Source organism: Pelophylax lessonae, assembly GCF_965119305.1.
Source record: "Pelophylax lessonae genome assembly, chromosome: 12".
Lineage (NCBI taxonomy): Eukaryota > Metazoa > Chordata > Amphibia > Anura > Ranidae > Pelophylax > Pelophylax lessonae.
The window spans coordinates 159,707,911-159,951,703 of NC_138779.1; the positions used below are offsets into that span (position 1 = coordinate 159,707,911).

Sequence of the window (243,793 nt, forward strand, 5' to 3'; positions counted from 1 at the left end):
CAACATATGGGTCAAAGGCAACAACACAGTTGAACCCAGCGATCTGGGTGGTATCCATTATAGACCTCCTCTCTGCATCAGTGAAGAAGCATGGAACTGCAACACATTCTTTTACAGGTTTCTTCAATGCACTTTCTGCTGAACTATTTGACCGCTCAAGGTCACCTAGTTCCTTTTCTCTATCTGAATTCCACATGGAATGCATCTCAAGATCACGATCAAATTTTTGCCACCTGTCTTTCACCAGTTCCATTTTGGAAATATTCCCTGAAAGGCACTTGAAATTCATTTGCTTCACGTTTTTACCAACAGCCTTAGTTTTCTCCACTAGGTGGCGTTTGCTTTTTTCTCCCAGATTTATATCACTTGCTTTAGTTTTCTCCGCTTTAGTTTTCTCCACTAGGTTTTCAGCCTGAACTGAGAAATCATCACATTTCTTACACTGCTCCTCCGTTTGCTGAAGTTCTAATGATACTTTTTCCAATGCTTGAAGTTTTTGAAGGAACGGTTTATTCCAAAGGGGTGATTCAAGCCACATGTCATCACATTTCTGAGGCTCACTCAGGACAGACCCCAAAACTCTGATCCTTTTAAAAACTGCATCAGGCACACTATCCCCTCTTTGGGACAGATCCTCTGTTGCCTGTAATTCCTCTTCCAGTTCCTGCAACGGAATCTTCATCTCTTCTACTTGCTGTTCTAAGCCTCACTTAGACTTTTCTAGCTCCTGAACGCTTTTCACAACATCATCCTTGGAGCTGACCAAATCTTCCATTTCTGTACACAGCTGTTGGTTAACTCTTTCTAGTTCAACCTTACAATCTAGAGCTTCCTCCAAGGAGCGAGCCAAGAACAGGGCTTTGCTCTCGTTATCATGCGCCTCCGTTTTTGCACGGTCGCGTTCTTCTGCATATTTTGCAGACACAGTCTTCTCCTCACCAAGCATCTGATCAAACTTCTTTTTCACATCTTCAACACTCTCTAATGAACCAACGCTTTCTTCCATGCGTTTTTTCATATCCGCTATCTGATCTTGCAATGTTGCGACTTGCTCTGATAGGTTTTTCTTTGCTTCCTCCTCCTCTTTTAATTGTTCCAGGAAGCCATTTTTCACATCTTCCATTTGTTTGATCTTTGTTCTAAAACTCAGCCTTTGACACCTCTCTTCCTGTAAGAGTTTCTGCGTGTCTTGCAGCTGCGATTCCAAGATAGAAAAATCTTCTGCGATTTCTCTAGATTTGCTGTCTGCTTGAGAAAGCTGATTTGTAACATTGTCCAACTCAACCTGCAATCGGTTTGCCTTCTCTGACAGCTTAGCACACAATCGGTCACCTTCTGACACCTTGACTTGCGTTTCCTGCAGCTGTGCCTCTACTTTTTCCCTCTTATGTTCACAATCTCCTTTTCCCTGCATAAGAGCTTTCACCTCATTGGCTAGCTTCTGGGAATGAGACTGTTATTCTGCCACACAGGCTTCTTTCTCCTTTAACTGCTGCTGGACACGTTGGGCTTCATCTTTCCAACTTTCACAGTCCGTACGCAATTCATCTACCACAATTCTCAAAGTGGTGAGCTCACACACAGTACTCAGTAATTTAGCCTCTCTTTCACTTTTCTCCCTGCAGCTGAGAGATAATGTCGCTTTCAGAGCGACATTCTGTTCCTGCGTCTCCTGCAGGTCTATTTTTGTAGCTTCCAAAGACTGAAGACTTTTTTCCAGCTGATTACGCAACATATCATACATACTTTGCTTCTGCAAAGTCTGAATTTCACTTTCCTTTTCCATGAGGATGGTATCTTTCTCCATTATAGTCTCTCTGCGTATGTGCAACTCGGAAAAAAGAAGAGCAGTGGATTCTTCCCACTGGAACACCTGAGCCTGCACGTTTCTATGCTCCATCCTAAGCAATTCCAAGGCTTGTTCCTTTTCTTCCATTTTCCGTTTCAAGGCATCCATCTTAGCCCTGCACACATACTCGGTTTCCTCCAAACCGATGGCCTCCATTTGCTGCTGGCGTCTCTGATTCCAGCCTGCCATGTCCTCTTGGTGAGCTGCCATGCTCTCTTGGTAAGCCTGTGGAGCTGAAAAGCTCCGCTGAAAATCCGCATTTGCCCCAGTGTTGCTAGGGACAACAACCTTTCTCTTTAGCCGATTCCGTTCAGGCATGGATGGGGCTGGTTCAGACGGTAGCATCCCCTCCATCCATAGAATCTGGTCTCTCATTTCAGCGATCCTTGCATCTTTCAGGCGTTTCGATCGCCCCATCTTTAGCCACTCCACAAAAAAATGTTTCAAAGTCCAGAAAAACTTTTAAGACCACTGTCTCTTTAAAACTTTAGTAGTTTTTCCTCTCTCTTGCAGGATCTCCTTTCCTGTACACACAGTTTGTGCAGTCCCTTGCACCAGACACAACAAAGTTCATCAAAAATTTTAAAACATGTTTTTTTTTCTTTCAGGATCTCCTCTCCTGCACACATAGATTGTGCAATCTCGTGCACCAGACAAAGTTCATCAAACATATGCACTTCTTTGCAGGGATCTCTGCTTCTGCCCACTGCATACCTCCACCATATGTAAGGGATTAGCTCGGTGGTAGGCGTGGATGACCCCTTGGGGGGGTGCGTTTTCACAGAGAGATAGCCGAGCAGTGGTTGCAAACAACACTTTGTTTTATTCATGAAATTTACTTCACACAATTGCAAGCCTCAAAACAGCCAAATTAAAATAAAACAAAATAAATCCTTGCCACTGTGGGCGGCTACCTTCTCACACACTGGAACCTATCTAATGAAGTCTGTCCCCAACCTACTGTTGGGCAGACTTGGTTGGTTATACAGCAGACTCTCAATAGTCCATGTTTTATCTCTCCACCACAGCAAACAGTTCATTTAACATGTCCCTTTTCCTCTTCATATGGAACATGTCCCTTTGTCTCTTCACACTCTTCACATTGAACACAGTTCATTTGCTTGTCTCTCCACATAGCAAGCAGTGCATTTATTTCTTTCCACATAGAAATAGTTTCTCTTCTCACCTTGAGACGATCCAAGACCTTACTTCGAGTAGTCTTCACACTTGTTTACCCTCCTTAGCGCACATCACTTCAGGGGGTCTTCTCCCATGCTCACCAGCTTGTCGGGAGGCACACATCTGACTGTCCTCCTTCTCCCAGCCCACATGGCTTCAGGAGACAGCTTCCGGAGGCAGCAATCAATAGGACTTCCTTTGAACAAATTATAGAGGCCTTCATTTCCTCATTCCGAACAGCTGAAGGCCTTTCAACTTCTTTACACCTTCCTGCTGCCTTTGGCAGCCGACACCCTATAGTAATTAGTGAGCTTTCCAAACCAGGTGGGAATGTGTCTCCTCTCTGTGACTACATCCCCAGATTTACCTGACTTCCTGTCACAGCCTGTATAGGCCCCAAAAATTAGCTCACATGGGTTGAACTGACAGCAAAGAACGTAGTATTTGATGGCTAGAGGTACAGTAGGCGTTCACAGGATACAGAAATGTCGGCCTGTATAGGCCCCAAAAATTAGCTCACATGGGTTAAACTGACAGCAAAGACCTCAGTATTCGATGGCTAGAGGTACATCAGGCATTCACACAGTATACAGAAGTAAGTATCGGCCTGTATAGGCTCCAAAAATTAGCTCACATGGGTTGAACTGACAGCAAAGAACTTAGTATTTGATGGCTAGAGGTACATCAGGCATTCACACAGTATACAGAAGTAAGTATCAGCCTGTATAGGCTGCAAAAATTAGCTCACATGGGTTTAACTGACAGCAAAGAACGTAGTGTATTTGATGGCTGGAGGTACAGTAGGTATTCACAGTATACAGAAGTAAGTGTCGGCCTGTATAGGCTCCAAAAATTAGCTCACATGGGTTGAACTGACAGCAAAGAACGTAGTATTTGATGGCTGGAGGTACAGTTGGCATTCACAGTATACAGAAGTAAGTGTCGGCCTGTATAGGCTGCAAAGATTAGCTCACATGGTTTGAACTGACAGCTAAGAACGTAGTGTATTTGATGGCTGGAGGTACAGTAGGCATTCACAGTATACAGAGGTGTCGGCCTGTATAGGCTACAAAAATTAGCTCACATGGGTTGAACTGACATCAAAGAACGTAGTATTTGATGGCTGGAGGTACAGTAGGCATTCACAGTATACAGAAGTAAGTGTCGGCCTGTATAGGCTGCAAAAATTAGCTCACATTGGTTTAACTGACAGCAAAGAACGTAGTGTATTTGATGACTAGAGGTACATTAGGCATTCACACAGTATACAGAAGTAAGTGTCAGCCTGTATAGGTTGAAAAAATTAGCTCACATGGGTTTAACTGACAGCAAAGAACGTAGTGTATTTGATGGCTAGAGGTACATTAGGCGTTCACAGTATACACCTCGCTGAACGTCCTTTCGGACAGGACACTGGACGGGGGGCAAGCCAACAGTTCCATTGCAAATTGTGCAAGCTCTGGCCAGAGGTCAAGCCTGCCCACCCAGTAAACCATCACTCCTCAGAGCGTCCACATCGGCCGTTAACCCGATGTAGTCGGACACCTTTTTTTACGCTCCAACATTTGAGCCACAGAAGTCTGCCTTTTTCCAGAACAACGTGACGACGGCATCATGGAAGGTGGAGTGTTGGTACAGTAGGTATTCACAGTATACAGAAGTAAGTGTCGGCCTGTATAGGCTCCAAAAATTAGCTCACATGGGTTGAACTGACAGCAAAGAACGTAGTATTTGATGGCTGGAGGTACAGTTGGCATTCACAGTATACAGAAGTAAGTGTCGGCCTGTATAGGCAGCAAAGATTAGCTCACATGGTTTGAACTGACAGCTAAGAACGTAGTGTATTTGATGGCTGGAGGTACAGTAGGCATTCACAGTATACAGAGGTGTCGGCCTGTATAGGCTACAAAAATTAGCTCACATGGGTTGAACTGACATCAAAGAACGTAGTATTTGATGGCTGGAGGTACAGTAGGCATTCACAGTATACAGAAGTAAGTGTCGGCCTGTATAGGCTGCAAAAATTAGCTCACATGGGTTTAACTGACAGCAAAGAACGTAGTGTATTTGATGGCTAGAGGTACATTAGGCATTCACACAGTATACAGAAGTAAGTGTCGGCCTGTATAGGTTGAAAAAATTAGCTCACATGGGTTTAACTGACAGCAAAGAACGTAGTGTATTTGATGGCTAGAGGTACATTAGGCGTTCACATTATACACCTCGCTGAACGTCCTTTCGGACAGGACACTGGACGGGGGGCAAGCCAACAGTTCCATTGCAAATTGTGCAAGCTCTGGCCAGAGGTCAAGCCTGCCCACCCAGTAAACCATCACTCCTCAGAGCGTCCACATCGGCCGTTAACCCGATGTAGTCGGACACCTTTTTTTACGCTCCAACATTTGAGCCACAGAAGTCTGCCTTTTTCCAGAACAACGTGACGACGGCATCATGGAAGGTGGAGTGTTGGACAACCGTGAGGAGACAGGAGAATAGGTGAAGGAGAAGGAGAAGAGGCTGGACGGTGAGAGCATGGAGTATGGCTTTGTGGGTTCTGACGGTGTTGCTCCCACTGGGCTCGGTGATGGGATTTCAGGTGCCTTCTTAAGGCGGTGGTCCCTAGGTGAGTGTTGGGCTTACTGCAACTTATGGGTTTACTGCAAAGGCTGCAGATGGCCACACTGTTGTCAGCAACGGACACATTAAAAAAGCCCACACTGCGGAGCCATGTGCCTGCATCCTGGGAGCGGTAGATGTGACTGTACATGGTTGATGGCTCGCTCCTGATACATTTGCAGTTTGCTTTGTACCTCTTGTGCAGTGCAAGTTCTGCCTGCCTCTCCTCCCTATCTGCCGGTCCGCCAGTCCACCAGTTCTACAAATAATTGGCCAGTAACTGTTGTCACTGTGTGTAGCACAGTTAACACAGCCAAAGAGGCCACATTTTTGCAGGACTAAAATACAATCTTAGAAAAGTATACTGTTAAATAACACCTCACTTCAACCTGTGGTATTGAGGGGCCATTGGTGTATCACACCAGTTCAAAAAATTGGCCAGTGAGTTTGGCACTGTGTGTACCGCCCCCCCCCCCCTACCCCTAAAAAAAAGGAATAAAAATTACAAAAAGAACAAATAAAGTTTTGAAAAAAAAATTGTGTTCGCCGCTACACCGGCCTATGTGGTGGCTATGGGGGGGGGGGGTGGGGTTAACGACCCAGAAGAGGCGCCGATTGGCTGCCTTCTGGGGGCGTAACCTGGTCGAAAGTCATTGCGCTAGGACACCCCCACTTTCCTGATATTCTGGCTGTGATTGGTCCAGTCTACAGCCTGGACCAATCATCATCCAGGACATCCCATGGCCCCATGCTGACCCCGCTGACGTCGCGTGCGTCAGTCACGATGCCGCACCGACTGGAATGGACACTGGACGCGGTTGACGGACAGTCATGGCGGGAGTGACGGCGGCACCGGCATTGCAGAGAGCGGAGTGGAGCGGAGAGGAGACCGGAGAAGAGGAGAGGGAGAAGCCGCCGTGACTCACAGGGCTCCAGGCTCCAGGTAAGTGCACTGCTCTGTCGGGCACGCACGCATAGCTCTGCATTGGGGGACGTATACTGGTGGTCACTGGCTGCACTGGAGGCACGCACGCATAGCTCTGCATTGGGGGACGTATACTGGTGGTCACTGGCTGCACTGGAGGCACGCACGCATGCATAGCTCTGCATTGGGGGACGTATACTGGTGGTCACTGGCTGCACTGGAGGCACGCACGCATAGCTCTGCATTGGGGGACGTATACTGGTGGTTACTGGCTGCACTGGAGGCACGCATGCATAGCTCTGCATTGGGGGACATGTATACTGGTGGTCACTGGCTGCACTGGAGGCACGCACGCATAGCTCTGCATTAGGGGACATGTATACTGGTGGTCACTGGCTGCACTGGAGGCACGCACGCATAGCTCTGCATTGGGGGACATGTATACTGGTGGTCACTGGCTGCACTGGAGGCACGCACGCATAGCTCTGCATTGGGGGACATGTATACTGGTGGTCACTGGCTGCACTGGAGGCACGCACGCATAGCTCTGCATTGGGGGACATGTATACTGGTGGTCACTGGCTGCACTGGAGGCACGCACGCATAGCTCTGCATTGGGGGACATGTATACTGGTGGTCACTGGCTGCACTGGAGGCACGCACGCACAGCTCTGCATTGGGGACATGTATACTGGTGGTCACTGGCTGCATTGGAGGCACGCACGCATAGCTCTGCATTGGGGACATGTATACTGGTGGTCACTGGAGGCACGCACGCATAGCTCTGCATAGGAAACATGTATACTGGTGGTCACTGGCTGCACTGGAGGCACGCACGCATAGCTCTGCATTGGGGACATGTACGCTGGTGGTCACTCCATTGGAGGCACGCACACATAGCTCTGCATTGGGGACATGTACACTGGTGGTCACTGCATTGGAGGCACGCACGCATAGCTCTGCATTGGGGACATGTATACTGGTCACTGCATTGCGGACATGTATGCTGGTCACTACATTGAAAGGGGGCATTTATACTGGTCACTATATTGAAGGGGGCATGTACTGTGGGGTTTGTGCTAGGGGCCTGTACTGTGGGGTTTATGCTAGAGGACCTGTACTGTGGGGTTTGTGCTTGAGTTGTTTGTGCGGGGTTTGTGCTTGAGGGGTTTGTGCTGGGGGGGGTCTGTACTGTGGGGTTTGTGCCACTCTCAGTCCATGTATCCCATAATAGGATGTCTCTCACAGTATATCCCATAATAGGGCCCCTGTTCCCTATTATGGGATATACTAGTACTGATGGACCCCTTAATATGTGATATATTGGGAGAATTGGTTCACGCAAGCAAAATACAGGGGACAAAATGGGTGGAGTATATAAGGGGTGGGGCTTCTGAGAAATGGGAGGGGTCAAATGGAAGGGCGGGGTCTTGCGCCCCCCCATCTTAAAACTTCACCAGCCGCCACTGGGTTTATTACACCAGTTCTACAAATAATTGGCCAGTAACTGTTGTCACTGTGTGTAGCACTGTTTACACAGCAAGAGGCCACATTTTTGCAGGACTAAAATACACTCTTAGAAAATTATACTGTGGTACTGAGGGGCCATTAGTGAATCACACCAGTTCAAAAGATTGGGCAGTGAGTTTGGCACTGTGTGTACCAGACTTCACTCAGCAAAAGAGGCAATATTGTTGCAGGACACAAATACACCTGTAAAAGTTTACTCAGATAACACCCCACTTCAATATGTGGAATTGGGGGGGGGGCATTGGGGTATCACACCAGTTCAAAAAAATTGGCCAGTGAGTTTGGCACTGTGTGTACCAGACTTCACTCAGCAAAAGAGGCAATATTGTTGCAGGATACAAATACACTTGTAAAAGTATACTCAGACAACACCCCACTTCAATATGTGGTATTTGGGGGCCACAGGTTTATTACACCAGTTCTACATATAATTGGCCAGTAACTGTTGTCACTGTGTGTGTAGCACTGTTTACACAGCAAGAGGCCAAATTTTTGCAGGACTAAAATACACTCTTAGAAAATTATACTGTTAAATAACACCCACTTCAATACGTGGTATTGGGGATCCACAGGTTTATTACACCAGTTCTACAAATAATTGGGCAGTACCTGTGGTCACTGTGTGTAGCGCTGTTTACACAGCAAGTGGCCAAATTTTTGCAGGACTAAAATACACTCTTAGAAAATTATACTGTTAAATAACACCCCACTTCAATATGTGGTATTGGGGGGCCACTGGTCTATCACAGCAGTTCAAAAAAAATGGCCAGTGAGTTTGGCACTGTGTGTACCAGACTTCAGTCAGCAAAAGAGGCAATATTGTTGCAGAAAACAAATACACTTGTAAAAGTATACTCAGATAACACCCCACTTCAATATGTGGTGTTGGGGGGCCACAGGTTTATTCAATGGCGGCCCGTGCATAGGGGGCGCCAGGGCGCCGCCCCCCCCCCCCCCACCCCTAAAAAAAGAAAAAAAATTACAAAAAGAACAAATAAAGTTTTGAAAAAAAAAATTGTGTTCGCCGCTACACCGGCCTATGTGGTGGCTATGGGGGGGGGGGGGTGGGGTTAACGACCCAGAAGAGGTGCCGATTGGCTGCCTTCTGGGGGCGTAACCTGGTCGCAAGTCATTGCGCTAGGACACCCCCACTTTCCTGATATCCTGGCTGTGATTGGTCCAGTCTACAGCCTGGACCAATCATCATCCAGGACATCCCATGGCCCCATGCTGACCCCGCTGACGTCGCGTGCGTCAGTCACGCTGCCGCACCGACTGGAATGGACACTGGACGCGGTGGACGGACAGGCATGGCGGGAGTGACGGCGGCACCGGCATTGCAGAGAGCGGAGTGGAGCGGAGAGGAGACCAGGGAAGAGGAGAGGGAGAAGCCGCCGTGACTCACAGGGCTCCAGGCTCCAGGTAAGTGCACTGCTCTGTCGGGCACGCACGCATAGCTCTACATTGGGGGACGTATACTGGTGGTCACTGGCTGCACTGGAGGCACGCACGCATAGCTCTGCATTGGGGGACGTATACTGGTGGTCACTGGCTGCACTGGAGGCACGCACGCACGCATAGCTCTGCATTGGGGGACGTATACTAGTGGTCACTGGCTGCACTGGAGGCACGCACGCATAGCTCTGCATTGGGGGACGTATACTGGTGGTTACTGGCTGCACTGGAGGCACGCACGCATAGCTCTGCATTGGGGGACATGTATACTGGTGGTCACTGGCTGCACTGGAGGCATGCACGCATAGCTCTGCATTAGGGGACATGTATACTGGTGGTCACTGGCTGCACTGGAGGCACACACGCATATCTCTGCATTGGGGGACATGTATACTGGTGGTCACTGGCTGCACTGGAGGCACGCCCACATAGCTCTGCATTGGGGGATATGTATACTGGTGGTCACTGGCTGCACTGGAGGCACGCACGCATAGCTCTGCATTGGGGGACATGTATACTGGTGGTCACTGCATTGGAGGCACGCACGCATAGCTCTGCATTGGGGACATGTATACTGGTCACTGCATTGCGGACATGTATGCTGGTCACTACATTGAAAGGGGGCATTTATACTGGTCTTAATATGTGATATATTGGGAGAATTGGTTCACGCAAGCAAAATACAGGGGACAAAATGGGTGGAGTCTATAAGGAGTGGGGCTTCTGAGAAATGGGAGGGGTCAAATGGAAGGGCAGGGTCTTGCGCCCCCCCATCTTAAAACTTCACCAGCCGCCACTGGGTTTATTACACCAGTTCTACAAATAATTGGCCAGTAACTGTTGTCACTGTGTGTAGCACTGTTTACACAGCAAGAGGCCACATTTTTGCAGGACTAAAATACACTCTTAGAAAATTATACTGTGGTACTGAGGGGCCATTAGTGAATCACACCAGTTCAAAAAATTGGGCAGTGAGTTTGGCACTGTGTGTACCAGACTTCACTCAGCAAAAGAGGCAATATTGTTGCAGGACACAAATACACTTGTAAAAGTTTACTCAGATAACACCCCACTTCAATATGTGGAATTGGGGGGGGGGGGGGGCATTGGGGTATCACACCAGTTCAAAAAAATTGGCCAGTGAGTTTGGCACTGTGTGTACCAGACTTCACTCAGCAAAAGAGGCAATATTGTTGCAGGATACAAATACACTTGTAAAAGTATACTCAGACAACACCCCACTTCAATATGTGGTATTTGGGGGCCACAGGTTTATTACACCAGTTCTACATATAATTGGCCAGTAACTGTTGTCACTGTGTGTGTAGCACTGTTTACACAGCAAGAGGCCAAATTTTTGCAGGACTAAAATACACTCTTAGAAAATTATACTGTTAAATAACACCCCACTTCAATACGTGGTATTGGGGATCCACAGGTTTATTACACCAGTTCTACAAATAATTGGGCAGTAACTGTGGTCACTGTGTGTAGCGCTGTTTACACAGCAAGTGGCCAAATTTTTGCAGGACTAAAATACACTCTTAGAAAATTATACTGTTAAATAACACCCCACTTCAATATGTGGTATTGGGGGGCCACTGGTCTATCACAGCAGTTCAAAAAAATGGCCAGTGAGTTTGGCACTGTGTATCAGACTTAACTCAGCAAAAGAGGCAATATTGTTGCAGGACACAAATAAACATGTAAAAGTATACTCAGATAACACCCCACTTCAATATGTGGTATTGGGGGGGGGGGGGGCAATTGGTCTATCACACCAGTTATAATACATTATAAGTGCTTTTGTCACTTTGTGTAGTATTGCTGCAGAAACGCTCAGTCACCACCACACCTGTCACAATGCTGCACAGTGCACAATAATACTACTAATCCACTATAATATGCTTTCTACAAAGTATATTATACTGTGGATTCCCCCCCTCCCCCAACCCCCCCCCCCCTTTTTAGTGCACTGCACAGCAATACCAAAAAATTTGCATCCCTTTAAATGACTTTTGTGGACATTAACAGAGCAATTTGTGTCACTGCTGACAATCTCTAACTGCCCCTAAAGCACAGACGGGATACCTGTCCCTATACTGAAGAGACTGTAATAGACCTATACCGACATTGCAGCCCTTTAAATGACTTTTGTGGACATTAACAGAGCGATTTGTGTCACTGCTGACGATCTCTAACTGCCCCTAAAGCACAGACTGGATACCTGTCCCTCTACTGAAGAGACTGTAATAGACCTAAACCGACATTGCAGCCCTTTAAATGACTTTTGTGGACATTAACAGAGCGATTTGTGTCACTGCAGATGATGATCTCTAACTGCCCCTAAAGCACAGACTGGATACCTGTCCCTATGCTGAAGAGAGACTGGACCTATACCGAAATACCAACCCTGAAAAGGACTTTTGTGGACATTAACAGAGCGATTTGTGTGACTGCAGCCGATCTCTAACTCCCCCTAAAGCAGCGACTGGATACCTGTCCCTAAACTCAAAAGATACTAGTAGACTGTTGCCTTATGAGTTTATGTGTAATCTCCATTACTGTGTTGTCTGACGAGGAGTTATGTATAAATCTCCATTAGTAATTGTAAATAAATAGATGTAAATAAATGTATCAGTTGTGGATTTTTTACAAATGTTCCCAATACATGTGTAATAATAATAATAATCTCTCACTTACAGGTGGTTCTAAAATGGCTGCCGCATATTTAATGAACCATGTGCTTGTGGGGGGGGGGGGGGAGGTGCAGCCATGTGTGGATGACCTCACTCAAAATGACCTGAAGAGTGGACAAGAGGTATGACCACATCCTGTGGGCGTTCTCTTGTGCACAGTACTATAAAAAAGGGTTAATTTGCATGAGAAAGCCTCTTTCCCATCACCCTGACTCCTTGGATAGTCACACAGAAAAAACATCCATGATGTAGCTTTGCTGGCTTTTGTTCATTTTGGCTGTTTGGAGAAACATGCGGCCAAGACCTTTGTCTTTTGTTGCAGACATCCATTGGAAGCTGTTACAACTACCAGAGTTAAGTATAATTTCATATTTTTGGGAAAAGGGTTTTTATGTCTAAGTATTTTGTGTGATGTTTATGGTAACTTTTAAGATGTGCAAGGGAGCTTTATGTATTATGATGTCCAGTAATGGTAACTTTTAAGATGTTTAAGGAAGCTTTGTGTTTATGATGTCCAGTAAAGTTTTGTTTTATGCTTTTTTTATCAAAACTGCTCTTGGTGCCTGCTTTCATTCTAAATATTCACGAGATATGTCAGTGGCTGTCCAGTATACCTGAATTATAAATTTTGTTGTTATCCACCATTTTTGATACAACTGGCGTAGTCGGCAGGATACTGCATGGTCACTAAATATAGAATATTTGGATGAAATATTGTGTTATAGAGGGTGTGTGAGCATCCATCAAATTGCTGCTAGAGTGAGCAGTTTAGTGGATGAGCCCTAAGCACAGTGTTATTCATTGGATTGCTGCTAGAGTGAGCAGTCTAGTGAATGAGCCCTAAAAACAGGGTAATAAGAGGGTGTATGAGTAGTGTCCATTAAATTGCTGCTAGTGTGAGCAGTTTAGTGGATAAGCCCTAAGGACAGTGTTATAGAGGGTGTGTGAGCATCCATCAAATTGCTGCTAGAGTGAGCAGTTTGGTGGATGAGCACTAAGCACAGTGTTATTCATTGGATTGCTGCTAGAGTGTGCAGTCTAGTGAATGAGCCCTAAAAACAGTGTAATAAGAGGGTGTATGAGTAGTGTCCATTAAATTGCTGCTAGTGTGAGCAGTTTAGTGGATAAGCCCCTAAGGACAGTGTTATAGAGGGTGTGTGTAGTAGTCATTAAATTGCTGCTAGTGTGAGCAGTTTAGTGAATAACCCTTGAGCACAGTCACCTTGAGCCAGGACAATACACTAAGATTGTGATTGATTTTGCATTTGTGTTCCCCCTGAGAGTAGAGATGCATAGTCTTTTTAAAAAAAACAAGAAAACAGGAGGTAAGGAATCAGTTTCTAAATATGGGGAGATTCCTACCTGGGTCTGTTCTGGGTACTGGAAACCCATTGCAGAGGAATTGATTAAATATGCTACTCCAATCTATCCAGACCTTGGTACTGAACTGGGTACACAGGCTTTGCGTTTAGATTTGAGCGTATATTCAAAAAAGGAGCGGAAAGCCGCTGCCACTACGGGGTGGTTGGTCGTGCAGGCCTTTTGCAGCGAGGTGCAGAAGAATGAAGCGCTTGAGAAAGAGTTGCAGGAAGTGAAAGAGATGTTGGTTCAAAGTAATGCACGTCGAGTAGTTGCTAGAGAGGATGTGTCCTGTTCTGATGGTAGTGGTGATCTGAATGAGTGTCAGGCATGCCCGATAATCACACATCAGAGAAAAGGTAAAATAAATTGTGAGCATGGTGGGGAGAATGGTTTGCGGAATAGTGCTTGTGATGAACTGAATGAAGTGGAAAAGGGACCTACTCAAATTGAGCCCAAGGAGCAGCTTGCAGTGGTGACGGAAGACACTGCAAGCGAGGTAAAGTATTTAGGTAAAGTTAAACCTGCTGTGGCTTTGAAGTGTGTTCAAACTTCTTTAGGCAGAGATGCCACAAAGGACAAAGGCCCTAAGCCTGCAAGGAAGACAAGGCCTATGGTCTCCAGAAGAAACATGTGGACTGATTTACTTAAGGCAGGGGTTCCTAGAGAGAAAATAGATGGGCTCCCTACACCAGCTTTGTTTAAGAAGTGGGAACAAGTGAATGGGAATGGTTTATTCAGCCACATTAAGTGTTTCTGCTGTCATAGAATTGTAAGGTTCTGGCACTCTCAGTGCCTCCTATCACATTATTTCCGGGTGATTTCCATCTACCTAGATAGAAGAAACACATATAGGTGTGTTTCCCTTTAAGACTGATGCTGTCATCACTCAGCGCCGGACTAGATGGCTATTTAAATCGCCGGTTCTCACTCACATGTGTTCGTTCAAACACCCTCACCTGGATGCTAACTTGGCTTGAAGCTTTCATGCTTGCAAGCATACCTCGCTGACGGAACCTCGCTGCGCTGATCCCTGTATCCCGCTTCTGGATCATCCGCTCCTCCTGAACCAACCTTCGGCTGTATTGCTATTAGTGCTAAGTACCCCGCAGGGGAACCCTCTATAAACTTATACTAAGCTTACACTATCTAGCTCTGCATAGTAAAGACTATTTATCACATCTGCATATCTAGATTGCTAGCTCTTAAGACTACTGCTACTTATTCCTGCACTGGGTTGATCTCTCTTGTATGTCCACCTGCTACTCTGTCATCTGCTACCATACATGATTGCTAAACCTACCTGCATCCATCTGCTACTGTCTTACCTTCAAGTGTCTGTCACCTACCACCTCCACTCAACCTGTCTCTTAAATCTTCATCACTGTGTTACTACATACATAAAGCCACTCTAGGAACCAGCTTGTTGAGTGTGTGTATTTACTAGCTGAATTAAGACCTTCCACACATGATAAGTCATTGAGGTTGGGAATGGTATCTCAGCATCTCTCTTACATGACTACTGAAGTGGAATATTTCTGCAGCTGAAAATCCACACCATACATGAAACGCAGGAGCGTTACAGATTGAACGAACCTACAAATGGATTCAGCAGAAATAACCACTCAGGTGACACAATTAAAACAGCAAGTAACTGCGTTAATACACGCACTTGCTGAATTAAAAGAAGACAATCAGGCTCTGTCGCAGCAGGTAATTAGACTGACACAACTTACCTCTGCTCAGTCCCCTGAACCCAAAATAAATCCTCCTTTGGTATTTACAGGCGATCGCAAAAAATTTCGCGAATTTAAAAACGCATGTGAGTTACTTTTCTTGTTAAGACCCCGTACCTACCTTACTGATCATATTAAGGTTTGTACTATTATTTCTTACCTAACAGGCGATCCTCGGGCCTGGGCAGACTCTCTTTTTGAGAAAAACGACCAGCTTCTCAGCTCCTATGCCTTGTTTCTAGCAGAACTTACTAGCCTATATGATGATCCCAATAGGCAGAGTACTGCCGATTTTCAATTAAGATCCTTGAACCAAGGTGGGAGACCTGTGGAAGACTTTGTCGCAGAATTCAAGAGATGGACCCTTGATTCAGAATGAAATGATGCATCTCTGAAAACCCAATTTAGGCTTGGCCTATCAGAGGCCGTTAAAGACGAGCTGGCCCGAGTGGATCTGCCAAAAACCCTGGATGCATTGATACAACTCAGTATCACCATAGATAGAAGACTACGAGAAAGGAAGTCTGAAAAAATGGGAATGCCATTATCCAGTTCTTCTCGGATTTCGGCCGTTGACCCCACTCCTAAACCTGCTCCAGGTAACCACAGACCCCGGCTACCTAGGGAAAATAGGAAACCAAATAAATATGGTGATCCTGCCTGGTCATGGTCCAAGCCTGCCTTAAACAGTCAGCCTTGTCACTCTGACACATCCCATTTGAACCCTGATCCTACAGAGATGGATGAAGAGCCTATGGAGATTGGTGCCGTACATACTAAGTTGTCCTTACAAGAAAAAAGAGATCACAGGAGAATCTGTGGCCTTTGTTTTTATTGTGGTGAAGGAGGACATTTCATTACATTCTGCCCAATCAGACCCCATAGGCCTAAGGCTCTCCCAATGGAGGCCAGGCGAATCCGAAGGGTCTTCCCTGAAAAACAGCCTGGAAATTACCAAGGCTGTTGCCAGCCCTGTCCCCGTTCTATATCAGAAAAGGACACCCAGAAATTGGCAGATGTTGGTATAGATACTCCTATTTTTGCAAGCACATTTTTAGCTTCCAATGAAAACATTGAGATTCTTGCACCTGACTGCGTACGCGCTTCTAATGGCACGGTGGTATGTAGGAAGGATCTGAGGATGTTTGAAGAAGCATTGGTTGCTAGGACTACTAGGATTACTTCGGATGGTTATGCATCCGATTCTAGTGAGGGGTTCATGTAGCAGACACCCTAACAACAAGTGATCCGATTTTCATATCGGCAACAAGTGATCCGATTCTCAGATCGGTTACCAACCTGATCCGATTTTCATATCGGCAACAAGTGATCCGATTCTCAGATCGGTTACCAACCTGATCCGATTCTCATATCGACAACAAGTGATCCGATTCTCACATCGGTTACTAACCTGATCCGATTCTCATATCGGCAACAAGTGATCCGATTCTCACATCGGTTAAAAACCTGATCCGATTTTCATATCGGCAACAAGTGATCCGATTTTCATATCGGCAACAAGTGATCCGATTCTCACATCGGTTACCAACCTGATCCGATTTTCATATCGGCAACAAGTGATCCGATTCTCAGATCGGTTACCAACCTGATCCGATTCTCGTATCGGCAACCAGTATTATCCGATTCTCATATCGGCAACCATTTTTTTTTTTTTCTGATTTTCATATCGGAAACCAGTCTCATCCGATTCTCGTATCGGCAACCAGTCTTATCCGATTCTCGCATCGGCAACCAGTCTCATCCGATTCTCGCATCGGCAACCAGTCTCATCCGATTCTCGTATCGGCAACCAGTATTTTCCGATTCTCGCATCGGCAACCAGTCTCATCCGATTCTCGCATCGGCAACCAGTCTGATCCGATTCTCGTATCGGCAACCAGTATTATCCGATTCTCGTATCGGCAACCAGTCTTTTCCGATTCTTATATCGACAACCAGCCTTAGACGCCTTCCGGAGCTGGCCTTACGGGGGGGGGGGGGTACTGTAAGGTTCTGGCACTCTCAGTGCCTCCTATCACATTATTTCCGGGTGATTTCCATCTACCTAGATAGAAGAAACACATATAGGTGTGTTTCCCTTTAAGACTGATGCTGTCATCACTCAGCGCCGGACTAGATGGCTATTTAAATCGCCGGTTCTCACTCACATGTGTTCGTTCAAACACCCTTACCTGGATGCTAACTTGGCTTGAAGCTTTCATGCTTGCAAGCATACCTCGCTGACGGAACCTCGCTGCGCTGATCCCTGTATCCCGCTTCTGGATCATCCGCTCCTCCTGAACCAACCTTCGGCTGTATTGCTATTAGTGCTAAGTACCCCGCAGGGGAACCCTCTATAAACTTATACTAAGCTTACACTATCTAGCTCTGCATAGTAAAGACTATTTATCACATCTGCATATCTAGATTGCTAGCTCTTAAGACTACTGCTACTTATTCCTGCACTGGGTTGATCTCTCTTGTATGTCCACCTGCTACTCTGTCATCTGCTACCATACATGATTGCTAAACCTACCTGCATCCATCTGCTACTGTCTTACCTTCAAGTGTCTGTCACCTACCACCTCCACTCAACCTGTCTCTTAAATCTTCATCACTGTGTTACTACATACATAAAGCCACTCTAGGAACCAGCTTGTTGAGTGTGTGTATTTACTAGCTGAATTAAGACCTTCCACACATGATGAGTCATTGAGGTTGGGAATGGTATCTCAGCATCTCTCTTACATGACTACTGAAGTGGAATATTTCTGCAGCTGAAAATCCACACCATACATGAAACGCAGGAGCGTTACAAGAATGGGGCATTTTGCTAGGTACTGCCATGCTGTGATGATAGGACAACAGCAGGCTAGTATTCGCAGGACAGTACGGAGAGACACGCAAGTTTATTCCTTTCGTTGGAAGTCAAAGCCTTTCAGTGAAAATGTAACCAGGCAACAGTGGGCACCCTATAACAGTTTTGCAGTTAAATGTGAGCAGAGAGCTATGTTTTTTGGCACAGGTGGAAGGAACATATAATCCGCTTTGTCTCTAATTCTATTAAGGTACCGAGCATCGAGAGGTGGACCAGGACCAAACCGGATGGGATGGGACAGACCAGAAGATGGGAACCTGAGGAAGATGCAGATGATTTCCTGATGGTGGCTTAATTGGAGTAGACTTACTTTCATCATTTACCAGGAGGAGGACAAGGAACTTTCATCATTTACCAGGAGGAGGACAAGGAACTTTCATCATTTACCAGGAGGAGGACAAGGAACTTTCATCATTTGGGATTTTCTTTCCACAGACTGCCAAGGACATTGCTAACCCTATTTAAAGTTTGAAGATTCACATGCTATAGTCAACAGGTGGTATGTGCTGCCATGGTTTATTTGTAGTGACTTTGTTGCCATAATATGGAGTTTCAATTTTCAGGCCATAGATTCTTGCAAGCTATGGCCCTCCCCATTGATATGCAAATAAACCAGTCTGATTGGTTTAGGAGCAAAAGGAACAAGTCTGGTTTTAGATTTGATAGAATTTTAAGAAGTTTTTTTTTTTTTTTGCATACACATTGTACATGCTTAAGATAATTAGCTTGTGCATGTTGTAGGCATATTTTTTGTAAAGAAGTAGAAATGTATGTAATTGTTTGTAATGTTGGTAATTATTGCAAATGTATGGGATCAACAGGTGGATTGTATCAGTTGTGGATTTTTTACAAATGTTCCCAATACATGTGTAATAATAATAATAATCTCTCACTTACAGGTGGTTCTAAAATGGCTGCCGCATATTTAATGAACCATGTGCTTGTGGGGGGGGGGGGGTGCAGCCATGTGTGGATGACCTCACTCAAAATGACCTGAGGAGTGGACAAGAGGTATGACCACATCCTGTGGGCGTTCTCTTGTGCACAGTACTATAAAAAAAAGGGTTAATTTGCATGAGAAAGCCTCTTTCCCATCACCCTGACTCCTTGGATAGTCACACAGAAAAAACATCCATGATGTAGCTTTGCTGGCTTTTGTTCATTTTGGCTGTTTGGAGAAACATGCGGCCAAGACCTTTGTCTTTTGTTGCAGACATCCATTGGAAGCTGTTACAACTACCAGAGTTAAGTATAATTTCATATTTTTGGGAAAAGGGTTTTTATGTCTAAGTATTTTGTGTGATGTTTATGGTAACTTTTAAGATGTGCAAGGGAGCTTTATGTATTATGATGTCCAGTAATTGTAACTTTTAAGATGTTTAAGGAATCTTTGTGTTTATGATGTCCAGTAAAGTTTTGTTTTATGCTTTTTTATCAAAACTGCTCTTGGTGCCTGCTTTCATTCTAAATATTCACGAGATATGTCAGTGGCTGTCCAGTATACCTGAATTTATAAATTTTGTTGTTATTCACCATTTGATACAATAAATGTACAAATTTTTGATTTCAAACTCATATTTGGAATATGATGGTAGAGTTGTAAGTTGTGTAACCCAGACGCAGTAGTATGAATCCAATTTAACAAGTCCATTTGAAATACCATCCTGCTATTTATATTTAAACACATAAAAGGATAAGTCTGTTTGAAGGACGAGCTGTTTTTCTACCCGGGAGGTGGCCTGCTGATGTGCCAAATAGTATCACTCTGTAATTAAATTCCGGTGAGCCAGACATCCTGGGGCCACGGCAATAGGGTGAATAGACAATGTCATATCCACCCTTAAATTCAGCCTCCATATCAAAGAACTCTCATTAAGATAAGCAATGAAGATGGGCTATCTGTTGAGGGTTGGACAATGTGCCTCGGAGATGAACCTTGCATATCTTAATTTTCAATTTCAGAGCAAACCAACAGGTATAATTAAATTCTCCCTCCAACAGAGAGGAGGGGTTAGCAAAGGGCCGAATTATGCTAAGCTAGGCGAGGAGGAAGTTGTCCAATCCTGAACAAGATACGCCCAGATGGAGGAACAGGGCAGGATAGCTGAACCAATCAGAATAGCCCTATACAAGTCTATGTCATATAGATCTATATTAGTGAAGGTGGGAAGGAGAGGAAGTCCTCTTGCATTATGAAACTCCCATGGGAAGGGTAACTATGGACTTTTACATTGCTTGTCCTCTTTGTGTCGGTAGTGCTGTGTTTATATATGAGTATCATACTCTATATGTGTTCAGTTAAATTAGGAATATTTTCCATTTTTGTATGTACTATAGATAGATTGTTGTAAATTAATTTAGGCTTCCAGGCTATATGCCAATAAAACTAATATTGCTGTTTTGAAACTTTTACTCATGGTCACAGAACTCTCATTTAACCCGAATATTGTCTGAGGTAAATTAAATCTCATATCTTCTGGGTAACATAGACCTATACCGAAATACCAGCCCTGAAAAGGACTTTTGTGGATCTTCACAGAGCTATTTGTGTCTAGCAAACTCTCCCCCATGAGCACAGCAGACCTCTCCCTACACTGACAGAAAGCAGAATGTGAAATGGCCGACAGCTCAGGTCTATTTATAGGGTAGGGGGCATGTCCATGTGCTGAAATGTTTCAATTGGCTGTCCCGTTCCACCTGACGGCTGTGTCATGGGTCAAAGTTCTCCCCATTGTAAACTGATATGGCTGCCGTGAACGACGCCATGTGTTCGCAAATTTGGCGGGTATCGAACAAGCAAAATTCGCAGCGAACCGACCGCCGGGCGAACCGCAAGGCCATCTCTAGTTTTGAGATCATAGAAGGTCTTAGCGCTAGTTGCAGCCTTCTCAAGATTCCTCTGGACAAAAGCAAAAGCATATTGCAAATGTTTTCTGAGATCCTCTATATATTGGTGTTTGGAGACGGCATTAATCAGATTCTGATCGGATGTCCGGTATAACAAATGTTGGGGCAATACATCTTTCTCCCTGTCATGAGTTCAAATGGTGACATTTTTGTGGCACTATTTGGTGTTGCCCTTAATGCCATGAAAACCAATGAAAATGTAACATCCCAATCCTTACCTGTTTCTTGAACAAACTTTTTAAGAACTCTGACGATAGTTTGGAGGCTGGTCTATATGCAATGTGTAGTTTTCTTTCAATCCCTAGTATTTTCCATAATTTGGCCATGACCTCACTGGTAAAGTGAGTTCCCCGGTCAGATTAAATTAGTTGGGGAATTCCAAATCGGGAAAATACATGATTAATTAGGAGCGCAGCACAGGTTTCAGAACTGTTATTTGGTGCTGGCAAACATTCCACATACTGTATTGTGTAAAGAGGCAGGTGACTGTGAGCATATATCGATTACCCCTAGAGGATTTAGTGACAGGCCCAATAAAATCATTACCATCCGTCTCTTCTGTAGAGGTGCACAGTGAGTGGGCGCAGTGGGATGGAATTGTGGACATATTAAACATCCTTGACAGTAGGTTTGCACATCCCTAAGCCTGTGTGGCCAGTAGGCATACTCTCGTAGGATTTCATAAGTTATTTTCTCTCCCCTGTGATCAGATGTAAGGGCATTGTGGGCATGTTGTAACATAATCCTTAAATCCTCCTTGCCTATACAGTCATCTTTAGTGACAGGATTTATTGTCAGGATCTTCCATATGTTTATAGAATAGACTTATAATGGGATCCCCCTTTTGAACGGTAATCAGGTCCTCACTGGGAGACTCTTGACCCCATTGGGCTATTTGGGATTCTTCTTGGGCCTTAGCTTGCCATTTAGTGATGGCCTCTACTTGAATGGTACCCAATGTCTAATAGTTCCCCCTTGATCTCCACATTCCTTGGCTAGGGAATCTGCTAAATAATTTCCTTCATTTTCTTCTCCCTGTATTTTGGAGTGACCCTTGGTCTTCTTCCAAAAGATGGTGAGGCCGTATGATGTTACCAACTCGTCTATCTTGCAGAATAATTTGTCATGCTTGACTGGTTTGTTTTTACTTTTCAACATACCATTCCTTTGGCAGCTTGCCAAATATTCGACAAAACTTTTACGCAAAACGTAAAGATTGTTGGCACCCAGTGGCCTATTTAAACCAGCCTGCTCCAGCCATTAGATGCTGGATGATCTTCAGCTTCCCTGTGAGTTCCTGCGTTTCTGCTCCTTTTTACTTTGGATTACCTGTTACGGATCCGGCTTGCCTCACCTGTCTTGTCTCTCCTCCTAGCTCCGACCACCGGCTTGTTCACCTACTCTGCTCCAGTCTGCTGTTCCTGTGTATGACCCCTGGCTTGCTCCTTTGGACTCCTCTACTGCATGATAGACTGTGCTTGACCCCTTGACCTAACCTTGACCTCACTTCAGACTCTCCCAAGTAAGCCTGCATTGCAGTACGCACTACGTGTCTACTACCACAGCAGTCACCTCTTCACCGGAGCCTGTCCCAGCTGGCAACCCTGTTCATTTGGGCACAGCACTCCCTGTCTCCATCTCCAGGGGTACCTTGCACTTAGCCCCAAGGGAAGCCCTCTCAGCACCTTGGCCTCTGATCAGGTGTTTGATAGGATTGCTGTATGAGCTGTGTACAGGTCTAATGATACCCTGTTCTTCCAACTTTTTAACGATTTCTACTAAGGATTCATTTGAGGCGAGTGGGATTTGATATTGTTAGACAAACACGGGTGGTGCATCCCGATCAGTTTGGATTCTGAAACAGGTGCATATCATCTTTTTTTTGTATACAAACTTTTATTGAAAGGAAACAGAGGATGGTGGTAATCAGGTGCATATCATCTTAACGTGTCAAGAATAATATCCACAAGCAGCGCTAAATCATGGCATATAGATAATCATGACTTAAAAGTCCAGATATAAGTTCATAGGGATAGTAGTAGACAGGTTTCTTGTGTAGTCACAAAGGGGTTAATCACCAGTGCTGGAGCCAGAAAGATTGCTCAATCCCTTCACCTCACCGTGTGTGTCACTCCCCAAGGAAACACACTTACCAGATACTGGCAAAACAAGTCGCCCAACAGATCCACTGATGAATCCAGACAAAGAAATCTTCAAGATCCACTTGTAGAGACGAGTGTATACCGCTGATCATCCAAAAAGCATGCAGTGCTCCAGCATAGTGCATAGGAAAGATAAAAGTAGGGGCATATAGAGCAGTATTGCCAAAAAGATTTTATTGCCCAAACAACAACCCCCCTTCACAAATGCACTTACACAAACATAGGATAAAATCAGCTTCAAACATAAAATCATAAGAAGAATAGAGCACAGAGCAGCTTGGGATACCAGATGGGAGCTTACCAGACTTCCATAGCTCGTCAGCATTCAGGAAAGACCGCAAGTGTTACTGAGTCCCTGCCTGGCGTCCTGCTGCTCTGATAGCCGTGATGCTCACACCCTGACCGGTTTCGTCGTTCCAAGACTTCTACTGAGGGTCTCAGGTACTGAGAGGGTACTTTATTTCTTACACTCTAATTGGTGTCACGTTCACCACCCTTTTATATTTTGCACAGCCTCACTATGGTAGCAGCACCTGGATACCTCTCTTATATACAGTGCCTTGCAAAAGTATTCGGCCCCCTTGAACTTTGCGACTTTTTGCCACATTTCAGGCTTCAAACATAAAGATATAAAACTGTATTTTTTTGTGAAGAATCAACAAGTGGGACACAATCATGAAGTGGAACGAAATTTATTGGATATTTCAAACTTTGTCAACAAATAAAAAACTGAAAAATTGGGCATGCAAAATTATTCAGCCCCTTTACTTTAAGTGCAGCAAACTCTCTCCAGAAGTTCAGTGAGGATCTCTGAATGATTCAATGTTGACCTAAATGACTAATGATGATAAATAGAATCCACCTGTGTGTAATCAAGTCTCCGTATAAATGCACCAACACTGTGATAGTCTCAGAGGTCCGTTTAAAGCGCAGAGAGCATCATGAAGAACAAGGAACACACCAGGCAGGTCCGAGATACTGTTGTGGAGAAGTTTAAAGCCGGATTTGGATACAAAAAGATTTCCCAAGCTTTAAACATCCCAAGGAGCACTGTTCAAGCGATGATATTGAAATGGAAGGAGTATCAGACCACTGCAAATGTACGAAGACCTGGCCGTCTCTCTAAACTTTCAGCTCATACAAGGAGAAGACTGATCAGAGATGCAGCCAAGAGGCCCATGATCACTCTGGATGAACTGCAGAGATCTACAGCTGAGGTGGGAGACTCTGTCCATAGGACAACAATCAGTCGTATACTGCACAAATCTGGCCTTTATGGAAGAGTGGCAAGAAGAAAGCCATTTCTTAAAAATATCCATAAAAAGTGTCGTTTAAAGTTTGCCACAAGCCACCTGGGAGACACACCAAACATGTGGAAGAAGGTGCTCTGGTCAGATGAAACCAAAATCTAACTTTTTGGCAACAATGCAAAACGTTATGTTTGGCGTAAAAGCAACACAGCTCATCACCCTGAACACACCATCCCCACTGTCAAACATGTTGGTGGTAGCATCATGGTTTGGGCCTGCTTTTCTTCATCAGGGACAGGGAAGATGGTTAAAATTGATGGGAAGATGGATGGAGCCAAATACAGGACCATTCTGGAAGAAAACCTGATGGAGTCTACAAAAGACCTGGGACGGAGATTTGTCTTCCAACAAGACAATGATCCAAAAAATAAAGCAAAATCTACAATGGAATGGTTCACAAATAAACATATCTAGGTGTTAGAATGGCCAAGTCAAAGTCCAGACCTGAATCCAATCGAGAATCTGTGGAAAGAACTGAAAACTGCGACTTACAGCTGTAATCGCAGCAAAAGGTGGCGCTACAAAGTATTAACTTAAGGGGGCTGAATCATTTTGCACGCCCAATTTTTCAGTTTTTTATTTGTTAAAAAAGTTTGAAATATCCAATAAATTTCGTTCCACTTCATGATTGTGTCCCATTTGTTGTTGATTCTTCACAAAAAATTACAGTTTTATATCTTTATGTTTGAAGCCTGAAATGTGGCAAAAGGTCGCAAAGTTCAAGGGGGCCGAATACTTTCGCAAGGCACTGTATACTGATCACATTATTTATATATACATTTTTTATATATATAATATTTTTCACTTGAGGACTTGAGGGCTTTGTCTCTCTTTTTCTAACCCCCCTTCCCTCCCAGTCTTCATTTATCCTCATCTGCTATTTCCTTATGTAGCAGGTTTTCCAGGCATTGGGCCTGATGTGGGTCTGCCATTGTTACTGGTTACCTCTCCAGCCCATGTGAGCTGCGACCCTGGGTGTGAGAACTGAGACATTGACAACTCCGGCATCTTGGTTTTGTGGTTTTATTGTAGATAAAGGGGATGGGAGAAGGGAATGAATGGGATCATAGGTGTGCGCAGCCTATTGCATTAGGGTGTGCACCCCAAAGTTTAAATACACATGCATGTGTTTGCCTACATGTACATGGCCCCGATACATTACTCTCCATGCTGGCAAAGTGAAATAGAGCAGAGCAGGTCCGAGGGAGATCTTTCCCATCTCCTCACTGGCAAACAGAGCGATAATGCTAATGTGCCCTAGGTGATTAGGGTGTGCCCAGGTACACCCAGCACACCCTGTGCGCACGCCTATGAATGGGATACGCCTTTAGGCTTTAACTAGATACAATTTGGGACTTTATCCAGAAAATGTCTGTTAACGCTGCCTTGACGCCAGCCGATGCTAGCCAGCGCTCACTGATGCTTAGAACACACTGTAACTTGAGAGAAGTGTTGAATCCTTGACTCTAGGTCCAGAAGACTGTGGACCTGTGGAAGACTCAGGACTGTGGAGCATAGAACTACTGACACTGCTGCACTGCAAAGTCACTGACCACTCTCTCCAGCCTGGCACTGGTTTGAGGTAGCTTTCTGTGAATTACTGTATAGCTGCAACTCTCAACTGGTACTCTGTACAATTCAGGACCCAAACCACAGGCGCCCCCTTTACACTTTTAGCTCTTCAGGGTTCACTGACTATGTACCCCCTCTGTTACTTCAGGGTCCTCAACCTAGGTACCCCCTTTACAGCTAGTTGACACTGGTTCCCAGAACATCCTCCGGAGTGGTCTCCTCTAACTCTTCAGGCAGACCCCCAGGGGCAATCCTCAGTACTCACGACCTGTGTAGGCTTTCCTGGGACTGGACCCCTCTCGCTCTCCGCTGGTTCTCTGCACACCGGATCCCCTCAGCTCAACTCAGCACTCTCTGGATTCTCGGGTGGCACCCCGAGACATCCGCTTCCTCAGACAGGAGGGGAGACAGCCGTTCTCTCCTGGGACTCTGCTCCCGCCAAAGAAGCCGGGTCACGCGCTTCCCCCAAACTTATACCCACTTCCAGAATTCTTTGTAGCATAATCTGCCTTCTGGGGTAGTTACAAGCTTGAATGTGTCCCCTGATTGGGCTTCCTCCACTACCCTATGAGAAGACTCGCACAGGAGCCAGTGGGTAGACTTCCCCTTCAACTGGCACACCTGGAAACCATGACACCCTAACCAAAGAAATCATGGCCCTGCTGTTAGGCAGACAAGGCCTGCTATACATTTACCTAGCACCTACCTGTAGGGTGCTACACCTATATATACAGTCAGGTCTATCAATATTGGGACATCAACACAATTCTAATCGTTTTGGCTCTATACACCACCACAATGGATTTGAAATGAAACAAACAAGATGTGCTTTAACTGCAGACTTTCAGCTTTAATTTGAGGGTATTTACATCCAAACCAGGTGAAAGGTATAGGAATTACAACAGTTAGTATATGTGCCTCCCACGTTTTAAGGGACCAAAAGTAATGGGACAATTGGCTGCTCAGCTGTTCCATGGCCAGGTGTGTGCTATTCCCTCATTATCCCATTTACAAGGAGCAGATAAAAGGTCAAGAGTTCATTTCAAGTGTGCTATTTGCATTTGGAATCTGTTGCTGTCAACTCTCATTATGAGATCCAAAGAGCTGTCACTATTAGTGAAGCACGCCATCATTAGGCTGAAAAAAACAAAACAAACCCATCAGAGAGATAGCAAAAACATTAGGTGTGGCCAAATCAACTGTTTGGAACATCCTTAAAAAGAAAGAACGCACCGGTGAGCTCAGCAACACCAAAAGACCTGGAAGACCACGGAAAACAACTGTGGTGGATGACCAAAGAATTCTTTCCCTTGTGAAGAAAACACCCTTCACAACAGTTGGCCAGATCAAGAACACTCTCCAGGAGGTAGGTGTATGTGTGTCAAAGTCAACAATCAAGAGAAGACTTCACCAGAGTGAATACAGAGGGTTCACCACAAGATGTAAACCATTGGTGAGCCTCAAAAACAGGAAGACTAGATTAGAATTTGCCAAACAACATCTAAAAAAGCCTTCACATTTCTGGAACAACATCCTATGGACAGATGAGACCAAGATCAACTTGTACCAGAGTGATGGGAAGAGAAGTGTATGGAGAAGAAAAGGAACTGCTCATGATCCAAAGCATACCACCTCATCAGTGAAGCATGGTGGTGGTAGTGTCATGGCGTGGACATGTATGGCTGCCAATGGAACTGGTTCTCTTGTATTTATTGACGGTGTGACTGCTGACAAAAGCAGCAAGATGAATTCTGAAGTGTTTCGGGCAATATTATCTGCTCATATTCAGCCAAATGCTTCAGAACTCATTGGACGGCACTTCACAGTGCAGAAGGACAATGACCCGAAGCATACTGCGAAAGCAACCAAAGAGTTTTTTAAGGGAAAGAAGTGGAAAGTTATGCAATGGCCAAGTAAATCCCCTGACCTGAATCTGATTGTCAGGGCTCCAGTGGAAGAAGAAGGTCTCTAGAACCCAGCATCAGTCAGGACACCAATGGCAGGAGAAAGCCTCTAGGACCCAGCATCTCAGCCAGCACATCACATGGGCCTTTATAAGGAAGTGTGCCAGTGATTGAAGTTGCTGATTGATCTTCAGCTTGTACCGTGTTCCTGTGATTCTTGTTCCTGAAAGCTCTCTGTTACCGACCCGGCACACCCATTGAGGCATACATTGTGCAATGGTTGACCGATGTCTGTTGTCAACCACTAGAGGCACCAGTTTGGGGGTCCATAATCCATTGAATAAAACCCTTCTGGAGGTGGATGGGCAGTGACGCAAGTGGGAGGGGGTTCAGCATTACTGCCACACCCCAGAGGGAGGAGCTCTCTAGACCTCAGGGATGGGGTTTGAGCCATTGTGCTGCTATTTAAACCTGTGAGTAGAATACGATACAGTGGCTCTGAGGAAGAGGCGTAGGCCTCAAAACGCATCAGCTGTCCTAATAGGACAATGGACTTTCGTATGGACTACTTCTGACACTCAAGTTTCTGAGTCCGATATGATTGATTTAATCTGCGTTTGTGAGTAGCCATTTTTATGTTACAACAATAAAACCATTATTGAGGATAATGCGCTAGGTCGGTGCGCCATTTTTGCGTTTTCTGAGCGCAGGAGAAAGGTGTGTCTTTCACCTTATTTTGTACCGACCCGGCTTGTCCTTACTATTCTGCTTGTCTACTGACCCGAACTCGGCTTGTCTTTGGATATTCTCTCCTGTTACCTGGCTTCCCTATTTGACCTTGCCTGCTCTGGTATCCTCCCGGCTCTGAACTCTGGCTTGAACTGACTTCCCATTGCCTTAGTGCAAACACAGACCTGCCACCTCTCACAGGCACCACCTGGCTGTAGCCACTACTTCGCACATCAGAAACCTTTCTGAGTTCTTCTGCAATCAACATCACAGGCGACCTGTGCTACTTTGAGCCTGACTCCTCCTGTTCTCCCTTTCAGGGGAGTCTGGAACTTAGCCGCAAGGGAAGTCCTCTCTCCATTGGCCTCCACACCAGGTACGTGATAGTATCAATCAGCCATATGTCTGAGGCCAAGAGAGGTGCTGTGGCGATGGAAGCTCTCTGTCAGCAGATGACCACACTTACACAAGCCATCAAGAATTTGAAAGGAGGATACTTCCAGCTTGAAGAACGCATGTGCGCTCTTACTACTACAGCGACTTCCACAGAACCTAACCCGGCTATGAGCCCCAACCCTTAGCGGCTCCTTCCAGTCCTCCAGCCACTGCTCCAGCTGCCATTTTGCTTCCTCCCCCAGAACCCAGAGTTCCCACTCTTGAGCGCTTTTCAGGGGATCAACAAAAGTTCAGGGCCTCCAGAAACGCATGTGAACTTTATTTTGCTCTGCAACCAAGGACTTTCGCACTTGAGACGGTCAGAGTAGGGTTCATTATTTCTCTATTGTCTGACAAACCGCAATCCTGGGCTCATAACCTATTGGAGCAAAAGAATACAGCACTGAACTCTGTTTCCACATTTTTTACGATAACCCACAGAGAACTGCCACCGCTGAGTCTTCCCTTCATACCCTTGTACAGGGCCGGCGACCTGTGGAAGACTACATTGTGGAGTTCCGTAAGTGGTCAGCTGATACCGGATGGAATGCCGCTGCTTTAAAGTACCAGTTCGGTTTAGGCTTAGCTGAGACCCTTAAGGATGAATTGGCGCGGATCGTGGCTCCTACCTCTCTTGAGAACCTCATTCAAGTCTCCATCCAGTTGTCCAGACGCCTACGGGAGCGACGCTCCGAACGTACCCGGAGCTAACAAGGGTCCCAGGTTCTACCATTCCTGCCCCGGTTTCTCAACCTTCTAGTTCATCTGATGTGGAACCCATGCAGATCGGTCTACTCCGATCCGCTCTGACTCCTGAAGAAAAGGAGCACAGACGACAGAACAATCTCTGTCTGTATTGCGGATCCACTGGCTTTTTCTGTGCAATTGTACCATCAGACCAAGTAAGCCCCGTCAACCATCCTCTTCTTATCTCCAGTTGTCCGGGACTCAATCCACGCACATCGTTCTTCCCATACCATTGCCGGTGGCTGGAAAGGGAATCAACCTGCGAGCAATCGTTGACTCTGGGGCCTACAGCTGCTTCATAGACATTAATCTTGCAAAAGACTTGCATATCCCTCTCAAAACTAAAAAGCAAAGACTTGATATACACCTAGCAGATGGCACTACTCCCAGCTCAGGACCTGTTACCCAAGAGACCCTTCCTATCTCAGCAACCACAGATACAGGTCATCAAGAACTCCTCCGGTTTGATGTCATCAGGTCTCCCATATTCCCAGTCATCCTAGGAATACCCTGGTTTCGGGCCAATAATCCACAAATTGACTGGTCCAAGGGAGAAATAACCTTCTCATCTAGTTACTGTCAACAACACTGTGGCATCTCCATGCATGTTTGTCCATCCAGCCCTCAACAGATACCAGTCTTGCCGTCCCACCAGTTTATCACGACTTCCTTGATGTATTCGACAAAAGAAAAGCAGATACTCTACCCCCACACCGATGCTATGATTGTCCAATCGAATTACTTCCTGGAGCAGAGATACCCTTTCGGCACATCTTTCCACTGTCTGAAACTGAGCTAGAAGCCCTCCGACAGTACATTGATGAAAACTTAGCCAAGGGATTCATCCGTCCATCTTCCTCGCCGGCCGGAGCAGGTATCTTCTTTGTCGAGAAAAAGGATCACTCCCTCAGACCGTGCGTTGACTACAGGGAGCTTAACAAGATCACTATCAAGAATAGGTACCCACTTCCTCTTGTTCCAGAATTATTTCAGAGGTTCCGAGCAGCCCGGGTGTTCATGAAGTTGGACTTGAGAGGGGCCTACAACTTAAGGGAAGGGGACGAATGGAAGACCACCTTCCGAACGAGATTCGGTCATTTTGAATATCTTGTGATGCCCTTCGGGCTTTGTAACACTCCTGCAACATTCCAGCACTTTGAACAACATATTCAGAGAGTACCTTGACCTTTTTCTCATTGTCTACCTGGATGACATACTAATCTTTTCTGCCTCACTCGAGCTCCATCGGGACCATGTTAAAAAGGTGTTAAATACCCTAAGAACTCATGGCTTATACGCCAAAGCAGAAAAATGCGAGTTCGAGAGACAGTCTATTCAGTTCTTGGGACTCATAATCTCTACCGAGGGAATTTCCATGGATCCTCAGAAGGTCTCAGCAATTATGGACTGGCCTGCGCCCTCAGACAGGAAGGAAGTCCAAAGATTCATAGGATTCGCTAACTTCTATCGGAAATTTATCAAGGGTTTCTCAAATATTATTGCCCCGATTACTCAGCTTACTCGCTCACATACACACTTTCTTTGGAATCAAGAATCCCAAGCAGCCTTTGAACAGTTGAAAGCCCTATTTACCTCTGCCCCTGTGCTACAACACCCAGACCCAGCACTTCCTTTCGTTCTAGAGGTAGATGCCTCAGAAGTAGCAACAGGAGCAGTGCTTTCTCAACGTCAGGGCCCAAAGGCTTTGCTTCACCCGGTAGCTTTTTATTCCAAGAGACTAAACCAAGCTGAAAGGAATTATGATGTGGGTGATAGGGAGCTCCTGGCAAATAAAGTAGCCTTTGAGGAGTGGAGGTACCTGCTGGAGGGGGCTAGTCACACAATCATGATTTTTACTGATCACAAGAACTTGGAGTACCTGAGATCCGCTAAACCCCTAAGACCTCGTCAGGCTAGATGGGCCTTGTTTTTCTCCAGGTTTAATTCTCATTTGACATACCAACCAGGATCCAAGAACGGGAAGGCAGATGCCCTGTCTCGGATGTTCCCTGAATCTTCTGAACCTGCTCCCCCCAGCACCATTCTTTCTGCCCAAAATGTTTTGCTAATTCAGCCTAGTCTGGAATCCTCCATCAGGCAGGCTTCCGCATCATGTCCTGAATCTGAACAAGCGTCACTAAAGAAGAAGGATGGATTGCTGTGGCACCAAGATAAGGTCTTTATACCTCTGGAGGCAAGGCCTCAGGTCCTCAAGACATTTCATGACCACCAACTAGCCGGACACTTTGGGGCTCGTAAAACTTGTGAGCTCATCCAACGGGCCTTCTGGTGGCCTAACCTTAGCCAGGACTGTAGGGCCTATGTCAATTCCTATACAGTGTGTCTACGCAGAAAGGGCATCAAAGCTAAAGCCTGGGGGTTATTAAGGCCCCTGCCCATTCCTAACTATCCCTGGGAGATGATCTCCATGGATTTTATCGTTGACCTGCCTCCCTCTGAAGGGTTTACTACCATGTTGGTAGTGGTAGATTGGCTGTCCAAAATGGCTCATTTTCTGCCCATGGTTGGTACTCCTTCTGCTATAGAAACTGCCCACATCTTTATCAAGGAGATTATCAGACTCCATGGCTTACCCAGTAACATTGTTTCGGATCGAGGCGTACAGTTTACCTCTAGGTTTTGGAGAGCCCTCTGTAATACACTACAAGTGGAACTTTGCCTCTCATCCGCCTACCATCCTCAAAGCAATGGACAGATGGAACGCACAAATCAGACACTGGAGCAATATTTGCATTGTTTCTCTGCATTCTCTCAAGGTGACTGGGCATCCCTGCTCCCACTGGCAGAATTTGCCTACAATAACTCTTTACATTCAGCAACAAACCAATCTCCATTCTGGGCCAATTACGGATTTCATCTTTCCACCCTGCCAGCAACAATGTGCGAATCAGCAGTACCAGCAGTGCAAGACAGGCTTACCTTTATACAGAACCTTTAAACCCTTCAAGACTGGATAAAAAAGGCTCAGACAGACTACAAGAGGTTTTTTGACAGGAAACGAAGAGGCAATCCTCCCCTTAAAGTAGGAGACAAGGTATGGCTGTCAACTGTGAACCTAAAGCTACCGTGCCCGTCAAGGAAGTTGGGACCAAGATATATCGGTCCTTTTCAAATCAAATGTGAGATAAACCCAGTGGCATTTGAGCTTTCCCTGCCTGACTCTTACAGGATCAACCCGGTCTTTCATGTTTCTCTTCTCAAGCCAGCCATTCCTGACCCATACCCAGGAAGAGTGGAACCACCTCCACCACCAGTAACTGTTGGAGAAGAGACGGAGTATGAAGTAGAGTCAGTTCTGGATTGCAGGAAACGAGGTAGGCAGATCCAATACCTAATTAGATGGAAGGGGTATCCACCCGAAGAAAGCTCCTGGGAACCTGAAGCCAATTTACATGCCCCTAGACTCCTCCGAGTTTTTCGGGCCGGAGAAAATTGCCCAAATGGGCATCCAGAGGCTGCCGTCGGGGGGGGCACTGTCAGGGCTCCAGTGGTAGTAGAGGGTCTCTAGGACCCTGCATCAGTCAGGACACCAATGGCAGGAGAAGGCCTCTAGGACCTTGCCTTTATAAGGAAGTGTGCCAGTGATTGAAGTTGCTGATTGATCTTCAGCTTGTACCGTGTTCCTGTGATCCTTGTTCCTGAAAGTTCTCTGTTACCAACCCGGCTTGTCCTTACTATTCTGCTTGTCTCCTGACCCGAACTCGGCTTGTCTTTGGATATTCTCTCCTGTTACCTGTGTCTGATCTCGGCTTCCCTATTTGACCTTGCCTGCTCTGGTATCCTCCCGGCTCTGAACTCTGGCTTGAACTGACTTCCCATTGCCTTAGTGCAAACACAGATCTGCCACCTCTCCCAGGCGCCACCTGGCTGCAGCCACTACTTCGCACCTCAGAAACCTTTCTGAGTTCTTCTGCAATTAACATCACAGGTGACCTGTGCTACTTTTAGCCTGACTCCTCCTGTGCTCACTTTCAGGGGAGTCTGTAACTAAGCCGCAAGGCGAAGCCCTCTCTCCATTGGCCTCCACACCAGGTACGTGATACTGATTGAGCATGCATTTCACTTGCTGAAGACAAAACTAAAGGGAAAATGCCCCAAGAACAAGCAGGAACTGAAGACAGTTGCAGCAGAGGCCTGGCAGAGCATCACCAGGGATATAACCCAGCGTCTGGTGATGTCTATGCATTCCAGACTTCAGGCTGTAATTGACTGCAAAGGATTTGCAACCAAGCATTAAAAGTGAAAGTTTGATTTATGATTGTTAATCTGTCCCATTACTTTTGGTCCCTTAAAAAGTGGGAGGCACATATACAAACTGTTGTAATTCCTACACCGTTCACCTGATTTGGATGTAAATACCCTTAAATTAAAGCTGAAAGTCTGCAGTTAACGCACATCTTGTTTGTTTCATTTCAAATCCATTTTACTGTTGTATAGAGCCACAAAGATTAGAATTGTGTCAATGTCCCAATATTTATGGACCTGACTGTACATATCTTTTATAGATCCTGATGAAGTGGCATATTCGGTCCACGATACGCGTCGAGTTCAATGATGTTGTGACTATACCAATTTACCTTAGTACTGTTGATCATTACTGTCTATGGATGTTGTGAACATTTATACTCTATTACTCTTGGAAACTTGCTATGTTGGGTTTTTTATGAACACTGGAATTGGGATTATTTACCAGTTTTTACTCTGTCCATGTAATATATAAATTATCTTACATTCTATGTTATGGTCTTTATCTGTATGTATATGTCAATAAATGTGTTATTTTTCCCTGCAAGCCGTATCATGTCTCTCACTCAAAGTCCCAACCTTTTCTTTATTTTTACCGATTAAGGATGGAGGCGCACAACATATCCCATCGTGTGTCTCATATAAAGTCCCACTTCCCCCTCCTTCTGCAGATCATAGGGGTATGAGTCATTGACAATCCCTCCCTTTGCAGTCTATGGGAAAGGCTTATTAAGGCATCGGGATTCTTTAACCGCTTGCCGCCCGCCCGCCGTCATATGATCCTGGGCCGCCGTCATATGACGGCGGCACTTTAAGCAGGGCAGGTGCGCGATCGCGTGCGCGCCGCCCTGCACTGCTGGTGTCGGGGTGTCCCCGGGACACCCCCGTCACCGGCACGGGGGAAACAGCCAATGGGCGTGGCTGTTTCCCACGTGATCGGCTGTTTTCCAATGACACAGCCGATCACAATGGAGGCGCCCACAAGATGACCGCGCATGCGCGATCGGGAGCGCGCAGCGCGGTCATGTCGGTGGCACTGTGTTCCGTAGGAACACAGCTGTCACCGGCAGTAGTAAACAGTCACTGACAGTGACTGTTTACTATGTGATCGGCTGTGGATCCATTCACAGCCGATCACAAAATGTAAACAAAGAGCAGTAACTCACTGTTACTAGCTCTTCTCCCCTCATACAGTTTCCAGTGTGAGGAGAGCAGAGCTAGAAACAATGAGTTACTGCTCTGTGTACCTGTAAAAAGTAAAATCACACTAATAAATGTCCCCACACACAGTCCTCAGCCCCTCCCCCCAATGTCACCTGTCACCCAACAGTCACCTCATCAGTGCCCAGAAATTGACACCCATAAGGCTACGTTCACATGTGAGCGTAGCGATAGCGGGCAGAATCATTGCAAATTGCGGGACGCCTGTGTGTTGCCCGTTATTTGCAATAGCACCCCAAACGCTGTGCGATGTTGCAGCGATTTCCACCTGCCGAATCACGGTAACATCGCGCAAACATCACATGACGTCCAAAAAAGGTACAAGAGCTTCTTTGGGGCGTCATGCGTTGTTTGCGTGATGTTACCTCGATTCGGCAGGCGGAAATCGCTGCAACATTGCACAGCGTTTGGGGTGCTATTGCAAATCACGGGCAACGCACAGGCGTCCCGCGATTTGCAATGATTTCTGGATCACGGGCAGAATCGCAGTGATTCTGCCCGCGATCGCTACGCTCACATGTGAACATAGCCTAAAGTTCACCGGTCACCAGAGACTGCCATCAGTACCGCCGTGCACCATCGCCCGTCACCCATCAGTGACCATCGCCCGTCACCTGTCACCCCATCAATCACCGTCACCTGTCACCCCATCAGTCATCGTCATCTGTCACCCTATCAATCATCGTCACTTGTCACCCCATCAGTGATCGTCACTTGTCACCCCATCAATCATCGTCACATGTCACCCCGTCAGTGATTGTCATCTTTCACCCCATCAATCATCGTCACCTGTCACCTCATCAATCATCGTCACCTGTCACCTCATCAATCATCGTCACCTGTCACCCCATCAGCCATCGTCACCTGTCACCCCATCAGTCATCGTCACCTGTCACCCCATCAGTCATTGTCACCTGTCACCCCATCAGTCATCGTCACCTGTCACCCCATCAGTCATCGTCACCTGTTTGCCATATACATGCAATCACTTACTGACCGCCTAACGACTATATGCTTCGGCCATTAAAAGCTAAATACTGGGGTTATAGCAGCAGATAGCCCCCATAACCCTGGTATTTTTTGAAACGGCGGGCGGTCGGCTTTCAGATAAGGGTGGTCCCAGTGGCGGATTCGCCACGGAATTACCCTTACGGTGCAGGGGAAGAGGTGCCCCCCCCTCCTGCCGCGTCCCAGACGTTTTCCCAGCTTACCGGACCCGCCGGCAGCGGGGAAAACTATCCGGTCCCGGATCCTCAGAGACAGGAAGTCGAGTGAGGGCAAGATGGCCCTCACTCGACTCTATGGTCTTGGAGGACCGGAGCTACGTCAAAAGACGTTGCCTAGCAACCGGTTTAAAGGGCCGCTTTTTTTTTTCTTTTTTTTTTTTTCCTCTTTCAACAATTTTTTTTTTTTCTTTTTTAGTGTAGTTGTGAGGTCTTTTTGACCCCAGATCTCACAATAAAGAGGACCTGTCATGCCTATTTCTATTACAAGGGATGTTTACATTCCTTGTAATAGGAATAAAAATGATCAAAACATTTTTTTTTAAACTGTGTAAAAATAAAAAAAATAATAAATAAAATAAATAGGGAAAAAAAAAATAATTAAAGCGCCCTGTCCCCGATAGCTCGCGCGCAGAAGCAAACGCAAACGCAAGTCACGCCCACATATGTAAACGGTGTTCAAACCATACATGTGAGGTATCGCCGCGATCGTTAGAGCGAGAGCAATAATTTGAAACCCTAGACCTCCTCTGTTACTCTAAGCTAGTAACCTGCAGACATTTTTAAAATGTTTGTTATGGGGATTTTTAAGTACCAATGTTTGGCGCCATTCTGTGAGCATGCGCAATTTTGAAGCATGACATGTTGGGTATCTAATTACTCGGCGTAACATTATCTTTAACATTATGGAAAAAAATTGGGCTAAATTTACTGTTTTCTTATTTTTTAGTTAAAAAAAGTGAATTTTTTTCAAAAAAATCGCATTTGGAAGACTGCTGCGCAAATATGGTGTGATAAAAAATATTGCAACGATCTCCATTTTATTCTCTAGGGTCTCTGCTAAAAAAAAATATATAATGTTTGGGGGTTCTAAGTAGTTTTCTAGCAAAAAAAAATATTTTAGCTTGTAAACACCAAGTGTCAAAAATAGGCCCAGTCTTAAAGTGGATAAATGGACAACTTTGTGAAAAGTGCTACTTGAATGTTAGGCCTATGTATGTGGCCAGGCTGTGAAAAAGTGTTACATATGTGGTATCGCCATACTCAGGAGGAATAGCAGAATGTATTTTGGGGTGCAATTTTTGCTATGTACATGCTATGTGTTAGAAATATTGCATAAATGGACAGCTTTGTGTAATAAAAATGTGTTTTCATTTTCTTTCCACATTTTCCAAAAACTTGACATATTCAAAAGACTCATTATGCCTCAAAAATTATATGTTGGGCTGTTTGCTTTCCAAAATGGGGTCATTTTATGGGGGTTTCCATTGTCCTGGTGCTCCAGGGCCTTCAAAAGTACGATAGGTTGTCAGGAAATTATATGTGTAATTTGTGCTCCTAGAATGCCGGACGGTACTACTTGGATGTTAGGCCTCTGTATGTGGCCAGGCTGTGAAAAAGTCTCACACATGTGGTATCGCCATACTCAGGAGGAGTAGTAGAATGTGTTTTGGGGTGTAGTTGCAAGTATACATATGCTGTGTGAGAGAAATAACCTGTTAATACGTCAATTTGTAAAAAAAAAAAAAAAAAAAATCTTCATTTTGCAAAGAGTTGTGGGAAAAAATGGCAACTTCAAAAAACTCACCATGCCCCTTATTAAATATCTTGGAATGTCTACTTTCCAAAAAGGGGTCATTTGGGTGGTATTTGTACTTTCCTGACTTTTTAGTGTCTCAAGAAATGAGATAGGCCTTCAGTACATCAGGTGTGGTCAAGTGTGATCAATTTTCAATGATTAGCACCATAACTTGTGGACTCTATAACTTTCACAAAGACCAAATAATGTACACTTATTTGGGTTATTTTTACCAAAGATAAGTAGCAGTATAAATTTTGGCCAAAATTTGTGAAGAAAAATTACTCATTTGCTAAATTTTATGACAGAAACAAAGAAAAATGCGTTTTTTCCACAATATTATCAGTCTTTTTTTATTTATAGCACAAAAAATAAAAAACCCAGTAGTGATTAAATACCATCAAAAGAAAAGAAAAGCTCTATTTGTGTGAAAAAAAGGACACAATTTTTTTATGGGTACAGTGTTGCATGACTGAGTAATTGTCATTCAAAGTGTGAGAGCGCTGAAAGCTGAAAATCAGTCTGGGCAGGAAGGGGGTGAAAGTGCACTGTAGGCAAGTGGTTAACTTTTGTCCCTTCATCACCTGTAGAGGCAAGAGGAAATTACTTACCCCCCCCCCCCAGGGATGCCTGGGTACATGTACACAGACCGCATATGGCATCGGCTGTTTAGCCTTGGTATCATGAAATCCCTCGGGATCCCCCTTTAGTCTACTCCACAAAGAGTCGTTAATGAGATCAATCTGGACTGAAAAAAGATGCAGTAAATCATTTCCAATGTACATTTGTTTCTGGGGATTATTCAACACCAGGAACATGTGTGTGGTTGTTTTACTCCCTATGATTACAGATAACATACACCTCGCAATTGTGTTATAATCTTCAGAGTCATCATTGTGGTCAGAAATCCAGTGACTCTGACCCGGACACCCTGGACGGAATACAGTTACTGAAAACTGCTGTTTAATCACTTAAGCCCCGGAAGATTTTACCCCCATTCCGACCAGGGGGTATTTTGCGATTCGGCACTGCGTGACTTTAACGGACAATTGCGCGGTCGTGCGACGCTGTACCTAAACGAATTTGGCGTCCTTTTTTTCCCACAAACAGAGCTTTCTTTTGGTGGTATTTGATCACCTGTGCGATTTTTTGATCATGCGCTATAAACAAAAAAAGAGCATCAATTTTGCAAAAATAGCAATATTTTTCACATTTTTTTATATGAAATTCCCCCCCAAAAAAATGTAAAAATCAAAATTTTTTAACATTTTCGGCATATTTGTTTTATGCTACCTATGTTATCACGTTTACTAACAAAGGGAAAGATTTTTGTCATTTTTGTTGTTTTTTTTTTTAACGCGTAATGGCGGCGATCTGCGATTTTTTTTGCGGTACTGCGACATTGCGGCGGACAGATCGGACCCTTAACTGACATTTTTTACACTTTTGGGGTTACCAGTGACATTTCTACAGTAATCAGTGCTATATATATGCACTGTTACTGTAAAAATACACTGGTAGTGAAGGGGTTAACTTTATTTGGGAGGGAGGGGCTGTGTGTGTCCCTAGGGGCATGCTTTCTACTGTGATTGGCTGTGGCTTGAGCTGTAAGGACACTGATCAACGGATCTACATAGTAGATCCATGTGATCAGTGTCTTTACAGCGAGGAGAATGACAGGTGGCTTGTTTACACAAGCTGCCTGACATTCTCCCTCTCCCCCGCCGATCGCCGAGTGGCCGGCGGACATCGGGTCCGCTGGTCACACGCGCGGGGGGGTCTGTGACCACACGGGAGCGGGAGCGCGCCTCCGGCGGCGCGCGCTCGCTCCCTAGACCCTCACAAGCAAGCAACGTAGCCCTACGTTAGTTTGCCTGTGAGGGGCTGACCTCCGACGTAGATAGTCGTGCGGCGGTCGGCAAGTGGTTAAGTAAGTGGATGGGATATCTTAATAAATTTATATGTACTGGTACAATATGGGCTATATGTTCTCTCTTTTCATGCAAACTCAATGAGAGTGAACCCTGAGTGGGAGACGTGGACATCACCGTGTTGTTGAAAGGCCTGATACCCCTTTAAGGGGACTGCTTTTTGGTGCATACGGGCCCATCGGGGAGAGCACAGTTTTGAGCACTGGAAAGCACTGAGTGTCCCTTGAAGAGCACTGGTCACTTTATGCTGCTAAACTTAGGAGAACTTTCACTACACCAATATACAGAATGACATCTGGCTATAGAAATTTCGGGACTGAGTTATAATCTCTGTGTAAATTATTTGTCACCTTATTGTTGAAGAAACCTTAAGAGCACTTGTCACTTACAAATTATGCACTATTAATTTTTCCTGTGAATTACAGTATATACATTTTTGTTACTGCATATGTGAATTTGGATACATACCTACTAGAGGCACTCCCTCTAGTTGTGAAATTTTAGAACAGTTTATTGTAGTATAACCATAATTTATAATTTTTTCATATTAGTTTAATCAAATTTAAAGGTACTGTGGGAAGCACTCGTCATTTTATGGTGGATGGACTTTTAAAGAGCACCTGTCACTTAATATTGGAATCAATAATTTATATATTAATTTTACATAGAATAATTATTTACTAATATTTATATCTTATATCGATACTGCAATATTGATATTTGGTAGTAGATATGTTATAAAGCACAATTTGTATTGGTAGAATATCAGAACACAAATTTTAATTAATAATTGAAACACAGACACATTGGAACACAAGGTCACTTTTTATTAGTAAAGTATTTTGGATTATTTCACGCATATAGATTAATGTTTGCATAGAAATATGCAACACAATAAGTACAATCATAATAAAGCACATTTTGAGCAGCTCCATTACCCAACTAACACATGGAAAATAGAAACCTGAGTCTCCTATTGAAGTTTCTAGCGAAGGCCATCAATTGAACTTTGTCTCTGGGGTCATGCAGTTCACAATTCTTCACATGCAATATGAAGAATATGCCTATTTCTTACAATAGTCTTGACAAGACATTCCCTGAGAGGAAGTCTCCAAGGAGCATCGGCGTACCAAGACCAGTGAGGCCAGTCTGGAGCCACTAGAATGCATCTGTGGCATCGGCCAGAGGATCCCAAGACCGTGCCACAAACCTCTGTACCTTCCTTGAAAAGTGTACAGCAGGGAAGGCTGGAAAGAATCAGTCTGCCCACCTTAGAATGCCAGATACTTTCCGAGCCTCCAGGACACTTCTTGTGCCCTCTTGGTGATTGCCATAGACCACAACCACGACCAGACCCCCTAAGCACAATCTGTGCCGAGGATGCCTCCCCACCCGGACAGATTGGTATCTGTGGTGATAACCGTCCAGTACAGGGGGAGAAAGGATTTTCCCTGTCGAAGTGCCAGAGAACAAAGCCACCTCTAGAGACCATGGATTCTTGTCCCATTTCACCAGAATCTCTTTTTGCAGAGATTTCGTGTGGAACTGTGCAAACGGAACCGCCTCGTAGGTAGACACCATCAGGCCCAGCACCTGTATGCAAGCCTGGATTACCATCTGCTGGACAACAGAAGCTGAATTGCCTCCTGCAATGTCTGGAATTTTTCCAGAGGAAGAAACACTCTGGCTGAGTTCAGAGTCAGACCCAGATATTCCCGATTTGTGGACAGAAGCAGAGCAGACTTCTGAAGGTTCAGAATCCAACCAAACTCCCTCACAGTTCGCAGAGTAATCTCCAAATTGTACATCAGAGCATTCGGTGGTTCCGATCGCAGAAGAAGATTGTCATGGTACCCCAGTACCGTGATCCCCCCGCTGACGAAACAACACTTTTGTGAAGACCGAGGAGCGGAGGCGAGACCAAAGGGTAACACCACAAACTAACAATGCTCCTCGCCCACGACAAAGCAGAGGAAGCACTGATGGCTTGCACATATTAGAATGTGAAGGTGGGCATCCTTGATGTAGATAGAAGCAAGAAAATCCCCCTGATGTAGGGACGCCACTACCGTGTGAATGGACTCCATTCGGAACGTCTGTACCCATACAAAGCAATGTAGCACCTTGAGGTCCAGAATAGGACGTACCTTGCTTTCCTTCCTAGGAACTGTAAAGAGGTTTGAGTAAAACCCCTGAAAACTTTCTTGAAGTAACAAGTCTTGCACTGCCCTAAATAGACCCAGTAAGCGATCTGGCGACAAGTGCAGGTTGGAAGGGAAGAACCTTTCCGGAGGATAAGACCGAAACTCGTTCTTGTAGTAGCACCGAATGACTTTGTGGACCCGCTTGTCCTGTACCAGGGAGGTTCACGGACCTGGAGACCAGCAAAGACACCCCCCCCCCACCCCAGATACGGCATCATGCAGAGGAAGCCTTGTCCGCAGGTCTGGAAGAGCCCAACACCAGGGCAATAGTAAACCTAAGTGCCGAACCAGCCACAGTGAACATATGGCGGGCCAGAGCCTCCACCCTCCTATCAGCCAGATCTTTAAAGGCCGGGAACTTCTCAACCGGAATTAGGGTCGCTTTTTTTAACCTGGAAATCGGCAAGTCTACTACAGGTGGGACCGTTCACTTTTTAAGCAGGGAATCCTCATAAGGCTACCGCATAGCAAAACGCTTAGGAACCACTAGAGTGCATTTTGGACAACCCCACTGTTTTTTGACAATGTTCTCAAAGTAAGTGGAAAAGGGGAACACCCTCGTCGCTTTGGAGGGCCTGTGGGTGCCAAAAGGGACCGGTGCCTCCGACACAGCATCAGCCTCATCCTCCATTTAAAAGTTCAATGCACTGACACAATCAGTGCATCCACCAGTGCCTTTTTATTCGCGCTAGAGAAGCAGAAGAATCATCCTCACTATTTGAGCACTCAGGGTGCGTGGACACAGACCCAGTAGGGTGACTCGCGTCCCAAACAGACTCAGGGCCCTTTATACTAAGCTCACCCGGAAAACATATCAATCAGGGGAGGGCCGCCGACTGTGATCCCGCAAAGGGGATGCTGACCAAGGGCCCATGAATGGACCACCTACTGGACCCCGCAAAAAAAACAAGGGGGTCGCCCTCTATAGAGGCCCGCATAATAGGAAATAGCCCCCTTAACAGGGGGCCCCCCCTCTGTGACGCAGACAGGCAGGCAGGGTACCCTGATTGTTCCACAGCGATAAAAAGAGGCAGGTGCTTTACACAACAATGGGGGTATGGCTGCAATAAAAAATTAAACCACCCCCACAGCGAGGGAGGGGCCAATCTGGCCGCATGGCCTAGTAGGCTGCAAGCCACGGCCTAAATTTTTGTGGAGGCCCAGCCGCAAGTGCACTGAGTTCAACCAGGCAGATGCCCAAAAGAAAGAGCAGGGGGCTTCAGCCAACCTTACTGGGGCGGCCTCCCAATGGAAGCGCCCAACTCGGCCACTTGGCCTAGTAGGCCGCAAGCCACAGCCTAAATTGTTGTCAACGCCCAGCCATTTGGGAACGAGCCTCAGCGGAGCCAACCACCCAGGGGCAGCAGAAGGGAGGGTGGATGCCCAAACTGAGGTTAGTGGCTGGGGCTGCCACACATAGCTCCCGACCAGTAGGCTGCAAAGCTGCGGTCTGAATTTTTGGTCGGATCCAGCCGCGTTGGGGCGCGGACCTGCGGATGCTAAACCATCCGCTCCCCCAGCCCAAAAACTGCAGCAGGGAGCCCAGAGGACATCAACCTCCAAGGTGACGAGGAACCCTGCTAAACCCCCCCCCCCCCGTTGTGCACCAGGAAAAACCCGGCCAGCAGCAACTCCAACAACAACAAGGCGCCTTGTCTTTTTATCTTTATCCCCTTAAGAGCCTGTGGCAAAAGCAAGCTCATAATCTCACCAGGGAAATGGGGGGGGGGGGGGCGGAAGACCCACAGTGACCACCAACATTTTAGAGGGGCTGGAGGGAACTCGAGGGTCCCACCGTCCCAGGGAGGCCCACGTCCACCCCAAAACCCTTCAGTAGAAGAAGGAGGACGGCTACTACCACACCAGGAACAGGGTGGGCACCGCTCCTGACAGACCACCACTCCATCAGAATGGGGGGCTGTCGGTCAGGGGGAATGCTGCCACTCAGGCCGGGGATAGGTCGTATGCGCCCTTGCAAGATGTTTAAATCGCAGGCCAGTCCCCGTCCAGTGAGGCTATGTCGCGGCCGGCCTAGCGCGGAGCTGAGGCCTGCGCGCGCTCGTTGGCCAGACTGGGGGGACCCTCTTGATCTAGATTATCCAGTCAGTTACCCAGTCCAGCAGTTGATTGTAGATTCTCACAGGAACAGAAAAAACAAAGATAGGAAAAAATTGCCAGGACCAGAGGTCCCAGCTAGGAACTAGGTCCTTACACCTGACGAAACAGAAAAAACTGAGTGCCTATAGCTAAGAGTGGGAGTATACCCCCTGGGATTGCCCCATAGGCGTAGTCAGGCTTTTTCCTGCCTAGTGTCCTACTCCTGTAGGGTGCAGTATAACCCAATGGTCAAGAAGATAAGCAGCTGTGTCTGTCAATGAACGAAAGAGAAATACAGTTGTGCTGGTGGACTTAAAGTCAGCAGTGTCACTCTGCTTTTCGGAGATACACTGCTCAATTCTGGCTGCCATGATCTGCCTGCCAGTTCTAGATGGAGGACAGCTGCCTCACAAAGAAGGTAGATTGTATCCTGGATGAGGAGCTAACAGAAGACATCTCTACCTCTACTGTATATTGCTCCTCAGCCACCTCAATTTACCCCTGCCCCATACAATTATAATCATCCTTATCTAACCACCTCAGCCCCATCAGTTACCTTCCCTTGAGCCATGACAGATTTCTAGGCTGCTTCATCCTCCACTGACACCCTTCTGCCATTTCAGACTTATCCCCTCCCTGACAGACATCCTGGCCGCTTTACTGACAGCATTTTGCTTCCAGTGTAACGTTAAAAAACCCTACCCTGTGAAGCTGAGCAGCTTCCCAGTGCGCATGCTCACAGCTGCGGCAGGTAGGGAATTTTCATGGGGTAGTGTTTTCTAACCTTACACCGCGTCATTTATCAGCTGCTGCAGCGCGTCCCACTGTCCCATCTCGGAGACATCCCTCATCAGCAGGTGCCGCGTCCCAAATGAGTGACTATTACGTTCTAAAACACTGTAGCCGTGATTTGTATTTTCATAGACCCGCTGCCGATTACTTTTTCCTGGAGCAGAGATGAGGGAAGTCTGACGGGTTGGAGCCGAGTTGATTTTGCGCGACAACAGCTGATAAATGAGGCGGGGTTCCGTGAGGAAACACTACCACGTGAAAATTCCCTACCCTCCGCAGCTGTGCGCATGCGCACTGGCAAGCGGCTCAGCTGATGTATGACATACCCTCACTGGAAGTGACAAGGGTAGGGAATTTTCATGAGTAGGGTTTTTTCACGGACCGGTGTTCCGTGAAAAAACCCTACCCGTGGAAATTCCCTACCCTTGTCACTTCCTGTGTACATACGTCATTCAGCAGCTGAGCCGCTTCCCATTGCGCATGCTCACAGCTGCAGATGGTAGGGAATTTTCATGGGGTAGTGTTTTTTAACGTTACACCGCATCAGCTGTTGCCGCGCAAACATTAAATCATCTCTGCTCCAACCCCTCTCACACTTCCCTGATCTCGGCTCCAAAATGTAAGCCGAGTCTATGAAAATATAAATTACAGGGCCGAGATCAAGTGGGACGCGGCACCTGCTGATGAATGAAGCGTGCCCGCTGGGAAATCTCAGGCTTGTAGCGGAGATGATTTCATTTACCGGCTAGGCATGCGCAGTGGGACACGCGGCAACAGCTGATATGACACGGTGTAACGTTAAAAAACACTACCCCATGAAAATTCCCTACCCTCCGCAGCTGTGAGCATGCGCAGTGGGAAGCTGCTCAGCTGTTTAATGACGTACCTTCACAGGAAGTGACAAGGGTAGGGAATTTTCACGGGGTAGGATTTTTTAAAGTTACACCGGTGTAACGTTAAAAAACCCTACCTCGTGAAAATTCCCTACCCTCGTCAATTCCGGTGCACATATGTCACAGAACAGCTGAGCAGCTTACCAGTGCGCATGCTAATAGCTGCGTAGGGTAGGGAATTTTCACGGGGTAGTGATTTGTAACGTTACACCGCATCAGCTGTTGCCGTGGGTACATTAAATCATCTCCGCTGCCACATTAAATCATCTCCGCTCCTACCCCTCTGACTTTCCTGATCCTGATTTTCCTGACTTTTCCTGGGGTAAAAGCGGCGGGTGTATGAAAATATAAATCACGGAGATCTCGGCTCCGTGAGTTATATTTTCATAGACCCGCCTCCGCTTTTACATTTAGTAGCTGAGATCAGGGAAGTCACAGGGGCAGGAGCGGAGATGATTTAATGTATCCATGGCAACAGCTGATGCGGTGTAACGTTAGAGAACCCTACCCTGTGAAAATTCCCTACCCTCTGGAGCTGTGAGCATGCTTAGTGGTAAGCTGCTCAGCTGTTCCATAAGGTAGGTGCACAGGAAGTGACGAGGGTAGGGAATTACTCCCTTATACACTAGATTTTTCAGCATGTAAAAATTCACAAACATGAGGCCTCAGCAAAGGTGAATACTGGAAATCATGAGGAGAAACGCATGGGATTTCTTGCGTTGGCTTTCCAGTCATTCAAGTATCAGAATACACCATCTATTTGCAATCAATTGTTTGAACATTTTTTTCCTCGTGTCACTTGAAAACGCTTAAGCCGCGAGCAAGGGCGCTCTCCACGGAGCACTATTTACCGGAAGTCTCTCAAGCAGCGGTTCTGCGTGTACAAACTACATGTCCCGACAGGCAGCTGTGCACGTCATTCCACTTCCCAGACCAGGTCGCAAGCAAGATGGCAGGATTTTTCAGTGAGTGTTTGTCAAGGAGAGTCATTCCCTGTCCTTGTGTGCGTTTATACTTTCTAGGCGTGTTGTGTAGAACACTAATTTCAGTTACGGACCTGCAATTTAACAGCGTTCCACTTAATGTATTTTGTTGTGTGTGTTTGCAAGTTTCGTTGGTGAAGTTATTCTAATCCCTTTAGCTAATATTTAAAATAGTTTTATTTATTTTTCGTGCGTGTATGCCAGATAGCATAGAAAGGTAAAATGTGTGTCTGCATATTTTTGGGTGCCTCTGGGCGAACTGTGTTGTCTGTCTTGGCTTTGTGTGAAATGTCAGCACAAAGTGGACGTTCCATGAAAATGACAGACAGCCTCTCACTCTCCTAGTTTGTAACTACTTCAATACAGGGCACTGTATACACGGGTTACCCCCTTTCTGACCAGACCAATATTTAGCTTTGAGCACTGTCCCACTGAATGACAATTATGCGGTCATGTAACACTGAACCCAAACTCATTTCTTATTTTGTTCACACAACTAAAGCTTTCTTTTGGTGGCATGAAATCACTACTGGCCTGTGAAATGACCCCTTTTTTGAAATGTAGACAGTTCGGGGTATAGTAAGAGGCATGGTGAACTGTAAATTATTTTTTTTTTTTGTCATACATTTTTTTTTTTTTTTTACATACTGTCACCAGTGCAGTAGAGCCATCATATAACTGGCGTGGCAGTAATCAAGGACAGTACAGGGGGGGGGGGGGAGGAAATTCTCTTTCGTTTATGGACACAGTGCTTTATATTCAGAACAATAGGGATATATTGCCCCCTACAGGATTCGGACACTAGGCAGAAAATAGTCTTGGCTATGCCTGTAGGCAGTGCTAGCTGGTACACATCCCCCTCTCTGCTATAGGTCATCAGTTTTTTTCCTGCATAGTCAGGACCTAGTTCTCTCCCGGGATATTTGGTTCTGGCAATTTTTTTCCCCCTGTGAGATCTACAATTACCTGCCGGGCTGGGCAGCTAGATCCAGTGGCCCCCCTCAGCCTGGCCAGTGCGTGCTCGCAGACCAGAGCTTTACCCTGGGTCAGCTCCGACATAGCCCCACTGGACAGGGGCTGGCCTGCGCGTTTAACGCCTCACGAGGTTGCATACGACCGGGTCTTAGCCCTAGTCGCAGTGTTCCTAATGACTAGCAGTCCCCCCCCCCCCCCCCATTTTGATGGTGAGGGGTTCTGTCTGGAGTGGGGCCCACTTAGTTCCGTGGTATGGTAAATGAGATAGACCCACTTCCTCTCAGCATGGATGGGGTGGGGGTGGGCAACCCTCTGGGATGGTCGGACCTGCGGGTCCCCCCCCCCCCCCCCCAGGCCTCCATTTGTTTTGTGTGGTTCCTGTGGGTCATCTTTGTACCCCCCACACAGCCCCCCCCTCTCTGGGGTAGCACGGCAGGTTGGCAGCTTGATGGGCCTGGTGTGCAGCACTGTACCGGTGGGGGGTGGGCATGCTGCTGGTGGGACGGACTTCCCTGCTGGGGTGGACGCTCAGAGTTTTTTGTGGTCCTGTGCCCAGGTCCCACTTCCGAAACCGAAAATTCAGGATGCCCTTGGCCGAAAACCGAAACCGAAAATGACTTTTTTCCCCCAAATGATTTTAAATAAGTTATCTGACACTGACTGACACACTCACTGACTGACACACTCACTGACTGACACACTCTCTGACTGACACACTCACACTTACTCTCTGACTGACACACTCACACTTACTCTCTGACTGACACACTCACACTCACTCTCTGACTGACACACTCACACTCACTCTCTGACTGACACACTCTCTGACTGACACACTCACTGACTGACACACTCACTGACTGACACACTCACACTCACTCTCTGACTGACACACTCACACTCACTCTCTGACTGACACACTCACTCTCTGACTGACACTGACACACTCACTCTCTGACTGACACTGACACACTCACTCTCTGACTGACACTGACACACTCTCTGACTGACACTGACACACTCGCTGACTGACACACTCGCTGACTGACACACTCACTGACTGACACACTCACTCACTGACTGACACTGACTAACTCGCACGCTGCAATTAGAAGGGGATGAGCACTAGGCTGTGAATCCGTTCTGCTACTGACACTTATGCAGGACAAAAGGGGAGAAACAGTTTTTTTTTTTTTTACAGCACATATCAACATTACCTTCCTCCGCAGCGAACACCACGTGAAGGCACTGAAGGGAGGAGGTGGGTAGAGCATGCAGCAGTCGGCGGGGAGGAGAATGAGATCCTCCTACACTCTGCATTCTGGGTCCCTCTCCCTGGGACGTCACTGGTCTAGCAAGCTGTAAATCTCAATGAAGGCATAGGCATCGGATCGCAGCGGACAGGGAAGTTAATAGCTCACTTTTTGCACGGATCAGCGGCCATACATTTTCGGCATATTTAACCCCCTATCGGCCGAAATGAGAGAGTTGCATTTTCGGCCGAAATTTCGGTGCATCTCTAATACAAAGTGTATGGCTGAATTCGCATCCGCACAGGAGGTCGCATGTAATGAAGGAGCAGTGCGCTCCGAATTACATGCGATCAGCGCACCCGCAGTAGTGTGAACCGGCACTTAGATCAAAGGAATGAACTTCCGTCTGTGAGGATAGTTTAACCTCTTAGGCCCTGTTCACACCTGAGCGTTTTTCAACTCGTAAAACGCTCATCTCTGAAGTCTCAAAACGCCCAACAAGCAAAATCCCATTCATTTCAATGGCCCCTGCTCACATATGACCTTTTTGTCACCTGGAGCAAAATGCCTGAAGCTCAAAGTACATGAGCTTCTTTTTTGGCATATTACAAGCATTTTTGTTATATAATCAAATGGACTCCTAGGTCCCAGAGAGGATAGAATAAAGACCACAGCAATGGGTATGTTGAAACAAAGTGAGCCAACCACACCAAGGGATGGCCAGAAAGTCAGAATAAAGAAGAAAAAAACGAGAAAAACAGAAAAGATGGAGAGGGCTGGGGGGACTTTAATGGTACCACATTAGAAGCTCATACAACAGGAATATAAAAATACAAAATGTTATTTATATAATTCATAAAATCAGAACACAAAGACAAGACGTATATAACATACAAAAAATATGCATAGAAATAGATCTCTCAGATTAACATTCTGTTTGGTAGGCCAATCTGGCTGTACCCTAAAACAGCGCCCGACATGTTTCACAATTGCTTCTTCGGGAATATAGCTTTAGCGAGATGATCTTGAATTTTCTACATTGAGATATAAACATATTATCAATAAACACATCAAAATGCCACCAAATGGATCACCAACACCAGTATCATACTCACCCACACAGAACCAACACCAATAGCTAGGATGGATAGACTGGAGAGCATGCACTATATGATATCCCCCAGGACGAGTGTGGGAGTTGGTGTATTAATATAGAAAGGTAGAATTATAGTGAATAAACCATGGGACACATGAGACAAATGTAGATATATCCATACATAGACCCGCCACCAGTTAGTATAGTCAAAGAGTTGACCAAATGACTGAGAGCAGTAATTTTTGCTTGTCAGCAACATACCTAATCCTATACTTGCAAAGTTGCTTAAAAGAAGATTATATGCTGACCAGGGGGCAAGCTAAACAAGGCAATTATGGTTGACAAGGTGTATGCGATTTCAAAATTAACTGAAAATAAGGAAATAAAGATTATATAAGGGGTTTATACATTGTATGGATTCCTACAAAATGGGAAAAATTATTATTTTTTTTTTAAATAGGGAAAAAATAAGAGGGTATTTCAAAAAGTTTTAGCTTGCACTTAAAACAAGGGAACGATTTGAAATCCTACCTAGTGGCCAGCAGATTTTAGCACGAGAACAAGATCTACTGTCTATTGCATGTATACTGGTGTTCTATGGTATGCCATATGGCCACAGGATCTATTAGGATGTACATGCCAAAATGGCCATAGCGCTGTTAAATGCTATAGGAATCTGCATTATAAAAGAGATGAAATATCCATAAATATTTGGGGTGAATAAGATAGGATTAATAGTCCGTTCTGAAGCTGAAACCTTGCAAAGAGCCTTCCTCGTGCTAGATGTAGCTGACGTGCCTTCCTGGAACCTGCAGCTGCTATGGCGGCTTTGGTGTTTAAATACACCTGCTCCAACCCGGCGCGTCATCGCCAACCGAAAATGAGGCATTGCCGGGTCCGATCTCTAACGTCACACGTGCAAATCCGGGTGTATGTGCAGTGATAAAAGGAGAAGCCAGCTGGTACATTGAGGCTTCAAAAAGCCATAGGTCGGACAGAGCAGAGCCAATACAGCCCGCTCAATTCCGCCTACCCAGAGACCACACACCCGTCCTTGGGGATGCCCGTGCTGCCCCCTAAAGGCCAAAGAGGGAAGGACTGGTGGAAGAAAGAAACTTGAACTGGGCAAAAGAGCAAGAGATCCACTATGCGGAAGACAAAATCACTATATCACGATGCAACATATTGATTAAATTAAACATGAGGTTCTACAAAAGAATATACCACAATATTTTCAAGACATTTAATATTCCAATTGCATAATGTTACAACAACCATATATGGTCACAAAAATATAGGACCTTGCATAAACAATACAGTTATATAAAGATACACCAATAATTATTAAATTTATGTTGAAAAGATTGCTTGACGTTTAGACTGGACGCCACAGACTCCTCCACTAGCACTAAGACATGAAGAGAGGAAACAATATAATAACAGACAAATGTCTGCCCCCTGACAATGTACCCACCCCATCATGTTACCCATCCATTGCTTTGCAGCGGTGTAGAGGCATGGTGGGGACAAGCACTTTTTGTCGACCAACGAACCTCATAACACTGATACATTTAACCCCAAATTTATTCGCATATTTGCAGAAGTTTTTATATATATATATATATATATATAATTTCATTATCATGAATAATATAATAATATTTCTCTTACGTCCTCCGACAGTCGCCGCCATCTTCATATTCGTCACAATGGGTATTAGACTTTGCTCCGTAGGAGTAGCTAGGCAACAGAATATGTTAACATTAAAGCTTTTAACATATCCCACCCCCAGGGGGTGGTCCCCTCAGTCAATACCCTCCTACTTCCTGCATCCATATCTCAGTTTCAATGTCTAGCTTGTCAGGAGTAGCTGGATGTCTCTATGCTGGGGCATTTTGTCTCAGCCTTTCTCTTCTTTTTTTGATTTTTTATTTGAGTTTTTTCTCTCTCTTTACTTAGCTGTTCTTTTTGTCAGCATTAGTTAGTTCTTCTGATGAAGAGGATTCGTGCGGGCTGGGTCTCGGGCTGATCCCCCTGGTCGCAGGTTGTGGGTCAGTGGCTTCCCAGCCTGCCATCGAGCGTTCAGCCAGGTAACGCTCCTGGCACAATGAACGACCCATCCCTGTTCGGTGCAGGGATGCTATGGTGAGGTAGCTACCTCACTGGACGCTGTGCGGTTTCTCAACCCCAGTTTTTCTGCGTCCTGAATGCGACTCTCCCTGTCACATGTGCAGTGGCTTGTTCGCCTGTGCGGGTTCCCCACGCCATCTAGGAGGTAAGTGTATCTGTGTGGGGACCTGTCTGTTTGGGGGGGTGTCAGTCTGGGACTGTGTAACCTGCCTCTGTTCACACTGTTAAGCTCCCTATCTCTCTGGCTGCATGCTGTGGGCTGCAAGGGGGGGGGGGGGCTGTGCTGCACTATCTGTGTCAGACTGTGGATGTGTGACAGGCTGTGTGCTGTGGGGCATGATTTTTCATGTTTGGGCACATACAGCGATCGCTGCGGCGGTCCGCCATGTTTTTTTACTATGCTGTGGTGTTTGTACTGACGGTCCTCACTGTAGTGGTGGAGCGGCGGTTTCGGCGCCAAACGGCGCCATTTTGGCTGCGCTCGCTCCAGCCGCATGTTTACACTGCAGGCGGCCATTTTCTTGTAGCCTTCCATAGGCTTTAATAGAGCGCCCTGAGTTTCATCACTTCCTTTTGCCTGGGCGCACTGATCGAGGCGGCAGCAGCAGCAGTGGCCTCTTCAGGTTTTATCCTCTCTTCTTCCTATATCCTTGCCTGAGTTAAGTTTTATCCCTGTGGGGGTCTATTTGTGCTACTGTGTGTGTGCGGTGGGCTGCGCTCACCGCGCTTGTTAAAGGGACAGTTAACCCTTTATTCTCCAGCATATTTTTGGGGCAATGGATTCTCGGAAAGGCAAATTTCCTGCCACTTTGGTGGGAAGCCAGGGGACTGCTGTTTCCCCCCCAGGGGGGGATTTGGCTGAGGTGGTGGCTAACCTTGCTGCTCAGGTGCAGATGCTTGTGGCTGCTCAATCCACAAAAAGGCCCAGAGTTTCAATTTCCTCTGATTCAGAGGGTGATGGTGATGGTGATGGGGCTGCTATGGCTGGGGTCTCCTTATCGGGGTCCCGTTCCTCCCTGGATCTCGTGGGGTCAGAGGTGGAGGCTGAGGTTGAAGGGGTTGATAATTCTCCCCCTGGCTCGCCTGAAGAGCTTGCAATCATGGATGAATTGGTTGCTTCTATTAAACAAACGCTGCGTTTGCAGGATGAACCATGTCCTCCTGCTGCCCTGGCGGCTTATGGGACACAGAAAAGACGCAAGACATCGCAGGTCTTTCCCTGCACTGATGATTTTCAGCGCGCTGTTAAGGAACAATGGCGCAATTTACGCAAACCTTTTGCGGTGCCTAGTAGGTTCAGGCTGCGTTATCCTTTCACGCCTACCACTGATGAACGGTGGTGTGTGCCACCTCCGGTGGATCACGCGATATCGGTTTTGAATAAGCCCACTGCGATTCCTGCAAAGGATACTCTGGTGTTCCGAGATGCCACGGATAGGAGACTGGAGTCTCTTGCCCGTCATACTTATTCTGTTACGGGCTCGATGCTAAAAGCTCTGTTTGCCTCCCTTATGGCAGCCCAGGCTGTCGCAAGTTGGACGCAGGTGCTTAGGCGCGTCCTGGTGGCTGATTCGGCCTCACCGGCGACATTGGATATGGTGGATCAAATCCATCAGGGTGTCATGTACTTGTGTGATGCGGACTTGGATTTAGTGCCGTTGGCTGCACGTGTACACAGCGTGGCGGTGTTGTCTCGCCTCCTGGTTTGGTTAAAGTGTTGGTCTGTGGACCAATCTTCGCGCAAGACCTTAGCCAATCTGCCTTATGATGGATCTCGCTTTTTTGGAGAATCCTTGGATACGTTGATAAAGGGGATCACGGGTGGTAAGAGCACGCTCTTGCCCCACTTCCCCAAGGCTAAGGGGGCTCCTGGTAAGAAGCATGCTAATTTTCGGCCTCCTCAGGGGTCCTTTCGTGCCTTTCGGTCGCACTATAAGGGCAAACCGTTCAAGGGTCAAGGCTCCCAAAAGAAGCTGTGGTCTGGTAAGCAGAAGTCCGGCCAGTCCGGACCCGCTGCCCATAACAATGCGGCCTGAAGGGACGCCCTCACCCAGTTCTGGGGTGGGGGGACGCTTGCTCGGTTTTCTTCAACCCTGGCTGGCCCGCGTTCGGGACCGGTGGGTTCAGAAAATTGTTCGATCTGGCTACAAGATCGAGTTTCTCTCTCCGCCGGAGAGCAGATTCTTTCCCTCAAATCTTCAACTGTCTCCAGAGCGTTTGCGGGATCTGCACCTAGCGGTGCGGGACCTGAGGGCTCAGGGAGTGGTGGTTCCGGTGCCTCATCGGGACAGATTTCGGGGGTTTTATTCAAATCTGTTCACCGTGCCCAGGAAGGAGGGCAAGGTTCGTCCAATTCTGGACTTGAAGGCTCTGAACCGCTTTGTGCGGGTTCGCAAGTTCCGCATGGAATCCCTGCGCTCGGTGGTGGCTGCCCTGGTTCCGGGGGAATTCATGGCCTCCCATCGATTTGAAGGATGCGTACCTTCACATCCCGATTTTCGAGGGTCACCAGAGGTACCTTCGATTCGCCATTGCGGAGGATCATTACCAATTCGTGGCGTTACCTTTTGGTCTCGCTTCGGCTCCACGGGTTTTCACCAAGGTGCTTGCGCCGGTTCTGGCTTTGTTGAGAGCCCAGGGCATCTCTGTCCTGTGGTATCTGGACGATATTCTGGTTCGGTCTGCGACCAGCCAGGGTCTGGAGAAGGACCAGTCCGTCACGATGCAAACTCTACAGGAGTTTGGTTGGACGATAAATTTTCCAAAGTCGACGCTGGGTCCGTCGGTTCATCTCCCCTACCTGGGGGATGATCCTGGACTTGGGCCAGGCGAAGGTCTTCCTACCGGACGACAAACTCAGGACTCTTCGGGAAGAAGTCAGGTCCCTCAGGGACGTTCCGTGCTCGTCACTCCGAACGTGCATGAGATGTCTGGGATTGATGGTCTCGGCTTTCGAGGCGATCCCCTTTGCCCAGTTTCACACGCGGGGTCTCCAAGCGGAGATCCTGTCCAGGTGGGACGGGCGTCCGCATTCTCTGGATCTCCAGATCTCGTTGAGCCATCGCACCAGAAGGGATCTTCTGTGGTGGTTCCAGTCCCCGATGGTGTCAGGGGGCAAGTCTTTTCGTCCTCTTTCATGGACCGTGATCACCACGGATGCCAGCCTGTCGGGCTGGGATGGTGTTCTGGGCGTTCTGTCCGCCCAGGGAACTTGGTCGGAGGGGGAGTCCTCCCTTCCGATCAACATTCTGGAATTGCGTGCGATAAACCTCTGCCTTCGACGTTGGACGGACCGGCTGCAGGGCTGTCTGGTTCGGGTGCAGACGGACAATGCCACGGCGGTGGCCTACATCAACCACCAAGGGGGCACCAGGAGTGCCCGAGCGGCTCGGGAAGTAGCCGACATTATGTCTTGGGCCGAGACTCACGTCCCAGCGATCACGGCAGTTCACATTCCGGGGGTGGAGAACTGGCAGGCGGACTATCTGAGTCGCCAGACCCTGGACCAGGGGGAATGGTCTCTCCACCCAGATGTCTTCCAGATGTTGTGCGCAAAGTGGGGGTCTTCCAGATGTGGACCTGTTCGCGTCTCGTCTGAACAACAAAGTGAAAAGGTTCGTGGCAAGGACGCGCGACCCTTGGGCAGACGCGTCGGTAGCCCCGTGGCATCAGTACCGACTGATGTATGCGTTTCCACCGATTCAATTGCTGTCCAGGTTCCTTCGCAGGTTGCACTCGGAACACAGCACGGTGATTCTTGTGGCACCGGACTGGCCTCGCCGGTCCTGGTACGCAGACCTCGTGAATCTGGCGGTCGACGCCCCGTGGCGTCTGCCTCTTCGAGACGATCTCCTGTCTCAAGGGCCGATATTCCATCCTGCTTTACAGTCGCTGGCCTTGACGGCCTGGCTGTTGAGACCGAGGTCCTGAAGGATAGGGGTCTCTCCCCTGAGGTCATTCACACTTTGATCAACGCGAGGAAGCCTTCCTCGGGGAAGGTCTATTACCGTACTTGGAAGGCCTATTTTGCCTGGTGTGAGTCCAGGGGGTTTTCACCTCGCACATACTCGGTTTCTAGAGTGTTGTCCTTCCTTCAAACGGGTGTCGACCAGCGTTTGGCGCTGGCTACGGTCAAGGGTCAGGTGTCTGCGCTGGCCGTTCTTTTTCAACGTCCTGTGGCTTCTAACTCCTTGGTTGGCACTTTTGTTCAAGGGGTGCAGCATCTGGTCCCTCCTAGGAGGGAACCTCTGCCTCCTTGGGACTTGAATCTCGTTCTATCCGTTTAACAACGTGCTCCTTTTGGAACAGATCAGGGAGATCTCGTTGTCTATGTTGTCCAAGAAGGTCGCTTTTTTGGTGGCGATCACTTCGGCTCGCAGAGTGTCGGAGCTGGCGGCTTTGTCCTGCAAGTCTCCGTATCTTGTCATTCACTTGGATAAGGTGGTCTTGCGACCTAACCCTTCTTTTCTTCCGAAGCGAGTGTCGGAATTTCATCTCAATGAGGATATTGTCTTGCCTTCGCTTTGCGCGAAGCCTAAACATCCGAAGGAGGTGAGGTTGCACTCTTTGGATGTTGTTCGGGGGATTAGGGTTTACCTTAAATCGACTGAGTCTTTTCGCAAGACGGATTCATTGTTTGTTCTTCCGGAAGGTCCTCGGAAGGGCATGGCGGCGTCGGCTTCTACCATCGCCAAATGGATCAGACAGACCGTTGAACAGGCATATGCTTTGAAGGGAAAAGTTCCCCCTATGCCTGTGAAGGCGCACTCTACTAGATCTCTGAGTACGTCTTGGGCCTGTCGTCATGGGGCTTCTGTGGCCCAGGTGTGTAAGGCGGCGACCTGGTCGACCGTGCACACTTTCACAAAATTCTACAGAGTGGATGTTCAGGCATCGGCTGATGCTTCCTTTGGCCGCAAGGTTCTTAGTGCGGCAGTTCCTTAGGGTCCCTTGTTTTTGGACCCCTGGCTGTTTGGGATACGCCTTTTATCCCTGGGTTATTTGTTTTTCCTGGGTTGTTGCTTCTGTTGAGCACACTTTTTGTCATGTTGCCCAGCTGGTTTCCTTCCTTTGGTAAGGTTCCTTTCTTTGATGTGGAGACTGCGTTGCCTTTAGGCGCGGCTGCGTTTCCCACCCCTCATGTTTGCACTGCTTTGGGACGTCCCCATTGTGACGAATATGAAGATGGCAGCGACTGTCGGAGGACGTAAGAGAAAACGGCATTTTTGTAAAATCTTACCTGTAAAATTCCTTTCTCTGAGTCCTCCGACAGTCGCCGCCCCCGCCCCTCTTTTGGGGTTTGGTTGTATACTCTACTGCTATTCCACTGAAACTGAGATATGGATGCAGGAAGTAGGAGGGTATTGACTGAGGGGACCACCCCCTGGGGGTGGGATATGTTAAAAGCTTTAATGTTAACATATTCTGTTGCCTAGCTACTCCTACGGAGCAAAGTCTAATACCCATTGTGACGAATATGAAGATGGCGGCGACTGTTGGAGGACTCGGAGAAAGGAATTTTACAGGTAAGATTTTACAAAAATTCCGTTTTTTCATTGCTATGTTGATTTATGCCCATATGTTTGCTTGGTATCTACGGATTGTTTATCCCCATGTGATGACACTCATTTATAGGTTCTATTAGGCTGTTTTTAGTCTGTGAATATTGTTTATGTGCAGCCACCTAGCAGTATAAATTAGTCTAGCATTGCGAGTGTTAAATGAATCATGTGTAGATGGTTCCCTTTATTACCATCTTGCTATATATCTCGGAGATCGTCACCCATAGCCTTACCCTTGAGAAAGTCACGTGCTTTGTGACGCAACGCGTCGGTAGGATACCGGGTGACATTACTTCCGGTTTACGGCCGAAAACCGGAAGTCCCTTTTGTTTGTGTTACCGCAACTTAGCGGCTGCCTGCTGTTTTATTCTGACATGTGAGTTATTATTTTCTTTAATAAATTGATATTATTACATACTTCACTATGGATTTGCATCTATTCCTTTGAGCTACTGGGAGTGTCGCATTGAGTCAGTGGAATGCGTGAGATCCCCCCACAAAAAAAGCCCCCAATAGAAATTGAAAAGAAGAAACCCATAATCTCCATCCTTGGAGTGGATACCAGCTTAAGCGCCTATATTGGTGCAATGGGAGGTGAGCGGCCATTGCACAAATTGTTTGGATTTTTTGCTCACGCCGGATCACATCACTTGGATTTCACTAAAGTCCCTTTTATTGATTTACTTTTAAGAAATCACCATCGGTTACTTCATCCTTTGATTGCACATGGACTTTATATTGTGAATATTTATCACTGGTTCACGGAGTGTGAAGCACTTTGTTGGCATTAAGACTTTTTATATATATATATATATATATATATATATATATATATATATATATATATATATATATATATATATATATATATATATATATATATATATATATATATATATATATATATATATATACACACATTCTTTATATTGTTTATATGCTCTTAGATTGTAAGCTCTAATGAGCAGGGTCCTCTGATTCCTTCTGTATTGAAGTGTATTGTATTTGTACTGTTTACCCTCAAGTTGTAAAGCGCTGCTTAAACTGCCGGCACTATATAAATACTATATATTAATAATATTTGATCAAGACATTTTATTTGATATTTGCATTTCACTTGGCACTTGAACATTAGGACACAATTGTATTCATAACACCTTTTTTCAATTTTTTATTTTTTTTATTTTTTCACTTTTCATTATGGTTTCAACACCATACTTTGTGTCATGAACATACATCACATGTGTTTGTGAATATCCTTCTATTTTCCACCTGCAGCACATGTTTTATCTCATTTTATTCACTTGGAATTTTTTTGCTGTTTGATGCGTTTCCTCATTTTTAGAAAAAATTCTTGGCTGCTGGATGCGTTTTATTTTATATCCTTTGATATTTGAATCCATTAACCCGCTTTGACATTGCTTTTCTTCCTATCCATTGGATAACCTTTTTTTAATCTGGTATATAAGCTTTATGCATATTTAGTGAATTGTATGCGTTTTTTGTCTTTTGCAATTGATAAACGCTTTACATGTTTGTTTTCAAACTAGCGCCGGTTCACTCTACATACCTTCATTTCTGTTAGTATTTGTGAAAATACAGAATTGGCTGCTGGTTTTGTGTGGGAATTTGTCCCATTATTTACATCCTACCAATATCTACTTCCCCTTTGACTCCCTTCTTTCTTTTACCCAACTAGCAGCGCATAGGCTTTCTACCTTCTTTCAGTACAACCAAAGCCTAAGACCCCTCAAGAGTCATTAAGGTATGCTGTTTCATCACTAAGAGTACCCCCTCTTCGTTAACTGGCGTGGGGGGGGGGGGGGGTAAGGAGCTTAGGCAGGTCACTTCATAGTTATCGCGAGTCCAACACCCATCCTCACACAGAGGTATTTTCGCACATTGGCCCAAATCATAGCTAGCGTCTCGCTGTTTCGGCTAGGGTAGTCAGGGCATCAGCTTCCCAGAGGCCTACACCCCGCCATCGTTCATGGCACAGCTTAGGTCCAAATCATAGATAGCGCCTCTACCAGCTGCTGGGGTTTAGCAGGGCCTCACGTCCCCTGTTTCTCCAAATTGTCTCCCGGGTCAAAAAAAAAAAAAAAAAAGCGCCAGTTAACGCTCTGTTGTATGAGTTTTCATCCCCCTTTTTCCTTCTATATCATCTCAGCATGTCTCACACGTAGGGCTGGGCGATAAAACGATACCGATATGTATCGCGATAGTGACATTTTCGATAGCAATAAAAGACTTTGAACGATAAGTCCGCTCCGACGGGTTTAAGCTTTAAAAATGGCGCCGCCCGGTGCCGCCACATCATTGCGCACGCGCCGCCACCGCTCGTGTAATTTCGGCTATTCCCGGCCTCTCCCGAGCGGCGGCGGTGCGTGCGCGGTGACATGTATGCACGCGCCGCCGCCGCTCGGGAGAGGCCGGGAATAGCCGAAATTACACGAGCGGTGGCGGCGCGTGCGCAATGACCGGGCGGCGCCATTTTTAAAATGAAGGCGCCTCTGGAACAGGTAAGTGAAACAGCTTCACTACCTGCCATTATGCAGGGCTGCGGGCACACTACAAGGGATGCAGTGCTGCGGGCATGGTCTACCTGTACCATGCCCACAGCACTGCATCTCCTGTAGTATGCCCACAACCCCGGATCCTCTTGTACCATGCCAGTACCCTGCATTCACCTGTACCATGCCAGTACCCTGCATTCTCCTGTGCCATGCCAGTACCCTGCATTCTCCTGTGCCATGCCAGTGCCCTGCATTCTCCTGCACCATGCCAGTGCCCTGCATTCTCCTGCACCATGCCAGTGCCCTGCATTCTCCTGCACCATGCCAGTGCCCTGCATTCTCCTGCGCCATGCCAGTGCCCTGCATTCTCCTGCGCCATGCCAGTGCCCTGCATTCTCCTGCGCCATGCCAGTGCCCTGCATTCTCCTGCACCATGCCAGTGCCCTGCATTCTCCTGCACCATGCCAGTGCCCTGCATTCTCCTGCACCATGCCAGTGCCCTGCATTCTCCTGCACCATGCCAGTGCCCTGCATTCTCCTGCACCATGCCAGTCGCCCTGCATTCTCCTGTACCATGCCCGCCGCCCTGCATTCTCACCCTAGGGTCCTTATTTTAAATGGGTAATAAAAAATATCAATAATTATCGATATCGACCGATATGAAACACTGATATCGTGATACAGTTTTCAGCCATATCGCCCAGCCCTACTCGCACGTCAGACCAAGGAGACGACTTCTCCCTGCCTAGCACACCAGCCAGGCCACCCACTCCGGTTTCCGTTCCAGCCGCAGAAGGTAGCCAGGTTCCATCAAGTCCTGGTTATATGAGGTCATGGACCATTCCCAAGATTACCGCCGAGTTGAGACGGAGGGGGATACCATTTCCAGCCACAGCCAGGAAGGCGAAGTTGTACAGGATCTTGGGTCCAATGCAGTCAACCCGCAACTAGGGACTGACAGTGTCAAGGACGCATTAGCCGAAATCCAGGCCACTATGGCGTCCATTCTGGCATCCGTTAGTAGCTTAAATCAGAGGTTGGAAGAAGGTTGGAGTCCCTAGCGCCGGCCTCCGCAGCTTCCCCAGGTTCCCTGCCCTCTTAGGTCTTTGGCTTGCCAGCCCCTCAGGGCACCTTCGCAGGTATGCCAACTCCTTCAGGCTCCATTTCACACATTACACCAGCACACATGGTCCCGCCCAACATCAGGAAAGATATTTTGGAGGGAAAGGACGTGAATCTTATGTCCCTATTAATTGCGTCCCAAGACATAGTCGAGAGCAAGACCTACAACTATGGGGACCTATCGGTGGTTCTGAAGGCCAAAGACCCCAGACTGAACAGGAAGCTGTCCATTCCGAAGTTCGTCTTGGCCTTCGGTCTATTTAGGGATGTGGTCTGCTTTAACTTCCCTCATCGCAGAGAAGAACTGGACTTTGTATTTGCACAAGTTGGTCGACCAGGGGCATAAGTACGGCGGGACCAAGTTTTATGATTATCACCGCTCGTTCTCGGCCAAGGCGGCGGCCACCTTTGCTCAATTCAACATCAGGGTAGATTGGGGTCAGCTGGACACCGAGTTGTTCTGTCACCACTTTGCCGGGCTCGTGCCACCGGCATGCGCTATTTGCGCGTCAAACTCCCACTCCACCAACTTGTGTGCCATCGAGCCCAAATCTCCCGCCGCCGGTGAGGTCATCCCGGGCTCCAGCAAATCTGATCAGAGGGCCGCCAAAGACAAATTGGGGAGACCGATAGTGTTCCTGGGTAAGGTGCAGGTATCCAACAACTTCAACGTGGGGGGGGGGGGGGGGCTGCAGTTTCAGTGCCTGCAGGTTGTTGCATATCTGCTCCACCTGCTTCCGGGCACACGCCAAGTCCATGTGCCCCAGTCGCCTTTTCCCCAAAAGCTGACTGACCGAGGTGCAGGTCGATTCCCTGGCCTTCTTCCTTAAATCCCATCCCTCTCCGGACTTAGTCGAGTTTTTAGTCTCAGGCTTCACGAGAGAGTTCCATACGGGTCTGGTGGCACTGCCGTCGGGCACAATCGAGTGCAAAAACCTACAATCAGCCTCGGCTGACCCAGCTGTAGTCGAAACTCTGTTGCAAGCAGTAGACGACAAGGGTTTCATGTTGGGGCCTTTTTGTACCCCTCCTTTTTCCTGCTGGCGAACCAACCCATTGGCCACCGGAAAATATAACAATAAAAAACGTTTGATCATAGATCTCTCGACTCCTCATTCCATCTCCACGCCCAGCCTGAATTCACTTATTCCCTCCAAAGAGTTTTCGCTGCAGTACACCATAGTGGATCACGCCATTTAGGCTATCCTGAAAGCTGGGAAAGCGGCTTGGCTCGGGAGGATGGACATTTCCAATACCTTCAAGTTGCTGCCCATACATCCATCGCTGTGGCCTCTGCATGGGGTGAAATGGGGGGGGGGGTTACTATTTCGCCATTTGCCTGACCTTTGGTGCCAAAAGCAGCCCCAAAATTTTTGATCTGTTCGCAGAGGCTCTGTGCTGACTCCTATTAAACATCAGTTGCTGTCCAGTCACCATCCATTACCTAGATGATTTTCTGACAGTGGAAAGTCCCACATCCACACCACTCAGCTTGATAAAAACGGTGGCACTTTTTCAGCTCTGGGGGTTCCAGTAGCCAAGGACAAAATAGGTGCCTTCACCAAACTGACCTTCCTAGGCATTTGCCTAGATTCGGTCGCCATGCAGGCAAGCTTGCCCCCGGACAAAGTTCAGAGGATCAAGGCAGAGATCGAGGGGTTCCTCGTTAGATGTTCTGCATCTCGGAAAGACCTCCTGTCTCTTCTGGGTTCCCGGAATCTACGTCATGAGAATCATTCCCCAAGGCTGTGCTGTCTCCATGCTCCTCTGTCTGCTCCCTGGCCTCCCGCATGACGGGAGCACTATCTCGTTGGACGGGCAGGCCAAGGCGGACTTGTCCATGTGGAGACAGTTCCTGGCACATTGGAACGGGGTGAACATGTTCATCCTGCCTTTTACCGACAGCTCCCAGTCTTATGGAGTGACAGGCAGCTCATTCGGGGTTTGCAGCCATTTGTGAGGTCAACTGGTTGAGAGATTTTTGGCCACCCGAGACTGCCAATCTACCGTCTTTTAACCGCACTTCCGCCCTCTGAGAAATTTACCCCATAGTGGCAGCAGCCCGGGTGTGGGGACTCCGGTGGGAAGGTCAGACAGTAAAATGTTTCACGGACAACATGGCGGCCTGCGACATAATCAACAAGGGCTGTTCCTCATCTCTCACCAAGATGACCGTAGTTGGGAGACTCACTTGGCTCGCCGCCACTCTACATTTTCACTTAATTTGCGAGCACGTGCCAGGTTCCCACAACTCAGCGCTGACGCCCTTTCTCGTTGCAAATTGAAGTTCTTCTTCCAGTTGCACCCTACAGCCACGAGTATTCCCGACACACCACCTCGGTTTCAAGATCTCATCCTGGATTAGCCAAACTCATGGCCCATGGGAGCACGCTAGCTCAATCAGCACTCTCTGTCACCACTAGGCGCTCATACGATCGGGCTCTGACCATCTTCTCCAGGTTCATCACGGAGTTCAGCATCTCGGATCCTTTTTACTTAGACACCATGGTGACGTTCACCTCTTTTTGCCACTTAAATCTGAAGCTCGCCCACAGCACGGTCAAGCTTTATCTCACAGGAGTGCAGTTTCACATGATCAACGCACACCCCAGTCACAGTGCTTTCATGTCTTCCAGGCCAATTAAGAAACCTCTTAAAAGGCATCCTTCGCTTGGAGGGCTGCAAGCCCGCGAGATGTCAACCGATTAACAGCTTCAGGTTTAGGGCCTTGTCTGACATGTTGGACACACGACCATTTTGAAGCAGGGACAAATAGTATCATCAAGTTCGCCATATACCTGGCCTTTTATGGATTCCTCCAACTTGCTGAGGGTGGCAGATTTGGTCAAAGTAGGGGATCACTTCCTCCTGACACTACGTCAGTCCAAAACCAACCAGGTGGGGCCGCCGGGTTGATGTTCCCCTGTACCCTACAGGCAATCGGTGATACCCAGTCTGGTTACTGGACCATTTTCTCCCGTCCTTGACAGGTCATGGCCCAGATGCCCCCCTTCTGAGTCTCCACGGCTTGCCACTCACCACCTCAAAATTTATTGAGTACGTGAGAACCTTGCTGTCCAAATAGGTTGCCACCCCGCAGCATTCTCAGGTCATTCCTTTCGCATAGGGGCAGCTTCGGCCACGTCTAGTCACAACATACCCGTACATATAATCAAAAGGATGGGCCGATGGAAGTCCTCTGCTTACAGCCGGAACATTCCCCAGCCGGAGAATGAACTCAGACTAGCTTTCAGAGAACTGGCCACATAGCACTACAGTCTTCGCTTTCCATTTTAAGCGATATGTGTGTATTAAAGGTTGTTTTGGTTAAGCTTATACTTTTGCCCTCTTTCTTTACAGGCCTGCCCGAACCACAGTTTTGGCACGCTTCAACTGTACTTCATTGAATGGTATAATTTCACTCTTTTAATTCCCTGACCACAAATGGGCAGGCCGGAGCTTGCAGTTGTGGGAGGGGAGGGGCCGGCCTATTTAACATAGGCCCGCCCTCCTCATTGGGCTGGCTGACGTCTTTGGGTACCCCTCCCTCCACTCCCCTTTTTTCACTAATTCCATCTTGGTGGGCCCTCTTTTTTACAGGCCTGCCCTAACCACGGTTTTGGCACGCTTCAACCGTACTTCATTAAATGGTATAATTTCACTCTTTTGATTTCCACAAAACTACTGCTCACCATCACTGGCTGATAATGACTGTGATCTTCTCTTCCCAGGTCACAGCAGAAATATGTTCAGCGGGTTGTTTCCGTTATTACAACCCTGTAGACGTAGGGTTCCTGCGGCCATGGGCGGCGAGGCCACCCCAGAGGTAATGGAGCACCCGCTCAAGCTGATCCAGCAGCTGCATCCGCTTCTAACAACACTGCCCCCGAAGTATGTACCTCTCATCATTAGGGGTGAGTGGTGCGAGTAGGGGCTATGTTGATTTATTTTTGGAATAGAAATGCCATTGCTCTTTCATGCTAACAAACCCATTAGGGAAAATGCCAGCTATAAAAAAACTGGTTTGTGTGTATTCCACTAGATGCATGTTCTGAGTCAGTGGCCTCCATGAAGGAGTTGGTGTCCTGTACGAAAGAGGTTGTTTCCTCCTTTCAGTCCTTTAAGCGCTAAGTTGGCTGGTTTGGGTCCTTCCACTTCTACGTCTGTCACGGGGGTTCAGGAACTTTTACCTTCAGTTAAGTCCTTTCCCCCTTGGAATTAGAAACAATTCGTTCACAGGCTGTCTCTGACTTGGAGGAGGGGGAGAATTCAGCCTCTGCGTCTGAGGATGATTCCTGTGCGGTTGTTGAAGAGGATGTTAGCGCTGCATGATACCTCTTTCCAGTTAAAGAAATCAATGAACTTTTGAAAGCAAACTATACTTCTGAGCAGTCTGGTTCTGCGGACAAGTCCTCTTCAGCATGAAGGGGCGCCCTCACCCATTTCTGGGGGTGGGGGAACGTCTGCGCTTCTTTCAGGAACCCTGGACTTCATTCAAGACAAATGGGTTCACAAACTGATTCGTTACATAGTAGTTGAGGTTGAATAAAGAAAAAAGTCCATCCAGTTCAACCTGTGTAGGTGTGTATGGCTGTAATCATCCCTTAATGTTCTGAGCCTTGAGATTTGCACCCAAGAGTCTTTTGAAAGTAGCCATATTTCCTGCAGTAACTACCTCTTGTGGTAGAGAATTCCACAGTCTTGTAGTCCTAACAGTGAAGAACCCCCTACGTTGCCTGTGGTTAAAACGCTTCTCTAATCGCATTGTATCTCCTCGTGTCCTCATGCAATCCTTGTGATTGGATAGCTTTTATTTTTATGCTGAGATCACCATTGAGGTATTTGTAAATTGCTATCATGTCCCCTCTCGGGCATCTCTTCTCCAGGGAGAATAAATCAAGCGATTGTAAACAGTCCTCATAATTAAGGTCCTCCAATCCCCTAATCATTTTAGTTGCCCTTCTCTGGACTCTCTCCAGCTCCAACACATCCCTTCTGAGGAATGGCGACCAGAACTGGACAGAATACTCCAGATGTGGTCGGACCAGAGTTTTATAAAGTGGAAGGATTATAGTTTTATCTCGGGAATACATCCCCTTCCTTATGCATGCTAATATTCTGCCGGCCTTGGGCAGCTGCAGCTTGTCATTGCATGCTATTGCCAAGTCTATCCTCTACTAAGACTCCCAGATCTTTCTCCATTTTTGGTTCCCCCCCTAACGTGTATTGTGCTTTTATGCTTTTAGCCCCCAAGTGCAAAACCTTACACTTCTCCACAATAAAACTCATTTGTCATGTAGTTGCCCACTCTGTTATTTGGTTCAGGGCATCCTGTAAGATATCTGCCTCATGTTGTGAAGTTATTGCCCTGCCCTATTTTGTGTCATCCGCAAAAACTGATATTGAGCTACTGATCCCGTCCTCAATGCTATTTATGAATAAATTGAACAAGATTGGTCCCAGGACTGATCCCTGGGGGACCCCACTTACCACCCCAGACCAGTCTGTGTATGCGTTATTGATTACCACCTTTGGACACGTCCTTTTAACCAGTTCTGTATCCAAGAGCCCAAGAGCACATGTTGTGGTCGAGGCCTGCAGACCTTATTTTATATATTAAGCGTTTGTGTATCAAACGCCTTAGCAAAATCCAGGTACACCACATCCACTGGTCTCCCCCTATCTAGCTCACAGCTCACCTCCTCGTAGAATGTTAAGAGATTGGTTTGACAAGAACGCCCATTTGTAAACCCGTACTGGTTACTGCTGATGATGTTGTTATCTTTAGCAAACTCTACGATATAGTCCCTTACCATCCCCTCCAGAAGTTTACATACTATCGATGTCAGGATGACCGGCCTATCATTTCCCGGGACGTGCCTCTGCCCTTTTTTGAATATCGGTATCACGTTAGCTTTCCTCCAATCCCCTGGTACATTTCCTGTCATAATACTGTCAGCAAAGATCAGGAACAGTGGTCTAGATATAGTTTTACTAAGTTCTTTGAGTACTCTCGGATGTACGCCATCCGGGCCTGGGGATTTATTTGTGTTAATTTTATCTAGCCTTTCCCTGATTTCACCCTCTGATAGCGGCAAGTCCTGTGAAGTACTACTAACCATACAGTCATGGTCAGTGTTACCCCCTCCTTTTCCTGTGTAAAGACTGAGGCGAAAAAAGCATTAAGCACTGTTGCCTTCTCTGTGTCCTCTGTAACCATCCTCCCCTCATCGTTCATTATGTGTGCACCATGCTCTGACCTATTTTTTTTGCTGTTGATAAATTTAAAGAATTTCTTTGGATTCTTTTTACTATCCTCTGCTATTTGTCTCTCAACGTTGATTTTAGCCATTTTGATTTTGCATTTACATTTCCTATTTGATTCTTTGTATTGCTGGAAAGCCGATAATGTGCCCTCCGATTTATAATTCTTGAAGGCCATTTTTTTCCCCTGATATGTTTTTTAACATTACTGTTTAGCCAGCCAGGTTTGGCTTTGTCCCTTTTAAATTAATTTCCCGTAGGAATGCACTGCGTGATGCATTTGTTTAAAATATTCCTAAAGCATTCCCATTTTTCCTCCGTGGTCAGTGTTACCAGGGTTTGGTCCCAGTTTACTTTCTCTATCATTGAGCACAATTTGGGAAAGTTTGCCCTTCTGAAGTTTAGGGTTCTTATGTTCCCCTCTTGCCTTGCTATATTGGTATTTACGCTAAATGTGATCATCCTGTGATCGCTAGAACCCAGGTTGTCCCGGACTCCTACATCTGAGATTAGGTCTGGGTCATTTATTGATTAATAGATCCAGCACAGCATTTCCTCTAGTTGGAGAATCCACCAACTGAGACATGTAGTTGTCGTTCCAGGTACAAGACCGAATTTCCGTCCCGGTCAGCAGACAGGTTCTTTCAGTTAAATCTTCGCCTATCTCTGGATCATTTGAAGGATCTCCGAGACGCAGTGCAGGATCTCCTTGCTCAAGGAATGATTGTGATGGTTCCTCTGCAGGAACGCTGTCAAGGTTTCTATTTAAACCTGTTCACGGTGCCCAGGAAAGAGGGCAAGGTTCATCCAATCCTGGACCTCAAGGCTCTGAGCCGTTATGTGCAGGTGCAGAAGTTTTGAATGGAATCCATTCGGTTGGTGGTAGTGTCTTTAAATCTGGGATTTTCTGGCCTCCATCGATATCAAAGATGCGTATCTACACATCCCCATCTACGGGGGTCACCAGCCATTTCTCCGCTTTGCGATGGCAGAGGAGCATTTTCAATTTGTGGCGTTACCCTTTGGTCTCGCCTCCTCTCCCAGAGTCTTTACCAAGGTACTGGCCCCGGTATTGGTCTTGTTGCACCAAAAAGGAATTGCGATCCTGGGATATCTGGGCGATCTATTGAGAGCAGACTCGCACTCGGCTCTGTTGGGCAACCTGTTAATTACAGTTCAGACCCTTCAAGAATTCGGGTGGATTATCAATTTCAAAAAATCTGCTCTGATGCCTTCAGTGAGGTTGGATTATTTGGGGCTGACTCTAGATTCCGCCTTGGCGAGGGTCTTTCTTCCCCTGGAAAAAACTTTCAGAAGTTGCAGGGAGCGATCAGCTTGCTGTTGAAAACCGATCTGTTCTCACTACGGACTTGAGGCGGTTCCGTCTGCTCAGTCTCACTCGAGACCGCTGCAAAAAGATATTCTTGGCAAATGGAACAGGGATCCACAGTCTTTAGGCAAAATTATACGCTTGAGCCGACTCACGAGGTCTACTTTATCCTGGTGGATCCATTGTACAGCATTGTGTCAGGGCAAGTCCTTCCTGCCACTGTTTTGGACGGTGGTTGTCACGGACGCCAGCCTGTCAGGCTGGGGTGGAGTGCTGGGGAAGCTCTGTGCCCAGGGGACCTGGTCAACAGAGGAGTCTTCTTTACCGATCAATATTCTGGAGCTCAGAGCAATCATGCTTTGCCTGATCCACTGGACGAATTGGCTATGTGGTTCTCCGGAGCGGATCCAATCGGACAATGCCACGGCTGTGGCTTGTATCAAGGGGGTACCAAGAGTGTCCTGGCGGCCAAGGAGGTGACCGAGATTCTGGTATGGGCAGAAGACAATGTTCCGGCTCTGTCCGCATTCCGGTGTGAAGAATTGGCAAGCGGATTAACTGATTTGTCAGGTGCTGGATCAAGGGGAATGGTCCCTTCATCCGAAGGGGTTTCATCTCCTGTGTGTCCGGTGGGGAACACCGGAGGTAGACCTGTTTGCGGCTCGCCTCGACCAACAAGTTCAGAGGTTTGTGGCCAGGTCCCGGGATCCTCTGGCCGATGCCACAGACACCTTTGGTGACTCCTTGGAGCCAGTATCGGGTCATTAAGATGGGCCTCGTCGGTCTTGGTACGCAGACCTAGTAAAATTAGTCGCCGATCCTCCGTGGAGTCTTCCTCCTAAGGGATGATCTGCTGTCCCAGGAACCTATCTTCCATCCTGCTTTATGGTCGCTGGCCTTAACGGCATGGCTTTTGAAAGGCAGGTGTTGAGAGATTAGGGGTCTTTCTGAATCGGATTCCTAGCCTGTTGAAGGCTAGGAAGGCAACTTCTTGGAAGATTTATCATCGTACGTGGAAATCGTACATTTCATGGTATGAATTGCTGAAGCTGCACCCTCGCTTGCTTTCTATAGCTAGGGTTTTGACCTTTTTTACAAAAAGGGGTTGAGCAGCGGTTGGCCGTGGGCACTATTACGGGCCAAGTGTCGGCCTTGGCTATTTACTTTCAACGTCTGTTGGCTGCTAATGCCTTGATTCGCTTTTTTATTCAGGGGAGGTGTCATCTGGCTCCCCCGAAGAGATTCCCGTTGCCTCCGTGGGATCTCAATCTGGTTTTGTCTGTTCTTCAAAAGCCTTCTTTTGAGAACATTAGGGGGATTTCTCTGCTTTCTTTAAACCAGAAGGTTGCTTTTCTGGTGCCAATTACCTCTGCCCACAGAGTGTCTGTCTGAATTGGCGGTGCTGTCCTGTTTTTCGCCTTATTTGGTGGTCCACAGAGATTAAGTAGTACTCTGACCTAATCCGTCTTTTCTCCCTAAGGTGGTGTTTGATTTCCATCTGAATGAAGACATTGTGTTGCTTCACTTTTAGGAAATCTGATGCTCTTTTTGTCCTTACTGAGGGATCACTAAACTAAAGGTAAATCACAGGGAAACTAAATGTTTGGCTGCGACTATATCCAGATGGATTAGGCAGACGGTTGTTCAGGCGTTTTCATTGAAGGGGGTCAGGTTCCGCCTTTCCCTGTGAAGGCGCATTCTACTAGAGTGCTGAGTGCCTCTTGGGCTTTTCGCCATTAGGCCTTAGTAGTGCAAGTTTGTAAGGCGGCGACTTGGAAGTCTGTGCACACATTTACAAAATTCTACAAGGTAGATTTGTTGGCATCTTCGGATTCATTCTTTGGCTGCAAGGTTTTGCAGGCTGCTGTTTAAAAGAGAATTGTTTTGTTTCTCTTTAGGGGATTTTTTCTTTCATCTGTGAGCTCCTGTTCCTGGTTGCACATCATGTTACCCAGTTGGCTACATGTTACCCAGTTGGCTAAAGTTCAGCCTTTGGAGTTTACGTTAACTATTTGGTTTGCGTTCTCCCCACCCCTCATGCCTACACTGCTTTGGGACATCCCAATGGTATAAGAAGCGTAAGAGCTGCTTCTCTCAATGGATGGTAGAGAAAACTGGATTTTTGTAAGAACTTACCATAAAATCCTTTTCTCTGAAGTCCATTGACAGACGCAGCACCCGCCCCTCTGATATGGGGATGGTTTGTGTCTTCTTCCCACTGCTTGCAACAAAACTGGTATGCTGGAGCAGGGTGTGTGGGGTTATGCTTAAAGGGACAGCCCCCGTAGGCATGGTAAACTGTTTTTTTCCTGCCTAGTACTACTCCTGTAGGGGGCAGCATTACCCTGTGGTATAAGAAGCATAAGAGCTGTGTGTGTCAATGGACTTCAGAGAAAAGGATTTTACGGTAAGTTCTTTCAAAAATTCAGTTTCTCTTACGTCCTCCGACAGTCGCCGCCCCTTCATATTCGTCACAATAGGGTTATTGACCTTTGCTCCGTAGGAGTGGCTAGACAACAGAATGTTAATATCAAAGCTTTTAGCATACCCCACCCCCAGGGGGTGGTCCCCTCAGTCAATACCCTCCTGCTTCCTGCATTCCTACCTCAGTTTCATTTCTAGCTCAGGAGTAGGTTAGACGTTTCCTGTGCTGGGGCTTTTCAGCCTCAGCTTCTTCTCTCTTAGATTTTATTTGGAGTTTTTTTCTCTTTCTTTACTTAGCTGTTTCTTTTCAGCTCTAGTCAGATCTTCTGATGAAGATGATCGTGCGGTGCTGGGTCTCGGGCTGGCCTCCCTGGTTATCCGGGGTTTTCAGGGCCGGTGGCTTCCCAGCCTTCCATCGAGCGTTCAGCTAGGTTTCCCTGGCAAATATGAACGACCCATCCCTGTCCGCTGCAGGGATGCTGCGGTGAGGTGGCTACCTCACTGGACGCCATGCGGTTTCGCACCGCAATTCCACTGCGTCCTGGCTGCGACTCTCCCTGTCCCAGTGCAGCGGTTTGATCGCTTGTGCAGGCTCCCCACGCCATCCGGATGGTAAGTATATTTCTGTGTGGGGACCTGTCTGTCTTGGGTGTCAGTCTGGGACTGTGGGACCCTGCATGTCTGTGCATAATGCTGAGCTCCCTGTCAGTATAGCCGCTCTCTGTGGGCTGCAAGGGGGGGGGGGCTCTCATGCTCTGCTCTGTGTAACAGGCTGTGTGACATGCTGTGTGCTGTGAAGGACGTGTTTGTGAGACATGTTGTAACAGTTTTTGTGGTGACCGATCCTGTGTGGTGAGAGCGCCGTTTTTGGCGCCAAACGCCGCCATTTTGGCGGCGATCGCGCGGGCCACATGTCAGTGTTTTCTGCCTCTATAGTCTCGGCCGGCGGCCATGTTTGTGTAGCCTTACATAGGCTGTATGGGGGCGGTCAGTCTCGCATCACTTCCTTTTGCTCTGAGGACAGCGATCGATGAAGCAGCAGCCTGTGTGACCTCTCCAGGTTTTTACCTTCCATTCCTGTAATTCCTTGCCTTTGTATTCCTAGCCCGGTGGGTCATTGTGTGTTGTGGGTGCAGTGAACGATCGCCGTGGCCTTAAAGGGGCAATACTTCTTTTTTTCTGAGTTACTGGGGCATGGATTCTCAGGAAAGCAAGTTTCCTCCCTCCTTGGTAGGGGGCCAGGGGCCTGCTGCTGCTTCCCCTGAGGGGGCTGATCTGGCTGCTATTGTGGCTAACCTTGCTGCTCAGGTGCAGATGCTGGTGGCTGATCGATCCACAAAAAGGCCCAGGGTGTCCATTTCCTCTGATTCAGAGGGCGATGGGGATGCTATGGCTGGTGTGCCCTTCTCAGGGTCTCGTTCTTCTCTAGACCTTGCGGGGTCTGAAGGGGAGGCTGAGGTGGAAGGGGTTGATGATTCTCCCCCTGGCTCGTCTGAAGAGCTTGCAATCATGGATGAGTTGGTTGCTTCTATCAAACAAACGCTGCATTTGGAGGATGAACCATGTCCTCCTGCTTTGATGTCCTCTTATGGGACGCAGAGAAAACGCAAAATGTCGCAGGTTTTTCCTTGCTCTACGGAATTTCAGCGCGCTGTTGAGGAGCAATGGCGCAACATAAAGAAACCTTTTGCTGTGCCGAGTAGATTCGAGCTGCGTTATCAGTAGCTGGTGTAAAAGGATGAGCGGTGGTGTGTGCCGCCTCAGGTGGATCACGCGGTGGCGATTTTGAATAAATCCACTGCGATTCCTGCTGAGGATACCCCGGTGTTCCGGGACCCTACGAACAGGAGATTGGAGTCTCTGGCCCGTCACTCTTATACGGTTGCGGGCTCTATGCTGAAGCCTATTTTTGCTTCCATTATGGCAGCCCAGGCTATTGCCGATTGGACGCAGGTGCTCAGGCGCACTCTGGTGGCTGACTTTTGCCGACGACATTGGCTATGGTGGATCAGATTCATCAGGGTGTCATGTATTTGTGTGATGCGGACCTAGATATGGTCCCTTTGGCTGCGCGTCTGCAGAGTGTGGCGGTGTTGAACCGTCGCCTGATCTGGCTGAAATGTTGGTCTGTTGACCAATCTTCTCGCAAGACTTTGGCTAATTTGCCCTACGCGGGTTCTCGCCTTTTTGGCGAATCCTTGGATACTCTGATCAAGGGTGTTTCTGGGGGTAAGAGTACTCTTTTGCCCCAGACTCACAAGTCTAAGTTTGTTCGCGGTAAGAAGAATGCTTCGTTTAGACCCTCTCAGGGGTCCTTTCGTGCCTTTCGGTCGCACTATAAGGGTAAGCCCTTCAAGGGACAAGGCTCCCAGAAAAAGCCGTGGGCAGGTAACCAGAAGTCCGGCCAGTCCGGGTCCGTTGCCCATAACAATGCGGCCTGAAGGTGCGCCCTCACCCAGTTCTGGGGTGGGGGGACGTTTGCTCGGTTTTCTTCAACCCTGGCTGGCCCGCGTTCGGGACAGGTGGGTTCAGGAAATCGTTCGATCTGGATACAAGATCGAGTTTCTCTCTCGGCCGGCGGGCAGATTTTTTCCCTCAAATCTTCAGCTGTCTCCGGAGCGCTTGCGGGATCTGCACCTGGCGGTGCGGGACCTGCGGGCTCAGGGAGTGGTGATTCAGGTGCCTCATCGGGACAGATTTCGGGGATTCTATTCAAATCTGTTCACTGTGCCCAGAAAGGAGGGCAAGGTACGTCTGATTCTGGACTTGAAAGCTCTGAACCGCTTTGTGCGGGTTCGCAAGTTCCGCATGGAATCCCTGCGCTCGGTGGTGGCTGCTCTGGTTCCGGGGGAATTCATGGCCTCCATCGACTTGAAGGATGCGTACCTTCACATCCCCATTTTTCAAAGGTCACCAGGCGGTGTCGGGGGGCAAGTCCTTTCGCCCTTGCTCGTGGACAGTGATCACCACGGATGCCAGCCTGTCGGGCTGGGGTGGTGTTCTGGGCGTTCTGTCTGCCCAGGGAACTTGGTCGGAGGAGGAGTCCTCTCTTCCGATCAACATTCTGGAATTGCGAGCAATAAATCTCTGCCTTCGGCGTTGGTCGGACAGGCTGCAGGGCCGTCCGGTTCGGGTGCAGATGGACAATGCCACAGCGGTGGCCTACATCAACCACCAAGGGGGCACCAGGAGTGCCCGAGCGGCTCGGGAAGTGGCCGACATTCTGTCTTGGGCCGAGACGCACGTCCCGGCGATATCTGCTGTTCACATTCCGGGGGTGGAAAACTGGCAGGCGGATTATCTGAGCCGCCAGACCCTGGACCAGGGAGAATGGTCCCTTCACCCGGATGTCTTTCTGATGTTGTGCGAGAAGTGGGGGTCCCCAGATGTGGACCTGTTTGCGTCTCGTCTGAACAACAAGGTGGGAAGGTTCGTGGCAAGAACGCGCGATCCTCGGGCAGACGCCTCAGACGCGTTGGTGACGCCCTGGCATCAGTATCGTCTGAGGTATGCCTTTCCACCGATTCAGCTGCTGTCCAGGTTCCTTCAGAGGTTGGCCTCTGAACCGAAAACGGTGATTCTGGTGGCTCCAGACTGGCCTCGCCGGTCTTGGTACGCAGACCTCGTGAATCTGGCGGTCGACGCTCCGTGGCGTCTGCCTCTTCGAGACGATCTCCTGTCTCAAGGGCCGATATTTCATCCTGCTTTGCAGTCGCTGGCTTTGACGGCCTGGCTGTTGAAACCCAGATCCTGAAGGATAGGGGTCTATCCCCTGAGGTCATTCACACCTTGATTAAGGCTAGGAAGTCCTCTTCGGGGGAAGGTTTACTACCGTACTTGGAAGGCCTATTTTGCCTGGTGTGAGTCCAGGGGGTATCCCCCTCGTTCATACTCAGTATCAAGGGTGTTGGCTTTTCTTCAAACGGGCGTGGACCAGCGTTTGGCGTTGGCCACGATTAAGGGTCAGATTTCTGCTCTGGCCGTTCTCTTTCAGCGCCCTGTGGCGTCTAATTCTTTAGTTGGCACCTTTGTTCAAGGGGTGCGGCATCTGGTCCCTCCTAGGAGGGAGCCTTTGCCTCCATGGGACTTGAATCTTGTTCTGTCCGTGTTGCAACATGCTCCCTTTGAAAAAATCAGGGAGATCTCGTTGTCTATGTTGTCCAAGAAGGTCGCCTTTTTGGTGGCGATCACCTCGGCTCGTAGGGTGTCGGAGCTGGCTGCCTTGTCCTGCAGATCTCTGTATTTGGTGGTTCATTTGGATAAGGTGGTCTTGCGTCCTAACCCGTCTTTCCTTCCGAAAAGGATTTCGGAATTTCACCTCAAATGAGAACATTGTCTTGCCTTCGCTTTGCGCAAAGCCTAAACATCCAAAGGAAGTGGCTTTGCATTTCTTGGATGTTGTGCGGGCGATCAGGGTTTACCTGTCATCGACTGAATCCTTTCGCAAGACGGATTCTCTATTTGTCCTTCCAGAGGGACCTCGGAAGGGCATGGCGGCGTCGGCTTCTACCATCGCCAAATGGATCAGACAGACCATTGAGCAGGCCTATGCTTTGAAGGGGAAAGTTCCCCCCATGCCTGTGAAGGCGCACTCTACAAGATCTGAGTACGTCTTGGGCCTGTCATCATCGGGCTTCTGTGGCCCAGGTGTGTAAGTCGGCGACTTGGTCGTCCGTTCACACCTTCTCAAAATTCTACAAGGTGGATGTTCAGGCATCGGCAGATGCTTCCTTTGGCCGCAAAGTTCTTAGTGCGGCAGTGCCTTAGGGTCCCTGGTTTGGGTCCTTGGCTGTTGGGGTACTGGGTTACTTGTTCTTTCCTGGGTTGTTGCTCCTGTTGAGCAAGTTTTTTTCATGTTGCCCAGTTGGTTTCCTTCCTTTGGTAAGGTTCCTTTCTCTGATGTGGGTATTGCGTTGCCTTAGGCGCGGCTGCTTTTTTTCCCACCCCTCATGTCTACACTGCTTTGGGACGTCCCTATTGTGACGAATATGAAGGGGCGGCGACTGTCGGAGGACGTAAGAGAAAACTGAATTTTTGTAAAATCTTACCTGTAAAATTCCTTTCTCTGAGTCCTCTGACAGTCGCCGCCCCCGCCCCTCTTTTGGGGTTTTGTTTATGTACTCTACTGCTATGCTACTGAAACTGAGGTAGGAATGCAGGAAGCAGGAGGGTATTGACTGAGGGGACCACCCCCTGGGGGTGGGGTATGCTAAAAGCTTTGATATTAACATATTCTGTTGTCTAGCCACTCCTACGGAGCAAAGGTCAATAACCCTATTGTGACGAATATGAAGGGGCGGCGACTGTCGGAGGACTCCGAGAAAGGAATTTTACAGGTAATATTTTACAAAAATTCAGTTTTTTGTGGCTCCTAGGGCTGGTCTGATTTTATGGCAGGTGTTCGCCAGGCCAAAAAAAGGGGTCCTTCAATAAGGACAAGGTGAAAGGGGGGGGCACTCTTTGCTCCTACAGCACCTGCCAAAAATGTGCAATGACGCCAGGCTAGGATAGGGGGAAGGTTGGCCCTATTTGCTGATCAGTGACCACAGAAAATCCCTGCCAGCCACAGCCCCTGTGCCGGCGGGCCTGCCAGCCACAGCCCCTGTGCCGGCGGGCCTGCCAGCCACAGCCCCTGTGTCGGCTGGCGCAGATGAATTAGATAGAAGGATTTGCAAGTCTTACAGCTGCAAGAAAAAGTATGTGAACCCTTTGGAATGATATGGATTTCTGCACAAATTGGTCATAAAATGTGATCTCTTCATCTGATCATCATCATCTAAGTCACAACAATAGACAATCACAGTCTGCTTAAACTAATAACACACAAAGAATGAAATGTTGCCATGTTTTTATCTGGAACTTGTGCTAGGCTGAGCAACTCGTTGGAAGGGGGGAGCTCTTCTGAAAGTGCCCCAATATCTGGTACACTGCCAGAAAGAGTTGCTAATCCAGTTTTAGGCATTGAATATTCACAGTCTATAACCACACCAGTGGTTAAGAGACGCTTTAATACTTTACAAAAGATAAAATGCTACACATGTGGATTATTTGGCCACAGTGCCCAATTTTGGTTGTCTCCTGGTGAAAAGATAGTGAAACAAAATCAATATAGAACCAAGAGGCGGGACATTGAAGTGTATTCACCACGCTGGGGAATCTGGCCTAGGCGTACTAAATATGAAAAGATCAGGCATTCCTTCCTCAACTATTCAGGCCGAGAATGAGTCTTTACGGTATGAAATTCAACTACTTAAAGTGGAAAGAGATGATTTTGTCAGAGAATTCCAAACTTTTAAAAGAATCCTTGAATTGGAAAGATATGGAGGGAGGAATTTGCACAGTGGGAAGATCCCAAACAGGAATAGGGAAACAGAGGATATAAGGTCTATTTCAGTGGTCTAGAAGGTTGTATGGTTTGATTTCAGTATGTGTTATGGAAAAAGGCTAGAGTACTAACTTTTTTCTATAAGTTTATATTTTCCAGGTGAGCTCATGAAAAGGTATGGATATGTATGAACTGTCTATGGCTAAACAAAACACTTTTTTTTCCAGGGTTGTGAACATACCATGGATCAATGGCCATCAATAAGAATTTTTTTGATCACAATAACGCGCATTCGCAGCCTGTTCCCGCATCGCAAACGCACATCTGGCAGTTCACACTGCCATATGCGATACGCTGGGGGTGTCAATGAAATGTTAACGACACCCCCAGTTTGTTTGCATATCGCAGTGCGATCTGACATTTCGCACAGGATCGGATCGCACAAGTATGAACCACTGTGCGATCCGATCCTGATGCGGCTGAAAAAATGCCTCATGTGCGAGTTTTGTGCGGGTGCAGTGCGAATTTAGCCATACAAAGTGTATGGCTGAATTCGCACTGCACATCCGATCGCATGTAATGAAGGAGCAGTGCACTCCGATATTACATGCGATCGCCGAAGAAGTGTGAACCGGCACTGAAAGTTTTATGTTTACATGTGAATGTTCTAGACTCCGAGTAATTGAAAACCCACCAAGTTTTTCTAACTTTTTTTCCAAAAGGGTATAGATGGTTATGTGGGTGTGTCTTTATATTGTTTTTTTTTTTTAATTACCTTGGTGGGAAGTCTGTTCCAAGCATCCACTACTATTTTAGTACACTAGGAACCTCTCAGAGAGGTTGAGTGAGGTGTTATTAATCATTTCTTAGTCTTGTATTTTAGGAACAATACACAAACAAACATCGGTGGACAAGGCAGATATGTCCCAGACGTGGCAATATACTTAAGAAAAAAAAAAAAAAATAACACAAAAGCATGGTTTTTATATTTGCTTTTAGGAGAAGCCTCTGAATTGGAGTAATTAGTCAGGCCTACCTAAATTCTAAAATAAATTTTTTTTTTTGGTCTCTTTCAATAACCAGAGCTTATATTCCTCTTTCTGTACCTTTTTTTTTGTTCAATGCCTGACTTGCACAGTCATATTAAAAGAGGAAAAAGAAAAGATAACCGCGCTAAAGGTGAATAATAGTAATCAAGCGGTAACTTCAAGTGTGACCACACCCTTAAACTAATGCATATAATAAGTCGCGCTTAGTGATAAAAGAACAAATCAATGTCCAAAAAAATATAGATAAATAAATCAGATGCTCAAGTCCTTGATAATAAACAAAAGTGAAGTGAATAAATAGTCTCTACAAAATCCAAAAAGTGATGTGCAATTAGTAGGATCAGCACAAAAGGAATCCAGACTCCTTTAGGTAAAGCGCTTACCAAATAAACGATAAGTGTATGCAGGGTATTGCATCCAAACCAACTTGATTGGAGATATCACAGATGAGCTCACAAGATGGAATGGCATGGAATCATGAAAAAAGAAAAGACGCCATGGCATAATACCTCACAACAAATTGAATGTAATACACCCAGAGAGTGCACCAGATAGGAAAAATATAAGTGTATCCGTCACCAGATGTGTAAATGCTTACCATTTGGTTGGTGACCGAAAGAAGACAGCTGGAAGTTGGATAGACCACCACCGATTTAATAAGCCCCTTACCAGACTAAAGATACCAATAGCAGAGTGAGGGATATTCAAGAGAATACCAGAGCCGCCAACACTGATAACCTGAGCCCCTTACCAAACCACGATTTGAGATTGCTTGAGATGTCAGGGAGTCAGACCAAACGCTTTAGCAACAACCATTCAACAATTTTTGTTTTGTACATGTTACATATAGTCCTCTCTACAGCCCAGATATGCAGTAGTCATCATATGTGGTCACTTTTTTTTTTTTCTAAGTTAAGGTCATTGGCCAATTTTCTTTTTTTTTTTTTTTTGGGTGCCATGATTAAGTTCAAAGAGCATCGATTGAATATCAGATAGATATACTGGGACTTGTGAGACTCATAGTGATTAACAAATAGCTGGCAGGGTATAGTACAATTGTACTTAAAAGTAGTTTAGTTTAGTTATTCCTGCAGCCACGAGCAACTGGGGACAATCACACTTATCCGCATTCTGACATTAAGTTATTTTGTCTGCTTGGTTGACACTGCCTACTCTGTTCGGAGCCTGCTAAAGGAATGACCTCTTGTCTCACAGCCTGATAAAGGCATGGCAAGGACAAAACTACGTGCACAAATGTGTGGCACCAGCCAAGGTTTTTAACCCATCAGGTTTGGTGCAGGCATATGACAATGGATGAATAAAGAGGGGTGATGAAAATCTAGAAGCACCTGGCTGAAGGGGGTAACTGTTCAAATTGTTAAACATTTCAATGGGAGAGGGTCTCATTATTATGTCGCAGTAAATCCTATAGCAAGGCTAAACAAAGGTCCTTACTTAATTACAAGATAAGCAGTCATTTGAATGCATATGTCTTAGAAGTACACGTGTTTCTTTCCCTACCTCTGTCCACATTAATAAAGTATAATCGCAGAAAGACAGGAAAGCTGGTCCAAAGCCTGTTGCTGAATACACTGTATCCAGTTGGAATCCCCATGGAAGGCTGTCCCAGAAGCAAGAGCAACAGGACCATATTTGCATTATGGACTTTCGCACTATCATTATTGGACTATTGAGAACTAAGAGCCTCTTCTTCTTTTTTTTTTTTTTTTTTTTGTTATGGAGTTATTACATCCAGAACAAGTAACGAACTGCTGATACTGAGATCCAGGAATGTGGGCTGTAGAGACGGAGAGTTTTTTTTTTTTTTTTTTCAACTAGTTTTTATTTCAGAAAGCAATGACAAAAACTCAAACAGGGTTCGTACGGTCATGAAAATCCTGTAAAAGTCATGGGATTTTGACATGACACTTTCCAGGCCTGGAAAAGTTATGGAAAATGAGTAAACCCCACTAAGTTTTGGAAAAGTCATGGAATTTTGTGCAACTATTTAATTTAGAAAATGTCTCCGGGCCCCCTGTATTCTGTGGGAGTGGGGGACAGTAAGTGGACTATTTTCTCTGTTTTGGGTTTAGGCCGATTAATCAGCCGCAGCACGCTGCACAGCTGAACCCTGGTCACTGGCCTCTTCAATATGAATAGACCGTGACAAGCTGGGAACTCTGCGGCGGATTGATCCTCCTAAACCTGAAACCAAGAAATAGTGCACTTACTGTCCCGCTCCCAGGGGCGTACCAGCGGGGAGGGGGGGGGGGGGCGCGCACTGGGGGGTGTCAGCCTGGCCACCCGGATCGCCGCACTGGGGGGGTGTCAGGCCAGTGTCCGCCGGGCCGCCCGCATCGCCGCACTGGGGGGGGGGGTGTCAGGCCGGTGTCCCCCGGGCCACCAGCATCTCCGTGTGAAGAAGGCAGCGGCAGGAAGAAGGTCAGTGAGCGTGCCTGAGGAGTCTTGTTTTGTGTGCTGGATAGGATGGGGATGGGATGGGGCAGCTGCATATAGATGAATTGAACTTTCCATATTCCTCATGCTGTCGCTGAATGCTTGTTACTCCTCTAAGCGGCTGCAGGAGGAATATGAAAAGTTCAATTCATCTATATGCAGCTGCCCCATCCCTCCTATACAACTTCCTTTGCTGGCCCCCTCGGTGCTCTTTAGCCCTCCCCTCAGTGCTAATAACCCCCCCCAGTGCTCTTTAGCCCCCCCCAGTCTTCTTTGGTCCCTGCAGTGCTTTTCATCTCCCCCCCCCCCCATGCTCTCTGGCTCCCCCAGTGCTCTCCACCCCCCTGTGCTCTCCATCCCCATGGTTTTCCCTGCTTCCCCCTGCGCCTTCCAACCCCCCTGCAATGCTTTCCAAACCCCCCCTTAATTCTCTCCAGTCCCCCCTCCGTGCCATTCAGCTCCTCCGGTGCTCTCTGCTTTCCCTGTGCTCTCCAGCCCCCCTACTGCTCTTCTATCATGTCCGCAGTCTCTGACCATCTCCTGTATCATGTCCACAGTCTCTGACCATCTCTTGTATCATGTCCGCAGTCTTTGACCATCTCTTGTATCATGTCTGCAGTCTGACCATCTCTTGTATCATGTCTGCAGTCTGACCATCTCCTGTATCATGTCTGCAGTCTCTGACCATCTCCTGTATCATGTCTGCAGTCTCTGACCATCTCCTGTATCATGTCTGCAGTCTCTGACCATCTCCTGTATCATGTCTGCAGTCTCTGACCATCTCCTGTATCATGTCTGCAGTCTCTGACCATCTCCTGTATCATGTCCGCACTCTCTGACCATCTCTTCTACCATGTCCGCACTCTCTGACCATCTCTTCTACCATGTCCGCACTCTCTGACCATCTCTTCTACCATGTCCGCACTCTCTGACCATCTCTTCTACCATGTCTGCAGCCTTTGACCATCTCCTGTACCATGTCTGCAGCCTTTGACCATCTCCTGTACCATGTCTGCAGCCCCTGACCACCTCCTGTATCATGTCCACAGCCCCACACTTTTTTTCCCAGGACTTGACCCCTTGAGTCCACCTGCACCTCCATCATGACTCTGGCTTGGGCCTAAAGAGTAAGAGCCGCATTTTGTGCATCTGGCTGTGCCATCCATACCAGTCCGGGTGCACCTCTATCATGACTGCCTGAACTGAAGCTTTATCCCCAAGCAGGAGCGGCCATTAATCTTCTTTCTCCAGTTACAGTATATTGGTCAAATTACAAGTTCACTTTATGGGGGTTAACACAGTTTCAGCTAAAGTTCGTGTGTTCACAGGGTAGCAATGCCAGGGAAATGTACCTTTTAAAATGTATGGCTTCATGATGAAAAGTATGAGAGGTGGCTGGAAAAAGATCAGGACCTGGGACGTGCTAAATGTACAGTGTGTGTCGTAAAACGTTTGACATTTCGAACATGGGAGAGGAAGCGCTGTCTAGCCACGCTAAAGGTGCAAAGCACCAGTCTGCAGCTGCGTGCTCGACAGCTTCGAATCTGATCACTGGCTTTTTCACCCGTGCGCCTGAAGTGACACCGGCTCCCAGCTGCGGCAGCGGTGCTTCCATCTCATCCACTGTAAAACAAGGGACCATTTTGAGTCACGCTGTATCCAGAAACTAAACCCTAACTGCAGAGGTACTGTACACAACAAAGCTTGTCATTTATTTTAGTAAAAATATGCTGGGTGTGACATGGATTTTCTTCTTATATAACATGTATACATAGACATTTCATGAAACTTTAGGTCATGAATATTTACGTGAAGTCATGAAAAAGTCATGGAATTTCATTGGTAAAAATGTGTATGAACCCTGCTCAAAGGAGATTACACCTAAACCATTATTTTATGTGGGGGCCTTGCTTTCTGCAGGCCCCAAGCGGGCGTCAATTACGTTACTTGCGTGTTCGGCCCCCTTGAACTTTGCGACCTTTTGCCACATTTCAGGCTTCAAACATAAAGATATAAAACTGTAATTTTTTGTGAAGAATCAACAAGTGGGACACAATCATGAAGTGGAACGAAATATATTGGATATTTCAAACTTTGTAACAATTAAAAAAAATGAAAAATTGGGCGTGCAAAATTATTCAGCTCCTTTACTTTCAGTGCAGCAAACTCTCTCCAGAAGTTCAGTGAGGATCTCTGAATGATCCAATGTTGACCTAAATGACTAATGATGATAAATAGAATCCACCTGTGTGTAATCAAGTCTCCGTATAAATGCACCTGCACTGAGATAGTCTCAGAGGTCCGTTTAAAGCTCAGAGAGCATCATGAAGAAGAAGAAGGAACACACCAGGCAGGTCCGAGATACTGTTGTGGAGAAGTTTAAAGCCGCATTTGAATACAAAAAGATTTCCCAAGCTTTAAACATCCCAAGGAGCACTGTGCAAGCGATAATATTGAAATGGAAGGAGTATCAGGCCACTGCAAATCTACGAAGACCTGGCTGTCCCTCTAAACTTTCAGCTCCTACAAGGAGAAGACTGATCAGAGATGCAGCCAAGAGGCCTATGATCACTCTGGATGAACTGCAGAGATCTACAGCTGAGGTGGGAGACTCTGTCCATAGGACAACAATCAGTCTTATACTGCACAAATCTGGCCTTTATGGAAGAGTGGCAAGAAGAAAGCCATTTCTTAAAGATATCCATAAAAAGTGTTGTTTAAAGTTTGCCACAAGCCACCTGGGAGACACACCAAACATGTGGAAGAAGGTGCTCTGGTCAGATGAAACCAAAATCGAACTTTTTGGCAACAATGCAAAATGTTATGTTTGACGTAAAAGCAACACAGCTCATCACCCTGAACACACAATCCCCACTGTCAAACATGGTGGTGGCAGCATCATGGTTTGGGCCTGCTTTTCTTCAGCAGGGACAGGGAAGATGGTTAAAATTGATGGGAAGATGATGGAGCCAAATACAGGACCAAATTCTGGAAGAAAACCTGATGGAGTCTGCAAAAGACCTGAGACTGGGAGGGAGATTTGTCTTCCAACAAGACATTGATCCAAAACATAAAGCAAAATTTACAATGGAATGGTTCACAAATAAACATATCCAGGTGTTAGAATTGCCAAGTCAAAGTCCAGACCTGAATCCAATCGAGAATCTGTGGAAAGAACTGAAAACTGCTGTCCACAAATGCTCTCCACCCAACCTCACTGAGCTCGAGCTGTTTTGCAAGGAGGAATGGGCAAAAATTTCAGTCTCTCGATGTGCAAAACTGATAGAGACATACCCCAAGCGACTTACAGCTGTAATCACAGCAAAAGGTGGTGCTACAAAGTATTAACTTAAGGGTGCTGAATAATTTTGCACGCCCAAATTTTCAGTTTTTTATTTGTTAAAGTTTGAAATATCCAATAAATTTCGTTCCACTTCAGGATTGTGTCCCACTTGTTGATTCTTCACAAAAAATTTTTAGTTTTATATCTTTGTTTGAAGCCTTAAATGTGGCAAAAGGTTGCAAAGTTCAAGGGGGGCTGAATACTTTCGCAAGGCACTGTATTCGGGTTAAAAGAGTTCCCTTGACCATGAGTAAAAGCTTCAAAACAGCAATATTAATATATTGATAAATAGCCTTGAAGCCTAAATTAATTTGCAACAATTTTATCTCTAGTACATACAAAAACGGAAAATATTCATAGTTTAACTGAACACACATAGAGCATGAGATTCAAAATATGATATGCACCGCAAGACAGATAACTAATAATACATACATTTATACATTTAAGTGCTAGGAGGTGTCCTGATATTTACCAGTGGTTTTAGATGATATGGGGTCCCCTTTCAGGTCCATGGCTCCTACCTCTTCTCTGCTCAACTTGGTATAATATACACCTCTATCCCATAGACTTGTATAGGACTATTCTGATTGGTACAGCTATTCTGCCCTGTTCCTCCCTCTGGGCGTATCTCATTCAGGATTGGACAACTTCCTCCTCTCCTAGCTTAGCATAATTCAGCCCCTTGCTAACCCCTCCCCTCAGTGTTGGGGAGAATTTAATTTATACTTGTTGATTTGCTCTGGAATTGAAATTTTAGATATGCAAGGTCATATCCGGGGCAATTGTCCAACCCTCAACAAATGGTCCATCTTCATTGCATATCTTAATGAGGGTGCCTTTTGATATGGAGGCCGAATTTAAGGAAGGACATGACATGGCCTATTAACACTATTGCCTTGGCCCCAGGATGTCTGGCTAACAGGAACTTAATTAAAAGGTGGGACTATTTTGCATATCAGTATGTTTTCCAGTTGTAAATAGCAGGTCACCTCCTTGGTAGCAAAAAGCTCGCACTTAAACAGACTTATCCTTTTATGTGTTTAAGTGTAAATAGCAGGCGCCTCCCCCTGGTAGCTCAGGCATGCATTCCAAACGTATTTGTTAAATTGATTACTACTGCTGGTCAGACTGGATTACACAACTTACAAATCTACAATCATATATCAAATATGTGTTTGAAATCAAAACTTCGTACATTTATATTTAAATCCATCTATTTACAATTACTAATGGAGATTTATACATAACTCCTCATCAGGCAACACACGAATGGAGATTACACATAAACTCCTCATAAGGCAACAGCAGATTGTGATTGTCTATTGTTGTGACTTAGACGATGATCAGATCACATTTTATGACTAATTTGTGCAGAAATCCATATCATTCCAAAGGGCTCACATACATTTTCTTGCAGCTGTATAGTATTTCAGGTCAGGCTCCTCCTGTCAAAGTTAGGGCTCATTCTGCAAGATCTTTAGCCATATCTTGGGCTGGAAGAGCTTGAGCATCATGGGAAGAAATATCCATTCATCAAGCCAAATGCTTGCCAGCCAGAACCTCTCCTTTGGAAGGAAAGTGCTGCAGGCTGTGGTCCCTCCCCAAGGTATTGGACTTTGCTTATCAAGTAGCTGTCCTGGAAGATAAATCAGGAAAATCCCAGCTAGTCTTACCAGTAATTCCATGAATCTTCCAGGGCAGTGTCTGGATTCCCACCCTTTTTCTTTGTACCGGTTGTCTTCGCTTGATGGGGGAGATTTTTTTACTGTTTAAGCCAATATGGACTTTTTTGGCTTGGTTTTCTTTTCTTTGCCTTGTGCAGGTTGATGGAGGTTTCTAGGTCTTTAAAACAACTGAGTTTTAGGGAAGATAATCTGGGCCTGTTACTGGTAAGGCTTACAGGGGTTTCTCACGTTCTGACTCTCAGCTAACGCTAGCATAAAATTGAGTTCAGGATTGCAAATTGTACATTTTATCTTGTACTCTTTCACACAACTAATAAGGCTTGCCTCAGAATTTTCAGATAGAAGCTTTGTGATGGTATCTGTTTATTGTTAGTAGTAAGATATTCAGCAAACACTAATGTTACATGGGGTCTAAAAGTTACAACAATGTAAAATTGAATTTGTAATTTATCTGCTTGGCTTTGTTTTGATTACAGAAATCGGGGCATTCTTGAAAAATGCATGGCACAAAGAACCTGTCTTAACTGTTTCTGCAGGCATAGGTATTGTAGGTAAGGTTTTTTCTATGTTGTAAGAATCACTGGGTTAAAGGGTAACTCCACTTTAATGGGAAAAATATTAAGGCTGCAACTAACGATTATTTTCATAATCGATTAGTTGGCCGATTATTGTTTCGATTAATCGTATAAAAACCTCAAAAAAAAAAAAGTTGGTGTATAATTTAGTTATTCTTGAATATCTATATGCAGAGGTAAATATAAATATCCAGCTATATAGTTGAATATTAAATCTACTCTTAGACAGATATATGAATTATTAGAGGTTTAGATGTGGTACATATTAGACTCCGAGATCAATATTTTTAAAAGGCCTAAAACACTTTTTTTTTGCAAATTTTCAGACCGGATTGGTATAAAATATTCATGATAGACTCCCTTATTAATAGGCAGGTAGCTTGATACCAGCTCCCTGCGCCTGCTGTCACTTATGCTGGCCATACACAAACTACATTTTTTTTAAGAAGATTTTTAAAAACATTCATCCGATTTTTTCTAATCATTAGTGGGGTCTATTCGGTGTTCGTTGTTAACCACAGTGAGAGGAAAATTTGAAGGAGCAGAATGGAAAACTTCTCGTTCAAACAAATCTTCAAATAGTGTATGTGGTTTTTGCTCAGAAGATATATTCATTTTAAAATGTAATGTTAAAAGCAAGTGGAATTTTCAAACAACACTTGTCTATTCAATGAATATAGAAATAATTTTTGTGCAAATATAGATGCAAAAATTTTTGTCCAAAAATCCAATACATGTATGGGCATCAGAAGACTAGTAGCAGCAGCATGCTTTTTTTTTTTTTTTTTTTTATCGCCTGTCATGATGGGGTTAAAAAAATAAATAGCCCTTTATAGTAAAAAAAAAAACAGCAGATAATCGCTACTGTAATAGAATTATAATTTCTACTGTGAAACAGTGAAAGTATTATATGTTGTATCATGATGTGTATGTATATAAAAAAAATATGCCCAGAAGTCGGATATACAGAATGTTTTAACTGGGAATCAAACATGAAGCTATATAAAGAGTGGAGGGGGGAAAATTAACATTTTATATTAAAGTAGTACTAAAAGCTGAGACTTTTTTTTCATGGATTTAATAATTTTAAATACAATGCACAATACTAGTAAACTTTTACTCTAAATGTAATTGTAATGCCTTATATCACCTCTAGTCTATCAGCCTCCACCTTCTCTGGGTTCAGATGCTGATCTTCCCTGCACAGAGCCCTTAAAGTGATTGTAAACGTTGGATTTCTTTTTTTTTTTTAACAATCTTGTCATACTTATCCTCTCTGTGTAATGATTTTGCACAGAGCAGCACTGATTATCCTCTTCTGCCCCCCCCCCTCCCCCCCTGCCAAGGCACTTTTGGCCCATCCTGCCTTCAAAGTGCCCCTATAGGAAGCAGCAAAGTATAGTACTGTACAGAGTGTCCCTATAGCAAGATAATAAAAAAAAAACTCTGCCTTTGGAATCACTTAGTTCCTTCTCTTGCTCAGGACTACATTTCCCATGAGGCATTGCTCCTCACACATTCACAAGTTCTCTGCCATCTACATACATGTACTGTATGGATGGTGTACTGAGCCGTATGTGCTTTACACTGTATTTTCTGATATGTAAACAAATAATGCATTCTGTATGCAGGACAACTAATCGGCTGACCGATTAATCGATTACGAAAATAGTTGACAACTATTTTCATGGTCGATTAGTTGTCGATTAATCGATTAGTTGTTTCAGCCCTAAAAAATATAGCAAACTAAAAAAAAAAAAACTAGCATATACATATGCAACACAAGTCATATTGTAATTGAATGTTATTAAAAGTGACTTTTCCTTTTCAATCTGCAGCACTGTAATTTTTTTAAAAATTCAATGTAATATGGCAACCGAGAGGCAGTCTGTATACTGATGGTGTACAGAATGCCCTCAGGAATGTAATTTCTTGCTTGCGTGATTGGTTTACTCCTTTTCCCTGAAGTCTGTATTAAGATATGAAGTCTTATTTTCTTGACACCAACATGTAATATAGCTCCGCCCCTATATCAACCCACAGGAACTGTTTGAATCTATAAAAGGAAAGCTAGAGCAACCTCCCCCATTCTCTTTTTTTTTTGTCCTCAAAATTTACACCCACAAGACTGATTTTGCGATAAGTTCATACCTGCCGACTGAGTCATAGTCTGTTTGGGTGCAGCCTCTCCCAGACACAGTCCCACATCTTAGGTTGCTAAATGCACCAACAAGTTTGGGAGCCCCTTCTGGTGGTCTTTTGGGGGCTGAGGAGTTCTCTAACTCAGCCTTTTTCAGCCAGGGTGCCTTCAGGTTGCTTCAGGGGTGCCTTGGCACAAAGCCTAAAAATTGTCCAAAAATTGTATACAAGCCAGCAAAGGAATCAAGACTGCCTTTAAGTTACACAAGGCCAGAGGTTTTCATTGTGCACCATTACAACTTTCTAGCTGCTGGCATCCTAACAACCTGCAATATCATTGGTTGAGAAGGGGCAAGTTGAGCCCCTGCACAGAATCTTTGTTTGTTCCTCTCCATCAGCACTGGGGTTACACTACCTGAGCGAGAGAGAGAAACCAAGGGAGAACATTGAAATACCAGTTAGTACTAGTGTGCAAAGGTGTGTTTGCTTTGGAAGAATAAATCACCTCTAACCAGGGCACAGACAGCAATAAAAACTGATAGGTATTCTAATTCCTCTCCACTCTATTCAAAACTCAAAAAAAAAAGTGTTGCCGTTAGCTTTACTTTAACATGCGTTGCAGTAACACACTTTACAGCACTGCACCCTACTGCCAGGGTATGAATGCTACCATTATGCATTTTGTCAGGAGTGTTATTCTTCCCAGGGAAGATTCCATTGGCTGTGTCCTCAATCAATTTAATTGATGGTTACCTGAAAGATACACATCGAGAGGCAGGGGGCACTTGTAAGCCAGTGATCACAGGACCTTGTGGCAAGTGTAATACAGTTGGGACCCAGAATCTTGAGGTCACCATTACCCATGAATTGTTGAAAGAGCAGATTATTCGTGCTCTTGATGAGCTTAACTGCTGAGCAGATTTTGTGGATAAAGTAGCATTTGTTGTTATCAATGTTCCTCCTTAGGCAGTGCTGCAATCAGTTAGCATGAAGAAGGCTGTAAAGCCCAGTCCTTGGTCAACAAACCCGTCTTCAGGCATTTTTGGTTGTACGTGCCTGTATGATAACAAGTTTTTCCCTCTGATCAGCAGTTGTGAGTATTCCAAGAGACTCATCGCTGCTCAACCCTGGATGAGTTTGCTGTGCAGGTGGATGATGCTTACAGTCGATTGCTGTATAATAGTGTGGCCAAGTTCACCTTTTTTTTTCCCCCCAGATTCCCTTTGTACCACTATAGCATTAATGTACTTATTTTGCAAAAATAAAACCACTTTCCATTAATTCTACACCTGCTTACCTAGCTCTCCTCCTAGCTGTTTAAACATACTGCTTGATTAGTTCTGCCTTATGTCCTGGTCAGACTTTAGGTCATGACACAGGAAGGAGTTAACCAGCTGATCTCATTAGCACACACCCTGCATCAACTAGGCTCAGCTGGTCAACTCCTTCCTTTGTCATGACTTAAAGCAGGGTTTCTCAACCTTTTTTCAGTCAAGGCACCCTTTTAAAAGTAGGGATGGGGGCGGGGCCAAGAGCTCCCGTGTTCATCCGTCCAGTGATCCTGTTTCCGGTCTCCTTATCCTGCCATCCGGTCACCACTGACGCCCTGCCACCCCGTGAGCACCCAGAGCTCACTTTTTTTCAACTCCCGGGGGATGCAGCGCTGCAAGACGCGGGAAGACTCAGGCATGCCTGGGACCCAAGATGGCGCCGCGGCGGGCCTGCCACAGCGGCCTGCTGGAGGGACGGACAAGCCAGCCTCCTCCAGCAAGCCCAGCAAACCACCCAAACCCGCTCAGGAGTCCCAGCACGACATGCGCTTCTTCACACAAGTCCCCAGCTCCAACAGGGAAAGAGGTGGGTGCAGGCGCGGAGCACAGCCCCGGTGTAGCGGGGGCCTCCACGCTGGGAGGGAGTGAGACTGTGGACATTAACCATGACTCTGAGGCCTTGGGAGAGATGGAGGGGGACCCTGGGGATATTGATCAGCCTACCCTGGCAGACATTTTAAGGGCTAACCACAAGTGCAATGCCTCTGTTGATCACTTAAAGGAACAGTTTGGCAGCCTGACTGAAGCGGTATCTCTGATCCAACAGGTCCTCCAAAAGGTCAGAAAACGCACCACCGTGGCAGAGGGCAGGATTAGAGATCTGGAGAATCAGTTGCCCCCCCTGGCCAGGGAATCTCATGACACTGCACGGCTGACCAGGGCCCTGGAAGTGTGGGCTGAGGATATGGAGAATCGCCTCAGGCGAAATGTCAGAATTGTGGGTCTCCCTGAAAAGGTGGAGGGTAAAGACCCCACGGACTTTGTTGGGACTTGGCTGAAAGACACTTTTGGCAAGGATGCCTTTTCCCCTCTCTATGCTGTTGAGCGGGCCCACAGGGTCCCCCCTCGTCCCCTGCAGCCGGACTGCCCTCCATGCACCATGCTGGCACGCTTGCTTAATTATAAAGTCAAAGAGACTATACTGCGGCTGGCCAGGGAACGCTGTGATATCCAATTTAATGGAGTGCTGGTCTCTTTCTACCCTGACTTCTCGGATGAAGTCCAGAAGAGCAGAGCGAAGTTTTCTGCAGTCAAACAATGCCTCCGGCAATTGCAGGCTTCCTATGCTATGTTGTATCCGGCAAAACTTCGGATCACTGTGGGGGAACAGAGACACTTTTTTTTTTTTGAGAACCGTGCTGATGCCTCCTCCTGGATAGACCACAATGACCACATTCGACGTCCTCGCCCGCCTCCATTGGAGGGAGATGATTGAGGCTGGTTTTCCTCCTGACGGCTGCTGGGGAGCTGAAGTGGTGCGACACTGACCCTCTTGCTGATAATGCTGCAGAGACCTGTTGGGAATTTCCAATCATTCTGGATGACTTGAAGCTCAAAGGATCTGACCATACCGCGGAACTTTGGTTCACCTAACTGTTACAGTTTACCCCCTTAACTGTTACTACTCCTCTACCTCTACTCTGCAAATGATGCGACCAGTTGTCTCAGTGGTGGGGTGAGGTCTGCTTTGGAGAGTTCTCCAGACCTGTTTGCCTTGGTGCCGGGTGGGATGGGCCCTGTGAGTGATGGCCTGCGTTGCAGCCCGGGTTTCATTCCCTCCGGCGCCCCTGTGTTCCTGTGTGTACTGTTCCATCTACTGGCCCTGTTGGCCACTTTGTGTGTGAGTCCAGACGTGGTTCGCCCTAGCTACTTTACCTGCATCGGAGAATACTGTTTACTGCCTTCTACACGCCCTAGTGTATCCGTACCCTGGCCTGCAGTGTCCCCTGTCTACTTATCCCTTTTTGCATTGATCTAATTCTGGCCACCATTACGGCGGTACCGATCATCTCATGGAATGTGTGGGGATTGCATGACCCGCTTAAAAGGACAATGGTGTCTTCAGCCTTGTGCAGACACTTACCTGCCATCTGTTTTCTGCAAGAAACTAATCTTACTGCTGACTCACGGTCCTGTCTGCACTTTGCCTGGGTGGGGTGAGAGTACCATTCTACTCATACCTCTTACTCTAGGGGGGTGAGCGTGTTGATCCACCGGTCCCTGGACATCCAGGAACATCACTGCCTGATTGATAGGGAGGGAAGGTTTGTCTTCTTATATTGCAAACTGTATACTTTGCACTTTGTGTTGTCCTTCATCTATGTGCCACCACCGTTCCACAGTGGGGTCCTCCGGGAGCTGGTGGCATACTTTATGAAGCACCCTGAGGCTCCTGTTTATATTATTGGTGATTTTAACTGTATATGTGACAAGACTCTGGATAGACACTCTGCTGCGGCGGGGGCATAGGTCGCACGACCCTGGCGAAACTTGCCGAGGAGTTGGGGTGGATAGACCGATGGCGGCTAAGACACCCAGATGAAAGGGTATTTTCATGCTTATCTAAGACTCGTATGTCTTTATCCTGCATAGACCTGTGCCTCTACTCAACGGCCAAGCTCAGATATATCTCGGATATTCGGTATGACCTGAGGGGTGTTTCGGACCACTCCCCCCCCGGTATTTTACTTGGAGGTGCGGCCCAGTGCCACCTTGTGGAAAGCTCCCTGGGAATTGAATGCCTTTTGGCTGAACCTGTTTCCCTCACTTGATAACATAACTAAGTTGCTGGAGTTCTTGGAGGTGCATGCCGGGGGCGGGGAACATGGTTCCAAGTGGGAAGGTATACATGCAGGGTCTGTTTATTGCTGAGGTCCAAACTATTAAGAGGAAAATGGCCGCTTAGGGGGTGCAGGCAGAGGAGTTGGTTGGCTGCTTGGAGGCTCGCTTTATCGGGGACACTTACCGATAAGGCTGGCTGGCAGTGCAGGAGGCCCTCCTGCACATCAATACCTCAGGGGCTGAGAGGAAACTAATTTTCTCAGGTCGCCTTTCAGGACAGCACCTGGAGAGAACGCAGCTCCACCACTTTACAGGAAACACTTCAAGATAAAAACTCCTCCTCTTCCACCATGCCTCAGTTGTTGTGTTTCCTCCGCCATGTATGGAAGCACTTTTAGGAGCTTGGTGGGGCTGCGCTCTCTCAAGGGGGGGAGGTAAGGTAATGCCCAGGTGTTGTGTGTTGGTGACCATCCCAGCTCCCCTCCCTGGATTAACAAAGGGGGTACGCTCCGGAGCCACTAACCTCGCTCACTCAAGGGAGCAGAGATCCGTCGGTGGGTCCAGCATGAGTGTCAGGGGCCGCGGTTGGGCTGCTCGGCGGAGAAAGTAGTTTTTTTTAATTGACCGCATTTCGGCCCTGATCCCGGAAGACGCAACGGCGTCAGTTCCGGTAGGCGGGACTGCCGATGGAGGCGTGACGGCGTTGAGCTCCGGCCGTCAGAACGCAGGGGTCAGTTGGCAGGTCAGAGGCCGGTGCTTTCCACTTCCGGTCCACAACGGGGGACGCAGAGAAGCGGCATTTAGATATATGGAGAGAATCTGTCAGCACGCTGCACCTTTTCAGCAAAGGACTGCAGCATTGGTGGAAGCAGGCACCGTCAGCACCGGCCAGGCTCAGGTAGGAGAGGTACAATGGTGCCTCTTATTTCCTTACTAGTGAGCTTTTTTGGTATCTTTGATCCTCCTTGGGAGTCCTGCCCTGCAGTACTGAATATATTTATCTCAGTCAAGCAGGATGTGTGTTTCTGGAATCCTTTTTCTTCACAGTGGGTCTCTTGTTTCCTTTATCAAATCACAGTGGTGGTCTTTTGTTAAAGGTATTTTTTTTTTTTTGGGGATTCATGGTGGCTCCTCTTTTATAGGTTTAGCCACCGTGAAAACCAGAACCCCAACGCCAGGAAGGAAGTGTCCTTCATGTAAAAACCCACTTAACCACTTGCCGACTGCCTAACGCCGATCTACGTCGGCAGTCAGCCCCTCACAGGCAAAGTGACGTAAGGCTACGTCACTAGCTTGTGAGGGTCTAGGGAGCGAGTGCGCGCCCCCGCGTGGTCACGGAGCCCCCCCCGCGCGTGTGACCGGCGGACCCGATGTCCGCCGGTCACTCGGCGATCGGCGGGGGAGAGGGAGAATGTCAGGCAGCCTGTGTAAACAAGCTGCCTGTCATTCTCCTTGCTGTTAGGATACTGATCACTCGGATTTAGTATGTAGATCCGTTGATCAGTGTCCATACAGCTCAAGCCCCAGCCAATCACAGTAGAAAGCACGCCCCTAGGGATACACACAGCCCCTCCCTCCCAAATAAAGTTAACCCCTTCACTACCAGTGTATTTTTACAGTAACAGTGCATATATATAGCACTGATTACTGTAGAAATGTCACTGGTAACCCCAAAAGTGTCAAAAATGTCAGTCAAGGGTCCGATCTGTCCGCCCCAATGTCGCAGTACCGCAAAAAAAAAACGCAGATCGCCGCCATTACACGTTAAAAAAAAAAACAACAAAAATGACAGAAATCTTTCCCTTTGTTAGTAAACGCGATAACTTTTGCGCAAACCAATCAAAATACGCTTTTTGCGATTTTTTTTTTTTTTTTTTTTACCAAACATAGGTAGCATAAAACAAATTGGCCGAAAAAGTAAAAAAATTTTGATTTTTAAATTTTTTTTTGGGGGAATTTCATATAAAAAAATGTGAAAAATATTGCTATTTTTGCAAAATTGACGCTCTTTTTTTGTTTATAGCGCGTGATCAAAAAATCGCACAGGTGATCAAATACCACCAAAAGAAAGCTCTGTTTGTGGGAAAAAAAGGACGCCAAATTCGTTTAGGTACAGTGTCGCACGACCGCGCAATTGTCCGTTAAAATCTGGCAGTGCCGAATCGCAAAATACCCCCTGGTCGGAATGGGGGTAAAATCTTCCGGGGCTTAAGTGGTTAAGAGATTCTTGGTGAAACCCCTCTGCAGTCTGCAGTGTTAATCTCTTTGGGTGTGGTCGATGCTCATAGGCATGAGTTCAAGGCCTAACCATGATGACACCCTGTGTGCTCACAGCTGTGTGTCATTATAAAGAGACTGTTCAGCTGAGTAGTGAATTTATCCATTTATGGCACCCTATCCTCAGATTCCCAAACAATTGGTGAAACATCCTCTCAGCCATCCACTTCTGAATCGCTGTATTAAGTGATTCAGAGGATGAAAGAGCGAATGCGCTCTTGTCTCTCAGGAATTCAGAGGGTGACACAGTGCTGTAGTGGTTAGCACTTTCACCTAGCAGCAAAGGGTCATTGGTTCAAATCTGAACCAAGACACTACCTGCCTGGAGTTTGCAGGTTCTCCCCATGCCTGTCTGGGTTTCCTCCGGGTGCTCCGGTTTCCTGCCACACTCCAAAGACATGCTGGTCTGAATCCTCTGGATATAAATTGTTATTTAAAGATCTGGGAGCGATTTATTCCACGTTTGAAATGACTATCCATGATGGAAAAAGTCTTTCCGGGCCATAAGGTCCTTACAAAGGCCTTGGAAAATGAATGGAAGGACCCAGAGGGGTCTTTCTTTTTCTCTAAAATCTCTAAAAAAGAGGTTTCCTTTGAAGGGGATCAGACACATTTGGGGAATAAAAAAGCCCAGAGGCGTTTTTTTCCCAGGTGTCTTGTCGCAAGAAGGTGGCATTGGAGGATATGGGGATATTAAAGACGCCATGGATAAAAGGGCAGATTCTCTCCTTAAAAAGGCTTGGGATCCTGTTACATCCAGCCTAAAGCCGGCCATGGCCTCCACGGTCGTAGCCAGAAATCTAGAGTGGCGGCTCGACCAGTTCAAGGGACATGTGGAGGCTGGTGCAGCAAGGAAAGATCTCCTGGAGTCTTTCCTGCTGATCCTAAAAGCAGTAAAATACATGGCTGAGGCTTCTGCTGAAACGATCATAATGTCTGCCAGGCGGTTGCCCTTGTCAACTCTACTCGAAGGGCAGTTGGTTGAAAAATTGGTCGGGAAATTCAGCTTCTAAGGCCAAACTTTGTGGTTTGCCCTTTTCAGGTGACTTGCTTTTGGGCCTGAATTGGAAACAATTCTTGACAGAACGGCAGATAAAAAGAAAGCCTTTCCGTCCAAAAAGAAATCGATCCCAAGCAAGGGATTTCGTCCTGTCCCGCGATCCAGCAAAAAGCATGAACAAGACCTGAGACCCAGATGGGCCTCACAGAAAGGCAAGGGAAAAAGTGGAATTCTCTTTAGACCTCCTGACAAGCAGGCCCAAAGCAAAGTGACAGCTGCCTTCCAGTGGGGAAAACTTTTAGGGTTCCTCCCACGGTGGGAAGAAGTATCCGCAAGCCTCTTTGTAAAGAATATGGTGGCTCAGGGGTACAAGCTGGAGTTCTCGGAGACTCCTCCAAGCAGATTTTTTTGTTACTCTCAGGGGATCCGGAATGTCTTGTCAGCATGACCGACACCAGACTCAAGAGTTGTTTCTTCAACTTGTGTGGTGAAGCTCCCTCAATCATGTCTCTGTTACAAGAGCTGATTCAACAGGAAGTACTCATTCAAGTTCCCAAGGAGTAACAAGGCCGTGGGTTTTTTTCACATTTTTTTTCTGGTAAAGAAACCCTCCGGCAAGTATCGGATGATCCTAAATCTGAAGATTCGGAACGGATCTATCCGGTACAAACATTTCAGGATGGATACCATCTACTCAGTAGCCAAGCTGCTGTCCCCAAACTGCTTTATGGCATCTTTGGATCCAAGGGATGCTTATTTGCTCATCCCAATAAATCAGGACTGTCTGACAGTCAATCTGGGGGTATCGGTCTGGCACCTGCAGTTCAGAGCCCTCCCCTTCGGTCTTTCATCCTCTCCCAGGGTGTTCACCATGGTGATGGCAGATGCCCTGAATCCTTTAAAGGCTGAAGGGTATTTCCATTGTTCTATATCTGGACGATCTGCTAATATTGGCAGAAATCAAAACCAGACGTTGGTACACCTTCAGGAGAAGGTCAGCTATGGAAGACCCAGAAGGCTGTTGCCCAGATGCAGACCAGTCGTCAAGGCGTCAAGGTACAGTCAGGTCAGCTATGGCAGCTCTGGGATTGCTCACGGCTATTATCCCTGCTGTAGAGTGGACAAGGCTAAGTGCCCGTCTCCTCCAAAGAGACATTTTGCAGATATGGTCACATCGGGACCCTCGGGAGAAATTTGTCAAAATTTCCACCAAAGCAAAAAGGTCTCTGTGGTGGTGGAGGAATTCCAGAAATCTGGAAAAGGGTCTACAGGGGTCCTTCCATCCGAACAAACGTCTGACCACGGGTGCCTGGGGCTGGGGAACCCACTGGATGGTCGGACAATGCAAGGGACATGGTCCAAAACAGAGGCCAGGAGGTCATCCAACTGGCGGAAGTTGAAAGCCATCTTCCTAGGTCTAGTGTCCTTTCAACAGGCAGTCAAGGGCCATCATGTCCAAGTTCCCTCGGACAAAATGACAGCGGTAGCCTATGTGTCAAAACAAGGAGGCACAAGAGGCAGACAGCTTTCAGATCTTGCAATCCAGTTGCTCTCCTGGGCGGAGAAAAATCTGGCCTCCTTGTCAGCTATTCACCTAAAGGGATCACAAAACCTTCTGGCAGATTTACTGAGCAGAAGAAAAGTACTGGAATCAGAATGGAGTCTGAACCAGAAAGTATTTTTGGAGTTAATGGAAGCCTGGGGACTTCCCCAGATAGATCTGTTCGCTTGGCAACAGAACACCATGATCCAAAAATTATTTTCCCTCCACAGGGAAGATCAGGCCTGGGGCTTGGATGCTCTAGCTCATCCAGGGGACTTCCCTTTGTCTAATGCATTTCCCCCATTTCAACTAATCCCATTAGTTCTCAAGAAATTCAGGGAGGAAAAGACCAATTTAATCCTGATCACACCTTTTTGGCCAAAAAGGCCTTGGTTTGCTCTCCTGATGAATCTGGCCTTGCGACCTCCTTGGAGGCTTCCATCCAGGAGAGATCTACTAACACAGGGGAACCTGTTTTATTCAGTTAGACCATTTGCAGCTGACAGTGTGGTTTCTGAGAAAGACCTCTTAAGAGCCAGAGGCTTGTCAGACAAGGTCATCTCTCTACCCTTCTCTCCAGTAGGAAGAAGGTGACCAGGGACATTTTATATGAAAGTCTGGAAAGTTTAACTCCTGGTGTTCCAGCAAAAATTTTGAGATTAAAAGTTTAATTTCAGTGCTGGAGTTTCTCCATGAAGGAATGGAGAGAGGACTGGCAGCCAGCACTTTAAAAACACAAGTGGCGGCTCTTTCAGTTTTTTTCGAAAAAACATTGTCTCAAGAGACTTTTATTATTAGATTTTTCAAGGCACTAGCCCGAAATAGGCCAGTAGCACTTAAAAGTTTCCCGAAGTGGGATCTGTCCATTGTTTTACAAGGTTTAACTAAGTTTCCTTTCAATCCCTTTAAAAGAGGCTTCACTGAAGAATTTGGTTTTGAAGACTATCTTCTTGATAGCTATAACCTCGGCCAGAAGAATTAGTGAAATTCAGGTCCTCTCAGTGTCCGACCCCTTTCTGACAGTTTTTTCAGATTGAGTTGTGCTGCGTACAGACCCAGCATTTCTTCCAAAGATGGCTTCATCTTTTCATAGGTCACAAAAAAAAAAAAATTGTGTTACCAACTTTCTCCTAAACTACTAAAAATATTCGTGAGGAATCCTTTCACATATTGGATGTGAGGAGATGTTTGCTTCAGTTCCTCCTTGGAACTAAAGAATTTAGAAAATCTAATGCATTATTTATTGTCTTCTCGGGTTCTCGCAAAGGAGAAAAAGCATCTAAGAGCACTCTAGGCAGATGGCTCAGATGGGCTATCGAACAAGCTTATGTAGCTCAAGGTGTAGAACCTCCAGAAGGCATTCTAGCACATTCCACAAGGTATGTGGCAACGTCATGGGCTGAAAGGACCGGTGCTTCGCCTGAACAGATCTGCAAGGCAGCTACCTGGTCCAGTTTCTCAACCTTCCTAAGACACTACAGGTTGGACTTGTTGTCAGCTCAGGATCAAGCCTTTGACAGAAAGGTTCTGCAGGCAGTGGTCCCACCCTAAGTGTAAGTTACTCGCTTATCCTCTCCAGGTGCTGTCCTGAAAGGCGGCCTGAGAAAACCTTAGTTACTTACCGGTGACGGTATTTCTAAGAGCCTTTCAGGACAGCAGCAGCTACCCTCCCTGTTTTTTGTTTATAATATATTGTAAATGTTTAACCTGCGGTAGTTGTTGTTTATGTTCTGTTTTCCAGCATGTCGGAGGTTACTCTAAATGACTGAGGCATGGTGGAAGAGGAGGAGTTTTTATCTTGAAGTGTTTCCTGTAAAGTGGGTGGAGCTGCGCTCTCTCCAGGTGCTGTCCTGAAAGGCTCTTAGAAATACCGTCACCGGTAAGTAACTAAGGTTTTTAGTCGCTTAGCATTCTATGAGGAGGGGGAGAGTACTGGGCGTCTCCTAGCCAAAATAGCTCATTCTCACCAGGCTTCCCCTTTGATAGGGGCCCTGAAGGGGAGTGAGGGTCGTTTAGTCAATACCCCTGATCAAGTCATGGATGTCCTGGTGTCCTACTACTCTTCTTCTTTGTATCAATCCAGGCAGACCCACTCTGCTACAGAACTTTTGGAATATGTGGAGGCCATCCCGCTGTCATCCCTGTTCGAGTCGGAAAGGGACCTTCTTGATGCCCCCCTGACTCTGGAGGAATTGCAGCATGCCACTACCCTTTTTCCCAATTCTAAAGACTGCGGGTGTGGACTGGATACCGACTGAAGTGTATAAATTGTATGTTGAGGAAACGCTGTCCCATCTTCTTCTGGAGGTCTTTACGGAAGCGCAATAGAATATGCGGCTGCCACCCTCAATGTGTAAAGCTAACATTATTTTTCTATTGAAACCAGGCAAGGATAGGTTGGATCCCGGCTCGTACAGGCCCATATCACTTTTGCAAAGTGACATAAAAATCCTAGCGAAGGTACTGGCACTGAGGCTTAATCAGGTGATTGCCTCCATCATTCACTCGGACAAGTCGGATTTTATGCCCCAGAAATCGACTTCTATTAACCTTCGCAGGCTTTTTCTGAATTTGCAAACCCCAGCTGACAATGGTGGTAATAGAGCTTTATTATCCTTAGATGCGCAGTAAGCATTTGATAGCATAGAATGGGACTACCTATGGGCTGTTATTTATGAGTAACTTTGGGTTTGGAGAGGAATTCATCTCCTGGGTTAAACTCCTTTATCATACCCCCGTGGCTGCTATCTGGGAAATGGAAGACTGTCCCCCTCCTTTCCACTCCACCGGGGCACTAGGCAGGGCTGCCCCTTGTCCCCGTTGCTCTTTGCAATTGCCAAAGAACCCCTTGCTGCACTTATTAGATCTAACCAGAGGGTTGTGGGCTTTAGATACGGCTCCTTGGAGGAAAAAAATCATGCTCTACGTGGATGACACCATGCTTTTACTGGGCGACACGTCCAAGTCCCTTTCGGAAACGATGTCCGTTATTACGGACTTTGCTTCCTATTCTGGCCTGCTTATCAACTGGACTAATGTTTTTGGATGCTGCACCTGGCTGTCAGCCCTTGGTGGATGCTGGCATTCCCGTCTCCAACGAATTTCGATACTTGGGCATACAGGTGATCCCTAAACCTCTGGATTACACCCGTCTTAAAGTCACTCTGCTGCTTGCTAGGTTTAGGGAGAAAGTTAGTCTGGTCCCGGCTCCGTTTGTCGTTAGCGGGCAGAGCCAATCTGATAAAAATGATTCTAATGCCACAGTTGCTCTATGCCCTCCAAAACTCTCCGGTGGTCATTCCTCTGAGGCTGTTCTGCATTATTAATTCTATTTTCAGGTCTCTTCTGTGGTTGTCAAAGAACCCCAGGATCAAACTGGAACATCTTCAGAGGCCTAAGGACTTTGGAGGACTGGCGCTACCTAACCCGTGGTTGTACTATTTAGCTTCCCAGCTGCAACATATAGCCCGAGTTATGGAGAGGAGTCTGCTGCCCTTCTCATGGCCCACACTGTGTGTCCCGGCAGGGTGGCGGCTCTTCTGGAATCCCTACGATTCAGCAAATCTAGCAAACTCTTACCTACCTATATCCTAATGCAAAATACGTGGAATAAGGCCTGACAGCTTCAGCAGGTGGTGGGTTTCACTAGATTTAGCCACATTTGGGATAACCCTAGATACCCTGAGTTGGCCAAGGTGCCTTATGGGGCCAGGTGGAAATTGCATGGTGTTACCCACTTGAGACATATATTTTTCGGAATGGGACACTCCGGTCATTTGATGAGATGAAGGACACGTTTCTCCTCCCGCTATCCATGACATTTTTTTACATGCAGCTCCGCCATGCGGTTAGGGCCCAGGTGGGGGATTATCTGTGGGTACAATCCCCTGCTCCTGTGTTTCACTTCGTCTGAGGTAGACTCCTTCAAAGGTTTCATATCACACTGTTACTCGTTACTATTGGGTTCCTTCCTGGACCACCACCCCCTGCGCATGTCAGCCCAATGGGAAAAGGATGTGGGATCATTTGAGGATGAGCAGTGGGAGGAGGCCCTTCAGGCAGTACAGCTGAGCATGTTAAACGTAGCTCAGAGGATATCACAACTTTGTTTCTGATTTAAAAAAAAAAAAAAAAAAAAGTTTATTGAACAAAACAGAAAATTCACAGGCTTCACATAACAAGCTCTCTTGCGAAGAGAGCATAAACAGTCAAATATATTAAACATAACCTCCCCAGAAGAATGCATTCCCATCAAAACAGAGCACATCTATGCACCCAGGCATGGTTACACAACAGAGCATACATTTCCCACCCCATATCCACAATCGAATCGAAACATATAGGGCACTATTGCAATAAGCGATCCATGATGAGATCTGCAGGGGCCAGGCCCGGTTGTGCCAACCACCCAGCCCAGATTTGGTCATACCTCAGTGGGACACCTCTATGCTGACAAATTAGGCGTTCATACCGTAGAGTAGTGCCAACGGCCCTCACCCACATCTCCAGCGAGGGAGGGGACGGAGACGTCCAGTGCTGCAAAATAAGTTTCCGGGCCTGAAAAAAAAGACCTTGACAACGCCAATCACACATTGACATCAGGCGAGTAGTCCTCCACCATGCCAAGGAGGCACGGCTTCGGATCCACCAACACAGATAATGAAAATGCAGCGTTAACAGTCTGGACCACCGCCGTCCAATACCTGTGGAGCTTGGGGCAACGCCACAGAAGGTGAATGAGGTCTCCACAATCCCTACTACACCTGGTGCACAAGGAGTCCGTTCTAAGACCCATCCTATAAAGACGGAGGGGGGTGCGGTGCACCCGAAGGAGTATGTAAAGTTGGGAGAGCCGTTGTGTAACGCTAAGGGAGCATGTACGCACCGACTCCAAGGCCTCATCCCACTGATCATCGCTGATATCCCCAACATCTGCATCTGCCTCCCAATGAGATTTAGCAGGGCTAGGAAATTTCTCCAAGTAGTCAGTCAGCAACATAGAATAGCATTCCGAGATAAACCCTTTAGTCGTAATGCAGCGCCTCATCATAGTAAAAACTGGAGTCGGGGACAGTTCCGGGCACAGCAAGGAGGGCTGAGCTTGGATTGCATGCCGCAGCTGTAAATATGAAAACAGCATGCTCGGAGGTAAGTCATAGTCTGCACTAAGCTGGGCAAAGTCCAACAAGCGTCCCCGAAGGAACACCTGCTTAAGGTGAGTAACTCCCCGCGCCCGCCAGCGCGCCGCACATGGCAGCTTTGCCAGCTCTGGATAGGTCAAGTTATCCCAAAGTAAGCTATATTCAGTAAAGCCAGTAGCCCCCTGCAACTGTTTCGCCTTCGTCCATATTTTGTGCATTAATCTATAGGTATGAAATAGTTTGTTAGATTTCAAGAAGAGTTGTGACTCTAGGGCCTCCGGAACCCCACATGCTGCAACCTCATGGAGCACAACCCGAACTGTAGAGTCCCCATCGCCTTGGTCCCCCCCCATGGAGGGCCCTTACCAAATGCTGCAACTGCGCCGACAAATAGATCCAAGGGTTGGGAAAGGCCAGGCCCCCCCTATCCTTGGGCCTGTACAATTGTTCAAGGCGTATTCTGGCGACACCCGACCTCCACAACAAGGAGCGGAAGATGGAGTTCACCAAACGGAACAGCCTCAAAGGGATAACTACCGGGGAATTATGGAGAAAATACAAAAGTTGGGGCATTAAAATCATCTTCACCAGATTAGCTTGACCAGCCACCAAAAGCCAGAGTTTGGACCAAATGGCCACCTTGTCCCTGAATCTCGTCAGAAGTGGGAAGAGATTCAGGCAACAATAATCGGTGATGACAGCCCTAGGTATTTGAACTGCTGCACTACCTGCACCGGACAAAAAGTAGGCAACTGGGGATCCACCCCCTGGTCCAGCGGCAACAAGGCCGACTTGGACCAGTTGATGGTCAGGCCCGAGAAGCCGCCAAACTCAGTAATGATGCGCATCGCCGCTCGAAGGGACGGTCCCGTGTCACCCAGGAGCAGCAACATGTCATCAGCATACAAAAGTATCTTTTCCTGCAGATTCCCGTACTGAAAGCCCACCACCGAGGCGCTGGCCCAAAGTCTTGCCGCCAGGGGCTCTATGGCCAGGGCAAACAGTAAGGGGGACAGAGGACATCCCTGCCTAGTCTCCCTCTCCAGGAGAAATGGTGCCGACTGACTGCCCCCCTCTCATTACCGCTCGCGGAGCTTGGTAAAGAAGGCTGACCCACGCTATGAACGTAGGACCGAAACTGAACTTCTCCAGCACTGCCCAAAGATACCCCCACTCGACATTGTCGAAGGCTTTATTAGCATCAAGGGACAAGAGGGCTCGAGAGCCCACATTGTCCGCTCTACTCTGCATATTAACATATAGCCTACGGAGATTGACAGCCGTAGATTTGTTAGGCATAAACCCCGCCTGGTCATCGTGAACAATGGTGGCTACCACCAGGTTCAAGCGACGAGCGAGCACCTTGGCCAAAATCTTAACGTCAGATTGTAACAGAGATGGGTCTATAAGAGCCGGGTTCCACCGGAGGCTTATCCGGCTTCAGGATTAACGTGATACTGGCACCAGACATGGACGAGGGCAGACGACCGCCGCGCAGAGCCTCATTAAAGACCCGCAACAGTTGTGGCAGTAAGGTGTCAGGAAAGGTCTGGGATATCACAACTTTATATTCTCTATAGGACACACTATACTCCAGCAAGATTGCATAGGATGGGTAGGAGGGATACTCCTCTATGTACCAGGTGCCAGAGAGACCATGGGAATTTGGTGCATTTCCTATGGCACTGTCCCAAACTTCACATGTATTGGAGGGGGGTGCTCAACACTCTGTCAGGGGCATTTGGGGTGCAATTGTCTGAGGATCCAAAGATATGCCTGTTACTCATTATGGGTGAGGTCCAGATCCCTGAGATTGCCAAGCATGCCATTCTAAGGGCCTTGTTTCAGGTCAGGAAACTGATTTTAAGGCACTGGATCTCCCCGGACTCCCCTTCTGTTAAGGAATGGACTGCCCAGATGGGGGCTATGCTTAGACTGGAGAAGTGCATATATCGGCACAGGGGCAGTCCGGACAAGTTTGAGAAGCTGTGGGCTCCCTGGTTGGCTGTACCGGGACTGGCTCCAGTGGACAAAAAATGGACGGTTTCAAGGCACCCTTTAAAATGATGGCCAGTCTCAAGGCACCCTATTCTAAAATGTAAAAAAACTATTCTAATTTTACATAATGCAACAGATGTGAGCGGGTTGCCTTCTGGAAGCTTACATTTGGAGCAAATTGCAACACTGGGCAGAACTAACAACCTTGAAAGGGGGGTCCTCTGCTTGCTGAGCAGGTGGCTAGTGGGGTTAATGGGGAGGGTGGAGGGTAAGTCAGGTTTATTAGGTAGGTAGATGGGTTAATACAGTCAGAGGGAGTGGTAGGGGCTCAGAGAAAAGGAAGGCCATCCCTGGGTTTGAGCACCCTAACAAATTTGCCATGTTGGGTGAAGATGTGGGGGTGGCAAGGTCAGAGGTGGCAGCCCTAGATGTCACTGCGATCCCTAACAGCGGGGAGAGCAGTCTGTCTAGTAGAGGTGGTGAGGGGACTGTAGGTAGGCCTAGACAGTTGGTGGTAATTGGGGATTCTATAATCAGAAGGACTGATGGAACAAATTGTCGCTAGGCTGCAAGTTGAAGGGAAGGACCTCCGAGGTGTTATTCCCTGAAATATTGCCTCTGCCATGCGCAACACAGGAAAGACAGGGGGAGATTTGAGTGCTGAATGCATGGCTAAAGACCTGATGTAATGAGAAGGGATTTGGGTTTTTAGAGCACTGGGCTCACTTTTTTATTGGGGTGCAACCTATATGCTAAAGATGGTTTGCACCTAAATGGAAGGGTTTTTTTGTGCTAGGGGAAAAGTTTATGGGAAGGCTGGAGGAGTTTTTAAACTAGGATTGAAAGGGGAGGGTGAATTTGATTATAATGGGGCAGACAGATCAGACAGGGGTCAGCCCCTATTGGTGGGTGGAATGGGTAAAGATGGGGGGAGAGTTATGGCAGAGGATAAAAAGCTTCCCATGTTACAAACAACCATTGGAAATGTTACTATTTGTACCAAAATTAAAAATAGCAAAATAAGGGTGCAACATATGACAATGAATTAAAGTGTTTGTTCACCAATGCCAGAAGTCTGCCATGCAAAATAGGTGAGTTGGAAGCTCTAGTACACAAGGAGACCTATGATTTAATTGGTATTGCTGAATCTTGGCTTCATTCTGACTGATTCATGACTGAGCTATTATTATTCCTGGCTATGCTCTCTTTCGGAAATACAGGGTAAAACGGAGGGGTGGTGGTGTCTGTCTCTATGTGAGAAGTGATCTCAAAGTGAGTGTGAAAGAGCTCCTAGGTAATGGAGAGTGTGAGGAGTCTGATGCAGTATGGGTGGAAATGTACATGGGTGTGCGTAATACAAAGATTATCATTGGAATTTGTTATAGACCTCCCAGTATTAATGAGGAGGTGGAGACTCACCTCCTGGCACAGATAGAAAGGGCTGGGACAGTGTTAATAATGGGGGATTTTAGCTACCCAGACATTGACTGGAGTAATTGCACTGCTGGAACAGTTAAAGGACAAAAATGTATAAACCTATTACAAGACAATTTTAAGATAGTTTTTTGAGGCCCCCACTAGAAATGATGCTCTGTTTGACCTGGTAATCTCAAACCATGCAGAGCTTATTAATGTTCATATAAAATAACATCTGGGTAGCAGTGACCATAATATAATTTAATTTAATGTTCTCTGTAAGCATACAGGAAATACAAAAACACTTAACTTCAAGAGAGCACATTTTCCAAGGATGAGGGCTGCTCTCCATTATTTATTTAGACTGGGAGGGAATATTGGCATCAATGAGCACAGCACAGAACAGAAATGGGAAATTTTCGAAAAGACTGTATGCAAACTCACTGCTAAGTATATTCCCATGGGCAATAAGTTTAAAGGGCTAAAAAATAAAACCTATGTGGCTCACGGCCAAAGTTAAAAAAAAAAAAGCTATAAATGATAAGAAAAGAGCTTTTAAAAAATATGAAAATTAAGGAACACTATAATTGTTTAATTGTTAACAAAGAATATAACCGATTATGTAAAAAGGAAATCAAGGACGCAAAAATTCAAAATGACTGACAGATTGCAAAAGATAGTAGGACAAACCGCAAACAAAAAAATCTTTAAATATATTAATAGTAAAAAGCTTAGGTCTGAGCATATAGGCCCTTTACAAAATAATCAGGAGTGGGTGACTGGGGACAAGAGAAGGCAAATTTATTAAAAACTTTCTTCAGCTCTGTGTATAAAGAAAGCATAAAGGAGCATCGGGGAGCTCATGACCATAATGAGGATGGTATTGACACAGCCTCAAATGATCCACAATGGCTCCAAATTGATATGGTCCAGAAATATTTAAAAAGAAAATGGGTGGATAAAGCGCCTGGACCAGATGGCATCCTAAAAGAATTGAGCGCTGTAATTTCAAAGCCTTTGTTTCTATTTTTAGGGACTCGTTAAGGACTGGAATAGTACCACTGAATTGGCTTAAGGCCAATGTGGTGCCTATATTTAAAAAGGGATCAAAGTCTTTGCCAAGTAACTATAGACCTGTTAGTTTAACATCTATAGTTGGGAAGATACTGGAGAGTTTAATAAAAGACCAAATAGATGAGTTCTTGGAAAAAAATATTTTAAGCAACGGACAGCATGGATTCAGGAAAGACAGAAGTTGCCAAACAAACCTGATTTCTTTATGAGGCGGTAAGTAAAACCGGCTGTGCACGTAGTATACTTGGATTTTGCCAAAGCGTTTGGCACAGTTCCCCACACACGGCTAATGTGTAAGGTAAAGTCTACAGGCTTGGAAAGATCAGTTTGCAAATGGATAGAAAATTGGCTAAAAGATTGAATTCAGAGCGTAGTGGTTAATGATTCTTATTCTGAATGGTCTAAGGTTCTCAGTGGTGTACCCCAAGGTTCAGTGTTGGGACCCTTACTTTTTATATCTTTATAAACAAAAGGGGAGAAAAAGCTCCGCTTAGTAATAACAAGGCAGCCTGTACATGGGTAAATCAGACCAAGATAAAATAGCTAAAAAGGTGTACAGCGCCAAATATAAATTGATAACATATATTAAACATGTGTTTAAAAAAAAACTCAATCAAGACCAAAGTCCACAATCAAGACCAAAGTCCATAAAGTCCTTGAGCATTTTTATAAATGATATAGGGTCTGGGATTAAAAGTACCATTTCAGTCTTTGCAGATGACACCAAGCTTTGCAGTGGAATAACTTCCTTACAGGATGTCTCCAGTTTACAAGCTGACCTCAATGCACTGTTTCATTGGGCAACTATGTGGCAAATGAGATTTAATGTGTATAAAATTAAATAAGTGCACAGGATCAATTATGTGAATAGCTGCAACCTTAGAACCAAATGGTGATAAAGATATATAGAAAAGAAATCAGGTGCGCTAAAAATTCACTTGTGTCACAAATCAGGAAATGGGTATGACACTATAATGAGTGTTCCACATATACCTGTTGTGTGTACCAGGGTTGATGTGCACTTGAACGGGTGTACAGTAAATGCTATGCACCCTAGTGCATAAACATAGGTGTATTGTGGTAAATGGGTGGTGATGGATGGATAATGTGATATCAACATAAAACAACAAGGTGCACACATTATTCAAAAGAAAAGTGTCCAATATTTCAGTGATTGCCACCTCAGTGTATAGTCCATAAACATATGAAAAGTGTATAAAGTCCCAATTGTCCCCACACAGGTTGTAATAAAATCCACACAGTGGGTTCCTCTAGGTCTGTGGGGTGCAGATAGGTTCCACCACCTTAATGGGGATTAGCCCCTTACCATAGAGAGGTCAAGGGCGGATAGTCAACCCAGTAGTGTCTTGGGGGTTCCAGGAGGTCACCGTGAAACACTTAGATAGTAAGTATGGCCTCTTACCAGATCGCTCAAACAAGAAGGCAATTGTCTCACTAGTGTCTCGGAGTCTCAACCCAATCCCGGTCCGCTATTCTTCTGGGTGTTACTCTCTGCCGTCACGGGTGAGGGCTTCCACGTGTGTCTCACAGAAACAAAATCAGACCATAGCGCAGTACCTTTGGTAATTTATTGAACAAAAAATATCCAGTGCACTTACAGTTAGTTGTCTACTAATGGTCACAGGAAACCGATACCGGTGATGGAGAGGCCGTGGCCGCCTGCAGTGCGGTCCTCGGCGACTTGCGATGCCGATGCGGCGCTCCTCTCTGACGCGTTTCCACTCAACAGTCGTCTACGGAGATAGGAGAACCCCCTAGACACTACTGGGTTGACTATTCGCCCTTGACCTTTCTCTCTATGGTAAGGGGCTAATCCCCATTAAGGTGGTGGAACCTATCTGCACCCCACAGACCTAGAAGAACCCACTGCGTGGATTTTATTACAGCCTGCGTGGGGACAATTGGGACTTTATACACTTTTCATATGTTTATGGACTATACACTGAGGTGGCAATCACTGAAATATTGGACACTTTTCTTTTGAATAATTTGTGCACCTTGTTGTTTTATGTTGATATCACATTATCCATCCATCACCACCTATTTACCACAATACACCTATGTTTATGCACTAGGGTGCATAGTATTTACTGTACACCCGTTCAAGTGCACATCAACCCTGGTACACACCACAGGTATATGGGGGACACTCATTATAGTGTCATACCTATTTCCTGATTTGTGACACAAGTGAATTTTTAGCGCACCTGATTTCTTTTCTATAAATGAGATTTAATGTTGATAAATGTAAAGTTATGCACTTGGGGGCTAAGAAAATGCATGCAGCATACATACTGGGGGGGGGGGGGGGGGAGTAGAACTGCGGGAATCCATATTGGAGAAGGACCTTGGTATTGTAGTAGATCCTAAGCCAAATAATAGCATGCAACGCCAAGCTGTGGTTTCCAAAGCAAACAACGTTCTTTCTTGTATTAACAGAGGCATGAACTCCAGAGCAGTGGCGTAGTGTGGGGGGTGCAGGGGGGGCCGGCCGCACCAGGCACAACATCTGGGGGGGGGGGGCGCATCTGCAGTGTCACTCTGTCTGTCTGACTCTGACATACACAGTTCACACACTGTCTGCGGCTGCCTCCATCTTTAGGCTGGGAGATGTCCAGTGCGAACGGTCAAGAGGGAAAAGAACCGCTCAAGTGAGGGGATAGTTCCAAACACATCCAACCCAGGTGCAGGCACGGATCCGCAGTCCTGATAGCAGCAAATGGAAGAGCACAAAAAGAAGAGCACAAACCAGCTCTCCTGATCATGCTCAACTCCCTAGATCAGGAGGTACACCGTACAATACCCCTTTTTCAAAAAACGGTCAGAGAAGGGAGAAAAAGCCCCAGAAAAAGAAAAAAACGCAAAGAAAACAAGGAGGGGAGGAAAGAAGCACCGGAGGCCAACGGGATCACCACTATTCATTGCGAGCTCAGAGGAAATAAAACATGAGGATGAGACAAGCAACAATGTGATTAATCTATCACAAAAGATCCTAACCTTGGGGGAATTGAGCCTTTTATCGAAAGGATTGAACTTTTGCCCTCATACACATTTCGATCCGTTTTCCACGATCTTGGATATTAATAAATTTGTCCGGAACTTGACCTTACGCAAGCATTTTCTGAAGGATGATACAGCTTTACAGGTTTCTCAGGATGTGGACAATGGTTTGGGTGTGGATCAACCTGTGACAATATTGGGGGATAATGGCCCAGAATCACCGAGATCTTTTAGAGAACATTGTGCGACCATCGATCTGGAGGACTTAATGATGGAAAATCGAGATGCTGTACAGGAGAAAGAGGATAATGTCAACAAAGTTTCATTCAAAGTACCCTCATATTTTTATCCTGTTCAGTCACGGGTACCCCAGATGGACACCTTTCAAAAACGAATCGAAGAGGACATTTTTGAACTGAAACAAACGGTTCCCAATAAGGTACAGGTGAGAAATGACAATCTGAATGTACAGGAAAGGAATGCTTTAATATCTTTGATGGAGGATGACTCTATTGTTATTAGGAATGCGGATAAAGGGGGATCGGTAGTCATATTAGACAAAGGTGAATACAAAATGGAAGCTCTCAGGCAATTGTCTGATACGGATACATATATAAGACTAAGTGGTGACCCCTTGAATAGGTTCAGAGCCATTTTGCGAGAGCTTATTGATAGAGGTGCCTCTATGGGTATCCTTACCCCTAAGGAGTCTGATAAACTGATACCGGAATATCCCATCATCCCAATTTTTCATCACCTCCCTAAGGTGCACAAGGGGGCACGCCCGGTTCGGGGGAGGCCCATTGTCGCTGGCATCGGGTCTCTCAATGAACGACTGGGAGAGTGGCTTGATGGCCAGCTTCAACCCATTGTGCACACTCTACCCAGTTACCTAAGAGATACTATGCACCTCTTAAATATCACCAGTGAGATTTGTTGGCAGCCAGATTACCAGTGGATGACTTGTGATGTAGTGAGTCTCTACTCTTCAATTCCCCACAATCTAGCTCTAGTAGCTGTATGTTTTTCACTTACCCACTATACTGATCTGGCTGAGGTGGCCAAGACATACATTTTGGAGGTCTTGGAATACCTCCTTGGGCACAATTATTTCATGTTTGATGGGGTTTACTATCTCCAGAAGTGTGGGGCAGCCATGGGGGCTATTTTTTCACCCTCCCTGGCCAACCTTTACATGGAGTGGTGGGAGAGGGTCCACATTTTTGGAGATAGTAACCCCTACAGGAATCAAATTGTCATATTCTTTCGTTATATAGATGATTTGATCTTTATCACTAGACAAGACCTATTTTTGGAATATCTTAATCGCAATGATTACAATCTGGCATTTACTGGCCAATTCAATGTTGATAGGATTGATTTCCTAGATGTTACCCTTGAGCATCGACAAAATCAGGTGGTCACTAGCCTATATAGGAAACCCTCAGCTGGTAACAATTTGTTACATGCTGACTCCAGTCACCCATTTCATACTCGAAAGGGTATACCGGTAGGTCAATTCCTTCGTATCAGAAGGATATGCAGTGACTTGGACGTTTTCAATAAAGAGTCAGCACTTTTGTATAGACGCTTTTTGGCTAGGGGTTATCCAAAATGGACCCTTGACAGGGCATACTCTATTGCCCTTAATAGGGACAGGAAAAGCCTCCTTACACCAAAGAGACATTTCAATGAATCTAAGACTTCTGGCAATAATGGCTCCATTAATCTCACCATCCCATACAGTTTGGAATTTAACAGGATCAAACAAATTATCAATAAACATATTCCCATTCTGTATGGTGATAAGGACTGTGCCAGGATCTTAGAGGGAGGAGTGAATATTGTCGCCAAGAGGGCCAAAACACTGGGAAACCAGTTATCCCCAAGTCTGTTTAGCACTACAATTAAAAATACATCAGAAACATGGTTGCATCTGAAAGGTAATTTCCGATGTGGGGCTAAGGACTGCATTACATGTCCCCATATTCTAGGGGGTGTTAACTTTCAATCCTCTATTGAGAACAAAACATACAAAATCAACAGGTTTTTTAATTGTAACACTACATACCTTATTTATCTCATTACTTGCAGAGAATGTTTTGTACAATATGTGGGTCGCACCACACGAAAACTTAAAGACAGATTTAGGGAACACCTTAGTGATGTCAGATTGAGGAAATCCACGAATGTGGCCCGACATTTTAATTCAGAACATGACGGTGATCTGTCTTTGATATCGGTCCAAGTGATCGAACGTGTGGTTGCTCCTGTAAGAGGGGGCGATGTGTTCCGCCTTCTGTGTAAGCGGGAGGTTTTCTGGATTCATAAACTCCAGACCCGCTTACCTGGCGGTTTAAACTTTGAATGGGATGTTACTCACTTTTATTCCCAGTAATGATTCATGTATCTATTTGTGGGTACATACATTTAACTATACATACAGAGAGGGCTACCTGTATCCCATACGCATACATGGTACATGTTTCTTTGATTGGCCATTCTATGTCTTAGTGTTTCTTTGTTTCTTCTTTTCTCTTTTTTTTTTTTTTTCTCATTTCTCCTTCCCTTTTGTCCCATTTCGGTCTCTGCATCTTTTTTTTTTTTTTTTGGAATGCATGTGTTCTTCGATATATATGCATGTTGTTCCGTTCGGCTTGCCTCCATGGCTATATATTTATGCAATGTGTGGCTGATTCCTTTATGGATATTGATTGTGCTTTATGCTTGGTGGTTCACACATGTGCATGCTATACTCTGTGTTCAGTATGATCGAAGTCGACATGTACACGTAAGCATATATATATATATATATATATATATATATTTTTTTTTTTTTTTGTTAGATCGATGTGGGATATGCCTGAGATGTTACCAATGTCTTGGGTATATATCCATTTAAATGTCCCTATTTTTATATCTTTATAGGGGATAATAATACCATTATGCTGATAAAGACACACAGGACTTCTATGTTTATGCATTTATGTATTTATTATTATTTTTATGGTAATGTTTAGTGTTCTTACATATCTCATTGGTTATTTTTATATTCTTTCGATTGGGTGGATTGCCCTATGTATGTGAACACAGTTGCAGATATACCACTCAATGGATGGGGTTATACGTTTTTGGGGGTTGTGCTCATACCTATTACATATGTGTACAATTTCCCCCCCCATTTATCTATTTGTTTCATATGCTATATGGACGTGATGTATGTGTTTGTGGTTACACATTTATTATTTTTATGTGTACCACTTATATATTTACACATATATGCTCTTCATGACTATATTATACACCATTTCTTTTTATACCATAGTTCCATCTGGGTATGAACACATCTATATGCTTCCGTTTTACTGTTTTCTTTTTCTTTGTCTTTTTTCTTTTTCTTGTTTTTTTTTTTTTTTCCCTTCGTTTTTTTTTTTTTTTTTTTTTTCTCTTCGTTTTTCTTTTTTTTTTTCTTTTCTCCCTTTACTTTGTTTTTGTTAGTTTTTTGGCTTCTACCAGCTGTCTTTTTATATTATCACTACTGTTGTTTTTTCCTTATTTTTATTAAAAGCTTTTTCGCATATGCATTTATAGAACTTTTTTGCTATGCGTTTTTGGACAAAAGGTGAAGCAAAAGCAAACATACAATTCCTGCTGGGCTGTTTGTGTGCCCTTAATTGGGATTTAGTATCTGCAGCTGTGTGGGCTCAATCAAGCACATTCTGGGAGGTACATGTTATTTGAAATGCCTTTTCCTCTATATATAGCAGTGTCTTGTATTGTACAGCATGGTTACGACTAAGCGGAAGACTCAGTGAAACGCGTCAACCGCCGTGCTCCCCTTTTCCCCCCCATGTCTCCGACTGTTTTGGTTTCATCTTGGATGATTTTATCTTTTTGCCTGCAAAATAAATTTGGATTTTAACTTTTTGCATCTTCAACCAGATGTCCAGTGCGGCCACCCTATGGCTGAAAATGGCGACTGTGCCTCACCTGTCCATTGGTGTAGGGTGGGATGGCGTTGCAAGCCAAGCAGGGGCTGACTGGCAACTTTCAGCCCAGGGGGCAAGTACAAACCAGAGGCCCATGGTGCAGCGACTCAGCCCCCCCTCCCACTCTCTCTTCCCGGGCCTTCTCCTGACCCCCATTCCAGGCTGAAACTTCGCTCCAGGTACTCTCTACTTCCCCACCTGGCCAGCAGGGGCAGTTGGGGGGAGCTGAGACAGTTCCGTCAGGGCTGGCTGGAAGAGGGAGAGTCTCCAGTGGGGCATAGAACTGGTCTCTGCTCAGACACAGCTTACACCATCCATGATAAAAGAAAAGGAATTGGCAGCACTCCAGGTTGAGTCAAAATCCAGGTTTATTGACTGGACATCCAAATATGACAATCGTGACAAGGTAGACGCGTTTCACACACTGACTGTGTGCTTAATCATTACTTGGTAATGATTCAACCTGGAGTGCTGCCAATTCCTTTTCTTTTATCAAGTTTTCACGGAGGCGAGCCGGGGCATGCACCTGTGTGAGTCATCAGGCAATTACACCACCTTGAGCAGTGACTCCTTGTCTGTTCAATTACACCATCCATGCTGGGGGGGGGGGGGGGGCAGCGCTCTGTCCTTGACTTTATCCTGCACTCAGTTGGTCAGCAGTGGGGACTTTTTACTTCTCTTCACCACCAGCATGTCAGTGGCAGAAGCGATGCAGCCTTTTTTATGGGGCATCAGAGTGGCCGGGAGCAATTGTCCCCCTGCCCCCTGGCCCAGTCCTCCCCTGAAGCCAAGCCCCGCCTATGCTGCCTCTCCTCACTGCTCGGTCAATTTCGCAGCGAGTAAGTCAGCAGCCTGGTGCTGTCAGAGTGGGGTTTTTTTTTAATCACCTGATTAGAGCCAGAGGCTCTAATAGGCTTCAAAAAAGGGTGGACCCTGGGCGCAGAGCAGTGCGTCCCGAGCCCCCCCATTGTGTGACATTAGCGAATGAAAATTTGCTATTGTCACACGGATCCTCCTGGCCAATCAGGAAGCGGGTCCCAGACCCGCTTCCTGATTGGCCGAAAGGCGAACGCATGCCATTGGTCGAGGAGGAGGCGGGAGGACTCGAGGAGATGCGGGGAACTGAGGAGAAGCCGCCGCTGCAGGTAAGTCTCTCTACATTGAAGGGGGCACGCTGGTCATTCTGCATTGAAAGGGGGCACGCTGGTCTCTCTGCATTGAAAGGGGGCACGCTGGTCATTCAAAGCTGTATTTAGATGCATTTTACTTTAATTAGTAATTACATCAGTATTTTTATAACAAACAATACATGTGCTTAGAGGGTAAGAGTTTCAGAGACTCGAGTGCTAAAATCCCGCGGGTTAGGGGGCGCAAATTACTTGCCTTGCCCCGGGTGCTGACAACCCACGCTACGCCACTGCTCCAGAGAGAGAGATCATTTTGCCCCTGTACAAATCATTAGTAAGATTTCATCTGGTATATGCAGTTCAGTTTTGGGCACAGTTCTTAAAAAGGATATAGGGGAACTGGAGAAAGTGCAGAGAAGGGCAACCAAACTGATAAGAGGCATAGAGGAGCTCAGCTATGAGAAAAGATTAGAGGAACTGAATTTATTCTCTTGAGAAGAGGAGATTAAGGGGGGATATGATCAATATGTATAAAAAAACATAAGGGGTCCATATAGTGAACTTGGTGTTAAGTTACTCACTTTAAAGTCAACACAGAGGACAAGGGGGAACTCTTTACGTGTAGAGGAAAACAGATTTAGCCTCCGAATACGGAAAGGTTTCTTCACCATAAGAGCTGTGAAAATGTGGAATAGACTCCCTCCAGAGGTGGTTCTGGCTAGCTCACTAGATTGCTTTAAAAAAAGGCCTGGCTTCTTTCCTGGGTGTACATAATATAAATGGGTACTAATATTTATAGGTAAAGTTGATCCAGGGAATATCCGATTGCCTCTCGGGGGATCAGGAAGGAATTATTAGCAAATTGCATCATGCTTTGCTGGGGTTTTTTTCGCCTTCCTCTGGATCAACTGCGGGTATAGGATTGTGTATATGGGATTATATGGTTGAGTTTTCTTTACTGTTTTTTTTATTGGTTGAGCCAGATGGGCTTGTCTCTTTTTTTCAACCTGACTAACTATATGTAACTACGAAACATGTAGGATAGCCAACATTAGAGGGGATTTTTTCTTACAAAGCAAATACACTTTTGCACTCTGGTACCGACTAGTATTCCAGTGTTTCGCCTCTCCCTCAGTTTCTCTGCCTCACTCAGCTGATGTTGATGGAGAGGGGCAGGGGAGGGTCAAACCAGGATACTGTCCAGGCGATCAGCACCCTTCTTATCATCACTGATTACATCACTGGTTGTTAGGATGCCGGTGGCTGGAAGGTTGAAATGGTGCACAATAAAAACCTCTGGCTTTTTGTAACTAAAAGGCAGGCTTGATCCACCTGCTGGTTTGTATATCTTTTTTGGCAAATTTTAGGCATTTTGCCAAGGCACCCCTGAAGAAACCTCAAGGCACCCTAGTTGAAAAAGGCTGACCCAAAGTCTGACCAGGAAGTAAGGCAGAACTAATTGAGCAGTGTGTTTAAAAAACTATGAAGAGAGTTGGGTAAGCATGTGTAGAATTAATGGAAAGCTGTTTTATTTTTGCAAAATAAGTACATTAATGCAGGGTTTGACAAATTTTCTTGAAATCTAGGAGCCAGCTAAAAAAGTTAGGAGGAGCCAGTTTATTTTCGTGGATGCTGAATAGCCAGCTTCTGTTGGACGGGCTGCCATACACATGGGCCCAGTGGCGGCCAGTTTTTATTGAACTGGCTCATGTTGCCTGGCATTCGACCCGTGTGTACTCTTGTTTATTTTGTCTGAGAAATATTAAAGGAACATTCCAAACCACCATGACCACTTCAGTGATTTGAAGTGGTGATGATGGTAGGAGTCAGAAACACTTCACATACTGGGATATTTACAATTATGTGCTGGGGGCTAGTTGCACACCTAGCACATGTGACTTACTGCTGGTGGGTACTGTTGTGGGTACTGCTGGTGGGTACTGTTGTGGGTACTGCTGGCTGGTACTGTTGTGGTTACTGCTGGCTGGTACTGTTGTGGTTACTGCTGGCTGGTACTGTTGTGGGTACTGCTGGCGGAGAGTGTGAGGAGTAGGGCTGAAACAACTAATCGATCGACTAGGGCTGCACCTAAAGATTATTTTCATAATCGATTAGTTGGCTAATTTATTGTTTCGATTTAATCGGATAAAATAAAATCTCCAAGTGTGGTGTATAATTTAGTTATTAAGTAAAGTTTAAAAAAACACAATTTTTTCTTGAATATCTCTAAAATGCAAATAACCAGCTATATGATGAGAAAAGATATACCTGTGCTCAAATCCCAATAGCTTGTACATGTATTTAAACTATCAGTTGCTAAAGGGGTTTGACCACATATTAACACTTCTGCACATGGCTATACACTCTTTCCAGGAAACTATGCAATAAAAAAACCGGGCTTTCTCTATCATCCATTGACAGACGCAGCCTCATCTTCATGAGCTGTGTGGGCTATGCTGCCACCTGTAGGAGTAGTCTAGGCAGTACATTAGTAAAAGGTTTTACATATACACGCCCACGGGGCTTGTCTCCAGACATAACCCTCAGACACAGCCCAGCACATCAGTTTGTTTCTGCCTAAAGAAGGAGTAGGACCTAGGGTTCCTGCTAGGATTCTGGTCTGTTTTTTTTATTTTCAGAATATTTTGTTTTATTTCTCTTTTACTCACTTGCTAGCTAGTGTTCAGGGAAGAATTTCCTGGTGATCTACAAGCAACAATGCCGGCGGGGGCTTCGCACTGGATAATCTAGATCCTTATGGTCCCCCTGGTCTGGCCTACGAGCATGAGCAGGTTATAGTCCCGCACTAGGCCTCGCCACGACGGTGCCCCTTTTCCGGATGGGGACGAGCCTGCGAGCGGATGCCTTGTCGGGACGCGATGACCTGGAACGCCCTGAGTCGCATCGTACCCCTCGGCTGGCAGCACCACCACCCGGTCCATGATATGGCGAGTAAATGTGCCCCCCTTGCCCCTGCTGGCCTTGGGGGGGATGTGGCCCCTTTCCTGGGGATAGTGGGAATTGCGCCTCCTAAAAGATCCCCCTAGCCTGCCTGGTGCACGGTCTGTGTGTATACCCCCCCTTTCCAGTTCCCGCAGGGGGGCTATGTGTCTGGGGCGTCTGGCGTCCTAGGGCGGGTGGTTGCAGTGTACCTTTTGGATTGCTGGTTCCTGTTGTGGATCCTTAAGGCCTTCATAGTGTCGGTCCCTCGCCATATGGCAAGCCGTGGGTGCCGCCATCTTAAGTGTGGGCAAGGTAGAATTTTCCCAATTGACTTGCATGGGGCAGCCAATTCCCCTGAGCTTCCTATTCACTTCTATGGGCATCCATGTTTATGTAGCCTTCTGGGCTGCACTGTGCAGTGTGACCTTACATTCAGGCGAGATCACTTCCTGTGCTCTGTTTCCTGCTGCTGGCCAAGGTAATTTCTTGTCTTTCTCCATGCTGTCAGACAGAGGTCTTTTCTCTGAGGTGGTACAGTACTAGGGTCCTTGCGGATGTATCCCTGCACACTGTCTTTAGTATAGTTTAAACGGGAACCACGATCGCCGCTCTTAATGCGACAGTACTTGCAAAATGGAGTCCCAGACTGTGAAATCACCCTCAGACCCACTCTGTGCAACTCCCAGACAGTCCGGATCGCAGTCACTGACCGCAATTTCAGCAGCTCTGGAAAGCCTGGCAACAAAAGTTGATTTAGTCATGAAAAAGGTTGATAGCCAAAAACGTCCGCTGCCTTCCCCATCTTTGGTGGTTTCCTCTGATTCAGAGGCTGAGGAGGGTGCCCCAGATGCTCCCTTAACTGAGGGGTCGCTGTCCTCACAGTCAGATGGTGAAGAGGACCTGTCCTCTTCGGCTGCAGTGTGGGGAACGTGCTTTAGTGGAAACCCTGATTATTTCAGTACGGGAAACTACAATTGTCTGATAAGCCCACACAGGCAGGGACACGGGTGGCTTTTGGCTCCCAAAAGTCTCAAAAATCTGGCAAGGTTTTCCCTTGTCCCGACACTTGACTTCACGATATCGTGAATGATCGATGGCGGCACGTTAAGCACGTGTTAGTTGTGCCAAAACCCTTTAATCGCCGGTACGCTTTTGCTGAAAAGGTTTCCAACCCTTGGACGTGCCTCCTAATGTGGACCATCCTGTCTCCAGATTAAACAAATCTACCCTTGTGCCTGTGGAAGTTTCTCCGGTCTCTACAGGTCCGGTGGACAGGCGGGTGGAATCCCTTTCCCACCATCTTCACGTGCTGGGGGGCTCCATTTTGAAACGGGTGTTTGTGTCTGACGGTGAGGGAATGAATTGGGGGTTTGCAGGGGACTTTGGACCCTGCAACGGTTCCCCCGGAACAGCTGGAACTTTTGGACCAGGTGATCCAGGCCCTGGTGTTCCTGTGTGATGCGTCTATGGATGCGGCTTCTCTGGTGGCCAGGGTTTCGGCTGTGGGAATTGCCATGAGACGCATGGTTTAGCTGAAGAGCTGGTCGGCTGACCAGCCTTCTAAGAGAGCCCTGGCAGATCTCCCTTTTCTTGGGAGAGCGTTTGTTTTAGCGACCCTTTGGATGAGTTGATCAAGGGCTTGACTGGCGGGAAGAGTACTCTTCTTCCCCATTCCTCCAAAGGTCAGACACCCCGTACTAAGCGGGGTTACTCCTTTTCTACTCACAAATGTTTTTTTCGTGCCTCCAAGTGGGCAAGAAGAAGGTAAGCCGTTCAGAGCTTCTGGAGGGGCTAAAAAGCATTGGGGCAAGCCCAAGGCCGGTCAGTCCGGTGCTGCTGACAAAACCTCTTAAGCATGAAGGGGCCCCCTCACCTGTCACAGGGGTGGGGGGGGGACGTCTACGCTGCTTTCAAGGACCCTGGACTTGCTTCCTTCAGGACAATTGGGTTTGCAAACTGATTTGTTCCTGGTACAAGATCGAATTCTGGTCCCGGCCAGGGGACAGGTTTTTTTCAGTTGAATCTTCACCTGTCTCCGGAGCCTTTGAAGGATCTGCGGGAGGCTGTCCTAGATCTCCTAGCTCAAGGGATGATTGTGCCAGTTCCTCCGCAGGCTTTGAACCGCTTTGTGCGGGTGCAGAAGTTTCGAATGAAACCCATTCAGTCAGTGGTGGCATCCTTGAATCAGGGGGATTTTCTGGCCTCCATCGATGGCAAAGATGCGTTATCTCCGCGTCCACATTTTCGAGGGACATCAGCGTTTCCTCCGCTTTGCTTCAGCGAGGTATCACAATTGTGGGATATCTGGACAATCTCCTCTTGCACGCAGTTTCCCACTCGGATCGGCTCGTCTTGATCACAATTCAGTCAGACAGGGGTCAGCCTCTTTTGGTGGCTGGAATGGGGAAAGATGGGGGGGGAGAGTTATGGCAGAGGATAAGAAAGTTCCCACGTTACAAACAACCATTGGAAATGGTACTATTTTTACCAAAATTAAAAACATGCAAAATAAGTGTGCAAAATGGGACGATGATTTAAAGTGTTTGTTCACCAATGCCAGAAGTCTGCCAAGCAAAATAGGTGTGTTGGAAGCTCTGGTGCACGAGGAGAACTATGAATTAATTGGTATTGCTGAATCTTGGCTACATTCTTCACATGACTGGGCTATTAATACTCCTGGCTATACTCTCTTTCAGAAAGATTGGGTAAAACGGAGGGGTGGTGGTGTTTTGTCTATGTGAGAAGTGATCTCAAAGTGAGTGTGAAAGATGACCTAGTTGATGTAGAGTGTGCTGAATCTGAAGCAGTATGGGTTGAAATGTACATGGGTGTGCGTAGAACAAAGATTATCATTGGAGTTTGTTATAGACCTCCCAGTATTAATGAGGAGGTGGAGACTCAGCTCCTGGCACAGATAGAAATGGCAGCAAGGGCTGGGACAGTGTTAATAATGAGGGAGATTAACTACGCAGACATTGACTGGAGTAATGGCACTGCTGGAACAGTTAAAGGGCAAAAATGTATAAACCTATTACAAGACAATTTTATGATACAGTTTGAGACCCCCACTACTTATGATGCTCTGTTGGACCTGGTAATCTCAAACCATGCAGAGCTTATTAACAATGTTAATATAAAAGAACATCTGGGTAGCAGTGACCATAACATGATTTCATTTAGTGTTAGCTGTAAGCAAAAAATGCATACAGGAAATACAAAAACACTTAACTTTAAGAGAGCAAATTTTCCAAGAATGAGGGCTGCTCTCCAGGATTTAGACTGGGAGGGAATATTGGCATCGATGAGCACAGGACAGAAATGGAAATTTTTCAAAGACTTTATGCAAACTCACTGCAAAGTATACAGTGCCTTGCGAAAGTATTCGCCCCCCTTGAACTTTGCAACCTTTTGCCACATTTCAGGCTTCAAACATAAAGATATACAACTGTAATTTTTTGTGAAGAATCAACAAGTGGGACACAATCATGAAGTGGAACGAAATTTATTGGATATTTCAAACTTTGTTAACAAATAAAAAAACTGAAAAATTGGGAGTGCAAAATTATTCAGCCCCTTTACTTTCAGTGCAGCAAACTCTCTCCAGAAGTTCAGTGAGGATGACCTAAATGACTAATGATGATAAATAGAATCCACCTGTGTGTAATGAAGTCTCAGTATAAATGCACCTGCACTGTGATAGTCTCAGAGGTCTGTTTAAAGTGCAGAGAGCATCATGAAGAACAAGCAACACACCAGGCAGGTCCGAGATACTGTTGTGGAGAAGTTTAAAGCTGGATTTGGATACAAAACGATTTCCCAAGCTTTAAACATCCCAAGGAGCACTGTGCAAGCGATAATATTGAAATGGAAGGAATACCAGACCACTGCAAATTTACAAAGACCTGGCCGTCCCTCTAAACTTTCAGCCCATACAAGGAGAAGACTGATCAGAGATGCAGCCAAGAGGCCCATGATCACTCTGGATGAACTGCAGAGATCTACAGCTGAGGTGGGAGACTCTGTCCATAGGACAACAATCAGTCGTATGCTGCACAAATCTGGCCTTTATGGAAGAGTGGCAAGAAGAAAGCCATTTCTTAAAGATATCCATAAAAAGTGTTGTTTAAAGTTTGCCACAAGCCAACTGGGAGACACACCAAACATGTGGAAGAAGGTGCTCTGGTCAGATGAAACCAAAATCAAACTTTTTGGCAACAATGCAAAACGCTATGTTTGGCATAAAAGCAACACAGCTCATCACCCTGAACACACCATCCCCACTGTCAAACATAGTGGTGGTAGCATCATGGTTTGGGCCTGCTTTTCTTCAGCAGGAACAGGGAAGATGGTTAAAATTGATGGGAAGATGGATGAAGCCAAATACAGGACCATTCTGGAAGAAAATCTGATGGAGTCTACAAAAGACCTGAGATTGGGACGGAGATTTGTCTTCCAACAAGACAATGATCCAAAACATAAAGCAAAATCTACAATGGAATGGTTCACAAATAAACATATCCAGGTGTTAGACTGGCCAAGTCAAAGTCCAGACTGAATCCAATCGAGAATCTGTGGGAAGAACTGAAAACTGCTGTTCACAAACGCTCTCCATCCAACCTCACTGAGCTCGAGCTGTTTTGCAAGGAGGAATGGGCAAAAATTTCAGTCTCTCGATGTGCAAAACTGATAGAGACATACCCCAAGGGACTTACAGCTATAATCGCAGCAAAAGGTGGAGCTACAAAGTATTAACTTAAGGGGGCTGAATAATTTTGCACGCCCAATTTTTCAGTTTTTTATTTGTTAAAAAAGTTTGAAATATCCAATAAATTTCGTTCCACTTCATGATTGTGTCCCACTTGTTGATTCTTCACAAAAAATTACAGTTTTATATCTTTATGTTTGATGCCTGAAATGTGGCAAAAGGTCGCAAAGTTCAAGGGGGCCGAATACTTTCGCAAGGCACTTTATTCCCATGGGTAAGAAGTTTAAAAGGCTAAAAATAAAACCTATGTGGCTCACGGCAAAAGTTAAAAAGCTATAGATAAAAAGAAAAGAGCTTTTAAAAAATATAAAAATGAGGGAACACTATCATTGTTTAATTGTTACAAAGAATATAACAGAATATGTAAAAAGGAAATCAGGGACGCAAAAATTCAAAATGAACGACAGATTGCAAAAGATAGTAGGACAAACCCCCCAAAATTCTTCAAATATATGAACAGTAAAAAGGTTAGGTCTGAGCATGTAGGCCCTTTACAAAATAATCAGGAGTGGGTGACTGGGGACAAAGAGAAGGCAAATTTTATTAAATACTTTCTTCAGCTCTGTATATACAAAGGAGCATGGGGGAGCTCATGACCATAATGAGGAAGGTATTGACACAGCCCCAAATGATCCACAATGGCTCAAAATTATATGGTCCATAAATATTTAGACAGAATAAGGGTGGATAAAGCGCCTGGACCAGATGGCATCCACCCTCCCATCCTAAAAGAGTTGAGCGCTGTCATTTCTAAGCCTTTGTTTCTAATTTTTAGGGACTCGTTAAGGACTGGAATAGTACCACTTGATTGGCGTAGGGCCAATGTGGTGCCTATATTTAAAAAGGTATCAAAGTCTTTGCCAAGTAACTATAGACCTGTTAGTTTTATCTTTTATAGTCGGGAAGATATTGGAGAGTTTAATAAAAGACCACATGGAAGCGATCCACAGCACGCACACACACAGCGAGGAGAGCTGTGTGTGTGTGGAGGAGGAGCCGCACGTGCGGGGGAGAGCGGGGGGGAAGCCACACTAGGAAGCCGGAGGCAGGATCCTCGGAGCCTCGGACCAGGGAACCAGTGCGGGGGGCAGAGCAGCAGCAGCGGGGACAAAGCAGCAGCGGTGTCAGAGCGGACCAGAGAGACAGTGCGTGGACAGAGCAGCAGCAGCGGCGGAGACAAGGACCAGACAGGACCGGGACCCGACCGAGACCGAGGGACGTAAGTACGAAACAACTAAGCTGATCTGCTGGTAGGGGGGTGGGCTGGTGGGGGGACTACAAGTACAAACTACATACAAGTACAAAAACTACAAGCAATACAGGTTACTAAGGGGCTACTATAGAATGAGAGGTGCTCTGCGACTGACCAACGGTGCTGAGTATCTTTGCGACTGGTGAGTATCTTTGCGACTGGTGAGTATCTTTGCGACTGGTGAGTATCTTTGCGACTGGTGAGTATCTTTGCGACTGGTGAGTATCTTTGCGACTGGTGAGTATCTTTGCGACTGGTGAGTATCTTTGCGACTGGTGAGTATCTTTGCGACTGGTGAGTATCCTTGCGACTGGTGAGTATATTAGCGACTGGTGAGTACCCCAGGTTTAGTACCAGGGGAGACAGAGGATGTGTAGGTAAGGAAGAGCAGGTCGTTAATATTCTCCCAATAGAGTAGTGGGTAATAATGTCCGACAGGATTGCGGATGCCACTCAGTGCACTTCTTGCGCCATGTATGCGTTCCTTGATGAACCAATTGAGGGCGAATACTGCTGTGCAAGATGTGAGCGACTTGTTGCTCTGGTAGACCAGATCCTGGACCTACAGAACACAGTGGCAACACTGCGTAGCATCAACAACCTGGAAAGGAGCTTGGACATTACCCATCAGGTGCTGGCAGGGGTCAGCATAGAGGAGGGAGGAGTAGAGGAGACGCAAGCAGCAGAGGTACGCAGTTGGTTGACTTTTAGGAAGGGTAGAGGGATGAGTGTCAGGGAGGCCAGTCCTGAGTTGGTACACCCTAACAAATTTGCCGAGTTGCAGGTTGAGGGGGATATCAACTCAGGGGAGGGGCAGCTCCAGGAAGAAGGGGGGCCGTAACTCAGGAAAGGTTAGAAAGGTTGTGGTAGTGGGGGACTCAATTATCAAGAGGACAGGGAGGGCAATCTGTAAAAAAGATCTTGTGAACTGAACAGTTTGTTGTTTACCGGGCGCCCATTGCAGATCTGGCAGACAGATTATTGTGCGGGGCTGGGGATGACCCAGCGGTCATGGTGCATGTGGGCACTAATGACAAAGGTAAAGGTAGGTGGAGGATCCTAAAGAACGATTTCAGGGACTTGGGTAATAGATTGAGGAAAAGGACCTCCAAGGTGGTTTTCTCTGAAATACTGCCTGTACCTTGAGCCACACCAGAGAGGCAGAAGGAGATTAGGGAACTTAACAAGTGGCTGAGGAATTGGTGTAGGAAGGAGGGGTTTGGGTTCCTGGAGAACTGGGCTGACTTCTCAGTCGGCTACCGGCTCTTTAGCAAGGATGGGCTGCACCTTAATGGGGACAGTACAGCTCTTTTGGGGAGAAAGATGGCCACCAAGTTGGAGGGGCTTTTAAACTAGGAGACGGGGGGGTGGGCTCAGAAGTAGAATCAGTCAGGAGGGAGCAGAGGACTGAAGGCAGTATTAGGGTCAGCAGCGACAGTAGGTCCACAACGTCAATTGGCAGGTCTGTGTGGGAAATTCTCAGACCAAACAGGAATAAACATAACCGCCAATCGCGTTTAACTTCTGTAAAACTAAGAGGGGTATATGCTAATGCCAGGAGCCTAGCTAATAAAATGGATGAGTTGGAAATGTTAGTACATGAAGATGACATAGACCTTGTGGGAATAACAGAGACTTGGTTCGACCCCTCACATGACTGGCTGGCAAATATCCAAGGATATTCGGTGTACCGGAAGGACAGGGTAGGAGAAAGAGGGGGAGGGGTATGTCTATATGTAAAGAAGAATATAAAGGTGATAGAAAGGAGTGACATTGCGGATGGGATGAGCATGGATTTAGAATCTGTGTGGGTTGAACTCCATAGGGAAGGAGAAAAGGGGAAAGTAATTGTGGGGGTTTGCTATAGGCCATCTAACCAAGGGGAGGAGGTAGAGCTGGAATTTTTAGCACTAATGGGTAAAGTGGCAAAATTGGGATCAGTCATATTGGGGGACTTCAATTATCCCGACATTGACTGGGATGAGGGGATTACACACTCACAGAAGGCCCGTCTATTTACGGAAACCTTACAGGATAATTACATGTCACAGTTGGTGGATTCCCCTACCAGAGAAAACGCAGTCCTGGATCTATTGATCACTAATGACCCAGACATAATCTCAGAGGTAGGAGTCCAGGACAACCTGGGCTCTAGCGATCACAGGATGGTCACATTTAGTATAAATAACAATATAACAAGGCAAGTGGGGAACATAAGAACACTAAATTTCAGAAGGGCAAACTTTCCAAAATTGTACTCCTTGATGGAAAGGGTTAACTGGGACCAAACCTTGGGATCACTGACCAGAGGATAAATGGGAATGCTTTAGGAACATATTAAGCAAATGCATCTTGCAGTGCATTCCTATGGGAAATAAATTTAGAAGAGACAAGGCCAAACCTGGCTGGTTAAACCGTAGCGTCAAAAAACTTATTAGGGGAAAAATATTGGCCTTCAAGAAATATAAATCAGAGGGCACAGTATTGGCTTTCGAGCAATACAAGGAGGCAAATAAGAAAAGTAAACACGAAATCAAAATGGCTAAAATCAACTTTGAGAGACAAATAGCGGAGGATAGTAAAAAAAACCCAAAGAAATTCTTTAAATATATCAACAGCAAAAAAACTAAGGCAGAGCATATTGCACACATAATTAACGATGATGGGAGGATGGTTACGGAGGACACTGAAAAAGCAACCGTGCTGAATGCTTTTTTCTCGTCAGTCATTACTCAGAAAAAGGAGGGGTACACTGACCATGACTGTATGGTTAGTAGTAACACACAGCACTTGCCACTATGGCTAACAGAGGGGGAAATCAGGGAAAGGCTGGAGGCAATCTAGCTCACAGCTCACCTCCTCGTAGAATGCTAAGAGATTGGTTTGACAAGAACGCCCATTTGTAAACCCGTGCTGGTTACTGCTGATGATGTTGTTGTCTTTAGCATATTCTACGATCTAGTCCCTTATCATCCCCTCCAAAAGTTTACATATTATTGATGTCAAACTGACAGGCCTATAATTTCCCGGGATATGCCTCTGGCCCTTTTTGAATATCTAAATCACGTTAGCCTTCCTCCAATCCCCTGGTACATCTCCTGTCCTAATACTGTCAGCAAAGATCAGGAACAGTGGTCTAGATATGACCTTACTGAGTTCCTTGAGTACTCTCGGATGTACGCCATCCGGACCTGGTGATTTGTTTGTGTTAAGTTTATCCAGTCTTTCCCTGATTTCACCCTCTGTTAGCCATAGTGGCAAGTCCTGTATATTACTACTAACCATACAGTCATGGTCAGTGTACCCCTCCTTTTCCTGCGTAAAGACTGACGAGAAAAAAGCATTCAGCACGGTTGCTTTTTCAGTGTCCTCTGTAACCATCCTCCCATCATCGTTAATTATGTGTGCAATATGCTCTGCCCTAGTTTTTTTGCTGTTGATATATTTAAAGAATTTCTTTGGGTTTTTTTTACTATCCTCCGCTATTTGTCTCTCAAAGTTGATTTTAGCCATTTTGATTTCGTGTTTACTTTTCTTATTTGCCTCCTTGTATTGCTCGAAAGCCAATACTGTGCCCTCTGATTTATATTTCTTGAAGGCCAATTTTTTTCCCCTAAGTTTTTTAACGCTACGGTTTAGCCAGCCAGGTTTGGCTTTGTCTCTTCTAAATTTATTTCCCATAGGAATGCACTGCAAGATGCATTTGCTTAATATGTTCCTAAAGCATTCCCATTTTTCCTCTGTGGTCAGTGATCCCAGGGTTTGGTCCCAGTTTACCCTTTCCATCAATGAGTACAGTTTTGGAAAGTTTGCCCTTCTGAAGTTTAGGGTTCTTATGTTCCCCCACTTGCCTTGTTATATTGTTATTTGTACATCTGAGAGTACTCAAGGAACTCAGTAAAGTTATATCGAGACCATTGTTCCTGATCTTTGCTGACAGTATTAGGACAGGAGATGTACCAGGGGATTGGAGGAAGGCTAACGTGATTCCGATATTCAAAAAGGGCCAGAGGCATATCCCGGGAAATTATAGGCCTGTCAGTTTGACATCAGTAGTATGTAAACTACTGGAGGGGATGATAAGGGACTATATCGTAGAGTTTGCTAATGACAACAACATCATCAGCGGTAATCAGCACGGGTTTACAAATGGGCGTTCTTGTCAAACCAATCTCTTAGCATTCTACGAGGAGGTGAGCTGTGAGCTAGATGGGGGCAGACCAGTGGATGTGGTGTACTTGGATTTCTCTAAGGCGTTTGATACAGTTCCCCACAAGCGCTTAATTTATAAAATAAGGTCTGCAGGTATCGACAGCAGGGTTTGCTCTTGGATACGGAACTTGCTAAAAGGCAGAGTCCAAAGGGTGGTAATAAACAGCGCATACTCAGACTGGTCTGAGGTAGTAAGCGGGGTTCCCCAGGGCTTAGTCCTGGGACCAACCTTGTTCAATTTATTCATAAACAGCATTGAGGACGGGATCAGTAGTTAGTTATCAGTTTTCGCAGATGACACAAAATTGGCCAGGGCAATAACTGCACAGCATGAAGCAGATATCCTACAGAATGACCTGGACAAAATAACAGGGTGGGCAACGACATGGCAAATGAGGTTTAACGTGGAGAAGTGTAAGGTTTTGCACTTCGGGACTAAAAACATAAAAACACAATACATGTTGGCTTATTCACTCAAGGGTCAGTTTCCTCCTTTCACTGTGAAGGCGCATTCTACTAGAGCGCTGAAGGCCTCTTGGACTTTTCGCCATCGGGCCTCGGTCGTACAAGTTTGTAAGGCAGCGACTTGGTCGTCTGTGCACACCTTTATCAAATTTAACAAGGTGGATTTGTTGGCTTCTTTGGATGCCTCTTTTGGCCGCAAGGTTTTGCAGGCTGCTGTTTCACAAGATGTTTTTTTCCTTATTCTCTTAGTGGGTCTTTTTTACCTGGGTGAGCTCATGTTTTGTTGGTTGAGCTTCATGTTACCAAGTTGGCTAGGTTTAGCCTTTTGGAGTTTACGTTTCTTTCTGGTTGTGTTTTTCCCTCCCCTCATGACTATACTGCTTTGGGACGTCCCTCACAGCTCCTGCGTCTGTCAATGGACGATGGAGAAAATAAGATTTTGTAAGATCTTACCGTAAAATCTTTTTCTCTGATGTCCATTGACAGACGCAGCACCTGCCCCTCTGATGGGGATGTTTTTTTTTGTCTTCATTGCTTGCAACTAAGCTGATGTCTGTGAGGGTTATGTCTGAAGGGACAGCCCAGTGGGTGTGTGTATATGTAAAACTTTGTACTAATGTACTGCCTAGACTACTCCAGCAGGTGGCAGCATAACCCACACAGCTCACGAAGATGAGGCTGCGTCTGTCAATGGACATCGGAGAAAAAGATTACCCTGTCGCTCATTGACAGACGCAGTCCTCTTGATTAATAACACATTGGGTTATACTGCCCTCTACAGGAGTAGGACACTAGACGGAAGGAAAACGTTCTGGCCACACCTTAGGGGCAGTCCCAGAGGGTATATCCTCTCTCTCTCTCTCTCTCTCTCTCTCTCTGCTACAGGAAGTCAGTTTTTTCTGTCTAGTTAGGAGTAAGGACCTAAGTTCCTTGCTGGGATCTTGGTCCTGGCAAGATTTTTTTTTAGAAAGACTTTTAATAGACAACTTTTTTTTTTCTCCAGTTGTTCCTGTGAGATCTTCAAGCAAGTACACGCTGAACTGGGCGACGGGCTGGATGTTGAGATCCAGTGGTCACCCCAGTCAGCCTGCGAGCGCGTGCAGTCCCTAGCTCCGCGCTGGGTCGGCCGCGACATAGTCCCACTGGACGGGGACTGACCCTGCGAGTTAAACGTCTCGCCTGGACGCCAACGACCAGTTGGAAACTGAATCACGGCATCCGTATTGGTCGACAGCCCCCCACTTCGGTGGAGAGGGGTTCTGTCAAGAGTTGGCGCCCGCCTGGTTCCGGTATGGTGAGTAGAATGTTTCCCCTCTCCCCCTGACGGGTTTGTTGGTGAACGCGGGCCCCTCCCTGGGATGGTCGGACGCTCAGGATCCTGGGTCTCCCCTCTATCCTATAACAGGTCACAGATCCCCCAATTGAGTGTGATTGTGTGAATAAAAGACCAGGAGGCTTGGTTTGGGAGCTGACTATCTAAAGTCACTGTATAGTGGGCACTGTTAAGGGACTATGACTAAGGTCAGTGGCAATACTGTGATGATGGCCATATACAAAGAGCATCCTACCTGATAAGATTGCAAGACAGACCGATGCCTGTGCCTGGACTACCGCCATCCGCAGGCCTCCATCCTCCCGCGCCATCCTCCCTCAGGCTGCATAGGCCGATAGCTCACTCATAGGCCGCAGCAGGCCGCTGCCATCTTCCACAGGCCGCCGCCATTTTCCCGCAGGTCGCGCGGGGCCGCCATCTTGGCGTAGCCTCGTGTCTCCAGCATGGGGGCGGCCATTTTGGAGATGACCAGCCACCTCGTGGAGAGACAGGGGAGGCGCCGGGAGGCGTGTAAAGGGGCGGAGCCGCCTTCTTTACCCGGGAAGAAGGGCCAAAGACTTCCTGTTTGTAACAGGACAGCGCTGAGGCAGGTTGATAGAAAACTTCTGTGCATCAGGTGGTGAGTCTTGGGGTCTCTCTCTCTCTCTCTGTGGGGTCCAAAAAAGCAGGTAACTCTGAGGGGCGCTGTTGCGCTGGGGGATTACAAAGAAAAAAAAAAATTTTTTTTTTACTTGGCAATTTTTTTGTCGCTGGCAAGTGTCTTGTATAATCATGGACCCTGCCACACATGTATCCCCACCTGATCCCCTCGAGGTGGCCGCAGGACCCTCCAGTACCCCACTTGTAATTGATGCATTATCAACAGTTTTGGAGTCTTTGGTATCCCGGGTGGAGGTGGCCTGTCAGGGACGGGGGTCAAGAAAGCGACCCCCGCCTACCCCTATTTCATCTGATACTTCAGATTCGGATTCTGAGCCGGTCACTGCAGCTGAAGGTCCCTCTTCTGGGGCTGCGGTCTCAGGTAATGTCTCCTCAGACAGTGAGGAGGACGTTCCTGCCTCCGCCATAGCACAAGAAGAAGCGTTGGTGGACGCACTAGTTGTGTCTGTCCGGGAAACCTTAAGGCTTTATACCGGCAGAGGTAACCGAGATGGAAATTCCTTTCGGTACTAGTAAACGTGCCAAAATGGCGAAGGTTTTTCCTTTACCCAAATGTTTTGGCAATAAGATTAAAGAGGAATGGGATCACCCGAAACGAGCCCTTGCTGTTTCTAAACGCATTGCTAGGCACTATCCGTTTGAGGAATCCCTCATTAAGAAATGGACGGTACCACCAGTGGTGGACCCACCGATTTCCAGACTAAATAAAACTTCTGTTATCCCGTTGGAGGATGCTCCGTCCTTTAAGGATCCGGTGGATCGAAAGGTAAAATCGGAGTCCCGCACCATTTTTTCCCTGATAGGGTCAACCTTTAGGCCAGTGGTTGCCATTGGTTTAGTTTCACAAACATTAACAGAATGGGCCAAATTGTTACGCCGTGACTTAAAGGGGAGAAGTATCCCCCTGGCAGCATCTGATTTGATGGAGCAAATTATACAAGGACTACAGTTCATCTGTGACGCCGCCCTGGATGCCACTCCCCTGTTAGGGCATGCATCTATGTCAGCAGTGGTCCTCAGACGTGTATTGTGGTTAAAGTGCTGGTCGGCGGATCTAGGTTCCAAGAAAACTTTGACTAATCTCCCTTTTCAGGGGGATCGCCTGTTTGGGGCCACCTTAGATGAGATTATAAAGGATGTCACTGGGGGCAAGAGCACTTTTTTGCCACAGACTGCTAAGGGCAAAGGACCTCGCAGCAGGCGAGGACCTTCCTTTACCGCTCATAAAAGGTTTGTTCGCTCCGCTGGGGCGAGCGAGAAGGGCAAAACTCCTTCAGGGGGTTTCAAAGGACACTGGTCGGGTAAACAAAAGTCCGGCTCAGCCAAGCCTGAAGATAAAACCAATACAGCCTGAAGGTGCGCCCCCACCCATCTCTGGGGTGGGGGGACGTCTTCACCGGTTTCCAGATCCATGACCTTCCTAAAGCCCGGACGAAGGGGTTCAGGAGGCCGTGCGGTCAGGATACAGGATCGAGTTTCGATCACTCTACCGATGCGATTCTTCCCTTCCAACATTCATATGCTACAGGGAGCGGTAGTTCCCGTTCCTTGAGCAGAACGTTTTCTTCATTTTTTTTCAAAGGCCATTTCCAGTTCCCTCCAGGAGAATTCTTCTAAAGGAGATTCTTTTTAATGGAATCGGAATCCTGATTCCCTGGACAATCGGATCCGGTTGAGCGAACGGACCAGGGAGTCTCTGGTCTGGAGGCTTCGGTCTCCAATGCTCACCCAGGGGAAGTTACTCCTTCCGATAGAATCCAGGTTTCCGATAAATGTGTGGGAACTGAGAATGATCAGACTTTGTCTGATTTACTGGACCGAGCAGCTCCAGGGGAGCCCGGTTCGGATCCAGTTGGCCACGGCTGTGGCTTAGGTCAATCACCTAGGGGATTGGCAGGCAGACTATCGCAGCCGTCAGACTCTAGATTAAGGGGAATGATCCCTTCATCCAGAGGTATTTCACCAGCGGAGCCTTCATTGGGGCACCCCGGGTGTGGATCTGTTGGCATCTCGGCTCAACAGGAAGGTGCGGAGGTTGGTAGCACGCGCCCGCGATCCTCTAGTGAATGCAAAAAGCGCGATGATCGTCCCGTGGGGGCAGTATCAGCTACGGTATGTCTTCCATCCTCTCAGGTTACTGCGGGAACTTCCTTGCAGAATAGAGGTGGAGGGAATTCCAGTTATCCTGGGAACTCCGGACGGACCTCGTCGAGCCTGGGACACCGACACAGACTGGGACACCGTGAGGCTAGTCGTGGACGCTCCTTGGAGACTTCCTCTCAAGGAGGATCTGCTGTCTCACGGACCAGTCTTCCATCTTGCTTTACAATTGCTGGCTTCAACGGCCTGGCCATTGAGACTCCGGTACTGAAAGACAAGGGTTTGTCAGCTTCAGTTATTCCTACTCTTATCAAAGCAAGGAAGGCGACTTCCAGCAAAGTCTATTATCGCACATGGAGGTCTTATATTGCGTGGTGTGAATCGCTTGGATTTCCCCCACGTACCTATTCGGTGGCCCGAATCTTGGCCTTTCTGCAACAGGGGGTTGAGCAGAAGCTGTCCTTGAGCACTATCAAGGGTCAGGTTTCAGCGTTAGCAATCTTCTTTCAGAAACCTTTGGCTACTCATTCCTTGGTGCGGAATTTAATCCAGGGGGTGCAACACCTGGCTCCGCCAGTGCGCGCACCCTTACCGCCCTGGGATCTTAATTTAGTGTTGTCGGTTCTTCAGAAACCTCCCTTTGAAGATATTGGGGAGATTCCCTTGCTTACATTATCCCAGAAGGTGGCCTTCTTGGTGGCTATCTCTTCTGCACGCAGGGTGTCAGAACTGGCCGCATTATCTTGTCGTTCCCCATATCTGGTGGTTCATAGGGATAAGGTGGTTCTTCGTCCGAATCCATCCTTCCTTCCTAAAGTGGTTTCAGAGTTTCATCTGAATGAAGACATTGTATTGCCTTCCCTGTGTCCTAAGTCCAGTCATCCTCGGGAGTGTGCGTTAAATTCCTTGGATGTGGTTCGGGCAATCAGGGTATACCTGAAGACTACGGACCCGTTTCGTAAAACGGATTCACTTTTTGTGATCACGGATGGCCCCAAAAAGGGGTTGCCTGCTTCTGCCGCGACTATCTCCAAATAGATCAGACAGACGGTGGTGCAGGCTTATTCTATTAAGGGTGGGGATCCTCCGTTCCCTGTCAAGGCGCACTCCACTCGGGCGCTTAGTGCTTCCTGGGCCTTCCGCCATCAGGTGTCAGTGGTCCAGGTATGCAAGGCGGCTACCTGGTCGTCGGTTCATACCTTTACAAAATTTTATAAAGTTGATGTGATGGCATCGTCGGATGCCTCTTTTGGCCGCAAGGTTCTGCAGGCCGCAATTTGAGGAGACCGGTGGTCTACCTCGAGGGTTTTTTTCCGGTGGATTTTCAGTTGAGTCTCATCATTTGATTTAAATGAGCCTTTAAGACTTCTAGTCGGCACCGGTTGGGCCTTCTAGATTTGAATTTTTCTGTTATCCCACCCCTCATTTGTGGCACTACTTTGGGACGTCCCAATGTGTTATTAATCAAGAGGACTGCGTCTGTCAATGAGCGACAGAGAAAAATGGATTTTTGTAAAATCTTACCGTAAAATCCTTTTCTCTTAAGCTCATTGACAGACGCAGTACCCGCCCCTCTACTTTTGAGTTGGGTTGGGTTAAATTCTCTGACACTGCTTTGTGACATAACTGACTTCCTGTAGCAGAGAGAGAGAGGATATACCCTCTGGGACTGCCCCTAAGGTGTGGCCAGAACGTTTTCCTTCCGTCTAGTGTCCTACTCCTGTAGAGGGCAGTATAACCCAATGTGTTATTAATCAAGAGGACTGCGTCTTTCAATGAGCTTAAGAGAAAAGGATTTTACGGTAAGATTTTACAAAAATCCATTTTTACGGTAAGATCTTACAAAAATTGTATTTTTTAGTTCACATATATTGCAATACATGTTTAAGCTGACCAACTGCGCCAAAGTAATCCCTCTTATGGCCAGTCCTACACTGCTTTGCCAATGCAAATTATACGGTGGACACCATGCCTACCTGGGGCATAAAGACCCAAGATGGGGGAGAGCTGCTGGGTTCAGATGGGGTCACTGACCTGCGTTACAACAGAGAATAGATATACCTGTGCTCAGATCCCAATAGCTTGTACATGTTTATTTAAACTATCAGGTGCTAAAGGGGTGTAACCACATATAACACTACAAATTCTGGATGGACTATATGTGAACTAAATATTCCATATTTCTCTATTGTCCTCTGATGGACGCAGCTCTCAATGCTTCTTCACTGTTGGGTTATGTGCCATCGACAGGAGTAGACTAGGCATAACACTACAAATTCTAGATGGGACTATATGTGAACTAAATATCCATGTTTTTCATTGCATTGTTTGCTTGAAAGGGTGTAGCAGTGTGCAGAGAGTCCATTCAGACTTTGTAGCTATATTGTGAGGGAACAAAATATTTAATGTACACTAATAATAGAAGAGATACAGTATATATACTAGTGTTGCACCGATACCGGTGTCGGATACTAAGCATTTGCACTCTTGCAAATGCTCTGATACTAAAACTGATACCTTTTTAGTAATTCTATTCACTTGCATTAAGGTTCTGTTAAATGAAGTCGTAAGCCGCAAAGAAATCTGAGGTCCAAATCGCACTGATCTGCGCCTCTGAAATCACGCTAAAGTAGCGCAATTTCAAAGCTACAGAAGAACTGTTCATATTTATAAAGAAATGGTAATTTTTCATTTGTCAAAAAAAACTGTCGCAACATTAAAAATAAGTATCATTAATTGATATCGAGGAGTATCAGTACTCGTACTTCCTCTTCTGGGGTGCCCTGTCAGCGCTTCTTGCTCCTCCTTGTTAAGAGTGCCCCTATGGCAAGCGGCGAAGTAGAATATAGAGTTCCCCTATACAGCAAGGTAAAAAAAAAAATAAAATCTGCCCTTAGAATCACATAAAATCACTTTATTTTCCTTGCCAGGACTACATGTCCCATGAGACATTGCTCCTCACATTCACAAGCTTACTGACATGTATGGAGGGTATACTAAGCTGTATGTGTACTGCACTGTGTATACTGATATGTATGGAGGGTATACTAAGCTGTATGTGCGCTGCACTGTGTATACTGACATGTACAGTGCCTTGCGAAAGTATTCGGCCCCCTTGAACTTTGCGACCTTTAGCCACATTTCAGGCTTCAAACATAAAGATATAAAACTGTAATTTTTTGTGAAGAATCAACAAGTGGGACACAATCATGAAGTGGAACGAAATTTATTGGATATTTCAAACTTTTTTTAACAAATGAAAAACTGAAAAATTGGGCGTGCAAAATTATTCAGCCCCCTTAAGTTAATACTTTGTAGCGCCACCTTTTGCTGCGATTACAGCTGTAAGTCGCTTGGGGTATGTCTCTATCAGTTTTGCACATCGAGAGACTGAAATTTTTGCCCATTCCTCCTTGCAAAACAGCTCGAGCTCAGTGAGGTTGGATGGAGAGCGTTTGTGAACAGCAGTTTTCAGTTCTTTCCACAGATTCTCGATTGGATTCAGGTCTGGACTTTGACTTGGCCATTCTAACACCTGGATATGTTTGTTTGTGAACCATTCCATTGTAGATTTTGCTTTATGTTTTAGATCATTGTCTTGTTGGAAGACAAATCTCCGTCCCAGTCTCAGGTCTTTTGCAGACTCCATCAGGTTTTCTTCCAGAATGGTCCTGTATTTGGCTCCATCCATCTTCCCATCAATTTTAACCATCTTCCCTGTCCCTGCTGGAGAAAAGCAGGCCCAAACCATGATGCTGCCACCACCATGTTTGACAGTGGGGGTGGTGTGTTCAGGGTGATGAGCGGTGTTGCTTTTACGCCAAACATAACGTTTTGAATTGTTGCCAAAACGTTTGATTTTGGTTTCATCTGACCAGAGCACCTTCCGCATGTTTGGTGTGTCTCCCAGGTGGCTTGTGGCAAACTTTAAACGACACATTTTATGGATATCTTTAAGAAATGGCTTTCTTCTTGCCACTCTTCCATAAAGGCCAGATTTGTGCAGTATACGACTGATTGTTGTCCTATGGACAGAGTCTCCCACCTCAGCTGTAGATCTCTGCAGTTCATCCAGAGTGATCATGGGCCTCTTGGCTGCATCTCTGATCAGCCTTCTCCTTGTATGAGCTGAAAGTTTAGAGGGACGGCCAGGTCTTCGTAGATTTGCAGTGGTCTGATACTCCCATTTCAATATTATCGCTTGCACAGTGCTCCTTGGGATGTTTAAAGATTGGGAAATCTTTTTGTATCCAAATCCGGCTTTAAACTTCTCCACAACAGTATCTCGGACCTGCCTGGTGTGTTCCTTGTTCATGATGCTCTCTGCGCTTTTAAACGGACCTCTGAGACTATCACAGTGCAGGTACATTTATACTGAGACTTGATTACACACAGGTTGATTCTATTTATCATCATTAGTCATTTAGGTCAACATTGGATCATTCAGAGATCCTCACTGAACTTCTGGAGAGCGTTTGCTGCACTGAAAGTAAAGGGGCTGAATAATTTTGCACGCCCAATTTTTCAGTTTTTTATTTAACAAAGTTTGAAATATCCAATAAATTTTGTTCCACTTCATGATTGTGTCCCACTTGTTGTTGATTCTTCACAAAAAATTACAGTTTTATATCTTTATGTTTGAAGCCTGAAATGTGGCAAAAGGTCGCAAAGTTCAAGGGGGCCGAATACTTTCGCAAGGCACTGTATGAAGGGTAGGAATGGGCTCTGGCGTGTTCAGGATCTTAAACACACTGAGACAGCAGAGAGACGGATCCAGCTGCACAGATCGGGAAATTTCTCACTGTCTGTGATTAGCCGTGTGCAGTGTCGCCTTCCTGTGCAGCTGGGATCCGTACATGCTCAAACTCATCTCTAAGGGAGGGTGTACTGAGCTGTATGTGTGCTTATAACGGAACCAGGACCCCACAATGTGCTTGTGTGCTTCAGTCAGAATACTGCTTCCTTCAGTCTTGAACATAGATATCAGATATTACAGCGCCCCATACAAAACTAGCCAGAACTTAGCTTGTATAGATCTGGAACCTTTATTAAACAGATTCCCACACAAAATATACCACACAGGAGGACATCCTCCTCCTGATCAGATTACCCCACCAGGTCAGGTGCCTGATTACATTATGCCTTGCAGATGAAATTGTGTACAGACATTTAATTAAGGTGAACTAATTACCTAGCCATCTGGACAAAAACAATAGGTGAATGGGAATCCACATCTAGACTATGTGATAATGAACATGGCAATTAACTCAGCACTGCAACAAGGCTAAAACAAAATACATTACACATTATCCTAAGTATTAACACAGACAATAGCAGCAGACCCCAGTAGCAGACTGTCCGGCTTGAAGTACATGGAATCCCACATCTAAGCAATGCTTTGATTATTTAGGAGTCACAGACTTCATGGCAACAGGCTATAGTTCTCACAGTGTAAAGTAGGAAAAAAATCTTCATATATTTCTTGAGGTATATTGTTGATAAATATTACTATCCCATTTGAAGTAATCCAAACCATATTCTGTGTTTATTAGGTAGTTGTCCTTTTTCTTGGTCTGTCTTCCTGTTTCCCTAATAGGGGCCTAGGGAGCTGAGAGAGGGATTTCTCAACATCGCTAAAGTAAGCTGGTTTCCACGGGCCCCCCAGCCAAAGTGACTGCTGTCACAGTGCTGCACTGTGTATACTGACATGTATGGAGGGTGTATGGAGCTGTAGGTGGGCTGTACTATATATACTGACATGTAGGGACGGTGTACTGAGCTGTATGTGTGCTGTACTGTGTATATTGGCATGTATGGAGGGTGTACTGAGCTGTTTGTGTGCTGCACTGTATATCCTGTTATGTAAATAATGCAATAATATAGGGCTGAAACAACTAATCGACAAAATTGATAATAATCGATAATTACAATCGTTGTCAACGATTGTCATTATCGATTAGTTGATCCTCCGATTAGTTGCGCTGCATTCCTGACTTTAGCTGCCTTTCTCCTCTGTGAAGCCGTCGGCTGCACTTGCTGTCTCTCACTGCTCGGGACTTCCGTGACCTCCCCCTCCCTCCTCCTTTCCTCTCTGCCTTTTCTCTCCGCCCATTTCCTGACGTCAGTGAGTGAGTCAGTCAGATCGAGGGAGAGAACTCGGAAGCAGCAGCACGTGTGAGTGCCGAGATTACAGTGCTACAGTCACCGTGTCCTGTGACTCCTGTCCCTGCAATGCAGCCCTGCCAAACAATAAAAAGCTTATCCAGATAAGAGTTAATATTCCTTATAAAGTGCAATATTATAATAGAAAAATAAGTGATTAAAAACGTCCATATAGCACATATAGGGGGTCTTTCTATGCTCCCTATTTCATATCTATGGCTGACATGGATGTTTTTATTCACTTATTTTTCTATTATAATATTGCACCTTATAAGGAATATTAACTCTTTTATCTAGATAAGTGTGTATTATATTTACAGTATATAGCAGCTTAATTAAAAAAATAAAAAAGTTTTGGTAGAAGGCTCGGTTCACACTTCTGCGATGCGGGAATGCGGTGAATATGCAGCCTGTTCCCGCATCGCATCCGCACCTCTGGTAGTTCACACTGCCATATACGATAAGCAGGGGGTGTCAATTAAAAGTTAACGACACCCCCAGTTTGATTGCATATCGCAGTGCGATCTGACAGTTCGCACAGAATCGGATCGCACAAGTGTGAACCACTGTGTGATCCGTTTTTGATGCGGCTCAAAAAATGCCTCATGTGCGTCTTTGGTGCGGATGCAGTGCAAATTCAGCCATACAAAGTGTATGGCTGAAATTCGCACCGCACATGAGATCGCATGTAATGAAGGAGCAGTGCGCTCTGAATTACATGCGATCTCCGCAGCCGCACAAGTGTGAACCGGCTCTCAAAGTACTGGGAGCATTATGTGCCCTGCAAATGTTACTTGATTTTATTCCCACACAATGCCCCATCACTGGTGTTGCCGGGGGGGGGGTAAACAGCGCCCCATCACTGGTGTTGCCGGGGGGGGGGGGAAGTAAACAGTGCCCCATCACTGGTGTTGCCCGGGGGGGAACAGTGCCCCATCACTGGTGTTGCCCGGGGGGGGGGGGGGGACAGTGCCCCACCACTGGCGTTGCCCGGGGTGGAACAGTGCCCCATCACTGGCGTTGCCCGGGGTGGAACAGTGCCCCATCACTGGTATTGCACAGGGGGGGGGGGGGGGGGGGGGAGTAAACAGTGCCCCATCACTGGTGTTGGAAAAAAAGGCATATTGAGTTTTTTTATGATTTTATCCGATTAATCGATTAATCGAAAAAATAATCGGCAACTAATCGATTATGAAAGTAATCGTTAGTTGCAGCCCTACAATAATAATAAGTTGACAACTATTTTCATAATCAATTAGTTGTCGATTAATTGATTCGTTGTTTCAGCCCTATAATCGACAACTAATTGATTATGAAAATAGTTGTCAACTATTTTCATTATCGATTAGTTGTTCAGATGATTAGTTGGGCTGCATACAGAATGCATTATTTGTTTACCTTTCAGGAAATATAGTGCAGCACACATACAGCCCAGTACACCATCCGTACATGTCAATATATAAGTGACAGCAGGAGCAGCTTTTATCAAGCCACCTGTCTATGACGAGGGAGTCTGTCATGCATAATATATTACAGTTCTGTCTAAAAATAAATTTTTAATTTTTTTTTTTTTTTACTTTAAATAAAAAATTTGATCTGAGTGACAATATTTACCAGATTTAACCTCTAATAGTATATACAGTATATCTCTTCTGTCATTCTCAGAGTGGTTTTGAGATTTTGCATCCTAACCGTATAGTTGGTTATTTATATTTAAGAATAAATTGCCTTTTCTCGTTCGTTCACTGATGGACACAGCTCCATATCTTCTTAGACCCTTGGGCTTGTACTGCTCTCTCCACAGGATTAGGAAGATACAGTTTTAACTACACCCCTGAGGCAGTTTTTTCTGCCTAGTCAGGAGTAAGGACCTGGTTCCCTGCTGGACGCGAGCCCTTCCTCAGGTTGGCAGGCCCCTTTTGTGGCCTTCATCTGCTCATGTCCCCCCCCCCCTCTCTAGCTGGGTCACCCTCACCTCCCCCTTGGGGTGCACGGGCTGTTATGTGGGATGTGCTATGGTGATGGGCTGGAGGAGGGTGGGAGCAAGCCGCCGGCGGCTCATTTTCAGGTGCTCCTGCGGCACATTGCTGCGTGGCAGTCCCTGTGCAGGCCCCCCTGTTGGACTACAGTTACTTAACAGGCTAGTCTGGTATCCTGGGTGCAGCACCGCCATTTTGTTGTGGATAGCTGTATACAGACACGACAGCTATGTTTGTGCCATATTTTTGGAGTTTCTCATAGAAGTCAATGCGGCGACCATTTTCTTGTAGCCTGTGGAGCAGTGATGTGGTGGTGGGCCTCTAGTGACAGTGACAGCGCTTCCTTTTCTTTTCTGATTGTCGCATGGCAAAGAGCTGGGCTCTCTGTATCCTGCTCTGTATAGGTGGTGGTGAGTCCCTGGGGGTATACAGCTCCCTCTTCTGCTATATCAGCGCCGCTGGTGCGGTGGGACTTGCAGTCCCACAGCGGTGTGAGGGGGGGTTTTTTGACAAAAAAATTATATTTCTTCATCGTACGTCACGGGGAACACAGAGTAGGTAATAATGACTATCTGGGTTATACGCTACTTTTAAGTAAATGGACACTGGCAACCAATAGACAGGTAGTTCCTCTCATATAACCGCTCCCATATAGGAAGAACCTCAGTTTTTTTGCCAGTGTCTTGAAGGTGGTGGTCATGGCTGTTAAAGCTCATCAAAATCTCAAAAGATTTCCCAGTAGTTGGGCGTTCTATTGGATCCATTTAAATGGCTAAGCGCTAAAAGAGTGGTACCCGAGCCTTGGCTAGAGAAGATCCGACGTTTTGCCTGTAATGTGACCCATTTGGGCGCTGGACCCTAGTAATGACCCTAGTAATGAAACCCTGTTTTTTTTTTATTATCCCAAGGAGTTTTTAGCAGGGGGCTCTACAGGTCCAAGGGAGTGAACCCCATTAAGAAAAGGGGGACCCGGTCCTTGAAGGTCGGATTGACCACGTGATGAATTATCCCTTTCTTTCTTTTGGAAAGAGGTTTAAGGGAAGGAACAAAGGAAATTCTTCTCCTAGCTGTAGTTCCGTTTTTCTCTGTCGCTCATTGACAGACGCAGACTTCTTAATTTAATTTCAGTAGGGTTATACTGCCCCCTACAGGAGTAGGACACTAGGCAGAAAGAAGTTCTGGCTACGCCTATGGGCAGTCCCAGGGGGTATACCCTCTCACTTCCTGCTATAGGATGCCAGTTTTTTTCTGCCTAGTCAGGAGAAGGGACCTAAGTTCCTTGCTGGGATCTCTGGTCCTGGCAAGCTGTTTTAGATAATTTTCTTTTGGCTAGTTTTTTTTTCTCCGGATTGTTCCTGTGAGATCTACAAGCAATTATCGTCTATGGCCAGTCTGAGCCTGAGTCGCAGCGTCCTTTTTGGCCGACAGCCCCCCCCCCACCTCGGTGGAGAGGGCTTCTGTCAGGAGTTGGCGCCCGCCTGTTCCCGTATGGTGAGTAAAATGTTCCCCCTCTCCCCCTGACGGGTTTTGGGGTGGACGCGGGACCCTCACGATCCCGGGTTCACCTCTGTCCTGTAATGCCCCCCCCGCCTATCTGCCCCTTCTCTCCCCCCCCTCACTACTGGGGGATGTTGGGATGTGACTCCAGGGGGCTGAATCTGGGTTACAGGCCGCAGATGGGGACGGGGGGGGGGTGCACCGCCGGTGGTGGCCGAACGATCGTGCGGGGGGTGGGGTGGCTACCGGTTTTTCCATGGCCATCTGCCGATCGATCCGTGGGTAGGCACAGGGGGGCCCCTTTTAGCGCTGCGGGGCTGCCATTTTCTTGTAACCTACATGTGCTCTGCATGGCGGCGGGCATCTTGGTACACCCGGCTCGTATTTCAGTGCATGAGTTTCACTGTATGAGAGTTTCTGGAATTGTGTATGTGGATGGAGCCCCGAGCCCCTCCCCAGACTCGGGCAGACATTCCCTTGGAAGAGGATCGCTGCTGACACGTACTGCTGAGACACTCTGGGCCTTCTGGTGCATCTGGCTGTGGGTTGGTGAGCCTTGGGGGTCTCTCTCTCTGCTTGGGGCTCTCTAGTATGCGCTGCCTGACCACTTGGGGCTCTATAGCGCGGCGGGACGATTTAAAAGAAAAAAACTTTTTTTTCTCAAACTTTGCGAACGGGTTCCCCTGGTGTAACATGGACCCTGATGAACATGTGTCCCCACCTGACCCCCTCGAGGTGGCCGCAGGCCCCCCCAGTTCGTGGCTGGCTATAGATGCACTTTCGGCGGTCCTGGAATCGTTCATGTCGCGGCTGGAGCCGGTGCTAATAACCGCCCTCCGCCTACCTCTGCCTCATCTGATGCCTCAATCTGGGTCTGCATCAGTCTCTACGGACACAGGTCTCCCTGCCGGGTCTACTGCCTCGCGCCCTGTCTTCTCTGATAGTGAGGATGACCTTTCTGCCTTCGCTGCCGCGCAAGACTAGGCGCTGGTGGACGCACTGTTAATGTCTGCGCGTGATACTGTAAAAATGGAGAACGCAGCTGGGACTGCGACTGAGGCGCAGGCTACATTGGCACTCAGGAGCCTTCCAGAGCAGCGTACTTTGCCAATATGCTCAAAAAAGATTGGGACCATCCAAACGTTCCCCTAGGATGCCTGAGCGGATGCTAGGTGCTATTCTTTTGCAGGGTCCCTCATTAACAAGTGGACTGTGCCACCTAGGGTTGATCCGCCAGTTTGCAGGGAGCTACTATGATCTTGGTGGAGGATTCCCCATCCTGTAAGGATCCGTTGGATCGGAGGGCGGAGTCTGTGTCCCGCAATATGTTGCCCTGGCCGGGTCTGCTTTAAGACCGGTGTTTCTGGGTGCCCTGCTGTCGCAAACATTGACTGAATGGGCTACGCTACTACGCCGTGATCTGGTGGGGAGACAACTCCCCCATGCTGTTTCAGAGCTTTTGGACCAACTGATGCAAGGGCTACAATTGTTTGTGCTGCCGCACTGGACACTGCTCCAATGCTGGGCAGTTTGTCCTTTTGGGCAGTGGTCCTCCAGCGCATGTTGTGGCCGAAGTGCTGGTCTGTGGATCAGTTAGAAGAAAGCTTAACTGATCTCTCTCTCCCCCCCCCCCCCCCGGGATCGCCTGTTTTAGGCTACCTTGGCTGACTTTACCCTGGGGGTAAGAGTACCTATCTCCCCTAGGCTGCCAAGGGTGAGGACCCACGTCGCTGACGAGGACTCTCCTTTTCAGCACACAGGGAGTGCTTTCGTCCCTCAGGGTCAGTTGATGAGGCAAAGTACTTCAAGGCTCCCTTGGGGGGTTCCGAGCAACCCTGGTCTGGAAAACAAAAATCAAATCTCTCCATACCTGCGGACAAGGCCACTTCGGCCTGAAGCTGCGCCCCCACCCATATGTGGGGTGGGGGGGGACGTCTTTGCCAGTTCCCTGGACCCATGGTTCTCCCGGATTCAAGATAGATGGGTTCACGAGGTCATGCGGTCGGGATACAAGTTCGAGTTTCGCTCTGTCCCACCGGTAAGGTTCTTCCCTTACACTGTGAGGCTGTCCCCCAATCACTTACTGGCTCTCTTGGGGGCAGTACGGGACCTGGTACAACAGGGAGTAATAGTTCTGGTTCCGTGTGCGGACCCTTTCTGGGGCTTTTTTCACGCCTGTTTACAGTACCCAGGAAGGAGGACAAGGTGCGTCCAATCCTGAACTTAAGGAGTGGAATTGTTTCGTGCAGGTTCAAAATCTCAAGATGGAATCCATTTGCACAGTGGTGGCCTCCCTGCATCGGGGGGACCTTCTGGCCTCCATGGATATCAAGGATGCCTGCCTTCACATCCCCTATGCACAGGACAGCAATGTTTCTCTTACGTCCTCCGACAGTCGCCGCCATCTTCATATTCGTCACAATGGGGTATTAGACTTTGCTCCGAAGGAGTAGCTAGGCAACAGAATATGTTAACATTAAAGCTTTTAACATATCCCACCCCCAGGGGGTGGTCCCCTCAGTCAATACCCTCCTACTTCCTGCATCCATATCTCAGTTTCAATGTCTAGCTTGTCAGGAGTAGCTGGATCTCTCTATGCTGGGGCATTTTGCCTCAGCCTTTATCTTCTTTTTTGATTTTTTGTTTGAGTTTTTTCTCTCTCTTTACTTAGCTGTTCTTTTTGTCAGCATTAGTTAGTTCTTCTGATGAAGAGGATTCGTGCGGGCTGGGTCTCGGGCTGATCCCCCTGGTCGCAGGTTGTGGGTCAGTGGCTTCCCAGCCTGCCATCGAGCGTTCAGCCAGGTAACGCTCCTGGCACAGTGAACGACCCATCCCTGTTTGGTGCAGGTATGATTGGTGAGGTGGCTACCTCACTGGACGCTGTGCGGTTTCTTAACCCCGATTTTTTTCTGCGTCCTGGATGCGACTCTCCCTGCCACATGTGCAGCGGCTTGTTTGCCTGTGCGGGTTCCCCACGCCATTAGGAGGTAAGTGTATCTATGTGGGGACCTGTCTGTTGGGGGGGGGGGGGTGTCAGTCTGGGACTGTGTAACCTACCTCTGTTCACACTGTTTAGCTCCCTATCGCTCTGGCTGCATGCTGTGGGCTGCAAGGGGGGGGGCTGTGCGGCACTGTCTGTGTCGGACTGTGGGATGTGTGACAGGCTGTGTGCTGTGGGGCATGTTTTTGTCATGTTTGGGCACAATAGAGCGATCGCTGCGGCGATCCGCCATGTTTTTTTACATGTGTAGTGTTATACTGCGGTCCTCACAATAGTGAGGGAGCGGCGGTTTCGGCGCCATTTTGGCTGCGCTCGCTCCGGCCGCATGTTTGCACTGCGGGCAGCCATTTTCTTGTAGCCTTCCATAGGCTTTATTAGAGCGCCCTGATTTCATCACTTCCTCTTTCCTGGGTGCACCGATCGAGGCAGCAGCAGCAGTGGTCTCTTCAGGTTTTATCCTCTCTTCTTTCTATATCCATTGCCTGTGTTCAGTTTTATCCCTGTGGGGGTCTGATTGTGCTTGTGTGTGTGTGCGGTGGGCTGCGCTCGCCGCGCTTGTTAAAGGGGCAGTTAACCTAACCCTTTATTCTCCAGCATATTTTTTGGGGCAAATGGATTCTCAGGAAGACAAATTTCCTGCCACCTTGGTGGGAAGCCAGGGGACTGCTGTTTCCCCCCCAGGGGGGGATTTGGCTGAGGTGGTGGCTAACCTTGCTGCTCAGGTGCAGATGCTTGTGGCTGCTCAATCCACAAAAAGGCCCAGAGTTTCAATTTCCTCTGATTCAGAGGGTGATGGTGATGGGGCTGCTATGGCTGGGGTCTCCTTATCGGGGTCCCGTTCCTCCCTGGATCTCGTGGGGTCCGAGGTGGAGGCTGAGGTTGAAGGGGTTGATAATTCTCCCCCTGGCTCGCCTGAAGAGCTTGCAATCATGGATGAATTGGTTGCTTCTATTAAACAAACGCTGCGTTTGCAGGATGAACCGTGTCCTCCTGCTGCCCTGGCGGCTTATGGGACACAGAAAAGACGCAAGACATCGCAGGTCTTTCCCTGCACTGATGATTTTCAGCGCGCTGTTCAGGAACAATGGCGCAATTTACGCAAACCTTTTGCTGTGCCAAGTAGGTTCAGGCTGCGTTATCCTTTCACGCCTACCACTGATGAACGGTGGTGTGTGCCACCCCCGGTGGATCACACGATTGCGGTTTTGAATAAATCCACTGCGATTCCTGCAGAGGATACTCCGGTGTTCCGAAATGCCACGGATAGGAGAATGGAGTCTCTTGCCCGTCATACTTATTCTGTTACGGGTTCGATGCTAAAAGCTCTGTTTGCCTCTCTTATGGCAGCCCAGGCTGTCGCAAGTTGGACGCAGGTGCTTAGGCGCGTCCTAGTGGCTGATTCGGCCTCGCCGGCGACATTGGATATGGTGGATCAAATCCATCAGGGTGTCATGTATTTGTGTGATGCGGACTTGGATTTAGTGCCGTTGGCTGCACGTGTACAAAGCGTGGCAGTGTTGTCTCGCCGCCTGGTTTGGTTAAAGTGTTGGTCTGTGGACCAATCTTCGCGCAAGACCTTAGCCAATCTGCCTTATGATGGATCTCGCCTTTTTGGAGAATCCTTGGATACGTTGATAAAGGGAATCACAGGCGGTAAGAGCACTCTTGCCCCACTTCCCCAAGGCTAAGGGGGCTCCTGGTAAGAAGCATGCTAATTTTCGGCCTCCTCAGGGGTCCTTTCGTGCCTTTCGGTCGCACTACAAGGGCAAACCGTTCAAGGGTCAAGGCTCTCAAAAGAAGCGTGGGGGGGACGCTTGCTCGGTTTTCTTCAACCCTGGCTGGCCCGCGTTCGGGACCGGTGGGTTCAGGAAATCGTTCGATCTGGCTACAAGATCGAGTTTCTCTCTCGGCCGGAGAGCAGATTCTTTCCCTCAAATCTTCAACTGTCTCCGGAGCGTTTGCGGGATCTGCACCTAGCGGTGCGGGACCTGAGGGCTCAGGGAGTGGTGGTTCCGGTGCCTCATCGGGACAGATTTCGGGGGTTTTATTCAAATCTGTTCACCGTGCCCAGGAAGGAGGGCAAGGTTCGTCCAATTCTGGACTTGAATGCTCTGAACCGCTTTGTGCGGGTTCGCAAGTTCTGCATGGAATCCCTGCGGTCGGTGGTGGCTGCCCTGGTTCCGGGGGAATTCATGGCCTCCATCGATTTGAAGGATGCGTACCTTCACATCCCGATTTTCGAGGGTCACCAGAGGTACCTACGATTCGCCATTGCGGAGGATCATTACCAATTCGTGGCGTTACCTTTTGGTCTCGCCTCGGCTCCACGGGTTTTCACCAAGGTGCTTGCACCGGTTCTGGCTTTGTTGAGAGCCCAGGGCATCTCTGTCCTGGGGTATCTGGACGACATTCTGGTTCGGTCTGCGACCAGCCAGGGTCTGGAAAAGGACCTGTCCGTCACGATGCAAACTCTACAGGAGTTTGGTTGGACGATAAATTTTCCAAAGTCGACGCTGGGTCCGTCGGTTCGTCTTCCCTACCTGGGAATGATCCTGGACTCGGTCCAGGCGAAGGTCTTCCTGCCGGAAGACAAACTCAGGACTCTTCAGGAGGAAGTCAGGTCCCTCAGGGACGTTCCGCACTCGTTGCTACGGACGTGCATGAGGTGTCTGGGATTGATGGTCTCAGCCTTCGAGGCGATTCCCTTCGCCGAGTTTCACACGCGGGGTCTCCAAGCGGAGATCCTGTCAAGGTGGGACGGGCGACCTCAATCTCTGGATCTTCAGATCTCGTTGAGCCATCGCACCAGAAGGGATCTTCTGTGGTGGCTCCAATCCCCGATGGTATCGGGGGCAAGTCCTTTCGTCCTATCTCATGGACAGTGATCACCACGGATGCCAGCCTGTCGGGCTGGGGTGGTGTTCTGGGCGTTCTGTCCGCCCAGGGAACTTGGTCGGAGGGGGAGTCCTCCCTTCCGATCAATATTCTGGAATTGCGTGCGATAAATCTCTGCCTTCGTCGTTGGACGGACCGGCTGCAGGGCTGTCCGGTTCGGGTGCAGACGGACAATGCCACGGCGGTGGCCTACATCAACCACCAAGGGGGCTCCAGGAGTGCCCGAGCGGCTCGGGAAGTAGCCGACATTCTGTCTTGGGCCGAGACTCATGTCCCGGCGATAACGGCAGTTCACATTCCGGGGGTGGAGAACTGGCAGGCGGACTATCTGAGTCGCCAGACCCTGGATCAGGGGGAATGGTCTCTCCACCCAGCTGTCTTCCAGATGTTGTGCGTGAAGTGGGGTCTTCCAGATGTGAACCTGTTCGCGTCTCGTCTGAACAACAAGGTGAAAAGGTTCGTGGCAAGGACGCGCGACCCTCGGGCAGACGCGTTGGTGGTCCTGTGGCATCAGTACAGACTGATGTATGCGTTTCCACCGATTCAGTTGCTGTCCAGGTTCCTTCGCAGGTTGCAATCGGAACGCGGCACGGTGATTCTTGTGGCACCGGACTGGCCTCGCCGGTCCTGGTACGCAGACCTCGTGAATCTGGCGGTCTACCTCTTCGAGACGATCTCCTGTCTCAAGGGCCGATATTCCATCCTGCTTTAGAGTCGCTGGCTTTGACGGCCTGGCTGTTGAAACAGAGGTCCTGAAGGATAGGGGTCTCTCCCCTGAGGTCATTCACACTTTGATCAACGCGAGGAAGCCTTCCTCTGGGAAGGTCTATTACCGTACTTGGAAGGCCTATTTTGCCTGGTGTGAGTCCAGGGGGTTTTCACCTCGCACGTACTCGGTTTCTCGAGTGTTGTCCTTCCTTCAAACGGGTGTCGACCAGCGTTTGGCGCTGGCTACGGTCAAGGGTCAGGTGTCTGCGCTGGCCGTTCTTTTTCAACGTCCTGTGGCTTCTAACTCCTTGGTTGGCACTTTTGTTCAAGGGGTGCGGCATCTGGTCCCTCCTAGGAGGGAACCTCTGCCTCCTTGGGACTTGAATCTCGTTCTATCTATGTTGCAACGTGCTCCTTTTGAACAGATCAGGGAGATCTCGTTGTCTATGTTGTCCAAAAATGTCGCCTTTTTGGTGGCGATCACTTCGGCTCGCAGAGTGTCGGAGCAGGCGGCTTTGTCCTGCAAGTCTCCGTATCTGGTCATTCACTTAGATAAGGTGGTCTTGCGACCTAACCCTACTTTTCTTCCGAAGCGAGTTTCGGAATTTCATCTCAATGAGGATATTGTCTTGTCTTCGCTTTGCGCGAAGCCTAAACATCCGAAGGAGGTGAGGTTGCACTCCTTGGATGTTGTTCGGGCGATAAGGGTTTACCTTAAATCGACTGAGTCTTTTCGCAAGACGGATTCTTTGTTTGTTCTTCCGGAAGGTCCTCGGAAGGGCATGGCGGCGTCGGCTTCTACCATCGCCAAATGGATCAGACTGACCATTGAACAGGCATATGCTTTGCAGGGAAAAATTCCCCCTATGCCTGTGAAGGCGCACTCTACTAGATCTCGGAGTACGTCTTGGGCCTGTCGTCATGGGGCTTCTGTGGCCCAGGTGTGTAAGGCGGCGACCTGGTCGACCGTGCACACTTTCACAAAATTCTACAGAGTGGATGTTCAGGCATCGGCAGATGCTTCCTTTGGCCGCAAGGTTCTTAGTGCGGCAGTTCCTTAGGGTCCCTTGTTTTGGACCCCTGGCTGTTTGGGATACGTTTTTTTTATCCCTGGGTTATTTGCTTTTCCTGGGTTGTTGCTCCTGTTGAGCAAGTTTTTTTCATGTTGCCCAGCTGGTTTCCTTCCTTTGGTAAGGTTCCTTTCTCTGATGTGGAGACTGCGTTGCCTTTAGGCGCGGCTGCGTTTCCCACCCCTCATGTTTGCACTGCTTTGGGACGTCCCCATTGTGACGAATATGAAGATGGCGGCGACTGTCGGAGGACGTAAGAGAAAACTGAATTTTTGTAAAATCTTACCTGTAAAATTCCTTTCTCTGAGTCCTCCGACAGTCTCCGCCCCCGCCCCTCTTTTGGGGTTTGGTTGTTTACTCTACTGCTATTCCACTGAAACTGAGATATGGATGCAGGAAGTAGGAGGGTATTGACTGAGGGGACCACCCCCTGGGGGTGGGATATGTTAAAAGCTTTAATGTTAACATATTCTGTTGCCTAGCTATTCCTTCGGAGCAAAGTCTAATACCCCATTGTGACGAATATGAAGATGGCGGCGACTGTCGGAGGACTCAGAGAAAGGAATTTTACAGGTAAGATTTTACAAAAAATCAGTTTTTCTGCGCTTTGCAGTGGGAGTGGACCATTATCTATTTGTAGCGTTACCCTTTGGTCTCGCTTCTGCTCCTCGGGTCTTCACATAGGTGTTTGGCTCTAGTCCTGGCGCTGTTGTGACAGCGGGGGCTGTCAGTCTGGGAGACTGGCTTATCTGGGCCTGACTTGGCCTCACCCTTAGCAAGGGTGTTTTCTTCCTTCGGAAACACTCCACGAGCTCCAGACTGTGATCAGCTGTTGCTGTCCAGCAAATGGTCGTCCCTTCTGACCTGTATGTGAGTTCTGGGACTGATGGGTGTCGTCCTTCGAGGCGGTCCCTTTCGCTCATTCCACATGAGAATCTTTCAGAAGGACACCCTTCTCCCAAATCTATGTGACCAGGGAGTCACTGGTATGGTGGCTTCAGTTCCTGATGCTCACTCTAGGTGGCTTCAGTTCCTGATGCTCACTCTAGGGAAGTCCTTCCTTTTCAATTTATTGGTCTGTTGTCACCACGGATGCTAGTCTATCCGGGTGGGGGAGGGGTTCTCTGTGGATTTTCTGCTCGGCGAGTCTGGTCCCTGGAAGTCTCCAGGTTGGCCTTTTGCTGTACTGGAACTGAGAGTGATCAGGCTTGCCTGGTTCACTGGACCGAACGTCTTCGGGATTGTCCAGTGTGCATTCAATCGGCCATGGCTTATGTCAATCGCTGAGGGGGGTACCATAAGTTTCCCTGCGGCCTTGGAACGGTATCCTCCGATGGATGGAACGCTTTGTTCCAGCTTTCTCCGCTGTTCTCATTTCAGGAGTGGAAAATTGGCAGGCGGATTTCCTCAGCCGACGGACCTTTGATCTAGGAGAATGGTCTCTTCATCCGGAGGTGTTACCAGTTGTGCCCTAGTTGGGGCACTCCAGATAGGGATCGGTTGGCGTCCCGGATCAACAGTAATGTGCAGCGGTTTGTGGCCCGCTCCCGTGATTCTCGGGTAGACACCACTGACGCGCTGGTGGGCCTGCTGGGTCTGTATCAGCTGCTGTATGCTTATCCTTTTCTAAAGTTACTACTGAGACTTCTTTGCGGGATAGAGGTGGAAGGGATTGTGGTCATTCTTGTGTTTCCAGACTGGCCTCGTTGGGCTTGGTACGCCGACCTGGTTGGGCTAGTCGCGAACGCTCCCTGGGGACTTCCTCTCAGGGAGGACCTACTGTCAGGGGCCAATCTTCCATCCTGTTTTACGGTCACTGGCTTTGATGGCTTGGTTGTTGATAGCCAGGTGCTGAAGGAAAGGGGATTGTTTGCTTCAGTCATTCCTACTCTGCTCACACCGAGGAAAAGCGACTTCTAGAATGATCAATCATCGTACGTGGAAGTCATATATTGCATGGTGTGCGTCTGTTGGGGTTCCCCCAAGCTCTTGCTCGGTGGCTCGATTGTTTGATTTTTTTCCACGGGGAGTTGATCAAAAGTTGGCCTTGAGTATATCGAGGATCATGTCTCGGCCTTGGCAATATTCTTCCTAAGGCCGTTGGCCACCCTTTCCCTGGTGCGTTACTTCATCCAGGGGATGCGACACCTGGTACCTCTGGTGCGACCTCCGTTACCAACTTGGGATCCTTAATTTGGTGCTGTCGGTTCTTCAGAACCCTCCCTTTGCAAATTTTCAGGGGATTCCCCTGCTCACCTTGTCCCCAGAATGTGGCCTTCTTTGTGTCCATTACTTCTGTGCGCAGGGTATTGGTACTGGCGGCGTTGTCCTGTCATTCTTCCTATCTGATGATTCATAGGGATACAATGGTACCTTGTCCGGCACCGTCCTTCCTTCCAAAGGTGGTTTCCGGTTTTCACTTGCATGTAGACGTCTTGTTAGCCTCCTTGTGTCCTAAGCATACATATCCGAAAGAAATTGCATTGCTTGCTTTGGTTGTGGTTCGGGCAATCTGGGTTTACCTGGCAACTACTGACTCTTTTCGCAAGTCAGATTTGTTTTTTGTGATCACGGTTGGCCCTGGGAAAGGGTTGCCTGCGTCTGCTGCTACTGTTTCCAGATGGATCAGGCAGACGGTGGTACAGGATTATTTGATAAGGGTCAGGTTCCTCCTTTCCCTGTTAAGGCACGTTCTGCTCAGGCGCTTAGTGCTTCCTGGATTTTTCGCCATTCCGGCATCTGTACTTCAGGTTTGCGAGGCGGCTACCTGGTTGTCTGTTCACACCTTTACAAAGTTTTATAAAGTTGATGTGCAGGCATCTGAGGATGCCTCTTTTGACCGCAAAGTTTTGGGGGCTGCTGCTTAAGGGGGCCCTTTAGTCTCCCTTGAGGATTTCTGTTTCTCAGGTGGGTCTCATCTTATTGTTTCGATAAGTCCTATGTTACCTGGTAGGCTATGTTTAGCCTTGTGGATTTGTTTCTGCTGTCCCACCCCTCATTTATGGCACTGCTTTGGGACGTCCCTACTGATATCAAGAAGTCTGCGTCTGTCAATGAGCGACAGAGAAAACTGGATTTTTGACTTACCGTAAAATTCTTTTCTCTTAAGCTCATTGACAGACGCAGTACCCGCCCCTCTATTTTTGAGTTGGGTTGGTATGATTTCTCTGACACTGCTTTGGTACAAAACTGGCATCCTATAGCAGGAAGTTAGAGGGTATACCCCCCTGGGACTGCCCATAGGCGTAGCCAGAACTTTTTTTTCTGACTAGTGTCCTACTCCTGTAGGGGGCAGTATAACCCTACTGATATCAATCAAGAAGTCTGCGTATGTCAATGAGATTAAGAGAAAAGGATTTTACGGTAAGTCAAAAATCCAGTTTTTTGGTCACTAGATGATGCTGTTCTGCAGTTTTGGTTTTACCTATCTCTGGGTCCCTGCCAGCTTTCCATGTTGCTATGGGAGTGGCGCTTGCTGATGTCACAGACCTGCATGTGAACATTTTTGCATCGTTTAGAGCAAGCTCCTGGCTGGATTGCACTGAAACAGGCTGCTGGAAGCTACTGACTGAGATCTGTTGGGACACAGAGCAGGTGGATCAGACTGTCTGGGAATGTGAATGACCATGGAACAGGTTAGAACATTAGTTCTGTGATAGCTGTATAGTGCTTGATCACAGTATACTTGTGCAACAGAGCCTCACTTCTGGGTCTTACTTTACTAAAAGCAATGTCTTCCAGAAAAAGAATTGGGGGGGGGGGGGGTCCACAGCAGGGAAGGGGCCTAGTGTCCCCACATCAGGATTGAACAGTTCTCGTCTGATTCCCACTGTACTCTCCTCTCCTAATAGACCTGAAGCTACTGGCCATTCTGAGCCATTGTGCTTGTCAGGTATGGTTACTACCTCCAATTCCTCTGTATCTGCTTATGTTACTAAGAACAATTTGGTATTTGCCTTGGCTGGCCTAGAAGGTAGAATAGCTGGCATGATTGCTTCTGTTTCACAGGGCGGGAACGAGTGGGGTAGATCCCCCCCTCTCCTGTACCTGGGCCCAGCAAGGATACAGCAGGGCTTCTGTGCTCTCAAAACCTTGAAGGGGCCTCTGGTTTACAGCCAGATTGGGCAGAAGACATTGAGGAGGTAGCCATGGGTAACTTGCAGGGGGAGCAGGCTGAAGGTGGTGCCTCTTCTGAAGATTCTGATTCTGAGGTACCGTTTACAGCGTCTAACTCTCAGAGGTTACTAATCCAGTCCATTACTGAAATAGTGCGGACTTGGGTTAAATTACCTCCCCTGGGGGTTGTATCAGAGGCCTCTTTTTTCCTCGCAGGGGTCTTTGCGTCCTCAGCAGAGTTCCCAGACTTTTCCCTTACACCCTCTACCAGAGCAATTGATGTATGAGGATTGGGATCACCCTGACAGGTTGTTTATGCCTCCAAAGAGATTTTCTTTGCTACAGTATATCCTATGGAGGAGAATTTCAAAATGAAATGGGGTATGCCATCTGTTGATGCTGCATTTCTTCTGTGAATAAAAATTTAACCTGTCCGGTGGACAATGCTCAAGTCTTTAGGAACCCAGCTGATAAAAAGCTGGAGTCCTTGCTTAAAGCTTCTTTTTCTGTTGCCAGATCTGCCCTTTCAACCAGCTGTGGTAGCTATAGGAATCTTTCAGTTTTTAAAATACCATATTAAAAAGCTGAATAAAGGTTCTATCCAAGAAGAATCTGTGGAAGAATTGGCATAAACAACTGTTTTTCAATTGACGCCCTCAGAGATTCCATCTTTCAGATTTCCTGGGTAGCCCTTCTCTCTGTCAATATGCGCAGAGTTTTATGGCTTAAAAAGTGGTCAACAGAATTGCCTTGTAAAAAAACTGCTGACATCCTTCCCCTTCCATGGGGAACGTCTCTTTGGAGAGGATCTGGATAAATACATCCAAAAGATCTGGGGGGAAAAGTGCTGTATTGCTGGTAAAAAGGAAGAATAAAAATACATCCTTTAAGGTTCCTAGAGTTGCTGTTCCCTCTAACGTATCAGTATGTAAGCAGTTTCGACCGCTTCAGCCGCCAGGGTCCAAAAGCCTGGTAAAACAGGCTCCAAGTCTGCCTTATGAAGAGGCGCCCCCACTCACTCGGGTGGGGGGGAAGACTTTAGCTCTTTTCAAGAGCTTGGGAAAAGGTGGTTCAGGACAAATGGGTCTTATCCACTTTAACTAAGAGCTACATGATCGAATTCAGGGAGTTTCCTCCTTTTCGGTTTCTCGGATCAAATATCCCTGCGTGCCGGTAAAAAGGGGTCCCTTGTTCCAGGCTCTGGAACACCTGTGGATACAGGGTGTATTTGTGGAGGTTTTAACCAGCGAAAGGTTCACGGGGTTTTACTCAAACCTCTTTACAGTGCCAAAACCGAATGGGGAAGTAAGACCCATTCAAGTGAAAGTGGATAGTAATGCGCTTCAATAGTAAACCAACAATATTAAGGTGTAAAACAATCAAATCTTGTAGGTTCAAAAATAGTGCACAAAATTGGAGGACTTCAGAATCCTGTGTAAACAAAATACAGTTCATCAATTAAAGTCCATAATCAAACATGTGCAAATAATATGTTCAGTGGTGAGTCCACATTTAAATGGTGACTGCGTTCAAATTCCAACGTAGTGAATGGCCTCTTACCATGTGTTAGACAAAACAGAGCCTCCAAATAAACTTGACAATGTGATAATAAAATAACGCCCAGTGATAAAGATGGACTCTTACCAGAGATGATGGAGGTAAAAACTTCAAGCAAAGTAGGTAGATGATCCTGTGTTAGCAGGACTGAAGAGGTGGAGCACTCTCCTTGAGGATCCTCCAGATCACATCCACCCACAGCATCCAGAAAAAAACTTGGTGCGGCTCAAGATGAAATGGCCCAAAGATGCATTCCCAAAAGAAAGAAATGGACTAATAGTGCATTATCCTTTAAAACCAAATTTAATAAAGGCAAATACACTTACAGCAATCCTAGTTAAAATGATGCAACAAGCTGAAGAACGTCACGGCCATCTGCAGAACGGTATCGTGACAAAATGACAGCGCGACCAGCTCCTTCCGACGTGTTTCCACACAAGGGGTCATCTACTGGGACTGGAGCATAAAGGCGCGCTGTCAACCTCCATGTTTAAATAGCCGCATGTAATGTGCAAATCTGGTCCAGCTGCGGCGTTCCGGAAGTCTGATGACATCACTTCCGGTTTCATGAACCGGATGTACTCTTTTCACTTCCGGTTTAGCGATCCAGGATATCAACACTGACTTTAACCCAGGAAGGGAAACGTCAGCAAATTGTTGAACACCCCTAGTGTCTGCAAGATGTTAAATATGCAAACCTCTAGGGTGCAAAAATGTTCAGCCACACTTGCCACATCAAGAATATCCCAGTGTAAAAAAAGGGGGGGGCAAACTTCAATTATGAATATGCGTATTATCAAAAGAATTGCCAAATAAATAAATGTAAAGGGCTGAACGTGGCTTCCTGTACCATGAACCGGAAGTGCTCATACTCCTCCATGAACCTGAAGTGCTCACACTACTTCCTGTGCCATGAACAGGAAGTGCTCATACTCCTCCATGAACCGGAAGTGCTCACACTACTTCCGGTTTAGCAATCAAAGCTGTCAGCAGGAAAAAATGACATGAGCAGGATATTAGGAAACCTCAAATGCCCGCAAGATATTAAAATAAAAAAGCATTTATGGCTGGAAATACCCAGTCACATCAGTCCCATTATAGCGATCTGATGCAAAGGGGATGTATATACGTATTTGAAACAAATGTCACACAAATCAAAAAATGATATGTAGATAGCCAGACCGGAAGTGGACATATTGTATCAGGCATGTATACATTTAAAAAAATATTAAACATATGTATAAATTATACATATAAAGTGTATCATATTAAAAATGCACATAAAAACATATTGTATAGAATATATACAACATATACTAAAATATTTAAAATGAGAAAATTTGTAAATCGGAAAAGAGGAAGAAATAGTAAAGGAATTAGAGGAAAGAGGTCTGTTTAACCCTCTAAAACGGAATTCACTGATTATTAATGTGGGCATTTATATCCCATTCAACATTCATACCATGAGGCTGGTAGCATTTCAGTTTGTGGATCCAAAAGGTTTCTCTTCTTGAAATGCTACACTTCATGTCACTACCTCTCCAATGGGGGGAATAGCTCTCAATGGCAATAACTTCCAATTGGGAATAGTTTCTCCTATGGCATCTGTCATGGTGACACACTGTGCTTAGGGAAACCTGTTTTGATATTATTCAGGTGTTCCCCTATTCTTATGCTGGATGTTCTTATCGTTCTGCCCACATATTGTAAGCCGCAACTAGAGGTAAGGCGATAAACCACCCCTTTGGTATGGCATGTAATGCAGCTCTTTATATTATACTTCCGTTTCGTGACTTTTGAACTGAAGGTTTTGGTTCTGATGGTATTCGTTTCTCGACACACCCGGCATCTTTTACAAGGAAAGAAACCCTTTAGGTCGCCAAACATTTTTGGGACTACAGGTTTTTATATAGGATTTGGCGCTATCCAGTCCTTAGGATTCCTGGTCCTTTTGTAGATGATTTGAGGCTTATCCGGAAGGGTAGGGCCTAACATCTTATCCCCTTTTAATACGTCCCAATATTTGTAAAAGGTGTTGTTAATCCACTTATATCCATTGGAAAAGGACGTGACAAAAGCATACTCAAACTTGGAAAAGATGCCTCTTTCTTGTTTCACTGTAGAGAACTCGTTGTTTGGATCTCTTCCTCCAAAGATTTCTTATCAAAACCCTTTTCAAGAAATCTCTCCTTCAAAACCTCACTTTGGAGGAAGAGATCCAAACAACAAGTTCTCTACAACAACAAGTTTGAGTATGCTTTTGTCACGTCCTTTTCCAATGGATATAAGTGGATTAACAACACCTTTCACAAATATTGGGACGTATTAAAAGAGGATAAGATGGTAGGCCCTACCCTTCCGGATAAGCCCCAAATCATCTACAAAAGGACCAGGAATCTTAAGGACTGGATAGCGCCAAATCCTATAGAAAAACCTGTAGTTCCAAAAATGTTTGGCGACCTAAAGGGTTTCTTTCCTTGTAAAAGATGCCGGGTGTGTCGAGAAACTAATACCATCAGAACCAAAACCTTCAGTTCAACAGTCACGAAACGGAAGTATAATATAAAGAGCTGCATTACATGCCATACCAAAGGGGTGGTTTATCTCCTTACCTGTAGTTGCGGCTTACAATATGTGGGCAGAACAAGAACATCCAGCACAAGAAAAGGGGAACACCTGAATAATATCAAAACAGGTTTCCCTAAGCACAGTGTGTCATTACACCATGACAGATGCCATAGGAGAAACTATTCCCAATTGGAGGTTATTGCCATTGAGAGCTATTCCCCCCCCCATTGGAGAGGTAGTGACATGAAGCGTAGCATTTCAAGAAGAGAAACCTTTTGGATCCACGAACTGAAATGCTACAAGCCTCATGGTATGAATGTTGAATGGGATATAAATGCCCACATTAATAATCAGTGAATTCCATTTTAGAGGGTTAAACAGACCTCTTCCTCTAATTCCTTTACTATTTCTTCCTTTTTTCCGATTTACAAATTTCTCATTTTAAATATTTTAATATTTTAGTATATGTTGTATATATTTTATATAATATGTTTTTATGTGCATTTTTAATATGATACACTTTATATGTATAATTTATACATATGTTTAATATTTTTTTAAATGTATACATGCCTGATACAATATGTCCACTTCCGCACTGGCTATCTACATATAATTTTTTGATTTGTGTGACATTTGTTCCACATACGTATATATATCCTCTTTGCATCAGATCGCTATAATGGGACTGATGTGACTGGGTATTTCCAGCCATAAATGCTTTTTTATCTTAATATCTTGCGGGCATTTGAGGTTTCCTAATATCCTGCTCATGCCATTTTTTCCTGCTGACAGCTTTGACCACTAAACCGGAAGTAGTGTGAGCACTTCCAGTTCATGGAGGAGTATGAGCACTTCCTGTTCATGGCACAGGAAGTAGTGTGAGCACTTCTGGTTCATGGAGGAGTATGAGCACTTCCTGTTCATGGCACAGGAAGTAGTGTGAGCACTTCTGGTTCATGGAGGAGTATGAGCACTTCCGGTTCATGGTACAGGAAGCCACGTTCAGCCCTTTAAATTTATATATTTGGCAATTCTTTTGATAAGCATATTCACAATTGAAGTTTACCCCTCCCCTTTTTTTACACCGGGATATTCTTGATGTGGCAAGTGTGGCTGAACATTTTTGCACCCTAGAGGTTTGCATATTTAACATCTTGCAGACACTAGGGGTGCTCTCCAACAATTTGCTGACGTTTCCCTTCCTGGGTTAAAGTCAGTGTTGGTATCTTGGATCGCTAAACCGGAAGTGGAATGAGTACATCCGGTTCATGGAACCGGAAGTGATGTCATCAGACTTCCGGAACGCCGCAGCTGGACCAGATTTGCACATTACATGCGGCTATTTAAACATGGAGGTTGACAGCGCGCCTTTATGCTCCAGTCCCAATAGACGTCCCCTTGTGTGGAAACGCGTCGGAAGGAGCTGGTCACGCTGTCATTTCGTAATGATACCGTTCTGCAGACAGCCGTGACGTTCTTCAGCTTGTTGCATCTTTGAACTTGGATTGCTGTAAGTGTATTTGCCTTTATTAAATTTGGTTTTAAAGGATAATGCACTATTAGTCCATTTCTTTCTTTTGGGAATGCATCTTTGGGCCATTTCATCTTGAGCCGCACCAAGTTTTTTTTCTGGATGCTGTGGGTGGATGTGATCTGGAGGATCCTCAAGGAGAGTGCTCCACCTCTTCAGTCCTGCTAACACGGGATCATCTACCTACTTTGCTTGAAGTTTTTACCTCCATCATCTCTGGTAAGAGTCCATCTTTATCACTGGGCGTTATTTTATTATCACATTGTCAAGTTTATTTGGAGGCTCTGTTTTGTCTAACACACGGTAAGAGGCCATTCACTACGTTGGAATTCGAACGCAGTCACCATTTTAAATGTAGACTCACCACTGAACATATTATTTGCACATGTTTGATTATGGACTTTAATTGATGAACTGTATTTTGTTTACACATGATTCTGAAGTCCTCCAATTTTGTGCACTATTTTTGCACCTACAAGATTTGATTGTTTTACACATTAATATTGTTGGTTTACTATTGAAGCGCATTACTATCCACTTTCACTTCATTTACATATTTCTCTAGTGCTTCTTCTACTTATTGATTTGCGCACCTTTTTTTTTTTTTACTTTTCATAAATTGAAGATAAGGAGAATACAATTCTGTGCAAAAATATATTTATTAAATCCGTGCAAAATAAAATGCCAAAAATATAATTGGTGATAAACACAAAGTTTATAATGAGATGCAATAAAATGTATCACACAGGTAATATGAGAATTATAATCAAAGAATATTATTTCAGAATAGTAAGATGACCATAACCAATGACTTCTAGAATATGATTGATAGTCTACCAGGAGGACATAAAAGATGGCAACCAATATGACAGATTTGACACGTGACTTCTCTCATCCAACAGATATTCATAATTCCAAAATTTGAATGAAGTTACATGGATACAAATTGTTATACCATGCACTGAGACTCATTAAAAGTCCAGAGATTTTTGGTAAAGTAAACTTCTATTTAGTTATTCTACTATAAAAAAAAATACATCATAACTGAACCATTTACTAAAGCCGAAATTGGCCTAAAATTCCAAGATAAGAAAAATTAAACCAGACTGCAGTTAGAATGATTTAAATTCAAATCTTGATGCTAACAGTTTAGGTGTGAGAATGGATCAATTAGGAATATATGGATAAGGCAATTTAGAATGTATACGTTACCAAAACAGTTCCAAGGTAAATGTGTTGCGCTAAATCATAAATAAATACATGTGATAATATGGTTCAACAATAAAAAAATGTGAAAAAAGTCCATAAAATCCAAATAAGTGATAACAGTGCTAGATAAGCCCCTTAGGGTAAGTATTATAAAGTCCACGTGTAGAAACAAATAGTGCTGTGATCAATTCATTCCAAAAGACACCTCCTTGATTATAAGGATCTGCCACCAGATATACAAGCCTCTCACCTCAGTATCTGACCCAGGAGCCACCCAGGGTCAGAAACAGCAGTCCCCTGCAGGGGTGATATAAAGCCAGCAAAACTATATCTAAGGCGAGTCCAGGATCATGAAGCCCATAAATCTATAAAACCGGATGAATATGAGGACCGAAAACAAACACAATCGAGTGCTCTCTGTCTATTAATCAATCCGAAAACATTTATTTGACCCCTTGCTAAAGTCACAGCCCTTAGCGCCGACGTAACGCGCACAGGGGGGCGGAGTCGTGCTGCGGACATCACTCCCTTTCCTCTCTCGCTTGGAAACTTGTTTTTCTCTTACGTCCTCCGACAGTCGCCGCCTCCTGTAAGTCATCACTGTTGGGTATTGACTTCCGCTCCGCAGGAGTAGCTAGGCATAAAGACTTAGACAAAAGAACAAAGGCATTTGCATATACACACCCATGGGGGCTGTCCCATCTGGTCAATACCCCCCTGCAGTGACCGCTCCCAACTCAGTTTTAATCTGCCTAGCATCAGGAGTAGTTAGGCTTCCCTGTGCTGGGGCTACAGTCTCAGCCTATCTAATCCTTTTTTTATTTGATTTTCTTTTGAAAATGTCCGTTTTCTCTTACTTTACTAGCAGTTTATTTTGTCAGCTTTAGTTTTAGTCGTTTCTTCGGAAGAAGATGGATCATTCGGGGGTGGGATTCGGACTGACCGCCCTGGTTCTCCAGGGCAGAGGGTCAGATGGACCCCCAGCCCGCCATCGAGCGTTCAGCTATGGTTCGCCCTGGCACTATGAACGACCCATCCCTGTTCGCAGCAGGGATGCAGCCGTGAGGTGGCTACCTCACAGGACACATCTGCGATGCTGCAGTGTCATGTCCCTGGCAAACGGCACTCCCTGTCATATGAGGACAGCGGCTTTCCATTCATAGAGGCACCCCACGCCATCTGCTACAGGTAAGTACTTCTGTGTGGGGCCTCTGTCTGGGGTGGCAGTCTGTGTTGCTGTGTGTTCCCCATGTCTGTGCCTGTGGGACTCCCTGATGCAGTCCCTGCGGGGATCGCTTGTACATGTGCTGCGGTGCTATGTGTTTTTTTGGGGGTGCCCTTCCCTGTGTCCCTTCGGTGTTGGTGGGGGTGCAGACTGAGTGTGTGGCGACCGCAGCGGATGAACCCGCGCGGTCCTCCATTTTTAAGTATGGGCAGGCATGTTGGGCTTCTCTGTGGGCAATACTACATGCTGTTTTTGGCGCCATTCGCCGCCATTTTGCGGTAACCTAACGATCGTTCCGACCGCATGTTCGGCAGGCCATTTTGGCGGAGCCTTCCATGCAAATCCTATGGGGCAGCCATTTTCCCTGAGTCATGCAGCCTATACGTTCAGCCTACTCTAGCAGCAAGGAGCAACACTCTGCGGGGCTCTGCAGGTTATTGCTCTCAATATTTTTTTCTGTATTGTCCTTCTAGCTCAGTTTTGTCTTCTCCTGTTTGGGGGTCTTTGTCACTGTAGCTGTAGCGGTGGGCTGCGCACTCCGCAACGCTCTTAAAGGGGCAGAACAAACTTTTTTTGCACTGTTGTTTGTCATTTGAGTAATGGATCTCAGGACAGAAAATTTCTCCCCAACTTTGGTAGGGGTTCCCAGTTCTCCTGTGGCCCCTCTGAGACCTGATTTGGCCGCTGTAGTGGCGTGCTTGGTGTCATTCATGGAAATGCTGATGGCTGAACGTGCTGCTAAAGTAAAGGCTCAGATTGTCTCTCTCCTCTGATTCAGATGGTGATATGGCTGCTGCTGCTGCGAGCGTGCCCTTTTCAGGGTCTCGCTCATCCTTGGACCTGCTGGGGTCTGAGGGGGAGGCAGAGGTGGAAGGGGTTGATACCTCCTCCCCGGGGTTGCCTGAAGAGCGGGCGACCATGGATGAATTAATTGTTTCTGTTAAGGAAACACTGCATTTGGAGGATGAGCCCAGTCCTCCGGGCGTTGTGTCCTCATTTGGGACGCACAGGACCCGCAAGTTGGCGCAGGTTTTTCCCTGCCCTGCTGAATTTCATTAAACTGTTAATGAAATGTGACGCACGTTAAAACGTCCATTCCTGGTGCCTAGTCGGTTCAAATTGCTTTATCCTTTTGCACCGGCTACGGAATCACGATGGTGTGTGCCTCCACAGATAGATCACACTGTGGCCGTGTTAAACAAGGCTACCTTGGTTCCTTCTGAGGATACCCCGGTTTTCCGGGATCCTACGGACCGGTGGTTGGAGTCTCTGGCCCGCCATTCCTATATGGTGGCGGGCTCGTTGCTCAGACCCGTTTTCGTGTCCCTTTTGGTGGCTCAGGCGGTGGCTGATTGGACGAAGGTGCTTAGCAGCAACCTCATGTCTGATGATGTTCCGCCTGCCCGGCTGGATATGGTGGATCAAATCCACCAGGGAATCATGTATCTGTGTGATGCGGCCTTGAATGAGGCCCCTTTACTGGCACGCCTCTCTAATGTCTCGGTACTTAACCGGCGACTGATATGGCGGTAGAGCTGGTCGGCTGACCAGTCCTCGCGGAAAACAGTTGCTGATTTTCCCTATGCTGGCTCTCGCCTTTTTGGCGAAGCGTTGGATGCCCTGGTAAAAGGCGTCACGGGGGGCAAGAGTACCATGCTGCCCCAGAACCCGAAGAACAAGTCCTTTCGAGGCAAGCGGGGTTCTGCGCCTTGATCCGATCAGGGGTCCTTTCGGGACCCAACCCAAGGGCAAGCCCTTCAAGGCCCAGGGCAGTCAGAAGAAGCCCTGGGCGGGTAAGCAGAAGTCCGGCTATGCCGGCTCGGCGGGTCAATCTGCCTCTGCCTGAAGGGGCGCCCTCACCCATTTCAAAGGTGGGGGGACGTTTGCGCGGTTTCCTCCAACCTTGGCTGCTCCGGATATCGGACAGGTGGGTTCTGGAAATCGTTCGATCGGGAAGATCGAATTCCTTTCCCGGCCGGCGGACAGATTCTTTCCCTCAAACTGGGGGTTTTTATTCAAATCTGTTCACTGTGCCCAGAAAGGAGGGCAAAGTGCGTCCTATTCTGGACCTGAAAGCGCTGAACCGCTTTGTGCGTGTTCGGAAGTTCCGTATGGAGTCTCTCCGTTCGGTGGTGGCCTCCTTGAGTCCAGGAGAATTCCTGGCCTCGATAGATCTGAAAGATGCGTACCTGCACATCCCCATTTTCGAGGGTCATCAGCGGTACCTTCGTTTTTCTATCGCAGAGGACCACTACCAGTTTGTGGCGTTACCTTTCGGTCTCGCTTCGGCACCAAGGGTTTTTACCAAAGTGTTGGCGCCGGTTCTGGGCCTGCTGAGGGCTCAGGGCATTGCGGTCTTGGGTTACCTGGACGATCTACTTCTGAGATCGTGTGCCAGCCAGGACCTAGTGCGCGATCTGTCCGCCACGGTACAGACGCTCCAGGAGTTTGGATGGACCATCAACGTTCAGAAATCGACGTTGTCTCCATCGCTTCGTCTTCCCTATCTGGGACTGATTCTGAACTCTGCTCAGGCAAGGGTGTTCTTGCCGGAGGACAAGCTCCGGACTTTGCGGGACGAGATCAGGTCCCTCAGGGACAGCCCATCCTCGTCACTCGGGGCCTGGGGTTGATAGTTTCGGCCTTCGAGGCAATACCCTTTGCTCAGTTTCACACGCGGGCTCTCCGAGATCCTGGACAGGTGGGACAGACTACCTCAGTCCCTGGATCTGTGTGTCTTCTTGAGTCGTCAGACCAGATTGGCTCTTCTGTGGTGGCTCCAGTTCCCCTCGCATGGCGGAAGGCAAGTCCTTCCGTCTGTTGGTATGGACGGTGCTTACCACGGATGCCAGCCTGTCGGGCTGGGGTGGAGTCCTGGGCAACCTGTCTGCCCAGGGCACTTGGTTGGAGGAGGAGTCCTCCCTCCCGATTAAATGTGCTGGAATTGCGAGCGATAAAACTCTCTCTTCCAGTGGTTGGACTGTCTTTGGGGCCGTCCTGTCCGGGTACAGACGGACAATGCTCCCGCGGTGGCTTACATCAACCACCAAGGGGGCACCAGGAGTGCTCGGGCGGCCCGGGAGGTGACCGACATTCTGTCTTGGGCCGAGACTCATGTCCTGGCGATCTCGGCAGTCCACATTCCGGGTGTGGAGAATTGGCAGGCTGACTATCTGAGCCGCCAGACCCTGGACCAGGGGGAATGGTCCCTACATCGGGAGGTCTTCCAAATGCTGTGTGCGAGGTGGGGATCCCCCCCGAACATGGATCTGTTCGCATCTCGGCTAAACCGAAAGGTGGAAGGTTCGTGGCAAGAATGCGCCATCTGCTGGCGGACGCCTCGGATGCGTTAGTGGCCCCTTGGCATTAGTATCGTCTGATGTATGCCTTCCCTCCGATTTAGTTGCTATCCAGGTTCCTCTGCAGGTTAGCCTCGGAACCGCACCTGGGGATTCTGGTGGCGCCGGACTGGCCACGCCGGTCCTGGTACGCCGACGTTGTTCACCTGGCAGTGGCGCCTCCGTGGCGTCTGCCTCTGCGGGAAGATCTCCTGTCTCGGGGTCCGATCTTCCATCCTGCTTTACAGTCGCTGGCTTTAACGGCCTGGCTGTTGAGACCCAGGTCCTGAAGGACAGGGGTCTCTCCTCCGAGGTCATCCCTACCCTTGTCAAGACTAGAAAAACCTCCTCTGGTAAAATCTATTACCGTACCTGGAAGGCTTATTTCGCCTGGTGTGAGTCCAGGGGGTTCTCCCCTTGCTCGTACTCGGTGTCCAGAGTGTTGGCCTTCCTCCAGTCTGGAGTGGACCAGCGCCTGGCGCTGGCCACGATCAAAGGCCAGGTGTCCGCACTGGCTATTCTTCTTCGACGCCCTGTGGCGTCTCATTCCCTGGTTCGCACCTTCATTCAAGGTGTGCGACATTTGGCTCCTCCCAGGAAGGAGCCCTTACCTCCATGGGACTTGAACTTGGTTCTGTCCGTCTTACAGCGTGCTCCCTTTGAAAACATTCGGGAAATATTGTTGCCTCTGCTGTCTAAGAATGTTGCCTTTTTGGTGGCGATCACTTCGGCTCGCAGGGTGTCAGAACTTGCAGCGTTATCTTGCCGTTCTCCATACTTGGTGATTCACCGGGATAAGGTGGTTTTGCGTCCGCATCCCTCCTTTCTTCCTAAGGTGGTCTTGGAGTTCCACATTAATGAGGACATTGTCCTACCTTCGCTTTGTACGAAGCCTAAGCATCCTAAGGAGGTTGCTCTACATTCCTTGGATGTTGTCAGGGCGATCAGGGTTTACCTGTCGTCTACGGAATCTTTTCGGGAAGACGGATTCCCTCTTTGTCCTTCCTCAGGTACCTCGGAAGGGCATGGCTGCATCCGCAGCGACTATTGCCAAATGGATCAGACAGACCATTGAACAGGCTTATGCTTTGAAGGAACGGTTCCACCCTTCCCTGTTAAGGCGCACTCTACCAGATCTGTGAGTGCGTCCTGGGCCTATTGGCATCGGGCCTCGGTGGCCAAGGTGTGCAAGGCTGCGACTTGGTCGCACACTTTTTCCAAATTCTACAAAGTAGAAGTTCTGGCATCAGCTGATGCCTCCTTTTGCCGCAAGGTTCTCAGTGCGGCAGTGCCATGAAGGACCCTTGTTTTTTTATGGGTCCCTGGCTGTTGGTATTTGCTTTCCTGGGCTGTTGCTCCTGTTGAGCATTGTTTTTCTGTTGCCCAGAGGTTCCTTTCTCTGATGTGGGTACTGCATTGCCTTTTCTACGGTTGCCTCTCCCACCCCTCATGTCTATACTGCTTTGGGACATCCCAACAGTGATGACTTAGAGGAGGCGGCGACTGTCGGAGGACGTAAGAGAAAACGGAATTTTTGTAAAATCTTATCTGTAAAATTCCTTTCTCTGAGTCCTCCAACAGTTGCCGCCCCCGCCCCTCTTTTGGGGTTCTTATTACCTACTGCTATGCTACCAAACTGAGTTGGGAGTGGTCAACTGCGGGGGGCATTGACCAGATGGGATAGCCGCCATGGGTGTTTATATGCAAATGCCTTTGTTCTTTTGTCTAAGTCTTTATGCCTAGCTACTCCTGCGGAGCGGAAGTCAATACCCAACAGTGATGACTTAGAGGAGGCGGCGACTGTCGGAGGACTCAGAGAAAGGAATTTTACAGGTAAGATTTTACAAAAATTCTGTTGTTTGCCTTGCCTGACTCCATTGAGTCAGGCAAGGCAAACGTTTGCTGATATTTGAACTTCTTATAGTTTATGAACATTGTATGATTATATTCACTCAGGCCCAGTATTTAAGTGTGTATTATCCATCTTTCACCAGCCCTTTTGGAACTATTACTTTACTGGTTGTGGTTGTTGATGTCAGAAACCTTCCATCAGCCTCTCTAAGGCATTGGAAAAGTGTCCACATTTTTGTGGGATTCCTTTAAAGTTTAAGCACACTTACACATTTAATCTATATATATATATATATATATATATATATATATATATATATATATATATATATATATATATATATATATATATATATACATACATACATACATACATACATACATACATACATACACAGCTCACTACAATAGATTGTGTTTTGATTTCATATAATTTGTTCATTTTATAGGAGTATTTTTTGCTCACACTCCACTTCCATTGTTTATTTGCAAGCGCCGAACCACTGGGTGTTATCACCTCTCTTTTTTTCTGTTATTTTCTTTGAAAAGGTACCTGCACTACTTTGATTCAATTTTGATCCAGAGAATGTAAAATTGGATCAAAGTTGCACTCTAAATTGCAATAATAGGAACATAGACTAAAGCTCAGTTTCCACTAGTGTGACTTGTTATGCAGCTTTGGACACACAAAGTCGCATGAAAAGGCACAATCCATTGATTTCAATGGCACCCGTTCCCATCTATGCGACTTAGAAAATCAGCGATCTTGAAAAGGTACCTGCACTACTTATATGCAACTCTTAATGCGACTTTGATCCAGAGCGTGTAAAGTTGGATCAAAGTTGCATTTCAAAGTCACACTCTAGCCTAGTGCCTATGTTTCCACTAGTGCGACTCTTAAATTGTGCGATTTAAAGTGTGACTTTGAGTGCAGCTTTGATCCATTTTTACACTCTCTGAATCAGTCGCATCAGGGTAGTGCAGGTACATTTTCAAAGTCGCTGATTTTTGAAGTGGCATAGATGGGAACTGGTGCCATTGAAATTAATGGGCTGTGACTTGTCATGCGACTTAATGTGTCCAAAGTTGCATGACAAGTAGCACTAGTGAAAACCGAGCCTAAAACTCATTGCTCACATGTGATGAGGAATGGAAACGGATCAGTATCCTTCTAAACTTTCACAAATGTTCCTTGTACCATATTCCTTTCATATTCTCTCTCTTCTCTCTTCTCTCTTCCTTCTCTCTTCCTTCTCTCTTCCTTCTCTCTCTCTTCTCTCTCTCTTCTCTCTCTCTTCTCTCTCTCTTCTCTCTCTCTTCTCTCTCTCTTCTCTCTCTCTTCTCTCTCTCTTCTCTCTCTCTTCTCTCTCTCTTCTCTCTCTCTTCTCTCTTCTTCTCTCTTCTTCTCTCTTCTTCTTCTCTCTTCTCTCTCTCTCTCCTTGACAACCTTTTCAGGAAGTGAAATACAGCTCAGCAAATTTCAGATAACAGGAAATAAAGTTGTCAGTGAAGAACAGGAAGAATCTTTTTGTCCAGCTTAGATAAAACTTTCTTAGCTTCACAAGCATCTAGGCAGAAAAAGAATAATCTCAATAATTTATTATTTCATTTTTGACTGGAGTTTGCCTTTAAATGTCATAATGGTTGCAATTTTTCTCACAATAATCCACCAGTGGGGTGGATGTTTGTTTTTTGTTTTTAAGGTTTTATTTGCAAAATACATGTCACGGATATACATTGATTATTATTTTTAAAAACCATAATTTGTGACTTATTTCCCATGTTTGTACTTGCAGCTCTTGTACTTCCCATTGTCAGTCCATATACCAAGTATGCTTCAGCATACAACAAAGCTATTCCTTATACATATCCAGGTAAGTGAGTTTCTTTTGTGATTCGTGTGCTGTTTTTTGTGTGATTCTTGGTGGTTCTAAATTCAGACAACATTTGCACTGTATGGAGTATAGCTTTAGGCGGTTAAAAGACAAAGAATACACTCCAATCACAGGGACTATTATAGGCACAATGGAAAAATAACCTCCAAGGCAAGATATGTAAAAAATATATTTCTCTTACGTCCTCTGACAGTCACCGCCCACTCATACAGTCTCCACTTATGGGTATTGGTCTTATCCATAGGAGTAAGCTAGGCAGAAGCAAAACTAAACCCTGGGTGGCTAAACTCCAACATAAAAATGTATATTAGAGCTAAAGAAAAGGCCTTCAAAAAATACAAGACTGAGGGGTCAGTGGCAGCATTTAAGCATTATAAAGAGTGTAATAAGAAATGTAAAGATGAAATCAGGGCGGCTAAAATAGAACACGAGAGACATATAGCGGTGGAGAGTAAAAAGAACCCCAAGAAGTTCTTTAAGTATATAAACAGTAAGAAAGCGAGGCCAGAACACATTGGCCCCATAAAAGATGATAAAGGAAAAATGGCCACTGAGGACAGAGAAAAGGCGGAAGTGTTAAATAATTTATTTTCTTCAGTCTTCACAAAGGAATCGGGGGGCTACACGAACCCAGCTTGTAAGGCCGAACGAAATAATACCCCTTAGGAAGTGCCGCCATGGCTAACAGAAGATAGACTTAGAGCTAAACTAGAGAAGCTTAACATAAATAAATCCCCGGGACCGGATGGCTTGCACCCGAGGGTTCTTAAAGAGCTCAGCCAGGTGATTGCCAGACCATTATTCTTGATCTTTAAGGATAGTTTACAGACGGGTATGGTGCCAGCTGATTGGAAAAAAGCCAACGTGGTACCAATATTTAAAAAGGGGCCGAGATATATCCCGGGTAACTATAGGCCGATCAGCCTAACATCTGTAGTCTGCAAAATATTGGAGGGGATGTTAAGGGACCACATACAAGACTTTAGTAATGAAAACGGTATTATAAGTATTAATCAGCACGGATTCATGAAAAATCGTTCGTGCCAAACCAATCTATTAACCTTCTATGATGAAGTGAGCTGCCACCTAGATAAAGGTAAGCCTGTGGATGTGGTTTATCTGGACTTTGCAAAGGCCTTCGACACCGTTCCCCACAAACGCTTACTGTACAAACTAAGGAAGATAGGTATGGACCATAAGGTGAGTACCTGGATAGAGAACTGGCTCCAGGGGAGAGTACAGAGGGTGGTGATTAATGGGGAGTACTCGGATTGGGCGGGTGTGGAAAGTGGGGTCCCCCAGGGTTCTGTCCTGGGACCAATCCTGTTTAATTTATTCATAAATGATCTGGAGGAGGGGATATCGAGTACAATCTTAGTATTTGCAGATGATACTAAATTAGGCATGCCAATATCTTCTATGCAGGATGTGGAAACCTTGCAAGCGGACCTGAACAAAATAACGGAGTGGGCAACTACATGGCAGATGAGATTTAATGTTGAAAAATGTAAAGTAATGCACTTGGGGGCCAGAAACCAGAAAGCAAGCTACTCGCTAGGGGGGGAACCTCTGGGTGAGTCTAGGATGGAAAAGGACTTGGGGGTACTGGTAGACAACAGGCTTGGCCGTGGCATGCAATGCCAGGCCGCCGCAAGCAAAGCCAACAGAATACTGGGATGTATAAAAAAGGGGATTCACTCCAGAAATAAAGAGATTATTCTCCCGCTCTACAAGACTCTGGTCCGGCCACATCTGGAGTATGCTGTCCAGTTCTGGGCACCGGTCCTCAGAAAGGATGTGCTGGAACTGGAGAAAGTCCAGAGAAGGGCAACAAAAATAATTAGGGGGATGGAGGACATCAGCTATGAAGAAAGACTACAAGCCCTGAACTTATTCTCTCTGGAGAAGAGACGATTGAGGGGGGATATGATATCAATGTACAAATACTGTACTGGCGACCCGAGCATAAGGAACAAACTATTCAGAGAAAGGAGATACAATAAGACACGTGGCCACTCACTAAAACTAGAGGAAAGGCGGTTTAACTTTAAAGTGCGTAAGGGGTTCTTCACTGTAAGAGCGGTAAGGATGTGGAATTCTCTTCCACAAGCAGTCGTATCAGCAGGGAGCATTGATAGTTTCAAAAAACTGTTAGATGGACACCTTAAAGACCACAACATATAGGGGTATACAATGTACGGCTAAAAGGCAAACACACACACACATCATAGGTTGAACTGGATGGACTGATGTCTTTTTTTCAACCTCACTAACTATGTAACTATGTAGCTTCTTTGTGGCACAACAGATAAGGCTGCAAGCTGCGAAACGGGGAACCTCCCGGTTCAAGGGCACCCAGGTACATGACACCTACAGGGGGCTGTCCCTCTGGTCCAATACCCCCGGTTAGCCTCATTCCCAATTCAGTTTATCTTTTGCCTAGTCAGGAGTAGGCAGGCTTCCCTTAGCTGGGGCTACAGTCTCAGCCTTTTCTTCTGTTTTCTTAATTTTTTATTTCTGCTAAGTGTTTTTTCTTTACACTGATAGCTTTTTATTTGATCCTGTGCTTAGTTAGTCGGACTTCGGAAGACTACAGCGTTTGCGGAGCTGGGAATCGGACTGGTTGGAATCCCAGCCCGCCATCGAGCGTTTAGCAGGCTATGCGTACGACCTGGCCTCGCAAATGACCTGTCCCTGTCCTTGGGGTCAAAGCCTGCGAAGTGGCTAGTTCGCTAGGATGTCTCAACTGCGGTACGCCGCGTGTTGCTAGCGCCCTGTTCGGCTGACGGCACCCCCACCCGGGTGGGAGGCTTCCCGTCGCAGAGTGGCACCCACGCTTTCGCTGGATCGGTGAGTACCATGCTACCCCCTCTGTCTATGGCATTATATGTCGGGGGTGTGTGTGGGGCCTCTGTCATGGGGATGGCAGTCTGTTTGGAGTCTGTGATATCCCCCTCATGTCTGTCTGTGTGGTCCCTGTGTGTCCCTCCTGGTCCCTGCGGGGGCGCTGTTGCGGTCACGCCATGCTGTGGGGGGTTTGCGGGGTTCCCTGAGTCCCTTGATAGTGCTTGTGCTACGTTTGGGGGTACAGACATGGTTGTGGGGGCCACTGTGGTGTAAAAATCGTGGGGCCGCCATTTTGGGTGTGGGCAGGCTGTTCGGCTTAATGTGAGGGCATCAGCAGCCATTTTCTCTGTAGCATTCTGGCGCCCTTTCGGGCGCCATCTTTAGTGTGGGCAATGTATTTTAACATGTGCTCGGCGGCCATTTTCCTGGAGCCTCCCCCATAGCATCCATTTTTCCTTGGCTCAAGTCCTATTTTGTCCTCTAGCGGCGTGACATAATTTCCTTTCTCCAGGCAGTCGTATCGAGCTACAAGCGTGGTATTGTACAGCTACACTTCTGGGGGGCTTTTTCTGCTATTTTCATGGGATAATACCTTTGCTGGCAGTTATATTCTTCAATATTTGGTAACTGAGGCTAGTGCTCCATGCGGTGGGATCCGCTGCTATCGCTGATTTAAAGGGCAAGCGCCATCAAATTTTTATGGAGTCCCAGGACAGCAAATTTCCCCCAGCTCTGGTGGAGGGTTTAGGTACGCTTGAATCCTCTGCGATGGGCTCCCTAACTGCTGCACTTGCGACTTTAACGTCTAAAGTGGATCTGTTGATGTCTGAGCGGGCTTCAAAAAAAAGGCCCAGACTTTCTCATTCTTCTGATTTAGAGCTAGATATGGTTGCCATGGACAGTGTACCCCATTAGTTCTGTTAAGGATACGCTACATTTAGAGGATGAGCCCCACCTGCCGGGTAAGCAGTCTTCCTTTGGGACCCGCAGGACCCAGAAAGCGGCACAGGTCTTTCCCTGTCCCACTAAGATTCACGGAAAGGTGAACAAACAATGGCACAATTTTGAAGCGCAATTTTGTGGTACCAAAGCGGTTTCAGTACCGTTATCCCTTTGCGTCTCCAACGGATTCGCGCAGGACCGTGGCCCCTAAGGTGGATCACACGGTGTCCAGGTTGAACAAGGCCACTCTGATGCCTGCGGAGAATTGTTTAGGGACCCGACAGATAGAGGGGTGGAATCTCTTACTCGCCACATGTGGTGGCGGGTTCTTTGATGAAACCTGTGTTCACCTCTGTAATGGTTTCTCAGGCCGTGGTGGAGTGGACCTAGGTTCTCAGACGCACCCTTGTGGCTGATTCCGCCCCTCCTGCTACTTTGGAGATGGTGGACCAAATTATTCAGGCTGTTTTTATACCTGTGTGACGCGGCCTTGGATGAGGCCCCTTTAGTCTCACGACTATCTGCTGTCGCAGTGATAATCCGTCGTATGGTGTGGCTGAAGAGCTGGTCGGCCGAACAGACCTCCAGGAAGACGGTGTCTGACATCCCTTATGCAGGGAATCACCTTTTTGGGGACTCCCTGGACGGGTTGGTTAAGGGGGTCACTGGGGGCAAAAGCACTCTGCTGCCTCAAGCGCCCAAGGGTACGTTTTTTCCTGCGGTAAGCAGGGCCCTTCCTTTAAACCTAATCAGGGGTCCTTTCATGCCTTCAAGGCACAAGACAAGGGCAAATCCTTCAAGGCCGCTGGTGGCCAGAAGAAGCCATTGGGCTGGCACGGCGGCCCAGTCCACCTCGACCAGAAGGGGCGCCCTCACCCGTTTCAGGGGTGGGGGGGGGGGACGTCTGCGCTGTTTTCCCGAACCTTGGCTGTCCCGGATTCAGGATAGGTGGGTTCAGGAACTCATTCGGTCAGGGTACAAGATCGAATTCCGATCGCGCCCAGCAGACAGATTCTTTCCCTCAAATCTTCATTTGACCCCCCGATCTTCAACGGGCGGTTCAGGATCATCGCCCAGGGGGTGGTCGTCCCGGTGCCACATCGGGACAGATTTCGGGGGTTTTACTCAAATCTGTTTACGGTGCCCCGAAAGAAGGGCAAGGTGCGTCCGATTCTTGACTTGAAATTTCTGCACCGCTTCGTGCGGGTTCAAAAATTCCTTATGGAATCCCTTCGATCGGTGGTGGCCTCCCTGAGCCTGGGAGATTTCCTGGCTTCCATCGACCTCAAGGATGCATATCTACACATCCCCGAATTCGAGGGTCATCAAAGGTACCTCCCGATTCGCAATCACGGAGGAGCACTATCAGTTTGTGATGTTACCTTTCGGTCTCGCTTCGGCTCCAAGGGTGTTTACCAAAGTGTTGGCTCCTGTCCTGGCCCTGTTGCGGGTGCAGGGGATTGCAATCCTGGGATATCTGGACGATCTCCTGTTAAGATCAAGTTCCAGTCCAACTCTGTTGCGCGACTTGTCAACCACGGTTCAGACGCTCCAGGAGTTCAGGTGGACCATCAAGTTTCAGAAGTTGACATTGTTCCCTTCTGTTCGTCTCCCTTAAGCAGGCCATAGACGATTCGAATTTCGTTCGAAAATCGTAAATGGCAGTGTTATCGAACGATTTTCGTATCGTTAGTGTGGTATGTAAAACGTTCGATTTTCGTACGACATCAAAAATTCACATATCCAACATGTTGGGTTTTTTTGCGAAAATCGGCCGAATTTCGTATCATTAGTGGGGGAGTTGTATGATTTCGCCTAACAAAACACAGAACAGTAGGGAGTGTGTCCGGTAGAGATGTGGTTAAAAGGCACAAAAAATAGTGTTTTGTCGTACGATTTTCGGCTCACATTGATGGTACACTCGATGATGTGCACGAGTGCCGCTTTTGTTTATCGAACGATAAATCGTACGAAATTCGACTCGTCTATGGCCTGCTTTACTTGGGGATGGTTCTGGACTCCGCCCATGCAAAAGTTTTCCTGCCGGAGGACAAACTCCGGACTCTGCAGAACGAGGTCAGGCCCCTCAGGGACAACGACTCCTCATCGCTCAGGACTTGCATGCGGTCCCTGGGATTGATGGTGTCAGCCTTTGAGGCGATACCATTTGCACAGTTCCACACACAATCTCTTCAAGCGGAGATCCTGGCCTGGTGGGACAGGCATCCTCATTCCTTGGAAAGGAGGATATCTTTGAGCTACCGAGTCAGAGAGGATCTTCTGTGGTGGCTCCGGTCTCCGGCTCTGACGGAGGGGAAACCCTTCCGGCCGTTGTGGACAGTGATCACCACGGACGCCAGCCTGTCGGGCTGGGGTGGCGTTCTGGGCAATCTGTCTGCCCCGGGGCACTTGGTTGGAGGAGGAATCCTCCCTACCGATAACTGTCTTGGAACTGCGAGCGATCAGACTAGGTTTGCTCCGTTGGTCGGATCATCTTCGGGGCCGCCCTGTGCATGTGCAGACGGACAACACAACTGCGGTGGCTTACATCACTCACCAAGGGGGCACCAGGAGTGCCCGGGCAGCCCAGGAACTGACCAAAATTCTGTCTTGGGCCAAGACGCAGGTTCCGGCGATTTCGGCAGTTCACATTCCAGGTGTGGAGAACTGGCAAGCCGATTATCTGAGCCGCCAGACCCTGGACCAGAGGGAATGGTCCTTACACCCGAAGGTGTTTTAGATGCTGTGTGCGCGCGTTGGGGATCCCCAGACGTGGATCTGTTTGCGTTTCGCCTAAACAACAAGGTTGGAAGGTTCATGGCAAGAACACGCGATCCTCTGGCAGACGCCTCGGATGCGCTGGTGGTGCCTTGGAATCGGTATTGCCTGATTTATGCCTTCCCCCGATTCACTTGTTGTCCATGTTCCTTCGAAGGTTGGTCTCGGAACCGAAGTTGGTGATTCTGGTGGCCCTGGACTGGCCGCGCTGGTCTTGGTACGCGGACATCATTGCAACTGGTCGTCGAGCCTCCCTGGCGGCTCCCGTTACGAGATGTCCTGCTGTCTCATCCTGCTTTACAGACGCTGGCTTTAACGGCGTGGCTGTGGAAAGCCAGGTCCTGAGAGATCAGGGTCTCTCGTCGGCGGTCATTCCTACCCTACTCAAGGCTAGGAAGGCCTCGCCCGGTAAGATCTATTACCGCACCTACTTCGCCTAGTGTGAATCGGAGGGTTTCCATCCTCGCTCCTTTTCAGTGGCGAGGGTGTTAGCCTTTCTGCAATCTGGTGTGGGCCAGCGTCTTGCGTTGACCACTATTAAGGGTCAGTTGTCTGCGCTGGCAATCCTTTTCCAGCGCCCTTTGGCATCAAATTCCTTGATCCGCACCTTTATTCAACGGGTGCGTCATCTGGCTCCCTCTAGGAGAGCGCCTTTACCTCCTTGGGACCTGAATTTGGTCCTGTCCGTTTTGCAACGTCCTCCATTTGAGAACATCAGGGAGATTCCTCTGCCTGCGCTGTCACGGAAAGTCGCTTTTCTGGTGGCGATCACATCTGCGAGTTCGCGGCCCTGTCTTGCCGCTCCCCTTACCTGGTTTTTCATAGGGATAAGGTGGTCTTGCGACCTCACCAATTTTTCCTTCCAAAGGTGGTATCCGATTTTCATCTTAACTAGGACATTGTTTTGCCTTTGCTGTGTGCGAATCCTAAGCATCCTAAGGAGTTTGCTTTGCATTCCTAGGATGTAGTCCGGGCGATCAGGGTGTACCTGTCTACTGAATCCTTCAGAAAGTCGGATTCTCTTTTTGTCCTTCCTGAGGGACCTCGGAAGGGTATGGCTGCGTCTGCGACAACCATTTCTAAATGGATCAGACGGACGATAGTACAGGCCTATTCAATTAGGGAACGGGTGCCGCCCTTCCCTGTCAAGGCGCACTCTACCAGAGTGGTGAGTGCGTCCTGGGCCTTCCGCCATCAGGCATCGGTGGCCCAGGTGTGCAAAACAGCGACTTGGTCGTCCATGCACACCTTTTCCAAATTTTACAAACTTGATGTTTTGGCATAGGCAGATGCCTCCTTTGGCCGCAAAGTTCTGTGTGTGGCAGTGCCTTATGGGTGACATGGCGTTTAGCCTGTCCCCGCCTGTTGGGGTTGTTACCCCTTTGTTAATTTGCTTTCCTGGGTTTGTTCGCTCCTGTTGAGCCTTTCTGTTACCCAGCGTTTTACCTTTCTGGTTCAGATAAGGTTCTTTTCTCTGACCTGGGTGCTGCGTTGCCTTTGTGACGGTTGCGCTTCCCACCCCTCATGTCTACACTGCTTTGGGACAATCCCGTAAGTGAAGACTGTATGAGTGGGTGGCGACTGTCAGAGGACGTAAGAGAAAACGGAATCTTTGTAAGAACTTACCGTAAAATTATTTTCTCTGAGTCCTCTGACAGTCGCCGCCCCCGCCCCTCTTTTGGGGTTCATGGACTATCTACTGCTTGCTACCAAACTGAATTGGGAATAAGTCTAGCCAGGGGTATTGGACCAGAGGGACAGCCCCCTGTAGGTGTGTCTATGCAAAGTTTTGTGAATATTTCTAACAAAATCTTCTGCCTAGCTTACTCCTGTGGATAAGACCAATACCCATAAGTGAAGACTGTATGAGTGGGCGGCGACTGTCAGAGGACTCAGAGAAAAGAATTTTACGGTAAGTTCTTTCAAAAATTCTATTATATAAATTTAACATATGCGCATCCCTGAAGAAGATTGTAAACCTGGAATATCGAAATGCGTTGGATGTCTTTTCTTCTGTTGGCCCTTTTCTTACTGCTGTTTATATGAATATAGGCCATGTCTTTTTCCTGTATTTTAGACTATTTTGTCTTTTTTACCTATTAAAATGTATATATCTTTTTTACATATCCTTGCCTTGGAAGTTTTGTCCCTTGGACCCATAATAGTCCCCGAGATTGGAGGGTATTCTTTGTTCTTACATACTTTGGGATGATTGCACTCTCACAGTTCCCTAACAGATACTTTTCTAGGTGGTAGAAATCTTTCCAGATAGAGTATGATTTCACATGAAATGTTGTGGGATGATGAGGATTTTATTAAAAGATCTGTTCACGCAGAACTGAAATTCAGTTATGACTGGATAGCAGGGGACTGAGTCACTAATTCATTTTTATTTTTTTATTTTTTTTTTTCTTCCTTGCTTTTATTAATAAGCTCTGCATTCCATACATTTTTGCTGATTTCATTGGTTAACCACTTCAATACTGGGCCCCGGCCAATTTTTAGCTTTCAGTGCTATCCCACTTTGAATTACAATTGCGCGGTCATGCAACACTGTAGCCACATGACACTTTTATCATTTTTTTTAGACAGCACTTAGGTGGTATATAATTACTACTGGGTTTTTTTATTTTTTGCGAAACAAACGAAAAAATACCAAAAAGTTTGGGGGAAAAAAAATACTTGTACTCGATAATACTTGCACTTGTAAATGTAATTGTAATGCCCTGATACTGCTACCAATCCCTTTTTGTGATTCCATTGCGATTTGCATTAACTTCTGTTAACCACTTCAAGACAGTAAAAAAAAAAAAAAATATATATATATATATATATATATATATATATATATATATACATACACACAAGTCGCGCTAAGTGATAAAGCAAAATATAAATATAACCAATAGTGAAATTAGAGTCCACAGAAATAAGTTCATAAATCCTTGGGTGCAAAGTAAATCAATCAAGTGATTAGGTGCAGGAATCCATATCTGATGAATGCTCTGCTTACCAGAAATAGATTAATAAATGGCATAAGTTTTTAATCTCCACCACATATGATGAACATATGAAGAATCAAGATGTCAGAGAGAAATCCAATGTATACAGTGTGATGATGGCGTCAAAATCACTCGGATGGAGGTGTTTCGATCATGTTAGATGATGAACATGGAATGACAAAAAAGACGCCATAGCATAAAACCCCAAAAATTAATGGGAAGCTAGTGCACTCCAAAATGATGTGGGATGAAAAAAAGTGAGACCTCCACACCAAGTGTAAAATGAAAAGAAGTAGTGAATATATTAAAAAATAAAAAATAAACACCACAGTGTTATGTGTAGATCTATATAAATACTCCTTACCAGATATAGAAAGAAGTGTGCATTTAGGAACCTCCAGCAGGTAAGGAAGGTGAAGGACAAAAGGTAAGAAAAATGGTCCTTCACCTTCCTGTGTTTCTCGGGCTTACCGTTTTTACCACCGTGCCCGAGAAACGGTAAGCCGACTGTTCCCAGAGGCGATCCCTTGTAATAACAAAGGATTTTTACATTCCTTGTAATAGGAATAAAAGTCATAAAAAAAATTAAAGGGACAGTGTAAAAATAAAAAATGTAAAAAAAGAAATTTAAAGCAGGGGTCCCTCTGTGCTCGTGCGCAGAAGTGAACGCATATGTTTGTCACGCATGTGTAAACGGTGTTCACATCACATATGTGAGGTATCGCCACGAACGTCCGTGCAAGATAAATAATTTGGGCGCTAGACCTCCCCTGTAACTCTAAATAGGTAACCTGTAAAAATGTTTTTTTTAAATCTCTATTGAGATTATTAAGTACAGTAGTTTGTCGCCATTCCACGCGCGTGCGCAATTTAAAGCGTGACATTTTGGGTATCTATATACTTGGCATAACATCTTTAACGTTTTACAAAACAATTGGGGTACATTTATTTATTTCTTTTTTTAAATCCATTAAATGTTATTTCTCTATCGTTTATCAACAGATGCAACTCCTTATCTTCATGACTCATAGGGTTATGCTTCTCCTCCTAGGAATAGGCACTAAGCAGGAAAAAAATGTAACCACGCCTATGGGGCTGTCCCTGCAGGCATAACCCCTCAGACTCTATCATCAAACAGTTTGTTCTGCCTAGTGTTAGGAATAGGACCTAGCTCCCTGCTGGGACTTCGATCTTAGCTGTAACAGGGAAAGTTTGTGATTTTTTTTTTTTTTTTTTTAACTAGTTAGTTCCTGAGGACCAAGATCCAGAGGAACTACAAGCAACAGCCGGCTGCGGTTTTGCACTGGATAATCTAGATCCTTAAGGTCTCCCAGCCTGGCCAGCGAACATGAGCAGGTTGTAGGTCAGAATTAGGCCTCGCCACGCATCGACTTGGAATGCCCTGAGTCGCAGCTTCCCCTTGGCTGACAGCACCCCCATCCCGGGTGGGAGGTGATCTGTTTTGGAGTGGCGCCCACCTGGTTCCATGGTATGGTGAGTAAAATTGTCCCCCCCAACACTCTGAGCGGTCATGGGGTAGGCGTGGGCCCCTCCCTGGAATGGTTGGACCTTAGGGGCTTCCTCGGTTCCCTGGCACCCTGGAGGACTAATCTGGGTTTTCCCTTGGCATTCCCCTACCACGAGCAGATTTTACCTGGGGGGGGGGGGTCGGTAATAATGCGCCCGTTATGGGGCTTATTTGAGGGGGGTGGATTGTCCTGGGTGGGTCCCTGCCTAGGGACCTTTTTAGATGCCTATTTTTCTGGGACCCCTTTGGGGGGTCCTGAAGACCGCATGGCGCTGTGGGGGCTGCCATTTTGCTGTGGTTCATGATCTCTGTGTTCCCATTAGTTTGCATGGGCAGTCATTTTCTATACTTCCCCATTGAGAATGTATGAGCGGTAATTTTCTTGAGGTTCGTGGGATGAACAGGCATGCGGCATGGCTTGTAATGATAGAGGCAGAGCTTCTTCCTCCTCTGGGGAAGACAGTGTTTGATCAGGCTGGATGCTTCTCTGTGGTCTGGTTATGTTCCTGGGTTTCCCTGTGGGTTTTTTCCTCTCCTGCTCTGCTATTACTACATAATAATCAGGGATTGTGAATCCGCAGTAATAGTGGAGGACCGCGTTTTTTGTGGTCTTCAGCCCCGGTTCACACTTGTGCGTGTGCGGGGTTCGCATGTAATGTCGGAGCGCACTGCTCCGACATTACATGCGATCGGCTGTGCGGTGCGAGTTTAGCCATACAAACTGTATGGCTAAATTCGCATTGCACCCGCAGCAAACACGCACAGGAGGCATTTTTGCAGCCGCATCAGGATCGTATCGCACAGCGGTTCACACTTGTGCGATCCGATCCTGTGCGAACTGCACGATCGCACTGCGATATGCGATCAAACTAGGGGTGTCGTTAAGATTACATTGACACCCCCAGCGTATCGCATATGGCAGTGTGAACTGCCGGGGGTGCGTGTGCGATGCGGGAACAGGCTGCCAGTTCGCAGCCTTCCCGCATCGCATCAGTGTGAACTGGACCTAAAGGGACATAACACAAAAATGTTTATATTTGAGCAATGGAGTCACATGATAAAAATTCACCTGCAGACCCCCTGGAAGTGACTGCGGGACCCTCACAGCGAGACATTGCAGTTTGTTTTGCAAAGCCGGATGTCAAAAGTGGATTTTGTCATTTCTAGTGCTGCCAGCCGCATACCCTTCCGCCCTCCCCTCCATCGGCACGGTCTTGGGATTCTGAGACAGATATGGTCGCCGCGGACGCAGACCAACTTGAGGTGTCGGTGTCTTCACATTCTGATGGTGAAGAGGACCTGTCCTCATGAGGTGGAACCCCTGATTAGTTTCTGTGCGGGAAACCCTAAAATTGGCTGAGGACCTACAGAGTTATATATGCAGGTGTCTTTTGGCTCCCGCAAATCCTGTAAATTGGCCAAGGTATTCCCTTGTCCAAAATTGTTTCATACTATTGTGGATGAACAATGGGGATGCATTAAGCACACATTAAGTGGTGTCTAGTGCATGCCGTTATCCTTTTGCGGAGGTGGTGTCCAATAAGTGGACTGTACCACCGAAAGTGGATTCTCCGATGGCCAGGTTGAATAAAGTGACTCTGGTATCGGTGGAAGAGTCTCCAACCTTTCCAGATCCCGTGGATAGATGGGTGGAATCCTTGTCCCGCCATTTACATGTGGTAGCAGGTCACATGTTAAAGGCTACCTTTGTGAATGTTTTAGTAGCGCAGACTGAATGGTGTGAATGGGTGAAGTTACTGATAAGTAACTTGGAAACGGTACAGCTTCTCCCTGCGGTACTGGAACTAATAGACCAGTTGACCCATGCCCTGGTGATCATGTGTGATGCGCCCCTGGACTCTGCTTTGTTGGTGGCCAGGACGTCAGCAGTGGGGATTGCTATTAGGCGCATGGTATGGCTAAAATGCTAGTTGGCTGACCAGGCTTCTAAGAAGGCTGTGACTGATCTTCGTTTTACAGGGGAGAGGCTGTTTGGAACTAGAGATTGACCGATTATCGGCAATACTGATATATATCAGGGGCCGATATGCACTTTCCCCGATTATATGGTTATCTACCTTTGGATTTACGGATATTGCTGATATTTTCATGACGTCATTGCGTATGTTGCGCGCACATGTTCTGCCTTCTAACACCGCCTCCCACGCCTGTGTGGCCCATACGTGACGTCATTTCACCGCGCGCTGCACGCGTTCCCTGCCTTAAGACCGCCTCCCACGCCTAGGACAGCCTCGTGCGCAGCCAGCTACCAGTTACCAGTTTAGTAATTGCCTTGCACTGGAGCCAAATAGAGATTAATATGCCCGCATCCCAAAATCAATACATACAACAGGAAAAACCCTCTGGGTGGGACTTTTAAGGGCAATGGGTAGACAAAAGTATAAATTTCAAAAAAGTAAAAGAAAATATAGGAAAAGGAAAAAATATCAAATATGAAGTTTAATGGGGAACTGGCGCCCTCTTGTGGTGGCCGGGAGTAATGACTGTTTCCACTGCCTGTTCTCAATGCATTCCCATCTCGTTCCCAAGAAGAGATGAGAGGGAAGTTTTTGCAGGCTTCATCTCCCTGTCCAGTTACCTTTGCTTAAATGTAAGTGGACAGGGAGTGTGGTTATTATTAATTTATTTTTTAAATTTAAAAAAAAAAAAATTATTTCTTTTTCTTTTTTTTTCAATTAATATTATTAAAAAAATGTTATATATATATATATATATATATATATATATATATATATATATATATATATATATATACTTCTTTTTTTTTTTTTTTCCTCATCGCCATGCCACAGCCGAAGGCCCCTTTCACACGGCCTGTCTGATCAGGTCCGCCTGTCAGTTTTTCAGGCAGACCCGATCGGACCCTTCATTCTCCTCTATGGAGCAGTAATCTGCCGCCATCTGATCCTGTCCGCCAAAATCAGACGGATGGTGGTTATATTTTCTATCCATCCCGACCGTGGATCGGATCAGATGGCATCGGATGGAAAGAGACAGACAGTCTGTTTCCATCCAATTGCGCTATAGAGGAGAGTGGGGTTCTAGTCGTATTTATGTGTAAATTTAGTATCCGTTTTATTAAATAAAGCTTGGTTGTTTTAAAAAAAAAAAAAAATGGCTCCTAACTTTTTTAGCTGGCTCCTAGATTTCAGGCAAATTTATCAAGCCCTGCTTTAGGGGCTGTCTAGTGTGAATTCAGTCAGACAACGCCACACCGTGGCTTATGTCAATCACCAGGGTGGAACAAGAAGTGTGTTGGCAGCTCTGGAGTTAGCTGCCAATCTATGGTGGGCAGAATGCTTCGTTCTGGCCCTCTCCATTGTACGTATTCCAGGGAAGGAAAACTGGCAGGCGGATTATCTCAATCAGCAGGCATTGGACCAAGGGGAGTGGTCCCTTCATCTGGATGTGTTTCATCAGTTGTGTCTCCGGTGGGGCACTCTCGAGGTGGATTTGTTGGCGCCTCGGCTCAACAGAAAGGTTCAGAGGTTTGTGGCACGGTCATGGGATCCTCTGGCAGACGCCACAGATGTGCTGGTGGCCCCATGGGGCCAGTATTGTCTGATTTAAGCCTTCCCTCCTCTCAAGAATTCCCTTCTGCCTCGATCTTGCGCAAGAGTCTCAGCAGAAGGGAATTCTGGTCATTCTAGTAGCTCCAGACTGGCCTCACCGGTCTTGGTACACAGACCTGGTGTGGCTGGTCTCGGACATTCCTTGGAGACTGCCTCTCAGGAAGGATCTGTAGTCCCAAGGGCCAATCTTCCATCCTGCTTTACAGTCACTGGCTTTGACAGCTTGGCTGTTGAAAGCCAGGTGTTGAGAAGGATAGACGTTTGCCTGAGTTAGTGATGCCGACATTGCTGAAAGCTAGGAAGTCTACCTCTAGGAAGATCTACCATTGTACATGGAAAGCGTTTATTTTGTGGTGTGTCACATGGTGTTCATCCTCGCTCTTTCTCGGTGACTCGGGCCTTGATGGGGGGGGGGGGGGGTTGAGCCTTCAATGGGGGGGGGTTGAGCAGAAATTGGCTTTGAGTACCATCAAGGGCCAGGTTTCAGCCTTGGCGGTCTTTTTTCAATGACCCCTAGCCACGCACTACCTGGTGCGAACCTTTATTCAGGAGGTTCGGCATTTAACTCCACCAGTGCGATCTCCTCTACCTCCTTGAGATCTGAACTTGGTGCTTTTAGTCCTCCAGAAGCCTCCCTTTGAAAATATTTGGGAAATTCCCCTGCTTACGCTGTCCCAGAAGGTGGCCTTTTTGGTGGCAAACACCTCTGCATGCAGAGTGTCAAAATTGGCAGAGTTATCTTGTGGCACCCCTTGGTGATCCACAAAGTTAAGGTGGTTCTTCGCCCCTGTCCTTCATTTCTTCCTACCGTAGTCTCTGATTTCCATTTGAATGAGGACATTGCATTGCTTTCACTGTATCCCAGGCCTGAACAGCCTAAGGAAATTGTGTTGCATGCCCTGGATGTGGTCCAGCCGATTTGGGTGTACCTGGCAGCTACTTAGTCTTTTAGGAATTTAGACTCCATATTTTTCTCATGGATGGTCTCGTAAAGGACTGTCCGCTTCTTCTGTGACCATTTCTAGATGGATCAGACAGACGGAGACTCAGGCCTAGTCGAGCAAGGGCCATGTTCCCCCTGTGAAGGCGCACTACTCTCGGGTGCTCTGTGCTTCTTGGGCCTTCTGTCAGGCATCAGTGACGCAGGTGTACAAGGCGGTCAACTGGTCTTCGGTGCACACTTTCAAAAAGTTCTATAAAGTTGGAATCTGCGGATGCTTCTTTTGGCTGCAAAGTTTTGCAGGCTTCTGCTTAGGTCTGTTCCCTCTTTGGGGGAGTTATGTTTCAGGTGGCCTTTTAGTTGTTTTTTTGTTGAGCTCCTGTTAACCTAGTTGGCCTTGGAAATTTTTTTGCTGTTCCCACCCCTCATTTTTTTACACTGCTTAGGGATGTCCCACTGGTCAAGATTCTCAGGAGCTGTTTCTGTCATTGAACGAAAGCGAAAATGGGATTTTTGTTATACTGTAAAATCCATTTCTGTGATGTTCATTGATAGACACAGCACCCGCCCCTCTATGGAGTTGTAATACTTCTAAAACTGCTTGTAAATAAATGGAGTACTTCTAGCAGAGAGGGGGAGTATACCTCCTGGGACTGCCCATAGGTGTAGTCGAGTGCTTTTTTTACTCGTAGTGTCCTACTCCTGTAGGGGGCAGTATAACCCACTGGTCAAGATTCTTAGGAGTTGTCCGTCAATGAACTTCAGAGAAATGGATTTTACAGTAAGTCAAAAATCCTATTTTTCTCCTGTTTTTTTTCTGCAAGATGTACAATCAACTGCTGGACTGGGTGACGGCCTGGATAATCTAGATCCAGTGGTCATTCTGGCCATCGAGCATGCGCAGACCACAGCTCCGCGCTAGGTCGGCCGAGAGATAGCCCCACTGGACGGGTGCTTGCCTACGAGTCAAACACCTTGCGAGGTGGCATACGACCGGGTCTTGTCCCCCCATTTCAATGGCGAGGAGGTTCTGTCTGGAGCAGTGCCCGCCTGGTTCCGGGTATGGTGAGTAACTGTCCCCCTTCTTCCCCTGGAGGGTTTTGTGGTGGATGCGAGCCCCTCCCAGGGACAGTCGGATGCTCTGGTTTCCTACCTTCCCATTAGACCCCCCCCCCTGTTTTCTGGCGGTCCCTGTGGGTAATCTTGCCTCCCGTCTGGGGTAGTGTGGTGGTTTGAAATGTGTCTGGGGTATGGTGCTGTATTGGTTGGGGGGGTTCGCTGCCATCGACTGAGCTATTGGCTCGGTGGGGGGACTTTACCTGTGTGGGGGCCCTGCGCCCGATTCCCATTTTCCCTCAAGTTTGAAGCCTGGGCTCCAGAGATCTCTCCTGGGAGCTTTGTGAAGCTGCGCGCAATGGTGGCCATTATGTTGTAGCCTGTTTAATTTAATTCTTTGACCGGTGGCCATGTTTGTGTAGTCCGGCGGCCATTTTCCGTTGGTCTGGCATACTACAGAGTGGCGGTCATTACAGAGGAGCCTCTGGGCGGCGTTTTCGGCTGTGGGGGCCCCTCCTTTTCCCCTGGTGCTGACTCATGGATTTTTCCTTTCCTTAGTTGCCACACGTGGAGCAAGTGTGATCCTGGTGCAGTTGGTGCCTTTCTGGTGGGGTCCCTTTCTCTCTCTGCTGCAGGATTGGTGGTTGCCAGCATGGTGGGGGTGTCCCTTGGCAGTGTTACACATTTTGTGGGGGTCCCCCTCTTTACTAATGGAATCTTTGGAGCATGTTTCCCCACCTGATCCCCCTCTCAGAGGCTGCGGGGCCCTCGGGTCCCAGCCATCCATATGACCGCGGACTGCATGACCGCGCTCCTAGAGTTCTTTGTGTCCCAGGTGGAGCTGGCTTTTGGACCACAGGCTAGCAAAAAGCATCCTCTGCCTTCTGCCTTCCCCTACCTCATCTGTCTCATCAGATCCTGAATCTAACTCGGCTGCAATTAACGTGGTCCACCCTTCGGGGTCTGCGGCCACGCACCCTGACTTGTCTAATAGTGAGGATGATTCCTCCACACCTGTAGCTGCACACAAAAAGGTGCTGGTGGACGCACTAATTGTGTCTGTGCCTGGAATTTTGAAAATGGAGGATGAAGCTGCAGCGGAGGTGGCTGTCCCCTTTGGCACTCAAACCTTCTCGACCGGCAAAAATGATTTCTTATTCCTCCTATTTTGGCATATTTGTTGCAAGAGTAGGAGTGTCCTAAACATCCCTTTTGTGGTTCCTAAACACTTTGCGGCAAGGTACCCCTTTGAGGAGTCTATCCTTAGAAAGTGGACTGTTCCACCGGTGGTGGACCCCCCCATTTCCAGGTTGAAAAAGGCGACCATGATTCTGGTTGAGGAATCGCCGGCCTTTAAAGATCCGGATGACAAAAAAGCAGAGGCTGTGGCCCGCAATATGTTCATTGTTAGTGGTTCGGCACTTAGGACAGTCTTCACCATTGCCCTGGTGTCGCAAGCTCTGACCGAGTGGGCTAAACTTTTGTGCCCTGACCTGGAGGGTAAGCAGCTTCCTCCTGCCTTTGCTGAACTTGTGGACCAGTTGGTCCGGGGACTGCAATTTATCTGTGATTCCTCTTTGGATGCAGCTCCCCTAGGCTGTCTGTTTCGGCAGTGGTACTTAGGCGTGTATTGTGGCTTAAGTGTTGGTCTGCGGACCAGACCTCTAAAAACGTTTTGACTGATTTACCTTTTCAGGGCGATCGCCTGTTTGGGGCTACCCTGAATGACATCATTAAGAGTCTCACGGTACTTTTTCTTCCACAGGCTGGTTAGGGTGAGGAACCTTGTCGCAGATGTGGCCCATCCTTCTCTGATCAAAAGAATTTTTTTCGTATTTCAGGGTACACCAACAAGGGTTCAAAACTGTTCAAGTCCTCCTCGGGAGGTTCCAAGCAGCCCTGGTCTGGCATGCCTAAAGCAGGATTCTCTAGACCCGTGGACAAGGCTTCTTCAGCATGAGCCTGGGGTGGGGGGAAATCTTTGCTGTATTGCGGGCCCATAGACGTCCTTGGTACACAACAAATGGGTCCACAAAGTGATAAGTTTCGTTCTTACCCTCCGGAAAGGTTTTTTTCTTTCCAATGTGCCTCTGTCCCCGGACCGATTGCAACCTCTCTTTGGCCTGCTTCTTCAGGGTGTGATTGTCCCGGTTTTGGCCTTGGAACAGTTTTAGGGTTTTTATTCAAACCTGATCACGGTCCCAAAAAAAAAGGGCAAGGTATGTCCGATTATGGACCTCAATGCTCTAAACTTGTTTTATGCGGGTACAGAAGTTCCAAATGGAGTCCATGCACACGGTGATGGCATCCCTACATCAGGGGGATTTTCTACATCAAGGATGCTTACTTGCAAATTCCAATATGTTTTTGTTATAAAAAAAATCGATGCATGTTTGTGTTCCTCTCAAGTTGACCAAACAATCTAGAAAAAAATCACAGTTTCTACTGACACAAAATATCAATTTATATATGTATAAACAATCCGGTTAATAAAAATTAAAAAATATATATATAAAAGATCAAATATATTGCATTTCCCAGGCTATACCAATTTATATATGTATAAACAATCCGGTTAATAAAAATTAAAAAAAAATATAAAAGATCAAATACATTGCATTTCGCAGGCTATACCAAAGTCTGATCCTCCCAAACTAGATACACTGCTTCTTAGCGATCGTATTCATCCAAAGTACTCGATCAAACTGGCTAACCTTTACCTGCTGATTGTGCCTCTGTGGTACATAATTCCCGTTACTCATCTCTCAGCCGGTTGGCTGTGGGGGTCTCTACTCCGCATCCCTACCACCATCTACGATCCTTAATATCTTGTCCTGACACATTGTGTATCTTGTCTCCATTGCCTGGATGTATAGCCATGTCCTCTTTTGTTTATGCACACTTTGAATGTTTTGCTACACTTTGTCCTCATGCTACTGTTCTTGATGACTTGACGCCTTTTGTACTGGCCAATTTTTTTGTACACTGTTCATTGGATTTCCTAATAAAATACTTATGGAAAAAAAAAAAGATCAAATATATACTGTGCAAAAATATGATCAATATCTAAAAAAAAATATATTTTTGTTTTTTCACTTACCCGGTGAGGTGGGGGAAGCCCCGAGGGGCTTTCGCTTCTGGCTCCAAGTGACCCTTGTGGGGAGTTTGACTGGGGTGGTACACCTGTCAAACGGTAATGCAGGTGTCCTAAATCGAGCTCTGGGAGGACAGAAACCTCCCATGGAGCAGAAGGGCAAAAGCTTGCTTGATCTTTATTTTCAGTATGAATACAGACCGTGAAAGCATGGCCTCACGATCCTTCTGACTTTTTGGGTTTTAAGCGGGAGGTGTCAGAAAAGTTACCACAGGGATTACTGGCTTGTGGCGGCCAAGCATTCATAGCAATGTCGCTTTTTGATCCTTCGATGCCGGCTCTTCCTACCATTGTGAAGCAGAATTCACCAAGCGTTGGATTGTTCACCCACTAATAGGGAACGTGAGCTGGGATTAGACCGTCGTGAGACAGGTTAGTTTTACCCTACTGATGTGCTGTCGCAATAGTAATCCTGCTCAGTATGAAAGGAACCACAGGTTCAGACATTTGGTGTATGTGCTTGACTGAGGAGCCAATGGGGCGAAGCTACCATCTTTGGGGATTATGACTGAACGCCTCTAAGTCAGAATCCCCCCTAAAGGTGATGATACCGCAGTGCCTCGGAACCCAGATTGGCCTGGGATAGCCAGCCCCCACCACCCCTTTGCCGCGTAGAGCCGCTCGCCTAGGGACCGGAGCGCGGACGGAAGCGGGCCTTCTCTCTCCCGGAGCGCATTGCATGTTTGTTGGAAACCCGGTGCTAAATCATTCGTAGACTGATTCTGGGTCAGGGTTTCGTGCATAGCAGAGCAGCTACCTCGCTACAATCTATTGAAAGTCATCCATTGAGCCAAGCTTTTTGACAAAAAATTAAAAAAAAAAAAAAGGAATTAAAAAATATATATTTTTATATATGTGTTAAAAAGCAATAATTATATAAAGTTCATATGAGCAAATTGTATTTAGGAAAAACTATACAGGGAAACAGACCTGAGAGAGCTGGCTGGGAACTGTGTGCTGATAAGACAAAAGTGACTGAGATAGGGATAGAGTGACTGAGGGAGCTGAGAACTGTGTGCTGGTAAGAGAGAGCTGGTGATAGATCAGCTGAACTGCTCTACTCTAAACAGGGAGGCTGTGGGGGAGGATCCGGGGGGGGGGGACAGGCACAGCTGAAGGGTCGACACGGGGAGGCTGCACAGGGGGAGGCCGCACAAAACTGATATCAGATCAGGGGTCCCAAAAAGTTGGATTGAGGATAACGTAACGCCTGAAAGGACTTGTGACTGGGAGTACCTTGTGACTGGGAGTACCTTGTGACTGGGAGTACCCGAGGGACTGGGAGTGCCTTGCGTCTGGGAGTAACCGTGTGTCTAGGAGTACCATAGCGACTGGGTGTACCTGCGACTGGGAGTAACCGTGTGACTGGGAATACCTTACAACCGGGGGGTGTACCTTGCGACTGGGAGTAACCGTCTAACTGGGAGTACCTTGCGACGGGGAGTAAGTGTGACTGTGGGTATCGTGCGACTGGGAGTGACAGTGTGACTAGGTGAACCTTGCGAGTGGGAGCAACCTTAGTGACTTGGAGCAACCTTAGCAACTGGGGAGCAACCTTAGTGACAAGGAATACCTTGTGACAGTACCTTAGCGACTAGGCGTTCCTTAGCAACTCGGGAGTACCTAGCAACTGGTGAGCACCCTAGAGACCGGGAGTAACCCTAGAGACCGGGATAACCTTGTGACATGTGACGGGTGAGTACCATGCGACTGGTGAGTACCCGAGGTTTAGTACCAGGGGAGATTAGGAGATGGTAGCAGTTAGCAGGCCGTTATCCTAATTATCCCCTTAGAATAGAGGGTAATAATGTCCAACAGGATTGGGGATGCCATTCAGTGCCCTTCTTGCTGCATGTATGCTTTCCTTGATGCACCAATCGAGGGCCAATACTGGTGTGCAAGATGTGTGCGACTTGTTTCTCTGGAAGCCCAGATCCTGGATCTAGAAAGCAAGGTGGCAATACTGCGTAGCATCAACCACCTGGAAAGTAGCTTGGACATTACCCAGCAGGTGCTGGGCAGGGGCCAGCATAGAGGAGAGTGGAGACACAGGCACCAGAGGTAGGCAGTTGAGTGACAGTTAGGAGGGGTAGAGGTAAGAGCGCTAGGGAGGCCAGTCCTGAGTTGGTACACCCCCAAAAATATGCCAAATTGCGTGATGATGGGGATATCCGCTCAGGGGTGGCAGTGCTGGAGCAGGTGCCCTCCCCCAGCTGCCAGGGGAGCGGTGGCTCCAGGAAGGAGGGGGGAACGAGACTCAGGAAAGGTTAGACAGATTGTGGTAGTAGGGGACTCAATTATCAAGAGGACAGAGAGCGCGATCTGTCAGAACGATCGTGGTAGCCAAACAGCATGTTGTTTACCGGGTGCTCGAGTTCGGCACATCGCAGATCGGGTGGACAGATTATTGGGCGGGCTGGGGAGGACCCAGCGCTCATGGTGCATGTAGGCACCAATGACCAAGTAAGAGGATGGTGGAGGATCCTAAAAAATGATTTCAGGGACTTGGGGAATAGATTGAGGAATAGGACCTCCAAGGTGGTTTTCTCTGGAATAATGCCTGTACCTCGAGCCACACCAGAAAGGCAGAAGGAGCTTAGGGAACTGAACAAGTGGCTGAGGTACGGGTGTAGGAAGGAGAGGTTTGGGTTCCTGGAGAACTGGGCTGACTTCTCAGTCGGCTACTGGCTCTTTAGTAAGGATGGGCTGCACCTTAATGGGGATGGTACAGCTCTATTGGGGAGAAAGATGGCCAAAAAGGCTCAGAGGTAGAATCAGTTAGTTGGGAGCAACAGACAGAAGGTATTATTGGGGTCAGCAGTGACCGTAGAACCATAGCAACAACCACTGGGGAGAATGTGTGGACAAACCTCAGACTTAATAGGAATAAACTTAAGCACAATTCTCTATCCGCTTCTACAATAATAAGAGGGCTATATGTAAATGCCAGAAGCCTAGCTAATAAAATGGATGAGTTGGAACTGTTAGTACATGAGGAGGACATAGACCTTTTGGGAATAACAGAAACTTGGTTCGACCCCTCACACAACTGGCTGTATTCTGTGTATTGGATGGATAGGGTAGGAAAAAGAGGGGGAGGAGTAGGTCTCCATGTCAAAAATAATGTAAGGGTGGTAGCGAGGAGTGACATTATGGAAGGGATGAGTACGAAGGTAGAATCCGTGTGGGTAGAACTCCATAGGGAAGAAGTAAAGGGGAAAGTAATAGTGGGGGTATGTTATAGGCCACCCAACCAACAGGAGGAGGTAGAGCTGGAATTTCTATCACTATTGGGTAATGCGGCAAAGCTGAGGTCAGTCATCATATTGGGGGACTTCAATTATCCCGACATTGACTGGGAAGAGGGGACTGCACACTCACCAAAGGCCCATCTCTTCATGAATATCTTACCGGACAACTACATGTCTGTTTGTGGATTCTCCTACTAGAAAGAATGCAGTGCTAGATCTATTAATTACTAAAGACACCAATCTAATCTCAGATGTAGAAGTCCCGGACAACTTGGGTTCTAGCGATCACAGGATGATCACATTTAACATAAATCACAAGATAGCAAGGCAAGTGGGGAACATAGGAACCCTAAATTTCAGAAGGGCAAACTTTCCTAAACTGTGCTCAATGATAGATTAAATAAACTGGGACACAACCCTAGGAACACTGACCACTGAGGAAAAATGGGAATGCTTTAGGAACATCTTGGGCAAAAGCGTCTCACAGTGCATTCCTATGGGAAACAAATTTAGAAGAGCCAAGGCCAAACCATGGTGGCTGACCGTAATGTAAAAAAAACTTATTAGGGGAATAAAAATGGCCTTTTAAAAGATATAAATCGGAGGGGACTTTATCGGCTTTCCACCAATACACGGAAACTAATAAGAAAAAAGATCAAGAAGGCTAAAATCAACTTCGAGAGACATATTGCAGAGGAAAGTTAAAGGAACCTAAAAAAATTCTTTAAATATATCAATAGCAAAAAATCGAGGTCAGAGCATGTTGCACACATTAATGATGGGAGGATGGTTACAGAGGACACAGAGAAGGCAACTGTGCTAAATGCTTTCTTCTTCTCAGTCTTTACACAGGAAAATGAGGGATATACCGACCATGACTGTATGGTTAGCAGTACTTCACAGGACATGCCGATATGGCTCATGAAAAGACTTGATAACATTAACACAACATTAACACAAATAAATCGCCAGGACCGGATGGCGTCCATCCGAGAGTACTCAAAGAACTCAGTAAGGTTATATCTAGAACACTGTTCTTGATCTTTGCAGATAGTATTTTGAAAGGAACTGTACTAGGTGACTGGAGGAAAAAGGAACTGTACTAGGTGACTGGAGGAAAGCTAACGTTATACCAATATTCAAAAAAGGGCAGAGGCATATACCGGGAAATTATGGGCCGGTCAGCCTGATGTCAATAGTATGTAAATTACTGAAAGGGATGATAAGACTATATCCAAGAATTTGCTAAAGTCAGCAGTATCATTAGCAATAATCAGCACGGGTTTACAAAAGGACATTCTTGTCAAACCAATCTGTTAACATTCTATGAGTATGAGGAGGGGAGCTGTGAGCTAGATGGGGGGAGACCTGTGGATGTGGTGTATCTGGACTTTGCTAAGACATTCGATACAGTCCCCCACAATTGCATAATTTACAAAATAAGGTCTGCAGGCATAGATCACAAGGTTTGCTCTTGGATAGAAAACTAGGTAAAGGGGCGTGTCCAAAAGGTGATAACGCATACTCAGACTGGTCAGGAGTGATAAGAAGCGTCCCCCAAGGCTCAGTCCTGGGAACAATACTTTTCAATTTATTCATAAATAGCATCGAGGATGGGATCGCTAGCTCAATCTCAGTTTTTGCAGATGACACAAAATTTAGTAGGCAATAACTTCACATCATGATGCAGAAATCTTACAGAATGACCTGAACAAAGTGACAGAGTGGGCAACTACATGGCAAATGAGGTTTAATGTGGAGAAGTGTAAGGTATTGCACTTAGGGAATAAAATCATAAACGCAAAATACGTGTTGGGGGGAACCTCTGGGGGAATCATAGTTACATAGTAGGTGAGGTTGAATAAAGACAATAGTCCATCCAGTTCAATCTGTGTAGGTGTGTGGCCGTAATCCTCTCGCATACCCCTGAATGTTCTGATCCTTGAGATGTACGTCTAAGAGTCTTTTGAAAGCCACCATACTTCCCGCAGAAACCACCTCTTGTGGTAGAGAATTCCACAATCTTGTAGCCCTAACAGTAAAGAACCCCCCCACGTTGCCTGAGGTTAAAACGCTTCTCCTCTAATCGCATTGTATGCCCTTGAGTCCTCATGCAACCCCTTCGACTGAATAGCTGTTTTTCTATGCCGAGATCACCATTGAGATATTTATAAATTTCTATCATGTCCCCTCTCAGGCGTCTCTTCTCCAGGGAGAATAAATCAAGTGATTGCAGACGCTCTTCATAATTAAGGTCCTCCAATCCCCTAATTAGTTTAGTTTAGTTGCCCTTCTCTGGACTCTCTCCAGCTCCAACACATCCCTCCTGAGGACTGGCGACCAGAACTGGACAGAATACTCCAGATGTGGTCGGACCAGAGTTTTATACAGTGGAAGGATTATAGTCTTATCTCTGGAATACATCCCTTTCTTTATGCATGCTAATATTCTGCTGGCTTTGGCTTGACATTGCATGCTATTGCCTAGTCTATCATCTACCAAGACTCCCACATCTTTCTCCATTTTTGATTCCCCCAAGGGTTCCCCCCCTAACGTGTATTGTGCTTTTATGTTTTTAGTCCCCAAGTGCAAAACCTTACACTTCTCCACATTAAACCTCATTTGCCATGTCGTTGCCCACTCTGTTATTTTGTCCAGGTCATTCTGTAGGATATCTGCTTCATGCTGTGCAGTTATTGCCCTGCCCAATTTTGTGTCCTCTGCAAAAACTGATATCGAACTACTGATCCCGTCCTCAATGCTGTTTTATGAATAAATTGAACAAGGTTGGTCCCAAGACTGAGCCTTGGGGGACCCCGCTTACCACCTCAGACCAGTCTGAGTATGCGCTGTTTATTACCACCCTTTGGATACGCCCTTTTAGCCAGTTCCGTATCCAAAAGCAAACCCTGCGGTTGATACCTGCAGACCTTATTTTATAAATTAAGCGCTTGTGGGGAACTGTATCAAATGCCTTAGCGAAATCCAGGTACACCACATCCACTGGTCTGCCCCTATCTAGCTCACAGCTCACCTCCGTAGAATGTTAAGAGATTGGTTTGACAAGAACGCCCATTTGTAAACCCGTGCTGATTACTGTTGATGATGTTGTTGTCTTTAGAAAACTCTACGATATAGTCCCTTATCATCCCCTCCAGAAGTTTACATACTATCAATGTCAGACTGACAGGCCTATAATTTCCCAGGATATGCCTCTGCCCCTTTTTGAATATCGGTATCACGTTGGCTTTCTTCCAATCCCCTGGTACATTTCCTGTCATAATACTGTCAGCAAAGATCAAGAACAGATCAGGCTAAATATATCAGGAACAGTGGTCTAGATATAATCTTACTGACTTCTTTGAGTACTCTCGGATGTACGCCATCCGGGCCTGGTGATTTGTTTGTGTTAATTTTATCCAGCTTTTCCCTGATTTCACCCTCTGTTAGCCATAGCGGCATGTGTTACTACTAACCATATAGTCGTGGTCCGTGTACCCCTCCTTTTCCTGTTTAAAGACTGACAAGAAAAAAGCGTTCAGCACAGTTGCTTTTTCAGTGTCCTCTGTAACCATCCTCCCATCATCAATTATGTGTGCAATATGCTCTGCCCTAGCTTTTTTGCTGTTGATATATTTAAAGATTTTCTTTGGGTTCTTTTTACTATCCTCCGCTATTTGTCTCTCACTCGATTTTAGCCATTTTGATTTCGTATTTACTTTTCTTATTTGCCTCCTTGTATTGCTCGAAAGCCGATACTGTGCCCTCTGATTTATATTTCTTGAAGGCCATTTTTTTCCCCTAATAAGTTTTTTAATGTTACGGTTTATCCAGCCAGGTTTGGCTTTGTCTCTTCTAAATTTATTTCCCATTTATTTCTCCATCAAGAATGGAGAAAGATCTTGGAGTCTTAGTAGAAGATAGGCTAAGCAATAGCATGCAATGTCAAGCTGCAGCTGCCAAAGCCGGCAGAATATTAGCATGCATAAGGAAGGGGATATATTCCAGAGATAAAACTATAATCTTACCACTTTATAAAACTCTGGTCCGACCACATCTGGAATACTCTGTCCAGTTCTGGTCACCGATCCTCAGAAAGGATGTGCTGGAACTGGAGAGAGTAAAAAGAAGGGCAACTAAGCTAATTAGGGGATTGGAGGACCTAAATTATGAGGAGCGTTTAGAAGCACTGTATTTATTCTCCCTAGAGAAGAGACGCCTGAGAGATGACATGATAGCGATTTACAAATACCTCAACAGTGATCTCAGCATTGAAAAAAAACGATTCAGTCGCAAGGAGTGTAAGAGGACACGTGGCCATACAATGCAATTAGAGGAGAAGCGATTTAACCTTAGGCTACGCAAGGGGTATTTTACAGTAAGGGCAATAAGATTGTGGAACTCTCTTCCACAAATAGTGGTAAGTGCGGGGAGTATGGATACATCTCCAAGAACAAAACATTCAGGGGTATGGGAAATGAATACATCCACACACACCACACAGGTTGAACTGGATGGACAGTTGTCTTTTTTTTTTTTTCAACCTCAACTACTATGTAACTCACCAGATATGGAGCTGGTAAAATTATAAACCAGCAATCAGGCTTCATTTAACCTAATTATTTTCCTGCAGGTCGGTTCAAAATCCCTAGTTGGATCTTTCTACTTATCCATATATATTAGGACTCGGAGATATATGAGGTAAGGTATGAGTAAAGAGAAAAAAAAAAGGTTACCATAGCGTAATTCTGTATTAAAATAGTTTTTTTAAAACATATTATTAATGCACTCACAATTCTCAGTGTCTACCCGACACTGGGATGATTTGCGTGTAATGCCTCGTACACACGCAACGATTGTTGGCCGTGAATTTTCGGCCAACGTCCGATCGGCCGATTGTCGGCTTGTTAGTATGATTCTTCCGACAACCGACTCCGACTTTTCGGCCGAACAAAATCTGGTGTGCAGGCTATAAAATTTTTGTTGGCCGTCAACAGAACGACCGATTTTCCGTCAGTCAGTACAGATTTCGGCAGACAAAAATTTGATGAGCAAGACATGCCGCTCAGAGAAGAAAAAACACATGGAAAGTTAACCAGCACATGACATCACTTCTGAAGTTGGTTTTTGTTGGCCGAGAAAATTTGTGTGCAGTCTAGAGCACATTTCAAGCAACACAACAAAAAGTCGGCCGATAATCGTTGCGTGTGTACGAGGCTTAAGTTACTGGCTCCGGCTCCAGTTGCGAGCCCGGAGTGTAGACCTAGCTGTGTTGTGGTGTCTGTCGGTGTCCTGGCCCCTCCCTACTAGTTTTGTCATTCGACGTCCTCGCAAACGGTGAGAACGTTGTCCAGTAGAACTTGTGATTTTTTTTCTAGATTGTTTGGTCAACTTGAGAGGAACACAAACGTGCGCTGTTTATTTATGACAAAATCTTTTATGTATTACACCTGCAGAGAATTAGCAGCAGTTTTCGGTCTTTCCTTGGATTGACAATTTAGCCATTGATTGACTAGGCGCTTTATCAGAAAATTATTTTTTTAAATTCCAATATGTGCCTGGCGCCAGCTCTTTCTCCACTTTTCTGTACGAGAGGAGCATTATCAGTTTGTAGAGTCACCCTTTGGTCTCGTCTCTGCTCCTTGGTTCTTCACGAAAGTGTTGGCCCAGTTCTGGCGTTGCTACGTCAGTGGGGGATTGCAGTACTGGGCTACCTGGACAACATTCTCTTGCGAGCAGAGTCCTCCGCTACTCTAGTTTACAACATGGAAATCACTATACAGACCCTGAGTGAGTTTGGTTGGCTTCTGAATTACCAGAAGTCTACACTGATTCCATCCAGAAAATTGGATTATCTGGGTCTGACTCTGGACTGAGCTCTAGCCAGTGTTCCTTCCTCTGGACAAACTCCAGAAGTCCCATGCTGCGATTCTTCACCTGCTGTCCAGCAGCTAGTCATCCCTACAGACTTGCATGCAGGTGCTGGGCTTGATGGTATCTACCTTTTGAGGCGGTTCTGTTTGCACAGTTCCATGCGAGGTCCCTGCAAAGGAAGATCTAGGTCAAATGGAACAAGTGTCCAAAGTCTCTGGACATTCAGATTTGGCTGTGCCGGTAAACCAAAGGGTCTCTGGTCTGGTGGCTTCAGTCTCCGGCTCTTCGACAGGGCAAATCGCTTCTCCCCTTGTATTGGACAGTGATCACCACAGATGCCAGTCTGTCTGGGGGGGGGGGTGGTGTTCTGGGTCAGAGCTCTGCTCAGGGTGTTTGGACACTGGAAGAGTCCAGACTACCGATAAATGTCTTGGAACTCCAGGCGATGAGGCTGTGCCTGGATCACTGGACGGATCAACTCCGGAGGCTTCAAGTCGGACGATTCTATAGCACTGGCTTATGCCAATAACCAGGGCGGAACAAAAAGTGTGCTGGCAGTCCTGGAAGTAGCCTGCATTCTCCGGTGGGCAGAACGCTTTGTTCCGGCCCTTTTTGCAGTACACATTCCAAGAGTGGAAAAGTGGCAGGCGGACTATCTGTCAGCAGGTGTTGGACCAAGACATGTTTCATCAAATGTCTCCGGTGGGGCACCACCTGAGGTGGATCTGTTGGCGTCCTTGCCTATGGGGGCCAGTATCGTCTGATCTAGGCTTTCCCTCCTCTCAAGCTTCTGCCAAGGCTCTTGCACAGGATCGAGGCAGAAGGGATTCTAGTCATTCTAGTAGCCCCGGACTGGCCTCGCCGGTCTTGGTACGCCGACCTGGTGCAGCTGGTCGCCGACGTCCCTTGGAGACTGCCTCTTAGGGAGGATCTCTTGTCCCAAGGGCCAATTCTCCATCCTGCTTTACAGTCGCTGGCTTTGACGGTTTGGCTGCTGAAAGCCAGGTGTTGAAGGATAGAGGTTTGCCTGAGTCGGTGATTCTAATATTGCTGAAAGCTAGGAAGGTCTACCTTTTAGAAAGATGTACCATCGTAGGTGGAAAGCGTACAATACTGAATAAATATAATTATTAGTAACCTTGGGGTGCTGATGTGCAGATGATGTGCAGATGGTGACAGTGCCTCCCGCTCCCGGCCCGGGCAGCTTCTTCACTTCTTCAGCAGCGCGGCTGCCAGAACTGGCTCCTCCCACAGTGTGACGTGCGGGCGCAGCTCATCCACTGTCTCTCCCCTGACTGTCTCCTCCGCTCCTCTGCTACAGAGGAGACAGCGGCGGCGGCGGGTCATGTTATTCGGGCAAATTACTGTATTAACGGCAGCAGATGCGGGGTGGGTGGGTCGGGGGTGAGATACAAAGCCATTCCTGATCGTTCCTGGTATTTCTCCATTTTCATTTTTTTTCTCACTCGAGTATAAGCCGAGGGGGTGCTTTTTCAGCATAAAAAATGTGCTGAAAAAGTCGGCTTATACTCGAGTATATACGGTAATACTTCTGACACTGCTTGTAACAATACTGAGGACCTATAGCATAGAGGGGGGAGTATACCGCCAGGGACTGCCCAGAGGCGCAGTCAAGTTTTATTTTTTCTGCCCATTGCCCTACTCTTGTAGAGGGCAGTATAACCCAATGGTACAAGAATCCTGAAAAACTGTGTCCGTCAATTAACGCAAAGAAATGGATTTTTTTACAGTAAATCAAAAATCCCGTATTTTCATTACTGTAGTTTGGAAAAAAAAATGTCACATGACACTAAAATATATTATCAGTAATTGGTATTGGTAAGTACTTGAGAAAAAGTATCGGTACTTGTACTTGGCCTTAAAAAAAAAAACATCTCTTATAGGCAATGAGGAGGCGGCACTGATGAGGTTGCACTGACAATCAGGACACTAATCAGTGCTCTGATTATCAGTGTAAATGTGTGTTGTCAGTCTTGCTCGTAGCCGGCTCCCATTTCCTCAGGACTGCCGATAACTGGCAAGTCTGTTTACATGTGATCAGTTGTGGTTGGTCTTCGCTCCTTATCTACGCCACAGGAGGTGGGGTCCTTGGAGGACGTCTGTGGACTCCCTCCTAGAACTATAATACTGCACTGTAGCTGTCTTTTGGCTATAGTGTGGTACTGAAGTGGATAAAGTACCTTTTTTTTTTTTTTTTTTTTTTTTTTTTTTTTTTTTTTTACTGCATTCATATTGTATATCTATACACCTTTTTCACACAGGCGGCAGTAAAAATAAGTAGTGAAAATAAACAAAAAATACCTCTGCGCTACCTGTGTAGAAATATTTTGCATACAAACTGTGAATAAAATGAAATAAAAGTGGTTGCTGCAACGCCTAATATGTTCCCCCAGTAAAGTGACCAAGTTATATAACTGGAGCCTATAAAGTGCCAAAAATGATTTTCAATGATGGTAATCTAAAGTGATTTAACAGATACAAACACCATCTGTTCAAAAATAACGTAATAAAGTCCACAGCCAAAGAACATATTTGCTGAATTGACAGTATCTCACAAAGAAATGACACTTTAATACAATGTAATATAACAGTGTAAATTTGCTGTCCCCTGAAAATGACTCAACACACAGCCATTAACGTCTAAACCACTGGCAACAAAAGTGAGTACACCCCTAAGTCAAAATGTCAAAACTGACCCAAAGTGTCAATATTTTGTGTGGCCACCATTATTTTCCAGCACTGCCTTAACCCTCTTGGGCATGGAGTTCACCAGAGCTTCACAGGTTGCCACTGGAGTCCTCTCCTGCTCCGCCATAATGAGAACCTAATAAATGTTCAAATACTCCTTCTAATCAAAACTCGATAGATGGTGATATGATCCACAAATCAAAGCATTCTCCTAATCCACCCAAATAAGCTTGTTCAAACCTGGGTTGCTGGTCCCTTTAAGGCGCGGATAGGTGCGCTCTTCAGAATGTTAGGACAAAGCAAAATTGCCTCCCATAGTATTGCATTAAAATTACACAAATTAAAAAAATTAATTAACTCTTACATCAAGCCAGTAATAAAAACACATTTAACCACTTAAGCCCCAGGCCTATTTTCTGACACTTTTTGTTTACAAGTAAAATCAGTATTTTTTCCTAGAAAACTACTTAGAACCCCCAAACATTATATATAATTTTTTTAGCAAAGACTCTGGTGAATAAAATGGCGGTCATTGCAATATTTCTTGTCACGTGGTATTTGCGCAGCAGTCTTTTAAAGCGAAAAAAATATATATACGAAATATATTAGCGCGCCAAGGAGGTTATATCAGAATCTGGTATGAATAAATATATGTGTGGATAAATAAAGTGATTTTTATAAATTAATAAATTAATAAATTATTTGCAGCTGCTATGTAAAGTGCGGGTGCTAGTGATGAAAGAAAAGTAATCACAGTAGTGATAACTATAGCGCTTGCAGTGTTCCCCTAGTGGAAAAAATGTGAATTACAATAATGCTAAAAGTATATATGTTGCTCTCAAATTAAATCAATCAAATACACTGATAGAAATAGATCATAAATAAATAAGTAGATAAATTAATAAACCACTTATAAATAATGTCCTTCCAGTGTATAGTGATAAAAAGCTGATCAATGTGCCAAAAAATTCAATAATTATCATATACAGTCCAAAAAACTTAGATGACTAAAGTGCTGGTGCTTCTTGCTTGATTTCTTGGTGCTTCCTTCACCGTGAAAATAAATGAAATGCCCACTCACCAGATGCTGTGGGTTCTATATGTCTTACGACATTAGAACCGTGTGTGCTTAATAGGAGATCCTTTCCAGGTTCGGATAAACTCTCCCTGGGTATATACAGCCACTGCGGGTTAGACTTCCACCTTAGGATATATCTCCTCCAGCCATGATCCAATTCCTGGAATGTGCCTCACCTGTAAATCACCTCCAATCACAAGCCGTGATGTGGGAATAAAAACGGATAGTGTGGTATTGTTTTTCCAATATTTTATTCACACACCCCGCACACTTCAAAGGTAAAATCCATAAAAAGTTCCAACAGGTGAATTCAAATAGGTGACATGCTCATCCAAAGTTCAAATTAGCAGCAAAGGTGAGGTAAAACCATGATCAATCCAAACAGTGCAAACAAACGGATAGGACCGTCATACGTGTGGACTCAGGAAGTGGAGAGCGGTAGTTCCGGTTTGCGTTCCACTCGAGTGCGTATGACGTCACGACGTGCGTTCCACCTAACGCGTTTCGTCATTGGTTAGACGTCTTCAGAGGTGGAACGCACGTCGTGACGTCATACGCACTCGAGTGGAACGCAAACCGGAACTACCGCTCTCCACTTCCTGAGTCCACACGTATGACGGTCCTATCCGTTTGTTTGCACTGTTTGGATTGATCACGGTTTTACCTCACCTTTGCTGCTAATTTGAACTTTGGATGAGCATGTCACCTATTTGAATTCACCTGTTGGAACTTTTTATGGATTTTACCTTTGAAGTGTGCGGGGTGTGTGAATAAAATATTGGAAAAACAATACCACACTATCCGTTTTTATTCCCCCATCACGGCTTGTGATTGGAGGTGATTTACAGGTGAGGCACATTCCAGGAATTGTGGTGTGGGGTGCGCTAAACAACAAATAAATAATGAATATATAACATACAGTAAAACCTTGGATTGCGAGCATAATTCGTTCTGGAAACATGCTTGTAATCCAAAGCACTCTTATATCAAAGCGAATTTCCCCATAAGAAATAATGGAAACTCAGATGATTCGTTCCACAAGTCCTTCGGTTTATAGTCTATATACAAAGATTATAGCAATGTGATAGGCTGTGTAACCATAACATGTCCATCCACAATATGCAGCCTTCCCAAGGGGATTAGAAGCAAAATATAGCAGAGCTACAGAATATAAGAGAGATGAGAGGCGCCTCTAAGTGTAGCAATATGGTTACATTTAATGAAGGTTCAATATTTAGCAACTCACATGGTTGATGATTAAAATAGGCACATCTAAGTATGCAGGCTTCCGGGGTAAAGCTGACCATCTTCTGAACCACCGGCTTTCACCACTGTCAGTCTGCAATCCTGACCGGGAAGAATGGCCTGCAGTAGAGTGATCTGAAGGTGAGGCTTTGAATCACTCGTGGAGTGCAGCGGGGAAGGGATGATGAAGATGGCGGTGAAGAGGATGGTCTATGTGGACAGCTTTACCCCGGATGCCTGCATACTTAGATGTGCCTGTTTTAATCATCAACCATGTGAGTTGCTAAATATTGAACCTTCATTAAATGTAACCATATTGCTACACTTTAGAGGCTCCTCTCTTCTTTTTTTATACATGACGCTACTTGTATATCAAGAAATCGCTTGTATATCAAGTCAAAATTTATTTAAAAAATTTGCTCGTCTTGCAAAGCGCTCTCAAACCAAGTTACTCTCAAACCAAGGTTTTACTGTATATCTATGTGTGAACCAAATCAACAAAATTAAATATATATAACATATATCAATCTGTGAAGCCAATTAATAATGCAAATCAATTGGTGCATAAACATAAAAGTTCATAAGTGTCCATAAATATTGTGCAGGTGAGTAGAATTGTATTCTATCCAAATAATACGTGTATCCACCACCGAGTGAAATTCATCCTTACCAAACGGAAATAAATAAGGTGCAACTATATTTTCTTGTGCTGAAAAAATATCCAATCTCCTTGTGAACAAACACCACGTGTAAATCACCAAGAATTAGCCTCTTACCAGATGGTAATAGGTATGCACTTGTTCAGTGAAACCACCGCCTTGCTTCCTCTTTAAAATCCTGAAGTGGGATGTAGAACCGCTCTACCTTTCTTTCTCCACTAGATGGCAACGAGTACCAGCAAGAAACACAGCCTCATCCTTCTTTACAAGCTCACAAAACCACTGTGTATTAAAGGAAAAAAGAGGACTAATAGTGTATTACCCTTGAGATTTATTCAAAAAACAGTTGATAATTCACTTACAATTAGATGTCTTGTATTCAACATAAACATAGGCATACGCATTCCTGCAAAGGCTTGCGGCCGGCTGCAGCACGGAACCCAAGTTGTGTGTGACGTGTGCGCCTCCTAATCTGACCGGTTTCTTCCCATAGGACTTCTACTGAGACAGGAGTACTCCTGTCTTGCAGGAATTTGTTAATACACGGTGGTTTTGTGAGCTTGTAAAGAAGGATGAGGCTGTGTTTCTTGCTGGTACTCGTTGCCATCTAGTGGAGAAAGAAAGGTAGAGCGGTTCTACATCCCACTTCAGGATTTTAAAGAGGAAGCAAGGCGGTGGTTTCACTGAACAAGTGCATACCTATTACCATCTGGTAAGAGGCTAATTCTTGGTGATTTACACGTGGTGTTTGTTCACAAGGAGATTGGATATTTTTTCAGCACAAGAAAATATAGTTGCACCTTATTTATTTCCGTTTGGTAAAGATGAATTTCACTCGGTGGTGGATACACGTATTATTTGGATAGATTACAATTCTACTCACATGCACAATATTTATGGACACTTATGAACTTTTATGTTTATGCACCAATTGATTTGCATTATTAATTGGCTCCACAGATTGATATATGTTATATATATTTACTTTTGTTGATTTGGTTCACACATAGATATGTTATATATTCATTATTTATTTGTTGTTTAGCGCACCCCACACCACATATACATTTATCTATATTCAAAAGCACTGAATACCGGGAGCAGCTTCAACACACTATCAGCGCACCCATCCCCCCTTACAACATTCCAGGAATTGGATCATGGCTGGAGGAGATATATCCTAAGGTGGAAGTCTAACCCGCAGTGGCTGTATATACCCAGGGAGAGTTTATCCGAACCTGGAAAGGATCTCCTATTAAGCACACACGGTTCTAATGTTGTAAGACATATAGAACCCACAGCATCTGGTGAGTGGGCATTTCATTTATTTTCACGGTGAAGGAAGCACCAAGAAATCAAGCAAGAAGCACCAGCACTTTAGTCATCTAAGTTTCTCTTATGTCCTCCGACAGTCGCCGCCTCTTCATATTCGTCACAATGGGGTTATGACCTTTGCTCCGTAGGAGTAGCTAGGCAACAGAATATGTCAATATTAAGGCTTTTAACATATCCCACCCCCAGGGGGTGGTCCCCTCAGTCAATAACCTCCTACTTCCTGTATCCATACCCCAGTTTCAATGTCTAGCTTGTCAGGAGTAGCTGGATGTCTCTATGCTGGGGCATTTTGTCTCAGCCTTTCTCTTCTTTTTTGATTTTATTTGAGTTTTTTTCTCTCTTTCTTTACTTAGCTGTTACTTTTGTCAGCATTAGTTAGTTCTTCTGATGAAGAGGATCATGCGGGCTGGGTCTCGGGCTGATCCCCCTGGTCACAGGTTGTGGGTCAGTGGCTTCTCAGCCTGCCATCGAGCGTTCAGTCAGGTACTTCTCCTGGCATTCTGAACGACCCATCCCTGTTCGGTGCAGGGATGCTATGGTGAGGTGGCTACCTCACTGGACGCTGTGCGGTTTCTCAACCCCAGTTCTTCTGCATCCTGGATGCGACTCTCCCTGTCACATGTGCAGTGGCTTGTTCACCTGTGTGGGGACCTGTCTGTTTGGGGGGTGTCAGTCTGGGACTGTGTAACCCTGCCTCTGGTCACACTGTTGGACTCCCTGTCTGCTGGCTGCATTCTGTGGGCTGCAAGGAGGGGGGCTATGCCGCACTGTTCTGTGTCAGTTTTATGTGCTGTGTCTTACTGTGTGACAGGCTGTGTGCTGAGGGGCATGATTGTATCGTGTTATGCACATTGCGGCGACCGCTGCGGCGGTCCGCCATTATTTTAATTTGCTGCATGTCTTTTTGGCGGTTTCGCTGTGGTGGAGGAGCGGCGTTTCGGCGCCAAATGCCGCCATTTTGGCGGTGCTCGCTCCGGCCGCATGATAGCACTGCAGGCGGCCATTTTCTTGTAGCCTTCCATAGGCTTTAATAGAGTGCCCTGCGTGACATCACTTCCTTTTCCCTGGGCGCACCGATCGAGGCAGCAGTAGCAGCGGTCTCCCCAGGTTTTTACCTCTCTATCCCTGTATCCTTGCCTGAGTTGTACTTTCTCCCTGTGGGGGTCGGCTTGTGCTGGTGTGTGTGTGCGGTGGGCTGCGCTCGCCGCGCTTTTTAAAGGGGCAGTTAACCCTTTATTCTTCCACATACTTTGGGGCATGGATTCTCAGGAAAGCAAATTTCCTCTCACTTTGGTGGGAGGCCAAGGGGCTGCTGTTTCCCCCCCAGGGGGTGATTTGGCTGCTGTGGTGGCTAACCTTGCTGCTCAGGTGCAAATGCTGGTGGCTGCTCAATCCACTAAACGGCCCAGACTCTCAATATCCTCTGATTCAGAGGGCGAAGGTGATGGGGCTGCTATGGCTGGGGTCCCCTTATCGTGGTCCCGTTCGTCCCTGGACTTTGCAGGGTCGGAGGGTGATGCAGAGGTTGAGGGGGTTGATGATTCTCCCCCTGGCTCGTCTGAAGAGCTTGCACTCATGGATGAGTTGATTGCTTCTATCAAACAAACGCTGCATTTACAGGATGAACCGTGTCCACCTGCCGTTCTGGCTTCTTATGGGACACAGCGGAGGCGCAAAACTTCGCAGGTTTTTCCTTGCACTGAGGATTTTCAGTGCGCTGTTGGTGAACAATGGCGCACTCTAAAGAAACCTTTTGCTGTGCCAAGTAGGTTCAAGCTGCGTTTATCCTTTCACACCCGCTACTGATGAACGTTGGTGTGTGCCTCCTCCGGTGGATCACACGGTGGCGGTTTTGAATAAGTCTACTGCGGTTCCTGCTGAGGATACGCCGGTGTTCCGGGGTGCCACGGACAGGAGACTGGAGTCTCTTACCCGTCATACTTATTCGGTTACCGGTTCTATGCTCAAAGCTATTTTTGCCTCACTTATGGCAGCTCAGGCTGTCGAGAATTGGACGCAGGTGCTTAGACGCGTCCTGGTGGCTGACTCGGCCCCTCCAGAGACGTTGGCTATGGTGGATCAAATTCATCAGGGTGTCATGTATTTGTGTGATGCGGACTTGGACATAGTTCCGTTGGCTGCACGTGTGCACAGTGTGGCGGTGTTGTCACACCGCCTGATTTGGCTGAAGTGTTGGTCTGTGGACCAGTCTTTGCGCAAGACCTTAGCTAATCTGCCCTATAACGGTTCTCGCCTTTTTGGCGATTCCTTGGATACACTGATTAAAGGGATCACGGGTGGTAAGAGCACGCTCTTGCCCCAATTCCACAAGGCTAAGGCGGCTCACGGTAAGAAGAACGCTTCTTTTCGGCCCTCTCAGGGTTCCTTTCGTGCCTTTCGGTCGCACTATAAGGGCAAGCCGTTCAAAGGCCAAGGCTCCCAGAAGAAACCGTGGACAGGTAAGCAGAAGTCCGGCCAGTCTGGATCCGCTGCCCACAACAGTGCGGCCTGAAGGGGCGCCCTCACCCGGTTCTGGGGTGGGGGGACGCTTGCTCGTTTTTCTTCAACCCTGGCTGGCCCGTGTTCGGGACAGGTGGGTTCAGGAAATCGTTCGATCCGGCTACAAGATCGAGTTTCTCTCTCGGCCGGAGAGCAGATTTTTTCCCTCAAATCTTCAGCTGTCTCCGGAGCGTTTGCGGGCTCTGCACCTGGCGGTGCAGGATCTGCGGGCTCAGGGAGTGGTGGTTCCGGTGCCTCATCGGGACAGATTTCGGGGGTTCTACTCCAATCTGTTCACTGTGCCCAGGAAGGAGGGCAAGGTGCGTCCGATTCTGGACTTAAAGGCTCTGAACCGCTTTGTGCGGGTTCGCAAGTTCCGCATGGAATCCCTGTGGTCGGTGGTGGCTGCCCTGGTTCCGGGGGAATTCATGGCCTCCATCGACTTGAAGGATGCGTATCTTCACATCCCTATTTTCGAGGGTCACCAGAGGTACCTTCGATTCGCCATTGCGGAGGATCATTACCAATTCGTGGCGCTGCCCTTTGGGCTCGCTTCGGCTCCATGGGTGTTCACCAAGGTGCTTGCACCGGTTTCTGGCTTTGTTGAGAGCCCAGGGCATCTCTGTCCTGGGGTATCTGGACGACATTCTGGTTCGGTCGGCGACCGACCAGGGTCTGGTGTCGGACCTGTCCGTCACTGTGCAGACTCTGCAGGAGTTTGGGTGGACGATAAACTTTCCAAAATCGACGCTGTGTCCGTCGGTGCGTCTTCCCTATCTGGGGATGGTTCTGGACTCATTCCAGGCGAAGGTCTTCCTGCCGGAAGACAAACTCAGGACTCTTCAGGAAGAAGTCGGGTCCCTCAGGGACGTTCCATGCTCGTCCCTCCGGACGTGCATGCGATGTCTAGGATTGATGGTCTCGGCCTTCGAGGCGATTCCCTTCGCCCAGTTCCACACGCGGGGTCTCCAAGCGGAGATCCTGTCCAGGTGGGACGGGCGACCGCAATCTCTGGATCTCCAGATCGCATTGAGCCATCGCACCAGAAGGGATCTTCTGTGGTGTCTCCGATCCCCGGCGGTGTCGGGGGGCAAATCTTTTCGTCCTCTTTCATGGACGGTGGTCACCACGGATGCCAGCCTGTCGGGCTGGGGTGGTGTTCTGGGCGTTCTGTCCGCCCAGGGGACTTGGTCGGAAGAGTAATCCTCCCTTCCAATCAACATTCTGGAATTGCGAGCGATAAATCTCTGCCTTCGACGTTGGACGGACAGGGTGCAGGGCTGTCCGGTTCGGGTGCAGACGGACAATGCCACAGCGGTGGCCTACATCAACCACCAAGGGGGCACCAGGAGTGCCCGAGCGGCTCGGGAAGTGGCCGACATTCTGTCTTGGGCCAAGACGCACGTACGGGCGATTTCGGCGGGTTCACATTCCGGGGGTGGAGAACTGGCAGGCGGATTATCTGAGTCGCCAGTCCCTGGACCAGGGGGAATGGTCCCTCCACCCGGATGTCTTCCAGATGTTGTGCGCGAAGTGGGGTCTTCCGGATGTGGACCTGTTTGCATCTCGTCTGAACAACAAGGTGGAAAGGTTCGTGGCAAGGACGCGTGATTCTCGGGCAGACGCGTCAGACGCGTTGGTGGCTCCGTGGCATCAGTATCGTCTGATGTATGCGTTTCCACCAATTTAGCTGCTGTCCAGGTTCCTTCGCAGGTTGACCTCGGAACCACACACGGTGGTTCTTGTGGCACCGGACTGGCCTCGCCGGTCCTGGTACGCAGACCTCGTGAACCTGGCGGTCGACGACCCATGGCGTTTGCCTCTTCGGGAAGATCTTCTGTCTCAAGGACCGATATTCCATCCTGCTTTACAGTCGCTGGCTTTGACGGCCTTGCTGTTGAGACCGAGGTCCTGAAGGATAGGGGTCTCTCTCCGGAGGTCATTCATACTTTGATCAATGCTAGAAAGGCCTCTTCGGGAAAAATATACTACCGTACGTGGAAGGCCTACTTTGCCTGGTGTGAGTCCAGGGGGTATTCCCCTCGCTCATATTCGGTTTCGAGGGTGTTGGCCTTCCTTCAAACGGGCGTGGACCAGCGTTTGGCGTTGGCCACGATTAAGGGTCAGAGTTCTGCTCTGGCCGTTCTTTTTCAACGCCCTGTGGCGTCTAATTCTCTGGTTAGCACCTTTGTTCAAGGGGTGCGACACCTGGTCCCTCCTCGGAGGGAGCCTTTGCTTCCATGGGACTTGAACCTTGTTCTGTCCGTGTTACAACATGCTCCCTTTGAAAAGATCAGGGAGATCTCGTTGCCTCTGTTGTCCAAAAAGGTCGCCTTTTTGGTGGCGATCACTTCGGCTCGCAGAGTTTCGGAGCTGGCAGCTTTGTCCTGCAGGTCTCTGTATCTGGTACTTCACTTGGATAAGGCGGTCTTGCGACCTAATCCTTCTTTTCTTACGAAAAGAGTTTCCGAATTTCACCTCAATGAGGACATTGTCTTGCCTTCGCTTTGCGCGAAGCCTAAGCATCCGAAGGAGGTGGCCCTGCATTCCTTGGATGTTGTCAGGGCTGTCAGGGTTTACCTGAATTCGACGAAGTCCTTTCGCAAGACGGATTCTCTCTTTGTCCTTCCTGAGGGACCTCGGAAGGGCATGGCGGCGTCGGCTTCTACCATCGCCAAATGGATCAGACAGACCATTGAGCAGGCATATGCTTTGAAGGGAAAAGTTCCTCCTATGCCTGTAAAGGCGCACTCTACCAGATCCCTGAGTATGTCTTGGGCCTGTCGTCATGGGGCTTCTGTGGCCCAGGTGTGTAAGGCGGCGACTTGGTCGACCGTTCACACTTTCACAAAATTCTACAAGGTGGATGTTCAGGCATCGGCAGATGCTTCCTTTGGCCGCAAGGTTCTTAGTGCGGCGGTTCCTTAAGGTCCTTTGTTTTGGACCCTTGGCTGTTGGGATATTTTTCATCCCTAGGTTATTTGTTTTTTCCTGGGTTGTTGCTCCTGTTGAGCAAGTTTTTTTCATGTTTCCCAGCTGGTTTCCTTCCTTTGGTAAGGTTCCTTTCTCTGATGTGGAGACTGGGTTGCTTTGGGCGTGGCTGCGTTTCCCACCCCTCATGTTTGCACTGCTTTAGGACGTCCCCATTGTGACGAATATGAAGAGGCGGCGACTGTCGGAGGACGTAAGAGAAAACGGAATTTTTGTAAAATCTTAAAATTCCTTTCTCTGAGTCCTCCGACAGTCGCCGCCCCCGCCCCTCTTTTGGGGTTTGGTTGTATACTCTACTGCTATTCCACTGAAACTGAGGTATGGATACAGGAAGTAGGAGGTTATTGACTGAGGGGACCACCCCCTGGGGGTGGGATATGTTAAAAGCCTTAATATTGACATATTCTGTTGCCTAGCTACTCCTACGGAGCAAAGGTCATAACCCCATTGTGACGAATATGAAGAGGCGGCGACTGTCGGAGGACTCAGAGAAAGGAATTTTACAGGTAAGATTTTACAAAAATTCCATTTTTTTGGACTGTATATGATAGTCTTTTAAAGCGCCATTTTTTGGAAAAATTACGAAAAATCACATTTCACTGCATTTAAAAAAAAAGGAAACAGTTAAGTTAGCCCATTTTTTTGTATATTCTGAAAGATTATGTCACGCAGAGTAAATAGATACACAACATGTAACGGTTTAAAATTGCGCACACCAGTGGGATGGCGACAAACTACGGTCAATAGAGATCTCAATAGGCGACACTTTAAACATTTTTAACGGTTACCAGTTTAGAGTTGGAGTGTAGCTCTTTTTTTTTTAATTATTGCTCACTCTCTGGCGATCGCGGCGATACCTCACATGTGTGGTTTGAACAGCGATTTAATTTGCGGCTCGACTTCCATATGCATTTTCTTTCATGTGCGAGCTAACGACGACAGGTGCGGATAAAAAATTTTTTTTTTTTTTTATTTATTTTTTTAACATCACAGGTTTTTTAAAAAAAAAAATCTGATCACTTTTATTGCTGTCGCAAACAATGTAAACATCCCTTGTGACAGCAATATGCAGTGACAGGTACTCTTTTTATGAAGGGATCGAGGGTCTAAAAGACCCTAGACCCCTCCACTACACTTCCATGTATTCAAAACGCCGCAAACGGCATTTTTGAATACACTGTTTTTTTAAATTTGCCGTCTTTAGCAGCAGAGTAACCCGGACGTGACGTCATGGATGCCGCCTCCGGGTTACGTCATCGTAGACCCGATCGAAGCCGCTTCCAGCTTTGATTGGGACTCCATCCAGCCGGCGGACGAGCCGGCTGGGTGCTCGGGTCTCCTGGTGGGACGGGAGACCCGGGCAAAGCCGCGGAAGGCGGCGGGAGGGGGGGACGTCCCCTCCCACTCGCCGGGGTAACGACCGAGCGGCTCCCGTGCCTCCTTGTTATCACGAGTGATTGGGGGGGGGGGGTACGGGGGCTGTTGCTACAGTTAGATGTTAACACCCTGAATATTGGTGTAACATTTACGAAAGGAGAACTTCTTATCCTTTAATTCTCTGGAAAAGACACTGGTTCCAACTGGTCTTGTGAACTGATCGTACACCCCGGTGCAGTCCCAGTTCTCTTTAGTCATGACACAAACTTCCAGAATGGTGTTTTTTTTCTCTTACGTCCTCTGACAGTCGCCGCCCACACATACAGTCTTCAATATTGGGTATTGGCCTTCTCCACTGGAGCAAGCTAGGCAGTAATTTTGTTGATACAAACAAACTTTAACACATAGACACACCCACAGGGGGCCGTCCCTCTGGCCAATATCCTCCAGCCAGTAACACTCTAATCCAGTTCTTTGCTGTCTAGCGTCAGGAGCAGGCTAGGTTTTCCCTGCTGGGACCTAGTGTCTCAGTTTTTTTCTTTTCTTTCTGAAACGTGATTTTTCTTTTGAAATCGCTTTTTAGTTTTCTCACCTACACTAGTTAGTCAGCATTTGGAGGACTACAAGCGTCAGCAGAACTCGGCCTCGCACTGATTAATATAGAACCTTATGGAGTCCCAGTCTGCCATTGAGCATCGCAGGCTTTTGGTACGCCCAGGCCTCGCAACGACAGTGCCCCTGGAAGTGCCCCTAGAAGCGGGGACGAGCCTGTGAAGTTTCCTATCTTCGCTGGGATGTCTCAACTTCAGAACGCCCGGGTGTTGCTAGCATCCTTCCTGGCTGTCGGCACCCCCACCCAGGTGGGAGGTCTCCCGTGTCTGAGCGGTGCCCACGTTCGCTGGATGGTGAGTACGATGATTGCCCCTCTGTCCCTGGGAACAGGTGTTGTGGGGGTATTGAGTGGGCCCACTCTGGGGATGGCGGTACATGTACAGTTTGCTGTAATATCCCCCTCATGGCCATGGGATTGCCCCCTGTGTCTTACCTTCCCTGCCCCTGCGGGGGTGCTCCTGCGCTGTGGACCGCCATGGGGGGGGGGTGTGGGGGCTTCCTTCTCCCCGGGGATGCTCTGTGCAGATCTCGGTGGGGGCCAGTGCGGGCGTTTGCTGCGGCGTTTGGCGTGGTTCACCCGGCCGCCATTTTGGGTGAGGGCTGACTGTTTTGGCCTCAGAGTGAGGGCAGCGGCCATTTTCTATCATCATTGTTGGCGCCATCTTTAGTATGAGCGGATGTCCTGTTCTGAGCAGCGGCCATTTTCCTCCATTGACTTATATCAGGCACCATTTTTTTTGTGGCTCAGGGCTTGCTTTTGCCTCTGGGGGCGAGAAGTCACTCCCTCCTTTTACATTAGCCTTCTCAGCAGCCTGGCAAGTATAGGGACACTGTAGGGGGATTTTACTGTTTTTCTCTGGCTATATTCCTGCTAGCACTCTTTTTCCGGGCAGACTTTAGTTAAGGGAAGGGTCTCCACCTGTAGTGCAGTTTGCGATAGGGGTCCGCGGGAACCGCCATTTTAAAGGGCCAGTGTCATTATTTTTGCACTTTGATAATATGGAGTCCAAGGATAGCAAATTCCCCACAGACCTAGTTGATGGTTCAGGTACCCCTGATTCCACTTCCTTAGCCTCTTTATCTGCTGCACTTACGACTTTAGCGTCAAAAGTTGATCTGATGTCTGACCGTGTTACAAAAAAACGGCCTATGCCCTCTCAGTCTTCTGAATTGGTTGCCACAGACGACGTCCCCCCTGAGGGGTCCACGTCCTCTGTCGGATGTGGAGGAGGAGGAGGATTCATCCTCTGGGATAGCACGTGACCGCACACTTATTAGATCCGTTAAGGAGACTTTAAATCTTGATGATGAGCCCTCCATGGCAGGTAAGCAGGTTTCCTTCGGGACCCGCAAAGCCCAGAAGTCGGGTCAGGTTTTTCCTTGTCCCAAAGAGTTTCAGGAAACAGTAAATGACCAATGGCGTCGCATTAAGCATACGCTGATGGTACCTAAGAGATTTAAGTACCGTTATCCCTTTGCGGATTCTCGCTGGACTGTGGTTCCTAAAGTGGACCACACTGTTTCCAGACTGAATAAATCCACCTTGATGCCCGTAGAGGACTCCCCGGTGTTTAAGGACCCAGCGGATAGACGGGTGGAAACGCTTTCCCGCCACATGTATTTGGTGACTGGTTCCCTGCTAAAGCCTGTGTTCGCCTCAGTGATGGTCTCTCAGGCTATTGCTGAATGGGCCAAGGTGCTTAGGCACACTCTGGTAGCAGAGTCGGTTTCTGCTGCTGCGCTGGACATGTTGGATCAAATGGCCCAGGCTGTGATGTACCTGTGTGATGCGGCTTTGGACGAGGCTCCTTTGGTCGCACATCTATCTGCGGTTGGGATTGCAATCCACTGCATTATTTGGCTGAAAAGCTGGTCGGTCGACCATGCTTCTTAGAAGACAGTGTCTGACATCCCTTATGCGGGGGATCGTCTTTTTGGTGATACTCTAGATGAGCTGATCAAGGGGCTTACTGGGGTAAGAGCACTCTCTTGCCTCAAGTCTCAAAGGGTAAATCTCTCCACGCTAGGCGGGGTCCCTCCTTTAAGACTAAACGGGGGTTCTTTCGTGCCTTCGGTTAGTCACAGGAAAAGGATAAGTCCTTCAAGGCCTCCGGCGGTCACAAGAGATCTTGGGCGGATAAGACTAAAACTGGTCAAGCTGAGCAGGCAACCCAGTCCACCGCTTCCTGAAGGGACGCCCTCACCCGTATCAGGGGTGGGGGGGGCGTCTGCGTTGTTTTCTCGAGCCCTGGTTGTCCAAGATTCAGGACGGGTGGGTTCGTGAGCTCATTCGTTCAGGGTACAAGATCGAGTTTCGCTCTCACCCCGCAGACAGATTCTTTCCATCAAATCTCCATCTGACTTCCGATCGTTTCCAGGATCTAAAACGTGCGGTTCAGGATCTTCTCGCCCAAGGGGTCATCGTGCCAGTCCCTCCGCGGGACAGGTTTCGGGGTTTTACTCCAATCTGTTCACGGTGCCCAGTAAAGAGGGCAAGGTGCGTCCGATTTTGGACCTAAAGTTGCTGAACCACTTCGTACGGGTACAGAAGTTCCGGATGGAATGCATCCGGTCGGTGGTGGCATCTGAGTCCAAGGGAATTCATGGCCTCCATGGACCTAAAAGATGCGTATCTGCACATCCCTATTTACGAGGGTCATTAGCAGTATCTCTGCTTCGCAATTGCAAAGGAGCATTACCAGTTTGTGGCGTTGCCCTTTGGTCTCGCTTCGGCTCCAAGGGTGTTCACCAAGGTTTTGGCTCCTGTGTTGGCTCTGCTGCGGGTGAAGGGGATTGCGATCCTCGGTTATCTGCACAATCTCCGGTTAAGGTCGAGCTTGAGTGCCACCCTGTTGAGCGATTTGTCGGTCACGGTTCAGACGCTCCAGGAGTTCAGGTGGACCATCAATTTTCAGTCGGCTCTGTCCCCTTCGGTTCATCTCCCCTACCTGGGGATGATCCTGGACTCTGCTCAGACGAAGGTCTTCCTTCCGGAGGACAAACTGCAGACTCTGCAGCACGAGATTAGGTCCCTCAGGGACAGCGATCTCTCCTCGCTTCGGCCCTGCATGCGGTCCCTGGGTCTGATGGTGTCGGCCTTCGAGGCCATCCCATTTGCGCAGTTTCACACGAGAACTCTGCAAGCAGAGATTCTTGCCAGGTGGGACAGACGTCCTCAGTCTTTGGACATGATGATTTCGCTAAGCCACCATGTAAGATTGAATCTGTTGTGGTGACTCCAGTCACTGACTCTGACACAAGGCAAGTCCTTCCGGCCATTCTTATGGACGGTGCTCACAACAGATGCCAGCCTGTCGGGCTGGGGTGGAGTTCTGGGCACACTTTGTGCCCAGGGGACGTGGTTGGAAAAGGAGTCCTCCCTACCGATCAATGTCCTGGAGCTCCGGGGCGATCAAGCTCTGTTCCGTTGGTCTTCACGGCTGCCCTGTGCGAGTGCAGACAGACAACGCCATGGCGGTGGCGTACATCAATCATCAGGGAGGCACCAGGAGTGCCCGGGCGGCCAGGGAAGTGGCCGAGATTCTGTCTTGGGCCGAAATGTTCCGGCGATTTCAGCCGTCCACATTCCAGATGTAGGCAACTGGCAGGCAGACTATCTGAGTCGCCAGACCCTGGACCAGGGGGAATGCTCCTTACACCCGGAGGTGTTTCGCCTTCTTTGTGTCTGGTGTTTTCTCCGCACATGGATCTGTTTGCGTCCCGTCTCAACAAAAAGGTAGAAAGGTTTGTGGCTCAATCTCGCGATCCTCTGGCGGACGCCTCAGACGCGTTAGTGGTGCCGTGGCATCGGAATCGGCTGATGTATGCCTTCCCTCCGATTCAAATGTTGTCCAGGTTCCTCCGCAGGTTACCCTCGGAACGGATGCTGGTGATTCTGGTAGCTCCAGACTGGCCGCGTCGGTCTTGGTACGCGGACATCATGCAGATGGTTGTCGAACCTCCCTGGCGGCTTCCAGTGGGATACAATCTTGCGATTTTTGGCTATATTTGATGAGCGACTATACACCATATCCAGTATACCAAGACCCAGGGGATGTTCCTGCAGGACAGGATGGATTTCCAGCTTTCGATTAGGCTGTAATCTATGCCCTTTTTCTTATGGTTTCTAGTGCGTGCATCTGAGTGGTGGAAGAGGATAACTTTCTTTATTGCAATATTCATTGAAGGTGGATTCATCATCTTTGTACTTTTTATTCAAACTATACATTGGCGAGTGTCTCAACACTCCATATATCATGGATGTTCTTCACTGTGGAATATGGGCTACCACACAAGATTGGATTATTGTTTTGCTTCACAGGCACAATATATATTATTAAAAACAAATTTATGCAGCGCTAGCATCTATAATGATTGGGTGAAAAAAATGTGTACCATACAATTATAGTTCAAATAGATATATAAAGTGCTATCGTGCTAAAATCAGAATAAATCCAAACATACAGTATACTGCAATATACTGAAATATCAAGTGCATATAAGTCCTTGTGCAATGGTAAAAATATTAAAGTGCAATGAATGATATTATCCAAATAAACAATAAATAGTAAGTGCATAAAAAGTCCTTAAATTGTGATCCAAATACTGTGATTCTGTGATTGACGGCGAAACGCGTTGACGCACTTCCGGTTGCGGACGAAACGGAACATCATTTCCGGTCAGGAACTTCCTGTATGTGGAACGCACGCTAAGAGCGGCGCCACAGATTATATGCCTAATATCTTTTTACAGTTTGTAAGTATCCAATTGACTTTTGCAAAATAAAATAGTCATTACATACTTCACCATGTACGGCCCTCTTTTTGTTTAATGGTGGAAGCGGAGGCGGACCCATTTAATATCGGAGGTCACATTGGAGAGGTTCCATACAGATTCTGGGCTACTGTGCAATAACGATAAAGGTCCTTTTTCATTTTTAATCCGGGGTGTGGGGAACCGAGAGGGGCACCTATCACTTCACAAGCACCTTGTATCCCTGGCACTTTGGCACCTTATTTGGATCACAATTTAAGGACTTTTTATGCACTTACTATTTATTGTTTATTTGGATAATATCATTCATTGCACTTTTTTTTACCATTGCACAAGGACTTATATGCACTTGATATTTCAGTATACTGCAGTATACTGTATGTTTGGATTTATTCTGATTTTAGCACGATAGCACTTTATATATCTATTTGAACCATTGCACAAGGACTTATATGCACTTGATATTTCAGTATACTGCAGTATACTGTATGTTTGGATTTATTCTGATTTTAGCACGATAGCACTTTATATATCTATTTGAACTATAATTGTATGGTACACATTTTTTTCACCCAATCATTATAGATGCTAGTGCTTATCTTCTCTAAGAATTTCTTAGTGTTTGCAGCAGCTGCACACATTCACTTTCTTACCAATAATAATTTAACACACTGTGTAGCGCGGGTTTAAATTTGTTTTTACAAAATATATTGTGTCATATGTTTGTATTTTACTGCTGCACCTCCTAAAAATTACTTGTAAACTCAACTAGGTGTAGCTAATCACCTTCTCAGTGGCACACAAAGTCTAAACTGTGATCAGATGTGGTCATTTTAATTAGCTCAGTATGAAAAGCGCTTTTATGGAGCATTTAAGTCCCTGGTAGTACAACTGAGGCAAACAATCCACTATGGGTCACAAGGCACTGTCGGCGGGATCTCTGGGATAAAATTGTGGACAGGCATAAGTCAAGAGATGGATACAAAAAAATGTTAAAGGCTTTGTTAATGCCTAGAAGCACAGTGAAGCCTATTAGGAAGTGGAAGGTATTTGATACGACACAGACCCTCCCTCCGCTTCAAACTGGATGAAAGAGCTAGGAGGAAACTGGTCAGAGAGGCTACCAAGAGGCCTACAGCAACTCTGAAGTAGTTGCAGGAATCTATGACAGAGTGGTTGTTGTGTGCATGTGAAAACAATATCACATATTCTCCACAAATCTGGCTTGTATGGGAGGGTTGCAAGGAAAAAAAGCCACTTCTCAAAAAAGGGCTACATGCAGTCACTACTGAGCTTTGCCAAAACGCACCTTGAAGATTTGAGGCCATGTGGAAAAAGAGGTTATGGCGAGATGAGATTGAATTTAAATATTTGGCCTCAACACCAAACCATATGTCTGGTGGAATTCCAATACAGCTCACCAACCAAAAAAACCCATTCCTACAGTAAAGCGCGGAGGTAATAATATCCTGTTATGGGGGTGTTTCTCTGCAGCAGGGACTGGAGCACTTGTCAAGATAGAAGGAAAAATGAATGGGGCAAAATACCATCAAATTCTTGGGGGAAATCTGCTGCCTTCTGCCAGAAAGTTGTCAATGGGAAAAAGGTTTACCTTCCAGCATGACAATGACCCAAAGAACACAGCAAAAAAGGCCACACAGTGGTTGAAGGAGAAAAAGATTAATGTCCTTGCATGTCCTAGTCAGAGCCCAGAATTAAACCACTTTGAAAATGTGTGGAATGACTTGAAGACTGCAGTGACCATCAAATTTAACTGAACTTGAGCAGTTCTGCAAAGAAGTGTGGGCAATATTGCAAAGTCTAGATTTGCAAAGTTAGTACAGACACATCCCAACAGACAAAGGCTGTAATTAAAGCAAAAGGTTGTTCAACAAAATACTGACACAAGGGGGTGATCTGTTTTTCCAACTCAGTGATTCTGTTTTTGAATCTTTTTTTTCTGACATGTTGGTGTTCTTTCACTTGGATTTTATAAGTTGTACTGAGTAAATACAACTGGATAGAGACATCAAGAATACCTACCTGCAGATTTCCATTTACCCACCTCATTAATGCTATCTGCAATTTACTGTAGTAGACACTAACCACTCCCATGGTGGTCACAAAGGTACTGGCACATTCCTACTTGCCTTATTAAGAACTCCTGGCATAGGAATCACGGTATACTAACCTATTGCTGGAATCTCAGATGGCCGCTCCTCATGATCTGACTGCTTTACTGCACTGCGGGACTGGGGATCTCCCTACCTCTCTCCGCAACAATATCCTGATTAGAGATATGGTGGCGGCATGGAGAGAAGTGCGGAAGAGGCTAGGGTCTCCTCAGCGTTTATCTAGATATCTACCTATTCATCGCCACCCCGGGTTTCCCCAGGCGCAGCAGCACTCGGTATATGAGACGTGGTCATCAAAGGGCATAAAATTGGTCTCACAACTCTTTGACATGAGCACTGGCAGACCGCTGAGTTTTCCGTCTTTTGCTGAAACCTACGGTCTACCGCAAAGCCACTATCTTTACTATAGGCAATGTATAAGTTATGTTGAAGATCTATGCCGTGCCCCCTCTCAACGCTTTCACCCAACCCTGGTGGACTCATGTATACAGCAGGGTAAACACAGGATATCACAGCTGTACAAACCTCTCAACCAGGAACTTCTAAAGGGGGTCTCGCAATCCATAGCCAAATCCTGGAATAAGATACTCAATTCCCCTACTGCTCACCAGAAGATCCTGAAGGGCTATCTTGACACCCGAACACATGTTTCAAATGAATTCTGGAGGGAGCAGCAGTTTAAGATACTTCATGGAGCATACATCCCACACATCCGTTGGTCCAAAGACATCGCCCATCATTACTGCACTCTATGCAAGGAACGCTTCCCTTCTCTTTTGCACAAGTTCTGGACTTGCCCCCTGATCTCCTCTTTTTGGGATAAAGTGACCCGATATGTGGCAAAAATGACAGGGGTACTACTTCCTCAAGATATCTATCTGCTACTATTCACTTGCTTGGACAAGGACACCATTCTACTTCCAAAGAACTCCTGGAAGCTTTTATCTCTTCATAAACAATGGATAGTAACATGTCTAATGACGGCCTGCAGGCTGATATTACGCCACTGGATGTCTGACAATGCCCCCTCTGTTACAGAACTGACCTCTGCTCTCCATGCTCTGAGAGATACAGAGACAGTGGGCCTCTCAGTAGATCCACATCAGTCACGGACAAAGTTTGAACGAAAATGGGCCTGCCTGTCTACCACCCCCCCCCCCCCTTGCCAACGGACAATTAGCTTCCATCTCTGGCATGATCTAGGACCTCACTACTGCCTTAGTGGACTGCTGTGTACCTACATGATTGCACCTGCTTACTGAAACTGCCTTTCGCCTTCCTATTGGTATGCCAAGCCATTAGAGTGCCTACGAGATTATCTGAGTGTATATGAGTTTTCTGAGTTCCTCTGTGTTGGTGTTTATACAGTGTCATCAGCTTCTCCGCAGTTCAGCCCTCATACTACCTAACTCTAATCTGTATCATGGTGCCTGAACCCCCCTCCTTTTCTCTCCTCTCCCCCCCCCCCCCCTCTCTTCCTCACCGCTACTTTTCGTAATCGGAATATGCTGTGACTACTCTCTCCTGCTACTCCTACCTACGCCCCCTCATATATCCCATTCCTCCCCACGTCCTACCTGGAAATAAATAAAACATGACTCTGCCTATGAAACCCCGGCAGCACTGCACACAAAATTCCTCGTCTGTGTTGTTTCATTCTGCAGAGCATGTTGTCTTCGGTTCTATGACAAATGTTGTGTATGTTGTATTCATGCTCACTGTTTATTCTCTTGTACTGAGTTGAATTTCAATAAAATGTTGTTCAAAAGAAAAGAACTCCTGGCATTCAGGTCACAGGGTATCTAGACAACATTCTTTTCACCTGTCTGCAGATGTCTTCAAGACTATTCAGATGCTTTAGGATTTGTTGGGTAATCAGTTTTCAAAAATCTTCTTTCCAACCTCCCCTTCACCATATCCAAGCAAAGGTCTTTCTTCCAGAAAACAAGCTGTGCTATCTCACACTTGGGCATTAAGGTCAAAGAGACACTGAGATTCCCTGTGAGAGTTCTGGGCCCCATATTGGCCTCCTTTCAGAAACATCTAATATCATACCAGTAAAAATGTTTCTTTGCCTAGTGTGAACATGGGGCACTTTAACCCCAGAGATTACTCCTGTGTCCTGCATTCTGACCTTCTTAGAGCTGGCATTTGACCAGAACTTGGCTTTTAGTACTTTTTTAGGGGACAGGTTTTAACCTTATCCATTCTTTTCTAAAAACCTCTGCCTTTCCTTTATTTGCGGTTTTTCTCTGACCAAACCTTCCTTACAGCACCATGTACTTCATTAAGACCTCGATTTTGTTTCTCTACCCTTTAGAAACCACCCTTTGGACATAAGGGAACTCCCCCCCCTTGGATAAGTATTGTAAGATGCCATTGCTCATTTTTCACAAGGATCAAGTAGTGTTGCGCTCAAGAATCTAATTTCTTCCTAAGGTGGTTTCAGCCTACCACCTCAGTGAAGACCTATGTCTCCTAAGCACCCAAAGAAGATTGCTCTTTGTTGTTTGGATGTGGCCCACAGCTTCTATTAGGAAAATGTAACTATTTGTCCTTTCCTCAGGACTTCGCAAGATCTTTAGAATCCAGCATTACTAGGTTGATAAGACCGCTAAATCAGTAGAAGTTTCCTGAGTCTTTCAACATCAATCCCTCTATTGCTCAGCTTTTGTAAGGCTGCCACCTGGTATTCTATTTATACCTTTTCCAATTTCAATTAGTTGGACTTCCAATGCTCTGTGAATACAGCTCTCAGCTGCAAGGTTCCTTGGGTCTGTGAAGCCCTGCTCTAGTTGGACCAGCTGGCACAGTTCTGTTTGCTAGAGCCTACCCTTCCAGTTCATTGCTTGGGGATATCTGATATATGAATATCAAGCCTATGTCCTGTACTTTAGGAAGAAAAAAAATTTGACTTGCCTTCAAATTCCATTTCTCAGAGTACAGTAGAGGACACCCTCCCGTCTGTTCCTGTGATACTCTAAATTGCTTTCTAAAAAAGGGAGGGCTCATGTACATGGGTTTGGGGGGGTTGCACAGGGGGCGGGTCCTCAAAAGCTTTGTTATTGTCCTATCACCAGAAGGTAACAGCCTTGGTGCTGTACTACAAATACTGCACCTGGCTCTTTACAAACTGCTTCATAATACCAGAGGCACTCTCCAGGCTCCTTTATCCACCTCCATGGCTAAGCCCTGGGGGTGGGGTGAAACCCATTGGGGGCATAACCTGGACAGAGCTAGGCCAAGACTGCTTTTATTCAAACGACTGTCTGGCATTTTGGTGTATGGTGTTTGGGACATCTTTTTTGCTGGCTCCTGTGCAAAAATGTTTTTTCTCTTACGTCCTCCGACAGTCGCCGCCTCCTCTAAGTCATCACTATTGAGTATTGACTTCCGCTCCGCAGGAGTAGCTAGGCATAAGACTTAGTCAAAAGAACAAAGGCATTTGCATATACACACCCATGGGGGCTGTCCCACTGGTCCACACCCCCCTGCAATGACCACTCCCAACTCAGTTTCTTTCTGCCTAGCGTCAGGAGTAGTTAGGCTTCCCTGTGCTGGGGCTACAGTCTCAGCCTTTCTAATCCTTTTTTTTTTTTTTTGATTTTCTTTGAAAACGTCAGTTTTTTTCTTTGATGTACTAGCTGTTTCTTTTGTCAGCTTTAGTTTTAGTCGTTTCTTCGGATGAAGATGGATTCATGCGGCGCTGGGATTCAGACTGACCGCCCTGGTTCTCCAGGGCAGAGGGTCAGAGGGACCCCCAGCCCGCCATCGAGCGTTCAGCCATGGTTCGTCCTGGCATTATGAATGACCCATGGCTACCTCACTGGACACATCTGCGGTGCTGCAGTATATTGTCCCTGGCAAACGGCATTCCCTGTCAGATGAGGACAGCGGCTTTCCGTTCTGAGAGGCACCCCACGCCATCTGGTGCAGGTAAGTACTTCTGTGTGGGGCGGCAGTCCTGTGTTGCTGTGTGTCCCCCATGTCTGTGCCGTTGTGGGCCTCTCTGTTTGTGATCCCTGTGGGGTCTTTTTGTACATGCACTGCGCTATGGTGTTGTGTGTTTGTGGGAGCCCCCTTGCCTGTGTCACTTAGGTGTTTCACTGGGGATGCAGGCAATGTGTGTGGCGGCCGCAGCGGGGGTAAAAACCGCGCGGTCCGCCATCTTTTCTTTGGTCAAGCATGTTGACTTCACTGTGGGCTGTATTGCATGCTGTTTTGGCGCCATCCGGCGCCATCTTGCGTGTGGCAGAACGATCGTTCCGCACATGTTCAGCGGCCATTTTCCCGAAGTCTCCCATTCAGTTCTATGGGCAGCCATTTTCCCTGAGTCCTTTGCAGCTTATAGTTCAGCCTCTTCTGACCTCACTTCCTTTTCCTCTGAAGCAGCAACCTTGGTGGTAACACTCTGTGGGCTCTGCAGACTGTCTCTTCCATAACCTTCTGTTTTGTCATTTCTGGCTCAGTTTTCTTCTCCTATTGGGGGTCCTTTGTCACTGTAACATAGTGGTGGGCTGCGCACTCCGCAACGGTGTTAAAGGGACGGTTCCCTTTTTTATTGCACTGTTATTTTTCAACTTGGGCAATGGATTCTCAGGACAACAAATTCCCTCCAGCCCTGGTGGGGGACCCCAGTCCTGCTGTGGCCCCTGTTATACCTGATTTGGCCGCTGTAGTGGCATCCTTAGTGTCCAAAATGGAGGTGCTGATGGCTGAACGTGCTGCTAGAAAGAGGCCCAGATTGTCTCTCTCCTCTGATTCAGATGGTGATATGGCTGCTGCGGCGGGCGTGCCCTTTTCAGGGTCTCGCTCATCCTTAGACCCGCTGGGGTCTGAGGGGGAGGCTGAGGTGGAGGGGGGTTGATGATTCTCCCCCGGGGTCGCCTGAAGAACGCGCGACCATGGATGAATTGATTCTGTTAAGGAAACACTACATTTTGAGGATGAGCCCAATCCTCCGGGCATTGTCCTCATTTGGGACACACAGGACCCACAAGTCGGCGCAGGTTTTTCCCTGCCCAGCTGAGTTTCATTACACTGTTAATGAACTTTGGCGCACTTTGAAACAGCCCTTCCTGGTACCTAGTCGGTTTAAACTGCTTTATCCTTTTGCACCGGCTACGGAATCACGATGGTGTGTGCTTCCACAGGTGGATCACACTGTGGCTGTGTTGAACAAGGCTACCTTGATCCCTACTGAGGAGACCCCGGTTTTTCGGGATCCCACGGACAGACGGTTGGAGTCTCTAGCCCGCCATTCCTACACGGTGGCGGGTTCCTTGCTCAAACCTGTTTTCGCGTCCGTTCTGGTGGCTCAGGCGGTGGCTGATTGGACTAAGGTGCTTAGGAGCAACCTCGTGTCTCATTCTGTTCCACCTGCCAGGCTGGCCATGGTGGATCAAATTCACCAAGGGGTCATGTATTTGTGTGATGCGGCCTTAAATGAGTCCCCTTTGGTAGCGCGCCTCTCTAGTGTTGCGGTGCTTAACCGTCGACTGATCTGGCTGAAGAGCTGGTCGGCTAACCAGTCGTCTCGGAAAACAGTTGCTGATTTTCCCTATGCTGGTTCTTGCCTTTTTGGCGAGGCATTGGATACCTTGGTAAAAGGCGTCACGGGGGGCAAGAGCACCTTGCTGCCCCAGAACCCGAAGAACAAGTCCTTTCATGGCAAGCGGGGTTCTACTTCTCGATCCACTCAGGGGTCCTTTCGTACCTTTCGAAACCATTCCAAGGGCAAGCGCTTCAAGGGCCAAGGTAGCCAGAAGAAGCCCTGGGCAGGCAAGCGGAAGTCCGGCAATGCCGGCTCGGCGGGTCAACCCACCTCTGCCTGAAGGGGTGCCCTCACCCGTTTCAGGGGTGGGGGGGACGTTTGCGCAGTTTCCTCCAACCTTGGCTGCTCCGAATTCCGGATAGGTGGGTTCAGGAAATCATTCGATCAGGGTACAAGATCGAATTCCTTTCCCGGCCAGCGGACAGATTTTTTCCCTCAAATCTTCATTTGCCTCCAGGGCGTCTGCAGGACCTGCATCAAGCGGTGCAGGACCTCCTTGCCCAGGGGGTGATTGTCCCGATGCCTCATCGGGACAGGTTTCGGGGGTTTTATTCCAATCTGTTCACTGTGCCCAGAAAGGAGGGCAAAGTGCGTCCTATTCTGGACCTGAAAGCACTGAACCGCTTTGTGTGCGTTTGAAAGTTCCATATGGAATCTCTTCGTTCGGTGATGGCCTCCCTGAGTCCAGGGGAGTTCCTGGCCTCTATAGACCTGAAGGATGCGTACCTACACATCCCCATTTTCGTGGGTTACCAGAGGTACCTTCGGTTCGCTATAGCGGAGGACCACTATCAGTTTGTGGCGTTACCTTTCGGTCTCGCTTCGGCTCCAAGGGTCTTTACCAAAGTGCTGGCACACGTTCTGGGCCTGCTAAGGGCTCGGGGCATTGCGATCTTGGGGTATCTGGACGATCTCCTACTAAGGTCGAGTGTCAGCCAGGACCTACTGCGCGATCTGTCCACCACGGTACAGACGCTCCAGGAGTTCGGATGGACCATCAACGTACAGAAGTCGACGTTGTCTCCATCGGTTCGTCTACCCTATCTGGGCATGATCCTGGATTCTGCTCAGGCAAAGGTGTTCTTGCCGGAGGGCAAACTCCGGTCCTTGCAGGACGAGATCAGGTCCCTCAGGGACAATCCGTCCTCGTCACTCAGGACCTGCATGCGGTCCCTGGGGTTGATGGTTTTGGCCTTCGAAGCGATACCCTTTGCTCAGTTTCACACACGGTCTCTCCAAGCGGAGATCCTGGCCAGGTGGGACAGACTACCTCAGTCCCTGGATCTGAGTGTCTCATTGAGTCGCCGGACCAGAATGGATCTTCTGTGGTGGTTCCAGTCCCCGGCGGTGTCGGAAGGCAAGTCCTTCTGTCCGTTACTGTGGACAGTAATTACCACGGATGCCAGCCTGTGGGGCTGGGGTGGAGTCCTGGGCAACCTGTCTGCCCAGGGCACTTGGTCGGGGGAGGAAGCCTCCCTTCCGATCAATGTGCTAGAATTATGGGCGATCAAGCTCTGTCTCTTTCAGTGGTCGGATCGACTTCAGGGCCGTCCTGTTCGGGTACAGACGGACAATGCTACCGCAGTGGCTTACATCAACCACCAAGGGGGCACCAGAAGTGCCCGGGCGGCCCGGGAGGTGACCGACATTCTGTCTTGGGCCGAGACTCATGTTCCGGCAATTTCAGCAGTTTACATTCCGGGTGTGGAGAATTGGCAGGCCGACTATCTGAGCCGCCAGACCCTGGACCAGGGAGAATGGTCCCTGCACCCGGAGGTCTTCCAAATGCTGTGTGCGTGGGGATCCCCGGACGTGGATCTGTTCGCATCTCAGCTAAACCAAAAGGTGGAAAGGTTCGTGGCAAGAACGCGCGATCCTCTGGCGGACGCCTCGGATGCGTTGGTGGCCCCTTGGCATCAGTATGATCTGATGTATGCCTTTCCTCCAATTCAGTTGTTATCCAGGTTCCTCCGCAGGTTAGCCTCGGAACCGCACCTGGTGATTCTGGTGGCACCGGACTGGCCACGCCGGTCCTGGTACGCCGACATTGTTCACCTGGCAGTGGCGCCTGCCAATGCGAAAAGATCTACTGTCTCAGGGACCGATCTTCCATCCTGCTTTACAGTCGCTGGCTTTAACGGCCTGGCTGTTGAGACCCAGGTCTTGAGGGACGGGGTCTCTCCCCTGAGGTCATTCCTACTCTGATCAAGGCTAGGAAAACCTCATCTGGTAAAATCTATTACCGTACCTGGAAAGCTTATTTCGCCTGGTGTGAGTCCAGGGGGTTCTTCCCTCGTTCTTACTCGGTGTCGAGAGTGTTGGCTTTCCTCCAGTCTGGAGTGGACCAGCGCCTGGCGCTGGCCACAATAAAGGGCCAGTATTCTGCACTGGCGGTCCTTTTCCAACGCCCTGTGGCTTCTCATTCTTTGATTCGCTCCTTCATTTAAGGTGTGCGACATTTGGCTCCTCCCAGGAAGGAGCCTTTACCTCCATGGGACTTGAACTTGGTTCTGTCTGTGTTACAGCGTGCTCCTTTTGAGAACATTCGGGAGATATCGTTGCCTCTGCTGTCCAAGAAGGTTGCCTTTTTAGTGGCGATCACTTCGGCTCGCAGAGTATCGGAACTGGCGGCGTTGTCTTTTCGCTCTCCTTACTTGGTAATTCACAAGGATAAGGTGGTCTTGCGGCCACACCGTCTTTTCTCCCTAAGGTGATCTCTGAGTTCCACCTTAATGAGGACATTGTCCTGCCTTCGCTTTGTACGAAGCCTAAGCATCCCAAGGAGGTTGCATTGCATTCCTTGGATGTTGTCTGGGCGATCAGGGTTTACCTGTCTACGGAGTCCTTTCGGAGGACCGATTCCCTCTTTGTCCTTCTTGAGGGACCTCGGAAGGGCATGGCTGCGTCTGCAGCAACTATTGCCAAATGGATCAGACAGACCATTGAACAGGCTTATGCTTTGAAGGAACGGGTTCCACCCTTCCCTGTTAAGGCACACTCTACCAGATCTGTGAGTGCGTCCTGGGCCAATTGGCATCGTGTCTCGGTGAACCAGGTGTGCAGGGCTGCGACCTGGTCGTCGGTGCACACCTTTTCCAAATTCTACAAGGTAGATGTTCTGGCATCTGGCTGATGCCTCCTTTGGCCACAAAGTTCTCAGTGCGGCAGTGCCATGAAGGACCCTTGTGTTTTTTTGTGGGTTCCTGGCTGTTGGTATTTGCTTTCCTGGGCTGTTGCTCCTGTTGAGCCTTGTTTTTTTCTGTTGCCCAGCAGGTTCCCTTACTGTGCTTGTAAGGTTACTTTCTCTGATGTGGGTACTGCGTTGCCTTTTCTACGGTTGCGTCTCCCACCCCTCATGTCTACACTGCTTTGGGACGTCCCAATAGTGATGACTTAGAGGAGGCGGCGACTGTCGGAGGACTTAAGAGAAAACGGAATTTTTGTAAAATCTTACCTGTAAAATTCCTTTCTCTGAGTCCTCCGACAGTCGCTACCCCCGCCCCTCTTTTGGGGTTGTGTTCTTATTACCTACTGCTATGCTACCAAACTGAGTTGGGAGTGGTCATTGCAGGGGGGTATTGACCAGTGGGACAGCCCCCATGGGTGTATATATGCAAATGCCTTTGTTCTTTTGACTAAGTCTTATGCCTAGCTACTCCTGCGGAGCACAAGTCAATACCCAATAGTGATGACTTAGAGGAGGAGGCTGTCGGAGGACTCAGAGAAAGGAATTTTACAGGTAAGATTTTACAAAAATTCTGTTTTTCTTTACCACAGCTTACCTGTAAAATCCATTTCTTCGAGTACATCATGGGACACAGAGCCATATTCATTACCATATGCGTTATACGGCAACCTCAGTTTTGTAGCAATCAATAAAAATGACCCCATACAAGAGGTGGAGGAACCTCTGTGTCCCATGATTTGCTCCAAGAAATGGATTTTACAGGTAAGCTGTAAAAAGCCATATTTCTTTTTCGTACATCACGGAACAAAGCCATATTAATTTCCATATGGGATGTCCCATAGCAATGCATCTGATGGGAGGGGGACACCATAAATTACCACCATCAGACCACAAAAGATCTACACAGCTGCCTGCAGAACACTGCCGCCAAATGAAGACTCCTCCTGGGTCCTAACATCCACTCATTAGAAATGAGTGAACATATGCACTGATGACCAAGTCGCGGCTTTGAAAATCTGAGTCATAGAAGCTTAATAGCGAACTGCCCAAAAGGACACCTACTCTTCTGGTAGATTGGGCCTTCACATGAAAAGGTGAAACCTTCCCTTTCAAACCATACACCTGGATAATAACCTGCCAAATCCAATGAGAAATCGTAGACTTAGATGCTGCCTGCCCTTTCCTGGGACCTTCGGGCAGCATGAACATAAGATTGGTCTCACGAATTGAGCTGACCTTTCCAAATAATTAAGTGCCTTTACTACATCCAGAGAATGTAATAACTTTTCCTCTGTTTGAGGATCTGGAAAAAAGGAAGGCTGTAAAATGTCCTGATTCAAATGAAAAGCGGACACCACCTTGGGCAAAAAACCAAGAATGGCTCTTTACAAGAAAGAGCTGCTAGTTGCGATACTCTTCTGGCTGAAGTTATCACAATCAAAAAGACCAGTTTTCTTGTCAAAAGAGCCAAGGGAATATGCCCCGTGGCCTCAAAAGGCTGTTTCTGTAAAACTGCCAGCACCAAATTTAGATTCCAAGGATACAATGGTGGCTTCACTGGTGGAAGCATACGTAACATCCCTTGGATGGAGGTTTGAACCAAGGCATGCGAAGCGATCGGTTTCTGGGAAAAAAACGACAAGGCTGAAATTAGACCCTTAATAGTGCTTAAGGCTAATTTCATATCTACCCCTACTTGCAAGGCTAGAATTCTCCCGATTAATATACTTGCGGGGATGCCATTTCCTGGCTTCACACCAGGTAATGCAAGCTTTCCAGACTTTGTAATAAATTATTCTAGAGACCCAGCTCCTTCAGAATTAAGGCTTCAATAGCCAAGCCGTCAAATTTAGAGACTGTAATGCAGGGTGGAAAATTGGTCCTTGATAGAGTAGGTCTTGACGCAGTGGAAAAACCCAAGGCCTTGTCACTCCCAATTTTTGAATTTGTGCATACCAAACGCTCCTCGGCCATGCTGGAGCTACCAGGATTACTGGTTTCCCCTCTAGCTGGATTCTGCGTAACAGACGTGGAAGCAACTGAACCGGCGGAAAGGCAAAAATCAGGGAAAACTCCCAAGGAGAGGCCAAAGCATCCCCTCCGACTGTGAGTGGATCCCTTGTCCTTGACACAAATCTCTTCAACTTGTTGTTGAACCTGGATGCCAACAGATCTACATCTTGGACCCCCCCCAGCTTTGGCAGATCGATACAAAGATCTTGGGACCATTCCCCCGGAAACATCTGTTGACGACTCAGTCTGCCTGACCATTTTCTATTCCTGGAATGAAAACCGCTGACAGGCATGGAACAAACTGTTCTGTCCAGGATAGGATGATAGCCACCTCTTTCCGGGCTGACTTTTGGTGCCTTCCTGATGGTTGATATAAGCCACAGCTGTGGCATTGTTGGAATGTACCCTGACAGGGTGGCCCCGAAATATGGGTGTCCAGTACTTCAAAGCCTGACAGACTGCTCAGATTTCCAAGATATTGATGGGGAGCCTTCCCTTGGACAGTGGCTTCCTACAAAACCGCTCCCCAACCGGAGAGGATGGCACCTTAGACTCTGACGTACTCTTGGTTTCAGAGACATGCACCAGTCCAGGGACTGGACCTTTCTGGTCCATGCTGGCAGAATGTTGTTCTGTAAGGGTCTGGCATGGAATTGAGCATAGGGAATTGCTCTGAATGTGGACACCATCTTCCCTAAAAACTTCATGCAAAGATGTACAGAAGGATACTTTTGCCTTCTGGTTCCGTAATCAAACCAGATCCTTCAGGTCTGTGACCTATCTAGATGGCAAGAATGTTTTTGCCTGTGTTGTGTCCACAAGGAAACCCAGATATTCCAGACGCTGGACCGGCTGTAATGCTGACTTTGTCAGGTTCAGGATCCAACCCAGATGTTCTAAGAACTGTACTGTTTGGAAAATCTTATGGCTTAGAGCCTAAGCCGATCGATCTATTAGTAATAGATCATCTAGATATCTTATCACTGATAGCCCTTGAGACCTTAGAGTGACCAATACTGGAGCTAGGATCTTTGTGAACACTCTTGGAGCCGTGGCCAACCCGAAGAGCAGGGCCACAAACTGAAAATGACGGTTTTCTACTGCAAAGCGTAAAAACCTTTGATTGGCCTGAAATATAGGCATGTTAAGATATACATCCTTGATGTCTATGGATGCTAGAATTTCTTCTCCCTGTAGGGAGGCCATGACTGAACGAATTGACTCCATACGGAAAGTACGAATGTTCAGAAACTGGTTCAGAGCTAATCTCACATTGCCGTTCTGCTTAAGGGACTACAAAAAGGTTTGAGTAAAAACCCTGAATCTTTCATCCTCGAGACTCTGTAATCACTCTTTGGGACCTTAACTGGCAGCCAGAAAGCGGGATCTTGTATTTAGAGGATCTGCAGGTATGTTCGACTTTACAAACCGAGGATGCAGGAACACCCAAAATTCCAGTTTGCATCCCTGCGAGATGGTGCAATTAACCCAGTTGTCCTGAATTATTTCTACCCAATCCTTAGAGAACCAAAGGCAGCTTTTTCACAAGGTAGGCTTGGAGGTAGACTTGGTAGATCACTGGGCCCAGGGTTTCTTTTCCCCAGCTGCCTGGGATTGAAAGCACCAGGAGTGTGAGTGCTGGGAATCTTAAAAGGATTTTTGCTGTTTCACACAATCCTTTGGCTATACTTATCCAGATCATCACCAAATAGGCGTCCTTCATGAAAGGGAAAGCCAGCCAGCAACTTTTTACATGGTAATCCTGCAGACCAGCTTTTTAGCCAAAGGATTCTGCACATATGCACTGTTAAAAGAGCAAAGCGTGACATTCACTGTATGGAGTCTTTAACCACTTCTGGACCAAGCCCATTTCTGACACATGTTTACAAGTTAAAAGTGTGGTGTATGTTTACTGGCACAAGACAGGTTCTGTAACTGTGGGATAATCAGTGCTATGTGTGATAAGCCGTATAGCTTGGCACAAGCCTTGAGTACACTAAAGTTAGTACCTCAAGTTTGTCTTGCCTAGGAGCAATGTCCGCCCAAAAAAGGGCTGGGGGGGGGGCACAGCTGGAAGGGGCACTGTGATGCAGCTGTCAGGCCTTGAAGGTCCTAGCCGTGCTTCCTCTATGTCTACTCCCTTTGAAGTGCCATGGGAGATTAGCCAATCTGAACCATTACGGTTGTCAGGCATAGTAGCTACTCCTAATGCTTCTGTCGCAACCTACGTCACAAAGGACAATTTGGCAGCGGCTTTAGCCAGCCTGGAGGGTAAGATTGCTGGCATGATTGTTGCATCGCAAGGAGGGAGGAAACGTGATAGATTGCCCTGACCTGAGCCACCACCCGAATCAGTTCAGGGTTGGGCAGGGGATTTGGAAGAAGCAGCTGTGGAGGACCCTATAGAAGGTCAAGCTGAATCCACTTCTGGGGAGTCAGGATCTGAGGAGTCCTACTCGGCCTCTCAAACCCAGAGATTGTTAATTCAGTCTCTCACTAAAATGGTCCGGTTTGGATACAAATTACCTCCCTTAGAGATGTCTGAAGTTTTTTTCCTCTCTAGGCTCATTGCGCCCACCTGATAGTGCTCAGGTTTTCCCTTACAGAAGGTAATGTATGCTGAGTAGGATCATCCTGATACGATTTTTGTTCCTTCTAAAAGGTTTTCACTATTGTATCCTATGGAGGAAAAATTCACAAAAAAATGGAGTATACTTACTGTGGATGCTGCCATTTCTTCAGTTAGTACCTTTCACCTACCCATCAGAGTACCCGAGTACCTTCCACCTGCTCATCAGAGTACCTGACGCCTGAAGTACCCGAGTACTTGCCACCTGCTCATCAGTACCCATCACTACTCATCAGTACTCATCAGTACCTATCACGTATCAGTACCCATCAGTACAGTATCACCTATCAGTATCAGTACTACTTATCAGTACCTATCACCTGCCCATCAGAGTACCCGAGTACCTGACACCGGCCTATCGGAGTACCCGAGTACCTGACACCGGCCTATCGGAGTACCCGAGTACCTGCCACCTGCTCATCAGTACCAGAGTACCTGTCACCTGCCCAACAAAGTACCCGAGTACCTATCACCCTTCATACAGCCACCATGTCCAAGTCCAAAAGGTTTATATACGTCCTCCGTATAAACCTAAATACCGGTGTTATGGCAGCAGATAGCTGCCATAACCCTGTTTTTTTTTTAAACGGTGGACGGTTGGCTTTCCGATAAGGGTGGTCCCAGCGGCGGATTCGCCGTGGGATCACCCTTCCGGGATGGCGGAAGAGGCGCCCCCCCTCCCGCCACGTTCCGGTCCTTTACCCCGCTTACCGGACCCGCCGGCAGCGGGGAAAGCGATCCGGTCCCAGATCCTCACAGACAGGATGTCGAGTGAGGGCAAGCTTGCCCTCACTTGACTCTATGGTCTTGGAGGACCGGAGCTACGGAAAATGTTGCCTAGCAACCGTTTTAAAGGTCCTTTTTTTTTTTTTTTTCATTTTATATAATAATTTTTTTTTTTTTTCTATCTTTTAGTGTACTTGTGAGATCTGAGGACTTTTTGACCCCAGATCTCACAAAAAAGAGGTCCTGTCGTGCCTATTTCTATTACGAGGAATGTTTACATTCCTTTTAATAGAAATAAAAATGATCAATTTTTTTTTTTTTTTAAACGGTGTAAAAATAAAAAATAATAAATAAAATAAATAGTAAAAAAAAAAAAATTAAAGCGCCCTGTCCCCGTGAGCTCGCGCGCAGAAGCGAACGCATACAGAAACCCTGCCCACATATGTAAACCGTGTTCAAACCACACATGTGAGGTATCGCCGCGATCGTTAGAGCAAGGGGAATAATTTGAGCCCTAGACCTCCTCTGTAACTCAAAGATGGCAACCTGTAGAGATTTTTAAATTGTTGCCTATGGGGATTTTTAAGTACCAAAGTTTGTCGCCATTCCGTGAGCGTGCGCAATTTTGAAACATGACATGTTGGGTATCTATTTACTCGGCGTAACATTATCTTTCACATTATGGAAAAAAATTGGGTTAACTTTACTGGTTTCTTATTTTTTAATTAAAAAAAGTGATTTTTTTCCAAAAAAATTGCGTTTGGAAGACCGCTGCGCAAATACGGTGTGATAAAAAATATTGCAATAATCTCCATTTTATTCTCTAGGGTCTCTGCTAAAAAAAAATATATAATGTTTGGGGGTTCTAAGCAGATTTCTAGCAAAACAACTGATTTTAGCTTGTAAACACCAAATGTCAAAAATAGGCCTAGGCAAGTGGCTAGGATGCATGATGGTGCGCCTTGGATGTTAGGCCCCTCTATATGGCTAGGCTGTGAAAAAGTCTCACACATGTGGTATTGCCATACTCAGGAGGAGTGGCAGAATGTATTTTGGGGTGTAATTTTTGCTATTTACATGCTATGTGTTCGAAATATCCTATAAATTGACAACTTTGTGTAAAAAAATTTTCATTTTTTTCCCACATTTTCCAAAAACTTGTGGAAAAAAATGACATGTTCAAACGACCCATAATGCCTCATAGAATATATGTTGGAGTGTTTGCTTTCCAAAATGGGGTCATTTTGTGGACTTTTCCATTGTATTGGTGCTCTAGGGCCTTGAAAAGTGTGATAGGTAGTAAGAAAGTTTTATGTGTATTTATGCTCCTAGAACGCCTGAAGGTGCTTCTTGGACGTGAAGTCTCTTTTTGTGGCCAGACTGTGTAAAAGTCTCACACATGTGGTATCACCATACTCGGAAGGAGTAGCAGAATGTATTTTTGGGTGTAATTTTTGCTGTGTTCATGCTATGTGTTAGAAATGGCTTATAAATTGACAACTTTGTGGGGAAAAAAAGAAAAAAAATTTTTTTTCTTCATTTTCCCAAGAATTGTGGGAAAAAATTACAACTTCAAAAAACCCACCATGCCTCTTACTAAATACCTTGGACTGTCTACTTTACAAAAAGGGGTCATTTGGGCGGTATTTGTACTGTCCTGACATTTCAGGGCCTCAAGAAAGGAGATAGGCCGTCAGTACATCTTGTGTGATCAATTTTCAGTAATTGGTACCATAGCTTCTAGACTCCATAACTTTCACACAGACTAAATAATATACACTAATTTGGGTTAATTTTACCAGAGACATGTAGCAGTATACATTTTGGCCCAAATGTATGAAGAAAAATTAATTTTTTGCAAAATGTTATAATTGAAACTAAAAAAAAGTGGGTTTTTTTCAAAATTTTTGCTCTTTTTTTGCATAAATCACAGAAAAAAAAAACCCCAGTTGTGATCAAATACCACCAAAAGAAAGCTCTATTTGTGTGAAAAAAATGATAAAAATTTTGTTTGGTTACAGTGTAGCATGACTGAGCAATTGTCATTCAAAGTGTGAGAGTGCTGAAAGCTGAAAATTGGTCTGGGCAGGAAGGGTGTCTAACTGCTCTGTATGGAAGCGGTTAAAAAAAAAATAGTTTAAATTCTGAAAAAAAAAATATTTTTCACTTTCTGCTATATAACCTTCTCAAAAAAAATTTAAAAAATCGAAATTTTTTAACATTTTAGGCCAATTTGTTTTCTGCTACATATTTTTTGGTAAAAAAAAAAATCGCAATAAGCGTATTTTGATTGGTTTGCATAAAAGTTATAACGTCTACTAACTACGGGAAATGTTTATGACATTTTTATTTTTTTTATTTTTTTTTTTTTTACTGGTAATGGCGGAGATCTGTGATTTTTAGCGGGACTGCGACATTGCGGCGGACAGATCAGACCCCTAACTGACCTTTTTGACACTTTTGGGGGAGACCAGTGACATTACTACAGTAATCAGTGCTAAAAATATGCATTATTCCTGTAATAATGACACTGGCAGGGAAGGGGTTAACATTGTGAGTGATCAAGGGGTTAAAGGTGAGCCTAGGGGAGTGATTCCAACTGTGGGGGGGGTGTGGCTTGTGAAATGATCATAGAGACCTGTGATTATTCTAGGGAGAAGAACGGTCAGCTGTGTTTACAACAGCTGACTGTTCTCTCAACGGGGAGCAATCGCAGGTATCAGGCGGCAATCGGAGCTGCCTGCTCCGTGCATCAGCTTTCCTGCTGCCGAGTGGGGGCGGGAGCGCGCCGGCAGCGGCGCGCGCTCGCCCCCTAGCTGCCTGCGCGCAAACAAGGTAAGTCTACGTCAGTTCACGCAGGAGGGCTGCACTGCCGCAGTAAAAAGGAGGCGGGCAGTCCGGAAGCGGTTAAGACACACTGGCAAAAAAAACGAAGGTACTTCCTGTGTAGGAGGGGTTATATAGGGGGACTTCCTGTTTCATTGGTTGCCAGTGTCCATTCACCTGAAGGTGGCATATAACCCATATGGTAATGAATATGGCTCTGTGTCTCGTGATGTACGAAAAAGAAATATGGAATTTACAGGTAACTAAAAATTCTTTCACGCACGGTGAACAGCACTGCTGTAGTAAATTGACTCCCTTGACGCAAAGTACTCCCGGGTGGGGGGGGGGGGGGGGCGGCAACTAATATTTTTAAATGAGTAAGCAAAAGTGAAAGCCCCAAAATCTCCCTTAATAGAGATATGGGAACTGCAATTGACCTATTTGTTTTGAGGATGAAGGTCCTTTTATGTATCAATGGTCAATTATTCATTTGTCACTGATGTAGAAAATGTTTTTCTGCATCAGTGACACAGAAATAAGTGACCATTTATCACTTATTGCCTTATTGCATGTTGCCTTTGAACACCTGATATACCATTGCTTCTTGCGAACCAGAAAGTAAATCATAAAGGACAAAAAAAAAAAAAAAAACACAGATCTGGACATTGCTCTTTCAAAAATAGATCCTTTTAAATCAAACCTAGCATCATCTTATGGCATTTTTCTTGCTAGTAGTGTAGTGGTAAATTGACAGCAGAGGTTATGCAGTTTTAGCACACACATTTGGGTTGAGTGCAAAATCTAGTGTAGCTCTGCATAGAAATCAATCAACTTTCATGTTTTTTTTTTTTTGTCAGAGCTTAATTTAATAAGCTGAAGTTAGAAGCTGATTGGCTACCATGCACATCTGCACCAGATTTTGCACTCTCCAGTTTTATTAAATCAACCCGGTATCCCTACTGAGTCTACCTTAAATCTTTGTTTTGCATCCAATGTCATTTTTGCTCAATCTCTTTGAAATCCAGACTCTTTTGAGTAGCTTGTTCAATTATTTTTTCACTATTATCTTCACTTAGTTCCAGTTCGAGATGACGGGAATATGCCTGATGTCCCTAGCCATCCATGTGAAAAAGTTGGACCAACCTTAGACTGGCTGAAGAATTTGTGATAGAAATTTTTGTGAGAAGACGTATGTGAATAACCACCATCATTCTTAGATTGGTTAAAATATTGTAAGGCAATTAATAAATGTATTCTCTTGAACATGTTTCTGAGTAGATTATATAAATAAGATTATATAAATAACTGTTATAAGCATCTTTGGAAGAAATACTCTGTGGTTATACTTTGTTGTGCTGACAAAAATAAAGTTTGCTTCTCCATTGGGATGGCTTCTAGCTGGGTTTAATGTATGGAACTTGTGTATCAGATGTTCATTTCTTGTTTTTTCTCTGGGTTCTAACCCTTTTGCTGCCAGACCTTTTTCATTTTGTCCACAATACTAAATGCACATTTGTACATGAAAATGTACTAAAAACTCCAGAATATATATTTTGTAAAAGCTGAGAACATGTAGATTAAAATGGTTGTAGTTGCATTTTATTATGCCACAAGATACAGCGCTTCTGTTGTAATATGTTTTTAGTAAACAAAAAAATACACTCGCATTTTAAGTGCCCACAAACAAAAAAATATTTTTTTCTTTGATTTTTTTTTTTTTTGTGAAATATGAAAGATGAGGTTATGCTGAGTAAAAAGATACCAAATAAATTGAGCCTCAAAGTTGCTTGCACCCATTAATTGGCAAAATTACAATACCAAGAATTGTCTATTGGCAAGCCTTTTCCATGTTGTAAGTTTACAGTTAACCACAAATGATGGCCCTGTAAGTGGGCACAAACTTGCAGTCACTGTTGCCACTAGCCCTAAAATTTCAAGAGTTCACTAAATATAAGCAGACCTAACAATAATGGGAAATTGAAATAAAAAGTTTAATGTCATCTTGAAAAAAAATTGATTTTTTTCTTGCCGTAAAATCCTTTTCTCTTTCGTCCACCGACGGACGTAGCTGCTGCTTATTCGTAGACTGTAAGCCCCTCCCACTAGGAGTGACCAGGCTGAGCAAAATGTTTTGACACACCCAGGAGGCGGTACCCCCAGGCTATTACCCTCGGGCTCACGACTGCATTTCCAGTTTTAGCTGCCTAGTCTTAGGAGTGGCCAAATAGCTCCCTGCTGAGACGTTTGTCCTGGCTTCCTTTTTTAGCCTCTTAAAGGGAACCTTTTTTTCCTTTGGATTTTTTTATTTTATTTTTGAAGCTGCTCACTCTGGTTCCTGATGGATCTGCCGGCTGGGTTTCGGACTGGCTATATGAGAGCCTTAGTCTCCCAGTTTGTGCCAGCGAGCGCTTGCAGACTGTAGCTCCGCGCTGGGTCTCCACAGCGACTATAGTCCCATGGACGGGGACTGGCCTGCGGTGACTTTCCGCCGGGACGCACACACCTGGCCTGCCAGCGTCGCAGCGTGACCTTTGGTCGACAACGCCTTCATTACGGTGCGGAGGCGGTTTGTCAGGTGGGACGCCCATCCTCAGCAGCGTGGTCAGGTAAGTTCAGTCCCCCCGTCTGGTTAGCGGGCCTGAGGTGGACGCGGGCACCTTCCAAGGTGAGTAGGTCTTTTAGGTACCCACTCCGCATGTCACCCCCCTCGCTATAATGGGTCGCCTGGGACCTTCCCCTCCTGCCATGACCTCCCCCCTACCCTGGCTTGGGGTCCCCTATATGTGTGGCACCTAAGAGTGCTGGGCAGGGTAGTGGACGGTGGGGAGGGGTTTTGTGGTTGCACTTTTTCCGCTCACTGTGGAAGACCTCCGCCAGGACCCCCGGGCCTGTGGTTAGGTGGCCCTATTGGGCATGACACCGCATGTGCAGCGGCGTGCGCCACCATTTTCTGGTGGTATGGCGCCCTTATCACAGGTCTCAGCAATCTGTGGGTTGTCTCTCTGCCTGGGTGCCGGTGGCCATTTTGCCAGAGACCGGGGACGTGCAGAGTGCGGGAAGCTACTGCCTCTGGTGGGTGGGGAAGCGATGGGCGTTTCTTTTCACTCTGCCACGACACGCTGCTCCTGGAGTGGTAACGGTGCTATTGCTGGCCTACTATTGTATATTCAGGGAGGTTCCAGGCCTTGTGGGGGGTTCAGGGTTACCTGGTGTTTTCTGTGTGCAGCGGTCGCCTCTTAAAGGCGCGGTACACGCGGGGGGGGGGGGGGACGGCAGACTTGCTGGAACCTGTGGTGCATTCATTTGTCTCTGCTACAGAATCTGTCCTGCCTGTAAGTGTAAATTGTTTAACCCTTTGCGGTGCAGGTTCCAGCGTTTCCACGTATCCCTATCTGCTCCGTGTAGTGCTCACATAGGCCATCTTTATAACATGGACTCCTCTGGGTTATCTGCGACTCCTGATGTATCTGGGGCCAGCATCTGATACTCATGATGTGTCTTTATTGTCTGTTATGCAAGAAATGTCCAAGAAAATGGTCAAGGTTATTGCAGCAGCATTTTCAAAGAAACGCCCTCGCTCCTCGCCTGTCTCCTCGCAGGCCTCGGATTCTGAGGCTGACATGGTCGCTGGCGACGCAGACCCTCTTCTGGAGGATGCGTTTCCGCATTCAGATGTTTCTGACGCGAAGGAGGATGTTTCTACATCCGCCTTAGCTTAGGAAAAGGCGATGGTGGATGCTCTAATATCATCGGTGAGTGACACCCTTAAATTCACGGATGCGATTTCTAAGTCTCAAGGGGGCTCAGTTTCCTTTCTGTCTCTTAGGGCCAAAAAATCGGCGAGGGTTTTTCCCTGCCCAGAGGTTTTATCCACCTTGGTGGAAGAGCAGTGGCGGCGTCCTAATCGCTCACCTGCGATTCCCAAACGCTTGGCTAGACTCTATCCATTTTACGCAAATGGACGGTTCCTCCTCAGGTGAACCCCCAGATATGTGGTATTCATAAGTCCACGGTTTTACCAGTGGCGGGATCCTCGTCTTTGTCGGATCCGGCGAATAGATGTATTGAGGTCTTATCTCGCCACCTGTATACGTTAGTGGGATCTATTCTCAGGCCTGCCCTGGTTACTATTCTGGTTTCTCAGACTATGTTTGAATGGGTGAAGGCCCTGAGAGAGGCCCTGACTGTCACTCGGTTGCCGTCAGCTTCGCTGGAACTTACTGAACAATTATCGCAGACTCTGCAATTCGTATGCGATGCTAAACTGGATGTTCTCCCGCTTGCGGCCAGGGCATTGGTGGTTAGTGCGCTTATCAGACGTGTGATCTGGTTGAAGTCTTGGTCGGCCGACCAGGCTTCTAAAAAGCTTTTGGCTAATCTCCCATTTCAGGGTGATCGCCTTTTTGATTCTTCTTTGGATGAATTGATCAAGACGGTTACCTGGGGTAAGAGCATGCTCCTTCCACATTAATCTAAGAACAAGGCCCCTTTGCGTAAGCGGGGCCCTTTCCTTTACTGCCCAGAAGCGTCTTTTTTGTACGCCCGGGTCGCAGCAAACCAAGCAGACTTCCGGTGGTCGAGGTACCGGGGAAACGATGGGCTGGGAAGCCGAAATCTTCTGGTCCCTGGACCTCTCACGACAGGTGGGTTCACGAGGTGATTCAGTCCGGGTACAAGATAGTTTCTTTCCAGTCCTCCGGACAGGTTTTTTACGTCCAATCTTCAACTGTCCTCAGATCCTCAGATTTGCTGTCACATGGTGTGATTGTCCCAGTTCCTCATCAGGAACGCTTTCAAAGTTTTTATTCAAACCGGTTTACCGTTCCCCGGAAGGAGGGCAAATTGCGTCCAATCCTGGAACTCAAACGGTTAAACTGTTTTGTGCGCGTTCAGAAGTTTTGCATGGGAGTCCCTGCGTTCAGTGGTGGGGTTCCTGCATCAGGGGGACCTGTTGGTTTCGATCGATTTTAAGGATGCCTATCTCCATGTTCCCATTTGTCAGGCCCATCAACGGGTCCTCCGTTTCGCGGTGGGCCAGGACCATTTTTAGTTTGTAGCATTGCCATTTGGGCTTGCTTCTGCTCCCAGGGTCTTCACCAAGGTGTTGGCCCCTATACTGGCTTTGCTTCGGCAAAAAGGCATAGCCATTCTGGGTTATCTGGACGATCTCCTGATCCGAGAAGATTCTGCTGTGCAATTGGAACGGGATTTGGAGGTGACCATTCAATCTCTACAGCAGTTCGGTTGGACTCTCAACCTTCAGAAATCTGCACTGGTTCCATCGACCAGACTGGAGTACCTGGGCATGATCCTGGACTCTGCCCAGGGAAGAAACACCTTTGCCGCAGTAAAGTTGCAGCAGGCGCTTCTGCCTCTGTTGGCTTGCGATCTAGTGTCTCTTCGGTTGTCGATGCATATGCTGGGCCTGATAGGCCGTAAGGTGAACTAGGAAAAAAATGATTTTCGTTCCCACGTCTGGGCACTACTTTTTAAATGTATTTTTGCATAGACAATACCATTGTCGACTTTGGGTTAAAAGTTCTCCGCAAAATTCCCTGCAGTTTTTTGTCACAATCCACAAATGTACATAATTGCGAATTAGAAAAAACGAAAATCTTATGCTGCTAGTTTTGTTTATAACTTTGTTTAAAAACATTTTAACAACAAAAAATATCTTTCAAACTGCCAACTATACATATACCTAAACATTTTAGACAGGTTTTGGTGAATTATATTCTCAAGTGTGAATGTAGACCATGAAATATGGCAAATTTTTAGAAAACTTTATTCAAATTCACAGATTGGCACAGAGCAAAATTAAACAAAAACATTACAAATTGAGCAAAACTGAGATGTTTTATACCTCAAAAATTTCAGTAGGTACTTTGTAATCACACAAAGAAAGAAATATAAGCACACTTTGGTCCAAGTTGGCGTAAGTGACTCTAAAGTCTACCATGTCGCCCTAATTTTGAATTCTACCAAAAAAATAGACAATTCTACAAAAAATTGTTTACAG

The 243,793-nt window shown here is 46.7% G+C and overlaps 1 protein-coding gene across 2 annotated transcripts; it reads left to right on the forward strand.

The window, feature by feature from the left end:
* Positions 1-47,040: 47,040 nt before the first annotated feature.
* NDUFA3 (NADH:ubiquinone oxidoreductase subunit A3) lies at positions 47,041-239,025 on the forward strand. 2 transcript variants are annotated; one of them, XM_082274382.1, is made up of 4 exons: positions 47,041-47,163; positions 87,191-87,265; positions 170,363-170,440; positions 238,851-239,025. In XM_082274382.1, the coding sequence occupies exons 1-4, from the start codon at positions 47,148-47,150 to the stop codon at positions 238,940-238,942; spliced, it is 261 nt and encodes an 86-aa protein (XP_082130508.1). In that variant the 5' UTR covers positions 47,041-47,147; the 3' UTR covers positions 238,943-239,025. The 2 variants fall into 2 exon arrangements, with proteins under 2 accessions (XP_082130508.1, XP_082130507.1); XM_082274381.1 differs by having other exon boundaries at positions 87,191-87,261.
* The last annotated feature ends 4,768 nt before the right edge of the window (positions 239,026-243,793 follow it).

Excerpts from the sequence above, each read along its gene's own strand:
- NDUFA3 (XM_082274381.1), top strand. The coding sequence starts at position 47,090 with ATGTCCCGACAGGCAGCTGTGCACGTCATTCCACTTCCCAGACCAGGT. Across the intron at positions 87,262-170,362 it reads TTTCTGCAGGCATAGGTATT|CTCTTGTACTTCCCATTGTC; the intron begins GTAGGTAAGGTT and ends TTGTACTTGCAG. Across the intron at positions 170,441-238,850 it reads TATTCCTTATACATATCCAG|TTCCAGTTCGAGATGACGGG; the intron begins GTAAGTGAGTTT and ends ATCTTCACTTAG.